This window comes from Schistocerca nitens, chromosome 6 (assembly GCF_023898315.1).
Source record: "Schistocerca nitens isolate TAMUIC-IGC-003100 chromosome 6, iqSchNite1.1, whole genome shotgun sequence".
NCBI classification, from domain to species: Eukaryota; Metazoa; Arthropoda; class Insecta; order Orthoptera; family Acrididae; genus Schistocerca; species Schistocerca nitens.
The window spans coordinates 118,176,856-118,420,648 of record NC_064619.1 but is presented as its reverse complement, the minus strand read 5'-3'; the positions used below and the strand labels follow the sequence as shown (position 1 = coordinate 118,420,648).

The following is a 243,793-nucleotide window of genomic DNA, read 5'->3' as shown; positions in this document are numbered from 1 at the left end:
TAAAAATATATCACTTTTTCAAACCAACATCTCAATTCATGGAATCAATACTAGAAATAAGAATAATCTTCACAAGGATTTAAAGTCACTTAGTCATGTACTAAAGGTGTGCATTATTCAGGAACACACATTTTCAATAACTTGCCAGCAGCCATAAAAAGCTTAACAACCAATGAAATTCAGTTTAAGAGAAGCCTAAAGGATTTATTGGTGGCCAACTCTTTCTACTCCTTTGATGAATTTCTCAGTAGAACCATATATAAAACTTCTGCACAATTTCAGTGCAGTAATGTGTTCATTGCAAATAAGTGTGTGTGTGTGTGTGTGTGTGTATGTGTGTGTGTAAGTACAATCTAACTTCTGCACCATTTCAGTGCAGTAATGTGTTCATTGTAAATAAGGTAATAAACGTGTAATGCAACTACTATAATACTTATTTACAATGAACACATTGTTGTTGTTGTTGTTGTGGCCTCAGGACTGAAGACCACAACAACAACAACAATGAGTTCATTGTAAATAAGTATTATAGTAGTTGCATTACACGTTTATTACCTTATAAATATAATTTTAAAAAAAATTTATTTTTAGTTCAGTGCATTAGTATTTGTAAAATGATTCTTTCATATAGTGTTCATTAAAAAAAATTCCCCTTGGGACCTGTGGAATGGTACATTAGCTTATTTGTTTGAGTTGTAAATATTTGTCATGTATTATTGTTTTTCTGACATGTTCTATATCCTGGAGGACCTCCTCACTACGGATCAATTGGAATGAAAGTAAATCTAATCTAATCTAAAAAATTCCTGCTCCATACACAGCCATTCTTCATCTATATGGCTGTAGGTCTGAAGATCATCAGGGACAATCGAAACCAGTCAGTATTTAATAAACGTGGCTTGCGATTTAGACTGTTATAATTAATTTCAATGATTACATTTTGATCGACGATACCTAATTGATGTCATCGTCTATTCTGTGAAGCTCCCACATCACTCATGGATTTTTCTTTCGGGACAGCGCTTAAAATAAATAAAGTATTTAGCCATCAGAAGAGAGTAATTTGAACATGTGTAACGTAGTTAGCTGTGTGCCTTACAGAGACCTATAAGGCTCTTACAATTCTCACACTCCCTGCGAAACCCTACATTTCAGCACGATAATGCACGAGCGCATGTCGCAGTTCCTGTACGGGCCTTTCTGGATACAGAAAATGTTCGACTGCTGCTCTGGCCTGCACATTCTCTAGATCTCTCGCCAATTGAAAACGTCTGGTCAATGGTGGCCGGGCAACTGGCTGGTCACAATATGCCAGTCACTACTCTTGCTGAACTGTGGTATCGTGTTGAAGCTGCATGGGCAGTTGCACCTGTACACGCCATCCAAGCTCTGTTTAACTCAATGCCCAGGCGTATCAAGGCCGTTATGAGCCAGAGGTAGTAATTCTGGGTACTGATTTCTCAGAATCTATGCACCCAAATTGCGTGAAAATGTAATCACATGTCAGTCCTAGTACAATATATTTGTCCAATGAATACCTGTTTATCATCTGCATTTCTTCTTGGTGTAGCAATTTTAATTGCTTCTTCTTTGGTCCCAATAATAACTGTACACAGTATCACCTGTACAGTTATCTACACTTATAGATTTTGGCTCTTTGTCTAGGGTCCCGAGTGTAGTTATGTACTCTGGTGTGAATATATTAAAAAAGCTCCCATCCAACAAAATATGAGAAATTCGAAGTCAATGCCAGCTTCAAAGAAAATTAAAAATATATTTCGATAACCTTTCTTTCACAAGTTACCTGAGTGTCTTGATCCCAGAATTAAAAAAGTCATTTTAGCAATACGGCAAACAACAGTTTTGACTGTAAAGCTACATGTCAATTAGTGATGTAAACACACTCTGTATTTACAGGTATTGGTAATTATTGGTTTTGAAAATGTCGATATAATCATGTAAATGAGACGCTTAAAGCAGTAAATGAGTTTTTTCCATTTGGGGAGCAAAATAACTGATGATGGTCGAAGTAGAGAGGATATAAAATGTAGAATGGCAATGGCAAGGAAAGCGTTTCTGAAGAAGAGAAATTTGTTAACATCGAGTATAGATTTAAGTGTAAGGAAGTCTTTTCTCGGAGTGTTGCCATGTATAGATGTGAAACATGGATGACAAATAGTTTAGGCAAGAATAGAATAGAAGCTTTTGAAATGTGGTGCTACAGAAGAATGCTGAAGGTTAGATGAGTAGATCACATAACCAATGAGGAGGTATTGAATAGAATTGGGGAGAAAAGAAATTCGTGGCACAACTTGACTAGAAGAAGGGATCGGTTGGTAGGGCATATTCTGAGGCATCAAGGGATTACCAATTTAGTACTGGAGGGCAGCGTGGAGGGTAAAATTCGTAAAGGGAGACCAAGAGATGAATATACTAAACAGATTCAGAAGGATGTAGGTTGCAGTAGGTACTGGGAGATGAAGAAACTTGCACAGGTTAGAGTAGCATGGAGGGCTGCATCAAACTAGTCTCTGGACTGAAGACGACAACAACATCAACAATCGTGTAAATGCTAAGCCACCAATCGGCAAGAAGTAATGTAAACAGCACTCTGTATTTACAGATATTGGTAACTAGTGGCTTTGAAAATGTCGATGTAATCGTGTAAATACTGAGCCACTAATCGGAGATAAACAACTACACTGATGAGCCAAAATATTATGACCACTGGCCACCGCGACGTTGGACGGCACCTGTTGGCGTTGCGGACACGTAACGCGGTAAGAAAAGTATGTAAGCGGGGCAGACACGGACGGGGATCACCCAAGCGAAGATATGGGCTGCAAATGGGGAAATCCATTGAGATAAGCGACATTGCCAAGGGCGGATTATTATTATGCAATGTCTGTAAACGAGTATCTCGAAAACGGCAAACTTGGTCGAATGTTCACGTGCTAGTGGCGTGAGCATCTATGGAAAGAGGTAGAAGGACAGTGGAACTAGATGGTGGTCTGTGGCATCTCTGCCCATAAGAGCACAAAGCTGGTGTACGCACAAGTGTACGCACATTGTTGAACATGGAGTTGGGCAGCAGACCACCCCTACTTGTTCACGTGTTGATCTAACGACATCGTCAGATGCGATTGCAGTGGGCACGGGACCATCGGGTTTCGACCGTTTGTTAATGGAAACGTGTCGGCTCTTCGGGTGAATCACATTTTTGCTACACTAGGTCGATGGTCGTCTTCACAAACGCCGTTATCGAGGTGAACGTCGGCTCGAGACGCCACGGATGCATTCTGGTGGAAGCAGTATTATGCTATGGGAGACATTCTCATGAGATTTCGTGGGACCTGTGGTAGTAATCGAAGACACGCTGACAGCAGCGGACAACCTGCATCCCTTCATGCTTGATGTCTTCCCCGACGACATTGTCACCTTCCAGCAGTATAACTGTCCATGTCTCAGAGACACAACCGTGCTACAGTGATTTGAGGAGCACTATACAAGGTGTCTGATAAATCACTCCCTATTTTAAGCATCTCGTATAATTTCCTTATATATGAACCAATTTTCTTAGAACTACTTTTGTTAGATAGATCATTCCTTGAGGCTATATTTAACATCATTTTAAATCCCCACATAAGCTCCAGCATTTCTCTATACGTTTTTGTAAGCGAGCTGGTACGTGTGATACTGCTGTCTGCAACATGTTAGGTGGAACATTGGTTAACACATAAGGTATTACTGCTTCCAGTTCATCCAAGTTCCGTGGTTTTCTCTTGTAAACCTCCTCCATAGGCCACCCCCAGAGAAAAAAATCGCAAGGCGTTAAATCAGAGTTGCGGGCAGGCCATTCATGTGTGCACCATGTCTGCCAATCCAGCGAGCTGGGAAATGATTGTGCAACTCTTCGGAGACATCGTTTGCAAAATGTGCAGGTGCTCCGTCCTGTATGAAGTGAAGTTGTGGGATGTTCCATTGTGAAATTATTGGCCATACACGATTTTGCAGTATTTCCAGGTATCTTCCGATATAAATTGTGTTCCGCAGAAAGAAAGAACCAACAACTTTGGATGACGTGATGTTGTTGTTGTGGTCTTCAGTCCTGAGACTGGTTTGATGCAGCTCTCCATGCTACTCTATTATGTGCAAGTTTCTTCATCTCCCAGTACCTACCGCAACCTACATCCTTCTGAATCTGCTTAGTGTATTCATCTCTTGGTCTACCTCTACGATTTTTACCCTCCACGCTGCCCTCCAATACCAAATTGGTGATCCCTTGATGCCTCAGAATATGTCCTACCAACCGATCCCTTCTTCTAGTCAAGTTGTGCCACAAACTTCTCTTCTCCCCAATCCTATTCAATACTTCCTCATTAGTTATGTGATCTACCCATCTAATCTTCAGCATTCTTCTGTAGCACCACATTTCGAAAGCTTCTATTCTCTTCTTATCTAAACTATTTATCGTCCACCTTTCACTTCCATACATGGCTACACTCCATACAAATACTTTCAGAAACTTCTTCCTGACACTTAAATCTATATTCGATGTTAACAAATTTCTCTTCTTCAGAAACGCTTTCCTCGCCATTGCCAGTCTACATTTTATATCCTCTCTACTTCGACCATCATCAGTTATTTTGCTCCCCAAATAGCAAAACTCCTTTACTACTTTAAGTGTCTCATTTCCTAATCTAATTCCCTCAGCATCACCCGACTTAATTCGGCTACATTCCATGATCCTCGTTTTGCTTTTGTTGATGTTCATCTTATGTCCTCTTTTCAGGACACTGTCCATTCCGTTCAACTGCTCTTCCAAGTCCTTTGCTGTCTGTGACAGAATTACAATGTCATCGTCGAACCTCATAGTTTTTATTTCTTCTCCATAGATTTTAATACCTACTCCGAACTTTTCTTTGGTTTCCTTTACTGCTTTCTCATTATACAGATTGAATAGCATTGGGGGAGAGGCTACAACCCTGTCTTACTCCCTTCCCAACCACTGCTTCCCTTTCATGCCCCTCGACTCTTATAACTGCCATCTGCTTTCTGTACAACTTGTAAATAGCCTTTCGCTAGCTGTATTTTACCCCTGCCACCTTTAGAATTTGAAAGAGAGTATTCCAGTCAACATTGTCAAAAGCTTTCTCTAAGTCTACAAATGCTAGAAACGTAGGTTTGCCTTTCCTTAATCTTTCTTCTAAGATAAGTCGTAGGGTCAGTATTGCCTCACGTGTTCCAACATTTCTACGAAATCCAAACTGATCTTCCCCGAGGTCAGCTTCTACCAGTTTTTCCATTCGTCTGTAAAGAATTCGCGTTAGTATTTTGCAGCCGTGACTTATTAAACTGATAGTTCGGTAATTTTCACATCTGTCAACACCTGCTTTCTTTGGGATTGGAATTATTATATTCTTCTTGAAGTCTGAGGGAATTTCGCCTGTCTCATTCATTTTGCTCACCAGATGGTAGAGTTTTGTTAGGCCTGTCTCTCCCAAGGCTGTCAGTAGTTCTAATGGAATGTTGTCTACTCCCGGGGACTTGTTTCGATTTCGGTCTTTCAGTGCTCTGTCAAACTCTTAACGCAGTATCATATCTCCCATTTCATCTTCATCTACCTCCTCTTCCATTTCCATAATATTGTCCTCAAGAACATCGGCCCTGCATAGACCCTCTATATACTCCTTCCACCTTTCTGCTTTCCCTTCTTTGCTTAGAACTGGGTTTCCATCTGAGTTCCTGATATTCATGCAAGTGGTTCTCTTTTCTCCTAAGGTCTCTCGTGATACCACACCATATTGTGACCTTCGAACACCCCTGTGCTTTTCCAACACATTCGTGTGGGTTTTCGGCTCCCCGGTAATGGCAGTTATGCCTGTTTACAAATACTCCAGTGTAGAAAACTGTCTCATCAGTCCACAGAAAGATATCAAAAAGTTCAGGTCAGTCATCATTCCAAACTAAGAAAATTTCTCCAACTCCATTCCTCTGACACAGTCATTAGGAAACAACTCCTGCACATAATGTGACTTCCACGGCGTAAAAGTGAGATCCTTCTTAAGAATCGTTGCAACAGCGTAACGTGAAACACCACTTTCACGAGATCCTTGACGCGGTGATATTTTGGGTTCCTCGTGAACAGTTCACGAACTCTGTCAACATTCTCTGGTGTCGTTGATGGTCCTGCTGATCTTCTCACATCGGCGACCCTCCCTGTTGTCAGTAATTTGGAATGACAATTTTTGACTGTATTCTGCATCCAGTGTTACATGGATCCTTCGTTCAGCCCTCCACCACCCTTGTACACCACAGTTCCCCATACTACACAGCCCGCATCTCGTGGTCGTGCGGTAGCGTTCTCGCTTCCCACGCCCGGGTTCCCGGGTTCGATTCCCGGCGGGGTCAGGGATTTTCTCTGCCTCGTGATGGCTGGGTGTTGTGTGCTGTCCTTATGTTAGTTAGGTTTAAGTAGTTCTAAGTTCTAGGGGACTGATGACCATAGATGTTAAGTCCCATAGTGCTCAGAGCCATTTTTGAACCATACTACACAACGAGCTGCTACTTGGGCCTGTTGTTCCACAGTAAACACAGGCGACATTTTCCAAATGAAACAAAATAAAAAAGGATGTTAAACACAAACTCAACTACAGCTGTTTCCAACAACAGCTGTTCTAAGAAAATTGGTTCATGTACAAAGAAATTATAATTGTTTAAAAATAGGGAGTGACTTAGAAGACACGCTGTAGCGAAGTCACGTTGATTTCTCGGCAACCAAATTCGCCTGATATAAACCCTGTGGAACCCATCTGGGTCGCTATCGGGCGCCATCACCGCGTACGCAAATCAGCGCCCCAGTTATTCATGCGAATTACACTACTGGCCATTAAAATTGCTACACCACGAAGATGACGTGCTACAGACGCGAAATTTAACCGACAGGAAGAAGATGCTGTGATATGCAAATGATTAGCTATTCAGAGCATTCACACAAGGTTGGCGCCGGTGGTGACACCTACAACGTGCCGACATGAGGAAAGTTTCCAACCGATTTCTCATACACAAACAGCAGTTGACCGGCGTTGCCTGATGAAACGTTGTTGTGATGCCTCATGTAAGGAGGAGAAATGCGTACCATCACGTTTCCGACTTTGATAAAGGTCGGATTGTAGCCTATCGCGATTGCGGTTTATCGTATCGCGTCATTGCTACTCGCGTTGGTCGAGATCCAATGACTGTTAGCGGAATATGAATCGGTGGGTTCAGGAGGGTAATACGGAACGCCGTGCTGGATCCCATCGGCCTCGTATCACTAGCAGTAGAGATGACAGGCGTCTTCTCCGCATGGCTGTAACGGATCGTGCAGCCACGTCTCGATCCCTGAGTCAACAGATGGGGACGTTTGCAAGACAACAACCATCAGCACGAACAGTTCGACAACGTTTGCGGCAGCATGGACTATCAGCTCGCAGACCGTGGCTGCCGTTACCCTTGACGCTGCATCACAGACAGGAGCGCCTGCGATGGAGTACTCAACGACGAACCTGGGTGCACGAATGGCAACACGTCATTTTTTCGGATGAATCCAGGTTCTGTTTACAGCATCATTATCGTCTTTGGCGTCATCGTACTGGCGTATCACCCGGCGTGATGGTATGGGGTGCCATTGGATACACGTCTCGGTCACCTCTTGTTCGCATTGACGGCACTTTGAACAGTGGACGTTACATTTCAGATGTGTTACAACCCGTGGCTTGGTTCAAATGGCTCTGAGCACTATGGGACTTAACTGCTGTGGTCATCACTCCCCTAGAACTTAGAACTACTTAAACCTAACTAACCTAAGAACATCAGAAACACCCATGCCCGAGGCAGGATTCGAACCTGCGACCGCAGCGGTCGCGCGGTTCCAGATTGTAGCGCCTAGAACCGCTCGGCCACTCCGGCAGGCTACGACCTGTGGCTCTACTCTTCAATCGATCCCTGCGAAACCCTACATTTCAGCAGGATAATGCACGACCACATGTTGCAGGTCATGTACGGGCCTTTCTCGATACAGAAAATGTTCGACTGCTGCCCTGGCCAGCACATTCTTCAGATCTCTCACCAATTGAAAACGTCTGGTCAATGGGGACCGAGCAACTGGCTCGTCACAATACGCCAGTCACTACTCTTGATGAACTGTGGTATCGTGTTGAAGCTGCATGGGCAGCTGTACCTGTACATGCCATCCAAGCTCTGTTTGACTCAATGCCCAGGCGTATCAAGGCCGTTATTACAGCCAGATGTGGTTGTTCTGGGTACAGATTTCTCAAGATCTATGCACCCAAATTGCGTGAAAATGTAATCACATGTCAGTTCTAGTATAATATATTTGTCCTTTGAATACCCGTTTATCATCTGCATATCTTCTTGGTGTAGCAATCTTAATGGCCAGTAGTGTATGTCACGTATTAAGATCTATGGTCCCTTGGGGATGTAAAAACTTAAAGCCTGTAAGTCAATGGAGCCAAAAGATAAGGCCATGTATGGTACACACAGAGTCTTCCATAAAAATGTATACACACTTTAACGAACGAAAAGTATTACTTATGTGTTTATTTTACATTTAATTATTGATCACACATGTTGTACAACCTTTAGTTTAGCACATCGTTACTTTAAATGTTCAAAATGTTCACCGTCGGCGACTGTACACATAACGGAACGACGAGCGGTTGCCGCAACTACGTCAGTCCAAGTTACAGTGGAGACCGTGCACATGTCACTGTAATCTCCCAGCGAAGTTCCTCCCGCGTGCGTGGCTTACGTCGATAGACGTTATCTCTCACAGTTCCCCACAAGTAAAAGTCCATAGGTTTCAGATCTGGCGACCGTGGAGGGAACTCAACGGCCCCTCTTCGTCCAATCCAATGCCCCGGAAAAATGTTATCCACGAAAGCTCGTACGGCTAGGTGGTAGTGTGGTGGTGCCCCGTCCTTTTGGTAGAAGACCTCTTCATCAGCTCCATAAAGCGCGCGTGTACTAGGTACAATTGATGTGTGTAACATTTCAGGTACACTTCTCCAGTGACAGAAGCATCAAAGAAAAAAGGGTCCTACTAAGCACCTAGACGATAGTCCACACCACACATGAACCCCTGGTAGATTGACAGCTTTATCCATACAAACACGCGGATTTTCTGGTGCCGAGTACACACTGTTACGCCGATTCACGGTTCCATTAAGTTTAAATTTTGCCTCGTCACTCCACACTACCTTCGTCACAAATTGTTCGTCATGAGTTACCATTTGCTGATACCATTTGCAAAACTGCATTCGGCGATCAGGATCGTCATTAATAATCGCGTGCAGTAATCGTGGAATGTAAACTTTCCAATTTGCAGCTTTCAGAATTCTTCGTATACTTACACTTCACGTTCACATTGTGTAGCAGACTTCTGTGGAAAATTAACAAACGTTTCCAACACGAGAGCCGACGAAGCAAGACTTGTAGCTGTACACTGTCTTCCTGATCTTCCTTTGTGAATATTACAAATCGTTCTATGCAATTCAAACTTTGAATGATACGTTTAATTGTAAGGCGGGTTGGCGGTTCTGTTTCAAGCTCCAGCCTCCACTGACGTTGCGCTTCAACGGCATTATCAGACTTCAAAAACCACAATACATTATCGTTGCTCGAATGTCAAGCGTGCTCCAGCCGTCTTGTTTTCTCAATACCGAGATGAAAGTACTAACATCTGTTTAGCCAAAGACCATACTGCAACACACTCGTAACTCAAATCGAAACAATATCGATATGTCGATACAGCCTCACAATGAGTGTATACATTTTTCTGGCGGACTCTGTATTTTGATGTTTGCAAACTCGCTCATTAAAAGCTATAGCGTACTTTCCGTTGACTGTTGGAAGAAGCAAGGTTTCACAGTATGAGTAAAGGAAAAAATTATAAATTTCTTATTTGTTAATTACATCACACGGAAAAAATATTTTTGTCATTTTTTTATCCGAAAACTTACACACTCTTGAAACTCTTGGAATTCCTGGATCCGATCGATATCTTGCCAGTATCAATATCGATAACAGGAAAAATTTTTGGGATTCCCGATTCTTGGGATGAATGACCTGCCTATATACCTACTTCAGTTTGTAACGGAACACTCAGAGCGTGAGTCCTGCCCGCACCTGGCCAACCTTTTTAAATGTTTTCATTATGCTATGGTGTTATTAGTCTAATATTTCTGATTAAAAAGTAACTTCTTCCTAAGTAGCAACTTTATTTCTGATTTACTAGGTTAAATATAGCTGGTGTAATCGTGAACAGCATTACACGGTGTAATGTAATTTCTTACTAATACAGCATACGGATTAAGATTCTGTAATTTGCTTGTCTTTTGTCCGCAAATCGACCTGTTCGAAATCCCTCAAGGTTTTCCTTCTTTGCGGGATCTACAAACCACGATGAGCGAACTGAATGAACGAATGAATGAATGAAGCGTTGTAATAAAGAGTATGCCAATCTATATGGACACATTCGTTACGCAAGGATGAAGAAAGTGTCTTATTTAGATATGGACCCAAAAACACTTTGTTCCCGTGCTAGAGCTCATTTTCTACAATCGTTGATAGTGACACCACGCTGCTGCTACGGTCGCAGGTTCGAATCCTGCCTCGGGCATGGATGTGTGTGATGTCCTTAGGTTAGTTAGGTTTGAGTATTTCTATGTCTAGGGGACTGATGACCTCAGATGTTAAGTCCCATAGTGCTTAGAGCCACTTGAACCATTTGAAGTGACACCAACTAAGGGAAATTCACAGGAACACCACGTGCCAGTATACCACAGGAACTCTTTCTTATATGAAACGTTCAAGATGCCCTCCGGTAGCAGCGACACATGCATCAGCGATGCATCGAATCCCGGATGCGACGATGCATCCGTCGAGTGTTGTGCATGGGGGCGCAGCCTTCCATAGTATAGGCTCGTAGAATCTCTCCATCTTGTACTGGGTTTCTATACACAAGCTATTTCAAACGTCCGCACAAGTAAAAGCCTAGTCTCTTCATGTCTGGAGAACGTGAATCCCATGGAATGACTCGACTCTTCCTATGTGGCGGAATCTGTTATCTAGAAACCGACAGGCATCGAAAGTGAACTGAAGAGCACCTGTAGCTGAGTATATGATTCATCGCACTGGTAACGGCTCATCTTCTACGAGGTGGGGTAGAGTACTCTCTAAGAAAGCACTGTAAGTTCGTACCTTGAGCCTGGACGGAAGAACAGGAGGCCTTATTAATCGTCACCAATAATGCCGGCCCAGCAGTAACCAGACATAAACAAAAGGGCGTTTTGAACATTTAATATAAGAAAGAGTTTGTGTTGGTATGCTGGTACGTTGTGTTTCTGTGTGTTTCCAATGATCAACGTAATATGAACAACCGTAGAGATAACTTTTAACATGGCAATAAAGCGTTCCGTGCCCATGTCTGTATATTAGACTACTTATTGTATTTGTGTGTGTGTGTGTGTGTGTGTGTGTGTGTGTGAGGAATATGGTTTGCAACGGCTAATCAACTGCGAGGCACGAGGGAGGGGGCACGCACCCCACACCAAAGTCGTGATCGGGGAAGGAGGGCGATGAGATGCGTTTACGATCCCCTCTCCCGCCACCTCCTACTCCCCCCACCCCCGCCGGCCCGTAGTCACATACTTTGATGGCGGAGTCAAGTCACATAGAAATCATGCAATGGTCAGCAAATTTGGGATAAGTATTTTGGTTGACAGCTATTTTTGCTTATGACTAAACTATCGCATTCTTGAAGCTGTTATCTGTTCGCTGTAATGACTGCCCTAAATCCACCCATATAGTAAGCAATAGAAGATCACAGGAAGAAACGACTTGTCTTAAAGAAGATTTCAGCAACTGGAAAAATGATATAGAAAAGCTGAAAATACACAATAAGAGATTTTTAGCACCAACAGTCTGTGGCAATTAATCGGCGATATGAAAGCAGCACACCTGTGATTGGCAAACTTGCCGGCCGATCAGGAGAAAGCTAGAACCGACCTTGACAGTGATTATCAGATTAGTCAAGGTGCTGTGTCGAACAGGAAACGCACTGAGAGATCATGACGCATCTCGGTGAGAACAAGAACGATGCACATCTACATCTACATCCATACTCCGCAAGCCACCTGACGGTGTGTGGCGGAGGATACCTTGAGTACCTCTATCGGTTCTCCCTTCTGTTCCAGTCTCGTATTGTTCGTGGAAAGAAGGATTGTCGGTATGCCTCTGTGTGGGCTCTAATCTCTCTGATTTTCTCCTCATGGTCTCTCCGCGAGATATACGTAGGAGGGAGCAATATACTGCTTGACTCCTCGGTGAAGGTATGTTCTCGAATCTTCAACAAAAGCCCGTACCGAGCTACTGAGCGTCTCTCCTGCAGAATCTTCCACTGGAGTTTATCTATCATCTCTGTAACGCTTTCGCGATTACTAAATGATCCTATAACGAAGCGCGCTGCTCTCCGTTGGATCTTCTCTATCTCTTCTATCAACCCTATCTGGTACGGATCCCACACTGCTGAGCAGTGAGCAAACAAGCGTACTGTAACCTACTTCCTTTGTTTTCGGATTGCATTTCCTTAGGATTCTTCCAATGAATCTCAGTCTGGCATCTGCTTTACCGACGATCAACTTTATATGATCATTCCATTTTAAATCACTCCTATTGCGTACTCCCAGATAATATATGGAATTAACTGCTTCCACTTGCTGACCTGCTATATTGTAGCTAAATGATAAAGGATCTTTCTTTCTACGTATTCGCAGCACATTACACTTGTCTACATTCAGATTCAATTGCCATTCCCTGGACCATGCGTCAATTCGCTGCAGATCCTCCTGCATTTCAGTACAATTTTCCATTGTTACAACCTCTCGATATACCACAGCGTCATCCGCAAAAAGCCTCAGTGAACTTCCGATGTCATCCACAAGGTCATTTATGTATATTGTGAATAGCAACGGTCCTACGACACTCCCCTGCAGCACACCTGAAGTCACTCTTCCTTCGGAAGACTTCTCTCCATTGAGAATGACATGCTGCGTTCTGTTATCTAGGAACTCTTCAGTCCAATCACACAATTGGTCTGATAGTCCATATGCTCTTACTTTGTTCATTAAACGACTGTGGGGAACTATATGAACGCCTTGCGGAAGTCAAGAAACACGGCATCTACCCGGGAACCCGTGTCTATGGCCCTCTCAGTCTCGTGGGCGAAGAACTGAAGATATGGTCGAAGCGCCGCGCCACTTGGTTGACTCTGGCGGTACAAATACTGGAAATTAAGGCGCACGAGATCCAACGAGACTTTGTGCAACAATTTAAAAATCTTTATTTTCCGGAATTAAGGTTGACTCAACGACGGACGTGGCTGGGCAGGAGCAATTCATTTCTTGCGAACGTTGCGTCGACCGTGAGACGCTCGAAGTAAAATAACTTTTTCTGAGTTCATACAGTCCGGTGTACTCCGGGGCACGAACACTGCCAATACCATTGAAGTCACCCTTATAAGATTCTCACTAGGTTTGGTGTTTTTGTTCATCTATTAATTTGATGGTGCAGCTAATATGTCTGAGCGGAACAAGGCTGTGAAAGAAATTCTTCAAGACTAGCCAAAGAACTGTTACATCCACTGCAGTAATCATTGTTCTGATCTTGCACTACAGGGAGTTTCAAGAAGCTGTGATCCATTCTCCGCTGTCTTGATGACTGCGAAAGACATCTCAAAACTAGCTCTGGAATTCACGAAAGGAAAAACGTGTATGCAGATGTAGTGCTACTACTTCGTTACGATAAAACGGAGTTAAATTCGAAAATTCAACGGCTGATACCAATGTATACGCCTCAGTGGGCTCTAAGGGTAAAGTTATTGAAGTACTGGATGACTAACCGTCTTTCGCCTCAATTAGAGACGAAAGACGGCCAGTCCTATGGAGCTACACGAAGCGTTTCCAACCATCTGAGACTATTTTTTATGTGACAGTCACTATTAAACTGTTTGGACTGTACGAGGAACTAGCCAGATCTCTACAGAGTCCATATTTTATGCCGTCTGGGTGAAACATTGCGTAGACGTTCCAAAAGAGGTACTTGTGATTTTGAGGTCTACGGAAGTATTTGATACGCTGTTGGAGGAAGTAAAAGATTCTTCTAAGAACCTAAATCTGTCTCATGAACGATGATTTAAGGAGGACAGTTTGAAATTATTGATCTTTTTTTGAATGAGATTAGTCGAAGATTCAACCGAAAGGATCAAATGCGACTCTCCCATCTTGAATAGACATTTCTTATGTCATCCCAAACAAATTCTTCATCTACACAACTGGAAGAGCTGTTCGGAGTACACACAGCAGACTTTAACCTGTAGATACTCCACGCACAGCCTGAAATGCTGCAAACTATACGATTGCCATATAGCAATGTATTGTACATGCTATTTAAAGGCTGCTTTTGATTAACGCAGTAGGATTAAAAATCTGTTTCAGGAAGTTATCCGCGTGATCATTCTGATTATGACAGTTCTAGCATCGGCAGCATCCTCTGAGAGGTCAGTCATCGCATTACTACGACTAATCATATCAACAATGACGCAGTGGAGACCTACGATCTACTATTTTCCATTACGTTTATCAAGACGGGGCTGGGGAAAAGTAACTTATGGATGTCATTATAGAATTTGTTTCCCGAAGTGTGGAAGGGCAAACTACGATCTAAACTTGTATGTAAAATTTTTGACTTCTATAAAGGAATGAATATTCATAACTTTTAATAATAATGCATTGTATCTGTTTGTACAACAACATAGCATTGACTGTCTAACTCACCTTGCCACACTGTCGGTATACACGTGTTAATTAACAGTTTTGCTGAAAGACAAATATATGTCTAATTATTTCAGAGCAAAAACAGTATTGGTTGCAAAATTATTTAATGTCAGTGACATTAAGTAATTTCAACAAAGACTGTATTGGTTGCAGAATTATTTAATGTCAATGACATTAAATAATTTCAACAAAGACTGATTTTGTTTTGAAATAATTCTAAACTGATGGCTGTAGCAACCTGCCACAGTGGAATGGATAATTTTGTATGTCCAGTTCACATTAGACAACATCAGTGAGTTGGTTTTGACGTCTAAGGAACAAGTTTGTTTCGTGTACGCTGCAGAAATTTCGCTTGGAAGCCTTTACGCCTTACATATTCTCCATACAGACCCGATCTCTCCCCATGCGACTTCCGTATTTTCGGAGCTCTTAAGAAAGACATTCGTGGCCACCGTGTTTCGGACGAAGAGGTCCTTGCCTGGGTACGATTATGGTTCCACAGGCAAACGCAACGATTTTTTTCCTGAAGGCGTTCACCGGCTTGTCTCACAACGGCATAAATGTATTAAGAAGATATGACGATTACTTTTGAAATAATAAAGAGTTTGCTTATTTTTTCCACCCGTCTCGTTGTCATCTGTCTCCTCCTTATACATCTGTCCGGCTTTTTCCTTTGAGTGAATTACATTTTCCTCATTTGAGGATACAAGTCTCTTGCTAGGGTAGTTCGGTGGTGGGGCTGCCACCTTAACGTACCCTGACCCGCGTGATTTTTCTGTCGGGATTTCCTCCCTTAACCGAAAAGTCCCAGTTAAGGCGCCGGGCACTCGCCTTTCAGCCTCTCACGTCTGCTACACTCCTGACGAGACAGTGCGTTGCCCAACGATTACGCAGTTTTCACCATCGTGGACGTGGGTGTAGGATTTACTGGCGGAGATGCTAAGTGATATCAGAAACATTACCTGAAGTTTTAGTGTCACAGCCTATGAAAACAGAAGATAGAAAAGAGAAGAGAATTCAACAATCCAATATTTCTCCTCTTCCTAGACTATGAGAAGGTTTACGGTAGGATAGGTAGGATAAAATTATGACAAATACTCTCTTACTATAGCGTACCCCGAAAGTTGTTGAATGCCATTAAATCAGTGTACAGTATCACTAAAATCAGTATAAACGATAAGTTATTGCCTGTAAAACAGGAACTAAAAGAAGTGTGTACTCTCTTACTAATTCTTTTTGATTGTTTTTATAATCAGAGTTATAGAAGAATGGAATTTAAAAAATCGCGTGAAGATGGATCTGGGAAGGAACAAATTTATTAACACTATTTTATTTGCAGGTGACCCAAGTTCTCCTACACATAGTGAAAATGCTTCACAAGAAATTGTGTTTAAATTGACTAATATTTCACAAACTTATCAAATGGTTGTATCTGTATACGAATTATGAGTAATGGCAATTCAAGGGAAACACATAAGAAGAGCAAAAATAGCGATAAACATTTAAGTAAAATGAAATGAATGACTGGGGTACCCAAAACAATAGAACAGGTAAATTCGTTTAACTATCTCGGCATAGAAAATCAATACATGATAAATTTGGCTGTAAAACATTATTTATTATTATATATTTTGCCAACAACGCGGTTCGTCTTGTTTAAGGCGTCTTCAGAATAGCCTTCAACGAACCGCTACTACAATACTAAAGAGCTACCTACGTAATCTAAAGTTTTACTAAGTCGGGGTCATGCAATTTTCTGAGAAAAGTTTGTATTTTTCCTTGTAGGCCAATCTGAAGATGCTTGAAACAAAGCAAAACAGGTTATTTGCAAAATATAAAATAATGAAGCCTTTTTTGCAGCCAAGACTGTTCATCTCTTCAAAACATTTATCACCGGTTCCTGTACCATACCGCCATGAATTGTAAAAAGTTAGAACATATTATAAAATTAATTCATATGTAGTTCAAAATATGCAGAAGTATAATGCTATAGATGGTTTTGTAAGGAGGTATCGTGGTACAACTATGACGAAAGCGATAACATTAAGACTACATAACTTGGTAGCTAAGCCAGCTCCTATTTATGATAGGCAAAACTGCATCCTAAGAAAAGAGATGAACGAAAAAATGAAGCAGCTGAGATGAGGTTTCTGAGGTCACTTCTTGGACTAACGCTAAGAGAGAGAGTGTGTGTGTGGAGTGAAGATACAGGACAGTTACTAGGTGTAACAACAATAATGACGAAAGAGATTAGACACTACAAAAAAAGTGGAATGAACACATAATCTGAACGCCTGCCTTAGAGACAACAGTTTTTGTTACATTCCTTTGGTTTCAGAACGAGCCAACATCCATTTCTTCAACGGAAGAAGAAGATGAGATAATCCAGATTTAGATTTTCTGACAAATGATTTTCCAACAGACACGTCTTCGCAGGGAAAAGCCGGCATGTATCACCGACATACGTAGCTCTGGGTTCTTTTGCGGGCACTGGTGTTCCTTGGTGCGAGGACTGGAACCGCGCTAAAAGGAGAGAAAACGTTAGTGACTGGGAGGGAAAAAAACGCGAAGGTAGTTCGCCAGGATTAAATTTTTGGTCCACTCCTATTCCTTATAAATGTGAAAGACCTCGTATTTAACACTCATCAAACGGAGTTGGTACTTTTTGCAGGCGGCAAAGCCCATTAGGGAAAGTAATATAAGAAAGAGAGAAAACAACAGAAGAAATTGTTAATAATGTTTCTAAAAGAATTTTTAAATGGTACTCTGGAAGTGACCTCTCTCTGAATTCTGAGAAAATAAACTATATCCAATTTGAGCAGCCATCAACAAACAGGGCAGAATAGTCCAAATTTTTGGGTATACATATACGCAGTATACATATTCACTAATGAACCCGTCATAAATAATTCACCACGATTTGAGAAGAATAGTAATGTCCACACTACAAACAAAAGAAAAAAATGACGTTTAGTACCATAATTAAAGAAGTTAGCGGCTCATAAAAGAGTTCATTTTGCATCAACAACAGTTTTTGATCATTTGTCCGACAACATAAATCGTCTGACACGTAGCAATGCATGTCCTAATGCTAATCTCAAATCATTCCTCCTGGACAACTTTCGTTCCATAGACGAGTTTTTATTTACAATCTGTTGGGAGTACAAAAAACAGTAGTTTTTAAGGTTAGATACTTGAATGGGGGGGAAGCTTTACATACGGAATGTTTTACAAAGAGGTCCATCTCATGAATACATCCATGGAAGGAGAGGAGTTTGTACGGGGGGTCGGAGAGTGGAGTGTATAAGATTTGCAGACGACATGGTTGTGATGGCAGAGAGTGCAAGAGAGATGGAACAAATGTTAGATGATCTAAACACAAAATTAGAAGCATATGAAATGAAGATTAACAAGAAGAAAACGAAAAGCTTGGAAATTGGAGGAAAGGGGAGAAAATGCCATATGAAAATAGGGGGAGAGGAAATAGAGCAAGTGAAAAACTTCAATTACTTGGGAAGTGTAATAATGGGTGATATGTATTGCTCAACAGAAATTAGGAAAAGAATTGCGATGGCAAAAGAAGGATTCAAGAGGAAACAGAAATTACTTTGCGGACCACTAAACAAAGATCTGAGGAAAAGACTTGCCAAGTGTTACATCTGAAGCGTTGCACTGTATGGTGCGGAGACCCGGACATTGAGGAAGAAAAATGAAAGAAGATTGGAGGCACTAGAGGTGTGAATATGCAGAAGAATGGAAAATGTGAAATGGGAAGACCAAGTAAGGAATGAAGAAGTATTAAGAAGATGGTTCAAATGGCTCTGAGCACTGTGGGACTTAACTGCTGAGGTCATCAGTCCCCTAGAACTTAGAACTACTTAAACCTAACTAACCTAAGGACATCACACACGTCCATGCCTGAGGCAGGATTCGAACCTGCGACCGTAGCGGTCGCGCGGTTCCAGACTGTAGCGCCTAGAACCGCTCGGCCACTCCGGCCGGCCTATTAAGAAGAGTTGGAGAAGAAAGGTACATGCTAAAAGTCATTAGAGAGTTTGAATAGATACAGCTTCCATTTCGTTGTAATTATTTCCATTACTCACCTTGTATAGAACTCAAGCAGCTTAGGCCTACGAAATTACACGGAACCGTTATCCCGCCCACCTATACCAGTTGAAAATCATCTTCTGGACATTGTGATCAGGACACAACGGCGGTGGCGGATCTGAGCCATGTCATATTGTCGTGTAGCAAGTACTCGGCAGCGCAGGCAGCCTCTTACAAAAAATGTGTTGCAGGAGGCTAGCCCTGTCCTACAAGTGTAACTGCTTTACTTCACCGGTTTGATACGTATATTATTTGCTTGCGAATTGTTTGAAAGACGCCGGTATCCAGCATTAAGCTGTAAGTTGTGTGGATCTTGTCCTCGCATGGAACCAACCCGGTCCGGAAACTGGTACGTTCGTTCGAGATTTTACTTTGCATTGAGAACTTATCTTTGTAAACGAAGCAGTTGTCCACTTTTCAATTATAAGTTGCTGTGGACGGCGTTCTCCTCTGGAACCGGCCCGGTTCGAACCCTGGGTCGTAATTTGTGTGATTCTTTTTTAATATATATAACGGACTTACCTTTGTACTTCACATTCTTATGACTGTACTGAGTGAATATTGCACTAATGTTATCTCGGCACTGTTGTAACTATTGCTGGCTGGCTGGTGTTCGTCTTTTAGTGTTTTTATGTTAAATTAATAACGCCTGCACATCGGATTTTTATTGTTCTACTATTGAAATCATAATTATGTTAATATGGCACTTTTGTAACTACTGTTAGTTGTATTGTCTTTGCTGACCAACGCCAAAAATAAATAAATAATAAAAAATGTACGGAAACGAAGTTGTCGGCGAGGGCCGACGGGGTCAGCACAGCACATCCGCTGTTGGTGAACGGCTGGCGTACACAGACCCCAGTATGTTGTCCTAGACAGCGAGTGTTCATCAGAGACAGGAGTATCGTCAGGAGTACCCCCAGGGAAGTGAGACAGGACCGCTGTCATCCTCTATACAGGGTGTTACAAAAAGGTACGGCCAAACTTTCAGGAAACATTCCTCACACAAAAAAAAATGGTTCAAATGGCTCTGAGCACTATGGGACTCAACATCTTAGGTCATAAGTCCCCTAGAACTTAGAACTACTTAAACCTAACTAACCTAAGGACATCACACACACCCATGCCCGAGGCAGGATTCGAACCTGCGACCGTAGCAGTCCCGCGGTTCCGGACTGCAGCGCCAGAACCGCTAGACCACCGCGGCCGGCTTCCTCACACACACAAATAAAGAAAAGATGTTATGTGGACATGTGTCCGGGAACGCTTAATTTCCATGTTAGAGCTCATTTTAGTTTCGTCAGTATGTACTTGTCTTCCTCGATTCACCACCAGTTGGCCCAATTGAAGGAAGGTAATGTTGACTTCGGTGCTTGTGTTGACATGCGACTCATTGCTCTACAGTACTAGCATCAAGCACATCAGTACGTACCATCAACAGGTTAGTGCTCATCACGAACGTGGTTTTGCAGTCAGTGCAATGTTTACAAATGCGGAGTTGGTAGATGCCCATTTGATGTATGGATTAGCACGGGGCAATAGCCGTGGCGCGGTACGTTTGTATCGAGACAGATTTCCAGAACGAAGGTGTCCCGACAGGAAGACGTTCGAAGCAATTGATCGGCGTCTTAGGGAGCACGGAATATTCCAGCCTGTGACTCGCGACTGGGGAAGACCTAGAACGACGCGGACACCTGCAATGGACGAGGCAATTCTTCGTGCAGTTGACGATAACCCTAATGTCAGCGTCAGAGAAGTTGCTGCTGTACAAGGTAACGTTGACCACGTCACTGTATGGAGAGTGCTACGGGAGAACCAGTTGTTTCCGTACCATGTACAGGGTATGCAGGCACTATCAGCAGCTGATTGGCCTCCACGGGTACACTTCTGCGAATGGTTCATCCAACAATGTGTCAATCCTCATTTCAGTGCAAATGTTCTCTTTACGGATGAGGCTTCATTCCAACGTGATCAAACTGTAAATTTTCACAATCAGCATGTGTGGGCTGACGAGAATCCGCACGCAATTGTGCAATCACGTCATTAACACAGATTTTCTGTGAACGTTTGGGCAGGCATTGTTGGTGATGTCTTGATTGGGACCCATGTTTTTCCACCTACGCTCAATGGAGCACGTTATCGTGATTTCATACGGGATACTCTACCTGTGATGCTAGAACATGTGCCTTTACAAGTACGACACAACATGTGGTTCATGCACGATGGAGCTCCTGCACATTTCAGTCGAAGTGTTCGTACGCTTCTCGACAACAGATTCGGTGACCCATGGATTGGTAGAGGCGGACCAATTCCATGGCCTCCACGCTCTCCTGACCTCAAGCCTCTTGACTTTCATTTATGGGGGCATTTGAAAGCTCTTGTCTACGCAACCCTGGTACCAAATGTAGAGACTCTTCGTGCTCGTATTGTGGACGCCTGTGATACAATACGCCATTCTCCAGGGCTGCATCAGCGCATCAGGGATTCCATGCGACGGAGGGTGGATGCATGTATCCTCGCTAAAGGAGGACATTTTGAACATTTCCTGTAACAAAGTGTTTGAAGTCACGCTGGTACGTTCTGTTGCTGTGTGTTTCCATTCCATGATTAATGTGATTTGAAGAGAAGTAATAAAATGAGCTCTAACATGGAAAGTAAGCGTTTCCGGACACATGTCCACATAACATATTTTCTTTCTTTGTGTGTGAGGAATGTTTGCTGAAAGTTTGGCCGTACCTTTTTGTAACACCCTGTATACCTAAATGATGTGGCGGACAGGGTGGGCAGCAATCGGCGATTATTTGCTGCTGATGCCGTGGTGTACGGTAAGGTATCGAAGTTGAGTGACTGTAGGAAAATACAAGTCGGCTTAGACAAAATTTCCAGTGGTGTGATGAATCGCAGCTACCTCTAATTGGTTCAAATGGCTTGAGCACTATGGGACTTAACTTCTGAGGTCATCAGTCCACTAGAACTTAGAACTACTTAAACCTAACTAACCTAAGGACATCACACACACCCATGCCCGAGGCAGGATTGGAACCTGCGACCGTAGCGGTCGCGCGGTTCCAGACTGTAGCGCCTAGAACCGCTCGGCCACCCTGGCCGGCACCTATAATTGTGGAAAGATGTAACTTAACGCGGGTTAGGAAGACCATCTCCGTAATGTTCATGCGACCATCATGATGCTGTAAACAGAACCTGGATTCATCCGAAAAAATGACGTGTTGCCATTCGTGCACCCAGGTTCGTCGTTGAGTACACCATCGCAGGCGCTCCTGTCTGTGTTGCACCGTCAAGGGTAACCGCAGCCACGGTCTCCAAGCTGATAGTCCATGCTGCTGCAAACGTCGTCGAACTGTTCGTGCAGATGGTTGTTGTCTTGCAAACGTCCCCATCTGTTGGCTCATGGATCGAGACGTGGCTGCACGATCCGTTACAGCCACGCGGATAAGATGCCTGTCATCTTGACTGCTAGTGATACGTGGCCGTTGGGATCCACTACGGCGTTCCGTATTACCCTGCTGAACACATCGATTCCATATTCTGCTAACGGTCGTTGGATCTCGACCAACGCGAGCAGCACTGTTGCGATAAGATAAACCGCAATCGCGATAGGCTACAATCCGACCTTTATCAAAATCGGAAACGTGATGGTACGCATTTCTCCCCCTTACACGAGGCATCACAATAACGTTTCACCAGGCAACGCTGGTCAACTGCTGTTTTGTGTATGAGAAATCGGTTAGAAAGTTTCCTCATGTCAGCACGTTGTAGGTGTCACCACCGGCGCCAGCCTTGTGTGAATGCTCTGAAAAGCTAATCATTTGCAATTCACAGCATCTTCTTCCTGTCGGTTAAATTTCACGTCTGTAGCACGTCATCTTCGTGGTGTAGCTATTTTAATGGCCAGTAGTGTAGTTTTGTCCATGTCGGAGCTAAGTGAATTGGAGAGTGGGCAAATTGTGCTCACACGATGGGCGCTTCCGTAGCCGAGGTAACCGAAGTGTTCAGCGTTTCAAGAGGCGCCATTTCAATGATTTATACCGCGTTTAAGGAGAGCGGAAAAACATCATCATCAAGTCACAGTGCAGAGTTAAGTGTGCATTGAGTGAACGTGACGGATGGTCATTGAAGAGTATTGTAGGCAGACGTTTTAACCACTAAGCCACGATAAGAGTGGAACAAGGCGGGGGTTCAGTGATAATATTTCGTTGTGCTGCATGGACGCCTTGGTTACTCTGTAAGATCGCATTACCGCCAAGGACTACGTGACCATTTCGACTGATCTGGTCCACCCCATCGTACAATGTTTGTTCTCCGATAATAATGCTGTGTTCAAACACTGTAGGGCTCCTTTTCACACAGTTCGCATCGTCCGGGGATCGTTATGCGAGCACGTGGACGAATTATCGAATTTCTCCTGGCCACCACAGTCGCCACGTTTTAACTTTATTGAGCCTTGGAGGGAGGGTTGTGGGATCGCTGTTCACCATCGAACATCGTCACCGGAACTTCCCACTATTTTGCAGGATGAATGGTTTCAGATTCCCTCGAAAACTGCGCAGGACCTATGTTTATCTATTCCGAGACGCATGGAAGTTGTTTAGAATGGCAGCGGATTTCCTAAACCGTATTAGACGTGGTAATGCGTTGCGTTTCTTGTGTTTCCATAATTTTGTCCACTCCCTGTATGTACAGTGTAACTTTTAATCCGTCTTGATTGCAAAGTGTTTGCCGGCCGGTGTGGCCGTGCGGTTCTAGGCGCTTCAGTCTGGAACCGCGTGACCGCTACGGTCGCAGGTTCGAATCCTGCCTCGGGAATGGATGTGTGTGATGTCCTTAGGTTAGTTAGGTTTAAGTAGTTCTAAGTTCTAGAGGACTGATGACCTCAGAAGTTAAGTCCCATAGTGCTGAGAGCCATTTGAATCATTTTTGCGAAGTGTTTATTCATATGACCGGTTTAGGTTCCTTTAGAACCATCTTCAGATCTGATATTTCGGTTACAGGAGTAACCCGTCCAAATACGGCAACTTTCAGTTGCTGCGTCACATGTCACATCTGTCTGAAACCGATCATATGAATAAACACTTTGCAGTCAAGACGGGTTAAAAGTTACATTGTAAAATCACTGATCGCGGCTATCCTATGAGACATTGTGTCTGTTTTTGCAAACCCTGTATGTACGCCTCTGTACACACTTCTTCGCCCAAACATTTATTTTTTCTTAACTTTTTGCTTTTCGTCACGATTTTTCTTTAATAACGAAGACTGTGGCGGCTGTTCTACTTTTTAAGCACGATTATGTAAACATCCCGTTGCCTATCTCACGAGGCGATTCTAGTGGAAATGCTTCTGCAAGTAACTGCAGCAAGTTGCTGAAATTAATTTGGCCAGGCGATGTGCAGAAATAAAGTTGCGCAAGTTTTTGTTCTCGTGTAAACGTCTCGGCAAGTGCTTGCAGAAACTACTCGCGGAAGTTAGTAGCTAGTGGACACGCGCATGAAGTTAGACGTCGCAAAAGCCGTCGGCCGGCAGCGAGGTCTCTCGTGACGGGAGCCGAGTATTCCCGCGAGGGGGAAAGTGTGGTTCTACTGGTAAGGAGCAATACCTGCGGTCCTTTTGTGCTCGCTTCACCTTTCTGCGGGGCACGGGCCCAAGACCCCCGGTGTTACGTCAGAGCGCCACGCACGCGCGCCTTCCCTTCTCTCCACACACACACACACACACACACACACATACATACACGTTCGTACACGTACCGGCTGGGGAAGCCTGCGTCTGGACGGGTGGCAGAGCACCTGGCAGGGCCAGTCGGAAGGAGTGGCCGGCGCAGATCTGAGCGTAGCTGAGCTTCCGCGAGCAGAGCCTGCCATGATCGTGGTCGCCGCGTCTCCGCCGACACTGACGCTTTGCCTCAAGTTGCCTCTGTGAGTACCGCAGCACTGCGACGGGTGGACGGCTGCGTCTCACCTGCCTGCCACGCGACTCGCCAACCGTCCTCCATTTTTGGCAGCGCTTCCGATTCTCGCAGGCCTCCTTATCCGCCGGTCACCTTTTTGTTAACGAAGTGACTGCGTGGAGCCACTGAGTGCGTGCAACCATTACCGTGTTCGAAACTTTCAACGAGGGAGCAACGGAATGGAAATTCGATTGAAGCGATTACCTGACACCATTGCTCTCAGGTTTTCTCGGCGTGATCGATCAATGGTGTGCTTCCGGGTGTTCTGCCGAGTTCCATTTTATGCACAATATTTCGTCGACCGATCCAGCCGTCTCCTTTAGGCGCAGCGAGTTTTTGCTGTTGGTGTACTCTCTGCCTGGATTTGAATTAGACTCTCGACTATAATTGTTGGTGTCGCGCCGCTGTTACTGGCCGGTTTTATTCACTCTTGTAAATGTTACAAGAATAAGATGCTCTCGAAAACTCGTTGCTAGTTACAGAAGTTGCTTACAAGGGAACCTCCCCATCGCACCTCCCTCAGATTTAGTTATAAGCTGGCACAGTGGATAGGCCTTGAAAAACTGAACACAGATCAATCGAGAAAACAGGAAGAAGTTGTGTGGAACTATGAAAAAAATAAGCAAAATATACAAACTGAGTAGTCCATGCGCAAGATGGGCAACATTCAGGATAGAGTGAGCTGTGAAGCGCCCTGGTCCCGTGGTTAGCGTGAGCAGCTGCGGAACGAGAGGTCCCTGGTTCAATTCTTCCCTTGAGTGAAAAGTTTAATTTTTTATTTTCAGACAATTATCAAAGTTCAGGCACCCACACATAATCAACTTCGCTCTCCAAAATTCCAGGACATGTTCAGATTTGCTTGGACATATGCAGGATTTGACGATCTACACACGGAAAAATTTGAAAACGTTAAAAACAGATGTTTTGACAGAGCACAGGGAAAACTGTGTGACTGTGAAACTGCTGCATTCATTTGTTGCAGTTTTTGTGACCAACTCTTATGTTTTCATCACTTTTTTGGGAGTGATTATCACACCCACAAGAAAACCTAAATCGAGCAAGGTAGAAGAATCTTTTTACCCATTCGCCAAGTGTAGAAGTTAGGTGGGTCGACAACATATTCCTGTCATGTGACGCACACGCCGTCACCAGTGTCGTATAGAATATATCAGATGTGTTTTCCGGTGGAGGAATCGGTTGACCTAGGACCTTGCGATCAAATGTTTTCGGTTCCCATTGGAGAGGCACATCCTTTCGTCTACTAATCGCACGGTTTTGCGGTGTGGTCGCAAAACACGGACACTAAACTTATTACAGTGAACAGAGACGTCAGTGAACGAAAGCACAGATCACAACTTTGCGAAAATAAAAAAAGTAAACTTCTCACTCGAGGGAAGACTTGAACCAAGGATCTCTCGTTCCGCAGTTGCTCACGCTAACCACGTGACCACGGCGCTCCTCAGCTCACACTATCCGGAATGTTGCCTATCTTGCGCATGGACTACTCAGTTTGTATATTTTGCTTAGGCACTCCCGGCAATCTGCACACGCCGACTGTGTTCTTCAACCAATAGAGATAGTACAGAGGTTAGTACACCGAACTCGCAATTTGTAGAACGGCGGTTCAAGCCCGCGTCGGCCATCCAGGTTTAGGTTTTCCGTAATTGCCCTAAATCGCTTGAGGCAAATGCCGTGATGGCTCCCTTAGAAGAGCATAGCTGATTTCCTCCCCCATCTTTCCCTAATGCGAGCTTGTGCTCCGTCTCTAATTACCTCGATGTCGACGGGACATCAAACACTAATCTCCTTCGTACCTCTGGTAGTCATATCCTGGAAAATCCTGAACCCGAGTTCGATTTCCAAATCCCACTACGCCCTTCAAATGGTTCAAATGGCTCTGAGCACTATGCGACTTAACTTCTGAGGTTATCAGTCGCCTAGAACTTAGAACTAATTAAACCTAACTAACCTAAGGACATCACACACATCCATGCCCGAGGCAGGATTCGAACCTGCGACCGTAGCGGTCGCTCGGCTCCAGACTGTAGCGCCTAGAACCGCACGGCCACTCCGGCTGACAACTACGCCTTTCGATCCTCTTTTGTTTTCACGAGTCCGCACTGATACTTTGTGAAACGCAAATTATCTCAGCGTTTCCTAGCTCTGGCGGATTCAACGGTCAGCGTGATTTTAATAAACTGAGTGCTGAATTCCAAGCCTTGTTTAAATTCGTACTTTCGTCCTTGTTTATTAGGCTTTCTGTCGTCTTTATTTCCACAGACTCTTTAATCGTGCTGTTCCAGGAATTTTGCTTTTGCACTACGATACTGCTCTCGACGTATTTCATTTCAATGATTATATTCGAGGCACTGTAATGTTAAAGACGATCTAATTCTCTGAACGCCGGGTGCGTATTGCATTCCATGTGAACATGGTATATTTCTTACCTGTGGCAGACCATTGGAACAGTCTAGGAGAGACGTAAGGAGCATCAGTGACACACTCAACGAAAACAACCGAGCTAATCAGCTGTCGTCGGGCACTGCCTCGAACGTAATCACGAAATGAAATATGATGAATCCATTGTCGTGGTGTGCAAATGCCAAATTCTTGCGACAGCACACTTTACAAGTCTATCGAAATAAATGTGTCAGGAAACCTAATAAGAAGGCGTGAACGTTTCAATTTAAATAACGCTCGGGTTGTGAAAAAAAAAAAGAAACAGAGAGAATATACGTTTCACGGAATATCTTTGCCAACAAAGGAGCATCAAAGGGTGCAATGGGATTCGGGAATCGAACTCGGCTATAAACAGCGGCGTGAAGTCAACAATAGTTCACAGTCTGGATACGGAGAGTAGGCAGTGTGTACACACAACGGCAAAACTCTCAGCACCTGAAGAAGACGACTGGGTCGACGTCGCAATGTTGTACAGAAAATGGAGACAATAACTTGGCAGAACACCCGGAAGCACAGCAGTGACTCCGTTTCGTTTTGTCTGCTCGGAGGTGCTCACATGTTCGCTGTAACGAATTGGCGACAGTGTGCGTTGGCCTATAAGGGACAGTTGGCAAATTAACTGCTTGCGCGTGTGTAATGAAATGAGCTATGTTACGTGCATTCGACGTGAGCCACCTTGCGAAATGTGGCACAGGACACTCTGCTATTATAATTTTCCTGCTTTCCTGTTTGAGTCGCGAATGATGTGTGGCAAGAAGGACTGTCGGCGAGACGGATTGCTGATGAATAATTCATGCGTCCGTTCTGACCGGTTGTTTGGCGATCGTTCTTTTGGGCGACCGAACGTGATGCAGTTGTATATAAGACACAGCACTCGTTTCCAGGAAAAATTGAGTTCATATCCCGTCTGTCCTTCCAGATATAGGTTTTACCATTCTCTCATAAACCACACAAAGTGGGGACAGGTTTTATAACTGCTCGCTGTTCAGAATGCAATAATGCTCTGTAATTGTTATACATTATTAAAGCTTAAGACGAAATGAACAATATGTACCAAATGATAATCTAACAAACATAACCTAAACCGTAAGCACATTCATAGTTACTGTCTAATTATAATATGCTTAAATCTTAATAGTTAGTAAATAGAACACAACACTTGCTTAGGTAACTACATATAGCTTTCAATATTCAGTTATTCATCCCACTATACTTCTGCATTCTTTTATGTTTTAGCCGGCCGGAGTGGCCGAGCGGTTCTAAACGATACAGTCTGGAACCGCGTGGCCGCTACGGTCGCAGGTTCGAATCCTGCCTCGGGCATGGATGTGTGTGATGTCCTTAGGTTAGTTAGGTTTAAGTAGTTCTAAGTTCTAGGGGACTGATGACCTCAGCAGTTGAGTCCCATAGTGCTCAGAGCCATTTGAACCATTTTTTAAGTTTAAGAGGTTATAGAATTCCAAAGAACTGTATTTCAGATTAACTTTCACCATCATTATTTCTTTTTAAGTGTCTACTTTCATTTCAGTTTTGATGTCCGTAACTTATTCATCAAAGAAAATTCACGCTTGACTGCTGTATTTGTAACAGGAATACGTAACACAAACTCCACAATGTTAGAAATGTTTTCATAAGATATATGTCATACTGTGAAGTGGCGGAACATTTGTAGCCAGTGCATATCAATGTCAGTTTTTTCTGTGCTCTATTTCTCATGACTGCCAACCTTGTGTTACTCGTTATGAGTCTTTATGGGGTTCATCATGACAGGTAAATAACTTACAGAAACTAGCGATTAACGCTGTGAATACAGCTAATCAGTTAATGATTAAATTACTTCTCAGTTAAACGTTCCCAAATGCCCCCTCTGTTTCTTCTTCTGGAATCAGTTGACCAATGTGCTCCTATCTTGAAGTCAAACAAATAACTAGGTGCTGTGGACAGGGTTTTCCCATCGGAATTTTTTTAAAATATTTTTGGATTTTGGTCTAGATTTTCGGCTGTCGAACAAGGTTCGTGACACTTTAGGGTCGGGGAATTCTTTCGGAGCTTTGCCTTCTGGCTAACATAACGTGAATAGCAGAGCATTATGTGGTTTAGATCTGCCGATTCTGAAAGGAGATGTATGCTGTATGGAGAGTTTAAATTTTTGATTGTTTAGAGATGTACAGGGTTACTCTTGTGCTGATTTTGCGTTCTTGTTGTTGGCGTTATTTTATGTCGGAGATGTTTGAACTCTTGAGTACGGTGTTATTTTAGTAATGAGCGTCCTCTCGTGATGATACCATTTACTAAGTCAACAACAATGCAGCAGTTGTGAGGGGGGTACAGGTATCTTTTTTGAGTCATAGACGAGCATTTGAATACCGTTTGTACCCTCCATTTCAAACTATGTTTTGCCAAAATGTATGTTCGTTAGTTAAAATATTAGTGTAGTGCTGGTTTTGTTCGGTGTTAATTTCATGTTCGAGGTACTGTTGGGACGTCGTGCGGTGATGCGAGATCTGTATTCCTTTCCCCTAGCCGGCCGTTGGTGGCCGAGCGGTTCTGGCGCTACAGTCTGGAACCGCGCGACCGCTACGGTCGCAGGTTCGAATCCTGCCTCGGGCATGGATGTGTGTGTTGTCCTTAGGTTAGTTAGGTTTAAGTAGTTCTAAGTTCTAGGGGACTTATGACCTCAGCAGTTGAGTCCCATAGTGCTCAGAGCCATTTGAACCTTTCCCCTATTTCAGTTAAACGTTGCCGAATGCCCTCTCCGTTACTTTCAACAACCCCTGAATCCTTTAATTTATCCAGTCCCATCTTCATAATTTGCTATATTTTTGCAATCCCTTCAGATTTAATCTACAGTTCATAACTAATAAATTATGATCAGAGTCTACATCTGTCCCTGGAAATGTCAGACAGTTTAAAATCTGGTTTCGAATCTCTGGTTTACCATTACATCAGCGATAGGAAATCTTCCAGTGTTTCCATGTGCCTTCCACGTATACACCCTTCTTACATGATTCTTTAGGCATACGTTAGCAGTGATTAAATTATGTGCTGCGATAAATTTCTCTTTCATTCCTTTTCCCCAGTTCATGTTCACGCAGTAGTTTTCCATCTCTTTCCTTTCCTACCATCGAATTCCAGTGACACCTCACAACTAACTTTGCTCCTTAATTATCTGAATAATTTATTGTATCTCATCACACTTTCTTTCAATCTCTTCATTATCTGATAAACTAGTACTCACATAAACTTGTACTATTGCGCCAGGATAATGATATTACAGAATTCGCATCGAGAACAGCTACCAACATGAGTTACGTAGAAATACACTACCGGCCATTAAATTTACTACACCACGAAGATGACGTGCTACAGACACGAAATTTAGCCGACAGGAAGAAGGAAAATGATTAGCTTTTCGGAGCATTCACACGAAGTTGGCGCCGGTGGCAACACCTACAACGTGCTGACATTAGGAAAGTTTCCAACCGATTTCTCATACACAAACAGCAGTTGGCCGGCGTTGCCTGCTGAAATGCTGTTGTGATGCCTCGTGTAAGGAGGAGAAATGCGTACCATCACGTTTCCGACTTTGATATAGGTCGGATTGTAGCCTATCGCGATTGCGGTTTATCGTATCGCGACATTGCTGCTCGCGTTGGTCGAGATCCAATGACTGTTAGCATAATATGGAATCGGTGGTTTCAGGAGGGTAATACGGAACGCCGTGCTTGATCCCAACGGACTTGTATTAGTAGCAGTCGAGATGACAGGCATCTTATCCGCGTGGCTGTAACGGATCGTGCAGCCACGTCTCGATCCATGAGCCAACAGATGGGGACGTTTGCAAGACAACAACCATCTGCACGAACAGTTCGACGACGATTGCAGCAGCAGGGTCTATCAGCTCGGAGACCATGGCTGCGGTTACCCTTGACGCTGCATCACAGACAGGAGCGCCTGGGATAGTGTACTCGACGACGAACCTGGGTGCACGAATGGCAACACGTCATTTTTTCGGATGAATCCAGGTTCTGTTTACAGCATCATGATGGTCGCATTCGTGTTTGGCGACATCTCGGTGAACACACATTGGAAGCGTGTATTCGTCATCGCCATACTGGCGGTATCACCCGGCGTGATGGTATGGGGTGCCATTGGTTTCACGTCTCGGTCACTTTTTTTCGCACTGACAGCGCAGAACAGTGGCGTTACATTTCAGATGTGTTACGACCCGTGGCTCTACCCTTCATTCGATACCTGCGAAACCCTACATTTCAGCAGGATAATGCACGACCGCATGTTGCAGGTCATGTACGGGCCTTTCTCGATACACAAAATGTTCGACTGCTGCCCTGGCCAGCACATTCTCCAGATCTCTCACCAATTGAAAACGTCTGGTCAATGGTGGTCGAGCAACTGGCTCGTCACAATACGTCAGTCACTATTCTTGATGAACTGTGGTATCTGTTGACGCTGCATGGGCAGCTATACCTGTACACGCCATCCAAGCTCTGTTTGACTCAATGCCCAGGGGTATCAAGGCCGTTATTACGGCCAGATGTGGTTGTTCTGGGTACTGATTTCTCAGGATATATGCACCCAAATTGCGTGAAAATGTTATCACATGTCAGTTCTAGTATAATATATTTGTCCAATGAATACCCGTTTATCATCTGCATTTCTTACTGGTGTAGCAATTTTAATGACCAGTAGTGTAAACATCCTCCGAACATCACTTGATAAAAGCAAGTCTTCTGGTCCAGACTGTATACCAGTTAGGTTCCTTTCGGAGTACACTGATTCATTAGCTCCATACTTAACAATCACATATAACCGTTCGCTCGACGAAAGATCCGTACCCAAAGACTGGAAAGTTGCACAGGTCGCACCAATATTCAAGAAAGGTAGTAAGAGTAATCCACAAAATTACAGGCCCATATCGTTAACGTCGATATGCAACAGTATTTTGGAACATATATTGTGTTCAAACATAATGAATTACCTCGAAGGAAACTGTCTATTGACACACAGTCAACATGAGTTTAGAAAACATCGTTCCTGTTGAACACAACTAGCTCTTTATTCATATGAACTGTTGTGTGCTATTGACAATGAATTTCAGATCGATTCCGTATTTCTGGATTTCCGGAAGGCTTTTGACACTGTACCACACAACCGGCTTGTAGAGAAATTGCGTGCTTATGGAATATCGTCTCAGTTATGTGACCGGATTTGTGATTTCCTGTCAGAGAGGTCAGAGTTCGTAGTAATTGCCGGAAAGTTGTCGAATAAATCAGAAGATCAAAATAAGTTGCAAAACGATTTAGAAAAGATATCTGGATGGTGAGAAAATTGGCAGTTGACCCTAAATAACGAAAAATGTGAGGTCATCCACATGAGTGCTAAAAGGAATTCGTTAAACTTCGGTTACACGATAAATCAGTCTAATCTAAAAGCCGTAAATTCAACTAAATACCTAGGTATTACAATAATGAACAACTTAAATTGGAAGGAACACATAGAAAACGTTGTGGGGAAGGCTAACCAAAGACTGTGTTTTATTGGCAGGACACTTAGAAAATGTAACGGATCTACTAAGGAGACTGCCTACACTACGCTTGTCCGTCCTCTTTTAGAATACTGCTGCGTGGTGTGGGATCCTTAACAGATAGGACTGACGGAGTACATTGAAAAAGTTCAAAGAAAGGCAGCGCCTTTTGTACTATCGCAAAATATGGGAGAGAGTTTCACAGAAATGATACAGGATTTGGGCTGGAAATCATTAAAAGAAAGGCGTTTTTCGTTGCGACGGAATCTTCTCATGAAATTCCAATCACCAACTTTTTCCTCCGAATGCAAAAATATTTTGTTGACACCGACCTACATAAGGAGGAACGATCACCACGATAAAATAAGGGAAATCAGAGCTCGTACGGAAAGATATAGGTGTTCATTCTTTCTGCACGCTATACGAGATTGGAATAATACAGAATTGTGAAGGTGGTTCAATGAACCCTCTGCCACACACTTAAACGTGATTTGCAGAGTATCCATGTAGATGTAGATGTAGATGCTGTTGATAGCAGCTTATCCGGATACCTATTTCTCACACATTATCAGACCTACTCCTGCATTACCGCTATTCAATTTTCTATTTTTAACCCTGAACTCACTCGATCAGAAGTCCTTTTCATCCTGCCACCGAACTTCATTAATCCCCGCCAATCTGACATTAACCTATCCATTTCCGTTTTAAATTCTCAAATCTATTTACCCGATTATGAGAGCTAACATTCCACGCTCCGACCCGTACAATTCCAGTTCTCCTTCTCCTGATGTCGACGTCCTCTTGAGCAGTCCCCACCCGGAGATCTGAATGGGTTACTACTTCACCTCTGGAATTACTTACCAAGGGAAGGCCTCCATCGTATAGTCACACGATACAGCTGCATGTCCTTGGGATAAATAACGACTGTACTTTTCCCTTGCTTTCGCAATACCAGCACAGCAGGGCCATGTTGGATATTACGAGGCAACATCAGCCAGTCATCCAGACTGTAGCCCCTGCAACCAAGGAAGAGGCCCCGATTTGGGAACCACATGTTACTCTGGCCTTTCCACAGATACCTCTCACCTGTGGTTGCATCTACGGTGCATCTATCTATATCGTTGGAGTACGCAAGCCACACCAACCCGACAAGGTCAATTGTTCATAGAGGGGGGAGGGGGGGGGGGAGTGCTGAAGTTTCTCAACATTCCTATTACAGTCTCCTGTGGCACCCCTCTTGACAAAAAACTCAGTATTCAACTACCTCTATAGCCCTAACCTGGTGTGAATCTCATAGACTGTGGCAAGATTACGCGATACATGGCACAAATACTTTATAATCAGTCTATCCAGAAACAAAATTACGCTTCCCGATATTACATCAATGACTCTAATTGTAACGCTTCCTTTCCCAATGACAGAAGCAGTGCAATCGTTCACATCCTTAGCTGATGGTTCTCACTACCAGATATTTCTGACTCATTAATATTGAAGTGACACGAAGTAAAAAGCTCGTATTCTCGTTCTTGCCCAATTATAGTCAGTTGCCACTTTTTGTCCCAGGATAAGCTCGAAAAATGTCTGTTTGGGTATTCTTTCAATTCAGTTCTAATATACTTTTTATGATAAACAGCGATATCATCTTCTAGCAGTAATTGTATGTAACTACACTGTTTAACAACGAACGATGTATAGCTTACCTTGGCTTCCAGAGAGTCGTCATCTAGGATTACGTATTGTTATTCTGTCTTTCCTTTAGAAGAAAAAACATTTCTGATTCTGCGTATCAGGGATCCGACAGTTTTTTGGTAGGTTTGTGGATGTATGTGGCGTTAGATGTCTACTCACAGGTCACGTTATTCGCATAAATAACGGGCCGCTGATGTACGTACGCGGTGATGGCGCCTGGATAGCGACCCAGATAGGTTCCGTAGTGTTTACATCAGGCGAATTTGGTCGCCTAGACATGCCATCTATCCTACTTTACAGAGCAAACAAGCCCTGAAACCCCACGTTCTGTGAAGAGTCGTGGACGTCCAACCACAATCGCCTAGCTGTAGTTTCGCTGTCCTGCCTCTTTCCACAGATGCTCACGACAGTAGCACGTGAACATTCGACCAGGATCGCCGTTTTCGAGATAGTCGTTCACAGGTTGTGTGTAATAATAATCTGCCGTTTGTCAAAGTCGCTTGTCTCAAAGGATTTGCCTACTTGCAGCCCATATCTTCCCTAGGGTCTGCTCCATTTACATACTTTTCTTACCGCGTCACGTGTCCGTAACGCCACCAGGTGACATCCAACGTCGCTATGGGCAGTGGTCATACTGTTTTGGCTTATCAGTGTATAACATCAACGTATTTGCTTTGTTGTTGTTGTGGTCTTCAGTCCTGAGACTGGTTTGATGCAGCTCTCCATGCTACTCTATCCTGTGCAAGCTTCTTCATCTCCCAGTACGTACTGCAACCTCTATCCTTCTGAATCTGCTTAGTGTAATCACCTCTTGGTCTCCCTCTACGATTTTTACCCTCCACGCTGCCTTCCAATGCTTAATTTGCGATCCCTTGATGCCTCAGAACATGTCCTACCATCCGATCCCTTCTTCTAGTCAAGTTGTGCCACAAACTCCTCTTCTCCCCAATCCTATTCAATACCTCCTCATTAGTTATGTGATATACCCATCTAATCTTCAGCATTCTTCTGTAGCACCACATTTCGAAAGCTTCTATTCTCTTCTTATCCAAACTATTTATCGTCCATGTTTCACTTCCATACATGGCTACACTCCAAACAAATACTTTCAGAAACGACTTCCTGACACTTAAATCTATGCTCTATCTCAACAAATTTCTTTTCTTCAGAAACGCTTTCCTTGCCATTGTCAGTCTACATTTTATACCCTCCCTACTTTGACCATCATCAGTAATTTTGCTCCCCAAGTAGAAAAACTCCTCTACTACTTTAAGTGTATCATTTCCTAATCCAATTCCCTCAGCATTACCTGACTTAATTCGACTACATTCCATTATCTTCCTTTTGCTTTTTTTGATGTTCATCTTACATCCTTCTTTCAAGACACTGTCCATTCCGTTCAACTGCTCTTCCAAGTCCTTTGCTGTCTCTAACAGAATTACAATGTCATCGGCGAACCTCCAAGTTTTTATTTCTTCTCCATGGATTTATTAATATTAAATTTTTTAAACGACGTGAGAATGGATCGATATAGTGGTGTCTCGCACAAAATCATATATGGAAATTAGGAAACTAGTTCGTTTATGAATAGCTAGAAACTCAATACTAACATGTTTAATTTTTTGTGTAGTGAAAAGCATGTGCGATTCTCACATCAGAGTAATTTCCACTTATAACCTTACGACTGTCCACTGCACCACATACACTAATGCTGTGGCTAACTTACATCCTTATTGCCAGTACAAAACCCAACATATCTTCCAACCAGCTCCTTCGCTACCGCAAACATTGGCCATTACTTGCTATTCTCGACAATCAGTAGAAAACTGAATGCATTTCACTGCTTGCCATTGACGACAATTACGAAAAAGGTTGCAATCTTGTTAACATAGCACAGGTGATGATTTATTGTGGCGTACAAAACGCCTATGAAAAACTTAGAGGAAAACGTCATTTAGTCACGTGCACCATCCCATTTCACCTGGAAGATGACAGATACGCTTCTTGCCATGGAATCCAAAAAATTCGGAAAACGTTTGGCAGCCATGCTGATCCAAGTGCACTCAACTTGCGAAGATTCGTCGGAGCTAAACCCAAACCGCTCACACCTCAGTCAAAGGTCACTATTGTGTGATTGGATTGAAGAGTTCCTAGATAACAGAAAGCAGTATGTCATTCTCAATGGAGAGAAGTCTTCCGAAGTAAGAGTGATTTTAGGTGTGCCGCCGGGGAGTGTCGTAGGACCGTTGCTATTCACAATATATATAAATGACCTTGTGGATAACATCGGAAGTTCACTGAGGCTTTTTGCGGATGATGCTGTAATATATCGAGAGGTTGTAACAATGGAAAATTGTACTGAAATGCCGGCCGCGGTGGTCTAGCGGTTCTAGGCGCGCAGTCCGGAACCGCGCGACTGCTACGGTCGCAGGTTCGAATCCTGCCTCGGGCATGGATGTGTGTGATGTCCTTAGGTTAGTTAGGTTTAAGTAGTTCTAAGTTCTAGGGGACTGATGACCTCAGATGTTAAGTCCCATAGTGCTCAGAACCATTTTTTTTGTACTGAAATGCAGGAGGATCTGCAACGAATTGACGCATGGTGCAGGGAATAGCAATTGAATCTCAATGTAGACAAGTGTAATGTGGTGCGAATACATAGAAAGAAACATCCTTCATCATTTAGCTACAAAATAGCAGGTCAGCAACTGGAAGCAGTTAACTCCATAAATTATCTGGGAGCAGGCATTAGGAGTGATTTAAAATGGAATGACCATATAAAATTAATCGTAGGTAAAGCAGATGCCAGACTGAGATTCATTGGAAGAATCCTAAGGAAATGCAGTCCGAAAGCAAAGGAAGTAGTTTACAGTACACTTGTTCGCCCACTGCTTGAATACTGCTCACCGGTTTGGGATCCGTACCAGATAGGATTGATAGAAGGGATAGAGAAGATCCAACGGAGAGCAGCGCGCTTCGTTACAGCATCATTTAGTAATCGTGAAAGCGTTAAGGAGATGATAGATAAACTCCAGTGGAAGACTCTGCAAGAGAGACGCTCAGTAACTCGGTACGGGCTTTTGTTTTTGCTCCCTCCTACATATATCTCGCAAAGAGACCATGAGGATAAAATCAGTGAGATTAGAGCCCACACAGAGGCATACCGACAATTTTCTTTCCACGAACAATAAGAGACTGGAATAGAAGGGAGAACAGATAGTAGTACTCAAGGTAACCTCCGCCACACACCGTCAGGTGGCTTGCGAAGTATGGATGTAGATGTAGATGTAGATGTAGAAGGCGTTTCAGGCGTGGGCAGCAGGATTGAGCTTAAGTGACCTGTTGTCACAAAAGAACTCGTACTGTTCCTCAAACAATTCCGAGACAGTTTTTTTCGGGACCGATGAGCTGGTGTATTGCTTTGCTGAAAGCACGGGTCGCCTGACCGGTGCCGTAGATGAACAAATGACTGCGTCTGTAAGGCAGGAACTTCACGTTTCGCTCGCCGCTAAGGGACAGTGGATAAGGTTCCATTTTGCTATACATCTTCTAGACGAGAATGCCTGCATTACTGCCTGAACGGCGTCATGTTGACAAATGGGGTGCATCGCATCGTACCGGCTTCGGCGTTGTCGTACTTTCCGAACATGATCGTATTCCTTGTCGATGAGTTATGGTGTAGAAGGGCTTGATGTTGCGTGGGCGTACTGGCCTCCACATCTCTGAACACGATACGCTCGCCGGCCAACGTTATTGCGATACTATACTCCTTCCACGCATGTGTGTTTCCTCGAGTGAAATCGACCCTGACTTCATTTTTAGGGTTCCATGCCTCAATCGGTAGAAATCGAAACGGAATCCTTATAGGATCACTTTTTGTCCGTCTGTATGTCTGACTGTTCAAATCCTTTTCCTCACGAACAGGAAGACGGATTAAGTTGAAATTTACCTCACATATTAAATTCCACGGTCTCTTGGCGGGACAGAAAATTTAAGCTTATAAGTCAATACAGTCGAAAGATACGGTCATATATCTCACAAATTTTGAAACTCGCAAACTCACTCATTAAAATCTGTAGCATACTTCCCATTGACCAACAATCATTAAATTTGGCAAGAAGCAAACTTTCACATAACAAGTAAAGGAGAAAGTCCTAAAATTTTTAATTGTAATTGTAATTGTACAAGGTGCGTTCCACAAGTAATGCGACCAAATTCATAAAAAATCATTTATTGAATATATTCGTACAAATAATCAAAAATTTTCAAAATAGCACCCTCTTGCGTCGATACACTTCTGGAGGCGGTGTTTCCATGCCTGGAAGGCATCCTGGAATGCCTTTTCCGGAATGTCCTTTAGAGCTGATGTAACATGCACCTGGATGCTTTCAACCGTGTCCCAATGTTTTTCTTTCATGACTCCTTTTAAACGAGGAAATAAAAAAAAAGTCAGCGGGAGCCAGGCCAGGACTGTAGGGAGGCTGGGGAACCAATGGGGTCTTGGTCCTGGCCAGTAAGTGGTTGACAATGAAGGCACTGTGACTCGGAGCGTTGTCGTGGTGAACTTTCCACGGCCGGCCTTAGTGGCCGAGCGGTTATAGGCGCTACAGTCTGGAACCGCGCGACCGCTACGGTCGCAGGTTCGAATCCCACCTCGGGCATGGATGTGTGTGTGAGTTAGGTTTAAGTAGTTCTAAGTTCTAGGGGACTGATGACCACAGCAGTTTAGACCCATAGTGCTCAGAGCCATTTGAACCATTTTTGAACTTTCCACGTGTGCTTGATGTCGCTTCGGCAGCGCAAGACCCTCCTTTTCAGTCTTTCGAGCACTTCCAAGTAGAAAGCTGAGTTCACTGTAGTCCCAGGAGGTACGAATTCGTGGTGGACAACGCTTCTGACGTCAAAGAAGACAAAGCATGCTTTCGATTCTGGAATTGCTCATGCGTGCTTCTTGGGCCGGGGCGACGATGGAGTGTGCCACTCTGAACTCTGCCTTTTTGTCTCAGGGCCTTACTCTAAAATCCACGACTCATCACCAGTGATAGCTGAGTTTAAGAAATGACGATCATTTTCTCACATTTCCAACATTTCTCAGCACCGAAACACTCGCATGTGCTTGTGTTCGTCGGCCAACACTTTTGGGATGAGTTTGGCACGCACCTTTCTCATGTTCAAATCTTCGGTCACAATGCGGAAAACGGTTGTTTTTGACATGTTTAGAGTTTGTGATATCAATTGAAGGCTCAGCCGTCTGTCAGAGTTGAAACAGTCGCCCACACGCATCACATTTTCGTCGACTCCTGCGGATGATGGCCGCCCACTGCGAATTTCGTCGGTGGTCTCCTCTCGGCCCTGCATGAACGACTTGTGCCATCGGAAAACTTGTGATTTGGACAAGCAATCAGTCCCGAAGGCACGCTGAAGTAATAGAAACGTTTCGGTGGCGGACTTCCCAAGTTTAACGCAAAATTTGATACCGTACCGTTGCTCTACAGAATGATCCATTGTACTGTGTTACATAAACTCAAAACGGGGTTGACGGAAACGCACGTCCTGACTCTCCGGCAGCTCGCAGCCGAATGAGACAATGAGCGTTTTGAAGCTAACACCCCCCCTCACTCAGCCGAGAAGGTTACAACACGCTGTGGTGTACCGTTGCGCCAGAAAAAAATTGGTCGCATTACTTATGGAACGCACTCTGTAATTGTTAATTGTAAAATTTTTGTCATTTGTTATACTACTCTCTGTCCATCTGTTAAGAACCCTTTTTCTCAGGGACGGGTGGAAGTATCAAGTTGAAATTTATGTCACATACTAAGGTCTACGGTCTCTTAGCGGTGTAAAAACCTAACGTCTTGCGTCAATGAAATCAAAAGATACCACCATTTATGTCACATATTTTGATATCTTGCCATTATCGATATCCATCTTCTTCTTTCTTCTTCTTCTTTATCGTCGCCTTGTCCCATGTCACGTAGGGTCGGCGTTGCTCTTCTGGATCCTTATCCTCCATAGTACTCTATCCATTGCCTCTTCCTTCTTCCATCCTTTCTCCCTTAGGTCCCCGAATATATTACCCTTCCACCTCATTTTCGGTCTTCCTCTCCTTCTCACTCCTTCAATCTTTATATCTTCAACTCTGTTTCCGATATACTCTTCCCCTTTTCTCTGTAAGTGTCCGTACCACCTTTGTCTGCTCTCTTGTATCTTTTCCCCCATGGGTCCCACTTTCACAGTTCCTCTAACAAATTCATTTCTAATCCTGTCCTATCTTGTTACCCCACACATCCATCTCAGCATCCTCATTTCCGCCACTTCCATCTTCCTTTCCTGGGCTACTGTGATTGGCCATGTCTCTGCCACATATATCATAGCAGGCCTTACCACCGACTTGTACACTTTCCCTTTCAACCCAATGCTCACCTTCTTGTCACACTACACTCCACTCATTTACCTCCAGTTGTTCCAACCGCAATTATTCGGTGTTGTATCTCGCTTTCCAGTCTTCTGTCCCTCTGTATGTACGACCCCGGGTATTTAAATTTGCAGACCGATTTCAGCTCATTATCCTGGATCTTGCAAGAACTCATCTGCACATCCTTCAGTGCTAAATATTCTGCCATTATCGATATCCATAACAGGCAAAAACTGTCGAAATTATCGCTTTCCTTATGGATGAACTGTCTACACACATAATTAAGTATGCACGGGACCCTCGTTGCGCAAGTCCTGCTCGCACTCATCCGAATTTTTATGGATGACAACGCGTGACAGCATCGAACAGCGCAGGTGGAGGACCTTTAGGTTGTTGTTGTTGTTGTTGTTGTGGTCTTCAGTCCTGAGACTGGTTTGAGGCAGCTCTCCATTCTACTCTATCCTGTACAAGCTTCTTCATCTCCCAGTACCTACTGCAACCTACATCCTTCTGAATCTGTTTAGTGTATTCATCTCTTGGTCTCCCTCTACGATTTTTACGCTCCACGCTGCCCTCCAATGCTAAATTTGTGATCCGTTGATGCTTCGGAACATGTCCTACCAACCGGTTCCTTCTTCTTGTCAGGTTGTGCCACAAACTCCTCTTCTCCCCAATTCTATTCAATACCTCCTCATTACTTACGTGATCTACCCATCTAATCTTCAGCATTCTTTTGTAGCACCACATTTCGAAAGCTTCTATTCTCTTTCTATCCAAACTATTTATCGTCCATGATTCACTTCCATACATCGCTACACTCCATACAAATACTTTCAGAAACGACTTCCTGACACTTAAATCTATACTCGATGTTAACAAATTCCTATTCTTCAGAAACGCTTTACTTCCCATTGCCAGTCTACAATTTATATCCTCTCTACTTCGACCATCATCAGTTATTTTGCTCCCCAAATAGCAAAACTCCTGTACTACTTTAAGTGTCTCATTTCCTAATTTAATTCCCTCAGCATCACCCGACTTAATTCGACTACATTCCATGATCCTCGTTTTGCTTTTGTTGATGTTCATCTTATGTCCTCTTTTCAGGACACTGTCCATTACGTTCAACTGTTCTTCCAAGTCCTTTGCTGTCTGTGACAGAATTACAATGTCATCGGCGAACCTCAAAGTTTTTATTTCTTCTCCATGGATTTTAATACCTACTCCGAATTTTTCTTTTACACCACTGGCCATTCAAATTGCTACACCAAGAAGAAATGCAGATGATAAACGGGTATTCATTGGACAAATATATTATACTACACCTGACATGTGATTACATTTTCACGCAATTTGGGTGCATAGATCCTGAGAAATCAGTACCCAGAACAACCACCTCTGGCCGTAATAACGGCCTTGATACGCCTGGGCATTGAGTCAAACAGAGCTTGGATGGCGTGTACAGGTACAGCTGCCCATACAGCTTCAACACGATACCACAGTTCATCAAGAGTAGTGACTGGCATATTGTGACGAGCCAGTTGCTCGGCCACCATTGACCAGACTTCTTCAATTGGTGAGAGATCTGGAGAATGTGCTGACCAGGGCAGCAGTCGAACATTTTCTATATCCAGAAAGGCCAGTACAGGACCTGCAACATGCAGTCGTGCATTATCCTGCTAAAATGTAGGGTTTCGCAGGGATCGAATGAAGGGTAGAGCCACGGGTCGTAACACATCTGAAATGTAACTTCCACTGCTCAAAGTGCAGTCAATGCGAACAAGAGGTGACCGAGACGTGTAACCAATGGCACCCCATACCATCACGCAGGGTGATACGCCAGTATAGCGATGACGAATACACGCTTCTAATGTGCGTTCACCGCGATGTCTCCGAACACGCATGCGACATCATGATGCTGTGAACAGAATCTGGATTCATCCGAAAAAATTACGTTTTGCCATTCGTGCACCCAGGTTCGTCGTCGAGTACACCATCGCAGGCGCTCCTGTCTGTGATGCACCGTCAAGGGTAACCGCAGCCATGGGCTCCGAGCTGATAGTCCATGCTGCTGCAATCGTCGTCGAACTGTTCGTGCAGATGGTTGTTGTCTTGCAAACGTCCCCATCTGTTGGCTCTGGGATCGAGACGTGGCTGTACGATCCGTTACAGCCATGCGGATAAGATGCTTGTCATATGTTCCTTCTCTAAATCCTCGCACAAACGAAAAAATGGCTGACATCGAAATAAGTGTCCAAGGAATAGAAAAGCAACTGGAATCACTCAACAGAGGAAAGTCCACTGGACCTGACGGGATACCAATTCGATTCTACACAGAGTACGCGAAAGAACTTGCCCCCCTTCTAACAGCCGTGTACCGCAAGTCTCTAGAGGAACGGAGGGTTCCAAATGATTGGAAAAGAGCACAGGTAGTCCCAGTCTTCAAGGAGGGTCGTTGAGCAGATGCGCAAAACTGTAGACCTATATCTCTGACGTCGATCTGTTGTAGAATTTTAGAACATGTTTTTTGTTCGAGTATCATGTCGTTTTTGGAAACCCAGAATCTAGTATGTAGGAATCAACATGGATTCCGGAAACAGCGATCGTGTGAGACCCAACTCGCGTTATTTGTTCATGAGACCCAGAAAATATTAGATACAGGCTCCCAGGTAGATGCTATTTTTCTTGACTTCCGGAATGCGTTCGATACAGTTCCGCGCTGTCGCCTGATAAACAAAGTAAGAGCCTACGGAATATCAGACCAACTGTGTGGTTGGATTGAAGATTTTTTAGCAAACAGAACACAGCATGTTGTTATCAATGGAGAGACGTCTACAGACGTTAAAGTAACCTCTGGCGTGCCACAGGGGAGTGTTATGGGACCATTGCTTTTCACAATATATATAAATGACCTAGTAGATAGTGTCGGAAGTTCCATGCGGCTTTTCGCGGATGATGCTGTAGTATACAGAGAAGTTGCAGCATTAGAAAATTGTAGCGAAATGCAGGAAGATCTGCAGCGGATAGGCACTTGGTGCAGGGAGTGGCAACTGTCCCTTAACATAGACAAATGTAATGTATTGCGAATACATAGAAAGAAGGATCCTTTATTGTATGATTATATGATAGCGGAACAAACACTGGTAGCAGTTACTTCTGTAAAATATCTGGGAGTATGCGTGCGGAACGATTTGAAGTGGAATGATCATATAAAATTAATTGTTGGTAAGGCGGGTACCAGGTTGAGATTCATTGGGTGAGTGCTTATAAAATGTAGTCCATCAACAAAGGAGGTGGCTTACAAAACACTCGTTCGACCTATACTTGAGTATTGCTCACCAGTGTGGGATCCGTACCAGATCGGGTTGACCGAGGAGATAGAGAAGATCCAAAGAAGAGCGGCGCGTTTCATCACAGGGTTATTTGGTAACCGTGATAGCGTTACGGAGATGTTTAATAAACTCAAGTGGCAGACTCTGCAAGAGAGGCGCTCTGCATCGCGGTGTAGCTTGCTCGCCAGGTTTCGAGAGGGTGCGTTTCTGGATGAGGTATCGAATATATTGCTTCCCCCTACTTATACCTCCCGAGAGATCACGAATGTAAAATTAGAGAGATTAGAGCGCGCACGGAGGCTTTCAGACAGTCGTTCTTCCCGCGAACCATACGCGACTGGAACAGGAAAGGGAGGTAATGACAGTGGCACGTAAAGTGCCCTCCGCCACACACCGTTGGGTGGCTTGCGGAGTATAAATGTAGATGTAGATGTAGACTGCTAGTGATACGAGGCCGTTGGGATCTAGCACGACGTTCCGTATTACCCTCCTGAACCCTCCGATTCCATATTCTGCTAACAGTCATTGGATCTCGACCAACGCGAGCAGCAATGTCGCGATACGATAAACCGCAATCGCGATAGGCTACAATCCGACCTTTATCAAAGTCGGAAACGTGATGGTACGCATTTCTCCTCCGTACACGAGGCATCACAACAACGTTTCACCAGGCAACGCAAGTCAACTGCTGTTTGTATACGAGAAATCGGTTGGAAACTTTCCTCATGCCAGTACGTTGTAGGTGTCGCCACCGGCGCCAACCTTGTGTGAATGCTCTGAAAAGCTAATCATTCGCGTTTCACAGTATCTTCTTCCTGTCGGTTAAATTTCACGTCTGTAGCACGTCATCTTCGTGGTGTAGCAATTTTAATGGCCAGTAGTGTATTTCCTTTACTGCTTGCTCAATATACAGATTGAATAACATCGGGGAGAGGCTGCAACCCTGTCTCACTCCTTTCCCAACCACTGCTTCCCTTTCATGCCCCTCGACTCTTATAACTGCCATCTGGTTTCTGTACAAATTGTAAATAGCCTTTCGCTCCCTGTATTTTACCCCTGCCACCTTCAGAATTTGAAAGAGAGTATTCTAGTCAACATTGTCAAAAGCTTTCTCTAAGTTTACAAACGCTAGGAACGTAGGTTTCCCTTTCCTTAATCTTTCTTCTAACATAAGACGTGAGGTCAGTATTGCCTCACATGTTCCAACATTTCTACGGAATCCAAACTTATCTTCCCCGAGGTCGACTTCTACCAGTTTTTACATTCGTCTGTAAAGAATTCGCGTTAGTATTTTGCTTTCTTTGGGATTGGAATTATTATATTTTTCTTGAAGTCCGAGGGTATTTCGCCTGTCTCATACATCTTGCTCACCAGATGGTAGAGTTTTGTCATGACTGGCTCTCCCAAGGCCGTCAGTAGTCTAATGGAATGTTGTCTACTCCCGGGCCCTTGTTTCGACTCGGGTCTTTCAGTGCTCTGTCAAACTCTTCACGCAGTAACATGTCTCCCATTTCATCTTCATCTACATCCTCTTCCATTTCCATAATATTGTCCTCAAGTACATCGCCGTTTGGTATGAGTGGGTATTTGGCAAATGGACTGGCCTGCCCATTGCTGCGACTCATATCCCATCGAGCACGTGTATGGTGCGTCGGGAGCCGTATTGCTGCGCGTCCATATGCACCAATGACGATCCGATCAAGCAGTCGTCAACCGCACTGGTGGACGCATGGAATGCTCTACCGAAAGAGCTCCTTAGGACCCCTGTGGCCAGCATGGAAGCTAGTTGCAGAGCTTGCACTGCTGACCGCGGTGATCACACACCCAATTAAGAACCGTGTCACGCTTTTGTACTGTGCACGGAACCATCACGAGCCAACAGCCTTTCCGCAGTGGTTACACCGTCAGATCACCGAAGTTAAACGCTCTCGGGCTGGGCTAGCACTTGGAGGGTGCCCATCCTGTCTGCCGGGCGCTGTTGGCAAGCGGGGTGCACTCAGCCCTTGTGAGGCAAACTGAGTAGCTACCTGATTGAGAAGCAGCGGTTCCGGTCTCGTAAAGTGACATACGGCCGGGAGAGCGGTGTGCTGACCTCGTGCCCTTCCATATCTGCATCCAGTAACGCCTCTGGGCCGGTCGGTACCGTTGGGCCTTCATGGCCTGTTAGGGCCGAGTTTTCTGGCCATTAAAATTGCTACACCACCAAGATGACGTGCTACAAAAAATGGTTCAAATGGCTCTGAGCACTATCGGACTTAACTTCTGAGGTCATTAGCGGTCAAGCGGTTCTAGACTGTAGCGCCTTGAACCGCTCGGCCACTCCGGCCGGCTGACGTGCTACAGACGCGAAATTCAACCGACAGGAAGAAGATGCTGTGATATGCAAATGATTAGCTTTTCAGAGCATTCACACAAGGTTGGCGCCGGTGGCGACACCTACAACGTGCTGACATGAGGAAAGTTTCCAACCGATTTCTCATACACAAACAGCGGTTGACCGGCGTTGCCTGGTGAAACGTTGTTGTGGTGTCTCGTGTAAGAAGGAGAAATGCGTACCATCACGTTTCCGACTTTGATAAAGGTCGGATTGTAGCCTATCGCGATTGCGGATTATTGTATCGCGACAGTGCTGCTCGCGTTGGTCAAGATCCAATGACTGTTAGCAGAATATGGAATCGGTGGGTTCAGGAGAGTAATACGGAACGTCGTGCTGGATCCCTACTGCCTCGTATCACTAGCAGTCGAGATGATAGGCATCTTATCCGCATGGCTGTAACGGATCATGCAGCCACGTCTCGATCCCTAAGTCAACAGATGGGGACGTTTGCAAGACAACAACCATCTGCACGAACAGTCGAAGACGTTTGCAGCAGGATGGACTATCAGCTCGGAGACCATGGCTCCCGTTACCCTTGACGCTGCATCACAGACAGGAGCGCCTGCGATGGTGCACTCAACGACGAACCTGGGTGCACGAATGGCAAAACGTCATTTTTTCGGATGAATCCAGGTTCTGTTTACAGCATCATGATGGTCGCATCCGTGTTTGGCCACATCGCGGTGAATGCACATTGGAAGCGTATCACCCGGCGTGATGGTATGGGGTGCCATTGGTTACACGTGCCGGTCACCTCTTGTTCGCATTGACGGCACTTTGAACAGTGGACGTTACACTGCAGATGTGTTACGACCCGTGGCTCTACCCTTAATTCGATCCCTGCAAAAACCTACATTTCAGCAGGATAATGCACGGCCGCATGTTGCAGGTTCTGTACGGGCCTTTCTGGATACAGAAAATGTTCGACTGCTGCCCTGGCCATCACATTCTCCTGACCTCTCACCAATTGAAAACGTCTGATCAATGGTGGCCGAGCAACTGGCTCGTCACAATACGCCAGTCACTACTCTTGATGAACAGTGGTATCGTGTCGAAGCTGCATGGGCAGCTGTACCTGTACACGCCATCCAAGCTCTGTTTGACTCAATGCCTAGGCGTATCAAGGCCGTTATTACGGCCAGAGGTGGTTGTTCTGGGTACTATTTTCTCAGGATCTATGCACCCAAATTGCGTGAAAATGTATGTCAGTTCTAGTATAATATATTTGTCCTATGAATACCCGTTTATCATCTGCATTTCTTCTTGGTGTAGCAATTTTAATGGCCAGTAGTGTATACATGGGGCCATCAAGAATCGCCGAGACTTCGGTGTAATTATTGTCTTTGATTAAACGTGTCTTCCTTGTTCGGCTCATTGCGTATTTCTTTCAGTGATCTGTACCATATTGTTGCAGCTCATTCTACAGCAAGTAATATTAATATTCGGCCACTATGAAATTTTTACTTTGTAGCATCATGCTTTATTCTTAACAAAACAAACAAAAAATATTACCAAATATTATATGGAGTTATACATCTTGTAAATAATAGCATAAACTTTATTAACATTGTTTACAAAAGTTCTTTAATAATGTGATTTAAATAAAACAGGGTCGTATTTTCAGGTTATTTTAATATTCTGGCACTTTTCAGAGCTAATTATTTCAAGACAATTTTCGTATGTGTTTCAATCTCTTGTCGGGTAGCCATTCTATTGTATCCTTCTTCCAAACGCTGCGGCAGGTTACAAAGATCATTTTTAAATAGTCAGTACATAGACCGTCCCAATCTTCTTTTAATCGATGCTTCAAAGGTACTTTGGAAGATTTGGTGTTTTTCTAGTTCTCTTTAGGGTAAATATGTGGAGGTTGAGATGGTGCCTGTAAGACTTTCAGGCGATTGTGCAGCAAATATACCTGCACAAAGCGAGATTTATGTTCCGGGTCATTGCTCTGGTAAACCTTGAGTGTTTGATATCACCATTTTTCAGCACTTTTGCATAAATTGTTTTTTTAATATGTTCAGACGACCTATTTGCCCATAATCCTGTCCATGAACACTAATTCCCCCGGTTCAAATATGGATATACAGACCCAGACAAGAACACTCCCATCCCCAAGATCTACGGTAGGCTTTACATTTTCGACTTTAAATTCTTCATTCTTCTCCCACCACATCATCCTTCGTCCATCCGATCCAAAAATATTAAATTTACTTTCGTCAGTAAATAAATTCTTTAGCAAAGTCCAGTCTCTCCTTTCACATACGGTTTCTCCTTTGTCACTCTTCCATTGTAACCATTATCTTACAACACTATGAATCGTTTGAGGATGTACTTGCTAATTTGAGTGCGCTGAGTTTAGAATCTTTCATTATTTTTCTGATTGGATTCCTCTCGTCCCGTGCTCACAACTTCTTTGGTTGGCACTTTTGAGATGTCGTCTATATGGTCCTCGTTTTTTGAGTCGTCTAATTATACCTGACACAGTAATCGTACTAATATTGAGCAATTAAGGACGTTTGCTATATAATTTACATTTCGCCTTATGGAAAATCACAAGTTGTCGTACATCAAAATTGGTATTAGTTTTGCGTGGCACTGCACCGTCTGGACAGTCGGCCGCACGTGAAGACTTGAAGGAAAAGTGCATAAATTGGCGTGAACGGACAAAGCAAGTGCTACACTGCCAACTGTCCGAATATTAAAGTAACGTAAAAATCTAACAGTTGTTGTTGTTGTGGTCTTCAGTCCTGAGACTGGTTTGATGCTACTCTATCCTGTGCAAGCTTCTTCATCTCCCAGTACCTACTGGAACCTACATCCTTCTGAATCTGCTTAGTGTTTTCATCTCTTGGTCTCCCTCTACGATTTTTACCCTCCACGCTGCCCTCCAATGCTAAATTTGTGATCCCTTGATGCCTCAAAACGTGTCCTACCAACCGATCCCTTCTTCTAGTCAAGTTATGCCACAAACTTCTCTTCTCCCCAATCCTATTCAATACCTCCTCATTAGTTACGTGATCTACCCACCCTATCTTCAGCATTCTTCTGTAGCACCACATTTCGAAAGCTTCTATTCTCTTCTTGTCCAAACTGGTTACCGTCCATGTTTCACTTCCATACATGGCTACACTCCATACAAATACTTTCAGAAACGACTTCCTGACACTTAAATCTATACTCGATGTTAACAAATTTCTCTTCTTCAGAAACGATTTCCTTACCATTGCCAGTCTACATTTTATATCCTCTCTACTTCGACCATCATCAGTTATTTTACTCCCTAAATAGCAAAACTCCTTTACTACTTTAAGTGTCTCATTTCCTAATCTAATCCCCTCAGCATCACCCGATTTAATTTGACTACATTCCATTATCCTCGTTTTGCTTTTGTTGATGTTCATCTTATATCCTCCTTTCAAGACACTGTCCATTCCGTTCAACTGCTCTTCCAAGTCCTTTGCTGTCTCTGACAGAATTACAATGTCATCGGCGAACCTCAAAGTGTTTTATTTAAATCGTATTATGTAATAACTGTTATAGGTTGTGTAAGAAAAGTTCATGCTGTTAAGTACTGGTCATCCACACTGAAGGGCCAAATAAACTGGTACACCTTCCTAATATCGTGTAGGGCCCCCACGAGCACGCAGAACTGCCGTAACACGACGTGGCGTAGCCTCGACTAATGTCTGAAGTAGTGCTGGAAGGAATTGACACCGAGAATCCTGCAGGGCTATGCATAAATCCTTAACAATAGGAGAGGGTGGAGATCTCTTCCGAACAGCACGTTGCAAGGCATCCCAGATATGCTCAATAATGTTCATGTCTGGGTGTTTGGTAGCCAGCGGAAGTGTTTATCTCAGAAGAGTGTTCCTGAAGCCACTCTGTAGCAGTTCTGGACGTGTGGGGTGTCGCGTTGTCGTGCTGCCCAAGTCCGCCGGAATGCACAATGGACATGAATGGATGTGTGGTGTCACTGCCAGACACCACACTTGCTAGGTGGTAGCCTTTAAATCGGCCGCGGTCCATTAGTATACGTCGCAGCCGCGTGTCGCCACTGTCAGTGATCGCAGACCGAGCGCCGCCACACGGCAGGTCTAGAGAGACTTACTAGCACTCGCCCCAGTTGTACAGCCGACTTTGCTAGCGAAGCTACACTGACCAATACGCTCTCATTTGCCGAGACGATAGTTAGCATAGCCTTCAGCTACGTCATTTGCTACGACCTAGCAAGGCGCCATTACCAGTTTATATTCAGTGTAATAATGTCTAAACAAGAGCGATGTTCTCCAATTGTGGATTAAAGTTAAGTATTCTAAGAACTACGTTCTTTTCTTTATAGGATAATTACTTTAATTGTTCCAGACCTCACGCCAATCTGCGTGAGCTTAACGCGTGCCTTTCGGCTACCTCCGAGTGGCTTGGCTGTCTTGCTACGCCACTACAGGATGCAGGTGATCAGACAGGATGCTCGCGTAAGTGTCACCTGTCAGAGTCGTATCTAGACGTATCAGGGGTCCCACATCACTTCAACTGCCCACGCACCACACCATTACAGAGCCTGCACCAGCTTCTACAGTCTCTGCTGAGATGCAGGGTCCATGCATTCATGAGGTACACGTCCATCCGCTCGGTACAATTTGAAATGAGACTCATCCGACCAGGCAACATGTTTCCAGTCATCAACAGTCCAATGTCGGCGTTGACGGGCCCAAGTGAGGCGTAAAGCTTTGTGTCGTGCAGCCATCAAGGGTACACGGCTCGGAAAGGCCATATAGATGATGTTTCGTTGAATGGTTCGCACGCTGACACTTGTTTGTGGTCCAGCTTTGAAATCTGCAGCAGTTCGCACTTCTGTCATGTTGAACGGTTCTCTCCAGTCGTCGTTGGTCCCGTTCTTGCAGGATTTTTTTCCTGCTGCAGCAATGTCGGAGATTTGATGTTTTACCGGACTCCTGATATTCACGATACACTCGTGAAATGGTCGTACGGGAAAATCCCAAGATCATCGCTACCGCCGGCCGAAGTGGCCGTGCGGTTAAAGGCGCTGCAGTCTGGAACCGCAAGACCGCTACGGTCGCAGGTTCGAATCCTGCCTCGGGCATGGATGTTTGTGATGTCCTTAGGTTAGTTAGGTTTAAGTAGTTCTAAGTTCTAGGGGACTAATGACCTCAGCAGTTGAGTCCCATAGTGCTCAGAGCCATCATCGCTACCTCAGACGTGCTGTGTCGCGTCACTCGTGCGCCGACTTTAACACCACGTTCAAACTCACTTAAACCTAGATAACCTGCCATTGTAGCAACAGTAACCGATCTAACAACCCAGCCAGACAGTTGTCTTATATAGGCCTTGCCGACAGCAGCATCGTACTCTGCCTATTTACGTATCTCTTGAATTTGAATACGCATGCCTATATCAGTTTCTTTGGCGCTTTAGTGTACCTTAACATAATACTGTTTTTTTTATTTTGCTTTGTTAAGAATAAATTTCTGATGTTACGAAGCAAATATCTCATAGTGACAAACAAAGTAAGAGCCTACGGAATATCAGACCAGCTGTGTGGCTGGATTGAAGAGTTTTTAGCAAACAGAACACAGCATGTTGTTCTCTATGGAGAGACGTCTACAGACGTTAAAGTAACCTCTGGCGGGCCACAGGAGAGTGTTATGGGACCATTGCTTTTCACAATATATATAAATGAGCTAGTTGATAGTGCCGGAAGTTCCATGCGGCTTTTCGCGGATGATGCTGTAGTATACAGAAAAGTTGCAGCATTAGAAAATTGCAGCGAAATGCACGAAGATCTGCAGCGGATAGGCACTTGGTGCAGGGAGTGGCAACTCACCTTAAACATAGACAAATGTAATATATTGCGAATACATGGAAAGAATGATCCTTTATTGTATGATTATATGATAGCGGAACAAACACTGGTAGCAGTTACTTATGTAAAATATCTGGGAGTATGCGTACGGAACGATTTGAAGTGGAATGATCATATAAAATTAATTGTTGGTAAGGCGGGTGCCAGGTTGAGATTCATTGGGAGAGTCCTTGGAAAATGTAGTCCGTCAACAAAGGAGGTGGCTTACAAAACACACGTTCGACCTATACTTGAGTATTGCTCATCAGTCTGGGATCCGTACTAGGTCGGGTTGACAGAGGAGATAGAGAAGATCCAAAGAACAGCGGCGCGTTTCGTCACAGAGTTATTTGGTAAGCGTGATAGCGTTACGGAGATGTTTAGCAAACTCAAGTGGCAGACTCTACGAGAGAGGCGCTCTGCATCGCGGTGTAGCTTGCTGTCCAGGTTTCGAGAGGGTGCGTTTCTGGATGAGGCATCGAATATATTGCTTCCCCCTACTTATGCCTCCCGAGGAGATCACGAATGTAAAATTAGAGAGATTCGAGCACACACGGAGGCTTTCTGGCAGTCGTTCTTCCCGCGAACCATACGCGACTGGAACAGGAAAGGGGGGTAATGACAGTGGCACGTAAAGTGCCCTCAGCCACACGCCGTTGGGTGGCTTGCGGAGTATAAATGTAGATGTCCGAATATTAACGTTGTATGTATTGTATGTTAACCGGGAACCTAGAAACGACGGAGAGACTCCGTCCCCGCCGAAGCCACAGTGGTCCACAACCCCACGACGACTACCGCAGTCCACTTCGCCCCTCCGCCACTCCACACCGAACCGAGGGTTATTGTGCGGTTCGGCCCCCAGTGGACACCCCCCCCCCCCCAGGGACCCAACGTCTCACACCAGACGAGTGTAACCCCTATGTTTGCGTGGTAGAGTAATGGTGGCGTACGCATATGTGGAGAACTTGTTTGAGCAGGAATCGCCGACATAGAATAACTGGGGCGGAATAAGGGGAACCAGCCCGCATTCGCCGAGGCAGATGGAAAACCGCCTAAAAACCATCCACAGACTGGCCGGTTCACCGGACCTCGACACAAATCCGACGGGCGGATTCGTGCCGGGGACCAGGCGCTCCTTCCTGCCCGGAAAGCCGTGCGTTAGACCACTCGGCTAACCGGTCGGGCCAATATTAACGTGACTCACTGTGTGTTTAGTCCCAGTTCGACCGAGCTATGCTACTTGGCCGTGATACACCAAACGAAAGTTACTTTCAACTACAAGTTTTGCACACGCCTGTATTAGGAATGCATCTGTTCGCTGACCAGATCTGATATTACTGTAGTTTGTAAATCGGATAAGTGCGTCGTTTGTGAAGAGTCGTGCACTGGTGGCTTGCCAAGAACCCTGCGTGTCGAAGCGCAACCCCGCGACCGCAGCCGGCAGCAAACCTGCCCGTATGGTTTTTTGTCGTTGCAGCTTCCGCTGCTGCAAAAGCGCTGCCCGCGGTAACTTCCCCCTGGCCGTGGGAAGTCCGGGGAGGCTTGGGGAGGCGGCGGCGCCCCTTCCGCTGAGAAACCAGCCCAGCCTGCCGCCTCGGACCGCCTGCTACTGGGTTCCCGGACACCCCTCATACATATGTAGCGCCGCGACTCTTTACCTGCCCACATGCCGGCCACTCTGAAAGTTTTTACTTTCCCATACTGTGAGTGTCGGTCGTTATCTTTTATTCTCGTGCAGTTCTAACCTATCCCGAGCTGTTAGAATAGTGAAGAAAGAAAGGAAGAAGTGTGTCTAACTTCCCGTTGGCGTCGTCGACGACGGCGTAATTAGAGACGGTGAATGAGCGCTGGTTGGGGACGGATGGGAAAGCAGAAAGGCCGTCCCTTTTTCGAATTCCCGTTAAGCGATTAAGGGAAAGTGTAGGAAACCTAAATCCCGATGGCCAGAAGGCGATTTTATACCTGGACCTCCCCAATGAGAGTCCATTGTTGAAAGTAGTTAATTTGTTTTTGTTGTATGGTAATGTGTAGTTATATTTACCGGTATTTTGTCTGAGTGGTAATGTGAAGTTGAGCTCGTGATTAGATAAACAGTAAAGTTCGTATTTAAGTTCGTAAGTAATCTCGTAATTCTTGAAAAGTGATCAGCAATCCTAAACTTAATCAGAAATGCAACATTAAACTGTGTACTGCAAAGCTCGGTGCGAGAGTACAGCATGTTCTGTTAAATTTAAGAAAACTGTCCTGTTAGCAATACTACAAGCAATCTGACTGCGAAAAAAATATGAAATATAAATAACTACCAAAAATGCCCTGTCTGAAAAGTATGTCATTGTTGAAATGTTAATTGTATCACAAGTAAATTATAAATGGCCTACCTGTTTGTGCAACGAATAAATGCTTTGCTGCTGCTACCTCCAAACTACTACTGCAGCTGCTGCTACTATACTAGTTAAAAAATAAAAACTCAAACTACTAGCAACGCGATATGTATTGTGTGCTTTAAACTACAGAGACATCCACAAAACTTCTGTGCTAATAAATCTCGTAACTGCAATGATCACTGTCAATTAAAGTTCTGTTACTGAGAAACTAAGGAAAGCAAAATTATATATGTGAAACTTGAAATAAAGAGACGAATGCTGATTGATGAAAAAACAATGAGGTAACTGTATTAACAAAACTTTACATCACTCAGACAAAATATTTTAACATTTGAAATAATAAAAATTCACTTTTACATTAATAGTGGAAAAACCTGAACAGATTCTCCTTACTTTCTTAAAAACACGACGTATGCTATCCAGCTTAAAAAAATCAGTTAATCACACATTGTTATGTTATCATAAAAATCTCCTATTCTAAATCCCTGACTAAATTAATTAATGCACTTGGATGTCTCGGCAAACGCGCTATTTACAAAGTATCTCACCATAAATAAAAAAATAGTATAAGAATATTTATGCTGGCACACAGCACGGCCTAAACAATCTTACTCCATCACAAGATACAACTCCTCTCTCTCTCTCTCTCTCTCTCTCTCTCTCTCTCGGCAAGACTGCACTCGACTCACAAGCAAAGGTTCTACTAACAGTCTCTCGCAGCTCAACCTCTTCGGATGAGATGTTGTCCACTATTATTCGGATACCATTGAAGCTTTACTTTTCCGCGTGTCATCCAGAATATTACCAAATTTATAATTTTCGGTATAAGACAAAACCCCTACAATGTCATAACCACCCTAGCTTGGTGCTTGGTGTTGGATGAAGGAACTACGCCAATTAATCCCATGACTCCATTTCCCAAGAAAATAGGTTACATGTTTTATAGTTGTAACGAGTAATCATGTGTCTGTATTTTCTTATTAGCAATTAACTCCCTAGAGACTAACAGCGAAACTGCCTCGTCTTCTGCTCGTCAACCCTTTATCAATTCCTGCTAAGAGCGATATGAGACTACGTTCACCGCTAGTTATTCTTCGTTTAGTGTGAAAATGTCTGTTCGCTGGATGGTGGAACTTTCTTGTGTGACAAAATTCCTTCAGGTTTCAATCGCCTATAATTAAAAAACTAATAACGCTTGAACAGTAGTTAACTCGACAGCGGATGGATCATGATTGTTCATTTTATCCGTGCACTGTTTGTTTTCCCTGTAACGTCATCTTACCGGTGTAGGTGCATTCGCTTGTCTGTTACAAAGTAGTCTTCTGTTAAGTTACAAATTGGTGTAGCGTGGAAACGCTCGGCCTAAGTTGATTTCTGACAGCTGCAGTGTGCTGGGCGCGACGGCTTCCCGAGTCAGTCTCAACCAATAATGCAACGCGATTTCGTAAAAGTCTTTATGGTGACGCCTCAGTGTTACTGCAGCTCTGCAAACGGCTGCTTTTGTTTTCTGCAGCCGTTAGCGCTGGGAGCTGTCAGGGATCTAGCTAGTTCCGATGTCTCGACTACAGCTAGGACACCTATCCGCATATCGTTGTGAAGAGCTTGTAGAGCTCTGCAAGGACCCCAATAAAAATATCCGCCGGTATAGAAGTACGAGGGCAGTTCAATAAGTAATGCAACACATTTTTTTTCTCGGCCAATTTTGGTTGAAAAAACCGGAAATTTCTTGTGGAATATTTTCAAACATTCCCGCTTCGTCTCGTATAGTTTCATTGATTTCCGACAGGTGGCAGCGCTGTACGGAGCTGTTAAAATGGCGTCTGTAACGGATGTGCGTTGCAAACAACGGGCAGTGATCGAGTTTCTTTTGGCGGAAAACCAGGGCATCTCAGATATTCATAGGCGCTTGCAGAATGTCTACGGTGATCTGGCAGTGGACAAAAGCACGGTGAGTCGTTGGGCAAAGCGTGTGTCATCATCGCCGCAAGGTCAAGCAAGACTGTCTGATCTCCGGCGTGCGGGCCGGCCGTGCACAGCTGTGACTCCTGCAATGGCGGAGCGTGCGAACACACTCGTTCGAGATGATCGACGGATCACCATCAAACAACTGAGTGCTCAACTTGACATCTCTGTTGGTAGTGCTGTCACAATTGTTCAACAGTTGGGATATTCAAAGGTTTGTTCCCGCACACAAGTCTTCGCACCCGAGAGGAGCTCACAAAACTTCAGTGGACTGTTCTTCCTCGTGCACCCTACAGCCCCGATCTCGCACCGTCGGATTTCCATATGTTTGGCCCAATGAAGGACGCAATCCGTGGGAGGCACTACGCGGATGATGAAGTTATTGATGCAGTACGACGTTGGCTCCGATATCAACCAGTGGAATGGTACCGTGCAGGCATACAGGCCCTCGTTTCAAGGTGGCGTAAGGCCGTAGCATTGAATGCAGATTACGTTGAAAAATAGTGTTGTGTACCTAAAAGATTGGGGAATAACCTGGTGTATTTCAATGCTGAATAAAACAACCCCTGTTTCAGAAAAAAAATGTGTTGCATTACTTATTGAACTGCCCTCGTAAAATTAAATTGAAAATTGCAAAATAATGAAAAATTCGGATCAGCCAGATCATTATGACCACCGACCTGCTATCGATATAAACCAGTCCAGGTGATAGCACTGTCACCTGGCGAGGAATGACTGCTCGCCAGGCACACGCACATTGCATGTAGTATCAGTGAGCATGCTAACGCGTGTAGAATGGGGAAGGGGAGCGTTTGACCGAGGGCAGATTGTGATGCCCCGGAGGCTCGGCACGAGCATTTCGGAAACTCACGACTTGTCCGGTGTTCGAGGAGTGATGTGAGTATCTTCAACACGTGGCGAAACCAAGGTGAAACCACGTCCAAACGTCGTGGGGTTGGGCGTTCACTACTCATTACAGAAGTCAGACGTCGTAGGCCGGGCAGACCGGTAAAACAGAACAGGCAGCGAACTGTGGCGGAATTAACATCAGAATTTAATGCTGGACAAAGTGCAAGTGTGTCTGAACACACAGTGCACCGATGTTAACATGACAACTTCGACTGAAATGGACTCGTGATCATCGACATTGGACGCTTTATGCTCTGGGAAACATTCACGTGGGCGTCCAAGGAGCCACTGGAGCTCGTACAAGGCACCATGAGGACCAAGGAGAGTCGCACACTGGTTGCGGCCCACGTGCACTCCTTCATGACGATCATGTTTCCCGACGGCAGTTGCATTTTTCAACAAGACAATGCGCCATTTCACAAGGCCAGGAGTGTGATGGAGTGGTTCGAGGATACAGTGCCGATTTCCAATTGATGTGCTGCCCCCTCCCCCCCCCCCCAACTCTCCGGATCTGAACCCGATCGAACACATCTGGGACGTGATTGAACGCGGCGTCGGCGCTCATCACCCTCTCCCCGGAATTTATGGGAAATAGGTGACTTGTGTGTGCAGATATGGTGCCAACTCCCTCCACCGACCTACCAAGGCCCGACTGCTTCCATGATACGACGCGCCGCCACTGTTATCTGTGGCAAAGGTCGACATATCGGCTACTAGGAAACTGGTCATAATGTTCTGACTGATCAGTGGACATCGCTCGCACATACTCCAGGGATTAAAGAAACCGCAAGTGAGAGGAAATTTCACATCGAAAGGAATCAAATGGCAAATGGTTCAAATGGCTCTGAGCACTATGCGACTTAACTTCTGAGGTCAGCAGTCGCCTAGAACTTAGAACTAATTAAACCTAACTAACCCAAGGACAACACGTACATCCATGCCCGAGGCAGGATTCGAACCTGCGACCGTAGCGGTCGCTCGGTTCCAGACTGTAGCGCCTAGAACCGCACGGCCACTCCGGTCGGCTCGAAAGGAATCAAGTAAGCGATTATGTAGCTGGCCCTTCGGGCATATAGTGGCCGGCAACATTCCAAACTTGCGATTTATCTATTTGTAACCACTGCATTAAAGAGATTGATAATTAATTTACATATCAATACAAAACAGTTGTTATGATGTTATCCGAACGTTTTCACGAAAAGTCTACAGCGAAGACACAAACTGTGCACACAGAAATTGGTTAACTGTTTGTTTACACGTTGTATACGTCCGTTTCTTCTATGTTAATTATTTATTATTTTGCGCTCGACAGCTAGACTATAGAAAATAAGTTTTAAATGAAACAAAAAGCAACAATGCACACAAATATACACAATTACAATATAAAAATGGACTTTTGTAGTCAATCTTTGGCGTTGCCTGTAAATATGTGGATTTCGTTAATTTCGTTACGACATTCATCAGGAAAACCGTACACATCATAACTTAAACTATGATCCATGGTCTGTTCCATTCCATAGTCACAATTGGGATCTTCGACAATACCCTATTTGACCATTTAATTGTCTGCGTCGTCCAAATCCGGTTCGCAGTCTGTTCAGTGTAGTCCAATGTTTGGCAGGTCAAATCCCGCCTTTTGCAGCCGGCCGATTTGGCCGAGCGGTTCTAGGCACTTCACTCCGGAACCGCGCGACCGCTACGGTCGCAGGTTCGAATCCTGCCTCAGGCATAGATATGTGTGATGTCCTTAGGTTAGTTAGGTTTAAGTAGTTCTAAGTTCTAGGGGACTGATGACCTCAAAAGTTAAGTCCCAAAGTGCTCAGAGCTATTTTGAACCGGCTCTTGCACTGTTGGGTCAGGCAACGGACTGCTCTTCATCACGGCTATTCCCTGCCACCCTTCTCTCCATCCGGTCTTCGAATGCTGGGGTATTACTTCATCCGTCTTAAACGGTTTTCCAGATTTGAGAAAATATTGGTGTCTCTGACTGAGTTAGCTAACCGATGAGGTGCTGTTTGTCGTCGGATACTTGGAGGTTTAACGCGTGCTAGAACTGGAAGCCAAGGAATGGTGCTTATACCAGTGGTCCCGAGATTACCCCTATGGTTTCATGGAACTGGATGTCAACCTTTTTCGTGTGGATGCGCCTGGCCCACACTAGCGCACAGTACTCACCAACACTATGTACAAGAGCCAACGCTGAACTGCGTAATGTAGCCGCTGAGGTGCCCCAGGTTGTTCCTGCTAGCTTTTCTATTATATTATTTCTTGTTTTCATTTTCTGGACTACGTCTTCCAAGAGGCAGGGCTCAGTTGTGTCTAATTGCTTGGACCATTGCATTTAGATTTAGTTCTCCGTTTGCTTTCCTTTTGTTTAGGTGCATTACTCTAATTACAATTTTTGTTGGGTTGATGATTAAATGCCACTCACTGTAGTATTTTGCAAGGGTTTCGACATCAGGGTTTCTGCATCAGCGTTAAGTAATTCTTCTAATTTCTCGAAAGACTTTGCTTGTACTGTTGTTTCGTCGTATGCGCAGATCTGTGAATTTAAAACTATGATGTCAGATATATAGAGACTGAACAGAGATGTTGCCAAAACTGACCCTTGCGGTATTCCATTTTTCAGAACCTTGTGTTTGCTCGCTCTCCCATTTAGTTCTACTGTAAATTTCCGTTCTCTTATTCCATGCTACTTTACACACACCTATTTTTACGTACGCTAGTCTATACTGTGCAGACGTCTTCTTGCAATCTACAGCCATCTGAATCCGTTTACTGCATTCAAGTCTAGGTCTCCCTTCACAGTTTTTTGCCACACACACACACGCTGCCTTCCTTTCTGAACTGACGATTCCTTGATGCCTCAGGACGTGTCCTATCTACCGATTCCTTCTTTTAGTCAGGTTTCTCCATAAATTCCTTTTGCCCCTGTTGGATTCAGTATCTACTCACTAGTTGTTCGATCTCTCCATCTAATCTTAACTAATATACTGTTGTTGTTGTTGTGGTCTTCAGTCCTGAGACTGGTTTGATGCAGCTCTCCATGCTACTCTATCCTGTACACCCTTCTTCATCTCCCAATACTTACTGCAACCCACATCCTTGTGAATCTGCTTAGTGTAATCATCTCTTGGTCTCCCTCTACGATTTTTACCCTCCACGCTGCCCTCCAATACTAAATTGGTGATCCCTTGATGCCTCAGAACATGTCCTACCAACCGATCCCTTCTTCTAGTCAAGTTGTGCCACTAACTCCTCTTCCCCCCAATTCTATCCAATACCTACTCATTAGTTATGTGATCTACCCATCTAATCTTCAGCATTCTCCTGTAGCACCACATTTCGAAAGCTTCTATTCTCTACTTTTCTAAACTATTTATCGTCCATGTTTCACTTCCATACATGGCCACACTCCATACAAATACTTTCAGAAACGACCTCCTGACACTTAAATCTGTACTCGATGTTAACAAATTTCTCTTCTTCAGAAACGCTTTCCTTGCCATTGCCAGTCTACATTTTATATCCCCTCTACTTCGGCCATCATCAGTTATTTTGCTCCCCAAATAGCAAAACTCCTTTACTACTTTAAGTGTCTCGTTTCCTAATTTAATTCCCTCAGCATCACCCGATTTAATTCGACTACATTCCATTACCCTCGTTTTCCTTTTGTTGATGTTCATCTTATATCCTCCTTTCAAGACACTATCCATTCCGTTCAACTGCTCTTCCAAGTCCTTTGCTGTCTCTGACAGAATTACAATCTCATCGGCGAACCTCAAAGTTTTTTTTTTCTTCTGCGTGGATTTTAATACCTACTCCGAATTTTTCTTTTGTTTCCTTTACTGCTTGCTCAATACACAGATTGAATAACATCAGGGAGAGGCTAAAACCACGTCTCACTCCCTTCCCAACCACTGCTTCCCTTTCATGCCGCTCGACTCTTATAACTGCCATCTGGTTTCTGTAGAATTTGTAGCATCACATTTCAAAAGTTTTTAGTTTCTTCCTTGCCTGAACTGTTTATGGTACAACTTTCTCTTGCGTACAAGCCTACATTCCCGAGAAATACCTTTAGAAAAGAACTGCGTTGTCAGCTAGTCGGCAGACAGCTGCCGGTTTAGGTTGCCTGCCTGTTGCATTTGTTTTCAGTCGTTCCGTGTGGTGACGCCCGACACTTTACCCCTACCCGTGGTCCCACCGTCCTCCAACCACTTGCCATATATGAGTAGGCACTAAGATGTTGAATGTCAAGCCTCACCACAGAAAGCGGATGTTTGAGACTTGCCGGCTCTGCAAAGCGGGACAGAGTGTGATCTATGCCATATGGACGACCGAGTACAACGATGGTGCAGGCGCAAGTCTTTTAGAGCACGTCGTTCAGTACACACTGTAGAACATGAGGCTCTGCAGTAGACGGAGAACGTCTGCACAGGGGGGACTGAAGAGAAACGCAACGTGCAGCTGCACTGCTATTCCGCGCACGGCGCAACTCTGAAATGAGAAACTGCAGCTGCCGTTGCTAGCTTGGAGGAAAGGAAATACGGTTTGTCGCACCGGAGTATCTTTTGGTTACACTCGGCTTGTCGACCACAGATTCAAACTCCGACGAAGATGAGTTTCTCCATTAATAAACACGAATGAGAAAACGAAGAAAATTCTTGATTCATCAGTTCATCCAAAGAAACATAAACTGAAGGAGGTGTAACAGACAGATTCGAAATTCATAACATTTTATCGAATGGCAACAGTGCTACAGCGATTTGGCAGAGTTGGTATTCTCCGCTATAGCACGCATTTACTTCTACACTGCTCAGGAAAAGTTTGAAATACTATCGTAAAATGTAGTCTACGATACCAGAGGTCTCATTGACCTAGGCACTTCATTCATCATCCAGTTAGAGCCCATAAACTGGACGGTGTTTACTACTGATATGATGGGAGTAGACAACATCTCATTAGAACTAATGATAGCCTTGGGAGAGCCAGGACTAACAAAACTCTACCATCTAGTGAGCAAGACGTATGAGACCCTCAGACGTCAAGAAAAATATAATAATTCCAATCCCAAAGAAAGCAGGTGTTGAAAGATGTGGAATTACCGAACTATCAGTTTAATAAGCCACGGCTGCAAAATACTAAAACGAATTCTTTACAGACGAATGGAAATACTGGTAGAAGCCGACCTCGGGAAAGATCAGTTTGGATTCTGTAGAAATATTGGAACAAGTGAGGCAATACTGACACTGCGACTTATAGGAAAGACTAAGGAAAGACAAACCTACGTTTCAAGCATTTGTAGACTTAGAGAAAGCTTTTGACAATGTTGACTGGAATACTCTCTTTCAAATTCTGAGGGTGGCAGGGGTAAAATATAGGGAGCGAAAGGCTATTCACAATTTGTACAGAAACCAGCTGGCAGTTATAAGAGTCGAGGGGCATGAAAGGGAAGCAGTGGTTGGAAAGGGAGGGAGACAGGGTTGAGCCTATCCCCGATGTTATTCAATCTGTATATTGAGCAAACAGTAAAGGAAACAAAAAAAATTCGAAGTAGGAATTAAAATCCATGGAGAAGAAATAAAAACTTTGAGGTTCGCCGACGACATTGTAATTCTGCCAGAGACAGCAAAGGACCTAGAAGAGCAGTTGAACGGAATCGACAGTGTCTTGAAAGGAGGATATAAGATGAACATCAACAACAGCAAAACGAGGATAATGGAATGTAATCGAACTAAATCGGGTGATGCTGCCGGAATTAGATTAGGAAATGATACACTTAAACTAGTAAATGAGTTTTGCTATTTAGGGAGCAAAACAACTGATGATGGTCGAAGTAGAGAGGATATAAAATGTAGACCGGCAATGGCAAGGAAAGAGTTTATGAAGAAGAGAAATTTGTTAACATCGAGTATAGATTTAAATGTCAGGAAGTCGTTTCTGGAAGTATTTGTATGGAGTGTGGCTATGTATGGAAGTGAAACGTGGACGATAAATAGTTCGGACAAGAAGAGAATACAAGCTTTCGAAATGTGGTGCTACAGAAGAATGCTGAAGATTAGATGGGTAGATCACATAACTAATGAGGAGGTATTGAGTAGAATTGGAGAGAAGAGAAATTTGTGGCACAACTTGACTAGAAGAAGGGATCGGTTGGTAGGGCATATTCTGAGGCATCAAGGGATCACCAATTTAGTATTGGACGGCAGTGTGGAGGGTAAAAATCGTAGAGGGACACCAAGAGATGAATACACTAAACAGATTCAGAAGGATGTAGGTTGCAGTAGGTACTGGGAGATGAAGAAGCTTGCACAGGATAAAGTAGCATGGAGAGCTGCATCAAACCAATCTCTGAACTGAAGACCACAACAACAACATGCTTTGTGGCCGTTTTCCAGTCATGTAAACATACTGCTGCCGCAGCAACACACGGAGAGCAGTCCAGTATCAACAGCTTCTTTCAGTTTATGTTCACGACTGCAGTAGCATGCCACGTAGAGGCATGCAACACTTCGACAGAGTCAAGACAGCGGCTTTACTTTCAGCAGGTCATACGCAGCAGAGTGCTGCCCATCGGTTAGATGTCACTCAAAGCGGCGTATTTAAGGTGTGAAGAAAGTACAGGGAGGTGGGAAATGTGAACGACAGACCTCACAGTGGTCGTCCTCGTGTGACAACACTAATGCAGGATCGTTTCCTCCAACTGCCGGCTCGCAGGCGCCCAACATCAACAGTCAGAAATATTGGACATGACTTGTCCCGGGCAACAGAGATTCGTATCTCATCCAAACAGTGCGTAGAAGATTTCAACACTGTGGACTTCATTCCAGAAGACCAATGAACATTGGATCTCAGCAAAATGGAGTAATTTCATGTTTGTGTACGAGACAAGGATTGGTCTGCGGCCGGACACAAGACATGTTAGGATTTCGAGAAGTCCTAGACGACACAGGAACGCCGATACGTTCAGGAAGTCCACCCTTTTGCAGGTCGGAGTATAATGTTCTGGGCGGCAATAATGATGAAACGTCAGACCCCTCTAATTCCCGTGTACGGCAGTTTGACTGGTCCACAATACACCCAAGAGGTCCTCTAAACGATTGTAAGGTCCTACAGACGTGAAATCGGAGACAACTTCATCCTAGTCGATGGCGATGCGAGGTCTCGGTATCTTCAAAGAAACAACATCAACCGAATGCATTGGCCTGCACAGTCCCCAGCTATGACTGCAATTGAGCCTACATGGGACCTATTGAAGCTTGTCATTGCTTAACGTCCGAATCCACCTGAGAATCTTCAGGACCTCAGTGAAGCTGCAAGTGAGGAGTGGGACCTCATGCCTCAAGATACACTTGACGGTCTCATACAGAGCGTGCCTCACTGAGTGGAAGAACTCATCCGTGAGTGAGGAAGACATACTACTAGAGGCTGGTAATTGTCATCATGAGATAAAGATTTTCACTGTTTTTGTTCCGAAGATGTACGCTTAGGAGAGAGGCTGATATGTTTTGTAATGATTTTTTGTAGCTAACCAAAATCTTCCTTCTTCTCGGAGGGAATTATGTTTATTTTGTTAATAAGGTGTTGCACAAACCTCAACGGATGTGCTATAAGAAGTCGTTGTAGTAAACTGTATGTTATTTCAGAATGGTTCAAATGGCTCTAAACACTATGGGACTTAACATCTGCGGTCATCAGTCCCCTAGAACTTAGAAATACTTAAACCTAACTAACCTAAGGCCATCACACACATCCACGCCCGAGGCAGGATTCGAACCTGCGACCGTAGCAGCAGCGCGGTTCCGGACTGAAGTGCCTAGAACCGCTCGGCCACAGCGGCCGGCTATGTTATTTCAAACTTTTGTTGTGTATAATTCGAACCTGCGACCGTAGCAGCAGCGCGGTTCCGGACTGAAGTGCCTAGAACCGCTCGGCCACAGCGGCCGGCTATGTTATTTCAAACTTTTGTTGTGTATATTACAGAACCAAATATCTTGAGACTTATATGAACGGAAGTGTGTTGATGCTTTGTGCGCGTTAAATCATTTGTATGTCAGCACGATTGTGCTTACAGGTACTGGAGGCTGCTAGTCGCACAAAAGAATACTCCCAGTAATATTTATATTTTTTATACGTTTTCCCCCATTTTATTTTGAACAGTAGATGTACAATACACTACATACGCGTCGCCCGCTCGGTTAGCCGAGCGATCTAACGCACGGCTTTCTGGAGCGGGAAGGAGCGCCTGGTCCCCGGCACGAATCCGCCCGGCGGACTTGTGTCGAGGTCCGGTGAGCCTGCCAGTCTGTGGATGGTTTTTAGGCGGTTTTCCATTTGCCTCGGCGAATGCGGGCTGGTTCCCCTTATTCCGCCTCAGCTACACTACGTCGGCGATTGCTGCGCAAACAAGTTCTCCACGTACGCGTACACCACCATTACTCTACCACGCAAACATAGGGATTACACTCGTCTGGTGTGAGACGTTCCCTGGGGGTGTCCACCGGGGGCCGAACCGCACAATAACCCTAGGTTCGGTGTGGGGCGGCGGAGGCGTGAAGTGGACTGCGGTAGTCGTCGTGGGGTTGTGGACCACTGCGGCTGCGGCGGGGACGGAGCCTCTCCGCCGTTTCTAGGTCCCCGGTTAACATAAAACATAAAACAACATACGTGTCACATGAAATTCATTTCCCACTTCACACCACACTTTCTCTGTCAAATATCTCCTGCATTAGCCTCGGCACTTGCAGTTGTGTAAAGTGGGACGTTTATCCACTTCCAGCGCAAAGCTAATGCTCACAACCTGCTCGTTCACCTTCGAATCAAATAAAACACAGCTGTGCTCGAGGACTCGAGGCAACTCAGATCGCTTGGCAACGTGGACTCCAGCTGGTTGGCAAAGCGTCGCAAGCGATTTAACTGGTGAGTCACCTTGCATTCGCGCCGTTGGCGGGTACCTGTTTAACTACACAGGAAAAGATTCGCAGCCGGCCGCTTACCAACTCGCATCGGCTATGGGTTTCATTTGAGTCGCTCCGTTTGCAGAGAGCCTAAAATCACCATATTGACCCACCTATATCGTCAGTTATGGTTGCCTTGGGCATGGGATCAACGGCATTGAACCGTAGACCAATGGAAAGTGGCGCCTGATGAATCACGTTTATCGTTACACCGCTTCGATGGTCGTGTTAGGATACATCGTCACCCAGGAGAACGGCTGCTCCAAACATCCTCCACTCCACGGACGCAGGCTGGCGAGTGCAGTGTTATGTTATGGTGGATCTACAACTGTGCACCATGGGACCTGTGGTAGTGATTGAAGTCACTATCTCTGTTGTGGATTGCGTGAACATTTCCGCGGACCACTTGTATCCTTGATGTCTGCGATGGTATCTTCCAGCAGGCTAATTGTCCGTGTCATAGGCCAGAATCGTGCGACAACGGTTTGAGGAACATGACAGACAATTGATGTTGTTGTCTTGGCAAGCAAGTTCGTCTGATCTACACCCAGGGAAGAGATCTGGGACGACATGTGGTGCCAGCTTCGTACCCACGAGCCACCGGTACATAATTTGGAGTGATTGCGTGAACTGCGGGTACACAACTGGTGCCAAGTCGCTCCAACAACCAACAACGACTTGCGGAATTGGTGCCACGCAAAATCGCTGCTCTACTGCGTTCGAGAAGTGGACTAACACGAACTTGGGCTCATCCACGTACTAAATGGGGACTTTACATCCTAAATACGAGGTGTGGCTAGAAAAAAACCGGACTAGTACTGGTGAAACAATAAAACGAATGCAATAAGGCTGAAAGTCGCGTGGCCTGTCACGTGACTCTCGCTCCGCCTACTGCTCGAGTTTCATCTGCCTCCTGCACTCAGTCTGCCCGTGGCGTCTGTTTTAAGTAGTTGACGTTTTGTCTGTGCGTCGGAAAATGTTGAGTGTACAGAAAGAACAGCGCGTTAACATCAAATTTTGTTTCAAACTAGGAAAATCTGCAAGTGAAACGTTTGTAATGTTACAACAAGTGTACGGCGATGATTGTTTATCGCGAACACAAGTGTTTGAGTGGTTTAAACGATTTAAAGATGGCCACGAAGACACCAGTGATGACACTCGCACTGGCAGACCATTGTCAGCAAAAACTGATGCAAACATTGAAAAAATCGGTAAACTTGTTCGACAAGATCGCCGTTTAACAATCAGAGCAGTGTCTGAGTTAACAGGAGTTGACAAGGAAAGTGTTAGGCAGATTCTTCATGAAAGTTTCAACATGAACAAAGTGTGTTCAAAAATGGTTCCAAAGTGTCTCACAATTGAACAGAAGGAACGCCGAAGAATGATTTGTTCTGACATCCTGGAAAACATTAAAAGTGATCCCACCTTCTTACAAAATGTTATTACTTGCGATGAATCGTGGTTTTTTACTTACGATCCCGAAACTAAACGCCAATCGATGCATTGGAAAACTCCTGGTTCTCCACGACAAAAAAAAGCACGAATGTCAAAATCGAAATTCAAGGCAATGATGATCGTTTTTTTTTTTTTTTGACATCAAAGGGATTGTGCACATTGATTGGGTACCAGAGGGACAAACAGTGAATCAGCATTACTACATTAGCGTCCTGGCTACCCTACGTGAGCGAGTACGGAGAAAACGGAACGATTTGTGGAGAAAAGAGTCATGGATCCTTCACCAAGACAATGCCCCAGCTCACAGTGCGTTGTCAGTGAAGACGTTTTTGGCAAAACACAACATTCCCATCTTAGATCATCCACCCTACTCACCTGATTTGGCCCCCTGTGACTTTTTTCTTTTCCCTAAAGTCAAGTCAGCTTTCAAAGGAACTAGATTTGAGACTGTTGAAGCAGTAAAAGAAAAAGCGACGGAAGTAATGTATGGACTTACCGAAAATGATCTGCAGCATTGCTATGAACAGTGGAAAATTCGTATGGAGCGGTGTAGAGACCGAGGAGGAGAGTACATTGAAGGAGATAACATGAAATTGTAAATAATTGTAAATAAATGTTTTTTCCAGCATCAGTCCGGTTTTTTTCTAGCCGCACCTCGTACATGCAGAACACAGGAAAAAAGAAAGAAAGCAACATCTACATCTACGTCTACGTGATTAGTCTGCTATTCACAATAAAGTGCCTGGCAGAGGGGTCAATGAACCACCTTCATGCTGTCTCTCTACCGTTCCACTCTCAAACGGCACGCGGGAAAAACGAGCACTTAAATTTTCCGTACAAGCCCCGATTTTTCTCATTTTATCGTGATGATCATTTCTCCGTGTGTAGGTGGTTGCCAACAGAATGTTTTCGCAATCGGAGGAGAAAACTGGTGATTGAAATTTCGTGAGAAGATCCCGTCGCAACGAAAACCGCCACTCCAATTCACGTATCATGTCTGTGACACTATCTCCCCTATTTCGCGATAATACAAAACGAGCTGCAACCTCATAATAAGGTCGCAGCAGGTAGGGGACACCAAATCGCTCGAAGTTTATCACACAACGCCATGGGGGGAATGCTCTGTTGTGGAGCTACGATCATAAAACTGCAGCCAATTAGCGACGATTGTGAGCAAGTCAGACTTTGTGAAGAGCTGGTAGCAAGATCGTGGAGGCCGCTCCGCGACAAACACGCGCAGTACACCAGGAGGACGTTTAATCGCGGATACCATCATTCTGACGATGTTGGAAGCAAAAATTCAAGTATTTACCCTTAAAAAAGAAAAAAAAGAGTATTTAAAAGTTAATTTGTGTTTCATTTTTCACCATTGTCTTAGTTTGTACTTTGTGATCTACTTCTTAGACTCAAGGTTCAGTCGTGTACTCTATATCTACATCTACGTCTACGTGATTAGTCTGCTATTCACAATAAAGTGCCTGGCAGAGGGTTCAATGAACCACCTTCATGCTGTCTCTCTACCGTTCCACTCTCGAACGGCGCGCGGGAAAAACAAGCACTTAAATTGTTCTGTGCGAGCCCTGATTTCTCTTATTTTATCGTAATGATCATTTCTCCCTATGCAGGTGGGTGCCAACAGAATGTGTTCGCAATCGGAGGATAAAACTGGAGATTGAAATTTCATGAGGAGATCCCGTCGCAACGAAAAACGCCTTTGTTTTAATTTTTGCCACTCCAATTCACGTATCGTATCTGTAGCACTATCTCTCCTATTTCGAGATAATACAAAACGAGCTGCCCTTCTTTGAACTTCTTCGATGTTATCCGTCAGTCCCACCTGATGCGGATCCCACACCGTACAGTAATACTCCCGAACAGGGAGGACAAGCGTGGTGTAAGCAGTCTCTTTAGTAGACCTGTTGCACCTTATAAGTGTTCTGCCAATGAATAGCAGTCTTAGATTTGCTCTACCCTCAACGCTATCTATGTGATCGCTCCAATTTAACTTATCATCAACTAGAATTAAAACATGTGGCCTCCAGATATCATTCTTATAAACTTTGTACCTTACAGTGCCATATGTCGACCGTCTTACGGCGGTGCTCTTTTCCAAGTGTATCTTAAGGACTTCATGGCATTATGGCATAATGCTGTTGATTAAATAGCCGAGCTCTGTCCATTATAAATCACAGAAAAAATGCGCCCAACAAAACCAGCCGTGGATAGGAATTTAAAGTTTGATTCTCTTTGACGTTTTAGCTTGAAGAATTAAACTGAACTAATTTAAACAGTAATGTATTAGTTGGATGAAGCTGGATTATGTGCACATTTTAAACTCCGTTATGTGACTGTAAGCGAAATATGGATTCACCGTCGCACCCTGGTGACAAAACTACAGTCACGGCGGCATGCGAAAAGAACATTTAGATTCCAAGCTTGCAATGGAGCAACGTTCCATTTATCTGAGAAGGTTAATCGCCACAACGCGAGAACTTGGTACACTGAACATCCTCATTAAATTGTGGCGCATGAAGGCGATTCACCGAAGTAAATGTTTTCTGTGCAGTGTCACAGAAGATGCTGTACAGGCCTTTTTTCTCCTATAACGGGTACCTCCTATCTTAATATGTTCCAGATGCGGTTGTTTTCATAACGGACTGCTGATTACGAGACTTTCATCTTCCATCAAGACAGGCCACACCTTCACTGGAGCAGCGATTTTTTTTTTTAATTTATTTATTGGCATTCGGGAGGTTTCCATGTAGCCATGTCAACTGTGGAATGTCAGTTATGACGACAGGAACGTAAGGACGACACAATACCCAGTCCGCGAGCGGAGAAAATCTCCGACGCGATCGGGAGTCAAACCCGGAACCCTTCGGCAGGCAATCCAGTGCGCTGATCGCGCAACTACCGAAGCGAACTAGCATCGATGTTCGTCGCTACCTAAACGACGAACTTCGGCAACACTGGATTGGGCGTAGCGGTGACGATGATGTGACTCTAATCCCTTCTCCGCCCAGGTCGTCTGACCTAACGTCTTGTGACTTTTCCATTCAGTGGTACATTAAGGACTGTGCCCACGTAACCCCACTGCCACGAGCATTGGAACAACTCAGAGAAGCTGCTAACACGACGGAAAACCCGGTAAAGTGAATAACAGAATTGTGATTACAGGATTGTTAAGAGGACATTGTGCATTTCTCAGTGGAGTGCGTAATATGTGACAAAGAGCAAAACACGGAAGGAAATTCTTGATCACTCCCACAATGGTTAGTTTTAAGTTCTTTGAACAGTCGATGGTGGCTCTACTGCTAGCTCATAATGGTAATTATGTGGCTAGAGTGAGTGTCCACGTGAAGGAGAGAATGGTAATAATTTCAGGAGAATGGAGGCCCACACAGTGCGTACGATTTCCTGACCTAGCGCACAACAAACTCCCCAGATTTAGAAAATAATGCATAAAACAATAAGATCAAGAACAAATGCAAACTTACCATATCAAGATCTCATAGGCATTAACCGCATGAAATTCACATCCCCATTACGCCAAACAAGCGAATCACTTGGACTAAGAAGAAGATTACTAGTTGTTCCCTTTTCCTGTGGCGCTGTGGCCGAGTCCGCAACCGCGCTGCTGCTACGGTCGCAGGTTCGAAGCCTACCTCGGGCATGGATGTATGTGATGTCTTTAGGATAGTTACGTTTAAGTAGTTCTAAATCCATGGAGAAGAAATAAAAACTTTGAGGTTCGCCGATGACATTGTAATTCTGTCAGAGACAGCAAAGGACTTGGAAGAGCAGTTGAACGGAATGGATGGTGTCTTGAAGGGAGGATATAAGATGAACATCAACAAAAGCAAAACGAGGATCATGGAATGTAGTCGAATTAAGTCGGGTGACGTTGAGGGTATTAGATTAGGAAATGAGACACTTAAAGTAGTAAAGGAGTTTTGCTATTTGGGGAGCAAAATAACTGATGATGGTCGAAGCAGAGAGGATATAAAATGTAGACTGGCAATGGCAAGGAAAGCGTTTCTGAAGAAGAGAAATTTGTTAACATCGAGTACAGATTTAAGTGTCAGGAAGTCATTTCTGAAAGTATTTGTATGGAGTGTAGCCATGTATGGAAGTGAAACATGGACGGTTAATAGTTTGGACAAGAAGAGAATAGAAGCTTTCGAAATGTGGTGCTACAGAAGAATGCTGAAGATTAGGTGGGTAGATCACATAACTAATGAGGAAGTACTGAATAGGATTGGGGAGAAGAGAAGTTTGTGGCACAACTTGACCAGAAGAAGGGATCGGTTGGTAGGACATGTTCTGAGGCATCAACGGATCACCAATTTAGTATTGGAGGGCAGCGTGGAGGGTAAAAATCGTAGGGGGAGACCAAGAGATAAATACACTAAGCAGATTCAGAAGGATGTAGGTTGCAGTAGGTACTGGGAGATGAAGAAGCTTGCACAGGATAGAGTAGCATGGAGAGCTGCATCAAACCAGTCTCGGGACTGAAGACCACAACAACAACAACAAGTCTAGGGGACTGATGACCTCAGATGTTAAGTCCCATAGTGCTCAGAGCCATTTGAACCCCTTCCTGTCTCACTCGCAAACGGAGAGAGTAAAATACGACTGTTTCTACTCCTCCGTACGAGCTATAATTTCTCTTATCTTGTCTAAGCGGTCCTTAAGCAAAATGTTGGCAGTTTCTAATTTCCTTGACAGTATTTCGCGAAAAGAACGTCGTCTTCCTTCCAGGGATCCCCACTTAAGTTCACGGAGCATTCCTGTAATACTCACTTGTTGATCAAATCTACCGGTAACAAATCTAGCAGCCAGGCTCTGAATTGCTTCGATGTCTTCCTTTAATCCGACCCGCTGGGGATCCCAAACACTCGAGCAGTACTAGAGTGAGTCGCACAAGTGTTCTATGCGCAGACTCCTTTATAGATGGGTTACTCTTTCCTAAAACTCTCCCAAGAAAGGGAATTCGACAATTTGCCTTCCCTACAACCGACCTTACGAACTCCTAACGTTTCTAATAGCTTTACCACTATTCGAACATTCAGGGCTGTTTTCCCACTCATCTGCTTTAATTTACATTACTTATATTTGGAGCATGCTGCCACTAAGCACATCAAATAGAAATTGTGTTCAAATCATCCTCTACCCTCCTATAGTTGCCCAAAGATGACACTTTGCCACACGCTGAGGCATCACCAGCAAACAGTCGCAGGTAGATGCTCATCCTGTCCGGGAGACCTTTTATGTACGAGGCCTGTGCAAAAAAATCAACATTTGTATTTTCGCACCGATGATGTGTCGCAGCGAAATGCGGTTGACATCCCTGCATACGCCTGTGTTTAATGTGTAACTGCCGGAGGTTTCATTGTTGTATTACTGTTAGCTATCGTTCAGTGCTCTATTGAGTAGAGCGTTGTGTCGCACAGTTTGCGAATTTCGAGATGGCAGAGTTAGAGGAGCAACGTGTCTGCGTTCAATTTTGTGTGAATCTCAAGAAAACCTTTACAGAGACGCACCAAATGATGCAGGATACCTACGGTGATGAGTACTTAAACCGTTCAGTCTTCACAATACGTCAGGAAAGGTTCACCAAGACGAAAACAAATTCGTCAGGTCAGGTCAAAAGTGAAGGCCTTCTTGATAGTCTTCTTTGACTTTGAAGGATTAGTTCATCATGAATTCGTGCCACAGGGACAACCTGTTAACCGATGGTACTGTCGGGACGTGTTGCGACGCCTGCGAGAAAATGTGAGAAGGAAACGGCCTGAAATGTGGCGAGACAATTCGCGGCTCTTGCATCAAGATATGGCACCACGCGCATTCATCCCTGCTGGTGCGTGACTATTGAACTGAAACCAAAATCACTGTGTTTCCTCATCCTCCGTACCCTCCAGATCTGGAGTGGTTTCCAAAGCTGGAAACCCACTGAAGAGACGAAGATTTCCAACCATGTTGTTGTGGTCTTCAGTCCTGAGACTGGTTTGATGCAGCTCTCCATGCTACTCTATCCTGTGCAAGCTTCTTCATCTCCCAGTACCTACTGCAACCTACATCCTTCTGAATCTGCTTAGTGTATTCATCTCTTGGTCTCCCTCTACGGTTTTTATCCTCCACGCTGCCCTCCAATACTAAATTGGTGATCCCTTGATGCCTCAGAACATGTCCTACCAACCGATCCCTTCTGCTAGTCAAGTTGTGCCACAAATTTCTCTTCTTCCCAATTCTATTCAGTACCTCCTGATTAGTTATGTGATCCACCCATCTAATCTTCAGCATTCTTCTGTAGCACCACATTTCAAAAGCTTCTATTCTCTTCTTGTCCAAACTATTTATCGTCCATGTTCCACTTCCATACATGGCTACACTCCATACAAATACTTTCAGAAACGACTTCCTGACACTTAAATCTATACTCGATGTTAACAAATTTCTCTTCTTCAGAAACGCTTTCCTTGCCATTGCGAGTCTATATTTTATATCCTCTCTACTCCGACCATCATCAGTTATTTTGCTCCCTAAATAGCAAAACTCCTTTACTACTTTAAGTGTCTCATTTCCTAATTTAATTCCCTCAGCATCACCCGATTTAATTCGACTACATTCCATTACCCTCGTTTTCCTTTTGTTGATGTTCATCTTATGTCCTCCTTTCAAGACACTATCCATTCCGTTCAACTGCTCTTCCAAGTCCTTTGCTGTCTCTGACAGAATTACAATGTCATTGGCAAACCTCAAAGTTTTTATTTCTTCTCCATGGATTTTAATACCTACCCCGAATTTTTCTTTTGTTTTCTATACTGCTTACTGCTTGCTCAGTATACTGATTGAATAACATCGGGGATAGGCTACAACCCTGTCTCACTCCCTTCCCAACCACTGCTTCCCTTTCATGACCCTCGTCTCTTATATCTGCCATCTGCTTTCTGTACAAATTGTAAATAGCCTTTCGCTCCTTGTATTTTACCCCTGCCACCTTCAGAATTTGAAAGAGAGTATTCCAATCAACTTTGTCAAAAGCTTTCTCTAAGTCTACAAATGCTAGAAACGTATGTTTGCCTTTCCTTAATCTTTCTTCTAAGATAAGTCGTAGGGTCAGTATTGTCTCACGTGTTCCAACATTTCTACGGAATCCAAACTGATCTTCCCCGACTTCGGCTTCTATCAGTTTTTCCATTCGTCTGTAAAGAATTCGCGTTAGTATTTTGCAGCTGTGACTTATTAAACTGATAGTTCGGTAATTTTCACATCTGTCAACACCAGCTTTCTTTGGGGTTGGAATTATTATATTCTTCTTGAAGTCTGAGGATATTTCGCCTGTCTCATAAACATTGCTCACCAGATGGTAGAGTTTTGTCAGGACTGGGTCTCCCAAGGCTCTCAGTAGTTCTAATGGAATGTTGTCTACTCCGGGGGCCTTGTTTCGACTCAGGTCCTTCAGTGCTCTATCAAACTCTTCACGCAGTATCATATCTCCCATTTCATCTTCATCTACATCCTCTTCCATTTCCATAACATTGTCCTCAAGTACATCACCCTTGTATAGACCCTCTATACACTCCTTCCACCTTTCTGCTTTCCCTTCTTTGCTTAGAATTGGGTTTCCATCAAAGCTCTTGATATTCACGCAAGTGGTTCTCCTTTCTCCAAAGGTCTCTTTAATTTTCCTGTAGGCAGTATCTATCTTACCCCTAGTGAGATATTCTCTACATCCTTACATTTGTCCTCTAGCCATCCCTGCTTAGCCATTTTCCAACCATAGAGGAGATAAAAGATAATTCGCGGACGGTGCTTCGCGTGATCCAGCAAGAGGCATACCTAAACTGCTTCCAGAAGTGGGAGCGTTGTAGCAATTGTGGAGAGCATTTCGAAGGAGACCATACGCAATAAGTAAAAGGTAAGCGTAGAAAAAGTTTCGGAATTTTCCGAATAGACCTCGGATACAGAGAATTAGAACGGTACTATCGCACTTCCCTGGGTCACTCCTGATAATACCCCTATGTCTGATGAACACTCGACGTCCAAGACAATGTACTAGGTTCTATTGAAATGGAAATGAAGTCCCGTGCTTCTTTACAGAGCGTAGGGGAACGATGCGGGAGACCCGCACCGCTTTACTAGGCAAGGTCCTAGTGGAGGTGGTTTGCCATTGCCTTCCTCCGACCGTAATGGGGATGAATGATGATGATGATGACGACACAACAACACTCAGTCATCTCGAGGCAGGAAGAATCCCTGACCCCACCGGGGATGGAACCCGGGACCCCGTGCTCGGGAAGCGAGAACGCTACCGCGGGACCACTGGCAGCGGACACTAGGTTCTATTACAGGTACTTAAAAATCCTCGAGCCACTCATATAGCGCAGACTCTATTCCGTATACTGGGGGCTTTGTTAACAGTCTGCAGTGCTGCATTATGGCAAAACGCTTTCCGGAAATATATGAATATGGAATCTGCCTGTTGTTCTTCATCCATAATTTGCACGGTAACGTCCAAAAGGACAAAAGCTTTTCAGTTGAAGGAAGTTTATTACATTCGAACTTCGAATATACCCAAGAATTCTGCATAAAATCGACATTAACCGAATTAGGTGGAAAAAATTAGTGCAGTAGTATAGAACTAGAGGGTATTTGTTTCACCGTTCTGTCTTTAATGATGTACTGCATGCTTTGTGAGATACATGTATGCCACTGTGACGCTGAATGGATGTACAGCCTAGATGGCTTTTCCTGTGCTTTACGGTGCCGTCTATGCAGTATTTGTTTTCTCATGTATCAGTCACACAAATGTACTTCCTTCGAACGGAAGCAAGGAAGAAAGGCTGCAGCATAGATGATTCGCCTGGTCAAATTTACCCTTTGAGTTCCGGCTTATCGTTGCAGTTATTCACTCTGTTGTGAGGTCCTTCTCGTGTGTGCACAGTCGCTAGGAGAGGAGGCCTTAGCGGTTTTCTTGTCGCGGACCTCTGCGATAAGAACCGAGCGCTGATACTCGAGCGGACGAGCTGGAAGACGACGGGCTAAAAGTTGCTGCTGCGTTCTCGCTACACTGCTACAGCAGCGCTTCAGCGCTAAGCTGGCGCCTCGTGAAAACACTCCACTATGTGCTGTACCTGAGATCATACGTGGACGCAGCAGTCTCCTCGTTTCATAGGATGTTCTCCTTGCGACTGGAAAGCATCTCCAGTGCATCATCCAGGTATGTAGTCAAAGCGCTTGTTTTGTCCTGAGGCGTTTGCGTCAACGAATCATCTGACGGCGGTCGAGAGCGATAATTCGAGATATTCCAGCAATTGCACACTTTCCAGTTTCGTCTCTGTGTAAATGTTCAACTAGAAGTGAAGAAAACGTGATGAACCACAATGAAACTCTCGTGAAAAATAAGAAAGTCTGCTAGACTGCATCCCCCGCTCTTCGCTAGCCGTCGCCTCCTCTATTGGGCTATCTGATCCCAAATGCCTAACGCTTTCACTGTCACTGCTGTTTCCTCCTATTACTTCCGAACATCATGACCAGAGGTTCTCCCACAGGGTGTGTGGGAATAGCGCCACTGGGGGAATAGATTATGTGGGGATGATATGATAAAACTGGTCTGAAATACCGAGTCTGTAATTTATTGAAATAATCAGCAACCAGACGACAAAAAAATTATTTCCTTCCCCGGTTTCAGGCATTTAGTGCTCTTCTTCAAAAGGATACACAGGGAAATATACCACAAATAAGTAGAAGTTGGATAAGAATATTAAAATTTAGGAACGAAAAGTTTAAAAATTCTAAACATTTAAAGATAAAAAATTGTATATACTTATACACATCACATCATTTGCGAGTGTCATAAATAAGATGCATGCAATATACTGCTGTGGTCCTAAAAAAAATACAAGAACCACATGTAATACAATAATGAATCCCTTAATACAAATAGAGCTCGTAAATGCTTACATGTAGTTCATAGTGCCTGTACAGAAATGGTATAAGGAAGCCAAAGTACAAGTGCAGACATCGTTGCCTCCGAGTGGGAGTAAAAGTACGATAAAATAATCAAACAAAACCTTACACAACCACAGTCGTCATAAAGCATAAACGAGAATGTAAGGGCGCATAAGCAACATAATAAGTAATACATTAAAACCTAATGATAAATAGTGATGTCTGCATTTGTTGTTTGGCTTCCATTTTTGTTCAGACACTATACACCACACGTAATCATTTACGAGCTCTTTTTGTATTAATGGATTCATTACTGTATTTCATGCAGTACTTGTATTTTTTAAGGACCGCAGCAATACACAGCACGTTTCTTATTTTTGACACTCGCAAATAATGCTATAGTTACAAGTGTGTACCATTATTGTTCTAAATTTAAAAAATTAAGTATTTCGTTCCTAAGTTTTAATATTGTTGGCTAACTTCTACTTATTTGTGGTATATATTTCTGCACAGCCTTCTGAAGAAGATCACTAATTACCTGAAACCGGTTAAGGAAATAAAATTTCTTTTGTGCAACTGGTTGTTGATTATTTCAATGAATACAACTACAGTTGCGGAAGATGGATAAAATACTGAACCGGTAGTGTAACGAACATTTAGTGACAAATGAAAACTTGTGCCGGACTCCATTCACTTCATTAAAATTAATTTAATTCAACCTTAAATTGTATCTGTCGATCTTTGTCCTCTCTCTTCATTGCGTTTTCTGTTTGCGTAATTCATTTGAACAGTATAACATATGTCATAAATTCTGTAGGTCTGCTGATCTAGGTATCTAGAGAAGTGGCACGTTGGTGATACACAGGATTCGTAGTGGGGTGGTCTACTACGGTTCAAATCTCCGTCCGGCCATTAGGATTAAAGTTTACCGTAATTTCCCCAAATTATTTTAGAGCGATGACGGGACTGCTCTTTTCTTATCGTTCATCAGTCCGAGCGTAAGCTCCGTCTCAAGTTACCTGGACGTCGAAGAGACGTTAGATTTTAATCTTCCTTTCCGAACGTTGTGGTGGAGTGTTTACGATATTACATTCACATTCAGGATCTCGTGGAGTTTAAATCCACGTAGAAGTACAGATTTTTTTCTTTTCCAGTAGCCTTCCTAATTGCCTAACTTCCTATTAAGCTCCTATGACCTGCTCGCTGACGAGATGTTAAACCGTAATTTCCTATTTCCTTTCGAAATCCAGTCCAGAACTTCAGATGCTGCGAGATATGCAGTCTGGACGTAAGTCATAATTACGAAATTAAGTGTTTTAAGAAAATAATTATTGTACCGTTTCATACAAACATTTTCCGCTCTCGGCTCCAAGGTTTTTATGTACAATACTTCTATATTCCGCAAAACACTTTCAAACATTTTCTGGAGGTCGTGAAATGTTTGGTAAAGAAACATTGGAATTACTATCCTGTTGCACAGAACAATATAGAGGAGAAAGTGCAAATATGGGCTACTTATTTTGTTTTTGACTCAGAGATACTTTCTTTCGGAAAAATTCTAGCTTTTTGTTTTTCATTAACAACTATAACAAGTTTACTAAAAGATACGAGTTAATTAATATCAGTTATTTATATTTGAAAAAGAAGTTTCGCAAAAGACTCGCAAAATAGCATTAAAAGAATGCTGTGCAAATGTGGACCCTCCCCAAAAGTCACAAAAATCTTTTTAAATGTGTTAATAAAACTGAATAAGGCGATAAAAACGGTATACTAATTTACAGAGAGCATCTTGCATATAAATATTTTTTAATGAACGTCAAATCAAAAATTATTTACAGAAACTTCAAACGTAAACTGCTCTTTCAGCCCCGGTACATTGTTTAGTGTTCTCACATACTTAACCTGCATTTCTCCGCATCTTGAGAGAATTTTTCATCACTAAACATACAAGTTGCATGCCTCGTGTCTGGTGTGTCCACATCGTTGGTATCCAGGTCATTATTACTGGCTACACGAGGAGGGTCGTGGGAGACTGATGAAGAATCTTATCGTTCCGTGCGTTGAATTTTTCTTTTTCTGAAGGCCTTTGATTTTCCCAATCCTGCCCTTAGCGGGCCTCCAACCACGGAAAGACTCATCTGTCAGTTGAGGCCTCTATTTGAATGCGCTTTTGTCAAGCGGCTTGTTCAACTTACGGCGTTACCGTGATGATGCTTTGGATCCTCAAGTGTTTCTCTTCTTAATATTAGGGACAGCAGAAACGTCGAACGAAGAAACTGCATCTCAAGTCCCCAGGGAATACTGCGCTATTTAAATAGTGGCCCATATTTACACCAGCCCCACCTAAGCAAGATGACTACCATCACATGTAACATAACGAAGTCCGTGACTGAAACCGCGTTTCTAAAAGTACCTTAGGATTCTGCTTTCCTGGTGCCGCAATGTAATTACTTTAAATGAACACTAAGGAAATTGTAAGAAGACGATTTCACATACCCGCCAAAGGTTAGCAGTCGAGAACAAACACCATTTCGCATTATAAACGAAACTGCATCCACACTACTTGAAAGAAAGATGCCAACTGCTCGCTGCTGTATTCAGTCTACAAGCGGCACAGTCTAGAGTCCTAGACGTCGGTCACCGCCGTCTCCCAGCAGCCCTGGGGATGGCTGTCTCACATGTACAGCTGTGTCCGTTTGTGCACCCCTCTCTCTAATAGTTGATATGTATATACAGGGTGGTCCATTGATACTGACCGGGCCAAATATCTCACGAAATAAGCGTCAAACGAAAAAACTACAAAGAACGAAACTTGTCTAGCTTGAAGGGGGAAACCAGATGGCGCTATGGTTGGCCCGCTAGATGGCGCTGCCATAGGTCAAACGGATATCAACTGCGCTTTTTTTTGTTTTTTGTTTTAAATAGGGATCCCCATTTTTATTACATATTCGTGTAGTACATAACGAAATAGGAATGTTTTAGTTGGACCGCTTCTTTCGCTTTGTGATAGATGGCGCTGTAATAGTCACCTATATGTGGCTCACAATTTTAGACGAACAGTTGGTAACCCGTAGGTTTTTTAAATTAAAATACAGAACGTAGGTACGTTTGAACATTTTATTTCGGTTGTTCCAATGTGATACATGTACCCTTGTATATTTATCATTTCTGAGAACGCATTCTGTTACAGCGTGATTACCTGTAAATGCCACATTAATGCAATAAATGCTCAAAATGATATCCGTCAACCTCAATGCATTTGGCAATACGTGTAACGACATTCCTCTCAACAGCGAGTAGTTCGCCTTCCGTAATGTTCGCACATGCATTGACAATGCGCTGACGCAGGTTGTCAGGCGTTGTCGGTGGATCACGATAGCAAATATCCTTTAACTTTCCCCACAGAAAGATATCCAGGGACGTCAGATCTGATGAACATGCGGGCCATGGAAATGTGCTTCGACGACCAATCCACCTGTCATGAAATATGCTATTCAGTACAGCTTCAACCGCACGTGAGCCATGTGCTGAACATCCATCATGTTGGAAGTACATCGCCATTCTGTCATGCAGTGAAAAATCTTGTAGTAACATCGGTAGAACGTTACGTAGGAAATCAGCATACATGGCACCATTTAGATTGCCATCGATAAAATGGGGGCCAGTTATCCTTCCTCCCATAATGCCGCACCATACATTAACCCGCTAAGGTCGCTGATGTTCCACTTGTCGCAGCCACCTTGGATTTTCCGTTGCCGCTGTTGGTAAATGACGCTTCGTCGCTAAATAGAACGCGTGCAAAAAATCTGTCATCGTCCCGTAATTTCTCTTGTGCCCAGTGGCAGAACTGTACACGACATTGCCGGCCGAAGTGGCCGTGCGGTTAAAGGCGCTGCAGTCTGGAACCGCAAGACCGCTACGGTCGCAGGTTCGAATCCTGCCTCGGGCATGGATGTCTGTGATGTCCTTAGGTTAGTTAGGTTTAACTAGTTCTAAGTTCTAGGGGACTAATGACCTCAGCAGTTGAGTCCCATAGTGCTCAGAGCCATTTTTGTACACGACATTCAAAGTCGTCGCCATGCAATTCCTGGTGCATAGAAATATGGTACGGGTGCAATCGATATTGATGTAGCATTCTCAACACCGACGTTTTTGAGATTCCCGATTCTCGTGCATTTTGTCTGCTACTGATGTGACCATTAGCCGCGACAGCAGCTAAAACACCTACTTGGGCACCATCATTTGTTGCAGGTTGTGGTTGACGTTTCACATGTGGCTGAATACTTCCTGTTTCCTTAAATAACGTAACTATCGGGCGAACGGTCCGGACACTTGGATGATGTCGTCCAGGATACCGAGCAGCATACATAGCACACGCCCGTTGGGCATTTTGAGCACAATAGCCATGCATCAACAAGATATCGACCTTTTCCGCAGTTGGTAAACGGTCTATTTTGACATGGGTAATGTATCACAAAGCAAATACCGTCCGCACTGGCGGAATGTTACGTGTTACCACGTACTTAGACGTTTGTGACTATTACAGCGACATCTATCACAAAGCGAAAAAAGGTGGTCCAACTAAAACATTCATATTTCTTTACGTACTACACGAATCTGTAATAAAAAATGCGAGTTCCTATTTAAAAATAACGCAGTTGATATCCGCTTGACCGACGGCAGCGCCATCTAGCGGGCCAACTATAGCGCCGTTTGGTTTCCCCCTTCAAGCTAGACGAGTATCGTTCTTTGTAGTTTTTACGTTTGATGCTTATTTCGTGAGATATTTTTCCCGGTGACTATCAATGGACCACCCTATGAAAATTGACTCTGACAACCTTTACATGGTAGTTCGTATGTAACTAACAATCATCAGTAGAAGTTTCATGTAAGGAAAAACTGAAGTCTGTTTGTTGTACTAAATTTTTGCAGCGTTAACAACGGATATCAGTAAGCCCTACCGTCGTTATTTATTATTATTACATTACTATCGAAGCCGGAAATGCTTCGCAATTGCTAAATACGTATGGGAATTAGATATACGTCCTAATCTCCTTCTCGCTTTATAACATTTTTAAATGTTCGGATAATAAGTTGCCGTCTCTTTATCTAAGAATAGATGATGAATGCAGCTAGCCGCTATCTCTGTGTAATGTCTTGTCTGTATAGACGTGTATCTGTTGCCTTTAAGATCACTTCACCTTCACACATAAATCTATACAGTAAAGTAAGGCCCTCCCAGTTCTTGGCTGATCCGTGATAAGGCAGGCGAAAAATTAGACTAATGGAGGATTATTAGTATTATCTCTATTTTCATTCGCTCTCTCTCTTTCTCTCCTTTATCTATGTATAGTTTTAATATAAGATTTCATTACGTGATATGGCGATAAAAAGAATCAGCCAAATAGAATCTTTGGTGGAGTCCTTCGTCTTGGTAATCAGCGGCTGGCTTGCTGTAAGAGATCTTTACATTTATTATTACTGTTAAACATTGCAGTCAGTCGGGAGAATCAATCGTTTGGACAATTTGTTCCTTTTACGAAAGATTGCGAATTCCGGATGTGTACGAAGCCTTTTTGGACGATTTAACACAGACTCAGTGATTGCAGGCTCTCTTCGACACAGCTGAAATTTCCCCACTAATTACAGGGCCAACGTGATCATCAAATGATTCAGAAAAAACTCATTCGTTCATTCACTCCAGAACAAAAAAGTCACAAACCTTATTTATGGAGGAAATTGTGTATTAAATCCATCTCCATTACATGTCCAGATCTCCGGTGATTCCATGCCTTAATTATTTTCCGTTTACAGTCTCTTTCTCTTCAAACAAACCGCTAGCGACACAAATGTTAATTGGCTCGCTTTAGCGAGAAGAAAAGCAGAATATGTATCTTTCAGAAACACGTCAATCCCTCAACAGATTCTCCAGAAGCTGTCCTAGTTACCACTCTTAACAACCGTGGAGAATGTATATATGCATCTCTGTCATTTCAAAGAATAAAAGCACTAGAAAATACTTTGGCGTCGTCGAGCTGTCGCCGCATATATTACGAGAAAATAAGATCAGATAACTTTTCCAAAGTGAATGAATGTGGATGGTTTGATTGAAAATGATTAATTGGTGCGTGGTAGAGGGTATTTTCTGTGGGGACACTACAACTTCTCTCTCTGTCCATCACCTCCCCCCCCCCCTCCCTCTCACATTCCATCACGTCCTTCCCTCTCCGTCTCTCCTTCTCGCCCTTCCCCATATCTACGTCCACCCCATCTTCATCCATCTCCTCTCCTCCCCCCCCCCCTCTCTCGCCGGTCGGTGGGCCGTGCGGTTCTAGGCGCTACAGTCTTGAACCGCGAGACCGCTACGGTCGCAGGTTCGAATCATGCCTCGGCCATGGATGTGTGTGATGTCCTTAGGTTACTTAAATTTAAGTAGTTCTAAGTTCTAGGGGACTGATGACCTCAGATGTCAAGTCCCATAGTGCTCAGAGCCATTTGAACCATTTGAACCCCCCTCTCTCTGAAATTGGCCCTTGTCTATAGTCATTGCGAACGAAACCTTGATTGCTAATCTAAGTCGCATGGAATGAATGCTTAAATCGGTTGCAGGGTATGAGAGAGAGCTCTCCACCTGCTGGATCTGTGAGGATAGTGGCTTCAGTGATATTTTTCGCATAGTTTTAATCTGCGAAGGCGTAGGACTATAAACTTTCGGAGGATCCAGATTCCATAGTAATAGCATTGTAATTAAATCTCGGTAATCCATAAATACAACGTTTCTGTATTCTGTTAAAACCGAATACCAGGAGGAAAACAAAACACCACATTCTTGTATGTACAATTTTTGTTCAAAATTATGTATAAGGTAAACGAATAGATACAAGGGAGAAACGATTTGTCTAATGGTTTAAACGGCCTGCTGTCATGGTGAAAACTGCGGAAATGAAAACGAAAACGCTCATTTTCACAGCACAGCATTTTGTTTCTCTCAGTTTGTTTTAACAGAAATCCAGTACATTTTTGCTCAAAAATGTATGGTCTGTGTCAGTCTGATTGTTTATTAGAGTATCGTGTAAAAACTTGAAGTAAATCGATCAAAAACTTTTCAAGATTTAGGTTACGTCAGCCCGAGCGTTTATTAGAGCATTGTGTGTGTACTTGAAGTAAAGCAGGTAGGAACATTTTCGAGATTTTTGCTAACAATGTTTCCCTATTATATATACATTATATACGTCCAACTGACGGCGCTCCAGTAGGTATGTAAAACACGCGTGTATTTGAATGCAATATTGTGTCAAAATTTCAACGCAATCGGTGAAGAGCTTTGAAGATTTAAGATTTTCAAGAAACAAACGTTTGAATTCTTATTTATAGACCGTAAGATTACGATTCTTGTTAAATGTTAGCCTTCCTTACGGCTGACCTCTCGTCGACAAATGGGGCACGAGGACGTAGGTCAGCTTTGGCTGCAGACTTCCGCATTGCTTTCGTGAATGACACACAAAGGAAAGCGAATCAAGATCTCAGGACCCATTTCAGCGACTGTTTAATATTCCGTTCCATATACCAACTCTGATATGCTTATCTTAGTGATACATGTAACATACATGTAAGATTTAGCAATGATTCGTATCAACACATTAAACATCTATAGGATAGAAGGATTTGTCAGCAAACAAAACCAATTCAGTTCTTTTAAATAAATTTTGTATTTATCACATATCCGTTTATCTTCAAAAGTGACACGATATCAGGAATAAATTATAACAGTTAGTAGCAAGTTCAACAATACATTCGTGCCAGTTTTGCTAATATTTTCGTGTACCACAAAACACTAATTACAAAGACTTAATGAGTTTTATATTTGACATCAGGAATCTCAACGATTAGTAAGCGTATGTGTTTCATTTTTTTCCTTGTTGAGAGGAGGAGGGAGAGGCAGAAACCCAATCAGTAATTTAATTTAATTAAATAAGTGTCGCCTCTCGTGACAGGTGTCTGCAAAAGAGGCACAATGGAATTTGAATTAGATGCCCACTTTCTTTCTCCAGATCACAGCCTCTTTCGCTCAAATGAATCAGGCGCGTTAAGATCTCGACCTATCATTAAGTTTCCACCTCCTCAGACAGATCCCAAAGAACTGGGATTTTGGGCAGGAAAGGTCTCACGTGGAAATATCTGGCAGAGGATTTCAATTTGCGATAACCTGCCGTACAACAAAGGGAAACTTTCTGAAAACCTTATGCGGAATTGGGAGACTGGAGCGATTTTTTATCTAATAAAAGGGGTGTGGGTAGCTTAAAGTTTTAACGGAGTGGTTTGCACGTTTGAAGTATGAAGTTGATGATATGGTCGACATGTACCGAACTGCTCTTGAGAGTGGCTGTTGTTGAGGTTCGTACATGACAACTCCATCCGCACTGAAGCGCACTGCAAGAGAACTAGTCACGTGCCACATGTAAGAGAAAGAAATGTTCAGTACGAAAGTGACTGGATAAATTAAACTTAATCATGAAAGACAACCATTATGTTTCTTCAGGTACTATCATACGAACATTGGTAGACTATTCCTCAAGTGAACAAATAGAAGTAGTGTTTGTCTGACAACAGCATATGCGAGGTGGAGCATTCTGCCTGCTCTGGAGATTCCTGTTTGTATCTTTTCATTAATTGCGAGAAGTGCCGCGTGTAGATGCGATTCGGAATCCAGCCTGTGACCACCGGAAGACAGCGCCACAGGTTGGCCAGTAAACCATGCTCACAGAATGAACAACTGTACTACGTTAGCCGGCCGCGGTGGCCGTGCGGTTCTGGCGCTGCAGTCTGGAACCGCGGGACTGCTACGGTCGCAGGGTCGAATCCTGCCTCGGGCATGGGTGTGTGTGATGTCTTTAGGTTAGTTAGGTTTAAGTAGTTCTAAGTTCTAGGGGACTTATGACCTAAGATGTTGAGTCCCATAGTGCTCAGAGCCATTTGAACCATTTTTGTACTACGTTATTTTTTATTTTCTTCATGAATCCGCCAGATTCCGTGGGCCCATGCGAACCATAGTTACTTACTTGATTATGAAATCACGAATAGTTTACAGAAAGCTAATTATAAAATTCATAAAGAGCAAAATTAAAGAATTAATGAAACAGAAAAGAAGTGTGAGAGAGTATATGAATAAATAACACATTACAGGGAAAAATTCTTATCTGCTACGACGAACTACTTAAGAGAATAGGAGTGTGCCACAATGAAACATTTTAGCTTCGATTTGAATAGTTGTGGTTTAACAATCACTTTTTAAGTTCTTCTGGAAGGCTATTCAAAGTTAAACCTGCTGAAGAGTTCCCACTTTTCTTATAATGCTTAAGTAAGTGTTATCCAAGTGCGAATGGTATTTCCGTCTCGTGTTTACAATAAATGATTCAATTTGTTCCGAAACTATTAATATTTGAAAGAAGAGTAATGAGGAACATATGGGGACCAGTTTTAGATAACGGTGAATGGAAGAGGAGGAAAAACGAGGAAATCTACCTTCTGATGCGACAACCAACTATCCTACAGAAGATAAAGAGCAAAAGAATACAAAGGGTGGGCCATGTAGCCCGTATGCCAGATGGAAGACAGGTGAAGATGGCACTAGTGGGGAAACCAAACACCAAACGCCCCATTGGACGACCAAGAGAGCGCTGGATGGACGACCTGGCGAAGGACCTAGCAGCCCTGGGAACTGAAGACACCTGGAGGAACCGGGCAAAAAACAGGAAGGAATGGAGGCAGTTTGTGGAAACAGCGCGTGGTCTGCAGGGCCTGTGATCACTAGATATCTATCTATTTGTTCTGAATGACTTAAATTTATCGATTTATGTTGGAGAACGATTTGTCTGGAACACAATGGCTAGTTCCGATTTTTGTATATTTCTACTGATTTCCACCCACATTATGACAGAAATGTTTCAGAATGCCATTGTGATTTGGTGCCATGCAGTTTGATAACTAGGATTCATTTAAACGGTCAGAGTGTAGTGACATAATTTGAGTTATATCTGCTTGCAAGCTGTGAAAGAAGTCATAAGACAGAAAGAAGTTACCATTTTGTCCGCGAATTATAAATTTTGAGAAAGCTTTTGGCTCAATTTCAACGAAGTCTGTACTGACAGCACACGGGAGACAAGGCACTGATTCAACCTGTGTTCATACACGAAAAAATACTTACGTTAATGTTACAGCTTCCATTATGAAACAGGACACAGACAGGGAACAATCGTGCCGCCAAAACTATTCTCGTTAGTCCTCAAGAAGGATCTGTGACCTTAAACTGCGAAACGGAGAAAGAAAACGTGTTAATGAAACATGCTTCTATCACCCTTGTTTTGCTATTCACTTTGTTTGCATAACCCTAGAGCAGATAAACTCGAACAATGACTTAAGAGTTAATAGAGCAAGACTGAAAAGAGTCCTGAAAATAAATTATAATAAGACTATGGTTCAAATGGCTCTGAGCACTATGGGACTCAACTGCTGAGGTCATTAGTCCCCTAGAACTTAGAACTAGTTAAACCTAACTAACCTAAGGACATCACACACATCCATGCCCGAGGCAGGATTCGAACCTGCGACCGTAGCGGTCTCGCGGTTCCAGACTGCAGCGCCAGAACCGCGCGGCCACTTCGGCCGGCTATAATAAGACTAAAATAATGTATCTGAACTTATCAGAAAAGAAAATAGCACAAATGAACAAAGAAGTAAGACAACCAGGAGGATGAGTTTTTACATTTAGGGCAACTGAAAAAGGTGAGTGGATGGGTAGGAAACGAAATAAACAGAAGATTAAAAATGACTTTGAGTAGTTTCGGTAAAACAAATAGGATTTTCAGAATTAAGGTACCAATGTGTATGAAAAAGAAAGGATATAATCGCTAAGTATTACCAGTTTTGAATTATGTGAGACAGAGGTTTAGGATCTAAAAAATGTTGGAAAACGGGGTAACTTAGATAGCTATGAAGCGATTCTTGTAAGAGCAACAGTAAAGAAAACGTGTGGTTCATAGAACAGTTTGGAGTGAAAGGCGTAATTTTGACAGTAATGAGATTCGTGTACCCAGGACAGTGTGCGTTGGATGGACCGAGGATGTGTTTTGCTGGGTTCCAACAAATAATACAAGACAGAGGCGACGTCCTAAAGGGAGATGGGAAGGTGGCATAAGAAAACACACAAGAGCGACATGAACTACGTGTAGCTGATTACTGTAATGCATGGAAAAGTCTAGCGGAAGGGCGTTCAAATGGTTCAAATGGCTCTGAGCACTATAGGACTCAACTTCTGAGGTCATCAGTCCCCTAGAACTTAGAACTACTTAAACCTAACTAACCTAAGGACACACACACATCGATGCCCGAGGCAGGATTCGAACTTGCGACCGTAGCGGTCTCGCGGTTCCAGACTGTAGCGCCTAGAACCGCACGGCCACTCCGGCCGGCAGCGGAAGAGCGTGAAAGGGTTAATGACGATTATTTATTTGTATCAGGCGAGATCATTCATGCAGCGGACGATGGCAGCGCACCTGGCAGCAATTCGCGTATCGCCCGAACATCCAGAATTCTGTGGTAACGGCGCAGGCGGGCGAGGGAGGACCAAGGAGCCGCGGCGGCCTGTGTAGCGGGCGAAGGGAAAGTCGCTTGTCCGCTTTGTCCCGTACCCGGGTCCCTCTGCCCCTACCTGCTTAGGATTCTGCACTGCCGGCAAATGATGCCCGCCTCCCATCTATTTCTGCTACAGACAAACATCAAGCTTGTGTATATCGACCGGAGTAGTCTCGGCTACAATTGTTTGCTGAAACAATTTCCGTGTAAAAATTCTGATTTTAAAAGTTTCTGGCAGATTAAAACTGAGTGCCGATCTGGGATTCGAACCCGGATTCGTGGTCGAGTGCCAGCTTTGCTACCAAGTTTCAAAACAGCGTGCACTCCGCTGCAGGGTGAGAGACTCAATCTGAAAAATTCTGATATACAGTCTGATTATAACTACAGTTAAACTTTCAAAACGCTGTAGAAATAACACCAGTGGACAGAATGACGTCAAAGTGCAACGGAATATTATCGGAGGAGGGGGAAAACGTATGGCAGAAAAAAATAATTAGTTACAAAATGTGGCAATAGATGGCGTTGTAAGCGTCATAATTTAATAGTGGTCGACTACAAATGACAAATGAATCACACAACAATGCCTAATAGTGATGGGCAAACTGAAACACTTAACTGTTTCGAAACAAATGAAACAGTACAATATAATGTTTCGATACGCTGTTTCGAAACAGTGAAACAGTTTGTGTTTTGTAATCTAGTAAACCTACGCATTTTATCATCTTGAATGTCTACTGTATAAGTATGTCCATATAAACACAAATGAGGTGCAAGAGCGCTAATCATACCGCAGAAAGCATGAAACTATCACTTAGGCGTCTTGGCAGTTTCGCATTTCCTGCAGCAAATACGCTGCTTTCGTGTCGTGTGACTTTCATACTTTTCAATTTGTTGAGGACAGCCATAGCTTAAGACAGAAGAACCACAACGAACGGAACTGGAGGTGGGAGCAAACTGCAGAAACAACGGATATGCTACTGGGATTCCCATATTCTGTTAGTATGGGTAAAATACCCATCCTGTTAATTTCCATTCACACAAAGGGAATCATTGTGGATAATAGGTAGAGTGACTGTAGACTCACAAATAACGCCAAATTATTCGAATAAATAACAAAATATAACAGAAAATAGTTTTGTCTTTCAAGGTGTTTCGAACCGTTACTATAAATTCCTCATGCTTCCCAGCCCTTCCCGTTCACCATTACACTATCAGCGATAGGTCAAACAGATTGCTTGCAATTATACCTACATCAAATTTATGTAGATGTCTAATAACTGTCACTCTACGCCTTTTTTTATTCAAAATGTTGTAGGCTTACTTGCGTTTCTTAATATGATTACTGTACATGAACAGAGAAGCGTATGTTATAAAAAAGTGTAATTTAACTGAATGATTTTCACATATTTATTATTTTGAATGTGAATAGTATGCGTTGTTTTATTGTTTGTTAGTGTTTATAAAGCAGATGTTACGCCATTTCGTAATAGGACAGTCAGCTAGAAACGAAGCTTTATTTTCGGATATTTTAAGCTTCATGCTATTGCTTGTCAAAAAGATTTCGACACTCTTGAAAGTGTTTCATGAAGTGTTATGTTGTGTTGTGTTTCAGTACCTGTGCCGAGCCCGAATCTCGTCCGACACAGAGCGGAATGAGACATCACTGTTTCGATACAATTAATCCGTTCCAAGCACAGGTGGACTGAAACAGCCTTATTTTGAAACAACGATACAGTTTCTATGTCTGGCTCGAGATCGAATCTGGTCCGGTTATCCGAGACAGGCGCGGAATGAAACACCACTGTTTCGAAACAGTGAACCACAGCCGTTCCGAAACACTGAAACAGTTCCACGTATCGATATACTCTATCGAAACATAGAAACAGTGGCCAAGTCTAATGCCTAAGGTGTACGTTTGACGTTAAACAAATTGTACTACACAGTGTGCGTGGGTGTACAGTTGCTATACTATTAAAATGGTTCAAATGGCTCTGAGCACTATGGGACTTAACTGCTGAGGTCATCAGTCCCCTAGAACTTAGAACTGCTTAAACCTAACTAACCTAAGGACATCACACACATCCATGCCCGAGGCAGGATTCGAACCTGCGATCGTAGCGGTCGCGCGGATCCAGACTGTAGCGCCTAGAACCGCTCGGCTACTCCGGCCGGCTGCGATACTGTTAGTTACGTAAGCCCATCCACCACGACAAGGTCATATGGCATCGGATGGGAAAATCGGTGAGACCAAAAAACGCATAAAATCCATCTCTCACAACGATTTTTAACTCTTCTGAGGCCAAAAACCACATAAAAGCATAAGTCACATCCGATTTTAATGGTCCTGAGGCCAAAAACCGCATAAAAAGCGTCAATCAAAATCAAATCGGATTACTAATTTCCGTCTGACTGGCCCAAAACATGTTCAGTATGCTGATCTCCGTTTTCTGCAACAAGTTGAAATCGAGAAACAGCATGTTCCACAACTGATCGAAGTGTTTCCGGGATCACGTTCAGAATGTGTTGCGCAATTCGTGCCTTCAAATGGTTCAAATGGCTCTGAGCACTATGGGACTCAACTGCTGAGGTCATTAGTCCCCTAGAACTTAGAACTAGTTAAACCTAACTAACCTAAGGACATCACAAACATCCATGCCCGAGGCGAGATTCGAACCTGCGACCGTAGCGGTCTTGCGGTTCCAGACTGCAGCGCCTTTAACCGCACGGCCACTGCGGCCGGCGCAATTCGTGCCTTCAATACAGCTAAGTTAGCAATCGGAACACTGAATACAACATCTTTCAGATAGCCCCACAGCCAGAAGTCACACGGGTTAAGATCAGGTGATCGGGACGGCCAGGCTGTAGGGAAATGGCGGCTGATAATTCTAGCATTTCCGAAATGGCGCTTCAGCAGCTGCTTAATTGGATTTGCAATGTGCAGAGGTGCGCCATCTTGCATAGAAATGATCCCATCCACACATCCACGCTGTTGGAGAGCTGGAATGACGTGGTTGCTCAAAAGACACACATAGCGCTTACCAGTGACGGTACAGGTAACAGGACCGGAAGCACCTGTCTCTTCGAAAAAATATTGCACTATGATAAATGATGCCGTAAACCCGCACCACACCGTGACCTTTCCAGGATGAGGTGGTACTGGTTGTTTTCCGTGAGGATTTTCCGTTGCCCATATTCGACAATTCTCTGTATTGACATATGCTGTCAGATGGAAGTGGACTTCGTCTGTCCACAAAATCTCCCACGGCCAATCATTGTCCACTTCCAAGCGAGCAAGAAATTCTAAAGCAAAGGTCTCTCTTGCTGGCAGGTCAACAGGAAGCAAGTCATGCACATGGCTAATTTTGAATGGATATCAAAGAAGGATATTTCGTAGGATTTTACGCACCGTGCTCGCACGTATGTCCAATGTTTGGGCAATTCTCCGTGAATTACACGTTTACACACCACCACTCGTCCCCTCCTGCACTGCTGTGGACACTGCTTCCACTGACGTCGAATCAATTAGTTTCCTGTCTCTACCAGGTTGTACGACAAAAGAACGCGTTTTCGAATTTCAGAATCATTTTCTCCAGACTCACGGCAGTCATCGGACCAACGCATTTTTTCAAAGCCTTCAGTGTCCGGAACTTCTGCAGAGCGACGTGTGCACAGTCATCATTCTTGTAATACAGCTTTACAAGCAGAGCGCGATCCTGCAGTGAGACAGTTTTGGCGAACGTCGCAGACGCGAAAGGAGGAAAAGCCGTGTACCCGGCGTGTTTATACCAACTTCAATGGGCTTGTGCGCATGACGGGTATTTTCATTTGCGTATTCTGACACATACAGCGCCATCTGTTGATCAATTTTCACACTATTTTTTCTTCTGCCATACGTTTTCCCCCTTCTCCGATAATATGCCGTTGAAATTTAACGTCATTCTGAGCAGTGGTGTTATTTCTACAGCGTTTTGAATGTTTAACTTTAATTACAATCACCTGGTATATCGACCTTAGTTGTTTCGGGTACAACTGTTTGTTGAAACAATTCCGGTACAAAAAATCTGATTTGAAAACTTTCTGGCAGATTAAAATTGTGTGGCGATTTGGGATTCGAACCCGGGTTCGTGCTGGAGCCCCAGACCACTTCACGGTTCTGATCTGCCAGGAATTTTCAAAGCAGTGCGCACATCGCTACAGAGTGACAGATTCAGTCTGAAAAATTCTGATATTGCTAGTGGAATGATGGTAGCGGGAGCTCTTGGAGCAAGAAACTGGATCAAGTGAGAAAGAATATTTAATTATAAAAAAACAGTAGAAGAGTTATGCAGTGTAGAAAGTGCAATAAGGAATAGAATTCTCTTGAATGAAACGCCACTGTCAAATAACTGACAATGAATAGACTGTTCAGCTGACAACAGAAGCAATTGAATCGATTATCTCTCAATATGAAGTTTCCAAATGAAGAATTTTATGGCACAACTGAACTGGAGTCACTGAATGAAATTAATAAATCGAGGGGGGTGTAATCAGTGAAGGTCCAGTGACATAAAATGGTATCGTTGAAAATCGTTTGGAAATGTTGAACGCGTTACGCAATGAATATGTCTAGAATACAGTGTGACAAATGCAAATTAGTTCCAGATTTCACTCCAACTAACTCCAGTTTACACTCATGTTCAGAGAAAACAGAACACCTTGAACGACTAGAGGTAGGGCGGTCATATTCACAGGACATGTACATCAGTACGTTGTGCAGAAAATATTGGGATTTCAGTTACCTCAGTTCAGCGTGTGTCCTGTTACCTAGTACGCACAGGGTCGGCCATGGGCCCTGAGAACTTGTTCTATGCGTGATGGCATCGTTGCGTATAAGGCGCATATGGTGTCCTGTGGTAGAACCACAGCACAGAGGCCATACACATTGTTGAACATGGGACTCTGCAACGGATTACTCCTACATGTTTCCGTGTTGACTCTATGACATCATCAATTACAATTGCAGTGTGCACTGTATAATCATCACTATTGGACTGTGGTTCATTGTTATGGTACTGTCTGGTTGGATGAATCAAGCTTTATGTTACACCAAATAGATGGGATTGTCATGTCTAGATACACTGTCACCTAGGCAAATGGCTGTTGGAAATAGGGACGCAGACCTCCGAGGGCAGTATTATGCTATAGGAGACATTCGCCTGTGCTGTGCTTCCGTGGTACCTATGGTAGTAATCAAAGGTACCATGACAACTGTAGACTATATGGACATCATTGCACAACACTTGGATACCCTTATGCTCAGTGCCTTGCCCGATGACAATGGCATCTCCCAATAGAATAACTGTCAGTGTCACAAGGCCAGAATTGTGCTACAGTGGTTCAAAGAACATGATGTTGAACTTGCATTGATGTCTCTGCTGCGGAATTTACCCGATCTGAAACTGAAGGAACACATCTGGGACGTTATCACATACCTGCTCTGCACTCACAAACCACCGGCGTATAATTTGTGGGAATTGCGTGACCTGTATGTAGACATCTGGTCCTACGTATACCTGGACACTTACCAAGGACTTGGTGAATCCATTCCATGCAGAATCGCTGTTGTATTGTTTTCCAAAGGTGGATCAACATGCTGTTAAGGTGGTGTCTGTACACTGGAACCCATGTTGGATGTTAAGACTGTCGTCAGTTGCCAAGAATGGTACATTTGTTTGCTTATGAGTTGCATTTATTGATTTTTTTTTAAATGGATGAGAATTTGAATTAAACTTTGCTATAAAAATGCAATAAAATGAAACAAAATTTTAGAAATGTTTAATATTGCTTTAGGTCAGTGCGCTATGAGTAAAATAAGGGATTACAAGTGGTATAAACATTTCCAGGATGGCTGTGAAGAAGTTGAAGATGACAAATGTTCTGAACACCCCAGCACATCAACAAGCAATGAAAAGTGGAAAAAAGTGAAAGAAATGATTATGAATGCTCACTGAATCACACCAGAGAAGATACTGATGTTGTCTACATACCAGTTGGCTCATACCATAAAAATCTTTTCAAATGTTTATGTTATGAAACGTGTGACACCAGTGTTTGTGCCAAAGGTGTTGAATTTTGAGAAAAAAAAATGGCAAATGGAAGTCACTCAGGAGTCATTAAATGAAGTCACTCATGATGCAGAACTACAGAAAGATTTCTTAACAGGTCGTGTATGATGTCGAAGCTAAGGTACAATCATCCCATGGGAGGCATTCTGGATTGTCGAGACCAAAAAAAGCTTGGCAAATGCAGTCGAATGTGATGGTTCTGCTCGATGTTTTCTTCAAATTTAACATCTTAGTACATAATGAGTTCTCACCAAAAGATCAAACGATCAATAAGAAGTAGTTCTTATAAGTTAAATGTCATTTGTGGGAAGCAATGCGGGGGAAAAAAAAAATAAAAGAAAAAAAACAGGTTTGTGGTGAAACAATTTGTGGCTTTTGCTCCACGATAATGCACCTGCTCATCCTTCGTTGCTTGTTTGTGAATTTGTGGTGATAAACAACACTGTAATGATACTCCAGCCTCCATATTTTCCAGGTATGGTCCCATGTGACTCGTTTCTGTTTACCAAAAATAAAGATAACCTTAAAGGATCATTTACAAGCTTAGATGAGACAATAAGTGCATCACTGAAAGAGCTAAGTGCTATCTCAGAGATAAAGAGTTCCAGAAATGTTTCAGGGATTTGAAGAAGTGCTGGCATAAGTGCTGGGAAGTAACACAGCTCCGTGTTCTGAAAGGATTGGCTAAACACAGTTGGTGGTGGCTTGTTTGTTGCTGTTATAAGTATTTTATCTTGTAGCAAAATAGAAATAGATAGTTTCTGTGAGTTAGTATAGGCAAAGGTCATTCTTGGCAACTGGAATAAAATAATAATTGAATAATTGGATCCTTTTACTGACCTCACAACTCAGATGATACAATTGCTGAAAGGTTCATAGAAAATTTGAAAATTTCAAACACGTACCTGACTCATACAGTTATAGTTTGTGGCGACTTTAATTTACCCTTGATATGTTGACAAAAATACATGTTTAAATCTGTAGGTATGCATAAAACATCATCAGAAATTGTGCTAAATGCATTCTCTGAAAATTATTTCAACAAGTTACTTTATGAGTCCACATGAATAGTAAACGGTTGTGAAAACACACTTGACCTCTTACCAACAAATAATCCTGAGCTAATAACAAGCATCAAAACGGATACAAGGATTAGAGAACAGAGGGTGGTTGTAGTGAGATTGAATATTGTAACCCCATATCCTCAAAAAATAAATGAAAAATATACCTGTTCAAAAAAGCAGATAAAAATTCACTTGATGCCTTCCTGAGAGACAGTCTCCACTCCTTCCAAATTAACCATGTAAGTTTAGACCAGATGTGGCTTGAATTCAGAGAAATAGTATCAGCATCAATAGACAGATTTATACCAAATAAATTAACAAGCCATGGAGCTGATCCCCCTTGGTACACAAAACGGGTCAGAAAACTGTCGCAGAAACAATGAAAAAAGCATGCTAAATTTAAACAAACACAACATCTTTGAGATTGGCTATCTTTTACAGAAGCTTTAAATTTAGTACGGAGTTCAATGCGAGGTGCTTATAATAGTTTCCACAAGAAACTTTGTCTGGAAACCTGACAGAAATTTCAAAGAGATTCTGGTCATATGTAAAGTGTTGTAGTAACAAGACACACATCAGTGCCTTCTTTGCATGATAGCAATGGAATTACTATCAACAACAGTGTTACCAAAGCAGAGCTACTAAACACAGCCCTCCAAAATTCCTTCACCAAAGAAGACAAAGTAAATATTCCAAAATTCGAATCAAGAACAGCTGCCAACATGAGTAACTTAGAAGTAGATAGCCTTGGAGCAGTGAAGCAAGTTAAATCACTTAGTAAAATCAAGTGTTCTGGTCCAGTCTGTGTACCCATTGGTTTCGTTTCAGAGTATACTGATGCACTAGCTTGATACTTAATAATCATATGCAACCGATTGCTTGACGAAAAAGTGGGAAGTTGCAAAAGTCACACCAATATTCAAGAAAGGTAGTAGGAGTAAACCACTAAATTAGAGGCCCATATCATATCATTAACGTCAATACGCAACAAGATTTTGGAGCATACATTGTGTTCGAACATTACAAATTACCTTGAAGAGAACAGTCTATTGACACACAGTCAACATCGTCTTGTGAAACGCAAGTGGCTCTTTACACACACAAAGTGTTACGTGCTATTGACAAGGGATTTCAAATTGGCAATTGACCCTAAATAATGGAAAGTGTGAGGTCATCCACATGAGTGCTAAAAGGAATCTGTTGAACTTCAGTTACATGATAAATCAGTCAAATCTGAAGGTCATAAATTCAACTAAATACCTTGGAATTACAATTACATACAACTTAAATTGAAAAGAATTCATAGAAAATGTTGTGGGGAAGGCAAACCAAAGACTGAGTTTTATCGGCAGAACTGTTAGAAGATGCAACAGATCCACTGAAAAGATTGCCTACACTATGCTTGTCTGTCCTATTTTGGAGTACTGCTGCGTGGTGTGGGATCATTACCAAATATGATTAATGGAGTACATCGAGAAAGTTCAAGGAAGGGCACCGTGTTTTGTGTTATCGAGAAATAGGGGAGAGAGTATCACTGACATGATACAAGATTTGGGGTGGACATAATTGAAACAAAGGTGGTGTGTGTGTGTGTGGTTTTTTTTTTTTCAGTGGAATCTTCCCGCAAATTTCAATCACCAACTTTTTTTTGCTCCAAATGCAAAAATATTTTGATGGCACAAACCTACATAGGATGAAACAATTATCATAGTAAAATAAGGGAAATCAGAGCTTGCACGGAAAGATATTGGTGTTTGTTTTTTCCACTCTCTGTTCGAGATTGGAATAACAGAGAATTATTGCGAAGGTGGTTTGATGAACCCTCTGCCATGTACTTAACTGTGATTTGCAGAGTATCCATGTAGATGTAGATGTAGAACCACCCATGCTGCATTCACCTGGTTCCAAAGTTCATCTGTGTTGGGTGGCATTGAGTCACAGCGCTGCACCCGTCGTTTTACCACATCCCACACATTTTCGACTGCCGACAAGTCTGGTGATCTAGCAGGCCAGGGCAAAAGGCTGACATCCTGTGACAACAGGAAGACACGTGTTCGCGCAACAACATGTGGTCGCGCAGTGTCTTTCTGAAAAATTGCGACTGGGATGTTGTTCAGAAAGGGTATGGCTACGGGTCGCAGGAGGTCATTCATGTAGGTCACACTGGTGACAGCGTTCTGTTCACGCACCAGTTGTGATTTATGGTTGTACCCAATAGCAGCCCACACCATAAGACCTTGAGTTGGTCCTGTATGTCTTGTGCGAATGCAGTCACTGTTATGTCGCTCCCACTGTCTGCGGTGAACCAAAACGCGACCATCATTATCAAACAAACGGAACCTACATCCGTCAGAAAACACTGTTTGATGGCATTCCTGTCCCCAGCGATGGCATTCCATACACCATTGCCGTCTAGCATATTTCTGCACATTCGTCAAAAGTAGATGGAGAAGTGGACAATGCTCTTGTAACCCTTCCCTAACAAACATCGACGTACTGTCATTCCTGATCGTGTATGATGTTTTACACTGTTCCACTGTTGCGCCAGAACCGAGGAGGTCGCAGATCTGCCCTGCAATGCCATTCAGATGAAGTGTAGGTCTTCTCGATTGGTGGTCTGGGTGGTGCGACGTAAGCCATCTCGTTCTGTTCTACGGCCTTCCGAGAACCATTCTGTACACACCCGTTGCACTGCCACAACACTTCGTCCCACACGAGCAGCAATTTCACGGAATGATGCGTCACATTTTCTCCTGCCAATAATGCTCCCTCTTTCAAACTCATTGATTCGACGGTACAGTTCGCGCATACGCTTGCGAGGCATCCTGCACGTCTGCGCAAGTCACACTGGTCCATTAACTTTGGTTTATAGCGGCAATGAGAGCTGCAGGCACGCTTTACCGGTAGGTGGTGTTGTGCCGCTATATCGATGTTGACCCTGAATCCGCGGGCCGACCTAGTTCAAATGCTAATCATTTCTGTAGAACATACTAATGTCCATGTCCCGTGAATAGGAACGGTATATCTCTAGTCGTCCAAGGGTTTTGGTTTTTTTTCTGTATATCCCAACATTAGCGGAAGCCATAGTCATCCACAAAATCTGATCTCCCACCCTACCTACGCCGTGGGAGAAGTTCTGACTGCGCCGGCAGGGGGTGGCCGAGCGGTTCTAGGCGCTACAGTCTGGCATCGCGCGACCGCTGCGGTCGCAGGTTCGAATCCTGCCTCGGGCATGAGTGAGTGTGATCTCCTTAGGTTAGTTAGGTTTAAGTAGTTAAGTCCCATAGTGCTCAGAGCCATTTCAACCATTTGAAGCTCTCACTCCAGTGTTCAGATAACATAGGAGGATACGTCAGCAAAAATCAAAGTATGAGTTGGACCTGAAGGCATACATGGTTAAGGCTACTGGTCACGATCAGCAGGGAGCCAGGTTCTAATCCCAGTCTGACACCAATTTTTCACTGTCACGACATTTTCAGTACAATTTTACAGTTGCCTTACTTCGGGAATTATACACGGAGATCCATTGATCGTGACCGGGGCAAATATCTCACGAACTAAGCGTCAAACGAAAAAGCTACAAAGAACGAAACTTGTCTAGCTTGAAGGGGGAAACCAGATGGCGCTATGGTTGGCCCGCTAGAAGGCGCTGCCATAGGTCAAACGGATATCAAATGCGTTTTCTTAAATAGAAACCCCCATTTTTTATTACATATTCGTCTAGTACGTGAGGAAATATGAATGTTTTAGTTGGACCACTTCTTTCGCTTTGTGAGACATGGCGCTGTAATAGTCACAAACATACGGCTCACAATTTTAGACGAACAGTTTGTAACCCGTAGGTTTTTTAAATTAAAATACAGAACGTAGGTACGTTTGAACATTTTATTTCGCTTGTTGCAATGTGATACATGTAACTTTGTGAACTTATCGTTTCTGAGAACCCATGCTGTTACAGCGTGATAACCTGTAAATACCACATTAATGCAATAAATGCTCAAAATGATGTCCGTCAACCTCAATGCATTTTGGAATACGTGTAACGACATTGCTCTCAACAGCGAGTAGTTCGCCTTCTGTAATGTTCGCACATGCATTGACAATGCGCTGACGCAGGTTGTCAGGCGTTGTCGGTGGATCACGATAGCAAATATCCTTCAACTTTCTCTACAGAAAGAAATCCGGGGACGTCAGATCCGGTGAGAGTGCTGGCCATGGTATGGTGCTTCGACGACCAATCCACCTGTTATGAAATATACTATTCAATACCGCTTCAACCGCACGCGAGCTATGTGCCGGACATCAAAAAATGGTTCACATGGTTCTGAGCACTATGCGACTTAACTTCTGAGGTCATCAGTCGCCTAGAACTTAGAACTAATTAAACCTAACTAACCTAAGGACATCACAAGCATCCATGCCCGAGGCAGGATTCGAGCCTGCGACCGGAGCGGTCGCTCGGCTCCAAACTGTAGCGCCTAGAACCGCACGGCCACTCCGGCCGGCTGTGCCGGACATCCATCATGTTGGAAGTACATCACCATTCTGTCATGCAGTGAAACATCTTGTAGTAACATCGGTAGAACATGACGTAGGAAATCAGCATACATTGCACCATTTAGATTGCCATCGATAAAATGGGGGCCAGTTATCCTTCCTCCCATAATGCCGCACCATAACAGGTCGGTGACGTTCCACTTGCCGCAGCTATCGTGGATTTTCCGTTGCCCAATAGTGCATATTATGCCGGTTTACGTTACCGCTGTTGGTGAATGACGCTTCGTCGCTAAATAGAACGCGTCCCAAAAATCTGTCATCGTCCCGTAATTTCTCTTGTGCCCAGTGGCAGAACTGTACGCGACGTTCAAAGTCGTCGCCACGCAATTCCTGGTGCATAGAAATATGGTACAGGTGCTATCGATTTTGATGTAGCATTCTCAGCACCGACGTTTTTGAGATTCCCGATTCTCGCGCAATTTGTCTGCTACTAATGTGCGCATTAACCGCGACAGCAGCTAAAACACCTACTTGGGCATCATCATTTGTTGCAGGTCGTGGTTCACATTTCACATGTGGCTGAACACTTCCTGTTTCCTTAAATAACGTAACTATCCAGCAAACTGTCCGGACACTTGGATGATGTCGTCCAGGATACCGAGCAGCATACATAGCACACGCCCGTTGGGCATTTTGATCACAATAGCCATACATCAACACGATATCGACCTTTTCCGCAATTGGTAAATGGTCCATTTTAACACGGGTAATGTATCACGAAGCAAATACCGTCCGCACTGGCGGAATGTTACGTGATACCACGTACTTATACGTTTGTGACTATTACAGCGCCATCTATCACAAAGCGAAAAAAATGGCCCAACTTATTCATTCATATTTCTTTACGTACTACACGAATATGTAATAAAAAATGGGGGTTTGTATTAAAAAAAAACGCAGTTGATATCCGTTTGACAGATGGCAGCGCCATCTAGCGGGCCATCCATAGCGCCATCTGGTTTTCCCCTTCAAGCTAGACAAGTTTCGTTCTTTGTAGTTTTTTCGTTTGACGCTTATTGCGTGAGATATTTGGCCCGGTCACTATCAATGAACCACCCTGTATATCCCTACCTTAGGGGAAGCCACAGTCATCCACAAAATCTGATCTCCCAGTGATGCTAATCCTACCTACGCCGTGGGAGGAGCTCCGATTGCAGTGTTCAGATAACATAGGAGGATACGTCAGTGAATATAAAAGTCTGGGTGAGGCCTGAAGGCATACATGGTTAAGGCAGGGAGTAAGGCACCAATTTTTCACTGTCACGACATTTTCAGTACAATTTTACAGTTGCCTTACTTCGGGGATTACATATGAACAAGAGATCTGCCCCAGCTTCGCATGGGTAGCATCACTTACGTACGACCAGACGACTTGTCTGGCATAGTGTTAGTAAATTATGCAGGGTGAACATTAATAATACCGACAAACTGCAGGGACGGAGTACTGCCTGGAATTGGAGGAAAAAACGCCATATGAAAATGTGTCCGGAAATGGACGGCGTGCGTGCAACGACAGCAAATCGTCCCAGAACACAGTAAGGAGCTGCATCGCATCCACGTCACAACAGATGCCGAAAGTGGCCCCAGTGGAACTGCAGGTGACAGGGACAGTGGCAGCTGTCATGCAGCATACAAATAATCGTACTTTGGCTTACACCACGTTGGCGGCCACTTGCCTGGAACTTGTACTTGGATTCGGCTCAATATCCTGTAGAAGCCGGTCCCCCACATCTGGCGTACGCAGTCCGCCACCTCCCTGCGCATTCGTCTGTCTGGAAGGACCCATGATCACACAAACGCCCAAAAAGGGCTTGAAATGTTGTACGATGTAGTTGGTGTCTGTTAGGTCACCTGTTTTGGTACAGCCGCGCTGCCTCTCGACCGTTTCCATCTACTTGGCCGTACACATACACCATCCCGGCTTGTTCCCGACTTGAATACCGGACCGTTCTGCTGGTTACAGGTGCTGTGTCAGTCACACAGCCTGCAACACACAAGGGACACACGGCACGTGGTCAGAGGAACTTCCATTCCTCAGCCCTATTTACCGTGGTACGTGTTTCTGGACACGTCTTCCTACGACCTTTTTTCCCCCACTTCCAGTCATGAGTCCGTCCTTGCAGTTTGTCGTTTTCATTAATGTTCACCCTGTAAACACAAACCCTCCTTCTACATCTACATCTACATCCATACTCCGCAAGCCACCTGACGGTGTGTGGCGGAGGGTACCTTGAGTACCTCTATCGGTTCTCCCTTCTATTCCAGTCTCGTATTGTTCGTGGAAAGAAGGATTGTCGGTATACCTCTGTGTGGACTCTAATCTCTCTGATTTTATCCTCATGGTCTCTTCGCGAGATATACATAGGAGGGAGCAATATACTGCTTGACTCCTCGGTGAAGATATGTTCTCGAAACTTCAACAAAAGCCCGTACCGAGCTACTGAGCGTCTCTCCCGCAGAGTCTTCCACTGGAGTTTATCTATCATCTCCGTAATGCTTTCGCGATTACTAAATGATCCTGTAACGAAGCGCGCTGCTCTCCGTTGGATCTTCTCTATCTCTTCTATCAACCCTATCTGGTACGGATCCCACACTGCTGAGCAGTATTCAAGCAGTGGGCGAACAAGCGTACTTTAACCTATTTCCTTTGTTTTCGGATTGCATTTCCTTAGGATTCTTCCAATGAATCTCAGTCTGGCATCTGCTTTACCGACGAGCAACTTTATATTATCATTCCATTTTAAATCACTCCTAATGCCTACTCCCAGATAATTTATGGAATTAACTGCTTCCTATTGCTGACCTGCTATATTATAGCTAAATGATAAAGGATCTTTCTTTCTATGTATTCGCAGCACATTACACTTGTCTACATTGAGATTCAATTGGCATTCCCTGCACCATGCGTCAATTCGCTGCAGATCCTCCTGCATTTCAGTACAATTTGCCATTGTTACAACCTCTCGATATAACACAGCATCATCCGCAAAAAGCCTCAGTGAACTTCCGATGTCATCCACAAGGTCATTTATGTATATTGTGAATAGCAAAGGTCCTACGACACTCCCCTGCGGCACGCCTGAAATAACTCTTACTTCGGAAGACTTCTCTCCATTGAGAATGACATGCTGCGTTCTGTTATCTAGGAACTCTTCAATCCAATCACACAATTGGTCTGATAGTTCATATGCTCTTACTTTGTTCATTAAATGACTGTGGGGAACTGTATCGAACGCCTTGCGGAAGTCAAGAAACACGGCATCTACCTGGGAACCCGTGTCTATGGCCCTCTGAGTCTCGTGGACGAATAGCGCGAGCTGGGTTTCACACGATCGTCTTTTTCGAAACCCATGCTGATTCCTACAGAGTAGATTTCTAGTTTCCAGAAAAATCAATATACTCGAACTCCTACTGGGCTTCTTCGTGAAGCATTCTGTTTGTGACAACCGTGTCAAAATCCCTTCAGTAATTTCTGAGAAGTAGCCTTCACATACAGACAGAAAGAGGCGCGTAGGGTTTATCTTATGTACAGATGGCAAGAAGAATAGGCCATGTCAAAAGTCAATAGGAAAAGACATTAGGTGCACGTGTAAGTTACAGTCCCAGCTAACTCCTGGTTTAAAGGCTGTCGCCTATCGAGGGGAACCATAACTACGTTTTGCAGAATAAGATTTGGTCAAGGCTGTTTCTCTCGCAAGCCTGTATAGACTTAGCATATAGGGAACGCCATTCTGTGATAATGTGCCGATCGAGGATATACGTCAGCGTTCTCATGTAGCAAACATAAAGCTGTTAGGAGACGTTCTTGTGACAACTGAGAGTATTACACGTTCAGTTGCCCCAAAGCGTCAATTTAATATTCAACCAGGGCAATTCCAAAGTTTTAACAGCATTTACTGGGCACCCATCAAGAGTTGTGTTTATGTGTAGTTTCAAATCCTTGTGTGACGTAGTCGGGAAAAATTAAAATGTATTATTTAAATATGTGTTACCATTTGCTTCGTATTTTAGTTGGCCTGTTGAGTAAAGTTTAATCGTAATGTAAATCTTAAAACATATTACGTAATCGTTGGAAACAGGAGAAATTTGCACAAGGAAGTAAAGTTCCAAGAGAAAAAAAAATACTTTTTCAGGTTTGCCAATGAAGTTGTAATTCTGTCAAAGACGGCAAAAGATCTGGAAAAGCAGTTGAACGAAATTGATAATGTCTTGAAAAGAGTTTAGAAGGTGAACATGGAGTAAAACGGGGGTAATCGATTGTAGTCGGAATAAGTTAGGTGAGTGTAGCAGAATTAGATCGGGAAGAAGAGTAGGGGAGTTGTGTTACTCTTGCAACGAAGTAACTGACGCCGATAGAAGAGGATCTAAAATGCAGGCTTAGAATAGCAAGAAAAGGTTTTCTGAAAACGAGAATTTCTTTGAAAGTACGACTGTCAGCTTGGAGTGTCGCTTTATATGAAAGTGAAACATGTACGACAATAAACTGTACATACAAAAGAGTGAGCTTTCGAAAAGTAGTTTTATAAAAGAACTGTAAAGATTATGAGGGTACACCACATAGCTAATGAAGGGATGCTGAATCGAATAGGGGAGAAAATGAATTAATGGCACAATTGACTAAAAGAACAGATGAGTTGATAGGACATATCCTGAGGCATGAAGTAACAGTTACTTTGTTAACGGAGAGAAGTGTGGAGGATAAAGATTTTTTGGGGTAGACCAAGGCTTGAATGCAAGAAGCAGGTTCAAAGTGACGTATGTTGCCATTACTATGCAGAGTTTAAAAGTATTGTGCAGGGCAGACTAGAATAAAGAAATGCATCAAAATTGTCTGTGGACTGAAGACCACAACAGCAACAGGATGACTGCAAGGTAATCTAATTAATAAAAAATGTAAAGTCATAAATTTAAAAAATATATATATATATGAAATGATCGTATGGCATTGTTGGCCGGGAGGCCCCATGCGGGGAAGTTCGGCCGCCGCATTGCAAATCGTTTTTAGTTGACGCCACTTCGGCGACTTGCAAGTCAGTGATGATGAAATGATGATGAACACACAACACCCAGTCATCACGAGGTAGAGAAAATCCCTGACCCCGCCGGGAATCGAACCCGGGAACCCGTGCGCAGGAAGCGAGAACGCCATGAATTTTTGCGTCCAAACGCTTCGATATGAAACTGTTCCTTCTCTCTGAGCTGTGGAAAATATTGAAATAAACGATATCGGAATTGAAAAACAACTGCTATCACTTAGTAGCGGAAAAGCATCCGGACCAGACGAGATACCCTTAAGATTCTACAGTGATTATGCTAAAGAACTTGCCCCCTTTCTATCAGCAATTTATCGTAGATCGCTGGAAGAACGTAAAGTACCTAGCGACTGGAAGAAAGCGCAGGTCGTTCCCATTTTCAAGAGGGGTCATAAATCAGATGCGAATAATTATAGGCCTATTTCGCTTACGTCAATCTGTTGTAGAATAATGGAACATGTTTTGTGTTCTCGTATTATGACGTTCTTAGATAATACAAATCTCCTTCATCATAACCAACATGGATTCCGCAAACAGAGATCATGTGAAACTCAGCTCGCCCTATTTGCCCAAGAAATTCACAGTGCCGTAGACACTGGCGAGCAGATTGATGCCGTATTCCTGGACTTCAGGAAGGCATTTGATACGGTTCCGCACTTACGTTTAGTGAAAAAAATACGAGCTTACGGAATATCGGACCAGGTTTGTGATTGGATTCAGGATTTCCTAGAAGAAAGAACACAACATGTCATTCTTAACGGTTCAAAATCTGCAGATGTAGAGGTAATTTCGGGAGTACCGCAGGGAAGCGTGATAGGACCTTTATTGTTTACAATTTACATAAATGACTTAGTTGACAACATCGGTAGCTCCGTGAGGCTATTTGCAGATGACACGGTTGTCTACAAGAAAGTAGCAACATCAGAAGACTCGTACGTACTCCAGGAGGACCTGCAGAGGATTAATGCATGGTGCGACAGCTGGCAGCTTTCCCTAAACGTAGATAAATGTAATATAATGCGCATACATAGGGGCAGAAATCCATTCCAGTACGATTATGCCATAGGTGGTAAATCATTGGAAGCGGTAACGACCGTAAAATACTTAGGAGTTACTATCCGGAGCGATCTGAAGTGGAATGATCACATAAAACAAATAGTGGGAAAAGCAGGCGCCAGGTTGAGATTCATAGGAAGAATTCTAAGAAAATGTGACTCATCGACGAAAGAAGTAGCTTACAAAACACTTGTTCGTCCGATTCTTGAGTATTGCTCATCAGTATGGGACCCTTACCAGGTTGGATTAATAGAAGAGATAGACATGATCCAGCGAAAAGCAGCGCGATTCGTCATGGGGACATTTAGTCAGCGCGAGAGCGTTACGGAGATGCTGAACAAGCTCCAGTGGCGGACACTTCAAGAAAGGCGTTACGCAATACGGAGAGGTTTATTATCGAAATTACGAGAGAGCACATTCCGGGAAGAGATGGGCAACATATTACTACCGCCCACATATATCTCGCGTAATGATCACAACGAAAAGATCCGAGAAATTAGAGCAAATACGGAGACTTACAAGCAGTCGTTCTTCCCACGCACAATTCGTGAATGGAACAGGGAAGGGGGGATCAGATAGTGGTACAATAAGTACCCTCCGCCACACACCGTAAGGTGGCTCGCGGAGTATAGATGTAGATGTAGATGTAGAACTTAACTAATCTCGCCGTCACAATAAAGCTCTCCCTAATTTGAGTTTCCGCACCATATCCTGCTCAGGCTGTGAGTACTGTTAGCTGTTCCTTAATTGTGACTGAATGGAAATGCATAGACGTTTGAAAAACTCCACAGTAACCGTTCACACAGGCTTATGTGCATGCGAGCGTCCTACGGCCCTTACCTCTTCCCACATTTAACCCTCCACCTCTTCTATCCTTCCAGACGCCATCCTTTAAACCTCTGTTTTTCATGACAAAGCCCTTTTCTAACATTTTGGTAGTCGTCGTCTATTTCTTTCTCTGTTGAAACATGCATTATTTCACTCTCATCAGGAGGCACAACAGCTGAAGGCTGTGATCCACAGGGAGAATCTTAACGAAAGAAGTGGCTTACGAAACACTTGTTCGAGCGATTCTCAAGTACTGATCATCAGTCTGGGACCATTACCAATTCGGACTATAAGAAGCGGTAGAGCAGACCCGACGAAAAGTAAGGTGTTTCTTCACGGGATCATTTAGAGCTCGCGAGAGTGTAGATTGTTTGCAGATCATGCTGTCATTTACCGTCTTGTAAGGCCATCAGATGATCAAAACGAATTACAAAATGATTTAGATAAGATATCTGTATGGTGCGAAAAGTGGCAATTGACCCTGAATAAGGAAAAGTGTGAAGTTATTCACATGAGTACTAAAAGAAATCAGCTAAATTTCGATTACGCGATAAGTCACACAAATCTGAAGACTGTAAATTCAACTAAATACTTAGGGATTATAATTACAAATAACCTAAACTGGAACGATCACATAGATAATATTGTGGGTAGAGCAAATCAAAGTCTGCAATTCATTGGCAGAACACTAAGAAGGTGCAACAGGTCTACTAAAGAGACTGCTTACACCACGCTTGTCCGCCCTATTCTGAAGTATTGCTGTGCGGTTTGGGATCCGCATCAGGTGGGACTGACGGATGACATCGAAGAAGTTCAAAGAAGGGCAGCTCGTTTTGTATTATCTCGAAATAGGAGAGATAGTGCTACAGATACGATACGTGAATTGGAGTGGCAAAAATTAAAACAAAGGCGTTTTTCGTTGCGACGGGATCTTCTCATGAAATTTCAGTCACCAGTTTTTTCCTCCGATTGCGAAACATTCTGTTGGCACCCGCCTACACAGGAAGAAATGATCATCACGATAAAATAAGAGAAATCAGGGCTTGCACGGAAAATTTAAGTGCTCGTTTTTCCCGCGCGCCGTTCGAGATTGGAACGGTAGAGAGACAGCGTGAAGGTGGTCCATTCAACCCTCTGCCAGGCACTTTATTGTGAATAGCACAGTAATCACGTAGACGTAGATGTAGATGAGTTTGAAGAGTCGGACAAATATCACTTTCTTCCAAATACGTCTCACTAGATAAGACGAGAAATAAGATAAATTTTGGCTGGTAAGGAGATTCAGTTGTAACTGTTTTCCCTCCTCCCCATCCTCAAACACAGCAAGATGGCGTGCAGGGGGGGGGGGGAGAGGGGGAGAGAGGAGGGTTAGAAATAGTATTTACTCTCCTCCATGCGCCGTGGGGAGACATGCGAATTACAGATGTAGAGAAGATGGACAAAAACACGGAAACACGACAGACACAACACGTAGCTATGTTTAATACGGCGTAGGAAAACCTTTGGCATTCAAAACAGCTTCCAGTCGCCTCAGAATGGATAAATACAAGCCCTCTACGGTTTTCAAAGGAATCTGATACTGTTCTTCCTGCAAAATGGTGGCAACGATGATGGAGGTGGATTGCGATCACGCACCCCTCTCTCCAAAGTAGACCACACAACCTCAATAGTTTTATCTGGAGACTTTGGTAGCCATGGGGGATGCGACATGTCATTCTCGTGCTCACAAATCCAGTCCTGGGCGATGCAAGCTGTGTGACTGGGGGGCCTGTCGTGTTAGAACACAGCATTACCGTTCGGGAACAAACATTCTATCATGGGATGGACCTGATCAGCCAAAATTATCACATAATATTTGGCAGTAATGCGAATTTGCAGGGTAGCCATGGGGCCCATACAGTACCACGGTATGACAGCCCAAAACATCACCGAACAGCTGCCATATTTCAGTTCAAATGGCTCTGAGCGCTATGGGACTCAACTGCTGTGGTCATAAGTCCCTTAGAACTTAGAACTAATTAAACCTAACTAACCTAAGGACATCACACACATCCATGCCCGAGGCAGGATTCGAACCTGCGACCGTAGCGGTCGTGCGGTTCCAGACTATAGCGCCTTTAACCGCTCGGCCACTCCGGCCGGCCATATTTCAGTCTTGGGACGTGAACTCGCCCAGAAGTTGGAAACAGTGTGAGAAAGGTGCATTCGATCAAATAGCTTCCTTCCATTACTCCATAGTCTAGATTTTATGGCTTAGGCATCACGCTCTTCTGTTACGGGATTTTGCATCAGTGATAAGTGATTTGGAATTCCAGCATGAACTGCATTACCCTCTTTCTGGAGCCCCCCTCTTTTTGTTTTCGTGTTGAGAGGATTCGCGAATGCGACATTCAATTCTGCAATGACTTTTGCAGTTGTTGTTCCCTTGTTTTTCGTTACAATCCTCTTCAATGACCGTTTGTCACGATCACTCAACGCACATTTTCGTCCGCGTTGTGGCTTGTCGGATGATGTTTTTCCGGTTTCCCTGTATGTGGTATAAATCTTCGATACGGTGCCTCTTGAAATACGTTAGGCTCTGGCTCCTTTGATTACGGAAGCACCCACCACATGAAACGGCTCCCTGTTTCCGAGCGGTCTAGGGCGCTGCAGTCACGGACTGTGCGGCTGGTCCCGGCGGAGGTTCGAGTCCTCCCTCGGGCATGGGTGTGTGTGTTTGTCCTTAGGATGATTTAGGTTAAGTAGTGTGTAAGCTTAAGGACTGATGACCATAGCAGTTAAGTCCCATAAGATTTCACACACATTTGAACATTTTTTGGCTCCCTGTGTGCCTAAATGACTAAATGAAAGTAATGTTTGCTTCTTCCACTCGACTTCACTGGGTTCTCAGGGTACAGTTTGTATTGCTATAGCATGCATTATTCGCTAACTGGGTAGTTAAACGCACAATTCTGCAGTCAGTCTGTTTCCGTTTAAAGTATTGTCTTGAAAAGTTCTTGCATTCAAACTAAATAACTTGCATAGGCTTGTTTCGTAATTATTTACCAATGTTTATGTCAGCGGTCAGAGAAATTATTCCCTTGCAGTCGCTGCGAGTCAATTCTCAAGAATGCATGATACGTCTCTGAATTTTCGTTGCGAATTATTATTCAGAACAAAAACTTAATGATTTGAAACTGTCTTTATCTTTTGCTTTAGTTCTTTTAGTACTGTATTTTGTTGAATTAATTCATTTTTGTAATTAAGCGCTTATTTGGGCAGAGACACTGCCTTCAAAGATTAAGTTTTCAAATGACTCAGAACACGAAAACACCACGAAATACTTTTCTGCAACATATTTGCACGAACTTCACTTCCAGTGATGTAAATTGCTCACACGAGCACGTGCATTTGACAAACGGCAGTACTAGTAATCGTAGTAGTAATAGTAGTCAACACAGTAACGTTAATAACGATAGAAGCTTAACAATACGCTAACATAGGTTTATATGGTCCTCCAAAGAGTTTTATATTCAATATTCGGTTACTTTGAGCTTTATCATTTTTGTTAGTTATATTATTACTAAAATATTACTAAAGTCGCCCAAAAATTTAAAATAATTATAAAGAAAATGTACGTAAAAACTACACAGTAGCCCCCAATCACATAAAGTGTGGTTACACATGACCACCATCGATGTTCAGACTCACTCAGCTGTGCCATAATGCACTCACAACACAGAACGCTGTTCCGACCACGAGTGACACCTGCAACGTATTGGGGGCATTACACAGGTGTCATTCGTGGTCAGACACAACAATGCAACCTGTAGGCTTGTCTAGCATCTGCATTTATGTTCAAGCATGCCGTTCTCGCGGTCTTTCCCTATTGGGTGTTGGGACTTGTGCACTCACACTGCCGAACTTACCTAGCACCTTGTGTAGAGAAAGTGGCTATCATTTACATTTTAAGATGTAACTCGAGTTCTGGTGAACATGAATTAGTGAATGATGCACTAAACAATACTTCGGAGTGACCTGCTCTTCAGACCAACGTTGTGAACTGCAACATATTCTCACTTTTTGTTTCTTATTTAGGATTTAAAATAACAGTGGGAAATTGAAACAACTTAGAGGTGCGCTCTAAATTTGCGCTAGTCGTATAAACACTTAGATATTAAAGAAAAAATTCAGTAAAATTAACGAAAAACAATGAATTTAAAAAAAACAACTTTAGATACACTTCATAATGTAGCTGAAAAATAATATGAGATATTTTTATTTTTAAATCGCTGTGGTTTGTCAAAAAATGTGGTCACGTAATGTAAACTATTCTGTTCTCTTGTCTAAAGTCATAAAAATAATTTGTTATCAGTTCCTACACAAGCATTGTATGCTCACAGATCACGCATGATGCACACAACCCACATCTCTCTTTGCACGTCACCAAAAATGTTTGCTTCACAAAAAATGCGTTGTGCGTCATCAGTTTTTTCCCAAGAAGCGAAGCCTGTATCATTCGTCATCAGTGAGTGGCGAGACAGATTCATCAATCTCTGACTCATTTGAACTATCTTCTTGCTTTTTTCGTTCATTTCCATTTGTATTTTTTTTCAATCTTAACTTTTTTTTTGGTGAAATTTCCAGTTCTTGCTCAAACTTTATTTTTCACGAGGTTCGTTTTGAAGGATTAATAGACATTTTTTCTTCAGGGGCACTCTTTTCTAACATAGTTTTGTTAGGAGTGCCAGTCATCAGGACAGATCCAACGCCTTTACGCCCTATGTTGCTTTTTATTTTGCTTGTGTAGGAACGGCAGCAACGATATAAGGCCTAACAGCCGATTAAGTAGACTTGTTTGGCAAAGGTTAATGAATTAAAGGAGTTGATACGTTAGATGTTCCCAGCATAGGACTATGCAGTGGACGGAATATCATGAGAAAGTTTTCCCCGTCCCTATCGCCTTTGTCACTATCTGTTCATTAAATTTCTTCCTCTTTCACTGCAGGATATACCGGGTGTACACGAAGTCCGGGAACACTTTCAATTATTTATTGCACAAGAACTAAACATTGTACAGATGTCATACATCTTGCATTTTGAAGAGGAACTCTGAAAGTTTTTTTACAAACATTCGATATGCGAACCATGACTGACCCGGCAAATGTCAATACGGTAATCGAATTCTTGCCACACCCGTCCCAGCATGGCATCGTCGACTGTGGCAGTCGCTACCCGTATTGTCTCCCGGAGCTCTGCTGCATCACGTGGGAGAGACGGTACATACACCAGATCTTTAACGTGTCCGCACAGAAAAATGTCACACGGAGTGAGATCTGGTGATCGGGGAGGCCATTTCATGAAACACCTGTCCCCTTCTGTAGCATGCCAATGTTTGCGACTAGTGCTGAATACCGGCAAATTACCAAACTACTCTGTGGAGGTATACATGAAAAAAAAAAAAAAAACTTTCAGGGTTTGTCTTCTAAATGACATATGTATGATATATGTACAATGTTTGGTTCTTGTGCAATAAATAATTGAAAGTGTTTCCCGACTTTATGTACACCCTGTATTTCGGCTTTGTTCTCTGCACTCTAGTACGAAAACGGCACAGGATAGACATATTGACAAAATGGTTCAAAATCTGGCACAAGCCCAAATGTAGACCATACGCAATAGCCTGAATTTAGACCATTAACACAAAGTAACTTTTAGGTTAGTTACAAAATAACTAAAAATATTAAAGATTTAAATTAAAGATATTCTAAAAACAAAGATTACTCTTAACACGAATTACTATAGAGAAGACTATTCGCAAACACAGAGACTTAAGAAAAACTATGAATGAAAATCTGCAAAAGTTTTAAGATGGTCGAAATTGAGTTTGTATCGACTACAATCGCAAGCGACAATGAACTGTCGTAGTGGATTTACAGAATAACTGGCGGAACCTGAAGTGCTGTTTTACAGTGTTTCCGCTGGGATGCAACACCTCTCAGTACGAAATGCCTAGTTAGCCCAAGTTTAGGCCCTATCCGAAATCTGGACCACTTCCTCTAATATCCTAAGTGAAATAACTACAGATGACCTGAAACGGGTTAATCTAGCGAGGTGGCGCACTGGTAAGGCATTCGTCTCCCCTTCGAAAGATCATCAGTTCAAATATCCTTTTGATCATCCAGCTTTAAGCTTTTTGTCGTATCCCTAAATCGATTAAACGCCAATGCTCGGATGATACCATTGAAAATGACATTGCCGCGCGGGATTAATCGAGCGGTCTTAGGCGCTGCAGTCATGGACTGTGCGGCTGGTCCCGGCGGAGGTTCGTGTCCTCCCTCGGGCATGGGTGTGTGTATTTGTCCCTAGGATAATTTAGGTTAAGTTGTGTGTTAGCGTAGGGACTGATGACCTTGACAGTTAAGTCCCATAAGATTTCACACACATTTTTTTTTAAATGACATTTCCGATTTCCTTCCATATTTCTTCGCCCATTCCGAGTTTGCGCTTTGTTCCTTATGATCTCGTCGACAGCTCCATCCTTCGGTCTTCAAAAGGTACACTATTATTGGAACGTCGAATGAAATACGATGCGGGATTTATAAGAATTTAATTTATTCAGGTGAAAGTTAGCTAAGTGTTAATAAGTACATGCGCCACTGAGTCATTTATGTCTTTTTATTTTCTGAATGTTATTTGTGAATTGACGACCAAGGAAACCCGGCGTTGTCCAGGATTTATTTATATACGTGTCTCCACACAGCGTTTGGTCCTGTGTTTAATGTTTATTACCCCATATTTCCTGACCTATGTGTCGTACAAAGATATAATTTTGTGAGTACACTCAGTGTCGTATGTGGATATTGTCTGCAAAATTTCTTGCGAATGGAGCTAGTAGCAACGAAGTAATAAATTCAAACGTCATGCATGATGCAGCAATTTTTCACTCATCTCAGTGTTTATGACGTCATATCTCCAGAACTATGTGTCGTACAATGATGTAATGTTGTAGGAACATTCAGCGGCGTATGTGGATACTGTACGCGAAATTTATTGCGAGTAGGTAGCAAAGGAATAATAAATTTTACTGCCATGCGTGACGTGGCAGTCACTCAGGCATCTCATTGTTTATAACGTCATATCTGCTGAACAATGTGTCTTAAAATGATAGCGTCGTGCAACAAGCGGTGCTTTTACTGCAGGAACAGTGGAAAAGTAGTAAGCGATAAACTTTTTACCTTTCGTCATTTTGTAGGGGTTGTCAGTCAGAAAAAAATTCACAAAGGTTTGAGATAATGTGTAAAATTTGTTGCAAGACGCGAAGTGCTCTTATTCTTGAATAGTGGATGATTAAAGTCTCTGAATTCAGCTTCGCGGGCTACAAACTTTTCCACTCCCACCCCAACCCCTTTGATAGGTAGATGGTTCTTACCCCCTCAGCGATTGTTGCCTGACAATAAAGTATGTGTGTACCAAGTTTGATTGATATCGGTCCTGTGGTTTAGGAGGAGACGTGGAACACACAAAAACACACATGCATTTTTGTAATGCGTGCGGATTTATCAGAAGTGCGTAATTGTAAGAACGCCACTAGAGAGCGTTACCAGTTTTACCACATGCTCAAATGTCGTCTCTTTGTGCTGGAACACGTTGTTTACTGAGTTGGGTTGTGGATGGAAAGTACATCATCACAGCGGTCCTTTTCTGGAGACTATTCGCTTGTGTCAACAGACGAGAGCGCTGCTAAACCAGCGAAATGCGTCCCTTGTCAACGGGGAAAATCCCAACATTAGGAGTAGAGAATGAAAGCCAGACAGCCTCCCTAATGTCCTGTCGGCGGGATCTGTGAGGTTAACTGGTGAACTGGGCCGTTAGGCCTTAGGCCGGCTCCCTGGAAACCTGGCTGGGAAATCCTGACAAACAACACAACTATTCGCACCATGTGAATGCAGTATTTCTTGATTTCAGAAAAGCATTTGGCACGGTGCCACACAAACATTTATTAAGAGAGCTACGTTGATGCAAGGAATAAAACAAAATCTGTAACTAGGTTCTGGATGCAACATGTTATGTTGAATGATGATTCATCGGCAAATGCAGCAGTAACTTTAGACGGGTCCCAGAGAAGTGTACTGGGATCCCTGCTGTTCATGTTGTATATTAATAACCTTGCAAACAGTATTAATAGTAACCTCGGACTTTTCGTAGGTGATGCTTTTATTATAACGTCTGAAAAAAGAACTGCACAAATGTCAGACTTCTATAAAATTTTATAATGTAATGCATTGATTGGCTACTTGCTTTAAATTTTCAGATATTTAGAACTACACACATCATAAAAATAAAATAAAAACTTGGTATGCTATGGCTACAATAGCAGTGAGTCACAATTCGAATCAGTCAACTCATCACAAATACCTGTTGTAACAGGTTATATGTACTGGGTTGGTGCATAAGTTCGTAGCTTCTTTCCATAAGTTTAATAAACACAAAAGATTCACATAACAGAGATTTTAGTCATGAATAATATATTCTCCTTCACTATTTACTACAGTCTGCCAACGCTGGGATAAATTATCAATTCCGCGATTGTAGAAATCGCGTGGCTTTGAGGCGTAGAACTCGTCGAGCCTGTTCGGAGCGCATTTTCATCCGTAACGGAAGTTCCTTGAAGGTTGCTCGATAGAGAACGAAAAAGGTGGAAATTTGAGGGCGCAAGATCAGGTGAATAAGGTGGGTGAGGAATGACTTCGCAAACCAAGTCCTGTATAGAGTTTTTTGTCAATCTAGCAGAATGCGGACGCGTGTTATCGTGTAGTAGCATCACGGGTCGTTGTTCTTGGACTGTGTCTGCAAGACGTCTCAGTTGTTGACAGCAAATGTCAGCAGTGGTGGTGACACCTCGGGGAAGCACCTCATAGTACATCACATCGTCGCTGTTCTACCAGATGCACGCAGGTCTTCGTAAGGGAAGTTGCTGCTCTGTTTGGGCTCAGCTATTCCTTTCTTTCCATTACGTTAGCATAAAGACACCATTTCTCGACACCAGTAACGATTCTGGATAGAAATGGTCGGTGTCATTCACGAGCCAATTGATGACGAGCAAACAGAGCTGCACATATGGTCACCAGCTGATATTTGTGGTTTTGACTTAGAGGATACAGCATCAACACATCCGAGTTTTGAATCTGCCCCACTGGATGCAAATTTCGCACGATGGTGGAATGATCACAGTTCATCACATTTGCCAGTGCTCGAGTACACCGACGTCGATCGTTGTAGATTAATGCGTTTAAACGATCTTCATCAAACCCCGAAAATCTCTCTGAACGTGGAGAGTCGCTAATAACAAAGCGACACTCCTTAAAACGAGGAAACTGTTTTTTTGTCGTGCTCTGTCTAATGGCATTATCCTCACGCACGGCACAAATGCTTCAGGCTGCCTCCGCTCCTGTCACACCTCTATTGAAATCAAACACAAGAATATCTCGGAAATGTACCGATTTCTCCACTTGGCACGCCATTCTCTAGCAGTCACAGCTCTACTCACTATCTCCAAATGACAAAATGACAATAGGTAAACTCAGATAGCAACAATGAACTACAGGTAAAAAACGATAATAGATAAATACGCCCGTAGCAGCCAGAATACCAATTATGCAAAATGAAAACGCTACGAACTTACGCACCAGGCTAATAAGCGAAGCGGAAAATTCGCGTAGGTTCACTCATAGATGAAACAGGTGGCAGAATTCGGTTCAGTGGCAGGATACTGGGAAAATGTAATCAGTCTATAAAGGAGATTGCTTACCCATCATTTGTAAGTCCCATTTTAGAATATTACTGCCGTGCGGTTAAAGGCGCTGCAGTCTGGAACCGCAAGACCGCTACGGCCGCAGGTTCGAATCCTGCCTCGGGCATGGATGTTTGTGATGTCCTTAGGTTAGTTAGGTTTAACTAGTTCTAAGTTCTAGGGGACTAATGACCTCAGCAGTTGAGTCCCATAGTGCTCAGAGCCATTTGAACCATTTTTTGAATATTACTCAGACGTGTGGGACTAACACGAGAAAGGAGTAACGTGGGGTATCGAAAGAATGCAAGGAAGGGCGGCACGAATGGTCACAGACTTATTTCACTCACGGTATAGCGTCACTGCTCTTAAGGAAAACTTGAATTTGCAGATACTTGAAGATGTATGCCAACTGCTCGGAAACAGAAGATGTATGCCAACTGCTCGGAAACAGCCTACTTACAATGTTTCAAGAACGAGTATCACTCGAAGAATCTAGAAATATACTTCATCCTGCTACGTATCGCTTGTGTACGAACCGCGTAAACAAGAACAGACTAATCACAGCACCCATGGGATATTTAAGCAGTCATTCTTCCCGCGCTCCATGTGTGATGGGAACGGAAAGAAACCCTAATATATGATGCAATTCTGAAAACCATTTGCCATTCACTTGACAGTGATTTGCAGAGTATGTTTGTAGGTGCAAAGTGCCCGCATCTCGTGGTCGTGCGGTAGCGTTCTCGCTTCCCACGCCCGGGTTCCCGGGTTCGATTCCCGGCGGGGTCAGGGATTTTCTCTGCCTCGTGATGGCTGGATGTTGTGTGCTGTCCTTAGGTTAGTTACGTTTAAGTAGTTCTAAGTTCTAGGGGACTGATGACCATAGATGTTAAGTCCCATAGTGCTCAGAGCCACTAGACCATGTAGGTGCAAAACAAGAAATTTGTTTGATTAATTTTCGGATTAATCACAGCTATGTCGTCCCAACTTCGTGAAAACTGCCGATAACTGCACCTGACACATTTGGAGAATGTACGTCTATTCGAATACGTTTAACAACAGCTATCAACACGTCAGAAAATACGGTCAACTCAACAGCGGCGAAAAGACTGGAAAAGTTCAATATTAATCCCCATTACAAAGAAAGGGATTTCGAAAGATTGTTCGAATCACCGCACAATCGCACTTATCTCACATGTCATGCTCAAAATCTTACAAAATAGGATTCGCCAGTATATAGTCCGAGAGCTATGCGAACAACAAGCTGTATTTCGTAAATGCAGAGGGGCCAGAGATCAAACTGCGAACATACGATGAATTAAGGAGGTGGCAAGAAAATTCCAGAAAGATATCTATCTCTTCTTTACTTACTGCGTCTGTGGTCCAAATAGAACCGCATTTTGCAGATAACTTGGGTGATTTTAACAGCCACCAAGAACAATGTAAATACCAAGACTGTGGTTCTAGTGGTGGTATCTTGCGTAAAATGGGCTGAAGATGAAGATCTTAAGATCGCTGTATTTCAGATCTGCGGCATGGAGGCGTGAATATAATCCTGATCTATGCTTTAACTCAAGTCGGCCTCTGCGACTTTCCTTTCCTCACAACCAGCACCGTCCTGTTGTTATAGAGACAGGTAGCCGAATTCGACTTGTGTCGTTTATACCTCGCCCTAGGCGGAATTTCAAAAAGGCAAACTGGCAGAAGTTCTCTAGAGATCTTGACAAATGCCGACGTTGGACAGCCAAATCAGCAAAACCTATGGTAGATTTCTCGAAGCAGTAACAAGCACCGCTAAGAAGCGCATTCCCAGGGGATACTGAAGGGAATATATGCCAGGATGGTCCGAAAACAGTGAAAGTTACAAAATTCCTTGAGTTGGGTGATAAAGAAGCGGCAGACAAGCTTCTCCACAGCCTTGATGCTGCGAGACAACAGAAATTGCTGGAAACGGTGGAAAGTCTGAACTTTTAGGGATCAAGCAGTCAGACATGGACTTTGCTAAGAAAATTAGGAAGCGGAACACCTACTCAACGGCAAAAACCAAACATCTCTCCAAATTTAAAAGAACGCAAAATCCGCAAGATTGGCAAAGTTTTATAGAAGTTCGAAATATGGCTCGTACTTCAATGCGAGATGCTTTCAATAATTTCCACAACGAAATTCAGTCTCAAAATCTGGCAGAAAACCCAAAGAGATTCTGGTCATACATGAAGCACACCAGTGGCAAGACGCAATCAATACCTTCACTGCGCGACAACAATGGTGAAGTCACTGATGATAGTGCCACTAAAGCAGAGTTATTAAACACGGTTTTCCGAAACTTCTTCATCAAAGAACACGAAGTAAATATTCCTGAATTCCAATCAAGAACAACTGCGAAGATGAGAAACATAGAAGTAGATATCCTCGTAGTAACGAAGCAGCTTAGGTCACTTAATAAAGGCAAGGCCTCCGGTCCAGATTATATACCAGTCAGGTTCCTCTCAGAGTATGCTGATAAAATAGCTCCATATTTAGCAATTATATACAATCACTCACTCACAGAAATATCTGTACCTAAAGACTGGAAAATTACTGAAGTCACACCAATTCCCAAAAAGGGAAGTAGGAGTAATCCGCTGAATTACAGGCCTACATCACTAACGTCGATTTGCAGTAGTGTTTTGGAATATATACTGTATTCGAACATTATGAAGTACCTCGAAGAAAACGATTTATTGACACATAGTCAGCACGGATTCAGAAAATATCGTTCTTGTGAAACACAACTAGCTCTTTATACTCATGAAGTAATGAGTGCTATCGACAGGAGATGTCAGATTGATTCCATATTTTTAGATTTCAAGAAGGTTTTCGACACCGTTCCTCACAAGCGTCTTCTAACCAAACTGCGTGCCTACGGAGTATCGCCTCTGTTGTGCGACTGGATTTGTGATTTCCTGTGAGAAAGGTCACACACAGTTCGTAGTAATAGACGGAAAGTCATCGAGTAAAACAGAAGTAATATCCGGCGTTCCCGAAGGAAGTGTTATAGGTCCTCTATTGTTCCTGATCTATATTAACGACATAGGAAACAATCTGAGTAGCCGTCTTAGATTGTTTGCAGATGATGCTATCATTTACCGTCTTGTAAAGTCATCAGATGATCAAAACGACTTGCAAAATGATTTAGATAAGATATCTGTGTGGTCCGAAAAGTGGCAATTGACCCTGAATAGCCGGCCGCGGTGGTCTAACGGTTCTAGGCGCTCAGTCCGGAGCCGCGCGACTGCTACGGTCGCAGGTTCGAATCCTGCCTCGGGCATGGATGTGTGTGATGTCCTTAGGTTAGTTAGGTTTAAGTAGTTCTAAGTTCTAGGGGACTGATGACCATAGCTGTTAAGTCCCATAGTGCTCAGAGCCATTTGAACCATTTTTTTTTGACCCTGAATAAGGAAAAGTGTGAAATTATTCACATGAGTACTAAAAGAAATCAGCTAAATTTCGATTACGCGATAAGTCACACAAATCTGAAGGCTGTAAATTCAACTAAATACTTAGGGATTACAATTACTAATAACCTAAATTGGAACGATCACATAGATAATATTGTGGGTAGAGCAAACCAAAGACTGCGAATCATTGGCAGAACACTTAGAAGGTGCAACAGGTCTACTAAAGAGACTGCATATATCACGCTTGTCCCCCCTGTTCTGGAGTATTGCTGTGCGGTGTGGGATCCGCATCAGATGGGACTGACGGATGACATCGAAAAAGTACGAGGAAGGACAGTTAGTTTTGTATTATCGCGAAATAGGGGAGGTAGTGTCACAGGCATGATACGTGAATTGGAGTGGCAATCATTAAAACAAAGGCGTTTTTCGTTGCGACGGGATCTTCTCATGAAATTTCAATCACCAGTTTTCTCCTCCGATTGCGAAAACATTCTGTTGACACCCACCTACATAGGGAGAAAAGATCATCATGATAAAATAAGAGAAATCAGGGCTCGCACAAATGGTTCAAATGGCTCTGAGCACTATGGGACATAACTACTGTGGTCATCAGTCCCCTAGAACTTTGAACTACTTAAACCTAACTAACCTAAGGACATCACACACATCCATGCCCGAGGCAGAATTCGAACCTGCGACCGTATCAGTCGGGCGGTTCCGGACTGCGCGCCTAGAACCGCTAGACAGGGCTCGCACAGAAAAATTTAAGTGCTCGTTATTCCCGCGTGCCGTTCGAGAGTGGAACGGTAGACAGACAGCTTGAAGGTGGTTCATTGAACGCTCTGCCAGGCACTTTATTGTGAATAGCAGAGAATCACGTAGATGTAGGTGTAGATGAAATACCTTAGCCGCCCACTTAGTAGCAAAGTCCAGAAAACCAAGAGACAAAGTACACACAGTAGAAATAAAACGTGAACTCAGAAATATGTGGAATCAGGCGACGGAGACTGAACATGCTTGCCCTTTCACACTTGAAGAAATCGAATCAGGGCTCAAGAATTTCACACCGGGGAAAGCACCAGGATTTGACGACATCGACCCCGAATTCCTAATAAACTGTGGAAAACACGCAAAGCTCTGGCTGGTCAGACTGTTCACCGACATCATCCAAACTGATAATCTACCCAGAGAGTTCAACCGAACAAAGAGAATAGGCATCCTAAAACCAGGGAAAGCAGCAAACTTACCTGAGAGCTACAGCATTATCAGTAGCATACAAGTTACTTGAAAGGCTCATCTACAACAGAATTTCTCAGAAAATATTTGATGTAATACCAATCGAACAGGCAGTTTACAGACCAAAAGCTGTGTTGACAGACCAAAGCTGTGTTGACAGACCAAAAGCTGTGTTGACTAATTTCTCTCGTTTACAACTTATATTGAGGCGGGATTTCAAACAAAGCTTAAAACCTCTGCTGCATTCATTGATTTATACCTGCGACACTGTCTGGCGGGAGGGCATAATCTATAAATTACTTCCCGTGATCCGATGCAAACCAGGAGCTCGTTTGCTAACTGGCGTGCTCAGTGACAGAACATTTCAGTTATCATGGGGTCCAACGGAAGCTCACCACGAAAACTCGAGGCTGCCACAAGGATCGGCACTTGCATCAGTCCTATTCAATCTACATATCGCACACATTCCAGAGACGAGATCTAAAAAGCACGGCTACGCTGGTGACTGGATACTTGCAACCAGATGTAGCTCATTTGAAGAATCAGAGGAGGTCTTTACAGCCACCTGGAGAAGTTGGGAAGGTACTTCTGAAAATGACACCTTCAACCAAATGCCAGCAAAACAGCTTTACATACATGATATTTGTAATGCGCACTTCTGCACAATCAACACTTATTACCTTGGGTACATTTTCCCTGAGGATTGTGAAATAAGACAGTATCGAAAGAAAGTAAAAATGTGCTAGAAACGCAGTAGGTAAAAGCACTGAGAGAGATTTGGAAGCACGGGAGTTACTCAAAGTAATGAACGATCGGTCGTGAAATGGAAACTACAGTGACAATCCGATGAAGCTTTGTAGAGATGTGTTGGACAGTGTCTCTAGTACGTCCGCAGATAGCCGTCAGGTCGTTCTTCTCAGTTCTGAGCGCACAGTGGACGACGCATAAAGATGCCTAGAAAATAGCGTCTCCCGCCAAGTATGGGAGGTTTCGCCGGATTTCATGCAACTCTGCATAACGTAAATGTCATGCAATTCCTTCGTCATGGCAGTTCTCGCCCGTACACTGCAGGAGTAATGAGGACGCTGCTGCAGCGGTTTTGACACGAAGTATTTGATCACTCATCATAGAGCCCCAACCTGGCTCCCTCTGATTTTCATTTCTGCTCAAATGAAGGCAATATTTGGCACAGAGAACGAATGGCAATCCAGCGTAGAAAATTGTCGAAAAGCACAGGAGCTTGCCTTGTATGATGAGGGTAACGGAAAATCGGTACAAGGCTACCAAAGATGTCTAAGTCGGAGCAGCGACTATGTGCAGAATTAGCTGGAAGGTGTAACTAACTGTTGCAAATACACTGAAGCGCCAAAGAAACTGGTATAGGCATGCGTATTCTAATACAGAGATACGTAAACAGGTAGAATACGGCGCTGCGGTCGGCAACGCCTATGTAAGACGAAACATGTCTGGTGCACTTGTTAGATCGTGACAGAAGTGCAACCCTTCCGTAAATTGCTGCAGATTTCAGTGCTGGGCCACCAACAAGTGTCAGTGTGCGAACCATTCAACGAAACATCATCGATATGGGCTTTCGGAGCCGAAGGCTCACCCATGTACCCTTGACGACTGCCGACACAAAGGTTTATGCCTCGCCTGGGTCCGTCAACACCGACATTGGACTGTTGATGACTGGAAACATGTTGCCTGGTCGGACGAGTCTCGTTTCAAATTGTACCGAGCAGATGGACGCGTACGGGTATGGAGACAACCTTATGAATCCATGGACCCTGCATGCCAGCAGGGGATTGTTCAAGCTGGTGGAGGCTCTCTGTAATGGGGCGTGTGCAGTAGGAGTGATATAGGACCCCTGATACATCCAGATACGACTCTGACAGGTGACACATACGTGAGCATCCTGTCTGATCACCTGCATTCATCCATGTCCATTGTGCATTCCGACGTACTTGGGCAATTTCAGCAGGACAATGCGACACCCCACACGTCCAGAATTGCTACAGAGTGGCTCCAGGAACACTCTTCGGAGTTTAAACACTTCCGCCGGCCACCAAACTCCCCGGGTATGAACATTATTGAGCATATCCGGGATGCCTTGCAACGTGCTGTTCAGAAGAGATCTCCACCCCCTCGTACTCTTACGGGTTTATGGACAGCCCTGCAGGATTCATGGTGTCAGTTCAGACATTAGTCGAGTGCATGCCACGTCGCGTTGCGGCACTTCTGCGTGCTCGCGGGGACATTGCACGATATCTACTTATCTACATATATACTCCGCTAGCCACCAAGTGGTGTGTGGCGGAGGGCACAATTTGAACCAAAGTCATATTGCCCCCCCTCCTGTTCCATTCGCGGACCGCGCGAGGAAAAAACGACTGTCTGAACGCCTCAGTACGAGCTCTAATTTCCCTTACCTCTGAATGGTGATCATTGCGCGATTTGAAAGTTGGTAGTAACAATATATGCTCTACATCCACGGTGAAGATCGGATTTCAGAATTTAGTGAGTAGCGCCTTCCGTTTAGCGCGCCGTCTATCTGAAGTGTGTCCCAAAAAATCAAATCGCTCTGAGCACTATGGGACTTAACGTCTGAGGTCATCAGTCCCCTAGAACTTAGAACTACGTAAAGCTAACTAACCTAAGGACATCGCCCGCATCTCGTGGCCGTGGGGTAGCGTTCTCGCTTCCCACGCCCGGGTTCCCGGGTTCGATTCCCGGCGGGGTCAGGGATTTTCTCTGCCTCGTGATGGCTGGGTGTTGTGTGCTGTCCTTAGGTTAGTTAGGTTTAAGTAGTTCTGAGTTCTAGGGGACTTATGACCACAGCAGTTGAGTCCCATAGTGCTCAGAGCCATTTGAACCATTTAAGGACATCACACACAGCCATGCCCGAGGCAGGATTCGAACCTGCGACCGTATCGGTCGCACAGCTCCAGACTGAAGTACCTAGAATCGCTCGGCCACAGCGGCCGGCAAATGTGTCCCACTTCAAACTTTTTATGAGATTTGTAACGCTCTCGCGGTGGCTAAATGTACCAGTCACGAATCTTGCCGCTCTTCTTTGGACCTTCTCAATCTCTTGAATCAGACCCAACTGCTAAGGGTCCCATACAGACGAACAATACTCCAAGATTGGACGAACTACGTATTGTAGGCTATTTCGTTTGTTGAAAGACTGCATCGCTTCAGGATTCTACCAGTAAACCGCAATCTAAAGTTCGCCTTACCCGTTACTTGTGTAATCTGACCATTCCATTTGAGATCATTTCGAATAGTTACACCCAGATACTTGACGGATGTTACCACTTCCAAAGACTGGGCATTTATTTTGTACTCGTACATTAATGGGGATTTTCGCCTTGTTACACGCAGTAGGTTACGCTTACTAATATTGAGAGATAACTGCCGGTCATTACACCACGTACTTATTTTCTCCAAATCCCCATTGATTTGTTCACAATTTTCGTGTGATACTACTTTCCTGTAGACTAAAGCATCATCGGCAAACAGTCTAATGCCGCTGCCAATACCATCAACCAGATCGTTTATGTAAATGGTAAAAAGCAGCGGACCTATTACGCTGCCCTGGGGCACACCGGAAGTTACGCTTGTTTCTGCCGAGGACACCCCGAATACTGCTCCCTGTCTGTTAGAAAACTTTCTATCCAACCGCGTATGTCAAAGGATAGACCGTAAGCGCGCACTTTTTGGAGCAAGCGACAGTGCGGAACTGAGTCAAACGCCTTTCGAAAGTCGAGAAATATGGCATCAACCTGGGAGCCGGTATCTAGAGTCTGTTGTATATCATGCACAAAGAGGGCCAGCTGTGTCTAGCATGACCGCTGTTTCCTAAAACCGTGCTGATTTCTGCAGATGAGCTTCTCAGAGTCTAGAAAGGTGATTATGTCGGAACAAAATATGTTCCATGATTCTACAACAAATCGATGTCAGTGAAATTGGCCGGTAATTATGTGCATCCGGTTTTCTACTCTTTTTATAGATTGCTATGACCTGGGCCTTCTTCCAGTCCCGTGGATACACTAAACAATATGTTAGCCATCCTTGCGTTTGTTCGATAGTTGAAAAGAGGAATGGTGCTGCAGTCCTCAACCGTAAACGAGTTTTTGAAAGTTAGGTTTATCATCATGTTATATTACCCGTACTGTCAGCAAGAGAAGGTATTGAATTATTTGTAGCGTTCATAGATTTTACGTACGACCAAAATTTTTTGGGGTTATTTTTAGAATCTGCAGATAAAATATTGCTTTCAAATTCGTTAAAAGAATCTCTCATTGTCCTTCTGACAGCTGCTTTCATTTTGTATAATTTCTGTTTGTCAGCGGGGCTGTGACTACGTTTAAAACGACTGTGCATAATTCTCTGCTTTCTCAGCTACTTCTTAATATGTTTGATGTACCAACGTGGATCCTTTCCCTCCCCTACATTTTTGCTAGGCACATATTTCTCTAGCACATGGTGTACTATTTAGATTCCGACCAAAGATGATCAATATCTTTGTGTCCCGTGGTGTTTCAGTTTCTTTGGCTCTTCAGTGTAAAACAGTTTTGATTTTCAGCGTGGTTTCCATTTCGCGACCGATCGTTGCTTACTGTTCGTACAGCCCTCGTACAAAGCAGGCAGGACTGAGTTTTTTGGTAATTTATCCAGACGCTGGTGCCATTTCAGTTTGTCATCCATTGGGATGCCTCGAAATTTCACACATGGAATTTCATTTACGATTGTTCTGAGCTTAAGACAGTCTACTCTATCATCAACAGGGGAAAGGCTCACAGAGGAGACGCGCCCTTGCTCGGTTATCTGTAACGGGATCTGTCGCAGCTCAGCATCCCTCTTACAACACGTAGGGTCGCAGTGAGTCAGGCCATTAACACGCTGCCTGCGACGACCGTTAAATGTCCGTACATGTCACGCTAATGACCTGAGAAGTCCGCACCACCACCAACACGTGGGGGGTAGCTGCAGCGAGCATGGCTGCGGAGGCTGTGGGCGAATTTTGAAACCCAAGTTTCAACTGGTGACTGGTGCTTTATCATTTGCTCTGATGACTCACTTGGCTGCAGTGTGCTCGTGTGCCCGTGCGACCGGCTATTGAAAACTAAGGAACCATTATTTTCTTTAAATTGTAATTTTTCTGTAATCCAGTATTTAGTATTTCCAAGAATACGCCGTACAGCAGAAGAGCTGGCTATATGGCACGCAGACGAATATTACGTTGTTGTACACCTACTGCCAGAAAACCGCCGTTCCCTATGACCCAAGCAGAGGAGGAAAGCGAGTGGTTACCTAATCGTGATTACCTTATCCAGACTCGCGTACCAATTAATTTAATATGCTGTGATTGAGTCCTGGATGCATTCAGCTACTGTGAAAAGGGGGCTTCCTTAGGCCTCATTTTCTGTTTCTGAAGCGGAAACTACAGTAATTGACAGAATCAGTTTTGGGCAAGTTGTGACTGCTGTCTATATAACAATGTATTGTACCTTACAAATTAGAATGTTGTCTTTGCTTATCTTAAGTACACTTGATACACTACCCCACCGTAGCTCACTACAGGGACTTTTGGAGCGAAGTTAATTATACGCAATTATATATGGATTTCGTTGACCAACCATGATTCTACTGCTTGCTACGAGACAAAATCTTCGCGAACTTAAAACAATTACTTTCACAATCCGTGGACCATCTTGGCAGTATAAATACTGCGATTCCCCAAGGACGCCTGCCTAAATGCTGACTGTTTACGTGAGTTTCTGTAAGCTATATTCACATAGTACTCCAGTAGGTTTATAGTGATTAAGTTAAACACACCCCCACACAACATAACATATCCAAAAAATATAGTTCAGGATAATACGAGGGGGAGGGGGTTGGTAAGATTGTAAAAAAGCAAGAAAATATGTATATTTCGTAAACAACTCACCTTACTTCTCGACATCGCGTCCTTAGAGTGATATATGTTTGGTGCAGCAATCCTCCTGCTTTTTCATCCCAACGGAAAAACAGGTTCTGTCAAACTCTGCAAAATATTCTTCCAGCGAGGCTGCCATTTCATTTGATGAAAATTTCCTCCTAGCAAGGCAAAGTTTCAAGTTAGGGAACAGGTAAATGTCCCTTAGAGTAAGTCTGGTGAATTGGATAGATGAGGAACCAATTCAAAGCCCAATTCATGCACTTTTGCCATTGTTATCGCCGATGTGTGGGATGGTGCATTATCCTGGTGGAATAGCACTTTTCTGCGTGTCAACCTTCGCCATTTTTCAGCCAATGGAAGTTTCAAACGACCCAACAATGAAGCATAATAAAGTCCAGTTACGGTACTGCCTTTTTCCAAGTAATCTATGAGCAGGGGCGGTGAAAATGGGGTGGCGTTATGGGGGCTATAGCCCTCCCCCCTCCAATGGAGCATCATATTACACTTCAGAAATCAGAGAATATATTACTCCAACAGATTCATTCATTTTTTTTTATAATTATGTATTTCAAACACATTTTAACAAAAGAATAAGAGCAGCAAATAGCTTACTATCTAACCAATAAATATCATTTAACTTAAAATGGGTGTCTTATTATTTATTAATACACACATTTTACCCTGAACTCCAAAACAGTTACCAGAAATGAAGCTTACTAACCACGAAGGCACAATAAAAATATTCGGGAGGACGACGGTTCAATCCCGTCTCCAGCCATCCTGATTTAGGTTTTCCGTGATTTCCCTAAATCGTTTCAGGCAAATGCCGGGATGGTTCCTTTGAAAGGGCACGGCCGATTTCCTTCCCAATCCTTCCCTAACCAGAGCTTGCGCTCCGTCTCTAATGACCTCGTTGTCGACGGGACGTTAAACACTAACCACCACCACCACCACAATAAAAATGTTCCACTCTTTCATGGAAATTTAGCTGGCTTATCAAACCACCCTCGTATGTATCAAGGAACAATTACTGTAACATTTTTAAACTTTCTATTACTGTCTGTAAAAAGACTTTAATTCATTAATAAGTGGTCATATATTTGTATGACTGTACGTTGTGCCCCTTTCTATGTGAGATACATTGATTCACGATAAACTGGGGTAATTTCTATTCCGAATTTTGTACTTATTAAGGGTGTTCTAGTTTTCAAATGCTGTCTTGTTGGTAACGACTAACTTTATAAGAATGTAAATGTGTTGCGAAGTTGCTGTCACTACGCCTATTTGCTTTAATAGATGTCTACATGAGGGTTAATGATCCGTAGGAAACCTAGCTTTGCCGGCCGGTGTGGCCGTGCGGTTCTAGGCGCTTCAGTCTGGAACCGCGTGACCGCTACGGTCGCAGGTTCGAATCCTGCCTCGGGCTTGGATGTGTGTGATGTCCTTAGGTTAGTTAGGTTTAAGTAGTTCTAAGTTCTAGGGGACTGATGACCGCAGATGGCAAGTTCCATAGTGCTCAGAGCCATTTGAACCATTTTTGATACCTAGCTTTACTAGCGGCCCGCCCCAGCTTCGGAGGGTAGTACTAAGTACGAGCCGGCCGCGGTGGTCTCGCGGTTCTAGGCGCGCAGTCCGGAACCGTGCGACTGCTACGGTCGCAGGTTCGAATCCTGCCTCGGGCATGGATGTGTGTGATGTCCTTAGGTTAGTTAGGTTTAAGTAGTTCTAAGTTCTAGGGGACTAATGACCAGAGCAGTTGAGTCCCATAATGCTCAGAACCATTTTTGAACTAAGTACGAGCGGCCGACTTGTCTGGAGTAGCGGTAGTACATTATGTACATAATCCTTCCTTGTGAATAGGTCTGTCAGTGAAAACCGTATCAAAGTCCCTACAGCAGTTCCTGATATCATCCCTCACATACAGACAGAAAAACGCGACGTTGAACTTTAATTTACTAAACATGGTTCAGTCAATTTGCATGAAATATTTGTAGTAGGCTAAGTATGGAAGAAAAAGATATGTACAGATTCTTGGTCAGTGACCTGATGCAAGTCTTTCAATTAGGTGCCACTTTGGCGACTTGCGCGTCCTTAACCTACCCCCGTTATGCGACCGGGGAAAGGGGACTCGCACCGTAACGCGGGTTCCGAAACACGTACTGTTTCTCTCCATTGAGAGGTGAGTCCGATCGGTACGTGACACTCCGACGCTTCGCTTTCCAAGCACGCGCTTTACTGCAAAGCCTACGTTTTATCCTTTCTCTTTCGTTCTATCTCTCTGCTTCTTGGTCATTTCTCGTCATCAGTTCTCTACACCTGTCGCATGAGACCCTAACAAATACTATCAATACAAACTTCACTCTGTTTTTTTTATTATTTATTTATTTATTACAAATGGTGGCCAGACCCCTGAGCTACCGTGCAGCCTGTCCAAAAGACTCGAGGAAGATAATGAACAAGCTTTGCTGCCCTCTGGAGTTGGCGGCAGCTGTTTGCTTACTTTACTGCTTTTCACTCCAGGTATCGCCTCCTACGTAGCTGACCAGCTCACTGCTACGAAATGTCACACCAAACGCCTATTAAATATGGAATATGTAACGATACGTCTATTATACACTGATAGTTACTTAGCTATAATAAAGTACCGGGTGATCAAAAAGTCAGTATAAATTTTAAAACTTAAGAAACCACAGAATACTGTAGATAGAGAGGTAAAAATTGACACATATGCTTGGAATGACATGGGGTTTTACTAGAACAAAAAAAAAATGTAGATAGAGAGGTAAAAATTGACACACATGCTTGGAATGACCTGGGGTTTTATTAGAACAAAAGAAAAAAAAAACAAGGTATTGCTAGATGCGTGAAAGATCTCTTGCGCGCGTCGTTTGGTGGTGATCTTGTGCTCAGCCGCCACTTTCGTCATGCTTGGCCTCCCAGGTCCCCAGACCTCAGTCCGTGCGATTATTGGCTTTGGGGTTACCTGAAGTCGCAAGTGTATCGTGATCGACCGACATCTCCAGGGATGCTGAAAGACAACATCCGACGCCAATGCCTCACTATAACTCCGGACATGCTTTACAGTGCTGTTCACAACATTATTCCTCGACTACAGCTATTGTTGAGGAATGATGGTGGACATATTGAGCATTTCCAGTAAAGAATATCATCTTTACTTTGTCTTACTTTGTTATGCTAATTATTGTTATTCTGGTCAGATGAAGCGCCATCTGTCGGACATTTTTTGAACGTTTGTATTTTTTTGGTTCTAATAAAACCCCTTGTCATTCCAAGCTCGTGTGTCAATTTGTACCTCTCTATCTACATTATTCCGTGATTTATTCAGTTTTCAAATTTATACTGACTTTTTGATCACCCGATATATACATAAATCTTCCTGGCGAATAGTATATCTATTAATGAAAACCGCATTAAAATGCCTACATTAACGTTAACGTACAGACAGAAACAGAGGCGGATGACTTTAACACTTTGAAGACGGACGCGCGATGTTTTCATTTGTTAATTCTTTACTACTCGCTCTATTAGCGCCAAGATGTGCAGACAATATATGCATATAACACTGAATGTACCTGCAAAATTATATCATTGTACGACGTATAGTTCAGGGGATATGAGTGAGACTCGAGCCCGTCCCGAAAGTGTTAATTTTATAATTGGTGTAGGTGTCCAATGAATATCTTTGTATAAACGCAGAACTTCTGCGGAATATTATTCAGCGTAACGTTCGTGAATGACTATTCAAAGCAAACTGTGTATCCACAGAAATGACAAGAAGTCTTAAGAGTTAATAACAGAGGATAGCTTCATGAGCATAACAATGGAAAAGTTACCACAGCACAACAGGCTTACAAAAAGTGTAAGATGCTTCACGTCACGTGGAAAGAATCTTACCAGCCGGTGGTGCAGAGGGATGTCAGCAACGCGTAAGAAATAACACTGTAAACCGTAAATATTATTCAAAGCAAGAGTAAGAGGGGGATGAGGGTGACTATCTGAAAAGGAAGGGACACATTACGTCATGAAGAGTCTATAGCAGGTCCAGGACACGAATTTACAACAGATGCCTCCCTCCATCCACTCGGCTTTTGAAAAAAGGGTGCATAACTAGAGCCAAAGAGATAACAAGAGTATTTCAACACTATCCCAAGTCAGAGACTGGCGAGGGCGAAGGATAAATTGATTAAAACTTGGGTGCAGGCGCTCCGAAGAGAGAGTGAAGAGAGCCATGGCAGTTAGCGTCGACAGGAGCAGAGAACAGATAGAACAGGGAGGTTCTAGTAGAAGTGGAAAGATAGCAGTATTGGCAGAAAGAGCCGAGGTTACTAGCCGAGCAGGGCTGTGCGGAGTTGTCTGCAGTAGTTCGGAACAGTAGATGGATTTGTAGCTGGGTAGCTGAGGACTCCCCCTAGTTGTGTCGTAGGTGCAGGCACGATTAGTACTGACAGGTTCTTTTACTAGACGAAACGGTGCTCTTTGTAAAGACTTGGTCTTTCGTGGATACAACTCATTTAGAACAGGTGTATACTACGTTGAGTGTGTTCTCTGAATGAAGTCGTAAGTTGTAAAATACTCAGTGTTCGTCATTCAGTGCTAATTCCAATCCTTACCTATCGTAATAAGGAAATTTTAAGAACATAGTGAGGTCAAAACAGTCTCTCACAAAGGCCAACCAACTATCCCTCATTCTCCCCGATCCCTGTCGCCTAATCCCAAGCACCGCTCACGTTTGGGACGCGACAAAATCTGCACATTTTAATCATCAAAATGAGCAACGACAAGCAGAGCTTAAGTTGCTGAACGTAAGCGTGTACATTTTAGCTGTAACGCTGTTACTTCAACATCGGTCTTCCGCGGCATTAGCCAGTCTGCCTTTATCGAAATGATGCCGCTCGAATACCGAGAAGGTTTTATTCTGCACGTTCCTTTCTCGTGCGAAGCAGCAAGGAGTTAAAACTATTTAAACACATTACTTCAAATGAAATAAAACTCGATGCAGACGTCAGTTTTTGATGCGCAACAAGAATTCTGACAATTAGACTTCGGGCACCGGCTGCGTGGACTTTATAACGGTGGCGTTTCCGGTCCTTTGTTTGGTGCTGTGGCACTTCCAAGCAAACAGTTTTGCACAGTGGTATTTCCGCCCAGATCTTCCCCCACTGTTGTAGCTCCCTTTTACGGTAGGAAGAGCCACGTCTTAAATATTTGTGGCCAGAAACACCACACTGACGTCACGGATCACAAACTACACTGTCGGAAAGCCCACGGCGTTGTGGTACCTGTGGACAACTTAGCAGTGTTAACGTAGATCTGATGTACTCGTATTTGACAATTTACAGGTGTGCTAGCACAGTGGCTTCCGGCATTAGAGGATGTGTGGAGAATCCTCCGCCACACACCGTAAGATGGCTTGCAGACTGCAAATGTTTAGATTAGATACACTGCTCTTTGCAGTCCATTTCACATTTATAAATTAATGAATTTTTATAAAAATATATTTGACTGTAGCAGACCCTCCAGGCTCCTCTTAAAACGTACTTTGTTAGTAGGCAACTGTTTATGATCTCTGGCAAGCTGTTGAAAACGATTGTTCTTGAGAAATACACACCTTTCTGGACCAAAGTGATTGACCCAAAGTCTGCACCTAGATTGTTTTTGATCCTGGTTGGAGCCCTTTAACTGAGCTGTTGTTCCAAAGACTGCTATATTTCTTACCACAAAATTAGTTACGAAAAAAAAGTACTGAGAAACGGTAGTTGCTATACTGAGTTCTTCTAAAAGTCTTGTGCATGACAAATAATTCGTGTTATATAGATTAGACCCGGAAAACCTTAGCCTAGCTTAATTTGTTATCGAAACTTGTTTAGACCTGAATTTTTTCTGCGCGAAGGAAAATTTTTCTTTAATTCTAGTTGCAAGATTTATACAGAAATGAATACCCGTTTTCAGAATATACTTTTTACAAGTGGCTTCTTTTTAAAGATTAAAATAACAAATTTTGAACCATTTGCTGTTGAAATAAATACACTGATCATTCAGTGATTAATAAGCAAAGTAACAATTATAATATTGAGCTATACAGTGGAATGTAACTAACCAACGGCTTCCGTGTATTCTGGCGGTCACAAGATGCTGCGCATTGCTACATTGACTACTCGATATTTTTATAATGATGTCCAATTGTTGGCAGCACTTGTGCATGATGAAAAGGTTGAACATTCAGAAATGTGTACATGAGGTTTCCATTGCGGAAAAATATTTCTGTTGCAGCTAAGACATAGTAAACATTAATATACACGATTGTAGCCCGTACATCTGAAACGATTAATATACCGTCTGACGTTACGGAATGTATACCTTACGGGATCGTCTTCTAAACGTCGAGTCAGGTTAGGGACATGCTAGTCGCAGAAATGGTGTCAAATAAAAAGACTTGCATCAGGCCATTGAACCACATGAAATTATATTATCTACGAGTATATGTTCGTAGGGAACTCTCAGAGAGCGAGTCTGTTTTTTTTAATACATTTACTTACGTATGTACACGCATAACTTTCCTGTTGAACCTGTTACAATACAATATTGGCGAAGAACTGAGAGAGTAAAACGAGGAACATGGCCGCCGGGTGTGTGGAGTGGAGCACAGCATTCCGGTGGCGGGAAGACGGACTGAGGGTAGGGGAGAGTAGGGTGTTTTCGCGCGCGTCCAACCAGCCGTGCGGCTCTGTGCGCGCCAAAGCTGCTATGTAACGGCGTTGCGCGCGGAAAGCCGCAGGAGCCACTGCGCTGCCCTGCCCGCGTCGACGCCTTTTGGCGGGCTCTGGCCTGCTGGCGCCGTACATCGGGCGTCGACTGAGCAATACCTTCACACCGTTCTAGGGACTATAGGCGTCCTCAAGGGAGGTGCAGGATTCTCACATAGGCAGCTAAACAGATAATAATAATGGAATTCAAGCTACATTCCCGCGCTTGCAGAAAACAATAATGAATTAAATGCAAGAATGCACACCTTTTAATGTATTATTGAACTAGCTTAACGCCCGCTGTTTCGCTCGCGAAAATCTATGCCTGCATAGATTTTTTGTTGCTTTTATTTAATCGAATCTTTGTGTTGTTCACAAATTGCAACACCTTCTAAACTTTTCATATAAGCATGGCCTTTTCCGAATGTACTTCTGATCAAAACACGATTACGATAGCTGGATTTCAAAGTTTTTTTTTTAATCATGCCTTTTTGCGTTCTTGGGAGATATTTCCATAGAAACTTTCATCCTCTAACAAACATTTCTTTAGCTCTAACCGAGAAGTGAAATACCTGTTGTCATAGATTTAGTTTAAAATTAATTTTTAATGAAACGTAATATTTTCTTAAAATTTTCATCTCCTATTTCATTCCCTTGGCGGTTGAATTTCCATAAACACTGAAACACAGATTTTTTAAAAACATTTTTAACTGAGAAGTCAAATACCAGTTTTCGTAGATGTAGCTTCAAAACTGCTTTAGTGGTTCTTTTTTTTCAGAAATACTTCCCACCTACTATTTTGCCCCCTTAGTTGTTGAATTTCCAAAAATGCTCACTGAAGAACACAAATATCAGTTTTCTTAGTTCTAGCTACAAAATTGTATTAATAGCGACGTACTTTCAAAAAGATTTTCACTCCCTTAGGAGTTGAAAGAGGAAGCCGCCTGGTAGAATTTTGCACAGAGCACAACTTAATCATAGCTAACACTTGGTTTAAGAATCATGATAGAAGGTTGTATACATGGAAGAACCCTGGAGATACTAAAAGGTATCAGACAGATTATATAATGGTAAGACAGAGATTTAGGAACCAGGTTTTAAATTGTAAGACATTTCCAGGGGCAGATGTGGACTCTGACCACAATCTATTGGTTATGACCTGTAGATTAAAACTGAAGAAACTGCAAAAAGGTGGGAATTTAAGGAGATGGGACCTGGATAAACTGAACGAACCAGAGGTTGTACAGAGTTTCAGGGAGAGCATAAGGGAACAATTGACAGGAATGGGGGAAAGAAATACAGTAGAAGAAGAATGGGTAGCTTTGAGGGATGAAGTAGTGAAGGCAGCAGAGGATCAAGTAGGTAAAAAGACGAGGGCTAGTAGAAATCCTTGGGTAACAGAAGAAATATTGAATTTAATTGATGAAAGGAGAGAATATAAAAATGCAGTAAATGAAGCAGGCAAAAAGGAATACAAATGTCTCAAAAATGAGATCGACAGGAAGTGCAAAATGGCTAAGCAGGCATGGCTAGAGGACAAATGTAAGGATGTAGAGGCTTATCTCACTAGGGGTAAGATAGATACTGCCTACAGGAAAATTAAAGAGACCTTTGGAGATAAGAGAACCACTTGTATGAACATCAAGAGTTCAGATGGAAACCCAGTTCTAAGCAAAGAAGGGAAAGCAGATAGGTGGAAGGAGTATATAGAGGGTTTATACAAGGGCGATGTACTTGAGGACAATATTATGGAAATGGAAGAGGATGTAGATGAAGACGAAATGGGAGATACGATACTGCGTGAAGAGTTTGACAGAGCACTGAAAGACCTGAGTCGAAACAAGGCCCCCGGAGTAGACAACATTCCATTGGAACTACTGACGGCCTTGGGAGAGCCAGTCCTGACAAAACTCTACCATCTGGTGAGCAAGATGTATGAAACAGGCGAAATACCCTCAGACTTCAAGAAGAATATAATAATTCCAATCCCAAAGAAAGCAGGTGTTGACAGATGTGAGAATTACCGAACAATCAGTTTAATAAGCCACAGCTGCAAAATACTAACACGAATTCTTTACAGACGAATGGAAAAACTAGTAGAAGCCGACCTCGGGGAAGATCAGTTTGGATTCCGTAGAAATACTGGAACACGTGAGGCAATACTGACCTTACGAGTTATCTTAGAAGAAAGATTAAGGAAAGGCAAACCTATGTTTCTAGCATTTGTGGACTTAGAGAAAGCTTTTGACAATGTTGACTGGAATACTCTCTTTCAAATTCTAAAGGTGGCAGGGGTAAAATACAGGGAGCGAAAGGCTATTTACAATTTGTACAGAAACCAGATGGCAGTTATAAGAGTCGAGGGACATGAAAGGGAAGCAGTGGTTGGTAAGGGAGTAAGACAGGGTTGTAGCCTCTCCCCGATGTTATTCAATCTGTATATTGAGCAAGCAGTAAAGGAAACAAAAGAAAAATTCGAAGTAGGTATTAAAATCCATGGAGAAGAAATAAAAACTTTGAGGTTCGCCGATGACATTGTAATTCTGTCAGAGACAGCAAAGGACTTGGAAGAGCAGTTGAACGGAATGGATGGTGTCTTGAAGGGAGGATATAAGATGAACATCAACAAAAGCAAAACGAGGATAATGGAATGTAGTCGAATTAAGTCGGGTGATGTTGAGGGTATTAGATTAGGAAATGAGACACTTAAAGTAGTAAAGGAGTTTTGCTATTTGGGGAGCAAAATAACTGATGATGGTCGAAGTAGAGAGGATATAAAATGTAGACTGGCAATGGCAAGGAAAGCGTTTCTGAAGAAGAGAAATTTGTTAACATCGAGTATAGATTTAAGTGTCAGGAAGTCATTTCTGAAAGTATTTGTATGGAGTGTAGCCATGTATGGAAGTGAAACATGGACGGTTAATAGTCTGGACAAGAAGAGAATAGAAGCTTTCGAAATGTGGTGCTACAGAAGAATGCTGAAGATTAGATGGGTAGATCACGTAACTAATGAGGAGGTACTGAATAGGATTGGGGAGAAGAGGAGTTTGTGGCACAACTTGACCAGAAGAAGGGATCGGTTGGTAGGACATGTTCTGAGGCATCAAGGGATCACCAATTTAGTATTGGAGGGCAGCGTGGAGGGTAAAAATCGTAGGGGGAGACCAAGAGATGAATACACTAAGCAGATTCAGAAGGATGTAGGTTGCAGTAGGTACTGGGAGATGAAGAAGCTTGCACAGGATAGAGTAGCATGGAGAGCTGCATCAAACCAGTCTCAGGACTGAAGACCACAACAACAACAGGAGTGAAATTTCGGACGATCCGTTCTTAAGCCATGTATAAGATCTACAGCCTCTCAAAATTTCAAGTTTCTATCTATGGCGGTTTGGGCTGTGCCGTAATGAGCCAGTGAGTGATGATGATGATGATATTTGGTTTGTGAAGCGCTCAACCGCATGGTTATCAGCGCCGGTATAAAGTCCCAATCTTTTCACTGTCCAGTCTCGCAACTTTCCCGAATGATGATGAAATGATGGTGGCAACATAAACACACAGTCAGTGAGTGAGTCAGTCTGTCGGGACATCGCGTTTTACATATATATACAGATGAGACTGAACAGTTGAATGGTATGGTCTTTTGTTGATACACTTGTTATGCTGTACCTCAGCCGTTGCTGCTGTTTTTGTTATTGTAGTTGATGGTGGTGGTGGTAGTAGTAGTAGTCGTTGTTTTTATTGTCATGCTCTTCAGTCCGAAGAATGGTTTCATGCATCTCTCCAGGCTAGTCTATCCTCTACAAGCCTTTCGTTTGTTTATTAGTGCTGCAACCTACCTCTGTAGCCAATGACATTGTTATTTAAAGCACAGTCGATATTCATTTGTTGCTTTAACAGTAAAGTTTCGATACATCTCACTACTTCTTAATTATATATACGAGTATACAAATATAACACGGCAATACAAACTTCGTTTTTCTTAGCATGAGAATGTTAATAATTTGCAATCCAATTTCACTCGAACATGTGTTATGGGGTTGATCATTGGAAATAAGTAACTAATCGGGCAATCCATCAACACTATAAACAAGTGACCAATTATGAAATTACTGCAGATGACTTCTTCTTGTACTTGTATCAAATTGCTGGTATACACCCGTGAAATCAAACAAGTATTGCCGGCCGGAGTGGCTGAACGGTTCTAGGCGCTACAGTCAGGAACCGCGCAAACGCTGCGGTCGCAGGTTCGAATCCTGCCTCGGGCATGGATGTGTGTGATGTTGTTAGGTTAGTTAGGTTTAAGTAGTTCTAAGTTCTAGGGGACTGATGACCTCAGAAGTTAAGTCCCATGTGCTCAGAGCCATTTGAACCAAACAAGTGTTGAGGGTACTGTGAATTGTTTTCTTCACATAGAATTTAGGGTTGAATGTTTGTCTCTTGAAAGTATCTTGCAGTACTTACATAGATTCTTAGCTGTCGGGTTAAGCTGGTGGCACTGGTGGCCAGGGTAATTCCCAGTCCGACGACTGCCCTAAATCGGTTCACCTGCTGATGCGTAGTGGGAACGGATGAATAACATGATTTGAATCTCCCGGTTCTCATATGTTTTCTTCGCGATATGGAGAGATTAGAACACTGATTATGTAGATCAAACCCGCAGCTCGTGGTCGTGCGGTAGCGTTCTCCCTTCCCACGCCCGGGTTCCCGGGTTCGATTCCCGGCGGGGTCAGGGATTTTCTCTGCCTCGTGATGGCTGGGTGTTGTGTGATGTCCTTAGGTTAGTTAGGTTTAAGTAGTTCTAGGGGACTGATGACCATAGATGTTAAGTCCCATAGTGCTCAGAGCCATTTGAACCATTTTGTAGATCAAAGTTTCAACCTCGCCGTACTTCTGAAATCACAACTCAGAACTGCCTGATTTAAATCACCTATTACTTGGCTGTTTCAGCAGGCCAAGGCAATCGTCAAACTGGGAATTCTATTCTCTTCCTTTCAGAACTGTTTATCGTCCACTTTTCACCTTCGTACAAGGTAACCTTCAGAAAACACATCTTAACAGCTACAGATGTACTTAATAACAAATTCCTCTTCTTCAGAAACGTTTTTCTTGCTATTGACAGTTTGCATTTTATGTCCTCGACCAGCGTCAGTTTCTTGCCGCTCAAGTAGCAAAACTCTCCAACTGCTCTTTACATACAAGCTATTCTTCTGAAGTGTGTTTGCAGAAAAACAACGTGGGATTTATGACTCAGCCTTGATGCAAACTCTTTGTTGGTTATACCCGAACAACTTTCAGCGGAAGTTCGCCATCATTACATTTACATTTTCTGTATATAGCTACGTTAATGACGTGGGTTTTCTGATATAACATTTCATGTGTTGGCGTAGATTTGCTAGGTAAACTCACATCAATTTCGTGGAAGGGGCAACGGTGAAGGAAACGAAGCAAAATTTTCCATAGGATAAATTCGAGCTTATTGAAAACCTGAGTTTTTTAATCATAATGTCACAGGTAACTACCACCTGCATTGTACTTAACTGAAGCAGTGTCTTTTGTATGAGACTTGTACGTATCATTTTTTCCGTCAGACAGGTAGCGCTCAGACACTTAGAATACTTTCTACATTCACTTTTTAGACTTTTTAACACTGACTGATAATACGAGAAAAAGCAAAAATCTCGCATGGAGAGCAGAGCGCTACCGAACGCTATTGGGACGCAAAAGCATCTGGCATTTCAGTTGTAAAGAGAAGGGCGAACGGTGAAACAGTTTATTCATTTAGCGACAAATGGCTCTGGGTACACTTGATACTACTTAAAATCCATTACGCGCTCTTGCTTCCTCCATTTTTTTTTTTTTTTTTTTTTTAATTTTGTTCTTGTGCGGGTCCACAACCTCAATATGTTTTAAGAAAAGAGACATGGCCCAAGCTGGCTGCAGCATATTTATTTTCTGAGCTATTAACTAATTTCGACCGTTGGACATTTCCAAGCCGGCCTGAGTGGCCGAGCGGTTCTAGGCACTTCAGTCTGGAACCGCGCGACCGCTACGGTCGCAGGTTCGAATCCTGCCGCGGGCATGGATGTGTGTGATGTCCTTAGGTTAGTTAGGTTTAAGTAGTTCTAAGTTCTAGGGGACCGATGACCTCAGAATTTAAGTCCCATAGTGCTCAGAGCCATTTGACATTTTCAAACACCTCAAATACATCCACAAAAATTACGATATAACGTATGTCACCATTTTTGTGAATTTATATGAGGTGCTTGAAGCTGACCGACGGTAGAACTTAGCTAACAGCAAAGACACTAAATAGATAACAGCCTGCTTGGACCACGTTTTCGATCTTTCTCCAAACCCATAGTGAATTGATAACGTCTGTCTGCGGCGCAGAACCGGATGGAAGTTCCATCTGCAAAGATCCTACCGGTAGTATTTTCCTGTAGTAGGCGGCAGTTGCCATTACCCCGTCCCACGCTGCGTATGCCCTTGCCAGGGTCATTACATTCTGACTCGTTCCCCACATCTGTGCGGAGCACCATATGGCTATTAATACAAGCGCTAATGTAATTTTTATGTAATTTTGGTAACTGGGGCAAGTATTTTGTTATTTCTTGACGTTTGCCCGTAACTTGTATTATTGCTTTACCATTTTGTCCCTTTTTAATGTTCTATGGGGCAAAACGAGCTAGTCGCAAAATAATTGAAGTGTTTCTCTATAAAAACAAATCTGACACAGAGTTGCGTCGATAAATCATTTGCTTCACAAATCTATGAATCATAGAATGGTGTGATATGAACTAAATGTAGCCCAGAGCAGGATGGGATGCCTGGGACGTCTCTTTCACAAGAATTTCAAGATTTCACAGTTCGTAGAATATATAGCAGAAGCATGCAGGCAGACAAAAGAGCAAGAAGTTAAATGTGTTGTCGAATGAAGCAGTACTTCAGATTTTCCTTCCAGTAGTTCTCCCAAAAAGTATTTTCGCTAGTTGTGAAGATAAGTGTGACAACGTCGCTGCACTCCGTTTGCAACACTTACCCCCTAGTGCCGATTACGGCGACCGCAGGGGAGCATGCTGCTCGTAATGTCCATGACGCCAGCAGGGATGGGTGCCGTTATGTAAAGTCCGTAGCGGTGTGTGAGTCCCCCGTTGGACATCCCTTCAACCTTTCTGACCGCTGTGGAGCAATCGATATGGTACGCACAAGAAAGAAGTCTAGAAATGATCACTTCACTGTAATGATTCGTGTCGAATTATTAGGCGTTGAATCGCATGTAGGCAATGAACTGCTTGAACAAGTTGATAAATTTACTTATCTGGGCAGTAATATTACCAGGGATGGAAGGAGCAAGGCAGAAGTTAGAAGTAGAATAGCTCAAGCAAAGGCTGCTTTTAACAAGAAGAAAAACATATTAACATCTAAGAGCATCAGCCTTGAAACCAGGAAAAGATTTTTGAAATCATATGTGTGGAGTGTGGCATGCTATGGGTGTGAAACATGGACTCTCGGGACAGAGGAACAGCAGAAGCTAAATTCTTTTGAAATGTGGTGCTATAGACGCTTGCTCAAAATAAAATGGATCGACAAGGTCACAAACGAAGTGGTTCTGGAAAGAGCAGGTGAGAAGAGAAGCTTCTGGAGTTTCATTGTTAAAAGAAGAGTGCAATTTACAGGCCATCTATTAAGACATAAAGGACTCCTGAACACAATCATAGAGGGATATGTCGAGGGAAAAAGACCAAGAGGAAGACCACGACTGAGGTACATGGATCAAATCGTGAAAGATGTGGGATGTAACACCTATAAAGAAATGAAGAGAAAAGCTGAAAGACGCACAGAATGGAGACAAGCTGCCATTGTAGCTGTTGCAAACCAATCCTTGGATTGACCACTACAGAAGAAGAATCGCATGGAGTGCTTTATCGTTTTTGCCTAGCGCACGCAGGTAATCTCATAGGGAATATCTTCCTACGAGCCGTTGAATTTTCAAAGACATTCGTTCATCTACAATCGTATTCGTTAAGTCCCTTCATGGAGAGGCTTCAGGAATGTGGAACGAGTTATATATGAATAGGCCGAAGGAGCCATGGCAAGCTACTTCTTTAAGGTAGTCCAAACAAATTTGACTAAGCCCAGTTCACACAAAAATGGCGTGGCGTGGATGTATGGCTGGGACGTTGCGCTGTATCGCGCCAACCACCGTATTAACAAATGAAGCAATTCACGCAGAGATGGCGTGGCGGGAACGCGTCGCTTCGAGGCCCGCGCCACGTCCGTTTGCGCCACGAGTTGCGCACGAAAGGGACGCGTGGCAGAGGCGTCCAAGTTGCGCTCTGCCGTTTTCATTAATTTGAAGTTATCCAGTGTGCCTAAAAAAATTGTATGGAATGACCTCCCAACGCAACTCCTGTATAGTGTTTTTTGTCAGTCTAGCAGAATGCGGGCGGGCATTATCATCACTTCACGGAATCTCCCTGCTCGTTATTATTGGATTGCGTCTGCAAGACGGCTCAGTTGTTAACAATAAATATCAGCAGTGATGTTTACACCTCGGGGAAGCAATTCGAAGTACACTACACCGTCGCTGTTCCACCAGGTGCATAACATTATCTTTTGAGGATGCGCGCAGATGTTTGTACGGGGTGTTGCTGCTTCGTTGGGCTCAACCATTCCTTTCTTTTCGTTATGTTAGCATAAAGACACCATTTTTCGTCACCAGTAACGACATGGTCGGTGTTGTTCACGAGTCAATTGATGACGAGCAAGCAGAGGTGCATATACGGTCACCCGCTGATTTTTGTGATTTTGGTTTAGTGCATGCGGTAGCCATACACCTGATTGTTGAACCCGTCCTCATTTCATGCAAATGTCACACGATGGTGGAGTGATCACAGTTTATCACATTTGCCAGTTCTCGAGTACACTGACTTCGATCATTGTGGATTAAACGATCTTCATCAAACCGCGAAGTCCTTCCTGAACGTGGAGAGTCACTAATGTTACACCGAGCGAGGTGGCGCAGTCGTTAGACACTGGACTCGCATTCGGGAGGACGACGGTTCAATCCCGCGTCCGGCCATCCTGATTTAGGTTTTCCGTGATTTCCCTAAATCACTCCAGGCAAATGCCGGGAGGGCACGGCCGACTTCCTTCCCCATCCTTCCCTAATCCGATGAGACCGATGACCACACTGTCTGGTCTCCTTCCCCAAAACAACCAACCAACCACTAATGTCAAAACGATCCTCCTTAAACCGAGAAAGCCTTTTTCTTACAGTGCTCTGTCCAGTGGCATTATGCCCATACAGGGAGAAAATGTTTCGGCTACTTGTGCTGCTATTACTCCTCTTTAGATCTCGGACAGAAGGTTATGTCGGAGATGTTTCGGTTTCTCCACTTGGTACTCCATTTTCTAGTGTCCACATCTCCACTCACTACCTATAAATGGCAAAATGACAATATCTAAACTGAAATAGCAACAGTGAATTACAAGTACAAAAATTAGAATCGATCAATAAACCCATATCAGCCAGAATACCTATATGCAAAACAAAAACGGTGGGAGGTAACGCACCAACCTAATATATGCTTGCCTATTTTATGCTTACATATTTGGTCTTTCTTGACGCAGTGTGTATGAGGTAAAACGCCATTTGCATATTTTGTAACAGTTACTACACAATTACTTATGTTATCTTCGAAAAAATTACACAACTTTTTTTTTCTTTTCCTATGTGAACAATGTTGAGTTGGTGCAGTCACAACGTTGTGCTGCTGAAACACTCTGGTTTTTCTGTGTTACTTATTAAAGAAATAGAAACCTTATTTTTAGAAAGTGCAACATAGATTAAAATACATAATGTTTACCGCAGTTCAAATCTGCACAAGCACCATCAGAAGACACTATAAGTGTAATACCATTCGTGTTGCAATTACGCTAATCATGTACAGTCAGCATTACATTTTTTGTTTTCAGTCGATGGGTTCTGCCAGATAGACGTGCAGGTCCACTTTTACTGACAGAAATACAATTTTTCAGCTGCGATATTCTGTCATATGTCAAATAAGGTTTTCTTATTGGCACTTTTTACTGACAGAATTTTATCACACAAGACGGAGAAAAATGTAATGTTACCTAACGGCGGATTTCTTTTCCCAGCACCTCTCGGCTTCTTTGCAATGCTTTGAAAAATCCATCGTTATGGATGTTATGACTTTTCTTTCCCCTTATTGTAGTAGGGTTGTCAGACGAAATGTGTAGTCAGACATAGTCAGTTATTTTGAATGAGCCTCTGTGTAACCCGTGGTCAAGAGCGCAGAGGTCCCTGAAATCCTCTGGTTCCATCTTGCACACAAGGAATCCGCTGTCTTTGGCATTGGCAATGACTGGAATCGATTTTCCTGGGTGAAAGGATATTTTATTCCTCTCTATAAGGGCAAAATCCCTATCACGTGGTAGGAACCTATCTCCTGTAACGAGGAATTTTTGGTCTACAGTAGTAAAATATTCACGGATGATCAGATTTTGGAAAAGTATCGTAAATATTTTGAACAGCTCCCACAAAATCAGCCATTTTTAGGTTTACGTTCATATGAAAACCATATGAGAAGTAGGAATTGCCATCAAAACATTCCAGTTTCGTTGTTTTTGTCTGAATGCTGTCCTTCACTTTGTGTAACGCAATAAACATCTACATGTACATGGGTATTCTGCAGATCGCACGTAAGTGGCTGGCAGAGAGTTGATCGAACCACGTTCACAATAATTCTCTATTGTTTCACTCTGGAACAGCGCGCGGGTATAATGAATGTTTCCGTCCGAGCTCTGATTTCCCTTATTTTATTGTGATGATCGTTTCTCCCTATGTAGGTCGGCGTCAACAAAATATTTTCGCATTCGGTGGAGAAAGTTGGTGAATGAAATTTCGTGATGAGATCCCGTCTTTTAATGATATCAACCCCAAATCTCAAATCATGTCAGTGACACTCTGTCCTCTATTTCGCAATAATGCAAAACGTTCTGCAGTTCTTTCGACTTTCTCGATGTACTCCGTTAATCCTATTTGGTAAGGATCCCACAGCGAGCAGCAGTATTCCAAAAGAGAACGGAGAAACGTAGTGTAGGTAGTCTCTTTAACAGACTTATTAGATTTTCTAAGAGTTCTGCCAATACAAGGCAGGTTTGGTTTGCTTTCCCCGCAAAATTTTCTATGTGTGCTTTCCAGTGTGCGATTTGTGCTTTTACCATTGGGGGGGGGGGGATGTCCTAGGGGGTTAGTATAATTATATATGTTACTAGCTTGGACCGTGTCGTTACCCATGGTTAAACAGTTATTTATAAATAGATGTTAATGCCGAAACTCACTATTCACGCGTATGCATTATCAGAAAAGCCATCCCTTGTTATATCTTTAAAAGTGTATTATAGGTAAAGCTTATTTACAAAATCATCTACATATAGGTATACGAGGGGAATTCAAAAAGTAAAGGTACATTTGTGAAAAGCTGTACTTATTTTGATGATAGAAAACTGAAACATGCGTTATTTTTCTACGTAACATCCCTCGACATCAATGCAGTTTTCCCGACGTTTTACGAGTTTTTTTTTATTTCATCGGAAAATACGTTTATCGGTTCCACTGTAACCAATTGACCAGCAATGACGTCTTCATCACTTTCAAATCTTCTTCCCTGTAGTGCTTCCGTTAAGGTCCAAACATGTGAAAATCGCTTGGAGCCAGGTCTGGACTGTATGGTACATGTTCCAGCACCTCGAATCACTAAAATGTATAATATTTTGTAATAGCGGGCATGACAATCCTAATTTCATAACTTGTGAGGACGTGAAATATAAAAAATAAAATAAAACTGTTTTAAATGTCGGCTGTCCGTTTGGCAGAATGTGGGCGAGCGTTATCTTGCTGCAGGATGACATCTCTTCACAGTTTTCCACGACGTTTGGATTTGATTGTAAGTTTTAGTTTCGTACGCAACACATCGCATCCACCATACAATATAGACCTGGCTCTAAGGCCTCGTTCACGCTGGGTTGACGTCTTGCAACATTGTGGCATGCTACGGAAATGTCGTGTGTGTCGTCTTGTCATTTAGTTCTAAATGTTTTGAAATGCTTACCTACTACATAACACTTTTTCAATATTAATAAGCAAACATATTAATAGTATTAATAGTAAGACTGTATTAAAAACTTTCAGTGTTCGGCTCGACAAATTTAAATTATATGTAAAGTATTACTCCAGTGCGTGGGAAATAAACATCCCAGGTTGGGATGCATAAACTAAAACCAGAGGAGGGGATGGTCTGATGCAAAGGGGGGGAAATCCCCCCCCATCTCCCCCTGCAAATCGCACACTGGTGCTTTTCAATTTAAGTTGTTCGTAATTGTAATTCCTAGGTATTTAGTTGAATTTACGACCATGAGATTTGACTGATTTATCGTGTAACCATAGTTCAACGGATTTCTTTTAACACTCGTGTCTATAACCTCACACTTTTCATTATTTAATGTCAATTACCAATTTTCGCAAAATACAGATATCTTTTCTAAATTCCACGGGTGGTGGAGACGAGTGAATACATCAATTTGAGATAAGGTGAATTGGTCCGGAAACGACCGAGTCAAAAGTTTTATGCGAAAATCGTTCTAACACCCCTTACAGTGGACCTCTTGCAAGCTCTTTACTTTCCATATTTTTGGAGCAAGTAGTATGGGCAAAAACAAGAGAAAATATCCAATAAATATGGGCTCTCGAGTTCATACCATAAGAGTTGCACTCGTTCATCCTTGTTGCTGCGGAAGACATCTCCTCCACTGAACAGTCCCTGATAGTTCTTAAGGTATGCAGCCCGCATCTCGTGGTCGTGCGGTAGCGTTCTCGCCTCCCGCGCCCGGGTTCCCGGGTTCGATTCCCGGCGGGGTCAGGGATTTTCTCTGCCTCGTGATGGCTGGGTGTTGTGTGATGTCCTTAGGTTAGTTAGGTTTAAGTAGTTCTAAGTTCTAGGGGACTGATGACCATAGATGTTAAGTCCCATAGTGCTCAGAGCCATTTGAACCATTTTTTTTTTCTTAAGGTATGCTTTTCAGAGCCAATATTTATGGGACAATACGATGGAAATCAAAGAGTTTGAAGTAGAAGAGGTCCACTGTCAGAGGTATGGTAACGATTTTCGCCCATAAGTTTCGACTCTATCATTTCCCAACCAATGTACCTTAATTCAAGCTGGTATATTCACCCATGTCCATAATCCCTGAAAGTTTCTAACATCATCATGAAACCACATGCATACGCCGCAGGACCGTGTCAGATGCATGGTGGTAAGTACATCATATCAATATTAGCCGTAATTTCTCGTATTCTTTTTGCGTAATGAGAGAAGGGAAAGATTTGTATACGCACTCTAATCTCTCTCACCTTATCCTCACGATACCTGCGTGAGATATCTGGTTTTGGCAGCACAGTGATAGCAAGTTCTCCGAATACAGGTTTGCTAGATTTATCCAATAGGATTTGGCAGCAACTACGTCGCCTTTCTTACAGAGAGGCCCATTTAAGTACCTCGAGCATTCATGTTATTCTTTCGCATAAGCTATACCGATATCAACCAAGGAATGACAAGTGGACTTCACAGGATACCAATACCGTTCTACACAACATATGCGAAAGAACGTGCCCCTCTTCTAGCGGTAGTGTGCTGTAACTCGCTGGAGGAGCGAAGTGTTCTTAATGATTAGAGAAAAGCGAAGCTCATTCCCATTTTTCAAGAAATACTTTTGAGATATTCTGCAAAAATGCTGGAAACTTTCGGGATACATTTTCAGTTCTTTCATTATACGTCAAATGTGCCACACTTCTTTATTTTTTTTTCAACCCTTCGCTACTCAACATTTAAGAGTTACAAAAGATGCAGTTTATCAATATCTTTGTCTGACGAAGACAACATATTCAGATCCATTCGTAGTACGACCGTTCCGCGTCTCTGACAGAGCCGCTTCAGCATGAACAAACTGCTCACGTCCCGTCCGTGCCACATCTCTGACTCGCCGCCGCCAGGCGTCCGCGCCACGGCGTATCTGTGTGAACTGGGTCTACGAGAAAACCTGAAGGGAAAAAAAGCCTGCACGAAAAAATAACTGACTATGCCACGAAGCTCTTTACCAGAGTGGATCACTTAAAGGACGAGATACCCCAGCTCCGACTAATAGAAACCATTCAACCCCGGCGCTGGCAGAAGCACGAAGTGCCACGGGTCTTGGTCTGCTGGCGCCCGCCAGAACTTTGTGCTCAAATGGTTCAAATGGCTCTGAGCACTATGGGACTTAACATCTGAGGTCATCAGTCCCGGAACCACGCGGCTGCTACGGTCGCAGGTTCGAATCCTGCCTCGGGCATGGTTGTGTGTGATGTCCTTAGGTTAGTTAGGTTTAGGTAGTTCTAAGTCTAGGGGACTGATGACCTCAGATGTTAAGTCCCATAGTGCTTAGAGCCATTTGAACCATTTTTCATCAGTCCCCTAGACTTAGAACTACTCAATCCTAACTAACCTAAGGACATCACACACAGCCATGGCCGAGGCAGGATTCGAACCTACGACCGTAGCATCAGCGCGGTTCCCGACTGAAGCGGCTAGAACCGCTCGGCGACAGCGGCCGGCTAACTTTGTGCACCAGTGATCGAAAAGCTGCGATTGCCACTGCTCGTGGAACGAATTAAAGAAAGGTCCCTACAATACCCAATACCCATATCGCAAGAAAAATGTTACCTAACTAGAGGAACGAAAGAGCCAATCAGCGCCCAGATTCCTCACAAGTGCGTAATATTTTGTTAAATAAAGAGACATAAAATGTATGCACCCTTCACCCGCCAAGAGTAAATTCCCAAAGGGAGTCAGTCTTGTGGCCTCACTACCCACAAAGGAAGAAAGAAAGAAGAGAAGGGACCTGGAAGAGGGCGAGCCGTGGAGGAAGAGAGGCTCGCGGTGGCACGCTGGCTTGAAGTTTTTCCGCGGAGATGTGAGCGACGCGCGGGCCGCGGTGTGCGGCCGGTAAAGAGGCCGTCGATACCACGTGTTAAATGCCTCGTGTGCAGTGCTTTTAAGTCTATGAAAGATGGATATTGAAGAATAGAGAAAGAGACAAAATCGAAGTAATCGAGATGTGGGTTTGTAGGTCAATAGAAAAAATAATATGGGTGGATAAAGTGGAGAACAGTGAAGTACCGGAATCGGTAAAGGGACAAAGAACTCGCCTAAACATAGTCAACAAAAGGAAGACGAGCTGGATGGGATACTTACTGCAAGGAAAAGGAATTCTGACAACAGCTATCGAAAGTACACTGGAAGGTCAGAAGAAAATAGGGAAGGAAAGGAAAAAGTGGAAAGAGGAAGATGTCAGACTATGAAGCAGTTGGCTTGCAACAGGAGCGGATTGAGTCAGCAAAGGTGCCAGGAAACTGCCAGTGGGCACAACATATACTGATAATGGGTATGAGGAAAGTAGCTACTCCTCCTCTTACACTGTCCACTTGCTGTTTTTATTTACTACTCCATTTCAGACTAAGTTTTCATGCGTCTTTTTCTGACTTCAGAGGCCACTACTATCTATCAGGTTTCTGCAAAACTAAAAATCCATATTATGAGAACATCAGTGTTAACTAGTATTTACGAGGAGCGTTCAGTAGGTAATGCAACACTTCTTTTCTGAACTTTTTAGGTTGTATTCAGGATTCCAATACACCATATTCCAATATGCTACTCCTGGCGGGTGTAAAATAACTGTGCGCAACGGAAAATAATAAACGCTAAAATGAAGATTTGTCCCTGTCTGACTACCCCTTGAAGCAGATCTTAGGATCTCTTAATGCTCTTTAACATATAAATTCCAACCCAAACAGATATGAATGATAATGGGAACTAATTCTACTAAATGATAAACGTTGTTGCTGCTTATACATTTATTGTATATTAAAAACAATCTTTAATTACAAATTTTTATATTTCCTAACTAAAATTACTGATCCATTGAACAACACTGCCCTTTTATTATGACTGCGCGATCTAATATAAATAACGCGAAGTGACGGACATTATCTATATACCAAACACAAGAAGACACTACTTTTAAAGATGATCTGCTATGGAGTGCAACGTCACTGGAAATAAATCCTACGTGATCACAGCTGTTTAGCCTTATAGCCCCTAATAAGCCAAAGCAATATCACCGTATGTACTGCGTCCGGTGCGTCGGAGTGATGGTTCTCATACACGTCTGCGACAATGGGAGAACTCCAGCCACAAAATAAACTCTTTCAAAGAGTAGGACGGCTGAAGGCGGTCCTCTGACTACTGTACTCTAATAATGTCTTCTTCTCTCTGTGTTCTACAGACGAGAAACGCGAACTCCCAGCCACAAGGACGGAGTTCAAATAACGTCTCAACGTAAGAAGTGCTCTCGATCACTGAGTGCTGCGTACTCAACGACGACTTCTAACCCGACTTCTCAACAGTACAGTGCCTAACCGTTCTAACTATAAAATTTCCTGAGAGCAAAGACAGCAAGTCCGTCTGTACCAACAAAAGCTGATACTGAGCGACCGTCAGACATGGGCGCTCAAAACGGAAGACCTCGCCACTCCAGCGCTGGCTTCACAGCAAGGCTTGGCTCCCCACCATCGTAACTCCGAAAACGAATCATATTCCCGAAACCACGGAATATTCTCCCTCTCTACAGATTATTCCGAACGCCGACCAACCGTATTTTAGACTTTTGTCATCCAGCGTGGAAAGTTTGCGAGGAAAAACCTAGACTCGTACAATGGTATGCTTCTGAGTAAAAATCCTTGGAAATAACCCATCCTGCGTGGTTTCCGAGGTGCCGCTTCTTTATTTCTCTCACCTGCGTCCACGATTTTCGTAGTTTCCGAGGTATAATCCTCTGGTTCGGCTACAAACCGGCCGGTCGCGACTCTATTGGGCTCCAGCGCTTAGGTGCTACGACGTCCGTCTTGCTATTTTCTGTGTTTAAGCAGGACCAACACACCTGCGTGGGCCTTCCAACCAGGGCTTGAGTTCCGTCTGCCGTTTCATTTCCACTGTCGTTCCAACCTCTACTGGTATGATAATAAAGACACTCCGTCATCTTTCGTGCAATAAGCGTTAACAATTATTTACAACACGTACGTGACTATGTCAGTCTCCTTTATATATTCATATATACGATGTTCAACCTATCACAAGATACCTAACTGTGTTTGTAGTTCACGGCAAAGTATGTGGATGAGTTCTTGTAAGGTGCGAAATTGTAGCCACCTTACAATATTATTCTCCACTCTTTTGACTACAAAACTCTATAGTTCAGCAAACCTCCGTTCAATGCGACGGCCTTACACCACCCTACGGGAGGGGCTGTATGCCCGCATGGTACCTCTCTATTGGTCGACGTCAGAGCCAACTTCTTGCTGCATCAGTAACCTCCCCGTCACTCACGTACCGCTTCCCGCGGAGAGCGCTCTTCATTCGGCCAAACAGATGAAAGTCGGAAGGTACGAGATCCGGCCTGTAGGGTGGATGAGGAAGAACAGTCCAATGAAGTTTTGTGAGTTCCTCTCGCATGTGCAGACTTGTGTGAGGCCTTGCGTTGGAGAAGGAGAAGTTCATTTGCATTTTTGTGACAACGAACACACTGAACTCGTCTTCTCAATTTCCTGAGGGTAACACAGGAAAGCTGATCGTTGCATCATGGCGGAGTACATCAAACAGAATAACCCCTGTAGAGTCGCAGAAAACCGGCCATGGCTTTAGCGGCTCAGGGTGCGGCTTTGCACTTCTTCTTCGGAGGGGAGGTGGCGTGGAGCCTCTCCATGAATTGCATTTGTTTCAGGTGATGAACCCAAGTTTCATCGTCTGTGGCGATGGTCGACAAAAAATTGACACTCTCAGCCTTGTAACGCGCAATCAGTTCCTCACGGTTGATCCTTCGTTGCTCTTTATGGCATTGTCAGGCGGTGAGGAAACCAGACGGCACACACTTTGGTCTACCCCTCTGGAGGACGAGCGTCGGCATACTTCCCGTCTAGCTGAAATATATCCAACTAGTGCTGTTTTTCTGGGGGAACGCTGGGGGTTGCGTACCCCTAAACTTTTTCGTCGAAGAAGTAATTTTTTTACGATGTTGAGAACTTGGAAGAGTGCCAAAGATTTATTTCACGGACCAAAATTTTTTATTTCATTTTTTCGTATTGGTAATTGCAATACGAACGATACCAGTACAGTTTTTGGTGGGAAAAGCGATGTCATTGACTGGAGGGTTGATTGGACTCACCTGTTTCATCTGACGTGTATTATAGGTCAATACCATTTTCTTTTATTGTTCAGGAGATGATGAGAATCTCATGCTTCATTTGAGGTGATGTAAACTGAAGTGTTCGATACCACATTCTGTTGTATGTTTGGGTGTTTCTCGGTGTCGCCTGCTTCATTTGCGCTGGAGTCAACTGAAGAGTCCGATACTTTTTTTTTAATTCGATATGTTGATGTCGTCATGGCTAAAAGCAGACGGGTGGTATCCCATCCTTCAGTAATAAATAATTTTCGCTGCATTATATCCAGTGTCGGAGTACCCTCAAACTTTTTTTCAGAAAAAATGCACTGCACCCAACTCTTCGTCGAACGAGAGTTGTTGTTGTAAATTCAGTTTACAAAATACCATTACACATGGATGTTTAATTAATTGGCCGTTAATATCCAAAAAATCTATCCAGTTATTTAGGTTCTGTACACTAACTGAGCCTTTTGCGGAAACTTCTTGACATATTGGCCGGAGGTATACGTTCTGGGTTTTTTGCTGACGCGTGTTCGATTGGTTGTCTGACGTTTCGCCAACACGAGTGGATGGCGAAGCGTTAATTCACCAATATGTCAGCCTTTGGCCGTAGATGGTGGATTTCTTTGCAACTGCTAACCCTACAACCTGAAAGCGCCCCTGGGACATACTAATATTTACTGCGCTAACCTTTTTGAGAGGTACTGAATTTCAGTACCTATCACGATTGCGGTTTATCGTATCGTGACATTGCTGCTCGCGTTGGTCGAGATCCAATGACTGTTAGCAGAATATGGAATCGCTGGGTTCAGGAGGGTAATACGGAACGCCGTGCTGGATCCCAACGGCCTCGTATCACTAGCAGTCGAGATGACAGGCATCTTATCCGCATGGCTGTAACGGATCGTGCAGCCACGTCTCGATCCCTGAGTCAACAGATGGCGACGTTTGCAAGACAACAACCATCTTCACGAACAGTTCGACGACGTTTGCAGCAGCATGGACTATCAGCTCGGAGACCGTGGCTGCGGTTACCCTTGACGGTGCATCACAGACAGGAGCGCCTGCGATGGTGTACTCGACGACGAACCTGGGTGCACGAATGGCAAAACGTCATTTTTTCGGATGAATCCAGGTTCTGTTTACAGCATCATGATGATCGCATCCGTGTTTGGCAACATCGCGGTGAACGCACATTGGAAGCGTGTATTTGTCATCGCCATGCTGGCGTATCACCCAGCGTGATGGTATGGGGTGCCATTGGTCGCACGTCTCGGTGACCTCTTGTTCACATAGACAGCACTTTGAACCGTGGACGTTACATTTCAGATGTGTTACGACCCGTGGCTCTACCCTTCATTCGATCCCTGCGAAACCCCACATTTCAGCAGGATAATGCACGACCGTATGTTGCCGGTCCTGTACTGGCCTTTCTGGATACAGAAAATGTTCGACTGCTGCCCTGGCCAGCACATTCTCCAGATCTCTCACGTCTGGTCAATGGCTCGTCACAATACGCCAGTCACTACTCTTGATGAACTGTGGTATAGTGTTGAAGATGCATGGGCAGCTGTACCTGTACACGCCATCCAAGCTCTGTTTGACTCAATGCCCAGACGTATCTAGGCCGTTATTACGGCCAGATGTGGTTGTTCTGGGTACTGATTTCTCAGGATCTATGCACCCAAATCGCGTGAAAATGTAATCACATGCCAGTTCTAGTATAATATATTTGTCCAATGAATACCCGTTTATCATCTGCATTTCTTCTTAGTGTAGCAATGTTAATGGCCAGTAAGTGTGCTTGACTGCATGACTTTACTACAGCTTGAGAGTCTTCCACGTCCCACACTTGGTTATTCCTGCTGTTCACGATCAAATGAGGCCTCGTCAGTAAACAGCACGATTTGGAGGAAATCTGGTAGATCAATCCATTGTTGGAGCAACCACTGACACAATGCGGCCGTTGGTGCAAAGTCAGTCACAAGCATTGCATGGACTCGTTGTGGGTAATACGTATGTAATTGTTGTCCGTGGAGTACTCGCCTCACGCTAGTTATGTATAGTACGACGAATGCTTGTAACGGGGTCCGCTGCAAACGTTCCAGCACCTCTTCAACACCGGGTGTGCGAGTGGTCCTCATGTTGCCACGTCCCTCGTTTCTCCTTTCCAATGAACCAGTCTCCCGCATTCGTCGATCGGTATGAATAAACAGTCGTCGTGACGGATAATGCCTGTTACGAAATCGTTCCCCATACAGCCATTCAGCAGCGAGAGCACTGCAACGTACTTCGTCATACACAAGGCGCACGTCAGTGAGTTTTGCGGAACTGTATACCGGCACTGCTCCACCGTATTGTACTGTGAGTCCCTGAATATCACTGGCTAATGACGGGATCTATCGTTGGTTCGTAGCACGTTCTGTCGTGGGATAATGTAAATACGATACAAGAGAGCCACCTCATGGACAAGTAAAGTAAACAAGTAAACGGATTTAAAGCTGTGAGGACGGGGCGTGAGTCGTGCTTGGGTACCTCTGTTGGTAGCGCACTTGCCCGCGAAAGCAAAGGTCCCGAGTTCGAGTCTCGGTCCGGCACACAGTTTTAATCCGCCAGGAGGTTTAAAAGTAAACAAAACCTGGATCATGACTTCCTAGTAATCAGGCTCGTCGTCCTCGTTTCCTTGCAGGAAATAAAGAATGTCCATGTAAATAAACAGCACAAAACCTGTAAACTTTAACGCATGTTAGTTGTAAATAAGCTGGAAAACAAGAACGCTAGACAAAGCGGTAGACAAGTTTACTTCCACATCTCCTCCAGCTGGTTTCTCCGACCCCAGGTTCCCTACCTGAAATTGTTCAGTGGAGCATTCTCTATGTCCTGTTACATTTTTGCACGCTCTTACGGAAACGGCCTGTATACAATACGTAGATGTAGATGTGTATTTTTGAACATAGATGACCCATACTGTCCGCTTCAGTAGTTGAGAGGTCAGCGCGTCTGACTGTTGTGTGAAGGACGAGGGTTCAGTTCGCGGTACAGCCACGGATTTCTCCTCGGTGGGACGTCTGGAACAGGGTGTACTCATCCTCGTGAGGAGGTACCTGAGTCAGAAGCACGTGATCCAAGGCGGGCAGTCTGGAGAGCTGGGCCACAGGCCCCAGCACACCACATCCAAATGACGTCATGTAGCAGAGGATGGCACGGCGGCATTGCTTGCTCCTCTAGGCCTCACCGTTGAGTCATTTGTATACGGTTAGCCTCCGTAGCGTAGCGGTACATTTTCCGCCTACCATGCAGGGGGAAGAGCTCAAACCAGCCTGCACAATGTGCCTGTGGCATCACAAGTGCATGACATACACAAATTTAAACTCAAAATCAGTGAGTCGATGCTAGATATAAATTATTACGCCTGTCCTGCAATGTTTTACCCCCCCCCCCCAAAAAAAGACGACAAATAGCCGTGTAAAAGCGTTCAAGGAACGACAATAAGAGAAAAACGAAAAAGAAAAGGAGATACAAACGAAAACCTATAAAACGACAATAATGGTAACCAACTCTAAGAATATAATAGGTTAATAGAAAGAAAAGTTTATTAAAAAATATATCGTTGTTAATAATTTAAATAAATATATAAGGTTACAAAGAAAAAAGGTTCGATTCCCGGCAGGGGACTGGGTGTTGTGTGTCCTTCATCATTTTCATCATCATATATCCGCAAGTCTCCGATGTGGCGTCAACTAAAAAGAACTTGCAATATGGCGGCCGAACTCCCCCGCATGGGGCCTCCCGGCCAGAGATGCCATACGCTCATTTCTTCTTCTTCTTCTTTTTTTTTAATTTTATACGGTCCGTATTATACTCTTAACAGGTCTGTAGCAAAGATGTTAGGTAGGTGCGCGAGTTCGTGGCGTTTTTGTTTTGCATGTTGGTATTCGCTTGCTATGGGTTTATTGATCGATTGTCATTTTATTTTTGTAGTTCGCTGTTGCTGATTGAGTTTACAAATTGTCATTTTGTCATCTGAAGATACAGAGTGGAGCTGTGGACGCTAGAAAATGAAGTACCAAGTGGAGAAATCGGTACATTTTCGACATATTTTTCGAGTTAATTAGAGGAGTGACAGCATCTGAGGCAGCCAGAAGCATTTGCGGCGTTTACGGGGGATAATACCGCTGGAAAGAGCACGGCAAGAAAATAGTCTTCGCGTTTTAAGGAGGACTATTTTGACAATTGTGACTCTCCACGTTCAGGAGTACCACCGCGTTTGAAGAAGATCGTTTAGACGCATTAATCCGCGATGATCCACGTCAGTGCATTCGAAAACTAGCAAATGTCATGAAATGTGATCATCCCACCATCGTGAAACATTTGCATGCAATGAGAAACGTTCGAAAATCGGGTGTATGTCTACCGCATGCTCTAAGCCAAAATCACAGTAATCTGTGGGTGGACATTCCTATACTGTATCGCTAGTGGTTTCCACGATTTCCCTAAATCCCTTAAGGCAAATGCCGGGATTGTTCCTTCGAAAGGGCAGCACTGCCCCTTTACTTCTCCATCTTTCCCTAATTCGAACTTGTTCTCCGTCTCTAATGACCTCGTCGTCGACGGGACGATAAACGCTAATCTCCCACGCCTCCTCCTCCTTCCTGGTGACGAGAAATTGTGTCTTTGTTCTAATATAAGGAAAAGAAAGGAATGGCTGACTCCAAACAAAGCAGCAACTCCCTGTAGAAAGACCAGCACGCATTCCCCAAAAGATAATGTTACGCATGTGGTAGAACAGTCATCTGCTGCGTCGAGAGGACCCCCCTCATTGTCGCTGTGGTGCAACCATGACGGTGGCCCATATGTTGTTGCAATGTCCTCTTTTAACCGCTCTCAGGCAAACTTTTAATCTCCAGGGTGATTTATCATCTCTTTTAGGTGACAATGTGTCTCTATGGCAGATCGGGTTTTAAGTTTTATTCGCGCAAGCGGCTTTTATGGGTCCATTTAATTTTATTACATCACCCTCTTTTGAGCTATATCTTTTAATTAGTTTTGTGTTGTAATTCGACTCCACCCTAATCTTTTAGGCTGGATGTTTTAACGGGTTGCAGAGTGGCTGGCTCGTCCTTTTATTTTCGTGATCAGCCAGCCACGGTCCTCTGCTGTACAGTTTTAATTTTTTCTGCCTTTCTTCTATATGTTGTTTTTGTTGCTGTGCTCAGTTTTCCAAGTTGTCTTACCATTGACCTTGGGGCCTTTCTTACCCCGGAATTTTTATTTTAGCGCTTCGCCTGACTGCTGGATGGTTTCAATATGCTCTGTGTTTTTATGAAACAAGGGACCGATGACCTTTGCAGTTTGATCCCGTTAATCTTTAAACCAGCCAACCAACCGATGGTGTGGTGTCGTACGAATTGCTTCCCCGAGGCGTAACCATCACTGCTGACATCTACAGTCAACAACTGAGACGTCTCGCAGATGCAATGAGAGAATGACAACCAGGAAGACTGCGTGAAGTGATGCCACTCCATGATAACGCCCACCCGCATTGAAACGTTATACTGAAGTTGGGTTGGGAAGTCATTCCGCCTCCACCTTATTCATCTCATCTTGTTCCCTCTTATTTTCGCCTTTTTCGCTCTCTGTCGAACAACCTCCAAAGAACTTCCTTTCCGGATAAATATGCGCTCAGGACATGGCTCGACGAGCTCTTCGCCTCAAAACCATGTTATTTCTACAGTCGCGGAATCGAAAAGTTACCCCAGCGTTGGCAGACTCTTGTACAGCGTGTTTCAAAAATGACCGGTATATTTGAAACGGCAATAAAAACTAAACGAGCAGCGATAGAAATACACCGTTTGTTGCAATATGCTTGGGACAACAGTACATTTTCAGGCGGACAAACTTTCGAAATTACAGTAGTTACAATTTTCAACAACAGATGGCGCTGCAAGTGATGTGAAAGATATAGAAGACAACGCATTCTGTGGATGCGCCATTCTGTACCTCGTCTTTCTGCTGTAAGCGTGTGCTATTCACAACGTGCAAGTGTGCTGTAGACAACATGGTTTATTCCTTAGAGCAGAGGTGTTTTCTGGTGTTGGAATTCCACCGCCTAGAACACAGTGTTGTTGCAACAAGACGAAGTTTTCAACGGAGGTTTAATGTAACCAAAGGACCGAAAACCGATACAATAAAGGATCTGCTTGAAAAATTTCAACGGACTGGGAACGTGACGGATGAACGTGCTGGAAAGGTAGGGCGACCGCGTACGGCAACCACAGAGGGCAATGCGCAGCTAGTGCAGCAGGTGATCCAACAGCGGCCTCGGGTTTCCGTTCGCCGTGTTGCAGCTGCGGTCCAAATGACGCCAACGTCCACGTATCGTCTCATGCGCCAGAGTTTACACCTCTATCCATACAAAATTCAAACGCGGCAACCCCTCAGCGCCGCTACCATTGCTGCACGAGAGATATTCGCTAACGATATAGTGCACAGGATTGATGACGGCGATATGCATGTGGGCAGCATTTGGTTTACTGACGAAGCTTATTTTTACCTGGACGGCTTCGTCAATAAACAGAACTGGCGCATATGGGGAACCGAAAAGCCCCATGTTGCAGTCCCATCGTCCCTGCATCCTCAAAAAGTACTGGTCTGGGCCGCCATTTCTTCCAAAGGAATCATTGACCCATTTTTCAGATCCGAAACGATTACTGCATCACGCTATCTGGACATTCTTCGTGAATTTGTGGCGGTACAAACTGCCTTAGACGGCACTGCGAACACCTCGTGGTTTATGCAAGATGGTGCCCGGCCACATCGCACGGCCGACGTCTTTAATTTCCTGAATGAATATTTCGATGATCGTGTGATTGCTTTGGGCTATCCGAAACATACAGGAGGCGGCGTGGATTGGCCTCCCTATTCGCCAGACATGAACCCCTGTGACTTCTTTCTGTGGGGACACTTGAAAGACCAGGTGTACCGCCAGAATCCAGAAACAATTGAACAGCTGAAGCAGTACATCTCATCTGCATGTGAAGCCATTCCGCCAGACACGTTGTCAAAGGTTTCGGGTAATTTCATTCAGAGACTACGCCATATTATTGCTACGCATGGTGGATATGTGGAAAATATCGTACTATAGAGTTTCCCAGACCGCAGCGCCATCTGTTGTTGAAAATTGTAACTACTGTAATTTCGAACGTTTGTCTGCCTGAAAATGTACTGTTGTCCCAAGCATATTGCAACAAACGGTGTATTTCTATCGCTGCTCGTTTAGTTTTTATTGCCGTTTCAAATATACCGGTCATTTTTGAAACACCCTGTAAATAGTGAAGGAGGATGTATTATTGATGGTTCAAATGGCTCTGAGCACTATGGGACTCAACTGCTGAGGTTATTAGTCCCCTAGAACTTAGAACTAGTTAAACCTAACTAACCTAAGGACATCACAAACATCCATGCCCGAGGCAGGATTCGAACCTGCGACCGTAGCGTGTATTATTGATGACTTAAGTCTCTGTTATGTGTATCTGTTGTATTTATTAAATATACGGAAAAACGCTACGAACTTATGCACCAACCCAGTATTTACGAAGACATTTGATAAAATGCTTGAGGCGGAATTGGGGTACTTTTATGACATGTTTTATGGAAGGTGGAGTGTGCTCGTTACCTCAAATAAAGTTTGGCAAACGTCTTTGACTGTGTAATTAGGGGATAAGAAAATACCAGGAAATCTAGATTGCTAAACAAGTATCGTCACTGGTTTGTGGATGATGTTGTTGTGCATAGCAAGGTAGCAACGCTAGAAAAGGTATCGAAATGCATCAAGACCTACACTCGGTCGGCGATTGGCGTGTGGCTGAGAAAAAAGTGAGAAAGGATGTAGGTAATAAAAATAAGTTCGACTTTTGAACTGTCAGGACTAAGTACCTGGCACTGCGTCACCATCAGAATTCCATATTCGGATGTGGGCATCCCCGTTCGATTTCTCCCATAACAGTTTCCAGCGCTGACGCCGCTTCTCGAGGGTGGGTGATCAAATGATCGTCGAGCTGGTGGGGTAAAAAAACCCGGTCCTGATGGTGTGGAAAAAACTGACCGGGTACGAGTAGGACCCGCTCACTGAGGGTTCCACACAAACTTAATGTAAATGAAAATATGCGTTTGGCTGGAGCCTCTTGTCAGGTAGAGCTCTCGCCTGGTGCAAGTCTTTTTACTTGACGCCCTTTCGGCGACTTGCCTGTCGATGAGGATTAAAATGATGATGAAGACAACACAGTACCCAGTCCACGAGACGAGAAAATCTCCGATCCGGCCGGGAATCGAAAACGGGTCCGTCAAGTGGAATTATGCCGCGCCGATCACTCAACCATGGAGGCGGACTGCAAATTTAATTATGTATGTAGACAGTTTATCCTTTCGGGTAATCGAGGATAATGACGACTTTTGCCTGTTATCGACGCTGATACTGGCAAAATATGGTCCTAGGGATTTCAAGATTTTCGAGACTGTTTTAATTTCAAGTCTGGAGTCGGACAATAAATGACAAAAGAAAAATTTTTTTCATATGAGATAATTACAAATTACAAATTTTCGGATTTTTTCCCCTCACTTGTACAGTGGAACCTTTCTTCTTGTCAACTTTCATGATTCTAGGTCAATGGGAAGCATCCTATAGGTTTTGATGAGTGAGTTTTCGAGTATCAAAATATGTATCATAAATGACCGTATCTTTTTACTGCACTGACTGTCTAAGTCAGCACCACCAGGGAACCATAGACCTTTTTATGTGACATAAGTTTGAACGTAATACGCCAAACTGTTCCCGAGAAAAAGGGTCAAAACAGCGGACAGACAAACAGACAGATGGATTAAAAATGACAATATTTTTTCGTGTTATACAATTACAAAATAAGAATTCTCGGATTTTCTTCCTTTACTTTTACAGTGAAATCTTTCTTCTCGCCTAACTTCGTGATTATAGGACAACAAGAAGTACACTATATGTTTTGATGAATCAGTTTTCGAGTATCAAAATATGTGTCATAAATGGCCGCATCTTTTGACTGCATTGACTTACAAGTTTAAAATTCTTACATCGCCAAGAGACTAAATATTTTAACATAAATTTGAACTCGATACGTCTACTCGTTCCTGAGAAAAAGGGTTTTTAACAGTCGTGCAGGCACGCAGAAAGACAAAAAGACGGACAACAAAGCGAATCTGTAAGGGTTCCGCTTTTACAGATTCAGCCACGGAAATCTAGAAAGGAATGAAAGTTGGGGTTCAACCTCCCGTCAGCGCCAGAAATACACAGCCTCGCCTGGGACACGACGGACAAAGAAAATTTGCCGTCACTTTGTTGAATTCTGGCATTCGCCGTAAGCATTCGCGAGGTTGTCACCTGTAAACCTAATTAAAGTTAGTCCAGCTCTTTCCATCAACTCCTGCCCGCCTCTACTCGATAACAAGCCATCCTTAACGGACTGCGCAACAGCGGGGGCAACCTAAGCGAGCAATGTATGTTGCTGTTCTCGACGCATACAAAGTGATACGGTCCATGATGTCCGAATCGCCGGGATCCTGTCTGCGGATGATGCTGTTGTGCATAGCAAGGTAGCAACGCTACAAAAGGCATCGAAATGCATCAAGACCTCCCCTGGGTCGGAGATCGATTGCAGGGCAGGGCGCCATCAACGTGTAATGCGAATAATTTGGCGGGACGATCGATTACTCATCGATCCCCACTACTTGCGATAAGTCAATGGAAACATAGCATCCGTAAAATATCTAGGGGTATTCATCCGGAGCGTTCTAAAGTGAAACTAGTGGTGGGGAAGGCCAAGCTGATATCCTAAGGAAATGAAACTCGTTCACGATATAAGTGCCTCACAAAACCCTTGTTAGGGCGACTTCTGAGTGTTGCTCGTCAGTCTGGGGTCGTACCAGGATTGGGATTAATACAGGAAACAGAGAAGAGCTAAAGAAGAGTGGATGGAGCGTTTTAAGAAGAGTTTCTTTCGTAAGCGCGAGAGCGTTGTGAGATGTTCGTCACCTTTCTGTAGCAGACGCTGCAAAAGAGGTATAGTGCATCATGGAGAGGATTACAGCTAAACCGATAGCGAACGCTGGAAGAAGAGTCCGGGAACTTATTATTTCTATCCATATACACTACTGGCCATTAAAATTGCTACACCAAGAAGAAATGCAGATGATAAACGGGTATTCATTGGGCAAATATATTATACTAGAACTGACATGTCATTACATTTTCACGCAATTCGGGTGCACAGATCCTGAGAAATCGGTGCCCAGAACAACCACCTCTGGCCGTAATAACGGCCTTGATACGCCTCGGCATTGAGTCAAACAGAGCTTGGATGGCGTGTACAGGTACAGCTGTCCACGCAGCTTTAACACGATATCACGGTTCATCAAGAGTAGTGACTGGCGTATTGTGACGAGCCAGTTGCTCGGCCACCATTGACCAGACGTTTTCAGTTGGTGAGAGATCTGGAAAATGTGCTGGTCAAGGCAGCAGTCGAACATTTTCTGTATCCAGCAAGGCCCGTACAGGACCTGCAACATGCGGTCGTGCATTAACCTGTTGAAATGTAGGGTTTCGCAGGGATCGAATGAAGGGTAGAGCCACGGGTCGTAACACATCTGAAATGTAACCTCTACTGTTCAAAGTGCCGTCAGTGCGAAGAAGATGTGACCGAGACGTGTAACCAATGGCATCCCATACCATCACGCCGGGTGATACGCCAGTATGGCGATGACAAATACACGCTTCCAGTGTGCGTTCACCGCCATGTTGCCAAACACGGGTGCGATCATCATGATGCTGTAAACAGAACCTGGATTCATCCGAAAAAATGACGTTTTGCCATTCCTGCACCCAGGTTCGTCGTTGAGTACATGATTGCAGGCGCTCCTGTCTGTGATGCAGCCTCAAGGGTAGCCGCAGCCACGGTCTCCGAGCTGATAGTCCGTGCTGCTGCAAACGTCGTCGAACTGTTCGTGCAGATGGTTGTTGTCTTGCAAACGTCCCCATCTGTTGACTCAGGAATCGAGACGTGGCTGCACGATCCGTTACAGCCATGCGGATAAGATGCCTGTCATCTCGACTGCTAGTGAAACGAGGCCGTTGGGTTCCAGCACGGCGTTCCGTATTACCCTCGTGAACCCACCGATTCCATATTCTGCTAACAGTCATTGGATGTCGACCAACGCGAGCAGCAATGTCACGATACGATAAACCGCAATCGCGATAGGCTACACTCCGAGCTTTATCAAAATCGGAAACGTGATGGTATGCATTTCTCCTCCTTACACGAGGCATCACTTCAACGTTTCACCAGGCAACGCCGGTCAACTGCTGTTTGTGTATGAGAAATCAGTTGGAAACTTTCCTCATGTTACCACGTTGTAGGTGTCGCCACTGGCGCCAACCTTGTGTGAATGCTCTGAAAAGCTAATCATTTGCATATCACAGCATCTTCTTCCTGTCGGTTAAATTTCGCGTCTGTAACACGTCATCTTCGTTGTGTAGCAATTTCAATGGCAGTAGTGTAGATTCCGCGAATTGAGCGCGAGGAAAAAAAATAGATACACTAGAACTAACTTAATCGACAGTCGATCTTCCCGCGAGAGTGAAGTGAAGCATGTAAGGTCGAAACGTGGAGGGGTGGTGGGGGGGGGGGTGCCAGAAGCACCTTCCGTCGCAGACACCTCACGGTGGCTTACAGAATATATGGTGTTCGGAAATTCCGGTTGAAACTTCGAAGACTTGCAGAGGGGAGTGAGTTCATAACATTTTGAATAGGTATTCCGTCCGTAAACGTCATCAAATGATGCTACAGAGCGTCATAGTAATAGGCGCCGGCGGTGATTCCGTTATAATGTTACACACTTTCTAGGATGACGGAGAAGGATAAATGATAAATTTAAGGTGAAGGTCCCTGTACCGGAAACGAACCAGTAGAAAGTTATCAGCGGAAACCGTTCTGGCACCTCTGACAGTGGAATAAATGTACTGGCACTTTTGTTGCTAAGATTGTAGAGTAGGCAACTTTCAGAGGTGGTGGTATGGACCGAAACAAGGAAAAAATGTCCAGTAAACATGAGCTCTAACATGTGAGCACTTATTCGTCTCCGCTACTGTGAAACACGTCACCTCTATTGAACAAGTGCTCATAGCTCTCAAAGTATGCATTTTAGAGCACATGTTTACTGGACATATTTTTTCTTCCTTTGATCCATATTACTACCTCTGGCTGTTGCCTATCCTAAAATCTTACACCCAAACCTCCAGATGCCAGACACTCAGATCGGTACCAAACGTTATGTGTCGATAGAGTATCAACCAAAACACCAATTTAGTTTGTGCTGTGTGCTGTCGTCTAGTAGAACATGCGTAAACGGTAATTAAAACTAACACCAGAACCAGGGAGCACAGGAAAACCGTATCTGTGAGCTGTGAATGTGTAAGTTCTCTGCCAGATGAGTCAACATTTTAGTACCTCTACACTTTACTTTGAACTGGCAAAGAGACAGCAACGAAATCCTATCGGAAAGAAACATCCGGATAAAACATGGAACCGTATATGGGCGAACATTACAAATCCCATTCTCACGTCGGATATAGCTGCTGCATGGTATGACGCGAAAAGATGCATAAAATTAAACTGCGCCCTACACCATACTGTAACCAATGTCACCTTACAGACACACTGGCTCACGCATTCGTTTGTAGAGAGAACATCGTAATATGGAACTGGACGAGGAAAAAGCGATCTATTATTAACAGGTTCAAAATGGTTCAAATGGCTCTGAGCACTATGGGACTCAACTGCTGAGGTCATTAGTCCCCTAGAACTTAGAACTAGTTAAACCTAACTAACCTAAGGACATCACAAACATCCATGCCCGAGGCAGGATTCGAACCTGCGACCGTAGCGGTCTTGCGGTTCCAGACTGCAGCGCCTTTAACCGCACGGCCACTTCGGCCGGCTATATTATTAACAGGACGACAGAGAATGCGATCACTGTGGACGATGTGTTACACCCGCACTGGCATTTGTTCCCTGCTGCGAAGAACAATAGTTATCCCTGGCTCCTCGCACAATGTGCGTACTACATTGTCACGCAACAACATGCAGACCTCAAAGCATTCATTTTGTATATTCAGGAACAACATCATAATTTGAAAGAAAAAAAAACATCCTAAGTGTAAAATAGATTGTCTGGAACCGCGCGATCGCTACGGTCGCAGGTTCGAATCCTGCCTCGGGCATGGATGTGTGTGATGTCCTTAGGTTAGTAAGGTTTAAGTAGTTCTAAGTTCTAGCGGACTGATGACCTCCGTAGTTAAGTCCCATAGTGCTCAGAGCCATTTGAACCATTTTTGTAAAATAGATTAAGTAAAGGCAAACCTACATTTCTAGCATTTGTAGACCTAGAGAAAGCTTTACACAATGTTGACTGGAATACTCTCTTTCAAATTCTGAAGGTGGCAGGGGTAAAATACAGGGAGCGAAAGACTATTTACAATTTGTACAGAAACCGGATGGCAGTTATAAGAGTCGAGGGGAATGAGAGGGAAGCAGTGATTGGGTAGGGAGTGAGACAGGGTTGTAGCCTATCCCCGATGTTTCCACTGTGTATATTGAGCAAGCAGTAAAGGAAACAATATGTAGGAATTAAAATTAAGAAATAAAAACTTTGAGGTTCGCCGATGATATTGTAATTCTGTCAGAGACAGCAAAGGACCTGGACGAGCAGCTGAACGGAATGGACAGTGTCTTAAAAGGAGGGTATAAGATGAACATCAACAAAAGCAAAACGAGGCTAATGGAATGTAGTCGAATTAAATCGGGTGATGCCGAGGGAATTAGATTAGGAAATGAGACGCTTAAAGTAGTAAATGAGTTTTGCTATTTGGGGAGCAAAATAACTGATGATGGTCGAAGTAGAGAGGATATAAAATGTAGACTGCTAATAGCAAGGAAAGCGTTTCTGAAGAAGAGAAATTTGTTAACATCGAGTACAGATTTAAGTGTCAGGAAGTCGTTTCTGAAAGTATTTGTCTGGACTGTAGCCGTGTATGGAAGTGAAACGTGGACGACAAATAGTTTAGACAAGAAGAGAATAGAAGCTTTCGAAATGTGGTGCTACAGAAGAATGCTGAAGATTAGATGGGTAGATCACATAACTAATGAGGAAATATTGAATAGAATTGGGGAGAAGAGAAATTTGTGGCACAACTTGACTAGAAGAAGGGATCAGTTCGTAGGACATATTCTGAGGCATCAAGGGATCACCAGTTTAGTATTTGAGGGCAGCGTGGAGGATAAAAATCGTAGAGGGAGACCAAGAGATGAATACACAAAACAGATTTAGAAAGATGAAGGTTGCAGTAGGTACTGGGAGATGAAGAAGCTTGAACAGGATAGAGTAGCACGGAGAACTGCATCAAACCAGTCTCTGGACTGAAGAATACAACAACAACAAGCGCAAACAGTCGTTCCAAAACTTTCTTATTTGCACTTTACCTCAACATTGAGCGTCATTCCACACTGTATTACTTCATGTTCGGAAAAGCAACTTACACATAGTTGAGGAGCACAAGCTTGACAAAGCCACATGTACACACCCCAGTCAAGAAAACTGTAAATAGTCAAAGGAGAAGTGTTATCTAATTTGTTGGAAAAATCTTTTGTTTGCTTTTATTTTCTTTATTTTAAACTGACGACTACGTATTGCTGCGGAGTAAATTTCATTTCCAAATGGTGAGAAGCTACCACCACAGAAGAAGCAACTTTCCTTCCTTTCCTATACCTTTATTTGTTGTGAATAGCATCCACGTGCAACATTCATTTGGATATTAAAAGAAGAAACCCACTTCATGAATGTGACACCCTCCTCACAATCTGATGCACTCAAGCCGGGACAAAGGCTCTTTCACAGCGTGACGCTGAGAGTTCAGTGTTGATAAACAGAGAAACCCAAACTCGGGAGACAAGAGTGTGGATACATAACTGAGATGAAACGAAAAACCAAGAAACTATCCTTAGAGGGAACCAATTTGAAGCTGGGATTTCTCATGCAGGGAAGGCGAGCGTAGGCGGCTGCGGCTACAGCCCATGGAGGAACAATAGCCACCTAATCGACGGCTGTCCTCCGAAAGAAGAAGCCTGGAGATGTACATCTCCTGCAGCTATTACGATCTTACAGTGAATTAATAGAATAATGGAATTAATAAGAAAGTCATGTACGTCTTTAAAAGTGTAGTCAGTCTGCTGTTGGCAACTCTCGAACGACTGACTTTCACTTGAATGGTATGAGTTGTAACACATTTAACGTGGTCAAGCTCTGTAAACAGTTGGTGTGAATATATAAATAAAAAAATTAGTAAAGTGCCAGATTGTCGTGCTAAAGATCCCGAGTTTGAAACCCACTGACAGTGATTATTTTTAAACATATTACACGTGAAATGGTTACACGGGAGACCAATTTTCTGCCATGTAAAGGGACGTTTCGGAGTTTGTAGCAATGTCAATTTGGCAGTCTGCTTTCGCTTCGTTAGCTGAAAGTAGCAAACCTATAGCGTACATTTGCACAGATCACTACTGGCCATTAAAATTGCTACACCAAGAAGAAATGCAGATGATAAACGGGTATTCATTGGACCAATATGTTATACTAGAATTGACATGTGATCACATTTTCACGCAATTTGGGTGCATAGATCTTGAGAAATCGGTGCCCAGAGTAGTGACTGCCGTATTGTGACGAGCCAGTTGCTCCGCCACCATTGCCCAGACGTTTTCAATTGGTGAGAGATCTGGAGAATGTGCTGGCCAGGGCACCAGTCGAACATTTTCTGTATCCAGAAAGGCCCGTACAGGACCTGCAGCGTGCGGTCGTGCATTATCCTGCTGAAATGTAGAGTTTCGCAGGGATCGAATGAAGTGTAGAGCCACGGGTCGTAACACATATGAAATGTAACGTCCACTGTTCGAAGTATCGTCAATGCGAACAAGAGCTGACCGAGACGTGTAACCAATGGCACCCCATACCATCACGCCGGGTGATACGCCAGTGTGGCGATGACAAATACACGCTTCCAATGTGCGTTCACCGCCATGTTGCCAAACACGGATGCGACCATCATGATGCTGTAAACAGAACCTGGATTCATCCGAAAAAATGACGTTTTGCCATTCCTGCACCCAGGTTCGTCGTTGAGTACACGATTGCAGGCGCTCCTGTCTGTGATGCAGCGTCATGGATAACCGCAACCATGGTTACCGAGCTGATAGTCCGTGCTGCTGGAAACGTCGTCGAACTGTTCGTGCATATGGTTGTTGTCTTGCAAACGTCCCCATCTGTTGACTCAGGGATCGAGACGTGGCTGCACGATCCGTGACAGCCATGCGGATAAGATGCCTGTCATCTAGACTGCTAGTGATACGAGGCCGTTGGGATCCATCACGGCTTTCCGTATTACCCGCCTGAACCCACCGATTCCATATTCTGCTAACAGTAATTGGATCTCGGCCGACGCGAGCAGCAATGTCGCGATACGATAAATCGCAATCGCGATGGGCTACAATCGGACCTTTATCAAAGTCGGAAACGTAATGGTACGCATTTCTCCTCCTTACACGAGGCATCATAACAACGTTTCACCAGGCAACGCCGGTCAACTGCTGTTTGTGTATGAGAAATCGGTTGGAAACTTTCCTTATGTTAGCACGTTGTAGGTGTCGCCATCGGCGCCAACCTTGTGTGAATGCTCTGAAAAGCTAATCATTTGCCTATCACAGCATCTTCTTCCTGTCGGTTAAATGTCGCGTCTGCAGCACGTCATCTTCGTGGTGTAGCAAAGTTAACGGCCATTAGTGTAACACCACACCTATATACAAATGTACTCTATAGGAGCTCACAAAGACGGTTTTCCGCTACTTCGTAGTTTCTGGTGTTACTTTTAACTATCGTTTACGCATCTCCCACTGGACGACAGCACACAGCACGAACTAAATCGGTGTTTTATGGACACACAACGTTTAGTGCCGATCTGAAGGTTTGGGTGTTAGCAACAATAGTATCAGTACGGCAGAGGTATCGGAAAGGTTTTTGCTTACAACTTTCGACTCGTTCGTTTCCGACACAGGTACCCTTACCATAAATTTATACATTTATTCTTCTCCATCACCCTAGAAAAATTGTTGTATAATCATGGAATCACTCTATCACAACATTTACAGCGCGGCGCCTGTAACTTTGACGCTCTGTTGCGTCGTTGGAGTACGTTTCGGGCATGGTTTTCTATTCAAAATATTATGTACTTACTCCCCTCTACAATTCTTACAAGTTTGTAACGGGAATTTCCGAACACCCTGTACACTGTAGATATAGATGAAATAGGCAGCCGGCCGGAGTGGCCGAGCGGTTAAAGGCGCTACAGTCTGGAACCGCACGACCGCTACGGTCGCAGGTTCGAATTCTGCCTCGGGCATGGATGTGTGTGATGTCCTTAGGTTAGTTAGGTTTAAGTAGTTCTAAGTTCTAGGGAACTTACGACCACAGCAGTTGAGTCCCATAGTGCTCAGAGCCATTTGAAATAGGCAGGACTGAAACGCGGAGTGGCGGCATATCGCCCGACTGTTAGGCAACCCTGCGCAGTACCGTACACCGCACATCAATTGTGACTACCCGTATCTGAGATTTACTCGTTCCCCGCTACAGCAATAGCTTTGGCTCTGTGTCGAGCACTATGCCTACATTAGGGTACTTTTTCGCCACATTTGTTTATTGCACCGGCGCACAATAGATGTCAGCGAGTACTGTAATTAGCGGCACCCCGTCTTTCCTCCAGCGACAGCAGTAACGAGTATTGTGCACGTGGTCGGAAACTCCATGGTCGTCACAGTCAGTGACACTGGATATCCTGGAGCAGACGGCTGAAGGGGCATGAGGGAGGATGGGAGGGAGAGGGGGCGCCGGCGGAACCAGACGTCGTCCTCCGGGCCAAATGAATGAACTCTAAATTTACCGCCGCGCCGCGCTGCCGTTGACGCAGTCTGCAGGAGGCAGACAGCCGAGCACGCGCATGCGCACAAAAAACGGGAGCCGCCAGGCCCAGGAATGCTGCCGTTGGCTGAGCACCGCGCGCCTCTGCTACGCACGTGCCAGGCGTCGGCCCCACCTGACCGCGCGGGAGTGACGTGACGTGGGGCTGACGTCGTCGTGACGGCGCTGCTGTATTGCTGTTGCACTTCGCAAGCTGCAGACCGCTCGCACTTCCTTGGCTTGTGTTTGAACGCGGTGTGTCACACCTCCGCGCTCACTCTTGGGGCTACATTTACTTGCGACACAACTTTCGGGTGGTTAACTAGAATTTCGCCAAGCGATATTCGCTCTCGTGTTTATACGTTGAATCGATTTTGCCAACACTGTCACATATCGGATTTCCGAACGTCAGTTGTTTTACACGAAGGCTGTCTCTAAATTACATTCGTACTTGGTCAGCACGGTGAAGTGAGGTTATCAGTTACTTCTCATTTTTGTTTTATTTAATAAAGTGAGACTACAATTTCTCTATGGATGTCACTGGATTCGTAAGGAAGAGGAACAAGAGGCCGTTGAGAAAGAGATATTTAAAAATCTTATCCGCGCCATTTAATTGCGCGCGAAACTACTTTCTTAGTCCCGCGTAGGCCACGGACATTGTAGGAAAATGTGAGAAGCAACCGCTGATCGTATCCTGAATATTTTGGAGACTAGTAGTGGGTAGAAAACTTCCGAATGAATGAAGACACACACCATCTACACAGAATTGGCGAATGTTTTGTCAGCAGCCGTTGATTGTGTGCGAGAGCCTCGGACACTAAAAAAGAATGGCTTTACAAATATAAGGTTCTTGCCAAGCTGTTCAAGTGAGCTAATTCGGTTAATATGCCTTAGCAAAAGAACTGGCAGATAAACCGAGAAAATTTTGGTACTATGTAAAATCGCTAAGTGGGCCTAAGTCTTCCATCCAGTCACTTGTTAACTAGTCTGGTGTGGCAGTTGAAGGTAGCAAAACGAAAGCCAAAGTTTTAAAATTCACGTTCGCGACATCGTTTGCGCAGGAAATCGTACAAAAATTCCGTAGCTTGACCATCGACCGGACTATCGTATGGACGGCGTAGTTATAAGCATACCTGGCGTAGAGAAGCATCTGGAGTTGAAAACAAATGTCACAGATCCGGATGGAATCCTAATTCGGTTTTTCAAAAACCACTCTACGGCATTGGCCCCTTACTTAGCTTGTATTTATCGCGAATCTGTCGCCCAGTGATAAGTCCCAAGCGACGGGAAAAAAAGCGTAGGTGACTTCTGTATATAAGAAGAGCAAAAGAACCGACCCGCAAAATTACAGACCAATGTCCCTAACATCGGTTTGCTACAGAATCCTTGAATATATTCTCAGTTCGAATACAATAAATTTTCTTGAGACCGAGAAGCTTATGTTCACGAATCAGCAAGGTTTTAGAAGGCATCGTTCCTGTGAAAAACAGCTTGCTTTTTACGCACATGATATACTGCGAACAATGAATGAAGGGCAACTGGCAGATTCCATATTTCCGGAAAGCGTTTTATACGGTGCCTCATTGCAGGTTGTTAAAGAAGATACGAGCATATGGAATAGGTTTACAGATATGTGAGTGGCTCGAAGGTTTCTTAAGTTATTGAGCCCAGTAGGTTGTCCTCGACGCGCGAGTGTTCATCAGACACAAGAGTATACTCAGGAGTGCCCCAGTGAAGCGCGATGGGACCGCTATTATCCTCCATGTACATAAATGATTTGGCAGACAGGATGGGCAGCAATCTGCGGTTGTTTTCTGATGATGCTGTGGCGTACGGTAAGGTGTCGAAGTTGGCTGACTTTAGGAGGATACAAGATGACTTAGACAAAATTTCTAGTTCTAGCTCTAAATGTAGTAAAATGTAAATTAATGCGGATGATTAGGAAAAAACCGTAATGTTCGAATATAGCATTAATAGTGTCATGGCCGGCCGGAGTGGCCGTGCGGTTCTAGGCGCTGCAGTCTGGAACCGAGCGACCGCTACGGTCGCAGGTTCGAATCCTGCCTCGGGCATGGATGTGTATGATGTCCTTAGGTTAGTTAGGTTTAATTAGTTCTAAGTTCCAGGCGACTGATGACCTCAGAAGTTAAGTCGCATAGTGCTCAGAGCCATTTGAACCAATAGTGTCATGCTTGACAACAGTCACGTCGTTTTAAATATCTGGACGTAACGTTTCAAAGCGATATGAAATGGAACGAGCATATTACTGTAGGAAAGGCGAATGGTCGACTTCTGTTTATTGGAAGAATTCTAATGAAGTGTGGTTCATACGTAAAGGAGACAACATACAGGATGTTAGTGCGACCTGTTCTTGATTACTGCTCCATTGTTTGGGATCCGCACCAGGTCGGATTAAAGGGAAACATCGAAGCTATTCAGAGGCGGGCTGCCCGTTTTGTTACTTGGTGCCGGCCGAAGTGGCCGAGCGGTTCTAGGCGCTTCAGTCTGGAACCGCGCGACCGCTGCGGTCGCAGGTTCGAATCCTGCCTCAGGCATGGATGTGTGTGATGTCCTTAGGTTAATTAGGTATAAGTAGTTCTAAGTTCTAGGGGACTGATGACCTCCGATGTTAAGTCCCATAGTGCCCAGAGCCATTTGAACCATTTTTTTTGTTACTTGGTGGGTTCAAACAACAGCAAGTACTACGGAGATTCTTCGGGAACTCAAATGGGAGTCCTTGCAGGGAAGGAGACGTTCCTTTCGAGGAACACCATCGAGAAAGTTTAGGAGAACCGGCATTTGCAGCTGACTGCAGAACGATTCTGTTGCCTCCAACACACATTGCGCTAAAGATTCGAGAAATTAGGCCTCATACGGGGGCATATAGACTGTCGTTTTTCCCTCGTTCTATTTGCGAGAGAAATAGCAAAGGAAATGATTTAGAAGCGGTACGGGATACCCTCCGCCATGCGCCGCAAGGTGGATTGCGGAGTATCTATGCAGATGTAGATTAAGAACATAATATACAATATGTTTCTCTTCAGCTGGATAAAGGAAGTGAATAACTTCCTGGTCAGAGCAATAGTCTTATTCTCCTACAATCCATACACATTCACTTCCGCCACATAACCAACATTTTAAAAATCAAGTAGCAAGCTGACACAGCTCAATAAAAACTGAAATGCAGCAGATCGTTTACATGGAGCGAAAATCAATTGTGGGATCTGAAACTATATTTGGAGAATTGATTATCCAATGTTTATATTGTCAACTAGAAGCGGTTTTCAGAAATCGATTTACGGAAAACCGGATTTTACAGTCAATCTAAACATGGTATCAGACACTGTAGCGAACTTTGCCTATGCTAGGAATAACGGCGTGTGTGTGTGTGTGTGTGTGTGTGTGTGTCCAGTGGGACGGGGTGGGGAGTAAGGAGTCGTTTCAGCTATCTCCTCGCTCCTCGTGACTCATCAGAACGTGCTTCTGAGTCATTTCTGTACTTTTCACCATCTGCATGTTATTTTTCCCAGGTGGGAACGAGAAATTACCCAGCCACAATAAAAGAGTGTGACTGGTAAACGAGACGTAGCAGTCTAGCGGTTGTAGAATATGATTACGTGAAGGCAGGGAAGAGGGGACTGGTGTCCGAAAATGCCAGTGGGGACGTACGAGCTGATAAAGATGTGTTAGCTCGCTCAAAGACAGCATATAAAAACCTTGTGACCTATTTTTGAGCTTCGCCGGAACAAGTGGGTGCGTAACACTATCAGAGCGAAAAAAACCAACCGAAAAAGGTTTAATGTGATTCACGACGGTGTCGCCGCTTTCCTACGGTCTGCTCATTCGAGCGGTTTACCCTAGAAGGAAGCTGTGAAATTTCTCGCGAAAAAATGCTTCAAATCCTGGTGGACTCAGCTGGAATAAATAGTTTTAAAATCATGCTGTTCCATCGTTGGTGAATGTAGCCATAACTAATGCGTAATGTACGTGACAATATTACAAGAATTGGGGGGCAGAAACTGTATCCTTACAAATTGTTGCCAACCGTATATTTCGAAATAACTTTGGACATTATTTTCACTTTCCCGTAACAGACGAGATACGTCAGAAAAGCATGAGAAGTAACGATGAAGACTCCGCGAACAGTCTGCTCACAAGACTTGTGAGATGGACAGGTTTACAGTACATGACTAAAATTCCAGTTTTCGACAAAAATATAGAAACAATCGTGGAATGTTTTAAGAAAGTGTGGAGAATCTCGTTCCTACTCGTGGAGGAAGACAATTATGATCTCCTATAATCTCGATTTTTACAGGAGCTGGGGTACTAACGTACAGAGGTTGTGCTAGCGCCATAAGTGCGTCGGAAAAATTGTTGAGTTTAAATTGACAAAACAGTTATTCCACCGAAACAAGCACTGCTAATAACTGAAAATAGCTCTGTGGTCTTATTCATCTTTTGAAATGCTTAGTCTTGGGTCCCTGTACATCTACTCTGCTTATGCAAAACAATAAACATAAATATATGCCGATAAAGAAAATGCTCTGTCATGACACAGAATTGTAGGAACACATAGGGGTCCAATATTCGGATAAAACACGTATGCAATTAACACAGAAGATAGATGCAAATTTGAAAATAAGTTAAATGTATTAGTTATTAGGCTCTTTTTCTACGTGTTATCTGAGTTTCTGCTGTCACAAATGATTGTTAATAACGTATGCGAGAAAAAGGGATATGAAACAAAGACGCTGTCGCAAGGATTGAGCAGGGCAAAATGACTTTCTACAAAAATAAACAGCCACTAACCTCCAAAAATATAAACCTTGATACCAGAGAAACATTCATGAAAACCTGTTTGGAGCTCAGCTAAAAACTTTAATTCAAGGAATGATGGAATGGATAATGCAGAGGTAGGTAGGCCTAGATGAGACCGCTACGGTCGCAGGTTCGAATCCTGCCTCGGGCATGGATGTGTGTGATGTCCTTAGGTTACTTAGGCTCAAGTAGTTCTAAGTTCTAGGGGACTGATGACCTCAGCAGTCAAGTCCCATAGTGCTCAGAGCCATTTGAACATGCGTAACTGTATTGCGGATGTCGTTGGCTGGGAAGCATTATATTCGCAATGGGTTATTTGCTCACTTTCATTCGTTGTTTATTCTTGGGTATGTATCTATTCCCTTTCGATAGAAGTGCACAGCAGAACGTAACTTGGCTGAAAAGAGCCGAGCTACGTAATGGGCCGGATTTTAAACAGCTCGATTTTCACCTTTTCGCAAGAAATTTCAGCATGAAAAATAAAGAAATAAATATAATCGAACTAGTTCACAGATATTTGTCTCATTCTGTGCTCCACGTTTTACTTCATATAGGTCCAGCGGATGCTCATAGTAAGTGAAGAGATCTGTGTCATTTTAAACGAATTAGGAAGAAATTCAGGGAGTACAACAAAGTACAGAACATATGAAATGCAAATAAATTATAAATAAACGTCTAATTCTGCTTACAAGAGTGGAACGATGTAAATGGCTGTAGCGATTTCGGACAAAACTCCGTGAGTATCCAGAGACGAGTTAGCATTTCGCGCGTTAAGCTGAAGCAGAGACTCATTTTATGCGTTTTATCGCAGAATTCACTGTCTAGTCTAGGCACAACATTCTATCGATGAACTTCTAACATTGTCCCGGCTCATTTCTTCTGTTATTTAGGATCAGTAATTTTATTCGTTCCCAAATTTAATGGAAAGCTTTATCCCGCTGTTAACGTTTGTCGGCCAGTAGCAGACTTTCCCGCCTGAGCTTAAAAACAAATGCGAACGATCAGCTGAGCGCCAGCTGACGACCTTACGCCGCGCTACGTTTCCACCAATCAGATACTACACAGCTTCAAAATACATCCCCGTCTCTTTCTCTCCCCACCACAGCACTCGCCAGTGCCATAGCATTCTAACACAGCGCTGGTACGGCGTGGAGGTGAGGAGTGTGCTTGTATTTTCGTGTATGTTTGGTTGGGGATAAGGTTTTGTACCTTTTTTTATTCAAATGTGGCTCAGTAAATAACACGACGGAAGTAAGACTAACTACTTTATTAAAAATGGGATTATACTTTCATCGTTTGCATCATTACAAAAGTTACTAACGGTCGGCGTCTGCCGTGTAAGTATTTGTTTGGGAAATTATTAACACATTATTTTTGTGTTATGCTTACGATGAGGTAGTCGGCTATAAACTAAGATTTTTTGTAAATGTTATGTTTAAGAGTGCTTCTATATTGGTTCGTTTAGGCCCTTAATGCTTTCGTTGACTGTGTGTTTCTTCGTTGACAGTATTCAGGTTATTCATTAACACAGATAATCCTTCATGTAAGTTTCCAACCATAATTGGACATTCTTTGTAAAATTAAGCAGCAGAACACTATTCATGGGTGTGAACATGTATAGTGTTTTCGCGCGCGATCCACGTATGGAGGGAAGACCTCCATTCTATCTGTGGTGCAATTTACAGGCTAATTAAGCTTTGAAATACTTCATAGTTGGACTGGTTATTTCAATAACTTATTTTCTTTGAATATTGGGGAATTTGTGATTTAACTACAAAAGTGGCTAACATTGCTTAACGTCGTCACGACAAATGGCGTTGAGCACTTGGCGCCAGAATGTGGAATGTTTATGTTAAAATTTGCTGTATGTTGAGAAAGTTGATGGGTTTTACCATATAATTCGTTAGTAAAGACAACGTATTTCTAGATGTATCGTTAATGAATGTACAAACGAATTTGGAAGCACATTTTGGCGCCCATTTTTACTGTTCGCTACTTGGGAATTCGTGGAGGAGAAGGATCGGTTTTTATAGCGGTAATTGGGCCTAAATAAACAAGTAAGCATTTGTTCCGACACAATTGTTTTTTAGAGGTATACGCTTTAGTTTGTGCTAATTCAGAAATAAAACCAGACAGTAATACGCTGTAAATGCACACCAATAGGTAGGTGCTGCCTTAGTCGTTACAAATTGCTTTATTGGGGGTTTGATTCGTATCAATGTGTACAAATGCATGGTATCTAGCCAGTAAGAAGAGTGCATTTTAGACCTATAATGTCAAATATCTGCTTTGTTTATGATAGTGATATTTGTTCTGGTTCATTCCATTCAGAAGGAACATAACACCAGTTCTCACCCAGAATCCTTAGAGGCACTTTCTTATTCTTTCAAGCTTTAAGAAACAACGTATGAGCATGTGTTATTGTTACAATATGTGGTGGTGGTGTATAAACTGTTGAAGACAGAATTGTATGAATTCTGTACTGGCAAATCTTAAAGCAGAATTTTTCTCAAAAATTGATTTGCACTACTGGTTTGTTAAAGACAGTTGTGTAAACTGGTTTGTATGATGCCTATGCCCAGCACTTAGAATAGGAAAACTCACTTCTTCATATGTTATGGACTGAATTGCAGATAGCAGAAGCCAAATCTGTCCAGTTGCATCAATGAAATTGTGCTTGTTCTAAGATTAGATGGTATGTTCTGTTGCCCAGCTTACTGGTGGCTCTATCACATATGATTGTGAAAGTGTAGCTTGTGATGTGGTTTGTATGTAGGATGATTCACAAACTTCATGGTTCAAGAAAGACGGGGAAAGTATGCTTTTGTTCTATAATAGTAACAAATTTCAGTATGTTATTGGTGTCTTTAAGTAGTAATCCACTACATGTTCCTGAAAGATTTTACAGTTTGTAAATGACACTAGTCTTAATGACAAAATTTTGTAAGTATGAGAGGAAATAGTAAATTGCCACTATCTACAAGACTAGTTAACTTTACTAAGATTCTTCAGTGTGTAATGAAGTTTACCGTCAATAAATTGCTTGTCGGTAGTAAATTGTGCATTCTGTCTATGAATTGCCTCTTAAAATATTTTTAGTTTTTCGATAGTTGTCTTATTCATTGCCCTTCACTGCTGGAAACTCTGAATCTGTAAGAAATTTGTCCTTTCTTCAAGGGTCTTAATGTGATTAAGAGGCTGTAAACCAATAAAATCAGGGCTGTATAGGATGCCAGAGAACCATGAAGCCTACTGCAGCTACTGCAAAATTTTCAGTGAAATACTGAACTCTTGTAATAAGAAGAAACTCATTCTTTTTTTATGGTTATATGATTTGGAAATATGAAATCAGTTTTATACTAATATTGTTGTGCAAACCAGTATAGTGTCTTTTTATTAATAGAGAACCACACCTAAAAACCTTGTGATGAAGACAGACCAGGACTTTACATCAGTAACATATGAAGGAATTGGCAAAAGTACGTGGTAACCCTCAGTTTTGCGAGGTTGTTTGATTTCACAGTCTGTTGTTGAGAGCCTCAAATACTAGTTTGTAACAATCTATTAGATTTGTGCCACCAATGAAAACTACCAACAGTACAAATTTGTGTGGAGGGTTCTTGCCTCTTCACTATCTGATTTATTTCTTGGTTTGTTTACCCCTTGTTTCAAAAATATCAGCAGTATCAAGCCTGTGATGCACTGTCATTCACTTAAGTAATTTTATCTATTTTTATCTGGAATAAAGAAAAAAACTTTTTTCTTGTTGCCGTTTTCAGTCTGCTTCGATGGAGCTCACCGCATTACTCATCCTATGCAAGTCTCTTAATCTCTGCATAACTACCAAACTTAAGACCACTTGAACCTGCTTGCTGTAGTGAAAAATTGGTCTTCCTCTACAGTTTCTGCCTTCCCCCTGCCCCCCCCCCCCTCTTCCCCCACACTTCTCTCCATAACAAATATCTATTCTTTGATGCCTCATGATTTCAAGATGGTACCCCCTCCGCCGAGTAGTCTCTGCGTGGAGATCCAAAGAAGGGACTATTTTACCTCTGGAATGTTTCTCCAGCAAGGATGCTGTCATTAAGCCATACTGTAGAACTGTATGTCCTTGCAAAATATAAGAGCTGCATATAAGCTCGCTTCAGACTGTGCGGTAGTACCCATACTGTAAGGCCCTGTTGACTGATGTTGCAAGACCAGATAAGTCGTCCAGACTTGACACTCTATATATAGAGTTTCACCAAAAGATGCTGCTGCTTTTTTTGTACCATAATATTTTAATCTGGCCTCACAGGTACCCCTCAGATGTGGTGGGGTCAATGGAACTTTCAGATACCAGGCATCAGTTTCGACCTGTTGTGTAATTATTTATTTGAATGTAGGTTCTGATGACAGATTGATCTGTAATGTACTGAGAGTTCTGTGTTGGGTTGAACAGTGACACCTTGTGAATTCCAATGTGATTGCACATATGTTGTTATTTTCTATAATGTTGTGCAAGCCATACTGCTGTCATAAGGCTCACGGTTATTTCAGTTAAAATTAACATGGAATTGAAATATGGTGGGAATGACAGCTTCCTCATTTTATTCGATCTGTTTGAGAGTGATCGTGTAAATTTCAGTATTCTTAGCTTTAGTGGAGATGCATTCTTCTAAAATGTTTTTGATAATAATCCCTAATAGGTACAGGGAGAAGTACCAAGAATGCAGACGAGACAATATTGAGTAATAACACTTTATTACGACAGAGCAGAAAACGGCACACCTGCGTTATGAGATCCTAGACCAAACTGTCTATGTGGTGTCACTTGCAGGTTCTTCACTCTCCTGCAAAGCCTCAATAGTCAGCGATATCGCTAATGCTGATATCTCCAGAAATATGTCTGTATTTTCTTCATAAGGCTAATCTTAATTTTTGTGTTGTATTGTGCTTAATAGCTTATTAATACAAAACAGAACTAGACTATGAATTCGTAATTCAGAAGTAAAATTATCTCTGGTATTTGAAATTATTATAGTTAGCTTTCTGTGTCCATGATAGAGAAGTTTAATTTCGCATTTTAGAGTTTATTCTGTATGATTTCATTACTTAGTTTAGCAGAGGCATTTAACACTTAGTATATGGTCCTTGCAATAACAGAGGTTTCCCTCTGTTTTTTTTCTTCAGACCAAAAATAGAATACTAATGAAGTATGAAGTTGTATATTGAATTCATAAGCTTTATTGCATGCATTCACATGTTCAGTTATGCCTGTACGTATTTTTATATTTCTGGCCTCGTAATAAATATGCTGTCTTGTGTAGTGCAATTATAAGAGCACATACTCCATCGTGACCTTTGATCTATTTTCAAATAGAGATTTGAAATGTTTGTTTTTGATTTCACAAAGTATTGGCATGCTCTTGCAGTTTAGTTTGTGCCTAATTATCATTTTAACTGCTGGAAAAAGTTAGAGGCTGCCTATATTAGATTTTTAAATGTGTCATTGTGGTGTTACGTAGCGCACAAATTTCTAATTTATGATTTTGAATTTTTTATTGCAGGAATGCTCGACTGTCCATGATAGTTCCTTTCGTAGGACCATAAAAATTAGCAACAAACTAATCCAGAATGAGGTATGTGATAACTACGTTGTGTGAAACATGCTACAATTGACAGAACTACTTTGATGGAAATTGGTAATGAAGGGGACAATGATAATCACACGTTTTACATGTGGAAGTACAAAAAAAGTTGCTAATTTGCATTTAAGTGTAGTTGAAATGGGACAAAAACCCAATGCAGTGACAGTTATATATATATTCCTTAGATAGTCTCAAGCAAACTCCTCTCATACTTGCCACAGTTCATCCAGTTGATAACTTGAGGCTTTCTCAGTTACAAAATCATAAATTTTGCTTTTGCAGTTAACCTGTACAGGCTTCAGATGCCCTAAGATGTGTACCATTAGATCAAAATTTAACACACCTTTTTTATGTAAGTCATAAATAATACCTCAGTTATTCACCCACTGCGTATTTAAAATAAAAGGTGAAACATTAGAATTATTAGCCAGGAATTCAAATTTGCAAACCAGAACTGTCCAAACAAAATGCAAAAAAAAGTGTAACGTTAGTTCCTCTAACGTAGTTCCTGTGAAGCATTATAGGTATGTTTGTCAAAACAGAACTAGCATTCTGTTTACTGTGGTATAATCTTTAATACAAGAAGGAAAGAAGTATAAGTAAAATATTGGTTATAACTTGACCAATGTGTTATATTTAATTCTTGACTTGTATTATAAATTTTTCTGATGTAGTTTATTGGAGCCTTCTGTTCTGTTGTCATACTTTTCTCCCACCTCTAGGGTGTGTTATTAAAATCAGTCCAGATGATGTTTCTGTCCAACACAATTTATGTGTTTTATTTTTGTCTATTGAGCACATTTGTTTTACAAAGTCGGTAATGAAACTTCGCAGAAAAGTGATTGAGACTGTGTGATATTGCAAATTGTACTCAATACCATGTGTCACTCAAGGAGTATGAACATTCAGTGCTTACCATTGAAACTGAAACACCATGAAGGTGTCATACAAAAAAGTCAGATTAGTATAATGTGCACTACATGTTTGGATATACAAATGATTGACATTTTAGTGCAGCCAGGCAAAGCAGGTAGGATTAGCTCCAGCTGAATTCTGTATATGAAGAAATATTGTATAGTGGGTTCCTTATTCAGAAATTACATTTGCATGTTTGTTGTCCGTGAGATCATGTTTGCGAATATGTTGTCGAAGTGTCCAGGAGGGCGTGTGTGACCAGTGCCCAAAACAGCTGTTGTACACTCAGCTGAACAGTATTGTATGGCCATATCAAATACTTTGAGTCAGGAAATGGGATTGTCTGTAGCAGGATAAGTATCTGCATGAACAGTGTGGTGATATGTGCAGCACTGTGCACTGCAACCATTGTTGTGGCATCATGATATCTTTCCGCACAGTTTCAGCTCTCCAGTCACAAGGCTGTATCCTCGTGTGGGGACTGAAAGACCGAAAGTTTCCAGATTTTGTCAGTTGTAAGAGCTCTGCACTGAGCATAATGCTGTGGGGTTCCACTGGGTGTAAAGTAAACCCACCTCTAACGTAACCTGTAATTTGGCCAACGAATGTTAAAATTCTGATTTGTGAAGGATGGTGGCTGTTCACTATCTTAGAATTCTCTGTGCTATAATGTGTCTAAAAGATTGCATGTTGCCCTACCTTGATACAGATGGCGTTAGTGTAGGTGTGGCCAGCAAGTTCTCAGTCTCTCACCAATTGAAAACACCCGCTCATAGGTTGCTGAGAAAGGGACATGCCACCAGTTGTCAACCACAACAATTAGACATGTGCCAGAGTTTAAGCAGCATGGAATGTCATTCGGACTCAATTAGACTTGGTTAGAGCCAGAGTTGGCAGCTCTGTGTGCTAAATTTCCCATCTTTTGTATCCTCAAGTAGCATACAAGTTGACTCGTATAATCTTTCTACTACACTGTGTGTGTGGAAAGCAAAACTTTGTCGCTTGCTGTCCTTCCCATTGTTGCAGTTATAATGGTCTATAGTGTATTTAATATGTAATTGTACAGCTTTTGCTGCAACGACTGTGCTGCGTGCAAGGTAATGATGCAACACTGTTGCTTGCTTCCATGCTGGACTGTCATTCACATTATTCTGAATCGGGTATAGTGTTGAAAATCTGGTGGCAGTATGCCAACTTGAACTTTGATAAGAGACAGTGAATGTATTGGTCAGAAGCACTTTGAAGTGATTCTGTTTAAGTGTGTGCATGTACAGAGGACAGATTACCTGATGCTCTCTGGGGATATTCATTTTTGAGAATCTAGATAGTTGTTAATCTGTTAAAGACAAATACCAAATATTTTGAACTCTAAATTACTGATCGTTCCATAGTTTTGATCATTCCATACTTAACTGTAAATTGCTGGTTACTTTATTGGATTTTGAGCTGGTCTTGTGCAGTGGGAACAAATCTTAATGTTCATTGCAGGCTTGTGGTTATTATGCACAGGAAAGAGGTTCTTGCCGGCCGCGGTGGTCTTGCGGTTCTAGGCGCTCAGTCCGGAGCCGCGCGACTGCTACGGTCGCAGGTTCGAATCATGCCTCGGGCATGGATGTGTGTGATGTCCTTAGGTTAGTTAGGTTTAAGTAGTTCTAAGTTCTAGGGGACTGATGACCATAGATGTTAAGTCCCATAGTGCTCAGAGCCATTTTTTGAAAGAGGTTCTTCTGTTTCCTTTATCATTAATGTTCTAGTGTATTGTTCGGGATATCATTGGAGTAGATTTGTTTACTTAGCTTATATCCTGAGAAGAATTCATCAATAACAGTGTTATTCTGTATTTGAGAAAGTACTAAGGCATTGTTACATGGTTTCCTACTTCCTGTGATGATGGTTTTTAATTTGCAGATGTTGAGATTGTGGGAGTTGATAAAACTGTGAATATAGTTTTGTGTGTGTGTGTGTGTGTGTGTGTGTGTGTGTGTGTGTGTGTGTGTGTGTGTTCCATACTTAATGGAATAGCATGTCTGTAAATGAGTGACTCCCTTGAAAACATTTCCCACTGGCAATTAAGCTCTAGATGTGTCCTAGTATGATAGGGCAAGCTGCAAAATAAATGTTTCCTGGGCTAGTTCATTATAAAAGGCAATGCTTATTTGTTTATACTCTTTAATATTGTGATAGGTTGCTTTTACAAAGCACAGCAACCACTGTAAATGAAAGATGTTAGAAAGTCAGCTTTTGGAATCAGGTATTCTTGCACTTGATGAAAGAACATTATTATAGATAATGAGTCTCACTTCATTATGTTTACTAATCATATCTCAAAGCTGAGAAAGGTATCAGAGCTTGATGAAAGCAATAAAAGTGCTTGTTTGACTGTCTTCTTTCTTAATGGTATTCTGTGTGATTACACATAATCAGTTTTTGTACTTTTGGTTTCATGGCTAATAGCTTATTAAAACAGAGGTCCTAATTATTGGCACAATTCTTAATTGATGCTCAGTTTACAATTAAAGATACATGCTTTTTCCTATGTAGTAAGATTGTATTAGATTATATATTTGACATCTTCTTGGGTTTGCCATTCCTCTCACTAATGAAATTGTGGAAGTGGATGTGCATGTGGAGGTAAGTTAACTAGTTTTTGGGTAATAGGCTGGGGTATACTATATTTAGGCAGGTGACTGAAATTGCAGAGAAGTCGAAATATTAAGTTTTGTAATACATTAATGTAGTTAAGCAACTGTAGAAATGTCAAATTGTTTTGCAGCTGCCACTCCACACGTCGCCCATCTTTACTGAAACGGAAGAGGACTCGTTCAGAAGATGAGGTAAATTTCTGGTATATCTTTCCTGTCAGTAACAAAGTGAATTGACTTCTTATGAACATTGTATTTCTCTTCTTTTCCCAGGATGTGGATAATGCAAAACCACTTTCATCAAGAACTAGTTTGGTGGAAGAGGTAAATACATAATGTCTGTTCAGGCATAATACGTATTAAGTTAACAAAGAATGTAGCATGCTCTTTAGAGTAAGTAGAGTACAAAATAGGCAAAGTTCTTTAAAATAATTTTTTGAAAGTGAAAAGGTTCTTATTTTGAAGGCAGAGGAGTGTGAAGGGAAGAGTCTGAAAACTGATAAGGGTGTTATTCTTTATTCTTAGTGATATTTTTTCCCCCTGTGGTGAAAGTATTGTCAGTCAAAACATTTTCATGATACATACTGACCAAAATTGCATTCATTTAAACGATAAGTTATCCTTCACCATACCAAGGTTACATGATCTCAGATCCAATAAATGGTTGTAATACTATGTGTAAGTATGAGACACAATAACTTCAGTGCTTCCTTGAAAAAGTTGTGTGGTGATTACCTTTATCACAAAAGTAACAATTCAATTTAGTGAAGTGCTTCGCTGTATGAAGGCACTATACTCAAATGTGTGCAACTGCATTAACATTGTGCCATTAACAATTATTAATGACCTCAAAGATATATGTTGAGAAATAGTGCATGTGAATTTATACTCTGAGAACCAAAACACAAGTATTAAGAAAAAAAAGCAAGATGCTGGTTGAAATGAGCTAACGAAAATGGAATGTTGTCAATAACAGAAAGTATTGCCAGTTGATGCAGAATTTTATCCTTTACTGTGTTTGTAACCTCTTAATTTGTTGTGATTTATGCAGATCCTACTTTGTGAATTTTATGTAAATTTTACAAGCATAATAGTCCATTCATATTTCACTTGAGAGACTGGAATAAACAACCTGTTGGATTTTGAGCAAGGCCTGAACCATTGATTCAAATAGTTTGATAAAGTTTATCGTCAAGAGTAAGACATTTTAAACATTTTTAAATTCTCTTTTTACTTTAACAAATAAGAGTTCATTCTTGTCAAGTGTGTGAATGTCGACTAGGTTTTGAGTTAGCCTAAGATTTGATAAAAGCTGGATATCACAGTGATTTATACAGATTTGGGTGTTATGTAGTCCTGGTGTACACTTTCCGTGCACTTCATTAAAATTCCTCTTCATATTGCTTCCTGTAATCCATGATTGTGCTATAGTTAGTAATGAAGTGGTGTTAGATTTTATGGGGAATGTTGGGAAACTGTTCTGAATTTGTGGAAAACATAGCTGTACACCTTTTGGCTTCCAAATGTAATTTGTGGATTATTAGTTGGAGTTCATACTTTCCCATATAAATAAAATTTATTATTGAAATCGTACACACAGAATTAAATGGTACATTCTTTCCACAGAAATGTAAGACACCAGAAGAGAACTACTTACTGAGCCCTGAGAGTATTGATACGTGCCCTGGATCAGTGCTAAGCAATCAACGTACGCCCTTAAGTGGTCATGAAACAGATCCAGAGCATAAGTGAGTAATTATGGATTTACGTAAACAATTTAAATGTTATCCACGTATGAATTCATCATATTTATGTATTTTGTGCATGATGATCAGTTGTTAGGAAAGAAAATTTGGCAACTTCACGTGTAATTCGACATTCTTGTTTTTAAATATTTTCGCATTACTTTGAGAGATTCTGTGCTTGCTTTTTCACTATTCATGCTTGATACCTTTTGAGGTATCTGGAGGCATAAATCTTAAATATGTTTAAGATTGTATTACTGTGTGTGTGTGTGTGTGTGTGTGTGTGTGTGTGTGTGTGTGTCATTAAACACTTGATCTTCTTTTTATAGCAGCTTACAACATTTTACTGTTTCTTGCCCTGCTAGCTGTTATAGAACATACTTCATCATAAAACCATGGAGACATCTGTAATAAACTGACAGAATAGTCTTATAATTTAGATATGTTAGGCTGGCCACGGTGGTTGTGCGGTTCTAGGCGCTTCAGTCTGGAACCGCGAGACTGCTATGGTTGCAGGTTCGTATCCTGCCTCGGGCATGGATGTGTGTGATGTCCTTAGGTTAGTTAGGTTTAAGTAGTTCTAAGTTCTAGGGGACTGCTCATATGTTAAGTCCCATAGTGCTCAGAGCCATTTGAACCATTTTTTTTAAAGATATGTTAAATTGTGGGAATGTCACAGTTAATGTGTGGAAGGACAACTGAATAATGCTTAACAAAGTAAAGCTGCTCACTATAAACTGACAGAACATAGGATAGAGAGGAGGTTGGTTAAATTTTAGTGATCGTACTCTGATTGTTTTCAACATTTTCTCTGAATCTCTCTAGTTATTAACTGTAGTATGTTAAATTGCCTGTGTACTATTACCAATCCTTGTCATGGTCAGTTAATGGACTAATGCCCTGAATCCTTTAAAGCATAACTTTAAGCTACAACAATCAAGTTTTGAATTTTGCATGTTATTTTACTATAACAGAATTTCGAGAGTTTTGATAGTATTTAGTAGTCATAATAGTTGATGGTATGTTACACTGCCTGTCTTAGCTGAACATGTTTGTCCTTAACTGACTTGAGAATCTTTCTTCAACTTTGTTTTTGTTTATTGGATTGTGGAAAAGTGTTTGAACAACTCCCTCAAATATCTGAACCGTGGCGAACAAAAAGAGGTAATGTGCAGAACATTTATTACAGCAATATGACGCAAATGGCTGGACTGTACACATTTCATACTAATTACATCCATTAAGAATGAGGTTGCATACTGACAAGCCATGGTCTCCCTCTTAAATATTCTCCTCCCTCCCCACGTTATTACCAAGTTGACTATTCTCTGATGATGGCTCAGGATGTGATCTCTTCTAGAAAGGGAAAAATGTTTTTGTCCAGTATGACTCAGTAAGTCCTAACCATAGTCTTTTGCATCCTTCTATAGCACCACATTCCCAAATCTTCTATTCTCATCTTATCTGAAATGCTTGTCCATGTGTTAGTCCTGCACTGAGTATGTACAAGTCTTTCAGAAAAGAGTTTAGAAGACTTAAATTTGAATCACATGTTAACTTTTTTCCTCCAAGAAAGTTTTCCTCACTGTTTCAAGTGGGTGTTGGCTGCTCTCTTTACTTCTACATATACATGGATACTCTGCAATTCACATTTAAGTGCCTGGCAGATGTTATCAGTTATTTTGCCCCCCCCCCCCTCACTATCCTCCCTCCAACTCTTGTACTACTTTCAGTTTGTAGTTATGTAATCTAATACCTTAACCACCGCCTGATTGTACTACATTCCATTCCAGTACCATGTATGTATGTATTGAAGTGGGAACCTAGAAACGGCAGAGAGGCTTCGTCCCCACTGTAACCCTCAGCAATACACCACCACACAACAGGTTACAGCAGTCCACTCAACCCCACTGCTACCCCATACCGAACCCAGGGTTATTGTGCAATTTGGTCCCCAATGTATGCGTACATGGAGACAGTTTTTGCGCAACAATTGCCGACATAGTGTAACTGAGGCTGGAATAAGGGGAACCAATCCGCATTCGCCGAGGCAGATGGAAAACTGCCTTAAATTTCTGAATCTATAGCTTGTTTTCAGGTTGTCAGTAAAAGAAATAGTTTGGGAAGTAGGTGAGGGGTTGGGGGATGCGTGGTAAGAGGAACACGGATTGAAATGGATGTGAGTTGCATGGAGGAAGGGATGTTAGGAGTTATCTACATCTGAGATAAATGTTAAAAGTTAAGATACAAGACTACATTTTTAGTGTGCTGCTAATGTACGCCTAGTTTACTTGTATTTAAACATTATATACTACTTTTCAGTTATGAAGCATCTTTCCTGTCACGAATATCAGAAAGACTCACACCTTTGCCAATGTTAAGTTGGGCTGACCATAAAGTAGTTTGGGACCTCCTCTGCCACAAAGATGTGGCTTCCAAAAGTGATCGGGATGCGGAAATGTTTTCAAGGCACCCATGTCTCCAGTCAAGAATGAGATCAATTCTTCTGGATTGGTTAATAGAGGTTGGTATTTGATAGTTTCATGTTTCAGGTGTTACATGTAGCAGATATAAATAATAAATACATATATGTTAATTATGCAGGTTACAAAATGATTTAACAATGTTAAATTTTATTGTGGTTTGTCCATATTTTTCAGGTCTGTGAAGTCTATAATTTGCACAGAGAAACATACCATCTGACAATGGATTTCATTGACCGATACTTGTCGATCCAGAGCAATATCCCCAAACAACAGTTACAGTTAATAGGTGAGTTGAGAATCTTGAGGTAATATTAAAATGCGTTAAAGTTTAATAATGCATTTTATTACTTTTGCATTGCAAATATGGCAGTTTGTTTGGGAATTGTCAAGAGTTTGTTGAAAAGTGGTTGCTCTGTTATCTCTTGTTTTCAGTTTTTCTCCCTTCTATTTCCCCATAAATGTTGTACTTCATCCCCAGAAAACTGTTTTATCATTTCAAAGAAATTGCATTTCTACTGGACTTGTTGCCGTAAATACTTATCTTTAATGCATTAACTTCAACCCATTTAAGTCTGCTTGCATTTTGTGTAAAGTCTGATGTATGGTTTATTATTCCAAGGCTTTATCTTCCCTCACTTCTCTAGTTAAGTTTTTTCCCCTTTGAAGCATTGTTGGTGTGGTTATTGAAAAAGCTTTCACTAATGTAAGAAATATTTATCTAAAAGAATATAACTTGTTGACTGAGAGAAGAAACAATGTCAGACTTAAGAATTGCTCGAAAAGTGACGGATAATGGGACTTCGGAAAATAGGCATTAGTTTTAGCTGTCGATGAGTTGTTAATAATATTATTTTGAAGATAGGTTGATCTTATCAATTAAGAAAGTTTGACACTGACATTATGTGAAACAAAGTGAAAGAAAACTAGGAAAATTAATCTTAGCCTGGGCTGTAGATGGTTCAGGTCTGCAAATGCCTATAATGGAGGGAAGGAACCTGATAGTGGTAGATTGTAAGAACAGTGGAATTTCTGGAACATGCTGCATTGTTCTGGGAAACAGCAGTTCATCTGGAAAGGAAACTGTTAGACTAATTTGGCCAGTTCTAGAGTTCTACTCCATGTCGTTATCAAGTGGGCATAATAGATATTAAAAGAATTGAAAACAATTTGCTAGAATTGTAAACATATTGTTACAGTCCATATGAAAATGTAAGAGAAATCATTGTTGATGTGGGATACTTTGGAAGAAAGACTGTTCCAGTGAAACCCTGTTTGATGGGATGTAGAGAATTAGTATCGAAGGTGGAGATAAATTGCTGCTGCTTCCATCACACATTATTGCTTAAAGATAATGACAGTAAGGTAAGGGTTAGGATGTGTTCAGAGGATATAGGCAGTAATTCCACCATGTTTCTAAGAATATAATAGTGCAGTATCACTAAAATTTGTAAGAGTACCCTTTGCCTTCACCCATACAGTGACTTGGAGAGTATATGCAGATTTAGCTGTAAATACCAGGTGTACCGGTATGAAATGAGCGTTAAGATACAAATGTGTCGATAGGGAACACTTGTTGTGAAGGAGCCTTAAATTTTTTTTTTTTTTTTTTTTTTGATTGGTATGACATCTGTCAAAGATATTTAGCATACATAAAGTCATGGAACAAACATCATATGTTTTCATCGTGTTAACAATGTCGAATTTTGTACCAGAAAGTGATGATTTGCGGAAAGCATTAATTTTTTGTTTTCATTTGGAAAAAAAAAGTGCTGCAGAGTGGCAACGAATGCTTGTCGAGGCATATGGTGATCATGCTCTATCAGAAGCAACATGCAAAAGATGGTTTCAATGGTTCAGAAATGATTTTGATGTAAGAAATGAAGAACCTGGAAGACTACCAAAAAAGTTCGAAGACACCGAATTGCAAGCAATATTGGATGAAGATGATACTTTGAGTCAGAAACAAATGGCAGCAATGCTAAATGTTGCACAACAATCAATTTCTGACTGTTGGAAAGCTATGGGAAAGATCCAAAAGTTTGGAAAATGGGTGCCACATGAATTGAATGAAATACAGATGGAAAACCGAAAAACCATTTGTCAAATCTTGCCTAAAAACATTTAAAAAAAATTAATTTTGCATTGAATTGTTACTTGCGATGAAAAATGGATTTATCTTAAGAATCCTAAATGGGAAAAATCATGGGTTAATCCGGGACAACCATCAGCATCGACTGCAAAACCAGATCAATTCGGCAAGAAGACAATGCTCTGTGTTTGGTGGGATCAGAAAGGTGTGGTGTATCATGAGCTTCTAAAACCCGGTGAAACTGTGAATACTAATCGCTCCAGACAACAAATCCTCTATTTGAACTATGCATTGACAGAAAAAAAGACCGGAATGGGCCAGAAGACATGGCAAAGTAATTTTTTTACGCAACAATGCACCTGTGCACAAAGCAAAACTGGTTCAGGATACAATCAAAACACTTAGCTGGGAGGTGCTACCCCACCTGCCGTATTCACCAGACTTGGCTCCTTCAGACTACCATTTGGTTTCATAATGGGACACACATTGGCTGAGGAACACTTGGATTCATACGAAGAAGTTGAAAATTGGGTGTCTCATTAGTTTGCTACAAAAGACGAACATTTCTATTGGCATTGTCCACATATTGCCAGAAAGGTGGCCAAATTGTATAGAAAGCAATGGTCAGTACTTTGAATAAAATGTTTTACTTTCCAATTCAAAATTAGTGTTTCATTTTCACAAAAAAAAAAAAAAACTCATTTCATACCGGTACAGCTGGTATAAGAAACAAAGTAGGATTGAAGACTCTAGTGGGAATTATATTCCACAGAGATATTGTAGTGGAGCCATGTTTGTGTTGACAACTGCAGACACAAGGATGGACATTTTTGCCCCCGGAATGACATGTGTGGGAGGCTGTGAGTATGTGATTATCCAGTACTGCAGTGAGTGTGGAGCAAAATCTGCTGACTTGTTAAGTTTTTATTATTGAATGGTTCTCATACAGGGGGTTGATGGCTGTGTCCCAGATGCTGACCAGTTGGTGGTACTGAGTGAGGCAGTGGAATGCTGAGATACTGCAAGAACAAACTGGTGACTACAGAATATGACGTTCCCCTTACCTGTTGATGCATTCGGTTCCACTTATCTTGGAGTCACCTACCTTGTTGTTATGAAATAATGTGCTGAAAACTGACCTTAAAAAGAATAGTGCCAAATTACATGTGCCACACAGTAGTTAAAAGTAAGTGGTAGTGGTTCTTTCCCACTTTATTTGCACTATGAAGAATGATGGCCATTTCCAGTTGTACAGTACACTGTATTTACAGGTAGTGTTTAAACTCTCCTTGTATAATGTTGTCCACACTATAACTGAGTTATAGTGCAACAGAAGTGTTCGTTGAACATTACATTGGGAACGTGACACAGTGGCAATACATCATCATAAACACAGTGCACATCTTATTGTCATGTAGAAAGTTGACAATATAATAAAAACATCCAATAAGTAGGTTTCATGAAAGTCAAACTTAGATATTGCGTGTTTACTATTGTGGCCAAGATTTTAAGATACATAGATGTTTATACAGTTACTTCCTGCTCGCAGACTTTTGCAAGTGAGTGAAACAAAGATGTTAAGTGGTAGGTATCATGGCCCAGACTGTCGTTTTCTGAGAAAAGCTATGGCTGAAAAGTTAGTCGAGAGAATATGATCGTCTTTAGTATGTTCCTGTCCCTGCAGTTCAGTCATCATCTTTATGGTGAGTTGCTGCCTATCTTCATTATTATTGATTCTCAGAGTATTTGAACAAATTATCTGTTGCATGGATTGATCACTGTGGTCTCATTTCATCAACATGCTGTCTGTGGCTTGAGAGTAGCTGGCCACACTAGTGGATTTCTGTGACGGGCTAAAACCGGAGGCCGTTTCTGAGGCTATCTGTAATGGATCAGGCCTGCCGATCTGAAGCCATTCAGTTCCCACTAATATCCAGGCCCTGTCCATCAGATCTAGTCTCACTGATCTGCACGCAGGTCAGGTGTGCTTGTGTATGGTGTAAATGGGCGATGGATTTCACGAATTGTGACTGTCTCACCACAAGTACATTGTACAGTGTGGCGTTTTATAGTCGTTCTCTTTGTTCTAGTACTTTTTGGCACTTCAAAAGTAGTTTATATGTTAGAAAGTAGGGATAATAAGAAGGAAATTGCCAGTCGCTGGCAGTTGTAGGCTACACTCTCATATATTTCTTGAAAAAAAAAATCACACAAAACCTGTAAAATAATAGATGTAACACAGTGGATAATAACCAGCAATAACAAACATAGTAAACCAACATTTTATTGGTGGTCACCTACAGTGTAGGTTTACACAATTCTTCCTCGCCTAGTACACTTCTTTCAAGAGGCCTAATTTTAACTGAGGTTATTTCTGAAATCAGTGAAGGTATTTTAAATCTGTCTTGCGACTCCAAGGAAATGGGTATTTGTCACCAAATGTTTAATTTTATTGAAATAAAATAACATCAGTGGTCTTAACGAAACACGTATATCATTTGGCTTGCTTTCTGCATCTAAAAACAGTTCATTACAAAAGATATTTATGTTAGTTCTTGAGATTTTTGCTCGCATCAGGAAATGCTATGTGCTTGCAAGCCTTTTTTTTTTTTTTTTTTTTTTTTTTTTTTTTTTTTTTTTTTTAAGATATTTCCTTGTTTGCACTATTGTTTCTTGCACCATAGCTAAAAAGCCAGATTGTCAACTTACATCTTAACTAATCCTTGAGATCTCAAAATTTGTCAGGGAAAATTGCTAAAATTTGTCTGGAAATCGGGGAATTTCACTTGGGAAACTTGTGGCAACCCTGATTTTGCTTATTTTGGTAAGTCTTCATCTGCATTACTTCGTCCTTAGTGCAACAAGAATTTGTGTTAAATGTTTGACTACCACCATCCAGAAGTTCTCGATTGTTAAGTTTCTTCATTTGTTAAACAAATTTGATTGTTGAATTGAAATATGTAATAAAACATAACATATATTTGCAGAATCAGAGTCATAGAATTATAGAATGAAGTGCTTCCATTAACTTTCAAAAATGGTTGTGAAAATGGAATTGGGGTAAAAATTTTGCAGGCAAGTTGTGATGAAAATAAGTTGTTTAAATCAATAGAAAATCAAAGACTGAATGTAATACTATTAAGTTGTTTAATGACTAATTATTTAGGAAGTTGCAACAATCTCTGTGGGTGCCCTGCTGGAAATGTCACGATGGTTGGGTCGCTGTCTGTCCAGGTGCCAAAATAGTCAGCTGTGTCGAACTGTATAGTTTCTGGATAGTGTCAGCAACTCGTGTAGTGGAAATTGTGGTTAGAGTACAGCTTGGGTTTATATTTTAATATGTAACATTGCTGAGCATATTATCTGCTTGGATCAGATGATAGTGTCAGCTGTCAGATATCTGGATAAGTGTTTTTGCAAATGAGAACTGTTTCAGACAGAATAAACATGAAACATGTATTGTGTAACATTTCAATAATGGGCAAATTCAAATGAATCTTTGGAAGTAAATTTCTGTGTATCTCTGGTGGGCTTGCAGTAGTTATAACCAACCTCCATACCATGAGAACAGAAGTGCTAAAAGATTGCCCTCAAACAGTGTGAGGATGGCTTTGGGAAAAGGCTGATATGTATTGAAAACACATTGTCACCTCCATAATTTTCATGGTCTCTAGTCTGATAAAATGCCAGAGTTTAGTAGAAATATTTAGAAAACAACAGTATTCTTTACAATCTTCTATAAGGAACTAAAATGCAAGACTTTTTTTTATCCACTTATGTTCTGGCACACCTCATAATTTTGATGATGAAGCTGCAGTAATTGCAGTACAAATACACAATTTTTAAACATTAAATATACACTGCCAATAAGTTACACATCAGTTTAACTTTATGTGCATGGAGCGATGAAAGTGAGTGGATTACTAAAACAGTTGGAGAAGGGTAGACTTCTCATTTCTTGTGTTGTTAGATTCCTTGAAGTTCTTGGTTGTGCCCATTTATACTACATAGGACACTGTACTTTTTCTCCAGTGTTTCCTAGGAAACACACAAAGGGATAAAATGAGGAACAGAGAAACCGGTGATGCTAGTGTCTGTGAGAAGCCTGCTGCAGATCCTTCAGGTAAAATTGTTATGGATATGGTCACATAAAGAGAATATTTATCCACAGGACTCCCCGTTTCTGGGATCAGAACAAGATGACCTTGAAGGTGCGAAAACATAGATTTTAAAGGACCCCAAACTATAACTCCAATTTCTTGGATGTGTGGACAAGATCTGTGGGTGGACGAAACAACACATTGTTCATATAATAAACTTGAGCTTTTGTTATTGAAATTCTGAGACAAGGGTAGTGCAGTCTTAGTATAACATGTTTGTTTACTTATACTGAATTTGAATCTGGCTTGTTTGAGTCTGTTTTCCAATATTATCCCCACTATCTTAGGGAATTATCATTTCTTGATATCTGGCTTTAAAATGTGCAGTGCTCTCAACATCTCAAATTAGACAAAAAGTGCTATGCATTCCAAGGTTAAATTTCACCTTTCTGTAGTTTAATTATTTGTCATGCAAAAAAGGAATTGGCAATTTCTGTACTCTTACAGGTATCACCTGCTTATTTATTGCTGCAAAAGTTGAGGAAATATATCCTCCAAAACTTACAGAATTCGCATATGTCACTGATGGGGCCTGTACAGAATCAGAGATTCTGGAAAAAGAACTGGCTATTTTGAAGGTATGTTCTGTAAAACATAGTTCAGGTTTCTTCTTGTGTTTGCTGTGTTACATCCTGCTAAGATATTGGGGAAGTACTTGTGATGTAGAAATAGAGCATTAAGTACTGTTAAATAATATTTACAGACACTTTCCCAGGGTAATGTGGACTTTTGATACTTCATAAATTCTTTAAGGGGAAATATTGAACATGCTGATATAACCAGTGTGCTGCTTAATTGTTGCCATCAAAATGGTGGACACACATTAGTCACTGAATCAAATATGTGTAAAATGTTTACCACTGGTTACTGTCTTGATACCACATTACTTAACTTCACAAATGTAACTAAATTCTTTTTCCAAGCTAACATTGACCTCAGGTTATGCCAAAGGTCATTCTAATGTAAGTCAAAAATATAGGAATAAAATATATATTGTCAGCATTCGTTCTGTGTATGTTTGCGTGATAGTGATTAAATCAGTGGGATCAGAGCTGATATGCAGTATTAGTAAGTAAAACTTGTTGATTTCTTGTATGAGTACACTGTTTCCAAGAAATTACAGCATGGAAAGATGTAAAGCTTCGTGGTTAGTACCTGCTTCAACATCTTAATAGATAAGAAAGGTATTTTCATATAGATCTACAGTGTTGTTAATGGTAAAACTGGAAAAAGGAATACATTGGTAAAAAAATTATTCAGTGTTTCAGAAATGTTTTTCTCAAAAATAGGCAGATAAAACCTAAGTGAAGGCAGTGTATGTCACACCACCACTGTCCTAGGTTTCTGTGTGGAAATGGGCACCTTTATTTGTGCATGGCTTGAGCACTGATAATACATACTTTTGTTCAGTGGCTCTCACACACTGGATGAATGAAAATAATTAGCACATGTGGAGTCCCTTCTGTGTCTTAGTGATTGTTTCATGTAATTTGTTGTGGGACCCATATGTTAATTTTTTTTACTTCTGATGCGCATTATTCTTTTAAAATATTTCACCTGAATGCTGTATGGAATTGTTTGGATCTAGCTGTTTCCTTTGCATGCTTTTGTAAATAACTCAAAAGAAAAAAACAATTTTCAGAAGTTTTTTGTCCATATTTTTTCCTCACATTTCTCTCCTTTGTTTTTCAGACATTAAATTGGAACCTTAATCCGGTGACTGCCAACAACTGGCTGAATATGTACCTGCAGTTATGTAGTGATCTAATGAAGAAGAGTATAATAGACAAAGCAGACAATTCATGTTATGGATTTTTGTTTCCTCGATATTCCGGACTGTCCTTCGTGCAAATTGCAAAATTGGTAGATTTTTGTATGCTGGATGAAGGGTCTCTGAGGTTTCCATATAGTGTAATAGCTGCATCTGCCCTGTATCATTTAGGAAGCAAGGAAGTAGCACTTCGTGTTTCTGGTAAGTTGCTTTAAATATTACCTTGTGAAGACTTTCCAAATTTTTAATAAAAAGCTAGAATGAGTAGAAAGAATGGTATGTTGGGGGGACAAATTGTGCTGTTTGGTTTTTCTCAAACTGTCTTTGGATTTGTATCTTCCTAGTTTCTAATTATCATGAAACACAAATTTATAATAAGAAAAACTTGAAATTACATACCCTCTCCTCTTCTAATGTAGGTGTCCTCCCCCTCCTCCCTGTTATATGTGAGCACACCCATTTGATCTGTCAATAAGATTTGCATAGAAAATGAGCAGTATCTACAGCTTATACTTTTAATCATGTTCTATCTATTCTGCATGTGAAGTCAGAAATACATTGCACTCAAGTGTTGAACATTGACATTGGCTAGAAAAATAGGGAGCTTGAAGAATACATGTGCAAAGCCTGTCACTGTATAGTTTGTATGGTCAAATAACAATGAAATTCATCTTTAACAAATTCTTGGGACCCAGATATTTTTATTAAATTTTAGTTTTTTAGTTAATGAATAAAGTAACTCGGTTACACTGCAGTACTGACCCAGAATCTAAATTGGAACATTCACAGGCTATACAAGTACTGTATAATTTAATCTCGTATGTCTTATTTTTTCTGGCATTATGAGGTAATGTTACAGGGTGGCATGTTAATCTAGATTTGACAATGTTAGTGGTGGAGGGTGGCCAGGTGCCTTTAGTGTTGGCACCCCTTAACCCCACCACCTCCTGTCCTGCCTGGAATTTGGGTATCCTAGATGTCTGTGACAAGTGTTGTACCATGTGAAAGTGAGAACAGTTCTGAATGTTTGTGACTTGATTAATGGAGGTGGGAGGCGAGTTCTGGCCCAGTGTTCGTGTAGTTGGATGTGGGAAACTACTAACAACCACATCCAGACTGGCCAGTACACTGGACCTCTTTGTTAATTCGCTGTACAGATTCAGTCTGGGGTCGATGTGCATCCTTGCATCCCAGAAGAGACGTGCTAATGTGTGCAGCTATCTGGGCAAGTTGAATGTCATCTAAGAAATTAAAATATTGCTGGGTACGAACTTACGGGGTTTCACTTTTACGCCATGTGTAAAGTAACTAACTGGTATCAAGATCAAAAGCAGGACTTTTTATTCAACTAATGACAAAGTATGTACACAATAGATGTTAATGAAACTTCCTATATTTGTCCTTTCTTTTGTGTTTATTGTAAAAAGCAGCTTGTTGCTTCCTGCCAGGATAATTTACTGACAGGAACTGTTGGTCCAGTTGATTGAACTGTGGAGAAATAGTTCCAAAGAACATAAATTCCCTGCCCAACTGTAGGAACTCTCCTCTTAATTGTAGTCAGTGCTGTGTCACTGAAGCTGTAACACAGTTAGCACTTACAAAACCACTAGTCCATTGTGTTTGCCGTTTCGTGCAACCAAAACCATGCGTATAGGTTTTGTAGAGGTAATTATGCCCATTTTCAGACATACAGGCAACTTGTGTGGTGTTATAGCCCTTTAGAAATAATTTTACTTTTGGATATGGAGGGAATTATTAGTAACAATAATCTTTCCCCCTCTACTCTGGTATTGGCATCTACACTTATAATTCTTTCCAGTCATCTGTGCATTATTATTAAAGTGGTAAGCTGTTATTAAATTTTCAGTTTTTTCATTTTCCTCAGTGTTGATAGAAAAATCAAATTTTCGTCGCTCCCTGCTTGCTTCAGGCATATGTTCTCCCTAATAGATAAATTTCTTCATTGGCACTACAGCCTGCGATAGGCCTCGGCTTCAACAATCTGCCTTCATACATCTCTACTGTCTACTTCTTTCATCCTCCGATCTCCATCTTGGTAAGATGAGCCAACATATTCAACCATCCAGCTCTTAGCTGGCTATCCCTTCTGGTAGAATGCAATCCCTCTTTCATTATTCTTTTCAGGCTTCTGTGATCTGCCATAATGTTCTACCCAGTATATTCTTCAGGATTTATTAAACCTTTTCCTTATATAAGCCGTTGTTTTTCATTGTTGTACCTTACTCTCCAACCATCTGCCTCGGAGGCCCATAAACTTTTCATAGTATTTTTCTTTCAAATGCCCTTAAGTCCTTCACATCTGCATCTGCCATTGTCCAAATTTCTGACTCGTATGTAACAATCAGTTGTACAATGGAATAGCATACTATTATGGTGTAATTGTAACCAGATAATTCTTACGTACCTGTAAGTTCACACAATAGATTATATTTACTGCATGTCATGTGTCCATTCTCTAATATCATTAGTCAGTTCACTCATTACTGATTGCTGTGACCTCATTTCTTCATTAATTTCTCAAGTTGCTGTATGTTTGATGAGAAGTCTTCACCCACAGCCATCTTCAGCTCTTCTTAATAAAATTTGAAGAGGCTGGCAGGTAATCTTTGCTGTATTCAACCGTTTACTTACTGCTCTTCCTTGTGGTCTTCTATGTTTGATTTTGCCCTATCAAATTGACTTTTCTAAATAATTCCCTTGTCCTCTCAAACTGTGCCCGACTGGGAAGTATAGTTGACTGACAGGGGAAGGTAAACTTGTTATGCTAAGTTCTTCTTAATTGGAAGCATTGGTTCTTCTTTCTGTCCATGGTATACGTAATATCATCCACCAACACTAAATCTACAAGGCATCAATTCGGTTAATATCACTAGCTTTCCTGGTCCAGGCCTCACAATTGTACAAGAACACAGGGAGTACCAATGATTACACCAAGAGCATCTTCATTCTTTTGGATAGTCCTGGTTCTGCCAGTTCGTAGCAGAATTTAACCATTGCAGCTCTGCCAAGGAGGATTCTTCTTTCTATTGCTTTTGCACTTTCCTGTGTAACTGATCAGAAATCCTATATATACATTACTATTCACTACCTCCAGATCTGTTAAGCAAACTGTCAGTAATTGGATTTGATCCAAACCTTGGTGATCAGCAACCATTCTCTAATATATTCTCATTATCTCTGGTTAAAGGGATCCTTAGATATTGGAAGCAGCTGATACTTTTCAAACATTATTTAGAGGCTTTGAAGTCGTGTGTTGTTCTTCCAGCTCTAGAATTGTTAAATAGTGTTCTTTTGTTTTGTTTTTTGTTTATAGTAAGTTCAATTTTTTGCCTCTTCTGCTTATTTTGTAAATTTCCTTAAGGCTGTTTAACTTCTTGCAGTGTCACCTGCATATACATATACCTGACTGTATTTCATTATTGTGATTGCTTTGTATCAGACTATGAAGTGCTAAGTTAAAAAGAATTGCAGAGAGACCGATACCTTGTTTTGCTCCACCTGGAAAAATAAAGCTCTTGTTCATTTTGTATACTTTTGCTTTTGGCTTTGTGTCCTACATTGGTAACTCAACTAACATCTGGTTAGTGATAAATGGTCTTATCATTATCAAAAACTTGTTTAAAATCAACAAATAGGAAGTAGTGGAGGCATTCATCACATTCATAAGAGTTTTGCTTTATTTACCTAATAACAAACAACTGGTTGGGAGTGCCACTCTTTGGCCCAATACCACGTGAGTATTCTCAGAGGATATTTTCGGTGCACTTTTTTTATCCTTTAATTTTCATCCTTTTTGTCCTTTCATTTGACACCCCATGAAAATCTTGTAGATTGTGTTCAACAAAGAAATGCCTCTATAATGTCCACAGGCTGAGTTTTCTCATTTCTTATATAAAGGAATGTTATTCCAAATTTCCAGTCCTTTGGCAAGCTTTTGCTTTCCCATATTTTATAAGTTCTAACACAATCCCCTTCCCCCATGAACCATGGACCTTGCCGTTGGTGGGGAGGCTTGCGTGCCTCAGCGATACAGATGGCCGTACCGTAGGTGCAACCACAACGGAGGGGTATCTGTTGAGAGGCCAGACAAACACGTGGTTCCTGAAGAGGGGCAGCAGCCTTTTCAGTAGTTGCAGGGGCAACAGTCTGGATGATTGACTGATCTGGCCTTGTAACATAAACCAAAACGGCCTTGCTGTGCTGGTACTGTGAACGGCTGAAAGCAAGGGGAAACTACAGCCGTAATTTTTCCCGAGGACATGCAGCTTTACTGTATGATTAAATGATGATGGCGTCCTCTTGGGTAAAATATTCCGGAGGTAAAATAGTCCCCCATTCGGATCTCCGGGCGGGGACTACTCAAGAGGACGTCGTTATCAGGAGAAAGAAAACTGGTATTCTACGGATCGGAGCGTGGAATGTCAGATCCCTTAATCGGGCAGGTAGGTTAGAAAATTTAAAAAGGGAAATGGATACACTAAGCAGATTCAGAAGGATGTAGGTTGCAGTAGGTACTGGGAGATGAAGAAGCTTGCACAGGATAGAGTAGCATGGAGAGCTGCATCAAACCAGTCTCAGGACTGAAGACAACAACAACAACAACAACAACAACAACACAATCCCATCTTCACCAGGTATAGGGTTATTTTTCAGTTTGTCACTGACTCCACCTTTTACATTGTTGGTCCCTTTCCTCTTCTTCCTCCATATTCTCCTCTTGTTATTATAGATATTTTGATAGCTGGTCTGAGTAGGTACTGAAAATTTCTTAATGTGTGAGGGAAGTAAAACATTTAGGTGCTTTCATTCTCAAACCCTGAAATTTCAGTGTGATTACCTGCACATTCTCTTACAGTTGATTTTCACTTATTGGTGTGTTTCTGCTCCTGACTGTGTTGAACCATGTTAGGAAGATGATTGTAAATCTTTGAAGATGATTGAAATCTTTTTATTATGTGTAAGTTTGTAAACACTCATAGCCAGTTTTGTAAAGGCCTCGTCGCTATTGCTGTCGAGTGTGAGTTGCCACTAGTTATGGTAGGCTGAGTTGCCGAGTTCACAAAACGGCTTCTGGTGCTGTACACAGGGTGTATATGACCCAGGACAACTGGGAGATTTTTGTTTTCAGTTAAATTTTTGTAATTTTGACTGATAAGAACTGATACTGTAACAAAGGATATTACTGTATCCTGCTACTGCAGCAATAAAACATGAACAAGAGAAAAAACAAAAATAAAACTTAAATTGCAAAGGAAATGCACCATGTACAGCAACAAAAGTGCTCATACAAGCGTCTGCCAACAGCAAAATGTGTTAAAAGATTTAGGAAGAATATGCGGTGCTTAATAACAAAAAATTGCCTCCGATGTGAGGCCCACGAGAAAGACAGGCCGCACCGCGTACGTCATGAAGGTAGGCCTGAACTCGCTCGCTCAGCTCAGCAGAAAAAATGTTTCTAGACCTGTTAACTCACAGTGGGCCATGTATGTTCTAACAATAATTGCATCTTCTACTGGAATCTGCTTCTACGAAGTCATACTGATTAACAATACTGCAACAAAATTTAAGATCAATGCTCGATATAAATGGTAACGGCTTCTTTATAGCATTTAGTCTCTTCTGCTTAACAGTCCTAATTTCATGCAAGAAGTGGTGCCTTACGCAAATGATCATTTTGGCATGATTTTAATTTTATTATACCCCAGTACAGCCGTAACAAAATATAAGCAGGCCTCTGGACTTCAGAGGATTGTAAGACTAATAACAGTAAGACTCCATAATAGCGGATTCCAGTAGAAGACACAATTCTCGTCTGTACGTACATGCCCAGTTTTTGATCACATTCTAAGTTGATTTTTGAATGAATCGAAAGTTGATTTGTGAATGCGTGCATAGTGTTCATGATGTCTGTCAGGGGAATCCTCGTCGCATGTAGAAACAAACTTTCCTACAGTCAAAATGGGCTATATGAGCTGAGCGGAGTAAGGCCGAATGGATCAATACCAACCGTTGTCTGATTGTGTGGAGCACTATCTAGTATTGCCTCAGTTCAGAAATACTGTAGATCCAGCACTGATGTGCAGAGCAGTCAGAGTTGTTATAGTGGGGAAGTGGGTAGTCTCCATGTGACACATGTTTACATTTAGTGATTCGGCTGTTTCCTCTTCGTTTACTGCTCTCACGTCAAATGAAAACAAAACAGATTTCTGTGGCCGGGAGCTATCAAGTGAATTAAAATACATTCAAATAATTACGGAAGGCTACAAGGTGTTATTAGTTTCAGATTTTATTTTATTCCCACCTTTCTGACAGTTGAGCATTAATTGCCTTGCAGAACTATGAAGTTATTTTTGTCTGTTTGCTAAAGAAATTTGGTTTTATTAATCTTTTCCACTAAGGAAGAAAATATATTTGAAACTAAGTGTTTAATTCTACACAATGTTCGCTGCATTTAAAGTGCACATTTTCAACTTCTAGCACGTGTGGCATTATGCCATAATAAAGAACCAAGCATGAGACAACACAGTACTAGTACTCAAAGATGATTTACATTCCGAAAACCACATTGAAAAGCTTAATATCAGGTCGTGGTCTACTTCACTGGGAATCTGGACATACAGGTGCGCACTATAAATGTGCACATTTTAGTATGGGTCACAGAGTTCCAATTCTCTTGGAGTATCCTCTGATGTCTTGTTTCTTTTATGACATAACGTAAGGTCTTTTAATCTTTTACACGTACGAACATACAGGCTTCCTACGATATCGTAGCTGTGCAAGCACAGTGACACCCGTCATCTGGCACTCTCTGGCAACTGCAGAAACATACCTATTTCTAACAGGTCGTGGGAAAATATTCGGAATGGTGGTTTGAAAAGCGTTGCTATTAAATTTCCTTTTATGCAAGTTGAACTATGTGGAAGAATGTATGATGAATTTCTTAAATCACAGTGTGTTTGACTCTCATTTAAAAATAAACTCTTTAATGATGAGCCATTTAGATGAATTTCGAACCCAGAGGATCAGACATTTATGTCGTTATTAAAAATTTTACTGGCGCATTTGTGTGATACATCTTAAATTGTAATACGCGCATAAAAGACCAACATTATATGTGAAAGGTTAGCTTCTCTTGCAGCATATTAATCTTAAAGACCAATATTATATGTGAAAGCTTTACTTTTCGTGTAACAACACTATGTATATTAATTTGAAACATTAACTTTTCTGTTTGTGTTTTTGCACTACGTAACAGTGATGTTGCTATTCGCTGACTGCATCACATGTCCTAAGCTGTGAATACCCGCTATCATTGGCTGGCGAGATCACGTGACATGAGCTATGACTGGCTTACAAAAGTGCATTGCGATCTCGATTTCAATGCTTCGGAAAGTAACATGCGGTATTTGGTGGAATTCGAATTTATACTTCTGTAATACGAAAATATGCAGCGTACATGTTGCTGCACATAGAGGATCTTTCCAAAACATTTTTTTTTCCCTGGATTCTATGCCTGTGTATAAAATCATAACCATTCAAAGTACTAGTAAGTTATACAGTTCTAAGAGAAAATTTACTGTCAGTTAATAGGGAAAAAGTATGTTTTCACCTGGGAGAAATCCAGGAATTTTTTTCCTTGTCCATGTATACACCCTGTGTATACTGCTAAGACAATTTCTCCCTGCCACTATTACACAGCTATGCTCCAGATTCAGATAACAGGATAGGAGAAGGAAGGTTCTAGAACACTCAAACAAATTAGTAACAATCATACAAATGAGTTCAAAGTTTACTTACCTTTGCGACTAATTGAATATACAAGTCTGCAACACTGCTTCTAATACAACACAAAAAAGGCCCTCAGTGGCTAAGTGTAAATAATTGTAGGTAAACTTCACAGTACATAGCAAATGTAACTAAAACTGTCTGTCCACTTCTAAGAGTTTACTAAATAATGTTCCCTGTCGGTCAGCCCTGAATGATGATCAGTGACCAAGCGGGTGAGAGCTGCTCTTCTATCTTCAGAGTAGGCTTCTGTCTGTTGTCATCTGGTCATTGGTGGATTGTACTCGGCCGGTAATTGACAGAGGCAGATTCGATATCTTCATCCTCAACACCGCAGGTGGAATTCACGCAAGTGGTGAGTGTCTATGGCACTAGCACCAGCTTGCATCTTTGCACCTGTGGTGTTTTTGCTCTGGCTGTCTCTTGTTTGGATGGCACAGAACTGTAGTCATTTGAATGGCCTAAGTAATTCCCAGTATACAGTGCAAAGGGTGTGGTGCCAATGGTATTTCTTTGCTGTGTCAGTTTAAAGTTACATCCGTCAAACCCATGGCCATCTCACTATCAAATACTACCACTTTCAATGTCCTTGAGACCCCAAACCAACATCATCATTCCTCATACACCATACTCGCACATTGCATCTCCTATGGGGGAACGTATGTAAACAAATCTGACACAGCCCTGGGCACCTGCATGTGACCCTTATATGCTCACCTTTTTATAGGTCATTTAGAGGAAACATTCCTAACTTCCCAAACCTCTTGTCTGTTTCAGGTTCATTGATTGTATCATAATGATCATCTGGATTTGGGCCGAAGATGCCATATCCTCATTCCTACACCACCTGAACACCTTTCCTCCCAATCCCTTCACCTGCTTCTCCTCCACACAAATTGCAACCTTCCTAAATATTGAACTCCACTTCTGATGGCTTCGCCCACATCTCTGTCCACATTAAGCCCACTAACCACCAACCACCTGCATTTTGACAAATGTCGCGCCTCCTACACCAAGAGTCATTCCCATAGTGTCTGGGTGCGCAATGATGGGTTCTTGTGCCCAGTATGCTGAAGGTCTCATGAGGTCCCCCCCCCCCCCAGGGGGTCCACAACTCTTTTGTGGATACGTGCGTGGCGAGCACGGGGCCCCGAGCCATTGCAGCCTTCTTTCTCTCCCGGGCTGCATTTCCTTTCCCTTCCCCTCCTTTCCCCTCCATACTCCTTTCCCCTCGCCCTCTCCTCTCTCTCTATTGGTGTCCTTGCTTATGTTGGCCCCGCTACCCTCCTGGTTCTGTTGGTTTTACACTCCAGCTTTGTTGCGTACTTATCTCCTCTTTTTGGCATTCCTTGGTCCCCCTCTGGGGTTTGACCTCCATTCCAAAATTTCTCTTCCGTAGTGTGAGCCATTTGGGGAAGAGCGCCTTACCTAGTGTCTCCGACGTGCGCCCTCCTAGTACATTCCACCTTTCTTTCACGTCGTCGTCTGATGCTAGGGTGCATAGCCAGCACGGTAGCCAGCCCGTGTGGTGGGGTCGCTATGTACCCTTTTGGTTGAGCCCCCTGAACACACAGGGATCACACTTCTGATACCTGAGCTGTGACCTCCTCATGCATGCCTTGGAGTGGTTGCTCGTCATCCTGGAGCATCGGAACTCCCGGCAATGGCCGCCGTGCCAGACGGCCCTTGCTGTGGCTGGGTGGCGCCCGTGAGGAGAGCCCCTGATCGGAGTGGGTGGTATCAGGGCGGACGCTATGCAGATGAAACGCATACGGGTCCAAACCTCTGGCCGTTCTGCGGCCGTCTCTCTGCGTGGTACTGATTCCTCAAGCGCTGCTTCTCTTGCCCCTTCGGCCTTCCCTTCCATGGCTACCCCCTGGGAAGAGGGTCAGGCCCGTCGTCTAGGGGCAAAACCTTTCCCCCGTTATCTAGTTTGCACCAGGACTGATGGAGATACTTTCACCAGTGTCAAACCTTTATTCTTTGTGGAACACATTGAAGACAAGTTTGGCGAAGTGGACTCCCTGAGCAAGATGCGGTCGGGTTCGTTGCTGATTAAAACTACTTCCGCTGCCCAATCTGCGGCCCTTCGTGCCTGTACCCATCTTGGCACAATTCCTGTGTCTATTACCCCTCACCAGTCTCTAAATATGGTACAAGGTGTGATTTTCCACAGGGACCTCATCCTTCAAACTGATGAGGAACTTCGGGACAATCTCGCACGGCGGGGTGTTCACTTTGTTCGGCGTGTTCAGAAGGGTCCTAAAGATAACCGTATTGATACTGGTGCCTTTATCCTGGCCTTTGAAGGGGATACCCTTCCTGAGAAAGTTAAGATTATGGTCTATCGCTGTGATGTGAAGCCGTACATCCCACCTCCTATGCGGTGTTTTAAGTGCTTGCGTTTTGGCCACATGTCTTCCCGCTGTTCCCAGGACCCTCTCTGTGGTGACTGTGGACGTCCACTCCATGAGGGGAGTCCCTGTGTTCCCCCTCCTGTATGTGTAAATTGTCATGGTAGTCATTCTCCACGTTCACCAGATTGCCCAGTATATAAGAAAGAAAAAAAGATACAAGAGTATAAGTCCCTCGATCGTTTAAGCTACACAGAGGCCCGTAAGAAATATGCACGACTGCACCCTGTGTCCATGACATCAAGTTACGCCTTGGTTACATCTTCCCCCCTTCCCCCCCCTTCCTTACCCCCATCCCGGACCCCACTCCTCCCCCCCTCCCCTGCAGCTCCCCCACCTTCTCCTCTGGGTGCTGCTCCCCCTCCCCAGCTGGAGAAGTGTCCCACTCCTTCGGCGTCTGCCGGTCAAGGGCGCCTCTCCCGGGATGCCCCTTCCCGGCACCTTCCAGGTCAAAGGTCTGCTGCCGCGCGGCGACCGCGAGAGCCGCGGTCTGTCGGCCCCCAGGTCGCCCGGTCTCTTTCTGTTCCTGATCTTGCTGCAGCTGGCTCCTTTATGCCACACAGCCCTCCTCGATCTCAGCCTGAAAAGAAGAAGAAACATAAGTCCCGGGACAAAGAGCCTCTGGTGTCACCGGAGGTCCCTTCCCCGACTTCACAACTGGATTCTGACCTGTCGTTTATGGATGTCGCCCCCTCCTTGTCTGTGACGGGTGGGGACCCGGCAGTATGACTGGATTTAGCGTGTTCAGCCCTCATTTAAACCATCGTTCTGTGGTTCTCCAATGGAATTGTAATGGCTACTATCGACACCTTCCGGAATTGAAATCCCTTCTTTCGTCCTACTCTGCAGCTTGTGTGGTTCTCCAGGAATCTCATTTTACTGATGCTCACTCACCGACCCTCCGTGGGTTCCGTGTTTTCTGTCGAAATCGGGTCGGACCCTTGCGGGCTTCTGGTGGCGTTTGTACGTTGGTCCGTACAGACATTGCTTGCACGTGGATTCCTCTCCAAACTACATTGGAAGCGGTTGCTGTTAGGGTCCACTTAGACTCTGCAGTCACCGTTTGCAATCTTTATCTCCCTCCTGACAGGGCTCTTACACCTGCTGCCTTCACCACCCTTCTTCAGCAACTTCCTCCTCCCTTCCTCCTCCTTGGGGATTTTAATGCTCATCATCCTTTGTGGGGCAGTGCCTTTCCATCTAGACGAGGTCTTCTTATAGACCAATTTATTGCAGACCACGACCTGTGCCTTCTTAATGATGGCTCCCCTACTCATTTCAGTGCTGGTCATGGTACCTTTTCTGCCATTGATCTTTCTCTTTCTTCTCCCTCTCTCCTCCCTTCATTACACTGGTCGCCACACGACGACCTTTGTGATAGTGACCATTTCCCGTTGATTATCACGCTCCCTTCCCGCTCCCCGATGGACAGGTTACCTCGTTGGTCTTTCCACCGCGCCGATTGGCCTCTATACACTGCACAGGTCGAGTTTTCTCCCTCTTTGTCGGGTTGTATTGATGACGTCCTACGTGACGTGTCTGACGCGATTGTTCGCGCTGCTAACCTTGCTGTCCCGCGCTCATCTGGACTATTTCGTCACCGGCAAGTCCCGTGGTGGAGTCCGGCCATTGCCATTGCCATCCGTGATCGCCGTCGCGCTTTGCAACACTTCAAGAGGCACCCATCCGTAGCCAGCCTTACTACTTTTAAACGCCTTCGCGCTAAAGCCCGTTATTTAATCAAACGGAGCAAGCGGATATGTTGGGAACGATTCGTTTCTTCCCTTGGTTCCACTGTCCCTCTGTCACGGGTATGGGCTACACTTCGCTCTCTCCAAGGTTGCCATCGGCAGTCCACCCTACCAGGCCTTCACCTCCCAGATGGCATTTGTAAGGACCCATTAGTTATCGCCGAACATCTTGCGACCCATTTTGCAGTGGCATCGGCGTCAGCCTCCTATCCCGCTGCTTTCCTTCATCAAAAACAGCAGGCTGAAGCTCTCACCTTATGTTTCACCACTTGTGAGTCAGAATCTTATAACGAACCTTTTACTGAATGGGAATTTCTTTCTGCTCTATCTTCTTCTCATGATACGGCCCCTGGCCCAGATTCCATTCATAACCAACTGCTTCAACATCTCAGTGCTCCACAACGGCAACATCTTCTTCGGGTGTTTAACCGTATCTGGCTCCAGGGTGACTTCCCTTCTCAGTGGAGGGATAGCATTGTGGTTCCTGTCCTTAAGCCTGGTAAGAACCCCCTATCTGTTGACAGCTATCAGCCAATTAGTTTGACCAATGTTGTTTGTAAGTTACTTGAACGGATGGTAGCCCGTCGGCTCACTTGGGTCCTCGAATCTCGGGATCTATTGTCCCCTTACCAGTGTGGCTTTCGAGAGGGACGATCTCCAATCGATCATTTACTTCGCTTGGAATCCGCAGTTCGGCAGGCTTTTTCCCAGCGCCGCCATTTGGTTGCAGTGTTTTTCGACCTTCGCAAGGCCTATGACACAGCGTGGCGCCATCATATCTTAATTACACTTCATGAGTGGGGTCTTCGGGTTCCATTCCCAGTTTTTATCGACCAGTGCCTGTTCCATCAGTCGTTCAGGGTTCGGGTTGGTACTGTTTTTAGTTCTCCACGGACCCAGGAGACGGGCATCCCACAGGGTTCTGTCTTGAGTGTCCTTCTTTTCCTCATTGCTATCAATGGACTTGTGGCCTCTGTCAGTCCCTTGGTCGCCCCTGCCCTGTATGTGGATGATTTCTGCATTTGGGTTAGTTCCTCCTCGATGGCATCTGCAGAACGGCAGCTCCAGGTGGCTATACGGCGTGCCTCTGCATGGACCCTCTCACACGGGTTTCAATTCTCTCCTTTAAAATCGCGGGTGGTCCACTTCTGTCGCCGTACTACGGTCCACCCTGATCCAGAGCTCTATCTCGCTGCACAACGATTGCCTGTGGTTTCACAGTTTCGTTTCCTGGGTCTTCTTTTCGACAACAAGCTCACTTGGTTGCCCCATATCAGACTCCTGAAGGTAGGATGTTTCCGTAAACTCAATGTCCTTCGCTTCCTTGCCCACTCCTCTTGGGGTGCGGACCGTTCCCTCCTCCTCCGTCTTTATCGTGCTCTAGTTCTGTCTCGTTTGGACTATGGTTGTCAAGTTTATGGTTCAGCTGCTCCTTCCACACTGCACGTGCTGGATCCAGTCCACCATCGTGGTATCCGTTTGGCCACCGGTGCCTTCCCTACTAGCCCTGTTGATAGTCTCCTGGTTGAAGCTGGGATCCCACCCCTTTCTGTTCGGCGGTCCCAGCTTCTGGTGTCTTATGCCCTCACTATCCGTTCTTCTCCCACTCACCCCTCCTATTCTATCCTGTTCCCCGACCATGGACGTCGCCCACCCGACTCCCGCCCTCGGGCGGGTTTACCGGTTGGGCTGCGCCTTGCATCTCTTTACCGTGATTTTCAGCTTCCTTCTTTGTCCTGTCTTCCTCGCTCCCTCCCCTCCACCCCTCCTTGGTTAGTTCCTCGGCCTCGAATTCGGATGGATCTCCGCCGCGGTCCGAAAGATTCCATCCCCCCGGTGGTGTTCAGTTTCTTTTTCCGCCAAATTTTATGGGAGTTTCGGGATGCTGTTGTTTTTTACACTGATGGCTCTAAATCTGCTGATCATGTTGGGTATGCCTTCACGTCCTCTGTTGGAACGGAAAATCATCTGCTGCCACCTACATGTGGGGTGTTTACTGCGGAATTGATGGCAATTTCCCGGGCCCTTATCTTTATTAAACAATCCCAACACAACCGCGTTTTGTTATGTACGGACTCGATGAGTGGCCTTATTGCTATTGACCGGTGTTTTTCGCGTCTTCCCTTGGTCTCTGCCATCCATGACCATCTCGCTGATATTCACCGTGCTGCTTGTTCCATTGACTTCCTATGGGTCCCTGGCCATGTGGGTATCCCGGGAAATGAGCTCGCTGATCGTTTGGCTGGGGGAGCAGTTACTTACCCCCCGTTTTCTGTAACCCCTCCTGCAGCGGATTTACGTCTTCACATCAAATCCCACTTCGCCCAGTCATGGGCCAATTCTTGGGAGGCTACTCCACTGTCTAATAAACTTCGTGCAATTAAGGTGACACCAGGCCCATGGCGTTCTTCCTTTCGCCTCTCCCGAAAGGACTCGACCACACTGTGTCGTCTCCGCATTGGCCATACCAGGCTGACCCATGGTTTTCTTTTGCGTGATGAGCCACCTCCGCTATGTGGTTGTGGAGCCTTCCAGTCAGTGGCCCACATTTTGGTTGAATGCCCCCTTCTTTTGGCTCTGCGTGCTAAGTACAGACTCCCCCACACTTTACCTTTGATGTTGGCTGACGATTCCCGGATGGTCTCTCTGGTTCTCGGTTTCCTCCAGGAGAGTGGTTTTTATTCTCAGTTTTAAGGTTTTTACTCTCTCTGGTGTTGGGGCAGGGCGGTGAGTGTTTGGGTGTCTCCCACTGTAGGCAGTGTTCAGAGATTCCCGATTCACCTCCCTGACCGGCATCCTCTTTTCTTCCCCGTTTACTCTTTTTTACCCCTTGGTTAGTCTTTCTATTCCCATACGTATTTTCTGCATTATAGCAGTTGTACCTTTTAAGTCACCGGTGGTCTTGCCTATGCTGCTTCAGCATAGTGTTGGGTTCGTTCTCTTGCCGACTTCCCTCATTTATTTTTACCAATGACAACGTGACTGCCCTTTTACGTTTTTCCCTGTTTTCCGTTTTATTGTTCTGACTTTTCTGAGATGTCCCGTTAGCAGAATGGAGTATATTTGAAACAAGGGACTGATGACCTCGCTGTTTGGTCCCTTAAACCTCAAACAACCAACCAACCAACCAACCAACCTCATGAGGTCCCTCAGACAAGCACTATCCCCTCCCCCTACACATCCCTAAATCCTCCCATCACCTACCAAAAATTAGCTACAAAGGACTGCAACCCCCTTCCCCCAAAATCCTCCACTATCCTCCAGTATCACACTGGACAAGAGCAACTGAACATTGTACCTAACCAGGGTGTATATGACCTGGAACAACTGGGAGATCTGGGAAAAACCTGTGAAATTTTTTCATCCAGGAGAAAACTGGGAAAAACCCGGGATATTTTAGAATTCCGGGAATTTTTCGTTGTTTTAGTTTTCAGTTAGATTTTTGTAATTTTGACTGGTAAGAACTGATACTCTAACAATGGATAGTACTTATCCTGCTACTGCAGAATAATACTTAAACAATACAACATAAACGAGAGAAAAAACGAAAATAACTTAAATTGCAGAGGAAATGCGCCATATACGATGACGACACACAGTGCTCATGCAAGCGTCTGCCAATTGAAAATGTGTCAAAGGCTTTAGGAAGACTATGCAGTGCTTCATAACAACAAATTGCCTCCAATCTACCGGGAAAAGGGGGCGCAATATTCATATTCTTGAGGAAAAAAATTTGTTTCACGAAGCGCCTAGCACCCAGTGAACATTTCTGTCGATTATTCGTATGATTTTGAAACACTTCCCTGTTAGTTTTTGAATATTTTTGAACACATTTTAAGTTGACTTATGAATGCATGCATAGTGTACGTGATGTCTCTGTCAGGAGAATCTTTGTCACATCTAGAAATAAACTTTCCGCAGACAAAAGGGGACGGGGCTATACAAGCTGAGGGAGTAAAGCCGAAGAATCCTTGTCACATCTAGAAATAAACTTTCCGCAGACAAAAGGGGACGGGGCTATACGAGCTGAGGGAGTAAAGCCGAACGGGTGAATGCCAGTCGCTGTCTGATTATGTCGTTTGGGTTTGCGACTGATCAGCATTGTTATAATTACTAGCAAAATCCACATATTCAGACTACCAGAATGGAAATAAAAGACTGACAGGAATAAAAGGCGAGACAGATTACATACTATCATCACGGTGTATCCAAGAAAATGATATTTTGACAGAAAACTTTTGGCCAGATCGCTACACTAGTAAGGACCAGTAGTACAGTCCCCGGCTAGCAGCCACGTAAGTTCTATTCTGGAAGTAATGCGGAAAACGTGTTGTTCGAACACGTAATAACGCCTAACCGCAAAATAATCGCGGGATAACTAAACCTGTGATTCTGGCAGAGTTAGTGAAGTTAATCGGCGAACAAATTTTGACAGTGGCAGCAATAGCTACAGAACTGGTGATGACAAGATTGTTTGTTAGAATGAGGAAGGAGAAGAAACGGGGACATCACACAAATTATGGACGAATAAGACGATTCCAAATTTACATAAAAATTTCGTAGTACTACTTTTCGATCTCATGCTTGAGAAGCTGGTGCGTATGAATGAAATGTGAAACTATTTCCTAACACAAAGCTTTTTGCTTGTAGTAGGCCTAATAGGCATTTGATATTGGTACTCTGTGGATTATATTCTGTCGTGTTATAAAAATGGCCATTTGTGCCAAAACAGTCTTGTTTATTTGGTGTGTTACAAAATTGCTGCCATATTAGAAAGGCCTATTTTGTTTTATCTAGCAGACAGTGACAAAATAGATGTAATCAGATCGAGAAACCACACCAGTCTTGGGTATTATTTGTATTAACAGCTTTTTCAGTATTAGATAATGACATTTCGATTTTTCATGTAGCAAAATGTTTGACGAACTTTGATGAGGTAATAGATTCTTTCGCAGAAAGGAAAGCACGCTATGTAAAGCTGTAGCAAGGTTAGAGAGAAAAAATTCTAGGAGCTAAGGTTTGAAGGAATGTGTAATTTCTTGCTTAACTCTTGTCAGTATTGGTTTTATATATCCTATATTTAATTTTATGTCACACAGAACAGCAAGTTATTAACTAATAGGCAATAAAGAGTTCAGATTTTCTTAAGAGTTCTTGTTCTCTCGATTACAAATAATCCCGTCCGCTATTAATTATGAGATTTTTTTTTTAAAGAGGGGCAGGCTGTCAAACGGGCCGACTGGGAGGAGGAGAGCCACCACAGGACGTTTCAATTTCCACTCTCCTGAATATGGTTTGGACGTGCGGTAGAAAAATGCTTTATGAAGAGTCGTGGCACTGCACTTTGGCATACTTAAGACCAAATAATATGTCTTAAATTTCCTCGAATACATCTGTTTTATGTTTCAGATTTTTCAGAAAGATGTGTGCTACAAGATGAACATATTTTGAAAATTCGATTTTTTTTTTAGTATTGACCCGGTTTGCAAATGTTGTAGATCCGGGGCTGATGCGCAGAGCAGTCTGAGTTATAGTGGGTAGTCTCCACGTGACCCGTGTTTACATTTAGTGATTTTGCTGTTTCCCCTTCGTTTACCCTCACGTCAAATGAAAACAAAATGAATATCTGTGGCCGGGAGCTCTCAAGTGAATTAAAACACATTCACATAATTACGGAAGCTGAAATATGTCATTAGTTTAAAAAAAAAAAAAAGGTTCAAATGGCTCTGCGCGCTATGGGACTTAACATCTATGGTCATCAATCCCCTAGAACTTACAACTACTTAAACCTAACTAACCTTAGGACATCACACAACACCGTCATCACGAGGCAGAGAAAATCCCTGACCCCGCCGGGAATCGAACCCGGCCGCGGGAAGAGAGAACGCTACCGCACGACCACGAGCTGCGGACATTAGGTTCAGATTTTATTTTATTTCCATTTTTCTGACAGTCAAACATTAATCACCTTGCGGAACAATGAAATTATTTTTGTCTGTTTGCCAAAGAAATTTGAGTTTTGTTAATCTTTTCCGCAGAGGCAGTCAATGTATTTGAAACGAAATGTTTAATTCCACAGTATTGGCTAGTTTTAACTGTTCGCTGCATTTCAAATGCACGTTTTCATTTTCTAGCACGTATGGCATTATGCCGTAATAAAGAACCAAATATGATATAATAAACTACTGGTGCTCCAAGAAAATTTACATCCAGAAAACCACACTGAGAAGCTTAATATCAGGTTGAGGTCTACTTCATTGGGAGTAGAGACGTACGAATGTGCCCTTCGAGTATGCACTTTGAATGTGCACATTTTAATATGGTTCACAAAATTCCGATGCTCTTGCAGTATCCTCTGATGTCTTGTTTCTTTTATGACATAATGTATGATCTTTCAATGTTTTACACGTACGCACATACAGGCTTTCTACGTCATGATAGCCACCCAAGCATGTGTCGCCTGTTATCTGCGCTCTCTGGCAACTGCTGAAACGAACCTATTTCTAACAGGTTGTGGGAAAATATTGGGAATGGTGGTTTGAAAAGCGTTGCTTTCAAAGTAAATATCCTTTTACGTAAGTTGAACTATGTGCAACAATGTAGCGTGAATTTATAAAATCACAGAGTGTTTGACTCTCATTTAAAAATCAACTCTGATGACGAGCCATTTAGAAGAATTTTGAACTCTGAAGATCAGACATTCATGTCATTATTAAAAATTTTACTGGCACATTTGTGTGATATATCTTGAACTGTAACATGCGCAAAAAAGATCAACATTATGTGCGAAAGCTTAGCTTCTCTTGGAGCTTGAGACCAATATTATATGTGAAAGCTTTTCTTTTCTTGTAGTAACACTGTTTATTAATTTAAACTATGAACTTTCCCTGTTTGTGTTCATGCTACTTAAGTGATGTTGCTGTTGGCTGACTACATTGCGTGTCCTATTCTCTGAATATCCACTGTCATCGGCTGGCGAGAGTATGTGACATGAGCTACGAACGGCTTACAAAAGCACATCGAAATCTCGATTTCAATGATTCGGAATGTAACATGCGGTGTTTGGTGGAATTCCAATGTATACTTTCGTAATACGAAAATAAACAGTGTACATGTTGCTGGACATCGAAGATATTTCCAAAACGTATCTTTTTCCCTGAGTTTCATTTTCTGAAGTGCCAGGAAATTGTACGTCCGTGTATAAAACCATAACCATCCAAAGGACTGATAAGGGAAAATATACTGTCACCCGGGAGAAAGTGTATTTTTTTCCGGGAAATCCGGGATTTTTTTCCTTGTCCACGTATACACCCTGCTAACACACTTCTCACCCCTCTTAGTCGTATTGTCACCCATTGAATGTCCTGGTCCATCCCTATGTCACTCCTTCTCCCAACCCATTGGAAAGGGTGTCAATCCTTTGGAAGATCACTTGGAAAAGAAGCTATGTCATCAACCAACTCTATTGCCTTCACTGCATAGCTTTTGATGTCTGTGTGATATCCAACCATCTAGCTGTTCACCATAATGAATAGCCACTACCCAATTGTGGCCAAGAACAAAGGTGACCACCTAGTGAATCGACATGCGGCTAAGCACAATATGCTAGAGTTCTGAACTATACAGATAGGAGTCACCCATCCAACACAGTCTTTGCTTTCTGAACCCTCCTGGCCCCAATCTCTGCTAAACCTCTCTCCCCACACCCGCAACTTAATGTTTTCCCCTTCCTCTTCCTGTCACCCCCTCCCAATCCAAGCCTCCACATCTTCAAGCACTGCACCTTGCTGGCTCTTGTTACCCATGTGTCACATGCCTAAACTGTGCACCTGCTATCCTTCCCTCCTGCATGTCCAGCCAGCAACATTCTGCCTCACTCGAAGCTGCTAGCTACACATCCCCAACCCATCTTCTTGCCTCTCTCTTTCTTTCTTTCTTTCTTTCTTTCTTTCTTTCTTTCTTACCCTCCCCATGCGACACAATCCTAACCCCGGTCCACCCGTCTTCTCCAGTGGATGGTGGGTGATGCAAAAGAGATTTTACCTTAGCCTGTAGAAAGTGTCTTTAATATATATCACCACTATTGGTGTGATGACATTTCCACAGTGTTACGAATTCCCAAACAGCAGTCCTCACATTTAACATACCAATCTTATGATAAAGCCAGTTGGAGATGGGTATTGTCTCCTGAAACATGTTCCCCGCAAAAAAATGTAAACAGAGATTGTGACTGGTAACAGAAAATCTTTTGACTTTAAAAATGACAACAGATCTTACAACCCTAACTCTAACAACCATTTTATAGTGAATAAAATAGAAACAATGATTTTGTTGACCCGGATTTCTTGGCAACTTCTGTGAAATCACTAAATTTCATGCAGGCATCCCTTCTCTTTAATATATAAAGGGGTGTCATATTCACTAAGATAAGCAGCTGACTAAAAAATTTCTGTAATTTGAAACGAATTATGATCAAACATACCATGTATCCTGTTTTAGAATGGCACAGCACACAAATATTCAAATATCTCATGAAAGTACTTGGTGCAATAAATCTGTGTAACAATACTAAAATTGTATTTATCATTGACAATCATTTTTGAATGTGTCACATATCTCTCTCTCTCTCTCTCTCTCTCTCTCTCTCTCTCTCTCTCTCTCTCTCTCTCTATGGGACCAGTTTTTATAGTGTGGTTGTAGATTTTATTTTTAGCAATTATGATTAAAATCTAACCCTATAAATTAATACTACCAGTTGGATAACAAAATAATATCAACAATAAGTATGTAATGTTGAACTAACAAAACAAAAAACAGCTAAAAAATCAAAGTCCTTTTACATGTCAGAAAATTTTTCTGTATAACTGTTTCACATGTAAACAGTTAAAAGAAAAATTGTTATTAGTGGGGTTTGAGTGTGTGACCTAGGGTATGATGACCGCATATCCTACCAAATTACCCATGAGAGATTTGTGATACAATCACTGACGGGTATGGTTTTCTGTGCTCCATAGTTCTGGTGTTAATTAAAAGTAACATATAAGCATGTTCTGCTGGACAACTGCACAAAGCATGAACTAAATTGTTTTTGTTGATACTTTGACATACAACGTTTGGTACCGATCAGAGTGCCTGACATGTGGAGGTTAGGGTGTTAGCTGTAAATAGCTGAGACCAACAATGCATCAATTCTGGTTGGAGCCCAGGCAGTGAATAAGAGGGAATGTTGTGCATAAAATGGAATAAACAACTCGGGAGAACCCCAGGAAGCATACTATTGATGGTGTGGTGGCATTATTTGAGAACACTGAAATCACCAGTTTGAAGTTTCAAACTTTGAATGGAAAACAGATCTGTTTGTTTATTAAAAGAATCAATTGAGTTACTGACACTTGTTGTATTATCATTTAACAGCATAAACTGCTTTAAAATGAAAGTAATTACTCCAAATGGTTTGAAATGTTAAGAATGTCATCAAAGCTGGAGTAATTGGAAAACTCTTATTTCTTCAAACTAACTTTTCCTTAAAGGGGCTTTGTTAAAAATGAAGTGCAATATAGTTGTTTTTAATGACAGGTTCTATGGGATTGATAGAAATATTTGATAAAAACTGGAATTTCTTGGAAGTGGGTTTGTTAAAATAGGGTTCTGCTGCAGTTCAAAATTTCCCGAAACTAAGTTCTTATTTGTCGTGCATTGCCTTAGTCATCACATGTGATTCACACGATCTTTATTAGTGCAGTCTCCTTTTTTATATTTGAGTTTTATTGTAAGCTCTGTACTCTCACTGGGAGGGAAAGCATTGCATGCCATAACTTGTGAAACTCATTGCCACTCTGACTTGCCCCAATTGCTCGGGTGCGCTATTTATATTTGTGTGGTCGTTGTAACTGTAGTTGCTGTATAAATGCTTTAATTCTGTGATTTTTTGTATGGGGGGACAGTAATTTTTCAGACAGGAACTAAGGTTTTAACAGTATAAAATAACACACAGAAGGTGGTGTTTTTTTTAACATCATGTAGAACATGTGTAATATCCTGAAAAATTTTTAACACTATTGGATATAAGCTGATAAATTTAAAATTACCGTGTACAATGTAAGCTGTAAAATTGTTGCATCAGGGTAAGAGATCTTCAATAAACATTTTTTATTTCTGCGCACCAATGGAAGAAATTCATTCTGTTCTAGGAATGAAATGGAAAGATATAGAGGTGTGTGTCCATTGGATGTCACCATTTGCCTTAACCCTTCGTGAAGAAGGTGTTTTACAGTCAGGCATGTGGAATGATCCAGCAGCATGTGTTATTGTTGGTGACACTCATCATACGCAAACACATTCAGTTGACGTCAAGATGCTTGTAAGTATTCCTGAATTTGTGCTGTATGTATGTAGCCAGGCACATCTCTACGTTTCTCATCTCCTCCTTGTCAAGGTGTTTGTTAATCTGATGGTATGAAAAGTTTGGTTGATGAGTGCATTTCACATTTAGGAGGCCGCCCAGCAGCGTTTACTCCAGATGGATATAGAAGCTCTTCCAGTGTCCACTTGCCTTTTGACGCCTCCGGCTAGCAGTAAGAAAACTTCAAAATATACGAAAGACGCAGGAAATTTTACATAGTTTCTTTAAAACTGTGAGGACATGAAGTCCAAGAAGTTACGAAGCTGCAAGAATTCTGTGATCAGAGGTGTTTTTATTTTACCTGTGGCCAGGAAAAAGTTTCTCACTGTAGCTCGGCTGACAAATTTTATGGAATGATGACTTATATCTTTGTCAGACGATTCATTTGTACAACAGTATGAAGTTATAGAATACTCAGTCTTTTAGGATATGAGAGATATGTTCAGAAATGTAATTTTATACGTCTTTATAATGTTCGGTATTCTTTATGTTAATGAATTGTTTGGTTTTTTTTTGAAGTTTACTTGAATGTAACAAACACTAATTATCAATTAATCCTGAAGTACAATGAATTAAGACGGTGAGAAGCCATGGTGATGATTTCATGTCTAAACCTTAAAAGTTTTAACATTTCTTTCCATTATTAATAGCAGCAGGCATGTTGGTCATTTAAATATATCTTTACGCTTTGCTATTCTAGTCTGAAGACTTCGCTATTTAGCGTAAGAATGAAATGGTGTACCAGTTAAAGGAGCTTTTTTCCTTGTTAGGAATGCTCCTTCCCCACTCCCCCACCTCCTACAAATTTTTTTTTATTGAATACAGCTTATATTCATTGCTGTATTTATTCAGAATTTAAAAAAAAAATTGTCAGTGTAGCAGTATTTTCATCTGCATTGATCAAATAAGACTGATCATTTTACTCATGAGTCATACTGCCATTTTTCATTACTGCATTGTCATAAATATAGTTGACTTTGTAAAAAAAAAGAAAGTGCAGATTGCTTCCAGTTCACTGCCAAAAGTCTTGATTGCAGGCTGTACTAATATACGCTCTTGTAGTGTGGATTTCAAACATTTGCCAACAGAGTGTTACAGAATGACATTGTCTTGTTATGGGTGTGTAAATAAGTGGAAATCATGATTTTGTCCAAATTAAGATAGTCAAGCACAGTTGGAGTTTGAGGTGTTTGGCCATTAGATAAGTTTTTGTTAAACTACTGGTATTTTTGTTCTTAAATTTTAAGTCTGAAAGTTATTGTGTGAAAATGTACATTTGCTGTTGATGTGAAATAAAGTACAGGTGACCCAAATTTAATGTGTTTGAATGTAAAACTTACATGTATTTCCATATGAAATGATAAATTTTCATACTGTTTCAGACCTTGTGTTCATTACTGACACATGGTGATAACTATATAGTGGAGAGATTTAAACATCTTAGTTTTAGATGCACGTAAGATACTAGCAGAAGTGGTGCCTGTAATACTTTGTTTACAATGCTATCAACTCCAGTAAGCAGTATATATATATATAGGGAAACATTCCACGTGAGAAAAATATATATAAAAACAAAGATGATGTGACTTACCAAACGAAAGTGCTGGCAGGTCGATAGACACACAAAATTCAAGCTTTTGCAACAAACTGTTGCCTCATCAGGAAAGAGGGAAGGAGAGGGAAAGACACACACACACACACACACACACACACACACACACACACACACATATTTAAAGACAGAGAGTTTGGGCAGAGATGTCAGTCGAGGTGGAAGTGCAGAGGCAAAGATGTTGTTGAATGACAGGTGAGGTATGAGTGGTGGCAACTTGAAATTAGCGGAGATTGAGGCCTGGTGGGTAACGGGAAGAGAGGATATATTGAAGAGCAAGTTCCCATCTCCGGAGTTCGGATAGGTTGGTGTTGGTGGGAAGTATCCAGGTAACCTGGACGGTGTAACACTGTGCCAAGATGTGCTGGCTGTGCACCAAGGCATGTTTAGCCACAGGGTGATCCTCATTACCAACAAACACTGTCTGCCTGTGTCCATTCATGCGAATGGACAGTTTGTTGCTGGTCATTCCCACATAGAATGCATCACAGTGTAGGCAGGTCAGTTGGTAAATCACGTGGGTGCTTTCACATGTGGCTCTGCCTTTGATCGTGTACACCTTCCGGGTTACAGGACTGGAGTAGGTGGTGGTGGGAGGGTGCATGGGACAGGTTTTACACCGGGGGCGGTTACAAGGATACGAGCCAGAGGGTAGGGAAGGTGGTTTGGGGATTTCATAGGGATGAACTAACAGGTTACGAACGTTAGGTGAACGGCGGAAAGACACTCTTGGTGGAGTGGGGAGGATTTCATGAAGGACGGATCTCATTTCAGGGCAGGATTTGAGGAAGTCGTATCCCTGCTGGAGAGCCAAATTCAGAGTCTGATCCAGTCCCGGAAAGTATCCTGTCACAAGTGGGGCACTTTTGGGGTTCTTCTGTGGGAGGTTCTGGGTTTGAGGAGATGAGGAAGTCGCTCTGGTTATTTGCTTCTGTACCAGGTCGGGAGGGTAGTTGCGAGATGCGAAAGCTGTTGTCAGGTTGTTGGTGTAATGGTTCAGGGATTCCGGACTGGAGCAGATTCGTTTGCCACGAAGACCTAGGCTGTAGGGAAGGGACCGTTTGATGTGGAATGGGTGACAGCTGTCATAATGGAGGTACTGTTGCTTGTTGGTGGGTTTGATGTGGACAGACGTGTGAAGCTGGCCATTGGACAGATGGAGGTCAACGTCAAGGAAAGTGGCGTGGGATTTGGAGTAGGACCAGGTGAACCTGATGGAACCAAAGGAGTTGAGGTTGGAGGGGAAATTCTGGAGTTCTTCTTCACTGTGAGTCCAGATCATGAAGATGTCATCAATAAATCTGTACCAAACTTTGGGTTGGCAGGCCTGGGTAACCAAGAAGGCTTCCTCTAGGCGACCCATGAATAGGTTGGCGTGTCTGGCCTTCAAAAGTGAAGTAGTTGTGGGTGAGGATGAAGCTGGCTAAGGTAATGAGGAAAGAGGTTTTAGGTAGGGTGGCAGGTGATCGGCGTGAAAGGAAATGCTCCATTGCAGCGAGGCCCTGGAGGTGCGGAATATTTGTGTATAAGGAAGTGGCATCAATGGTTACATGGATGGATTCCAGGCGTTCGAGAAAGTGGTTGGTGTCTTTGATGAAGGATGGGAGACTGCATGTAATGGGTTGAAGGTGTTCAACCAAACAGCCCTCGTCAAAGATTTACTGTCCTACTCATGTACTCTCTGCTGGAAATATCACTTTGCCACGAAGAAAAATGATCCTAATCCTACTCCCCAAGACACCATCCAAATTGAACCCTGCCTGGAACAGTTCCGTCCTCCGTAGCAGCGGGACCCACCTCCTCTTCCTCAAAATCACCCTCTCCAAACCTTCCAGGAATTTCTGACTTCCAGCCTTGCATCTCAATCCTCCTTAAAAAACCTTAATCCTACTCCCAACATCACCACTGCTGAAGCCCAGGCTATCCGTGATCTGAAGGCTGACCGATCCATCGTCATTCTTCCGGCGGACAAGGGTTCCACGACCGTGGTACTTGATCGTCGGGAGTATGTGGCTGAGGGACTGCGCCAGCTTTCAGACAACACCACATACAAAGTTTGCCAAGGTAATCCCATTCCCGATGTTCAGGCGGAGCTTCAAGGAATCCTCAGAACCTTAGGCCCCCTGCAAAACCTTTCACCTGACTCCATCAACCTCCTGACCCCACAGACACCCCGAACCCCTACCTTCTACCTTCTTCCTAAAATTCACAAACCCAATAATCCCGGCCGCCCCATTGTAGCTGGTTACCAAGCCCCCACAGAACGTATCTCTGCCTACGTGTATATATATATATATATATATATATATAATCTCCACCCCCTCTTTTGAAATGAATGCTGAGCCAAATCCTAGTCCATTACGGAGTTGGAGGAAGACTTACACGACACCAGAAGTGACCTGTTATTGGTTAGGCTTTTGCAAAGATGCAACTTGGGTGTAGGCTGCCAGCCCTGCGAGAGGGAGGTGGGCTTGTCCTACTGTAGCTCTGCTCTCTTCGTGGTCTCAGTTCTCAATAAAGTTGTTCATGGACTCTGATGTATTCCATACTGATACTGCATTATTTGGTTACATACAGGGTGACAATTATTTAAACTACACAAAAAACTTAAATTTGTTACAAACTACAGCGTGCACACACTTTATTCAACATGGAAAGATAACTACAGATATTTGGATGTAGGTTATGATTTGTTCGGCATGCCTCCTATCGTAGGTGATGTGGCACAGACAAATAGTGAAATTCTGCATGACCCACTGCAGTGTCTGAACATCAATGCTGTCGATGACCTCCTGAATGGCTGTTTTCATCTCGGCAGTGGTTTTGCAGTTATTGCTATACACTTTGTCTTTAATGTAGTCCCGCAAAAAAAGTTGCATGTGTGCAGATCTGGAGAATGTGGCAGCCAATTGAGGCACTTGACAGTGGCCTCTGGGTACCCCAGAGCCAGAATGTGGTCTCCAAAAGTGCTCCTTCAGGACATCACGCACTTTCCCGTTTCCTGGGGGTTGAGCTCCGTCTTGCATGAACCACATCTTTTGAAAATCGGGATCACTTTGGATAATGGGAATGAAATCATCTTATCTTCCAAAACCTTCACATACTGTTCGGTAGGCACCGTGTCGCCGAGGAATTTCACACAGATAATTCCGTGACTGCACACCACATAGTCACACGTTGAGGGTGAAGAGACTTCTTGATTGCGAAATGCGGATTCTCAGTCTCCCAATGCGCCAGTTTTGCTTCTTGTCCTTCCAAATGAAAGTGGGCTTTGTTGCTGATCCAAACAGTGTTAACATCAAAGTCCTGTACCTCAATTCTGTGGACAAATGTTGGCAAAAACACAACTGCTGTTCCATGGCCCTTGGTGCTTAATGGCTGATGGGTTTGAATTTTGTATGGGAAGAGATGCAGGTCTTAAACAACAATTTGTCACAGTGCCTTTTGGTTGATTTCCACCTGTTGTGCTGCTCATCCGATCAATTTCCTGGGGCTGGTTTGAAACACTGAGCGTGTCTTCTGTATGTTTTCAGGCGTTTTCACCCTTTTTGGATGACCGACAATGACAGCACTGTCATCACGAACACTACCTGTTCCTTCAAACTTGAAAATCAAATTCTTTATTGTTAGCACACTTGGACCAGTTGTCTTCAGCTTGAACTCGGTTGCTAACTTCCTTTGACCTGCAGTGGGGTTATTGCTCACATAGTAGGCCTTCACAGATGCCATATGCTCAGACAAGCTGTAACGTGATATTTTCACGTGCAAATGGCCAACAAGGTGCATGTGCATACTAATTCCAATCATGCCGCATGGCCAACTGTGCAGTTTGAATGTCCTAACGCAGACAATACAGAAATTGACTCTTATGTCATGTAGTTCAGTAATTCTCACTTTTTTGTTTTGTTTTTTAATAATTTCTAAGCCTCCTTACTGCAGCATGTACATTCACGTGTAAAATTATACTATCATTCATTAATTTACTCTTTTCTTTATTAGTTTAATGTAGATCACATCCACCCCATCTTTCTTCTCTTCCCCCTCCATCAACTTTCGTGGTTTTTTAAGTGGACTGTTTATCTGACTTCATTTCTCACTCTGCCCTTTGCATTCCTGGACTGAAGCCGGCAGTGCTTACCAATGTATTATCTCTGATTATGTCGTCAGACACCTCCCCCCTACATCTTTGTTTCCTGTTGTCAGCACACCTGGTGTGGGCTACAGTTATGAGTAATTAAAAGTTCATAACATATTTTAGCTTTGGTTTGTACTTAATTTTACATCTGGCTATCAAAACATGAACATTTGTTGTGTGTAATTTGGGCTTTGAGATTGTCACACATGCACAAAAACAGGAGAATTATCATCTTAAGTGTACAGTATTCTACAGAAATGTCATGAAATTGGAATGGTATTACACATTTGCTGAATAGACATTTCATTACAAAAGTGTGCTACATAAGATGCAAACATGTTTAATTTTTCAATGCATGCTAATGAGGTGAGTACTAGAAAGGAACATTACCTTCAGACCTATAAAACTACAGACACACTGAATAGCCAGACATCTACAACCAGGAGGAACAGGTGGTTCTGTCATCTTGGGGTCAGAACGACCTGCCACTTCTTTCTAAACTTGCCCAACCCATTCCCCGAGAAACAAATGAGTGCCAAAAGCTAGAATTAGTGTTTCGTGTGTATTGGCGTAACTGGAACTTTGCTTCAGAAGGTAAATACTGGCAGCCATTTTGACCTGCAAATTTCATAACTCATTTAAATGCAAAAAATTTCAGAAAAGTTTTGATTACTGAGACTTTTTCATGGGTGCAAATAAAAAGAAACTGAAATAGAAGACAATATTATGGAAAGGGAAGAAGCAGAGAATATGGGAGATAATAAACAGAGAATAACTTGACGGTACTAAATGACCAATGTTGAAACAAGACACCTGGAGTAGATGATACTGACTTCAGCTCTTCACATGAACATAACATGACCAGCTATTGTAAATGGTATACAAAATAGGAGGCAGATGAAATAATCTCAGGTTTCATGAAGAATGTAATAGTTCCTACTAGAAAGAAGGTAGGTTCTGCTAGATATAAGAATAATGACCTGTCACTTTCGTAATCAATAACTGAAAATTACTGACATGAGTTGTATGAAGTGCAATGGATAAAGTGGTAGAAACTAATATGTGATGAGTCAGTTGTCGAAAGGCAAACCTACATTCATAGCAGTGTAAATTTAGAGAAAGTGAGTGACAGTTGACTGGAAGCCCTCTTTGAGATTGTGTAGCAGGGACAAAATACAAGGGGTGACAGGTTGTCGAGAACTTATACAGCAGACTGCAGAAAGATGTGAAAGTGAAGTGAGAGGGGAGTTAGATAAGGTAGCCTATCCCCAGTGTTGTTCAATCTGTGTGAAGCAAAATGTCGAATTTCTTGGTGGTTTCCTCCACAAGTGGGTCAAAGTACAAGGTGAAGAAAAAGATTTTAAGATTTGCTAATGAAATTGTTATTTAGAGATGGCAAAGGATTTGGAAAAGCAGTTGAACATGATGGAAAGTGTCTTGAAGGTTATAAGAACATCTACAGAAGTAAAATGAGGGTAATTGAATGTAGTTACATCATGGGATATTGGGAGAGTTACATTAGGAAATAAAACTAATAGTAGTAGACGACTTTTGCTGTTTAGGCAGCAAAATAACTTGCAATGGCTGAAGTATAGAAGATATAAAATTCAGAATGGCTATGGTAACAAATGTATTTCTAAAAAGATACAATTATTAACACAGACTATAAAACTGAGTCTTTCTTGAAGGAAGTCTTGAACAGAAGTGAAATAGGACAATACACAGTTCGTATAATAGATTAAGAGCTTTTTAAATCTGGGGCTGAAGGAGGATTGGTGAAGATTAGATGGGTGGATTGTATAACCAGTGGAGAGTTACTCAGTCTGGAGGCATCACGGAATTGTCAATTTGCTACTGGATGTGAAGTGGGGAAGTTTCGTTGGAGACCAAAGCTTGGCTATAGTACGCTGGTGCAAATGAATGTAGGTTTTAGTAGTTATGCAGAGATAGAAAGGCACGTGCTAGATAAACTGGTGCGGAGAGCTGCATCAAGGCCAGTTGTTGGGCTGAAGAAAACAACGTGGGTGCAAGAATGCCAAAATTCAGGCAATAAATGTTAGTTGTTGATTGGCAGATGATAAAATTATGTACAAATAAAGGACACTTATCTTCAGAAATATAATTAAGCAGACATATCTCTTGCCACATTGGTATAGGGTCAGATAGATCCCCAAGTTCCGTATTCGGAGGTCTTCTTTGACACTATAAAGCAGTGCCTATGTTGTTGTCTTCAATCTGACAACTGGCTTTGATGCAGTTATCTACACTAGTCTATCCTGCATTAGCCTCTTCACCTCTCCGTAACTACTACTAAAACCTACAAAACAGCACTTTTGTTGCTCCCAAGTTTCAGTTGATATGATCTGCAATGTTAATGGAAAAATAATTCAAGAATAAGCCATCTATGGTTGAATAACATTACAGAAGTCGTTATGCTTAAAGACACTATACTCTGTTCATTTAAGGTGAACCCTCATGTAAACAAACTTGTGCTCTGAAGCTAGTCATCTACAGCATTGCTAAAGCATCTGGTGTTTACACCACTGGAAGAAGGCTTTATGTAGAGATCATTGGTTGGAATTGTACTCCCCTAGCAAAATATTTATTCACCTCATGACCTACATCCATTTGAACCAACTTACAAGAGTCAGGCTTCGGTTTCCTACAAATCTCCCCCCCCCCTCTATTAGCAAACTGACGATTCCTTCCTTGATCCCTCCAAATGTGGCCTATGATTGAGTAACTCTCCACTGGTTAGCCAATCCACCCATCTAATTTTCAGCAATTCTCCTTCATCCTTAGATTAAAAAAAACCATTAATCTCTTAGACAAACTGAGTGTTGTCCTGTTTCACTTCTGTTCAAGACTTGCGAACAGTTTTGCTTCCATGTTAATACATTTTTCTCTTTCAGAAATACATTTCTTACCATTGCCAGTCTGAATTTTATATCTTCTCTATTTCAGCCATCATCGGTTATTTTGCTGCCCAAATAGCAAAATTCATCTACTACTTTTAGTTTTATTTCCTGATGTAACTTCCCCTGTATTGCCTGATTTAACTACATTGTTACCCTTGTTTTACTTTTTGCAATTCAGTCCTCTCCTTGAGTACTTTCTTCATCCAGCTGGTTTCAAAGGAAAATCTATTTTTGCAACCTAGAAAACATTGATCATAGCCTCTCAGCAAATGATGTCTATTTTATACTCTTAGGTGCAGGACCCCCAGTTTCTACCTATAGTGCATACTTTTATAGATCATTGCCGAGAACACCAACTGAGTACCAAATATCAGCAGCCTAGCATATTGGCAGTCACAGAGCATTGCCTATTGGAATTACATGGAATAGATTACAACGATACTAAGTTTCTGACCCAGATGTCTAACTTATGGGACTGTGTCATTAATGAATTTATTGAGATCTGAATAAGGGGACTGCTGTTCAGTCATGATTGTAGCCACATACTTATTAAGGCCTGGGAAGTTGCAATTAGAAGAGGAAGAATACATCCCACAATGAACTGACTTTGCGGGCACGTGGAAGAACACACTTGTGCCTGCACTATCATTGTACTTTGGCATCGGATCTGCCACCGATCACTACCTATCCTGGATTACACAGGGGGGGATTCTCCGACTTCTGCGATTAGTGATGGGACATGGATGTCCAGTACCATATGGCATACACATTATTCCACCATCCTTCAACCACCTTCCATAGGTGCTCGCGACAGCAGTACTTAAACAGTCGAACAGCTTCGCTGTTTCATAGATTTTAAACCAATCTAGATAGTTACACACATGTGACTGACTCATTTCTTCACTTGCAATAGTGTAGTCAAACAGTCTTCTTATTAATAAGACTATTTTTCGAGCTGCAACTGATTTACATTTTTAAAATACAGAAGAGAAACATCTGTCTTCAGGCACCATAATGCTTTTTCTTTTTTAATTAGAAAGCACAATTCATTTTGATCCCAAAAGACCCACCTTCAGATGCTTAACACATTCTTTCAGAATTAATGTACACAGAGATTCATAATGTTACCAAGTGAAATAAAAATCAGTGTAATGTGCAAAATTTGTGGTTTTACAAAGTAAGTTATCTGTGCAACCTATCACAGTGGCAGAGAACAAAGTGAACCTTTTTAATAAATACCTTTCTACATACATTACTTTTTCTTAAGTTAGGGAAAGCTCCCAATCTTTGTACCCATCATTGATCATCTGTAGGTCTTTCGGAATTTTGCAACTAATTTATAAACCTTATGCTAATACTTCATTCAGATTACATCTCCCACTGAAAATGACATGGGGGGGGGGGGGGGGGGGTGTATTCAGTATTTATATTGATATTCTATAACACACTTTATTTACTTTGTGGCAATACGGAATTGAACTGTAACCTGTAGCAAAAGCTGAATACTTTGTCAAGCATTTCTGTGACAGTATTGTGCTGAATGAACTCCAATGGAAAATACTCAAAAGAAGATATGGCATTGCAAGGAAAAGTTAACTTCTGAAATTTCAAGACTGGACTTTCCATGACGAATCGAGAAACATGTTACTTCTTACCACATATGTCCAATGTAATAACCACAATAGTACAAATACAGGTTCAAGCTTATAAAGAGAACTTGCTAATTGAATATAATGTGTAGCAAATAATATGGTACACTATGTACCTTCCTCCAAGCAATGGAAAATCATCATCCTGACATGTCTTAGCCGTGGAAAGACTGTTACTGTATGGTGTAAAATTAAAGTTTCTCTTCCATCTCTTCATAGGAAGGCTCAAAACACTTCTGCTGTTTGTTCTGTAGTTTAGAATTGCTTGTGCAAATCTTGTGTTGCACATCCAATTGACATTATAGCCATTTTCTTGATATGGTGTATATACCCCAAGATTAATTACAGTTCAGCTTATTGAGGATCTCCCTCTTTCTTTTTCTCTACCATTTCATACAGCCTTCCTATTGTTTGCTACATGAACTATGTTTCATTGGCATTATTATGCTCTCATTCCTTTCACGTAAAATCGTAACAATGTAGAGGTTTTGTATAGATGGATAGGGGTGTGTTTTTCTACAATATTTGGTTTGAATCTCTGGCAGATTAAAACTGTGTGACAGACTGGGACTCGAATCTGGTACCTTTGCCTTTTGTGAGCAAGTGCTCTAGTGACTGAGCTATCCAAGCATGATCATGACCTGTGCTTACAGCTTTGCTTCTGTCAGTACTTCATCTTCTATCTTCCAATCTTCACAGAAACAGGCAGTGGTTAAGCCATTTCTTCACAATATCTTTTATTCCAGAAATGCTAGTCCCACAAGATATGCAAGAGAACTTCTGTATAGTTTGGAAGATAGGAGGTGAGGTACTGCCTGAAGTAAAACTGTGAGGGCATGTCATCAGTTGAGCATGGATAGCTCAATCAGAAGAGCACATGCCCACAAAAGGCACAGGTCCCAGGTTCGAGTCCCAGTCAGGTACTGAGTTTAAATCTGCCAGCAAGTTTTAAGTTAGTGCACACTGCTGCAGACTGAAAAATTCATTTAGTTTCATTACCTTGTTTATTATTTCCATGGATCTTTTAAATTTAATATGTTTTGTAGTTAAAATCAAACAATGAAACTCCAGGTAGAAATATCAACAATATAGGAAACAATAGACTGCTGCTTGTCACAAAGGTAACATGTTTCAAATACTGTGCACAGATGACAATTTGATCTAGCTGAAGATACAACAAGAATTTGATCGGGATAGAAACTGTTGGGTGGAGGGTGTGGGGACAGTATGTTACCATAGGTTGAGGCTGGAACAATTACAGAAACAGAGAATGTGTTATAAGAATAACTCTCCCATCTGCGCATTTCAGAAAAGCTGGTGGTGGAAGGAAGGATCCAGATAGCTCGGGTAGTGAAGCAGCCATTGAAATCAAGCATATTATGTTCAGCTCCATGTTGTGTCACAGGGTGGTCTACTGTGCTCTGGGCCACAGATTGGCAGTGGCCGTTTGTCCTAGTTGACAGCTGGTTCGTAATCATACCAATATAAAAAGTTGTGCAATGATTGTAGCAGAGCTGGTAAATGACATAGCTGCTTTCACAAGTGGCCCAGCACCTGATAGCATAGGATAAACCTGTGACAGGTCTCTATTTGCTGCCCTCTTCCAGTGCACCTTCCCATGTTTCCCCGCGCTTCTCCTTTTTCCCTACCTCACTGCCCCACAACCTCCTGATGCCATGCCTGTTGGCATTCTAGTCCTTGCACACTTTGTCAGATAGCACTCCTGTCCCTTCTCACCCGTACACTCGAATTCCATCCTCCCCCCCCACCCCTCCTTCCATATTGCTACTGCCATCTGACCTGATAGCTGCATTCTGAGCCAAGGTGCCAGAGTTTGTTGTGCACACGTGTGTGTGTGTGTGTGTGTGTGTGTGTGTGTGTGTGTGTGTGTGTGTGTGTGTGAAGTGTAATTTTTTTTTTGTCGGTAGCAGTCTAGCTTTTCCTACGTTCTTGATATTTTTTGTTGTTGTTGTTAAGAAATGATTGTTTAAAAACCAAGATATTTAAATTCTTTCACTCTTTCAAACATCTTGTTTTATCAGGTTTTTACTACAGAGGTCATGTTTTGGTTTTGTCAATCGACATTTTTAAGGTTACATATAGATCTTCGTAAATTACCTTTGGTTCTTGCTTTTAGATTGTCAGCAAAAATTCTGTGCAACTACGTGTAGCTTTCAAGTAACTGTGTAGTAGCTACATTTTGTTGATGATAAATATATACTTATAAATTCCATCCTGAATTGTTCATTAGTAACACCTCTGCTAAAATAGGTTGGAGAATCAGAGACAACATCAACATCAGTTATGCTATTTCTGAACAACTTGGCCGTGCTTCAGTATCCATATTATGTCTTCTTATATAACACTGCTGGACAATGACTTGTGTAACTGCTAAATCATCATTTGGGACACTGAATGGCCTGGTGTAAGGTCTGTTCTAGCATATCACATCACATGAGATGGCCATCTGGGACAATGAAAAGCCTACCTCTAGCCACTGTCAAACCATCAAAGACTATCAGATCTAGTTGTAAAAGAAAAATCCTGTGTCAATGATGCAAGGTGCCATAAGGCACTTTGGTATTTGCCGTTGCCAGTATTTCACAGTGATCTTCATGTCTGCTTTGTTACAAATTCTTTGGAATGCATTTGGTGTTTTAGTAACACTGCCACAGTGATCTGTGTGCTGCTACCATGTCGAGCATTTGTATGCCTCTTGTGGCGAACTATACAATTATTTGGGCTGTGTTTGGTTTGTTATTCAGATTTTGCCTGTCTCCGCTGCTGCTGAACTCTTGCTTGGTTTATTTCATGTTTTGTACTGATTTTTATAAGGCGATAAACAATGAGCACTGTACAAAAGATTTCCCTGCCAGCGTCTGTGAATTTGAACTGTTGCATTGAAAAAAGTCTGTCTGACACACATGGAGAAATATCAAGAAGTGTACTTGGGCATCATCAAGGAAAGTTAGAAAGGACCAAATATACCATCTGATTATAGATAAATGTCACACACCAGATGTAATGAGAGTTAGTAGCTGTAGAGAGACAGTTCCATACTTAATATGGGTCAGATATAGACAGAAAGTAGGTATGCCAAGAAACAAAAACAGTAAGGGAAGATCAAAGCACAATACATAAAGTCCCCAAATCAATGAAAAACAGAAAGAGTTCAAGAAGAAATTGGAAAAGATTACTGAGGCAAGAAAGAACACATGGAAGGAAGGGGGCGTGGAAACTAATTGGGGGTACTGAAAACAGATGTCAGTGTAGCCACACAATTAGTACTGGGGAGGGGACAGTAAAATGGTTCAATGAGGAGTAATCACTGGCAATCCAAAAGAGATAAGAAGTGAGACAAAGAATGCTGCAGACTTGTGGTGGAAGACTTAAGAGAGAGAAGAGCAGTTAAGTTATGCAGGAGAAAGATAGTGCAGTTGGGCAAAATGAGGGATAATAATGAGATACAAAAGTTTTGTTAAAGATAAAGAGAAAAGGAAGGAGTCCAGCTGAGAGTGGTCTTCTGTAAGGATAATGATAGAAGCAAAGCTTTGGGATGATGTCAAGAGTATTTTCGTGAGTATAGAAAGGAACCATGACCCATGGACCTTGCCATTGGTGGGGAGGCTTACGTGCCTCAACGATACAGATAGCTGTACCGTAGGTGCAACCGCAACGGAGGGGTATCTGTTGAGAGGCCAGACAAACATGTGGTTCCTGAAGAGGGGCAGCAGCCTTTTCAATAGTTGCAGGGGCAACAGTCTGGATTATTCACTGATCTGGCCTTGTAACACTAACCAAAACGGCCTTGCTGTTTTGGTACTGCGAACGGCTGAAAGCAAGGAGAAACTACAGCCGTAATTTTTCCCGAGGGCATGCAGCTTTACTGTATGATTAAATGATGATGGCTTCCTCTTGGGTAAAATATTCCGGAGGTAAAATAGTCCCCCATTCGGATCTCCGGGCGGGGACTACTCAAGAGGACATCGTTATCAGGAGAAAGAAAACTGCCGTTCTATGGATCGGAGCATGGAATGTCAGATCCTTTAATCAGGCAGGTAGGTTAGAAAATTTAAAAAGGGAAATGGATAGGTTAAAGTTAGATATAGTGGGAATTAGTGAAGTTCGGTGGCAGGAGGAAGAAGACTTTTGGTCAGGTGAATCTAGGGTTATTAATACAAAATCGAATAGGGGTAATGCAGGAGTATGTTTAATAATGAATAAAAAAAAGGGAGTGCGGGTTAGCTACTACAAACAGCATAATGAACGCATTATTGTGGCCAAGATAGACACGAAGCCCATGCCTACTACAGTAGTACAAGTTTATATGCCAACTAGCTCTGCAGATGATGAAGAAATTGATGAAATGTATGATGAGATAAAATAAATTATTCAGGTAGTGAAGGGAGATGAAAATTTAATAGTCATGGGTGACTGGAATTCGACAGTAGGAAACGGAAGAGAAGGAACAAAAATGGAAAAAATTCAGAAACATCGTCCAGTACGCCTTAGATAAGTTCGTACCGACTAAGGTCCAAAGCGAGGGGAAAGATCCACCGTGGTATAACAATCATGTACGAAAGGTACTACGGAAACAAAGAAAGCTTCACCATAGGTTTAAGAGTAGTCGAATCATAGCTGATAAGGAAAAGCTGAACGAAGCGAAAAAGAGCGTAAAGAGAGCAATGAGAGAAGCATTCAACGAATTCGAACATAAAACATTGGCAAACAATCTAAACAAGAACCCTAAAAAGTTTTGGTCATATGTGAAATCGGTAAGCGGATCTAAATCCCCTATTCAGTCACTCGTTGACCACGATGGCACCGAAACAGAGGACGACCGAAGAAAGGCAGAAATACTGAATTCAGTGTTCCGAAACTGTTTCACTGCGGAAAATCGTAACACGGTCCCTGACTTCAGCCGTCGCACGGACGCCAAAATGGAAAATATTGAAATAAACGATATCGGAATTGAAAAACAACTGCTATCACTTAGTAGCGGAAAAGCATCCGGACCAGACGAGATACCCTTAAGATTTTACAGTGATTATGCTAAAGAACTTGCCCCCTTTCTATCAGCAATTTATCGTAGATCTCTGGAAGAACGTAAAGTACCTAGCGACTGGAAGAAAGCGCAGGTCGTTCCCATTTTCAAGAAGGGTCATAAATCAGATGCGAATAATTATAGGCCTATTTCACTCACGTCAATCTGTTGTAGAATAATGGAACATGTTTTGTGTTCTCGTATTATGACGTTCTTAGATAATACAAATCTCCTTCATCATAACCAACATGGATTCCGCAAACAGAGATCATGTGAAACTCAGCTCGCCCTATTTGCCCAAGAAATTCACAGTGCCGTAGACACTGGCGAGCAGATTGATGCCGTATTCCTGGACTTCAGGAAGGCATTTGATACGGTTCCGCACTTACGTTTAGTGAAAAAAATACGTGCTTACGGAATATCGGACCAGGTTTGTGATTGGATTCAGGATTTCCTAGAAGAAAGAACACAACATGTCATTCTTAACGGTTCAAAATCTGCAGATGTAGAGGTAATTTCGGGAGTACCGCAAGGAAGCGTGATAGGACCTTTATTGTTTACAATATACATTAATGACTTAGTTGACAACATCGGTAGCTCCGTGAGGCTATTTGCAGATGACACGGTTGTCTACAAGAAAGTAGCAACATCAGAAGACTCGTACGTACTCCAGGAAGACCTGCAGAGGATTAATGAATGGTGCGACAGCTGGCAGCTTTCCCTAAACGTAGATAAATGTAATATAATGCGCATACATAGGGGCAGAAATCCATTCCAGTACGATTATGCCATAGGTGGTAAATCATTGGAAGCGGTAACGACCGTAAAATACTTAGGAGTTACTATCCGGAGCGATCTGAAGTGGAATGATCACATAAAACAAATAGTGGGAAAAGCAGGCGCCAGGTTGAGATTCATAGGAAGAATTCTAAGAAAATGTGACTCATCGACGAAAGAAGTAGCTTACAAAACACTTGTTCGTCCGATTCTTGAGTATTGCTCATCAGTATGGGACCCTTACCAGGTTGGATTAATAGAAGAGATAGACATGATCCAGCGAAAAGCAGCGCGATTCGTCATGGGGACATTTAGTCAGCGCGAGAGCGTTACGGAGATGCTGAACAAGCTCCAGTGGCGGACACTTCAAGAAAGGCGTTACGCAATACGGAGAGGTTTATTATCGAAATTACGAGAGAGCACATTCCGGGAAGAGATGGGCAACATATTACTACCGCCCACATATATCTCGCGTAATGATCACAACGAAAAGATCCGAGAAATTAGAGCAAATACGGAGACTTACAAGCAGTCGTTCTTCCCACGCACAATTCGTGAATGGAACAGGGAAGGGGGGATCAGATAGTGGTACAATAAGTACCCTCCGCCACACACCGTAAGGTGGCTCGCGGAGTATAGATGTAGATGTAGATGTAGGTGAATATGGATTGGGGCTAAGAAATGAAAGAGGAAGCCGCCTGGTAGAATTTTGCACAGAGCATAACTTAATCTTAGCTAACACTTGGTTCAAGAATCATGAAAGAAGGTTGTATACATGGAAGAACCCTGGAGATACTAAAAGGTTTCAGATAGATTATATAATGGTAAGACAGAGATTTAGGAACCAGATTTTAAATTGTAAGACATTTCCAGGGGCAGATGTGGATTCTGACCACAATCTATTGGTTATGAACTGCAGATTGATACTGAAGAAACTGCAAAAAGGTGGGAATTTAAGGAGATGGGACCTGGATAAACTGAAAGAACCAGAGGTTGTAGAGAGTTTCAGGGAGAGCATAAGGGAACAACTGACAGGAATGGGGGAAGGAAATACAGTAGAAGAAGAATGGGTAGCTTTGAGGAATGAAGTAGTGAAGGCAGCAGAGGATCAAGTAGGTAAAAAGATGAGGGCTAGTAGAAATCCTTGGGCAACAGAAGAGATACTGAATTTAATTGATGAAAGGAGAAAATACAAAAATGCAGCAAGTGAAGCAGGCAAAAAGGAATACAAACGTCTCAAAAATGAAATCAACAGGAAGTGCAAAATGGCTAAGCAGAGATGGCTAGAGGACAAATGTAAGGATGTAGAGGCTTATCTCACGAGGGGTAAGATAGATACTGCCTACAGGAAAATTAAAGAGACCTTTGGAGAAAAGAGAACCACTTGCATGAATATCAAGAGCTCAGATGGAAACCCAGTTCTAAGCAAAGAAGGGAAAGCAGAAAGCTGGAAGCAGTATATAGAGGGTCTACACTGGGGCGATGATCTTGAGGGCAATATTATGGAAATGGAAGAGGATGTAGATGAAGATGAAATGGGAGATATGATACTGCATGAAGAGTTTGACAGAGCACTGAAAGACCTAAGTCGAAACAAGGCCCTGGGTGTACACAACATTCCATTAGAACTACTGATGGCCTTGGGAGAGCCAGTCCTGACAAAACTATACCATCTGGTGAGCAAGACGTATGAGACAGGCGAAATTCCCTCAGACATCAAGAAGAAAGCAGGTGTTGACAGATGTGAAAATTACCGAACTATCAGTTTAATAAGTCACAGCTGCAAAATACTAAATTCTTTACAGACGAATGGAAAAACTGGTAGAAGCCGACCTAGGGGAAGATCAGTTTGGATTCCGTAGAAATGTTGGAACACGTGAGGCAATACTGACCTTACGACTTATCTTAGAAGAAAGATTACGGAAAGGCAAACCTACACTTCTAGCATTTGTAGACTTAAAGAAAGCTTTTGACAATGTTGACTGGAATACTCTCAAATTCTGAAGGTGGCAGGGGTAAAATACAGGGAGCGAAGGGCTATTTACAATTTGTACAGAAAGCAGATGGCAGTTATAAGAGTCGAAGGACATGAAAGGGAAGCAGTGGTTGGGAAGGGAGTGAGACAGGGTTGTAGCCTCTCCCCGATGTTATTCAATCTGTATATTGAGCAAGCAGTAAAGGAAATGAAATAAAAGTTTGGAGTAGATATTAAAATCCATGGAGAAGAAATAAAAACTTTGAGGTTCGCCGATGACATTGTAATTCTGTCAGAGACAGCAAAGGACTTGGAAGAGCAGTTGAATGGAATGGACAGCAGATGCCAAACTGAGATTCATTGGATGAATCCTAAGGAAATGCAATCCGAAAACAAAGGAAGTAGGTTACAGTACGCTTGTTCGCCCACTGCTTGAATACTGCTCAGCAGTGTGCTTCCGTACCAGATAGGGTTGATAGAAGAGATAGAGAAGATCCAACGGAGAGCAGTGCGCTTCGTTACAGGATCATTTAGTAATCGCAAAAGCGTTACAGAGATGATAGATAAAGTCCAGTGGAAGACTCTGCAGGAGAGACGCTCAGTAGCTCGGTACGGGCTTTTGTTAAAGTTTCGAGAACATATCTTCACTGAAGAGTCAAGCACTATATTGTTCCCTCCTACGTATATCTCGCGAAGAGACCATGAGGATAAAATCAGAGAGATTAGAGCCCGCACAGAAGCATACCGACAATCCTTCTTCCCATGAACAATACAAGACTGGAATAGAAGGGAGAACCGATAGAGGTTCTCAGGGTACCCTCCGCCACACACCGTCAGGTGGCTTGCGGAGTATGGATGTAGATGTAGATGAAGATGAAGACAGTGTCTTGAAAGGAGGGTATAAGATGAACATCAACAAAAGCAAAACGAGGATAATGGAATGTAGTCGAATTAAGTCGGGTGATGCTGCGGGAATTAGATTTGGAAATGAGACACTTAAAGTAGTAAAAGAGTTTTGCTATTTGGGGAGCAAAATAAATGATGATGGTCGAAGTAGAGAGGATATAAAATGTAGACTGGCAATGGCAAGGAAAGCGTTTCTGAAGAAGAGGAATTTGTTAACATAGAGTTTAGATTTAAGTGTCAGGAAGTCGTTTCTGAAAGTATTCGTATGGAGTGTAGCCATGTATGGAAGTGAAACATGGACGATAAACAGTTTCGACAAGAAGAGAATAGAAGCTTTTGAAATGTGGTGGTACAGAAGAATGCTGAAAATTAGATGGGTAGATCACGTAACTAATGAGGAGGTATTGAATAGAATTGGGGAGAAGAGGAGCTTGTGGCACAACTTGACTAGAAGAAGGGATCGGTTGGTAGGACATGTTCTGAGGCATCAAGGGATCACCAATTTAAAAATGGTTCAAATGGCTCTGAGCACTATGGGACTTAACTTCTATGGTCATCAGTCCCCTAGAACTTAGAACTACTTAAACCTAACAAACCTAAGGACAGCACACAACACCCAGTCATCACGAGGCAGAGAAAATCCCTGACCCCGCCGGGAATCGAACCCGGGAACCCGGGCGTGGGAAGCGAGAACGCTACCGCACGACCACGAGCTGCAGACTCACCAATTTAGTTTTGGAGGGCAGCATGGAGGGTAAAAATCGTAGAGGGAGACCAAGAGATGAATACACTAAGCAGATTCAGAAGGATGTAGGCTGCAGTAGGTACTGGGAGATGAAGAGGCTTGCACAGGATAGAGTAGCACGGAGAGCTGCATCAAGCCAGTCTCAGGACTGAAGACCACAACAACAACAACAGAAAGGATGGAGGGAACAGAGGGAAAAACTTGAATGAGGAAGAGGAGGAACTGAATTTGGAATTAGCATCGGAAGCAGAGGAGCAAGAGGTTGAACCACTGGACTTGGAGGAAGTGAAGAATGAAATTAAAAATTTAAAGAATAATAAATCAGTAGAAGACAGCATAGAGACTGTATTACTAAAATTTAGGGGGAAACGAGATGGAGACAGCTGTTAATGAACAGTGCCACTAAAGGAGAGTTATTAAACATGGTTTCCCGAAACTCCTTCGCCAAACAAGACGAAGTAAATATTCCTGAATTCCAATTAAGAACAACTGCGAAGATGAGAAACATAGAAGTAGATATCCTTGGTGTGGCAAAGCAGCTTAAATAATTCAATAAAGTCAAGGCCTCTGTTCCAGATTGTATACCAGTCAAGTTCCTTTCAGAGTATGCTGATGCAATAGCTCCATATTTAGCAAATATATACAACCGCTCGCTCACAGAAAGTTCCGTACCTAAAGACTGGAAAATTGCTCACGTCACACCAATACCTAAAAAGGAAAATAGGAGTAACATGCTGAATTACAGGCGCATATCACTAACGTTGATTTGCAGTAGGGTTTTGGAACACGTAATGTGTTCGAACATTATGAAGTACCTCGAAGAAAACTATTTATTGACACACAGTCAGCACAGATTCAGGAAATATCGTTCTTGTGAAACACAATTAGCTCTTTATGCTCATGAAGAATGAGTCTATCAACAGAGGATGTCAAATTGATTTAATATTTTTAGATTTCCAGAAGGCTTTTGACACTGTTCCTCACAAGCGTCTTCTAACCAAACTGCGTGCCTAAGGAATATTGCCTCAGTTGTGCAATTGGATTCGTGATTTCCTGTCAGAAATGTCACAGTTTGTAGTAATAGACAGAAAGTCATTGGATAAAACAGAAGTAATATCCGATGTTCCCCAAGGAAGTGTTACAGGCCCTCTATTGTTCTTGATCTATATTAACGAAATAGGAGACAATCTGAGTAGCCCTCTTAGATTACACAGGCCAACGAAAAAAAAATTTTTTTTAAAACTTTGATAGCTGATCCTTATAGATTTTTATGAGCTGAATCCAAATCTAGCCATAGTTTTTTTTGTATCACCCAGTATAAGAATCACCCAGTATAAGAATCCTATGCTATACAGTAAATGGGGAAATTAATGAAACGCTTTGTTACAACATAAGTATGGTTTGTATTCACAATAAGCTACTTAAAACAATGATATGTGTTAATAGAGGTTTCACTTGTCAGCTGGAATTGGTTTGTGTTTTCTTTCTCTTTTTTCTTTGAAGCTTCTTGTGTAGCTTTTTCTATGATGAGTTGCTTGCTGAACTTCTCAGTGAAGCGACCAACAGTAGTCCCCCATCATGTTGGTGTTCCAGCGGCCTTCGTAGCGTTTTTCCATCGCCTTAATGTCCTGGTGAAAACACTCTCCTTGCTCCTCACTAACGTCTCCCATATTGTCCGGGAAGTAATCAAGGTGACTGTTCAAAAAGTGAACTTTCAGGCTCAATAAATATCCTAAAGTTTTAAACTTCTTTAACATTGTAGCTCTAATAGAAACATATTCTGGGTCGTTTTGATGTTCTAAGAACTTTGTAACAACTTGCTTGAATGATACCCATTCTTCTTTCTCGTTTAAGGTCATTGTGGATTCAAAGTTAACATCAATTTTCTAACGTCAGGTCCAATAAAGATGCCTTCTTTTAGTTTAGCTTCTGCAAGGTGTGGAAACTTTTGGCAGAGATACTTAAAACATGGTCCATCTTTAGGCAAAGCCTTTACAAACTGTTTCATTAGGCCTAACTTTATACATAGAGGTGGTAGGAGTATGTTTTTTTGGATCTACAAGGTTTTTACGTAGAATGTTCTTCTCACCAGATTTTAAAGACTCCCTCACAGGCCAGTTCTTCCTGCCCTGTGTTGATCCCTAGCCCTACTGTCCCATTCACACAAGAAACATGGAAATTTGGCAAAGCCACCTTGAAGACCAGGGAGCATGCATGTTACTTTTAGATCACCTCATATCATCCAACCATGAGCACAATAGCCTATTTTATTTAGCACTATTTCTAGGTTTTCATAGCTTTCTTTCATATGTACAGAATGTCCAACAGGTATAGATGCATACATATTACCATTGTGTAATAAAACAGCCTTTAAACTAGTTTTGGATGAATCAATAAACAGCCTCCAGTCTTCCTTTTTGTATTCAGTACCTAACTCATTCATCAGACCGGGAATGTCTGAGAAGTACACTAAATCACCTTCTTGTTGAAAAAACTTGGAAAATTGCTGCTCTCTCTTTCTGTACATGTATATGCTGGTTCCAACTGCCAATAAGTTTGTGGGTTTTGTGGCTATAGCAACGGACCATGCACAGAAAACTCCAACTTATTACGATAAGACACTTTTATTAAGGTTCGTATAATTACAGAAAACACAGGGAAAAACAATGCAGAAATTCACGACACGCATATCACTCAGTCAAGTCGTAGACAGGACTACCAAAGACTCTCGAGTCGCCAAAGACCATATACTCCGCACTTCACCGGTGATGTTACTGGCGGTCGACTGTTACCACAGAGCCCCCCCCCCCCCCCCCGTGGGTGTATTGGGTGCTAACACTTGGGGCGGGGTAATGTCACACGCAACATGTGGTTGAGCCTGAGGTTGTGGATTGTCACATGCAGTGTGTGTGTGTGTGAAACGAGGGTAGAGTATTGTCATACGCAACCACTGAGTTGCCCACAGGTGTAGGCTCGGTGCACATACGATCATGGTGGGGTGCAGGGAAGTGGGCAGTCTGTGTGAGATCGGGGTCGTCAGCTGATGGAAAAACACTTGACTCGGGGGGTGGGGGGGGGGGGTGGGAATGGGGGGGGGCGGTACAGATTCCTTGATCGTCCAAGCTGGTTTCACGCATTGGAGGGAAACTGTCTGCCGGCAGCCACTGACGAGAATGTCCATAGTATTGTCCGTGCGAGCCACTACTCGATGCAGGCCAGAGTAAGGTGGCTGTAATGCCGGTTTGACTAAGTCATCCCGTAACATAACGAACTCTGAAGAGTCCAGTGCAGAATG

At 42.7% G+C, this 243,793-nt stretch overlaps 1 protein-coding gene across 5 annotated transcripts; it reads left to right on the top strand.

Moving 5' to 3' along the window:
* Positions 1-24,910: 24,910 nt before the first annotated feature.
* On the top strand, positions 24,911-222,050 carry LOC126262246 (G1/S-specific cyclin-E). 5 transcript variants are annotated; one of them, XM_049958731.1, is made up of 11 exons: positions 24,911-24,931; positions 182,476-182,547; positions 186,245-186,305; positions 186,387-186,437; positions 187,740-187,861; positions 190,181-190,382; positions 190,519-190,630; positions 197,041-197,171; positions 198,286-198,565; positions 220,526-220,695; positions 220,828-222,050. In XM_049958731.1, exons 2-11 carry the CDS (start codon positions 182,543-182,545, stop codon positions 220,954-220,956), a joined length of 1,263 nt encoding a protein of 420 aa, XP_049814688.1. In that variant the 5' UTR covers positions 24,911-24,931; positions 182,476-182,542; the 3' UTR covers positions 220,957-222,050. The 5 variants fall into 5 exon arrangements, with proteins under 5 accessions (XP_049814688.1, XP_049814686.1, XP_049814685.1 ...); XM_049958729.1 differs by lacking the exon at positions 24,911-24,931 and adding an exon at positions 77,403-77,531; XM_049958728.1 differs by lacking the exon at positions 24,911-24,931 and adding an exon at positions 178,023-178,080.
* The last annotated feature ends 21,743 nt before the right edge of the window (positions 222,051-243,793 follow it).

Coding starts and splice junctions, on each gene's coding strand:
- LOC126262246 (XM_049958731.1), top strand. Junction 187,862..190,180: donor GAAACAGATCCAGAGCATAA/GTGAGTAATTAT, acceptor ACTACTTTTCAG/TTATGAAGCATCTTTCCTGT. Junction 198,566..220,525: donor AGTAGCACTTCGTGTTTCTG/GTAAGTTGCTTT, acceptor ATTCTGTTCTAG/GAATGAAATGGAAAGATATA.